At 44.4% G+C, this 222,118-nt stretch overlaps 2 protein-coding genes and 1 non-coding gene across 5 annotated transcripts in view; all 3 read right to left on the bottom strand.

Moving 5' to 3' along the window:
* Positions 1 to 6,733: 6,733 nt before the first annotated feature.
* CRACR2A (calcium release activated channel regulator 2A) lies at positions 6,734 to 138,329 on the bottom strand. Its single transcript, XM_025402662.1, has 20 exons — positions 138,135 to 138,329; positions 118,146 to 118,415; positions 98,663 to 98,743; positions 81,556 to 81,819; positions 72,754 to 72,865; positions 71,429 to 71,612; positions 65,720 to 65,866; positions 51,193 to 51,283; positions 47,875 to 47,970; positions 45,790 to 45,977; positions 40,067 to 40,138; positions 36,119 to 36,164; positions 33,543 to 33,649; positions 29,908 to 30,238; positions 25,361 to 25,493; positions 19,410 to 19,491; positions 19,221 to 19,335; positions 10,793 to 10,894; positions 8,358 to 8,434; positions 6,734 to 6,845 (listed from the first exon to the last, which is right to left on the bottom strand). Exons 4-20 carry the CDS (start codon positions 81,781 to 81,783, stop codon positions 6,761 to 6,763), a joined length of 2,196 nt encoding a protein of 731 aa, XP_025258447.1. The 5' UTR covers positions 81,784 to 81,819; positions 98,663 to 98,743; positions 118,146 to 118,415; positions 138,135 to 138,329; the 3' UTR covers positions 6,734 to 6,760.
* LOC112635641 lies at positions 111,433 to 111,538 on the bottom strand. The gene has a single exon (XR_003121985.1). It is a non-coding gene; the product is annotated as a U6 spliceosomal RNA (small nuclear RNA).
* Positions 138,330 to 194,886: 56,557 nt separating the features above from the next.
* PARP11 (poly(ADP-ribose) polymerase family member 11) overlaps positions 194,887 to 222,118 on the bottom strand; it is a 66,074-nt gene continuing 38,842 nt past the window's right edge. For 2 of the 3 annotated variants that reach the window (XM_025402190.1, XM_025402191.1), the window contains 6 exons: positions 216,446 to 216,574; positions 212,730 to 212,805; positions 209,036 to 209,108; positions 208,825 to 208,955; positions 200,058 to 200,209; positions 194,887 to 198,467 (listed from right to left, as the gene is read on the bottom strand). In XM_025402190.1, coding sequence (XP_025257975.1) covers positions 198,151 to 198,467; positions 200,058 to 200,209; positions 208,825 to 208,955; positions 209,036 to 209,108; positions 212,730 to 212,805; positions 216,446 to 216,470 — 774 coding nt within the window. In that variant the 5' untranslated portion in view covers positions 216,471 to 216,574 and the 3' untranslated portion in view covers positions 194,887 to 198,150. Of the gene's footprint in view, positions 198,468 to 200,057; positions 200,210 to 208,824; positions 208,956 to 209,035; positions 209,109 to 212,729; positions 212,806 to 215,448; positions 215,570 to 216,445; positions 216,575 to 222,118 lie in introns of all 3 variants that reach the window. The other variant, XM_025402189.1, reaches the window with a different exon arrangement.

Here is a 222,118-nt window from a genome sequence, read left to right as displayed (position 1 = left end):
GGAGGAGAGGTGGCAGTGCTCCTAGGGCCAGCTCAGAAACCAAGCTCGGGCTTTGATCACAACCAGCAGCAACAGGCTACTAAAGTCTTGGGTTTTGTATGCATGTGTACCATAATTTCATTATTTTGAAGTAATTAAGCTGGCTTTTTTTAAGAAAAGCTTCAGATTTGTCCTGATTTGCAGTCTTCCCCCGCAATCCCTTTTGAGTAAAGCTTTGCAGGATGACTGAATTCTTAGAAGGACAGGGAAGATTGTCTGAGCATGTCTGGCCTCTCTTTAGTTCCCCTGAGAGACTGCGTAACTCCTTGGGCAGCTCACCTCCTCCAGAAGGGCAATAGAAGCTCACGAAGACGGGAGGCTTTCTCAGACCCGAAGGGTCTCCTCCTTCTTAGAATCCAGAAGAAAGGAGAGACCTTAGAAAGGAGGGTAGAGGTCAAGCTAAAGAAAAAGGCCAGAGTCCTAGCTGGGTTGTGTGAAGGGTGAGAAAGAAAGAAAGAAATTGGCAAGCAGAATTTGGTTTGTGCACAGGGCAGGTGGCTACCAATGTATGCTCTTTGAGACTTGAAGCTATTTTAAATATGTTTAAAGACTTAAAGTAAATCATGTCTAAAGAACTAAAGGAAAGTATGAGGATAATGCCTCACCAAATAGAGAATACCGATGAAGACAGAGAAATTGTAATAAGGAACCAGACAGAAATTCTGGAGTTGAAAAGTACAATAATGGAAAAGAAAAATTCACTAGACAGGCCCAACAGCATATCTGAACAGGCAGAAGAAAGAACTAGCGAGCCTAAAGATCAGTCAATTGAGGTCACCCAATCTGAGGAACATAAAGAAAGAAAGAATGAACAATAATACACAGAGCCTCAGAAACCTGTAAGACACCATCAAGCATGCCAAACACACGTAATGGGAACCCCAGAAGGAAAGGTGAGAAAGAAGTAGAAAGAATATTTGAAGAAACAAGGACCAAAATCTCCCCCAATTTCATGAAAACTATTAATCTGCGCATTCAAGAAGCTCAACAAACTCCAAGTGTGATAAACTTAAAAAGATCCATAGCTGCACACATCAAAATGAAACCTTTGAAAGACAAAGACAAAGAATTTTGAAAGCACAAAGAGAGAAACAATTCATCAAATACAACGTTCCTCAATGATACCAACAGCTAATTTTACATCAGAAACCATGAAGGCTGGAAACAGTGGGATGGCACAAAGTTCTTAAAAAAACAAAAAAAGCTGTCAATCAAAAATTCTGTATCTGGCAAAACTATCCTTCAAAAATGAAGGATAAATTAAGACATGTGCAGATAAACTGAGAAAGTGTACCTCTAACAAGAGCGTTTGTCTCTAACAAGCCTGCCCTACAAAAAATAGTAAAAGCAATCCTTCAGGCTGAAATGAAAAGGCACAAGATAGTAATGTGAATCAACATGAAGAAATAAAGAACACTAGTAAAATAAATTATGAAGTCAGATATAAAACACTACAAATTTATTTTGTTGTTGGTAACTCTTTTTCCTGATTTAAATAAAAAACTGCATAAGGCAATAATTATAAATGTATGTTGATGGACACAAAATGTATAAAGATGAAATTTGTGACAATAATAGCATGAGGGAGGAGACAATGGGACCACTTTAGAGCAACATTTTTGTATACTTGAAATTAAGTTGGTATTAACATGAACACATGGTTATAAATTGAGATATTAATGGTAATCCCCAGGGCAACCACCAAGAGAATAATTCAAAAATATATAGTAAATGAAATAAGAGAATTAAATAAAACATCTATTTAACATAAAAGAAGGCAGTAATGGGCCGGGCGCGGTGGCTCAAGCCTGTAATCCCAGCACTTTGGGAGGCCGAGACGGGCGGATCACGAGGTCAGGAGATCGAGACCATCCTGGCTAACATGGTGAAACCCCGTCTCTATTAAGAAATACAAAAAACTAGCCGGGCGAGGTGGCGGGTGTCTGTAGTCCCAGCTACTCAGGAGGCTGAGGCCGGAGAAGGCGTGAACCCGGGAGGCGGAGCTTGCAGTGAGCTGAGATCCGGCCACTGCACTCCAGCCCGGGCGACAGAGCGAGACTCCGTCTCAAAAAAAAAAAAAAAAAAAAAAAAAAAAAAAAAAAAAAAAAAAAAAAGAAGGCAGTAATGAAAGAATACAAGATTTAAAAAGACGTATGATATATAGAAGATAAATAGCAAAGTGGCAGACAAATCTTACTTTTTCAATTATATTAAATATAAATAAATTAAACTTTCCAATTAAGAGATTGGAAGAATAGATTTAAAAAACACGATCCAACTGTATGCTGTCTGCAAGAGACACTGTAGATTTAAAGATACAACTAGATTGAAATTAAAAGGATGTAAAAGATATACATTGCAAACAGCAATAAAAAGAGAGCCGAAGGGGCTACACTAATATCAGATAAAATCGGCACAGTGGCTCACACCCGCAATCCCAGCACTTTGGGAGGCCGAGGCAGGCAGATCACCTGAGGTCAGGAGTTCAAGACCAGCCTGGACAACATGGTGAAACCCCGTCTCTACTAAAAATACAAAAAAATTAGCTGGGCATGGTGGCGGGCACCTGTAATCCCAGCTACTTGGGAGGCTGAGGCAGGAGAATCGCTTGAACCCAGGAGGCGGAGGCTGCAGTGAGCTGAGATCGCACCATTGCACTCTAGCCTGGGCAACAAGAGGGAAACTGCATCTCAAAAAAAAAAAAAAAAAAAAAACTCAAGTTTGAGACAAAAATTGTTACCAAAGACAAAGAAGGACACTTTATAATGAGAAAGGGTCAGTCCATCCAGAAGAAATCACAATTATAAATACATTTGAACCTAGCAAGAAAGCCCCAAAATACATGAAGCAAACTGAGGTCTTTGAGAGTAGAGAAGGCAGCTTTGTCCTAAATGTTTGACTTCCATAACCCATTATAGTGGTTAATATCCTATCACTAGGGACTCATTCCTCTGAGTTAAAGGTTTGCCTCCCTTACAGTTCTTTGTTAAAGTATAAATATGGCCCTGGACGCCACCAATTGTGTTGTAATTCCATTTAGCTGAAGTTGGTTCAAGCTCCGTTGGAGCAGTGACCGATAGTGACAGAGACAAACGGTTGAGCCACTTTTGACAGACTCTGTAGGTATGGCCTGGTCTGGGCCCAGGAAGAAAGCAGGGAGAAGAAGCCTCTCCGAGTGGGTAGAAGTATTAAGAATGGAGAAAGAGTATAGGATGAGGAGCAGGGAGCAAGCTAAGGTATCACAGGGGAACAAAAAAAGTCCCACAGAGAGTGTGGGGTGAAACAAATGCTAGACAAGGAGCAAAGCAGCTGGGGCACTGGGTTGTGATGAGGTTCTTGGTTTGGCAACTCAGGGCTGAGGGCAGCATCTGTCCCTAGAAGAAGCAAAAGGTGTAAGAACAGGGAGCAGGCGAGAGCCAGGGATGGCAATGAGCACAGGCCATTCATTGGTAAATACCCAGGAGTTGTGACCAGGTCTGAGCTGCCGAGTGGTTCCTGGAGCACCACAGAGAGGGAGGGAGAGAGGACTGGGTGCTGGGATCAGGCAACAGGCGCTGGAAGGCTATAGGCACTGATAGAAAAACCAGAAACCTAGGAAACTCATAGGAACAAAGAACAGCAAGAGGCAAGCCAGACATGAGCTCAGAACTCGGGCAAACGGATGCTCAAACGAGGTTGTGTTTGTGAACGTGCCCAGTTCTGGGCAGATGCTTAGTAACTGTTAGCTGGTTCTAAATATAAAACTGAAGCAAGGCAAGTGGCCAGGACAGCAACTCGATGTTGGCAACAAAAATAGCCCCTACTTATTAACACCTCTTAGAGTCTGGGCACGTTGCTAGGTACTTTATATTTGTGACCTCATCTAATACTAAAATGACCCTGTGAGGTACACATTGAAAATTTTAATCTACAGATAAATGTGGATCCTGGTTAAGCGACTTGCTCAAGGCCATTTCAACGATGTGAATGGCACAGAGCCAGAGGGTTTCTCTGGCAGCCTCTGGGCCCGAGTGACAGCCCAGGGCGGCTCTGATCAACATGGCGGCTTAAAAGGAATGGGAGGAGGGGAGCTGACAGCTGGGGACAAGGAACTTCTCAGAGTTCCTCTGGAGTCCCAATCCTCCACTCTTTTTTTTAAAGACAGAATCTCATTCTGTCCCTCAGGCTGGAGTGCAGTGGCACCATCACAGCTCACTTTAAACCTCAAACTTCTGGGCTCAAGTGATCCTCCTGGCTCAGCCTCCTAAGTAGCTAAAGCTACAGGCTCATGCTACCATGCTCTGCGAATTTTTTTTTTTTTTTTGTAGTGGGAGGGTCTTGCTATGTTACTCAGGCTGGTGTCAAACTTCTGGTCTCAAATGATCCTCTGGCTCAGCTGGGATTACAGGTGTGAGCCACCACACTCGGCCCTCTCCTCTTTTTAAAAGGGGGATTGGGGAAGAGAGTATCAGAGGCCTGAAGACCCACCCTGTTCCTTTCTCTCTCCTTTGAAGACTCATGGTGATCTACCCCACATGCCAGGAGGCCAGGCACTAGGGCACTAGGGCCACCCTTTCCTGCCCTAAACCTTGCATGGCCTGTTTCTAAATGGAAGAATGCAGTGGAAAGCAGGGGCAAGGAATTAGGAATAAAGACATTTGTGGGCTTAGGGGACCCCAGGAATTGTCTGCTTGCCCCATAAATCCCAATAGCTATAGCTGCTGTTTGTCAAATGCAGAAGAGTGAGTTTACTTTCTCCACAGCCACCATGACCTTCTATCCTTCCTTTCCCTTCACGCACATCACACACACACACACACACTGGAGGGCCACCTCTGGGTGACCCATGCATCCCCTCTCCCTGCCTCATCCTATTAATGGAACCATCACCACTGCTCTTCCCTAGGGGAAGGGAGTTTCCTGTGAATTCTCTTTAACCTTGGACTGGGGTCCAGGGCCAGCCGATGATGGAAAATAAATACGTCATCCTGTGCATCTGAGCAAGAAGAGCTCAAAGCATCAAATATCCAGTCCCTTCATTTTACTGACGTGGTGGGGGCCAAGGAGGGAGTGGGCTTGCTTAGGGTCACGGAGCACCTCCTGGTACCCAGTTCTCATTTTTGTTCGGCACCCTCCATGGGCTCTCTGGTTCCTGCAAGTGCTCAATGAAAGAGAAGTCTGCAAAAAAGAGGTAGGTACTTGCCTGGGGACCCAGAGAGCCTCTGACTGTTTTGGGAGTCTGGGAGGAGGCTATTGGAATACCTTGAGAACTCTGGCCAGTGGTCTCGCCGCCATCCATGTGGCTATGTGGGGTTGTCTTCAGCTATCTTGTTGGAAGCCTGTGGACACTTTCTGCCCCTCTCCCTCTCTCTGTGCCCCACTTGGGTGTGGACTACCCACTTTCCTGTGGGGGCCTGGGTCTGCAGGCCCAGTGATTGGCAGTTATCTTTGTAATAACTTTCATTCGACTTCCTACTCAGGGCAAGAGTACTGTGACAGCCGGCTAGTGATGCCGGAGCTGGCTGGGAACTCACCACCACCCAACTGCAGGAATCCCACGGGGCTCAGATCATTCCCCCAGTCCAAGTGCCCTGTGCAATTGCAATCGGGGGTGCTGAAGCCAGCAGCTACATTCTGTTCACTTCTCAAACACCAGCAAAATGTCAACATCACAGCCACACTGAAAAAAAAAAATACAGTGTTCTGAAATAAAGTAAAAGAAAATAAAATGAAGTCAGTAACTACGGCCCTCGCGCTGGGCCCCACTGCCTGCGTGTCAGTCTACCCTGTTAATCATCACGTATGATTTTTCAAAGAGCTATTTTGAGAAACATTTAGAAAATGGCTTTTATATAGCTATATATACCTCATTTGTACCCTCCAGAAATGGTCGCTCTGTTTAGCAGCAGATGGCTTTTCTCCACTAGTTTTCCTTTCATTTCTCAGTCAAAGTTAAGTGGGAAGTCAACCCACCCCCTAACCCCAGGCGTACACTTATCACCCACAGTTCACCCTGGAGTCAAGGTTGTAGGTGGGGGGCAAGGATGAAAGGCTGTCGGTTCTCCCTAAGGCACCGTTCCAGAAAACCCAAGGGGACAAAGGCAGCGGGCATGGTGCTGAGAGGGAAGGCTCAAAGCTGGGAGTAAGGAACGAGCAGAGCCCCCGGGCCGGGGGTAGAATAGAATGTGGCCGCCCTGGTTTGCTGCAGTCAACAACCTGGGTATCTCAAGGTCCGCGAAGCAAGTATAAAAGTATCCCTTTAGCCGCTGGAGAACAGGGGCCAAGCAAGATTAACCACCCTGGCAGCACCTGAGTGCTGTACCTTGGCCTGCAGGAAGCCGCAAGTCGGCCCCACATGGTTGTCATGGCAACAGCAGTGCTGAGGCTCCGAAGGGCAAGGGGAGGAGAAGGGGGGTGGAGAAGGCACGTGGTGGCTTTTCTGGAAAAGCCCATCTGTTTCTTTCCCTTAGGAAACTAAGTCAGGGAACACAACAACAATAACAACAAAGGAGGGATGGGCATCTGGGGTCTGGAAAGAGAAAGGACAGAAAAGACTCTGAGATGCTCCAAGAGCAGCTCTCCTGATGGGATGTGCTTCCCTTCCTTTTGGGGGAGGCGAGTGACTGACAAAGAAAAGGACTGGGCGGGCCCCCGTGGGCGGCATCTGTGCAGGAGCCGTGTGCAGGATCAGGGCAGGCTCTGTGACCTCAGGCTTGCTGGGGGCAGTCCTGGTAAGACCCTATCAGCCACAGCAGGATTTCTTCTTAGCAGGGTGGCCGACCTGAATGGTGTCCTCTCTCACTGTGTCTTCTTGCTCCTTGAGGAACCTGGGAGAGGGGAAGAGATAGTGTCAGTGATGGAGAAGTTGATAGGCCCGGGGCTGGCAACCTGGACCAGCCACCCTCAGGTTACAGGCCATCTGGGCCATACGGAGAGAACCCACCCTCACCATGGCAGCAGAGAGAGTCCTGAACATCTCCCCTGGACAGTACAGGTGCACAACTATAATTGTAAAGCCAGAGAGTTTAGTCGACATGGATCCTTCAAGGCATCTCCTCCAGGAAGCCTCTCCTGATCCTCTAGGTAAGCCCACGTGCCCGTGACAGCATCTGACCCTTCCTCTGTCATGACCCCACCACCCAGCGTCACAACGCGTGGCTTCCCCGGCTGTCTCCCTCGGCCGAAAATGAGTTGCTTGGGACCGAGACTTCTCTTCGGTCTCTGTGCCTCTGCAGCCTATCACAGTCACCAGCACACAGGCGAGGCTCCAAAATATACTGATGGGTTGTGACCTCTGCAGTAGGGCTGTGCCATGTGGCCAAAGCTCCAGATTAATTGTAGGAGGTGAGGAATTAAAAATACTGGTGAACACCTTGTCTCTGCTTTATACTTTCAAAACGCTTTTGCATTACACATCTCCTTTGATTCTCTCAACAACCTGTGAGTGGGCAGGGAAGGAAGGCATGACTGGTGTTCCTACCTTCCTGACAAACCTCAGAGCGGCAGGGCGTTTGCCCAGGGAGTCAGGGGCAGAGAACAGACCAGAATGTTTCCTTCTCATACTCCATAACCCCATCACCTCGCCAATGCAGACAGGAGTTGTTCTGCGCTCTTAATTACTCAAAGAAAAATATTTTTAAATGCCCCAGAATGAGTGCTGAGCACAAAATGGGCTCTGTTAAGTGTTTATTGGATGGATGAATAGATGGAATGAAATGACGGCCTAGATGGATGAATGAATGAGTGGACGCTTAAGTATTGGAAATGAGTCCCAGCGTGGTTTTGTTGTTTAAATTTCTGGTGTAGGCAGGGCCTTAAGGAACCAGTCTTTTCATGTTACCAGCATCATTACCTTGGTTACCTCCTATTGATTCCCCATCACAGCCCCTCTTCTTTCTGGTTTCTACACCCACTCCTTCCTCCCACACCCAGGAACTCACATTATAACCCAATCTTGCCCCCAGCTGGCTTCCAGCTAGTCCCTGCTAAGACTTCAGCCAGTGCTGAGGAGCCTCTGATCTGACCTTTCCCAGAAGGATTTGCATTTAAAAAGAGTATCCCTAGGAAAAGGCAGCCTTTAAGACTCAGAAGAAGACTGCAATGGGGGCGACAGGCAGGGATGCTTTCTTTCCCAACAGCACTGTTTCAGAAAGCTGTTCCTGATGTTGCAATCCCATACAAAGGCCTAGGACCCCATTGCCTGTACTCAGAGGTCTCTGGCCAATAGGGAGGAAAGGGGGTCAGAGGCGTGGCCTGGGTGGCGGGAAATACGGTACCTCCCTGAAGGCAGACACAGCTGGACACAGCAGTTACTGCACCTGGGGAGCACGTCTCTTTACCTGGCCAGATGGAGCAGGGACTCTTTGGTGTTGTGACCAGAATAGGCGCTGCATTCATAGAAGATCAGATTGTTGTCCTGGAATCATAAAACAGAGTGAATACAAGAGTACTGGAGTGAGAGGGGACTGTGGGGGGTGGTGGGAGAGCCCCCTTGTGCATCTACCTACAGCCTTCCCTTCCTCTCGCAGGCTCCTTGACCTCCTCATAATCCTTCCTCACTCTGTACATGGCTGATTTCTGTCTCCACAGGCTCCCTGACTAATGCAAGCTCTGTAACCATCTCCCAGGTGAGCTATAACAATTGTAAAACAACGAAACCATACGCTGTCTTAGTGCCTCTTTATACTTTCCCAAACTACTGTCAAGTACACACATGCTCATTCCAGGTTACACCAGCTCTGTGACTCAGGCAAAGACACAAAGGCCAGGGCGGGCAACATTCTTCCCCCTTCACAAGCAGGCAAGCTGCTGTGACAGAGGGCACTTGGCTGGCTCGTTCAGTCCCACAGTGAGTCAATGGCAGAGCTCCTTGCAGCATGCTTTCCCCAAGACAGTGGCACTCCATAGGCCTCGGGGACAGGTTTCATGAGCCACTCCAGTAGGAATTCTCTTTCACCCCAGTTAATTAATACTCTAGCTGCCCTGGCTGTCAGCACTGGTGCACTGGACTGGCCATCAGCTCATTAGGATGAGGTTGTGCTGCCTGCATGGTGCGGGAGCCCTTGGCTAAGGCTCATCGTATTCCACTGATCACTCCCATTAACAGATGACTGGTGTCATGACGACAATGCTGATGGCACAGGGCCCTGGTTTTAGATGGCCTCTTCTTGGAGGCTGATGCCCTGAGGGGATGCAGGCCAGCTGAGCGAGGACAGTTCTGTGGCTGTAGCTCAGGAGGCTCTGCCATGCTCCCAATGCAGCTTTCCCCACCTACACCCACAGGCAGCTCCGCCCTCTGCCCCTCTCACCCAGCCCCAGGGGCTCTCTCTCTCCCTGTCTGCCTTTCTCTCAGATCTGCCATCTCTTGGGTCAGTCTGTCAAAGAGTAGAAGTTCCATGGGGTGGGAATAGTGGGGAGAGAAGGACATAGGACTTAGAACTGGAAGACATGATTTGCCTTCCTGCTTTGAGTTCTGATCCCACCTCGGATGAGCTGTGATAATACGAATATATCACGTAACTCCTGAGTCTCAGTGTTTTTTTTTTTTCACCGACAAAAAGAAAGAAAGAAAGAGAAAGAAAGAAAGAAAGAAAGAAAGAAAGAAAGAAAGAAAGAAAGAAAGAAAGAAAGAAAGAAAGAGAATAAAAGANAGAAAGAAAGAAAGAAAGAAAGAAAGAAAGAAAGAAAGAAAGAAAGAGAATAAAAGAAAATGGATAGACTCTTTAGGTCCAGGTGTATTTTGAAATCCAGAATTTTCCGAATCTTAGAAAGGTAATACATGTATATATTATGTATTATATAACACCCTTAGTGGATTTTAGACAGCACTCTATAATCAAACATATTACTATTGCTTCAGTGAGACATTTGAATATTCACCTTTTCAAAGCGAGGTTACAACCATGAATAGCCTCATGTCATTTCTGGTGAGATTTTTCTGCCAGATAAAATGCAAAACGACCCTTTCTGTTTTCAGAGCTTTTCGGATTTTGGAATTGTGGACATGTAACTGTCTAGTGACCCTCCATGTAGACACCTGTCAGGCCCTTCCTCCTCCTTTTTCCTTGAGTCTTACCATCTGTGCTTATTCTCCCAGGCTCTGAACTCATGAAACCCTGTTTAGGACGAGCATGCGAAGAATTACAGAATCATGGGGCTGGTAAGCACCCCATCCTTCCAGACACACAGTTTCATGAAAACCAAACTCTGAGGCAGTAAAAGAAGCCAAGGAACCACGCTTTGTTGCCTGATTTCTGTTAAGCCCCATTGATTCCATTTTTGGGCAAGAGGCCCCATGCTTATTTTAATGGTAGGTTTTCCAGTGTGTCTCCTGGGTTTATCTTGAGTTCACAACTTTGAGGCTCCATCCTGACAGAAAGGATGAACTCTCTAACACAGTGGTCTACAGAAGAACACACTGCTTTACAGAGAGTGAGCTTCTCATACCTGGGGCTGATCAAGTGGAAATGCAGATTGGAGGGGGATTGAAATAAGTAAACTTTTGCTATCTTAGAATTTATAATTCTGAGTTACAAGGAAGGGACTTTAGGATAATTCCCCATACCCTATGGTCCCTAACCAACCCCGTCTTGCAACCTGTGGTTTTCTATGCAGAGTTCTACATGCACAGGAGCTGGGCCACTCCCATGATGCCAAGACACCCATCTTTCCCAGTTGCTCCCTTCCCATGGCACTTCCAGAGAAAGTCCCCACCAAGGCTCCTGGGCACTTGCCCGACTTCCCTCAGGGTTACACTCTGTCGCTTGCTCTTTACCTTGGCAAGCTGCTCTCCGAGGCCCCGGGGGACTTCCCGCTCTTTCTCGTTGTCAAGCTTATTACCCAGCAGAAGAACAGGAACCCGGTCTCCCACAGCTTCCTGCAGAACAGAAAATGTTTTCAACTGAGAGGGGTGTCACAGGATTGCCCAGAGGGCAGACTGACAATGTCAGCTGGACAGATGGGACCTGGCTTGAGAATGCCCTGCTGCCATAAAAAGTGAGGCCGTAATAGAATCATCCTGAAAGCAGAAAACAGCCGCCTTCTCCAAGAGCCTCAGTTTATCACACTTCTGCAAGGTGCCCCAGGCCTGCCTGTGCTGTCTCCCAGTCCCTGTGTGTGCAATGACCACTCCCCCTTCACGATGCTCCTTGGATCTTAGATGGAACAGCAGACTTCCAGGTGTGCTGGATGAGGGGACAGTTGATGCCAACAGGCCACATGCCCCCTTCCAGGGCATTCCTAAATGGCCAGGCTTAGTCCGATGGACCAAGGCCATCAATGCCCCATGGCTTGGAGTTGTTCTGGAGGCTGCTTTGATTAGAAACTGTATCACCAGAGGCCTCATGATAGCACATAAGCTTCTGAGGGTTGGATCCAAATCTGCCTCATGGTCTTGCGCCCACAAGGCTCCATAAATGACTGCCATGTGCCTTGCTGGAGGCGGGCACCACAGACCCCTGTCACTGGGTGCTCTGGCTCTGAAGAAAGCCCTGTATGAGAAGGAATGCTGTGGCCATAGCAGCTGCACTGCTTGGGCCAGAAGTCACAGGTTTATTCAAGGTATCACACTGTTTACTCCCACAGTGGCTGTGGCTTACCAGCCAGGGGCCTCCTCCCGGGTCTCCGCCTCCTCCCTGGTGAAAGGAGCACTGTAGGTATCTCTCCTGAGGGTGCCCAAAGGGCCCGGGACCACCGACTGCCATTCAGTGAGTGAATGTGGTAATGTGCACATTGAAGAAGGTTGTTATTTTTACTTAAATATTTAATTAGGGGCTTTTAATCATAATTTAGTAACAAACAGTTATTCATTGTAGCTAAATGTTTTACTAAATAGAGGGACCTGTGGGATAACAGAAGCTAATAAGCAGTTACAGTTTTGCCAACACTTTAGCTGCTTTACTTAAGCATTTCAAATAAATGTCCAAAGTCCATCTTACAGGTATACCGATTTTAAGTTTAAATGCTATTATGTTTGAAATTAAGCCTCAATGTTTCCTTAATCTGTGCATTCATTTTTACTGCAGTTCAATAGGGGGAAAAAATTCTTATTTACCAAACGAGAAAGTTAAGGCTCAGAGAATCCAAAAGAACCTTCAACACCATAAGCACTGAATTATGAGAACTCTTGAGTATATGGGTCCTCATTCTTCAGCCTTTTCCTCTAGATTCTTATTTCCAATCAAGTCTCTGTTACTTAGTGTCTTATTAACTGGAACTCTCTAAACATGGTATCTATTGGTGAGATGATAATGTGTGTTTGCAATGATGACTCAAAGGCACTACAAGATCTTAGAGTGTCTTCTGACCCCTCAAAAATAGATTAAATTCTGGACACTGCAGTTGATGTGCTAAGTGGATTGTACATACTCCAACTACTTGAAAGTGAGAAAGCCACTCACGGCATATATGAAATCCTGTGGCCCCCCTATTAGCTAGAGCGTTCGCTAATGGGAACACCCCCTCCTCTGACCGTGCTGTGCCACACGATACTTGTGTGAAGAGCTTTTCACGGAAAGGGAAGAAAGGAGGAGGAAGCAGGGAAATGGGCCAAGCAGCTTGCTGTTTAGAGCACATGGGAGAGAGATATTTGTAGATTTATGTGTGAGGAATGATTAAGGCTTGTGGGATTTCTTGACATGGAAACTCTGAAAATATGAGCATCAGACTTGAAATCCCAGGGCAGAATTCTACCCGGGTTTTGTTATTATTTGGAATGGGCGATGGCTTGCAGAGGGGATGATGGATACTGAATGACCCAGTAGGATGAGGTAGGGAATGGGTCATAAACCCAACATCTGGGTCCTGTGCACCATGAACAGCAATGGTGCCTCTTCCCTCCTGGGAAAAGAAAGGGCAGGTTTCTTCTTTTCTTGGGGGGGAGGCCGAGGTGGGTGGATCACAAGGTCAGGAGTTCAAGACCAGCCTGGCCAAGATGGCAAAACCCCGTCTCTACTAAAAATACAAAAATTAGCCGGGTGTGGTGGCGGGTGCCTGTAATCCCAGCTACTTGGGAGGCTGAGGCAGAGAATTGCTGGAACCTGGGAGGCAGAGGTTGCAGTGAGCCGAGATCCTGCCACTGCACTCCAGCCTGGGTGACAGAGCAAGACTCTGTCTCAAAACAAAAAAACAAAAACAAACAAAAAACAAAACAAAACAAAAAAACACCAAAGCAATTCCTGGATATAAAAATAAAGGAGCTTAGAAGGAGCAGAAAAAAAAAAAATTAAAAGCAAAGCATCCAGCAGGAGCTGCGGTTTCTTTGTATTGTTCTTTTCTTACGCAGCCACTCTGGACAACTCGTTTCCCTCCAGGGACCCTGGCCTGCCACCGAGAAAGGAGAATTAGACTCATCTCCAAAGATTTGGCAAAAACAAATGAGAATGTCCATAAGACCAGAGAGTGTGCTAACTATCACAGTCAGTCACCATCTCCCCGGCCCGGGTCATCAGTCTCTGGCACAGGGGCAGGGAGAGGAGCTGGTCTTGGGGTAGGTATCTCCTGGTCCTCTCTGACTTCAACCCCAAAAGTCTTGAACTATCTGTCTAAACTTTATACCTTTCTCATACCTAACTAGGTTTTCAGTCTGCATGCCACTTGGCACGAGATGTTCAAAATTACCTCCTCGATGAAGCAACATCTCCTTCAAGCCTCCTAGGGCTTTGGTGAACAGGTCACAGGTCTACTCGAACCCTGATGTTGAGACTGTGAGAGATGTTGGTAAAAATCCCATCGGTGTGACAGGTTGCAGTGAAGTCATCTCAGCTCCTTCATCAGGCACACAATCTCTCTTTAGGAGACGTGGGTTCTGCCCTAGCTCTGTCACCATCTCTCCATGTGACTCATCTGAGTCTCTCCTCTTTTCTGTGTCTCTCTGTTCTGAAGCCAGGTTCTGTTCTATGACCCTCTAACAGAGAGCCCTCCCTCCACCTGCAGTCATTGCAGCTGACTTTCTGTGAACTTGAGCTTGTTGGAAGACAGACTTGTTGAAATTCAAAAGATCACCCATCTCTGACTTTAACAAGAGCTGTCAACTTGCAGCCGTGGATTGGCATTCAGCTCAGAATGTGCAGCTGTTGGGCTTGGTTGGTTGTTGCCTGTGTGCATGTGTGTGTGTGCGTGTGTGTATGTTTTAATATCTATTTGGTAGGAGGCATGAAAAAGCACTTAGCTGGGATAGTGCTGCTATTTCTCTGGAGCCAGAGCAAGAATTTTTTCAGCACATTAAAGCATGCAGTTATGCTAAGAAAAAAATGACTGCAAAATTATATCTTGGGGGTTTCCATATTTATCCATCCCCTGGACTATGAGTCAAAACAAGATTTATTTGTGTGGTTCGTTTTAAACTGCCAGCACTTCAAGCTCAACTTGGAACGTGGAGAAAAAAAAATCAAACTATTTTTTGCACCATGCTGTACATTGTTACCAATGACAAAGATCGCAGAATGAGGTTGAGCTAGCAGCCCAGGAAGGGAGAGGGAAGTGGGCCAGGACCCCTTGAGCTGAAGAACTGTCCTGCTTTGAGAGAGAAGCAAGAAGAACTGAAAAGTAAATGAACACCTGCTTTTCAGGAGCAGATTTCAGCCATGGACCACAGGACAAGAGAGAAGCAGTGCAGTGTGGCAAAGCCCTAGCTTCTGCATCGGGTGGTGCTGCTGACAAGTGTGGGCGCCTCTGGGAAAGTCACTTCCTCTTTTTGGATCATAGTTTTTCTTACTTATAAAACAAGAGGTTGCATTAGATTAATCTCCATGTTTTTTTCCAGCTCGGAAACACTGGTCTATTTGGCTTAACTCTGCCAATTCTATTTCACTTCCTCGACTTATATGCCTAGCAATCTAGTGCTATCAGAATGGCAAGAGGCTCTCAACAAGAAGTTCAGCATCCCAGGACTGCAGACACTGGGGGCCAGCAATCTGGCTCTGGGGGAAATACCAGCCCATACAGGCTTGTACAGGCTGGCGTTCTAAATTCTATTTTCTCTACCCGACACAGGCCCCAGAGTCTCCTGATGTCCAGTTTGTCCCATGGCCACACATGGGGCCTTAGAGCCTGACTAGTTTCTTTTCCAGATTGGAATGGTTAAACCAATTCTACCCCAACTGAGATAAGAAATCGGGGGTGGGTTGGAAATGCCGAGTTGGCTGAAAGACTGCCTGCAGTGACTTCCCATAAGGCACTCCGGAGAATCGGCACAGAGTGCGTCTGGGCCCTGCTTGGGCCTCTTCTGCAGAAGGCCTGCAGGCAAGATAAAGTTGTCTGGGCTGGGTGAAATAGCAGAACAAGGGTAAGGCCACAGCCTTCCCACCTCATCAAGCAGCACTGGTGCTCTCTTGCACCAAAGGATTTTGGTTCCCTCTGGGCTGGAAGGACTCTCCAGAATCTTCTCACCACACACATTCCTGCTCTGTCTTGGCCTCCCAGAGACAGAGTCAGATGCCATCATACACTGTAGAATTTGGGGGCCACGAGGTCTGCTTCCTCGTTGAATGATTGGCCAAAGTTTCATGGCCAGGAAGTGACCAAGATGGGATAGTAAGAACTTCCTTTCAGGGAGCTCCACTACCTCCCCCGAGCATCTGTTCCCACCCCACACAACCTCTTCCAAGAGTAAGTCTTTCCCATGCAGGCACGTACAGCCACTGAAGCCCTTTTTTCTTGTATGCTTTTCAGGTTGAGGGAGGAAGGGGGACTGTGAACAGCTGGCCACCATTCACTTACTAATAAGGCTTCAGAACCTTGAAGACTGTTATTAAAGCTCCCCCTCCACCCTCCCATCTCCGGGCGAGGGAGTTGGTAAAGTGCTTGGAGCTCTTTGGAAAAATAAGGTGCTCCACAAATGTAAGGTACTTATTATTTTCAGTTCCCCTCAGATCAAATTAGGTGTCAAGTTTTAATCTATCACCTGACACCTCTGATTGCTGGTTGCCAAGGCAGAATGACTTAGCTTTTCAAGAATCTAGAGCATAATTGCATTTCTGATGCCACCGTTCCACACCTTTGACACACACTCTGCCATTTGACACAGCCTCCTGCGCTTGTTTCTGAAACTCTGCGCTGCTGAACTGAACGCGTTTCCTGGTCTATCACACTGAGTCCCAGAGCTCCTGGTGTGTGCTGGACATGCCGTAGAGGCTTAGTAAATTCCTGGTGAGGGGTCACAGGCGTCTTTGAAAATGATTGAGAGCTCTTCTACTCAAAGGGTCATCCCTGTACCACCAGCATCAGCCTCACACGAGAACTTGCTAGAAACACAGAATGGCAGGCCCCAGCCCCGACTTGCTGAAGCAGAGACTGCATTTTAAGAAGGTCCCCAGGAGAGTCCCATATACATTAGGGTTCAAGGAGCACTTGTTTAGGCCAGGAACAGTGGTGGCTGAGAATCAAAATTCCCTGGGGAACTGCTAGTTTTGTTTTGTTTTGTTTTTTCAGGCCCTGAATCACTCTGGGAGAGAAGGCCCTGGCCTCTGTTCCCTTTAAAAGCTCCACATGTGATCCTGATGTTCATCCAGGTTTAGAATCATCAATTAGAGCTTAAATGTATCTTCGGCTAATATCTAAAAAAAAGAAAAAACTCAAACTACAAATCACGTAGAAAAGCCCTGTCTACACATAAACCATTCTGATTTAACTATCGATGGATTCCCCATCTGAGCCGGGCTTCCCGAGCCCACAGACACACCAAGGCTTCCATGGGCCTCTTAGCAGCCACACGGCGCAGATGCATTTCAGCCCTGTCCCACAAAGGAATGTTTCTGGAGGATGACTAAACTCATGCTTCATGCTGTGATGATGGCCTTCTGAGATTTCTTCACCTCCACCACCAAACTGTTCCATGTCTTCTTCTAGATCCCAGGCTCTGTGCCAGACAGGAGCCTTAGAAATGACACCCCTTAATGACAGCAGAGAGCACAGTTCCACAAATTTGTCACCATCCATTCCCATTAATCTCAGACCACCTGGAGGCTTAGCCCTAGCACACACCAAAATTTAGATATTGGGGGACAACTAAATGTCTGTGAAAAGGACAGGTGACCCTGGAGAAGTTAGGGCTTCCCTTTCTTCACTTTTGAAGGAGATGGCTATACTAGACGGGAGATTTTCAAAGGGAATCCCTTTTGTCTAACAAAATTGTATTTGACCTCCAATATGCTGAAAAAGGCAAGGCAGCTCTGACAGAGATGGGGGACGAGGGACCCAGATCCATGACCACTAAACCTTCCCCTGCCGCCCCCCTATCTCTGGGGAATGTCAGTCTGATTCCAGGGCTCCAAGGAAGAAAGTCTGGAAACCCTTGGATTAGGTAATCCCTAACTTCTCTCCTCGTGCTTAACTTCTGTAAGGAAGATAAATCTGCTTGGTGCTGCCAACAACAAAAGTAAAAAAAGAAAAGAAGAGAAAAATCATGTCATAAACTCCAAAGTTTAGAAAGGAATTACGGCCGGATTCACCCATTCCATTTGCTTCCATTATTAGTTTGGTGTACAGGCAATCCACCAGCTACATTTCAAAACTTGCATTTTTCTCATTTATAAGTGTGTTAGGCACAGTAATTTTGAGAAATAATAGGTATTAGGCAAATTCTTGAGAAACCCTTGAATCTGGCTTCCATTCTGTTCCTTATTTTTTCTTGGTAATCAGAAGGATGCACATTAACAAGAGAGAGATGGGTGACCTAGACAGGCGAAACTACAGAGAAACAGATTTGGGTGAAAGGGATCACGGATCTTAGAGCCGAAAGGATCAAAGACATTGACAACTCCAAGATTCTGCCTTCAGAGCAATGTGGTATCCATTCATTCATCCAGTAGTTGTTGGCCTCACGCAAAGCATCCAGGTTATGGCAACAAAGATGCAGCTTCTGTTCTTAGGCAGCACGGAGACACAGGCTCGTAAAGAAGCGATTTGTAGGCCGGGCGCAGTGGCTCAAGCCTGTAATCCCAGCACTTTGGGAGGCCGAGACGGGCGGATCACGAGGTCAGGAGATCGAGACCATCCTGGCTAACCCGGTGAAACCCCGTCTCTACTAAAAAATACAAAAAACCAGCCAGGCGAGGTGGCGGGCGCCTGTAGTCCCAGCTACTCGGGAGGCTGAGGCCGGAGAATGGCGTAAACCCGGGAGGCGGAGCTTGCAGTGAGCTGAGATCCGGCCACTGCACTCCAGCCTGGGTGACAGAGCGAGACTCCGTCTCAAAAAAAAAAAAAAAAAAAAAAAAGAAGCGATTTGTAGCAGCGTGATAAGTATGTGACAGTATATGCAAGGTATTATGGACTTGGAGCAGAGAGCTGAACATAAGCTTCATGAGGGCCGCAGCTTTGTCTCTTTTATTCACTGCTAGGACTCCCAGGCCCTAGAATAGTGCCTGCAGGTGTTTTTAACAAATAAATGAACAAACCACAAATCCTGCTGGTGGAAGGGGTGGGACATCCTACTTGGCTGTTCTGTGAAGGAATCAGCTGAGGCCTGGTAAAGAGCAATTTGTAGCTTGTCCACACTGGCATTGGCCTTGAGAAGCCTGCATTGGAGTGGTGGAAAAACTTTTAAAAAGCACGTACAAAGCGACACATTGCAAGTAGGAATCATAAAAGTAGAGTTTCCCAGATAATTCAGAATGCAAAGATAACACAGTTGCTCTTGGGCCCTGCCAAGACCCTTGATTGTGAGGTGAGCCTGGAGCCCTCACATTCTGGATCAACCTCCTCTTGTGTGAAGAGCTGTGACAGAGGCCCCCAAACATTGCATGGTGTGGCTCCTGGGCAGGGCATAGCTGGGCCTACTGAGCTGGAAAGACTCGGGGGGTGGGAGAGGTGCTGGTCAGAATGAGGGAAGAATCTGGTTGTGACTCAAACACTGAGTTCTCCAGGACCCTTCCTTGACACTCCACTATGTCCCCTCTCCCAATCCAGTCCCATTCACTCATGGCCCAGCAACGACACAGCTGCTGGCATAATCTGGATTTTCCGTGTCCCTCTCTCCACGAGGGCGGGGACTGTGTCTGTCTTGGTCACTTCTGGGTCCCCAGGAACTAGCCTGGTACCGGGAACTCGGATGAACAGAGGAACAAATGCCTGCATCAGTTTGCTCCTGGAAAAGGCAAGTTCTGAATCAGATTTTGAAAGTGCAGAGGCTCGGGTGGGAGATGGACAGAGAAGAAAAGAGAAGCTACAATCAAGCCTAAATGCTCCCACGAAGGTCGCCAGCTCACCTCCACGCTGCTCAGCCACCGCCGGACCGACAGGAACGACTGCTTGTCTGTGAGATCGTACATGACGATGACACCATCGGCCTTTCTGAAGAACTGCTGGGTGATGCACCGGTACCTGCCACAGAAGGGCCACGGGTCAGGCATGCATGACCTTCCCCCTAGAGCCCCGAACTTCAGGCAGCTCCTCACCTCTCCTGCCCAGCCGTGTCCCACAGCTGCAGGGCCACCTGAGAGTCGTCCACATTCACCGTCTTCACACGGTAGTCAATGCCTGCAGGGTGAAACGGGCCTGTCAGGGCTGCCCTGGGCCAGGGCACCTCACTTCCAAATCAGGAAACGAGGCTTCCAATGTCTGAAATCACATCAGGCCCAAGGTGACAACCCTCCCTGTGCAGCTCGTGGGAGGCAAAATGGAGAAAGGAACAGAGCACTGGATGGGGAGGCATGGGACTTCAGCTCTGGTCCTCTCTCTGCCACTTATTAGCTGTGGAACCTTGATCAGATCACTTAACCACTCTGAACTGCGGGCTCTTCACTGTAATACAAGCCATATGCTCTTTCTTTCCCTCCCTCCCTCCCTCCTTCCCTCCCTCTTTTCCTTCCTTCCTTCCCCCTTCCTCCCTCCCTCTCCCCCAACTTTCTTTCTCTTTCTTCCTTTCTTTCTTTCCTTTCTCTTTCTTTCTTTTCTTTCTTTCCTTTTTCTTTCTTTTCTTTCTTTCCTCTTTCTTTCTTTCTTTCTTTCTCTTTCCTTCTCTTTCTCTCTCCTTCTCTTTCTCTCTCTCTTTCTTTGTTTCTCTTCACCTAAAATCCTTTAAAAGGCCCCCTAGTAAAAATCAAATGTCCTATGGGGATGGCCTCCATCAACCAATCCAAAGGTATGTGGAGGAAGAAGAAGGAGGGGAGGAGGAACAGGAGGAGGAGGGTAGGAACTGTCAGGTAGAGGAAAGGACAGAACAGAAGGGGTAAGAGAAAAAAATCACAGGCAACGTTCACCCTTGACATGGGTTAGGGCTCCTAATCCTACCACTGGGCTGTTCACAACCATCTCTCCAGGGGTGTGACCCTACCTGGGGTCCTCAACCCCAGAGAGAGGGGGCAAGGTCAGTGAAGTGCATTCTGCACCCCACAGCAGCTCTCAGAGGTCAGGACCTCAACACAGGCGTTTTAATACAGGTCTTCTCCACTCCTGCATCCTGTAAGAATATTCGCAAAGGCATAAAGAGGTTCAAAAGTACATCCCACCACCAGCACCATAAGTTCGAGATCTTAGAACTTTAGGGTATCTCCCACAACCTTCAGAAAGGCCTCTGGAGGGCTCAGGAAGACAAACAGCAACAGCAGCTTGGACAGAGAGAGACAGAAGAGACCAAACAGACAACAAAGAGGCAGTAAATGGAAAAGGTCATCCCAGCCGCTGCTGCTGGGCAAAGGCTACTGCATTAAGGACTCACGAGTGAGGAGAGGCGGGAGGATCATCCACTTCCAGAATGTCAGGGGCAGCAGGGAGTCTGGAGGCCCTCTGCTTCACAGACGGGGGCCAGAGAGGACTGCAATTGTCTGGGCTGAGAGCGATTTCTCCCATTAATAGAATGCTATTTCCAGTGTTTCTATGTGCTGCCTCTCTACCTTCACAGAGTCCCCCTGTGACATCCATGGGAGTTATCTGCACACACATGTGCACACATGCATATATACTCAAACACACACATTCACACACACACCGAGAGATGAAGCACGAGTCATGAGCAGTTGTGCCTTGCCCGAGCTGGTCTGGTAGCCAGGTGAGCTGCAATCCCAGCTCTGAGGCTGACTGCCACTCCTGGAGCCAGACTCAGGGCACAGGACACGGGCAGCTTTGTTTCACCTAGAAGGCCCAGGGCTAAGTGCTCCCAGCAAAACAGATGACAGTGGCTGGAAGGTGAATCCAAGGGTGCGTTTTCTTCCTGGCTAGAAGTGGAGGGGCTTTCCTGGTCTGTGCTCTGGGAGACAGAAGGGGCTGCCTGCTTTCTGGTAACAACTGAAGGGAAAGGCATCCATGGTCATACAGCTTCAGGGCCAGATCCAAAACCAGCCAGTGCTCCCCGAGGACAGAGCCTTCTGCCTGCTGGTAAGGCTCGCAGGTAGAGCGGCAGGGAGTTTGCTGGGGCAGCTGGGTCTTGGTTGCCCTCAGCTCCTGCTCTACCTCATGGGCTAGGTGCTTTGCTGGAGGACAGGCAGCTGTCTCTGGCGAGGAGTGAGATGGGCAAAAGAGTGTGCTGGAAAAATGTTCAGTGCCGTGGTGAGCTTGGTGAGACTCCCTGCTGAACACGTGATGTGTTTCTCTCTGCAGCCTCAGACAGGCAGGCCGAGGAAGCAGATAAACAGGCTCCCGGGGGCTGGGTGTGAGGGACACAGGAGAAGACGAGGGGGTGGGGATGAAGAGGCAGCGTGTGCAAACATGAAGCCAGAGAACACAAGTCCAACAGGATAGTAACACGGAATACGTGGGGACCGGAGGGCCTGGATTAAACTGATTTAAAGACGACCACCAGTTCTGAAATCCCAGGAGGCAAGAGACCTGTGCTGTGCGTTCCTGTCTCAGCTCTGCCACTGACCATGGGTGCAGCTCATTTTGGGGGGGTTCTCCCTCCTCATCGGTAGACGGCAGTGGGATGGAGGTACGAAGGGATGAAGGGGCTAAGTTAGATGTTCACAGTGTTTAAGTGCGGCCGGAGCATTCAACTATCACATCGAGGTGACCCTTGTTTGCAAGCGAATTGCTTCCTGAAGGATGGCTCAAGTCAGGAGCCTCCTGGCACCTTGAAAGGTGCTGTGGAGATGGTGTGGGTTAGCGCTGGGCTGATGGTTGCCAGGAGGGTGACCTTAACCTTTCTCGAGGTGACAGCCCTGAGCTGTCATAAGGCAGGAGCACTGGGGAGCAGTGGCAGCAAGTTGCTCTGGAGAAATACCCTAGGGAGCTGCTGCAGGGATTTCTCTGTAGAGATGGGCAGTGGAACAGACACTGGACCGGTGGCCAAGAAAGGGCTGGGGCATTCTGCCAGAAACAGCTTCTGGAAGAAACACCTTGGGTTCTGGCCTGTGACCTAATGCAGGGAGGTTGTGAACCAGTGTGGTGTAGTGGGAAGAACGCTGGACTTGGAGTCCTGGGTTCCAGGGAGTTTGGTTAACTCGAATGATCAGTCTGTTGTGGATCTCCATTTTCTCACTTACAACATGAGAGGATGTAATTAGACCATTCCTAAGGTTCCTTCCAGATCTAGCATTCTGCAAAAACCATCAGCGTCGTCTCCAGGATGCCTGCAGGGCTCAAGCACCTGCTCTTGAAGGAGCAGGCTGGGCCCCGGGTGGGGCAGGCAGGGTGCCCTAGTCACCAGTCGCACTGCAGCAACTTGCATTTCACACAAGCCACTGGTCCAGTACAAAACATGCTGTTATGAGGGAGTGGGAGACCAGGAAGTTGGAGGACCCCTCGGAGGATGGAGGTGAGCTGGAAGAATAGCCAAAGCCCTGCCACTGGGCTGTAACTGCTGCCCTTGACAGGAGATTGGATGGAATCCTGGTCTGGGGGTGGGCAGTTTTGGCCCGAGAGGCTGTGACTCTGTGGCTGTTATATCTCTTTAAAGGGGGCAGCATGCAGGTGGCTGGTGCGACATCTGCTTCCTGACATGTGTCCCAGAGCAGGGCCTGCAGTGTGGCAGGGAAACTAATTTGAGCTGCTGCTCGAGCATGTGTGGAGCGGTGTGATGAAGGGCATCCTGATTTGGAACCTTTGATTTTTTTTTTCCCCCTTCCTAAACTGTAGGGTGTTTCCATAATTGGCCTCCTGGGAAGTGCAAATGAGTCTGATTTTCTATTTTTCAGGGCCTTCCATCTCAGGGCCACAAGTTGAAAATGTAAACAGACCCTGATTTTGTTGTCAGGAGAGGCAGGCCACATGCACACTGCTCGGGGGACATGGCTCTGAGGCCTGCGGGCTGGGCACCCACTCCCTGCCTCCCCCAGGCCTGTGCCAGAGCCAAGACTGTAGGGCCTCCCCCATGGAATGCCCTCAGGGAGGGCAAGTTGACCTCCCAGGTGCTGTCTCCTGTGTTACCACACTCAGCACACCCCCAGCTGCCCCTCCCTCGAGACCAGACGTGGCCAGGCTCTTCTGGGTTTGGTTTGCAGGCTCGTGCTTCTTCCCATCTGGGTCCCAATTTTTGTCTTGGGATGCTCTCAGTCTCTGGGTGAAGTTGAGCAGAAGGAAAGGGATGGGAAGATATTCCAGGTGTGATAACAGTGTAAGAAAAGGCCTGGCAGGAAGGACGGGACACCTGAAGCACACAGGCACAGACCCCTCTCTGGGAGAAATGTTAGAAGGGCCAGTTCAGGGTAAGAGAAGGAAAATGGAGTTTCCCCAGGCAGGACTCTGGGCTGCTCAAAGTTGGTCTTGTAGAACCAGCTTGTCACACAGCCAAAGGTCAAAGATGGTTGAGTCAGAGACCTAGGCTTGGAGGCAGTCTTAGGGTGCTAATATGATTTGGATTTGTGTCCCCACCAAGATCTCATATTCAATTATAATCCCCAATGTTGGAGGTGGGTCCTGGGGCAGATGATTGGATCATGGGGGTGGATCCTTCATGAATGGTTTAGCACCATACCTTTTCCTCATGATAGAGTTCTCACGAGATCTGGTTGTTTAAAAGTTTGCAGCACCTCGCCTGTCCTCTATTCCTCCTGCTCTGGCCATGTAAGACGTGCCTGCTTTCCCTTTACCTTCTGCCATAACTGTAAGTTTCCTGAGGCCTCCCCAGCCATGCTTCCTGTACAGCCTGCAGAACCATGAGCCAGTTAAACCTCTTTTCTTTATAAATTACCAGTCTCAGGTATTTCTTTATAGCAGTGCAAAAGCAGACACACAGGGACCCAGTTGCAACCTCTCATTTTTCAAATGAGAGAAAACTGAAGCCCTAAGAGGCATCACATCCTCTTGAGGTCACACAGCTTGTCAGTGGCAGGGCCCAGATGAGGACTCAGGACTTCTGATGTCTTACTGAACCTCCGAAGCCCCTCCTTCCTGCACCAACCTCTGTTCACCTCCAGAGGCAGACAAGCATCCTCACCTCTCATGGGGTGCTAAGTGCATACAACTCAATTGAGGGACACTATGGCATGGAATAGAAGGTAGTTGAGGGGAAGATATCAGCACCAACCCACTGATGGGAATGTGAACAAGCCTCTAACCTCTCTGGACCTCAGTTTCCTGATCTGTCGACGGGGCTGAACAGTACCTGTCCCCTAGGGTTGTTGTGGAGATAGATGAAAAGGATGACTATAAAAGCTTCTGGTAAATATTCAGGTCATACAAATACATTTTCAAGTACAGTTGACTTATCAGCTTGGTAGAACAGGCATGCAATGTATTTGTTTTTTGTTGAGTGATTCACCTTCCTGTTGAGTGATTCAAGCTAAAAGGTCCGTATGCCCTTGGGTCTCACCACATATTCCAATGCAACCCTCAACTGTGGGTGAAGGGATTAAAGGCCTCTATTTAAATAAAATATCACCCAGAGTGGGAACACATTAAGCCATGATCATCCATTAATGGCTGAGCCTAATGAGCTTCCACATTGAAGTCCAGCTGTCACCCAGCAGGCTGGGGACTTAGGACAGATACAATGTGACGGGTAAAAGAAGCCTTCCAGGAGCCAGGCCAGGATGTAGCAGGCCCTCAGGAAGGCAGGGGCATGTGTGGCCGGATGTGGGTCTCGGGAGGAGTCCCAGGCAGTTCGGGGGGAGCAGGAAGACCCAGGGCCCTGCTGACAGTGGGGAGGAGTGGTCAAAGGGAGGGGGCACTCATTGAAGCAGGGAAGGGGACCCAAATCTACCTTTACCAAATTTAGTTCCATAAACCCAGGGTTGGACTTATGAAGTACTCCGGGGTCCCATCACACACAGGATGAGCTTAGCAGTGTGAGGGGAGGTGGCTTCATCTTGCCCCTCCCAGCCTTTCTGTTGAACACAGCAAACACCAGCATCCCTATCGGCCAATCCCCGTGGCCCTTCCCATGGGCCTCTAATGCCCCCTCCCCCGGGCCCCCCTCTCACAAAGTCCTTTCCCAGAGATGGGCCTGGGACCCCCCTCAGGGAGGAGAACTCACCCACAGTGGCCGCCATGCCTGGGGAGAACCGGTCCTCACAGAACCTCCTCAGGAAGGACGTCTTCCCCACCGCGGAATTGCCGACGAACACAATCTTGAAGAGCCGGTCGGGGGCAGAGGGAGAGCTTTCCTCCTGCGGACAGCACACAGTCTGACCAACTGCAGGGAATGGTCCTGCCAGCCCCTGCCCCAGCTACCAGAGGCCCTTCACCCATCCCCACAGTGGCCCTCAGGGGGTGCAGACCGGCCTCCAGACCTGCACCAGGGAGGCTGCCACAGCCTCAGAATGCAGTGAGCATAGTCGGCCTTGGGGCATGGAGGCTTTTTCCAGCATCCGCAGGAGGGAGGAGAAACAGCTACCCAGGTGACATGTGCTGTCCGCCTCCTGTGGCAGGAAGGCAGAGGCCGACCCTGGATTCGGTGGGGTGGAGGAGGCAGCACGTTCACGGATAAGGACAGCTCAGTGCTCCAAGTGCGACAGGGCACAGAGGAGGCGCTTACCACCATGGCCTCCCAAAGTGCTGCTTTTACAGGTGTGAGCCACCATGCCCAGCCCACAATTCCTCCAAGAGGAGGCAGGAATTTTTTCTGTAGGGAAGGACAAGGTGGGGCGTTTGCAGAGAGAAGGAGAGGAGGATGAAAGAAGGCTTATCCACATCACCGGGACAGAGACGTCCCAGGTTGGGACAGGGAGTTCCTTATTTCAGCCCTATCCTTGGCAGCCTGGACTAAACGGAGGATGCTCTGGCCTCTCTGAATATTGCTCTCCATGCATCTCATCAGCTCCCATCGAGGCACCGCCATCCTCCTTGTGTAACTGAGGCACGAGGGTCTCCACTCAGGAAGCTGGGAAATGCTAGGCTGCTGGGCAAAGCTTCCCAGAGTCAGTCAGTCACTGCTGCTCTGTCTCTTGGGCCCCGCAGAGGGAAAGGGCTGGGGCACGAAAGCCCAGAGGGGAGTGAAGTTGACCTAGGACAAAAAGCAAGTAGGAGGTAGAGTAAGGAGCCGCCTTCCAGCACAGCCTGCTGCTGAGGAATGATCATTCACTCCAGGGACCTGCCACTCAACCGCAGGCATCGCGCCTTCAGGCCCAGCTCAGCGATGCCTGATCACATGGGGAGGCTCTTTTGAATCTATTTCAAAGTGAATTTGGGGGAATTAGCTCCTCTCATTAAGCAAATACTATAATGTAGTGGCAGTTGTATTAGCAGTACTTGAGTTTCAGATAAAAAGCCATTAACTGCCTTTTGGAGAGAAATCAATTCCATGCAGTATTTAGGAGAGAATTCAAGGTCAACTACAAAAATTTAAACTAAAAGTTAAAAAAAAAATAACCACCAACCTGCACTCAAAAACTATGCCTCCTGCCCCATTTTCTTTATTCATGTCATGCACAAGGGCACCAATTCTCTGCTGGTCCCTGTACCTTTAATTGTTATTTGTTTGAGACTAAAACTCAGTGTATCGATCTAATACACCCAAGCACAGTACAAGGCAGGGAAGGTGAAACCCAGGATGGCAGGAAATGGTCCTGGTAGGAGAGGTGTTGCCTGATCCTTAGCCCTGTGGCCACCGCCCCTCCTCAGGCAGAGCACTTTTATTTTGCCCATAGACACATCAACGGCTCAGCATCAGGCAGGACTCACCTCACAGGGGCAGCAAACTCTCAGGTATGTTCATGCACCTAACCCACTGTCCCCTCTGGGGGACAGGCCACCTGCCACAGGAAAATAAGATGGCTGGATTGCGGGGAGGGGGCTGGAGAAGCAGTACCTGGCTGGCAAGTCAGAAGATCTCTTCTCATCTTCCCTCCTTTCATGCTTTTTAATGTAAAAAATAAGCCTTTAAAAAATAAAATTATGCTAATGTTTCAAATTAGGAAATGCACAAAAGTAGAGGGGAAATTAATTCTTCCTAATCTACCCTACCACCCTGAAGTGGTCACTATTCATATCTTTTTATTTTTTAAGACACTGGGTCGCATTCTGTTGCCCAGGCTGGAGTGCAGTGGTGCAATCACAGCTCACTGCAGCCTTGAACTCCTGGGCTCAGAACTCCTCCTGCCTCAGCCCCTGGAGCATCTAGGACTACAGGTATGCATCAACGCGTCTGGCTAATTTTCTTACTTTTTGTAAAGACCGGGTCTTGCTATGTTGCTTAGGCTGGTCTTGAACTCCTGGCCTCAAGCTGTCCTCCCACCATGGCCTCCCAAAGTGCTGCTTTTACAGGTGTGAGCCACCATGCCCAGCCCACAATTCATATCTTGATGCATTCCTTTCAGCTTTTTAAAATATCATCTTTGTTTTATTTATAGAAATTTGAGATACATATAATTTTATCCTACTTTATCATATATTATTAACTTACAATTTTTTTAGTCACTAAAGATTTTTGAAAATATTTTTAACAGCTGTATAATATTCTAGTGGATTAATATACTATGCCTTATGTCCCTATTATTGGACATTTTTCTTTCAACTGTTTGCTATTATAAATAACTCTTGCATTCTTGAGTTCAATCTTTGTCTGATTTTGGTTACTTCCTTACGAAGAATTCCCAGCAGTAGAAGTGCCGGTTCAAAGGATATGCTATTTTTAAGTTTTTGATTCATATTGCCAAATGGGTTTCCAGAAGGGTTGTACCAATTTACACCTCACCAGCCTTATATGGGAGGGCCTGCCTTGCAGTAGCCTTCAAACGAGCATACCTTCCCTGCTGGAGCTGTGGTGTGGCTGCTAGTAAATCGTACTTCCTCCCTGCTGCAGTTCTGTCCCCAGCACGACGGCAGCAGGACCTCGTGGAGTGGGCACAGAAGTGAGAGAGCTCGGTGAGGAGGGCTGGGCTCCCCATCACTGTGAGCCTGGCCTCTCCCCTCTGAGCTCCAACTTTCCCATCTGTCAATGGGGAGAATAAATGTCTGACCTGACTCATCAGATAGCGGTGAGGATAAAAATGCCACAGCGGATGTTTGAGCAGATGCTTGAGCCTTTTTCTTCATCCTCAGCTCCTACTGACCTCATGACACTTCTTTCACATTTTAGGGGGACATCTTGGAGTTATATAAGACCCCATTTGTACCCACCGCCAGCAAGTGTAGGTCTGTGCATTGAAGGGGAAGTGGAAGGGCATGCAGGAGGGAGGGGGACCCCACATTGGTGCCACCCAGCTCTCCACTCTCCCCTTGCACCAGGGCCCTTGAGGAGTGATCTGCAGGCATGAGTCTTAATCCTGGTCTGAGAATGGTAACCTATGCCAGGAAGTCCATTAGGTAGCTCACACCCTAAGGCAGCCACTGGGAAAAGTTCAAGGTGGCAAAGGCTCAGTTCTCAATGGCTGCGGTGGCATGCAGGCAGGAGCCCCTTTCAGACTGTTGTGGATCGTTCTAAAGCTGTTTCAGAAGGCTGAGTGCAGGATGAGGGCTCAAGGAGCCTATTCCGAGGCCTGAGTCCCAAATGAGGCAAAGAGCATCTATCACCATGAGCCAGGGGAGCCACTTTTCATATGGTCTCCCTTTTCCTACAGAATTTAGCAGGAAGGCCTGGTGGGAAGTACAGGGTCACACTGAAGAGAGGAGCAGGCAGGGAATGTCGGAATGAAAGTGGGATTTGCTGATTAAGAACCAAGAGAAAAACGATGGTATGCAAACTTTCTACAGCAGGGCCTGGCTCTGCTAAGAGCAGTTACAAAGCATGCAACTTTAAAAGTATATGAAATTGCATGCTAGGAGCCGAGCATACAGTCTATCATAAGTAGGTGCTCAATTAATGCTTTTGAATCCGAGTCAGAAGAGAGGGCACAGGGTCGGGAATGGGGCAAACAACTGTGTGATATGATGAGGTTTCTTTTCAAATAATCTGATCAATCTTTTATTCTTTAATTCACAGTACCCCCCTTCCCCCGGCTTTTTTTCTCCTTTTTTTCCTTCTTGCCTTTGTTAGATGCCCAGGCACACCACAGTACCAAGCGTTATCAATACCAGCTCACATTCTTTTCCTTATTTGGAAAGAGGACGAACTTTCTGGTTCATTACAGACACCCCTTGCCCTTTCCATCCACTTTCTTTTACGTGCTCACCCTATCTTTAAAAATCAAATGTTTAGCCAACCGGGATTAGTTTAGATTGTACGACCCGACCCCGGCCAATGGGGAAAGGGTACAGGGCAGGACTTGCATCAGAAATAAACATGCATCTCATGCCCCTTCGTTCAGGTGTGCTCTCATGGCAACTGGCCAAGGAGGCACCCCTCTGCGCAGAAGTAAAATTGCTTTGCTAAGAATCCTTTGTTCGAGTGTTCAATTTCCTAAGGATTTTGCGCGTTATTCCAAACACAACGGAGGTTTAAGGAGAATTTATCGGGATCCCTGGGTCTCCCTGCATGACACTCAGCTAAGCGGGGGAAAGTGGTATTTGGAGGACACAGATGTGGTGAATCACTGGACCTGCAGCATCTGACCTCCTGAGCTGCCTCTCCGGGCGCTTGGCCTCAAATGCAAGAGACACATCATAGAAGCGATGTCCATGAACCAACGTAGGATAAGCCCTTACCTTACACACAGCTTCTTTTCCAACAGGCTGCCCTCGGGGGGATGTGGGGGTGAGTTTCAAGGGTGGGGCCTCCTGGATTTGTCCCTGTACCCCTTGGTCAGAGACCTCTTCCTCTTCTGGGCATTTGCTCAGGGGTTGCTCAAAGCCGCCATCCAGGAGCTGGGGCAGGGGGTCTTCTTCAATGGAGATGATTCTGCGGAGAGGCCGGGGGTATGGACCCCCAGGCCCTGGCTCCCCGGTTCCTGGCTCCTCTTCTGTTAGGGGATATCCACTCAGGCCCAGGGAGCTTCTCCTTGGGATGCTAAACACCTCCTCCTCCTCCTCTGACTGGCTATTGGGGCGGGGAAGAGAGAAGAGTTGGGAGGATTTCACAAAACATTTCAACACGGGCTGCATGACGGCTTTTGTGACAAACAGATAACCAGGGAGCATCACACCTTTGGAGAAGAGCACTCTGGGAAAGGGAAGAACAAACCAGCCAGCATTCTGCAGCTCATTCACTCAACACGCTTACACTAAGTGCCTGCTGCCACTGCTGAGGCAGATGATGACACAGATGATGATGATGATGATGACGACCAAGCATTAAGTACAGATGCCATTTACAGATGGACATAATTCCTGTCTTCATGGAATACTTGATTTAGTGGGGGACTAAAGCAATAATGACACAAATAAATACATCATTTACAAATTGTGAGACTGCTATGAAGGAGAAGGAAAGGTTGTAAAGAAAGAAGTCTCAGACTCAGATACAAAGCACCCTGATTAACATTAGCAGGTGGCCTTGGCTCTGCTCCCAGCGCCAGCCATTACTGTGTGTCCTTGGGTAAGACACTTCAACTCTTCAGGCCTTGCTGTAAAATGTGGCCCATCTGCTCTGTCTATTCACAAATAAGACAATACATAAAAACAGACATGTTTGCAAAACATCCTCAGCAGTGTGAGGGGTGCTGTTGCTCTGGGAGGGCCCCCCACCTCCAGATAGAGCAGGTCTGCTGGTTCACAGGCAGCTGCCCCCTGGACAGGAGGCTTTGGGTCAGAAGAAAACCAGGCAGAGCATCTCCATCCACCTCTCCTTCCTCTCCCTTTGTCTTCCTCTTTCTGTATCCCTGGAAGTCAGAATCAGGAGTAAATGGTCTCAGAGGCCTAAGCACACACTTGCTTCTAGAAGCATTTGAGCACTAAGGGCAAGGAGAAGCTGTAGGCAGTGCAGGGAAGGAGGGAACTGGATGTGGGGGTCAATGCAGAGTCTGTACTTTCAGAAGGTTTTGAGAGCAAAGGCCTCACAGAAATTGTCTTAAGGGAAGTTTGACAGGGAGGACCTTAAGTCCAGAATTGAAACACACACAGACACACGCAAATACACACACACACATGCACACACACACACGCACACATGCACGCAGACTAGAAAAGGAAATGGAATGGGGATGAAGCAATGGGGCGATAGGACCGAAGGATAAAGGAACTAAATGAAGGACACAGAATATGTAGAACAGAGAAATACATTTTCTTTTGCTCCCTGATTTAAAATATATATTACTCTTAAAGATCAACAGTAGAAAGGAAAAAGAAAAAAAAAAAAAAAGCAGGTATCACCATCCTGAAATTAACTGCGATTCTGAAAGACAAATTACAATATAGTGCTTGCTTGCAGAAAGGGTGAATTAGTTTGGATTCCCTGATATAAAAATAAAGGATTTGCAGCAATTAAAGCACCTTTCCCTTGACTTATAAACACAGTTTTAAAAAAGCCAAATGTCTTCTTTCCAGCAAACTTCCTATATATTGTATCAAGCTTATAAAGTGCTTATTTGTTTTAGAACACAACTGGTATTCCCATCTACTTTTACTCTGCTTATACACACCAAAGTGAATATTTGTGTGTACACATGAGCCAGTATGCACACACAGCATGTTTTTTCAAAGGCTGTGCGACCAGAAAAGAAATAGCCACTTAGATAGGCCTTAAAACAAAGCATTTATTGGAAAAAGCTTTTTATCTGGGAAATTCTCAAGCACTACTGCCATTCTATAATACCTGCATCATGGCATGACTGAGTTCATTTTTGGTTTTACCACCAAGTGCTCTCTGCCATTAGTAGGGACAGCAGCTATTTTTGGGAAAGTCTGCATTAGAATTTGGAGCTCACAATTTGTCACTTACTTGATTATTGTCTGCTTCTACCACTCAACCAGAAATTCAATGACACAGAGGTAGGTCCATTTTGCTCACTACTGTATATCCAGCAAATAGCACAGCACCTCACACACAGTAGACACTCAATAAATATGTATTAAGTGAGCATTTAATAACGGAGATTAATGGTAGGACCCACGTCTAATTTATTTTTGGAGGCTTTACAGAACTTAAAAGAACGTCTGGAACACAGTAGGTAATCAGTAAACGTCTGTTCAATCAATCAGTCAATCCATTCCATTCTGAGGAACCAACGGGCCAATCACTGTTGCAGAATTTGGGCTCCCAAATTGTATCTCATTATTCAGCTATTTAGAACAAGAATTCATGATGATCAGGCCCAAAGGTTTGACTGATGAGCTGATTTACATCTCCAGAGTCACTTCCCCTTTGCATATCTTTTCATTTCATGCTTGCAGTCTTCAAGGTCTCTCTGGGTCTGACACTGAAGGGTCAGGTGCCTCTATCTCTCTGCGGCCATCTATGTGGACACAGCACATGCCAAAACGAAGAGCGGGCGGGGGACTGGTTTGTCTCTGAATGAGCAACGAGCCAACCCTTGGGTACTCAAGCTCAATCATGTGCTGCCCAAGAGCAACAAAATGCGTTACGTTTGAGTTAATTAAATATAAGTCATTGAAACGATCTGTCAAGCACAGGCCCCAGTCTTGTCTGTGAAAGGAGTTAACTATTGGAGATTCTATTTGACACTTTAATTAACCTTCATAGCCAATATAGTCATATTCCTAAAAACCCAAGTGCATCGGCCGGGCACGGTGGCTCACACCTGTAATCCTAGCACTTTGGGAGGCCGAGGCGGGCAGATCGCGAGGTCAGGAGTTCAAGACCAGTCCTGGCCAGCATGGAGAAACCCCGTCTTTACTAAAAATACAAAAATTAGATGGGCGTGGTGGCGCACCTCTGTAATCCCAGCTATTTGGGAGGCTGAGGCAGGACGATCGCTTGAACCTGGGAGGCAGAGGTTGCAGTGAGCCAAGATCATGCCACTGCACTCTGGCCTGGGTGACCAAGCAAGACTCTGTCTCAAACAACAACAACAACAACAACGACTCCAAAACCGAGTGCATCCGTTCTGCTCAGCGACAACAGTGTTACCCAGCTACACACTCCATCTCTCTCTCCCTTGACCCCTCTCCTCTGCTGCTACACAGTCCCTCTCTGCAGACACACAATAGGGTGGGGCAGCCTCAGAAGGCAATGGTCTGTCCTGGGGGGTTTGCTCTGCACATTACCCTCTGGCTTGGATGTCAGAACAGGGAGGGGAATGTGTTCTAAGATTTGAGGGGAGTGAGTGCAGCTGACCTCAGTTTCCTCACCTTTCAAGGGGTCAGCAGGCACTGAGTGTGGGCCCAGAGCCAGCTCTCAATGAGCCCGACATTAAAGAAGGGATGAGCAAGTGGAGATGACTTACCTCCTAAGAATCCCTCTGCCGTCCACATATTTGCCTATCACGGAGCCAGATCTCTTTTTCCAGCTTGCCCTGGAAGCAGCTGTGTTTGCCTTGGCTGCCTTATTTTTCTGTAGAAACACAAAATGCCCTTAGATCCATGCCTATTTGCCCTGATGTTCGAACAGAAAAGGGCTCAAGATTCCCACCTCATAGACTAGGCTCTACACAAAACTCTGAAGGAAGTAAGCAGTATTCTGGTCACCCCGTTAGCATTTACCCACTCTTCCCTTTCGCCAGCATCCCTTACCAGAATCCTTCCATCTCCTTTCCAGTTACCTCATCAAATGAACAAATACACAGTTTATAGCCTGGGGTCCATCCTGTTATTCACAGGAGCACTGATCATTTGTAAAAGGAAAAAGAAGAAGAGATAAGTGTTTAATGCATATTTTCTATACATATTTCTAATGCACATAGAAAATATGCATTAAACATTTATCTCTTCTGAAAAAACATATCTATATTTTTGAAACAGGGTCTTGCTCTGTCTCCCAGGTCAGAGTGCAATGGCATGATCACAGCACACTGCAGCCTCAAACTCCTGCACTCAAGCAATCCTCTAGCCTCAGCCTCCTGGGTAGCTAGGACTATAGGCGCCCTACCATGCCTGGCTAATTTTCTCATTTTTTGTGGAGATGGAACCTTGCCATGTTGCCCAGGCTGGTCTTGAATTCTTGGCCTTAAGTGATCCTCCTGTCTCACTCTCCCAAAGTACTGGGATCACAGGAGTGAGCCACCATGCCTGGTCAGACAGAAAAAAGAAAAAATATTTACAGGTATAAAAAACTCTGTGAATCTTTAATTCACACTCTTCTGTATGGCTCCAATCGCTTTTTATTTCTAAAGTCTCAGATGTAATGAGAAAGTAACTAGCCAGGAGGATCAATTAACTCAGCGTTCTGTCCATGTAACTCCTGAATAGCACAAGGCAGTTAAGCTTTTTGGTGGAAGTAGGCTGGGTGTAGATAAATTACTAACATCTGTAACACAGAACCTGGGTGGAGCAGGGGTTTACAACCCCCTTAGCCTATGCTCCCTGACAGACGTCTTCCAGGAGATGAGACGGGGGAGTTAGACTGCAGGAAATATCTCTCGTTAATTAGCCATCCCATGATTCCCAATGATCCTTAATGAGAGGAGGGGCTGCAAAGCTCCCAGAGGCCCAGAAGGTATGGCTATGCTGATTCCAAATTCATCTTCAATTCTTATTCAGTTTGTCCCTCTTTCTTTGATTCCCCACAGAAGTTCTGTGATTCCATGCCCCTTTCAAAGCAGAATCAGTTTGGCAGGTAAAGGGGAGGGAGGTGAAGGGATTAGGGTGACATTTGGTTGGAAGTTTTAAAATAAGTTCAGTGTTACTTCTAAAACAATGACAACCATTATCATCATCAAACAAACATGTGTAGGCTTAAGTCTTGCTCTAATAGTACACATAGGTGGGTGGCAGAGATGTTTGCTGCCAGTAAGTGATGGAAAAGAAACTGTGGCGTGATGCGGTCCCTCAGGGATGTGCGATTATAAAGCAGGTCAGATCTAATGTAGGGCAAATCAGCCGCCTTCTGCTGACCATATCTAGGTCACTGTTCAGCTAAGGGTCCAATACACAACAACATCCCCTTTCCAAGAATCTTTCTCAAAGATTCCTATTGTATGGAGCGGGGGTGGGAATTCACTTTCCTCATGTGACAGTGGGGGTCATGGTCCAAGGTGGTAAATGACTTGCCCAGGGACACACATGAAATTCGTAGGATGGTCATCCTGATAATTAGGAAGTCACATTAATCAATTTGGCCTTCAGTTTTCTTCCCTTCAGAGCACCCAGTGGCTCCTGTTTAAAGGGGAAGATGAGTAACAGCATGGAATCCTAGGTTTTAGCCAATGTGGTCCACAGTGAAGGCCTTTAAATAAATATAGGATTTCACATCATTTAGGAAAGTATATACAGATATATAAAAACATACATATATACACACACATATACACATTATATACACACACTATATATATACTACATATATATATAGAGAGAGAGAGAGAGAAAGAGAGAGACATGGTACTCAGGTATGGAAGAGTAGGGGTCCCTATAGGATAGAGAAAAATTGTTCATAAAATCAAGTATGAAAACAGAGAAATACACATTTCTAATGTGGTCTATGACAGTATAAAAAGGAAAATTTTCAGTGAGATAAAAATTTAAATGAAGAAGCAAGCTGTGAGCATTTTGGTTTAGAAGCGATAATGACATTTCAACTGCGCCATCTCATGGATAGAACTATCATTTCTGCATCCAAGAAATATGCGACCCTCCCAAATATTTTAGTCTTCTTGTGCCAAGAGGAAACCGCGTTACTGTTAACACACTGTTACCCAGCAGGCCACCCTGAATTTTTATTAATTGCAAAATGTTTTTATGCCATCATCCTGCCAAATAGATCCCAAGTGTCAGGACATTGCTGGGCCAGTCTCGACATGGATCTGGCTGTCCAGTGGACCACAGCCCTTGGTCCCCCACAGGTAAGGGAGAACTGGCCAATTACCTGAAAACATATGTCCCGTTCATCCCGAAGGTGCTTGTTCCTTTCCCTGTGGATGGTAAAGGGGAATCTATTCAAACACGGAGTTTGCAGTTGACAGATCCAACGGCAGACAATTCGCTAGTCAGATGGGTGCAGGGGAAGGTGTGGTGTGGAAGACCAGGGAGTCTGTGGAATCTCCTTCCGCAGGGATGTGATTAATGGCAGAGGATAGTTTGTGTGTACAGATAGGTACGCACCGACGTGGGGGATAGACTGAATGCCCTTGAGACACCCATGGCCCACCAGGATGATGCATGGCCTCTCCTATTATTAGGGGCACCGCCTCTAGAGGGGACCCCAGCATTCCAGCTCCACCTGGGAGCTTCCCACTGGGCTCCCTCTTTCTTTCTCTCTGTGCACCATTCATTCATCCATTCATGCACGCACGCACGCATTCACTCAAACGTCTCCTGAGCACCCACTGCATGTCAGGCACTCTTCTAGCCGTCAAGGTCATGCCAATGACCAAAACAAAAACTTCCTGCCTCACAGAACGTGTATTTTAGTGGAAGGATATCCGTTATTGAGAAAATAAAGCGGGAAAGTGGAGTAAAAGAAGCCAGAGGGTGGAGCAGTATTTCAACTACGGTGGTCAGTGACGCCCTCACTGACAAGACAGCATTTGTGCAGAACCTTGAAGGAGTGGGAGAAGCATTCCAGGCAGAGGAGAGGCTAGGGCAAAGCCTGGTGCTGGGATACACCTAGTGTGAGCAAGAAACAGAAAGGAGGAAGTAGAGAGCCCAAAGGGTAAGTAGTTAGGAGATGAAGCCAGAGAAAAAGTGGATGGTGGTCAGGACCTGCCTCTTCACAGCCCTGTGGGCCACTGTACGAACTTTTTATTTTTATTCCAGATGAGATATGAAGCCAAGGGGCTGGGGGTGGTGAGGGTGAAGCAGCTGGCAAAGGAATGTCAAGATCTGGCTCCACTTTTCAAAGGATCCCCCTGGATGTGGTGCTAAGAATAGACTGCCAGGGCAAGCGTGGGGCCCTGACACTTGCGGAATATTTTTAGTAACATGGAGGTCACTGGCCACTGGGGTAAGAACTGTTTTTGTGGAACAGCAGGGGGGAAAAGGCCTGATTGGTGGGTTGAGAATGTGAAGAAAAGGAGTGGAGACAGTGAATGTGAACAACTCTTCTGAACATTTCGTTGTAAAGGGGTTGAAGAAATGGCAAGTAGCTGGGTGGGGAAGTGAGGACAAGAGATGTTAGACAAGAAAATTAGAGTACCTTTGTAGGTATCTTCAAAAGAGATAAAACTGACAATGGAGGAGAGAAAGAACTAACGCTGGAATAGTCCTTGAGGAGCCGGGAAGGGACGGGCTCTAATTCTAGAGTGTGAGTTGGGCACAGGGGTTGGGGGTGGCCTCTGTGATGAGCATGGGGAGTACATCCACCGTAACAGAGAAGAAGGCAGAGACATGGGCATGGGAGGAAGCTCTTATCGAATGGTTCCAGCTGTGAAACAGGAGCAAGCGTGAGGATGGAAAAGGAGGAGTCTTTTCTCCAGGACTTAAAGTAGGAGCAGTTGGGTAAGTGAGTTGACTGGGTCTGCTGTGCGACGGCGGAATGCACTTGGGGTTCACAACTGGGAACTTCATCCATTAACACAAGAGGTGGAGAGGGCAGGCCAGATGACCTCAAAGTGCTTAGCAGTTTCGTGATTCTATGACTCTTCTGGCCAGCGGCCTCTGAACAAACCTACACTTCTGAAGGGAAAGGGAGGGCACAGCCATGGTTAGGCCCTAATCATCACAACGCTGCCATTTATGGGGGCACTGACTGTGGGCCAGGCGCTCTGCTAAGTGTGTTGTACACCACAGAAAGAGATTTTAGGTGGGGCCTGAGGAGTCACCACCAGGGCGACTGACTTCCAATTCCGCCAGTCTTACCGAAAACATTAGGAATGTGCCAGGGTGGTTTTCAGTTACCTGCATGAGGTGAGCAGGCAGGCACACAGCCAGGGCCTTCAGAACAAGTCAGGAGGGACATGGAGGTTATTTTACAAGTCCTGAGAATGGCAAAGTGAGCTGCTCATGCCAGAGGGACCCTCACTCGGCACAGAGCTGTGAGTTAGCACCCTTGCACCTGAGTGAGGACCTTGGGAGACCTGGAAAGTCCCACCATTTTTGGAAAGCATGCTGCGTTGTTTCTTCCTTTGTGGCTTCCTGCTTTATGTGGATGTGGCCATCCCCACACAGAAGCCTCAGTATTTAAAGAAACATATCTGCTTTTGTTCACATCGCTGCTCTACTATAATTCCTACTCACAAGTAGCATCTTATTCTCAAAAGAACCCTGTAAGCTAGGCATGGGAAAATTAAGACTCGGATTGGTTAAGTCAACTGCCCAAGGTCACACAAGCGAATGAGAGGAAGTGCTGGGTTTTGAATCAGATCCAGCTTCAAAGTGCTTGTTCCTAATCAAGTGCCCTGAAATTGCTCGTGTTTGCACCCACTGTCCTTCGGATGGCAGCCCTTCTCACCCCGTCACACCCCAGCTGTCGTCCTGATTCCACCACCATCCCACCCCTGCCCTCCCCTGATATTCCCGCTATCCCCCACGCCCACTGCAGCATTCTGCCTCCCTTGATTCCTGGTGGTTTCACTGTGAGGGAGAGATGTGCCATGAGGCCTTCCCTCCAGCTCTCAGCTTTCATTAGCCAGCGGGACTTAAGCTTGGTAACCCTGGATCGATGGCACAGGAAGGCCTCAGTCCCTTTGTGATTCTGCACAAATGCTAGCCTCCATTAAAAAGACCCGTAAGTATTTGTAGAGAGCTGCCTTGTCATTCTCCCCTGCACATTCTCTTTGAATCTACCCTTTCATTTTTTCCTCAATGCAATAGAAAAAGAAGACCCCAAACTTGTCCTTATCCATTTTGTTCTCTTCCTTTTACTCAAGCCTTCCTGAGAATCAAGACCTTCTCGCAAATGGATCACAACTTGGTCACCTAAGAACCCCCCTGCGTGTTCCCTGGCTCTGGAGGTCTGACCGAATCATGTATTGAGCACAGTCGATCTGCAACGCATTCAGGTTGAAGCACTTTTCCATTTGGTAGCATCATAGATGCCAGACAGAGTGAGCATCCCTTGCTTTCACAAAAACAAAAACCTTCATAACATAACTGGGAAGTGATTCAAAACCACTTGCACTTCAAAAATCAGAACCCAAAGTCCTTCTGTTTCCTCACCATTCCCCCAGAGGTGCCCAGCCGGCAGCGACTTACAAACATCACGGGCAGCACCAAAACTTCCATCTTTCCCCACACAGGTTTGTGTTTCTGAGGAGGGGAGGGTGGTGCACATTCCAGACCCGTCGACTTTGAGTTTATTGCTGGGGGGTCTCTGAAGGCTGAGGAAGCTTTTTCTTGGTGCTCTGTTTGCGATTCATTTACTCATTCAACAAACACGAACAGAACACAGCCAAGTTACAGATTTCCATTCTGGCCCTATCAGCGAGGAGCTGCGTTGCCTGTGGTAAATCACCTCATTCCTCGAATATCAACTTCCCCATCAGTTAATTCCTGTGAATTAACCGCCCTACTCACCTAACAGTTTTGCTGAAGATGAAAGAGATAATATTTCTGGCATAGATTAAATGCTCAATAAACCCAGCTCCGCTCCCAGGTGATCCTGTACCAAGCATGGTCCTGTGAGGGACTCAGAAGAGTGGGGCGGAGGCGCCCCACCAGGAGGAATACACTGGATATGGGCGCACGTGTAAATGGACCACACATAACACAGTGGCTACTCAGTGGTCCAAACACTGCGTTGGGGACCAAGGGAATGAGGGCGCTCTCCGCAGGCATATTTTTCTAGCACGTAGGCAAGGATGACCCTTAGACTGGTCCTTCCGACCCCAGGCTTCTGGGAGGTGCTCTCAGCACAGGCCAGTGTCCACCGACGCACCTTAGGAAATCCAGCTGCTTGAGGAGCCCGGCCTTCTCGCGCTGTAGACTCTCGGTCACACGGTACACTTCCCTGAGGAGGAGGCAAACACACTGCGGTGAGCTCCCAGGTGGAAGCCGGATGCCCAGACCCCTCATGCTGGAGACTGGCAGGCGATGCCGCGCCGGGGACGGAGGGCGTTGGAGGAACGTGGCCTTCTCTTGGAGAGCTCCTGTGGTTTGCAAGTGTTTTGGGCATTGCATGTGCCCAATTTGGGAGGTGAACTTATCCTCAATTTATAGACTGTGACCATCAGAGAAGTCTGCTAAGTCTCTGCAGTTCATGCAGACAATCCGTGACTGAACCAGGGTCCCCTCCTACCCCCAGACCCAGCTCATTCCACAGCCACTTCACGTGCTACCTAAGAATAGGCTGGATGGTCACTAAAGAGTCTGTCCAGGCTCCAAACTGCCCTATCCTATCCAGACTTCAGGGAATTAGAATCAATATTCTTCTCCAGCCAGATCTTGAAGGGTGAGAGCAGAATTTGTATTACCTTCCCTCCCATTCTCGCCCCACCCAGAGGCTGGCGCGGTATGTTTTTAGGAGCTCTGGAAGAACCACCTTTTCTTTCCCACCTTCCTCCCAAAGTCCCCAGATATCTGGACTTTTCACTATTGGGCCTTCATTTCTCTGACTTATGATCCAGCTGTAATGCAGAATTGAATGTATCTATTATAACCATGTATATCACTGTGCAAACGTGTTAATTGTAACAGGAGTTGTGAGGAAGGGGAGAGAGAAGCAGGGAGGCTGTGAATCAGGGCAACTAGAGGACAACTCAGGTCGGGGGGTAAGGGCTGTGTCTGGTTTGTTTACATTGATATCCTTGACACAGCGCCTGGCTTGGAGGTGTAATCAGCAAATAGGTGGAGGAAGAAAGAAAAGAGAGTAAAAGAGGTGAGGGGGATCAAAGAAGGAAGAAAGGGAGGGAAGGAGGAAGAGAGGAAGGAAAGGATGAAGGAAGGAGGAAAAGAAGGAAGAATAAAAGAGGAAAGAAGGATGGGGAAGGAGGAGGAGAGGAAGGAAAGGATGGAGGAAGGAGGAAAAGAAGGAAGAATAAAAGAGGAAGGAAGGATGGGGAAGGAGGAGGAGAGGAAGGAAAGGATGGAGGAAGGAGGAAAAGAAGGAAGAATAAAAGAGGAAGGAAGGATGGGGTAACTGGGGAGGTCTTCAGCATCACTCAGGGAAGAAAGGAAAGGAAAAAAATAAGAAATCGGGTGATATTGGGAAACTGGCTTAACTTCACAATTCTGTCTTCATTTTTCCTTCTCTGTTCTATACCATGCTTTAGACGATTTTTAACTGTTCTCCGATCTTACTACAAGGGTCTATAGTTCCACGTTTCCAAACTGCAGCACAGCTTTTCACGTAGGGAGCATCTTGCAAGTTGATACAGGCGTCACTTCCCATGGGCTGTCAGGCCTGCCAGGCTGTGCACACACTGGGCTGGGCAAGGACCCCTCTGCCACCCCATCCATCTCATTACTGAGCTGGCAAAAACAGCACCAACATGCTTGTCCACAGGACTCTCCTGCCAAGCTCCTAATAACCTGATTCCTTCAGCATGACGCGTCTCTTTTCCCCATTTTATAGAATAATTGTAAAGTCAATTTACAGCAATAAGAGGCTGAATGAAATTCTAAGTTCAACTCAGACAATTCCAGTTAAGCAACAAACCTTCTCTGGCTCCTGCAGAGATGCAAATTCTTGACATTTTATTACCGATTATATTTAATTTCAACTTGAAGAAAAACAATGTATTTCCCATCATCCAAACTGGGTCTCTAAACCCCTGTCCGGGACTCTGCTCTGATGAGCACTCTGTGAGCAGAGCTGCCCGCTCCCGACTCCAGGCCCTGGGAGCTGAAGATCCTGGTGCTGTACTTTAGGGTTCCCCCACCCCACCCTGTGTCCTGCCTCTCTCCAGGGGTGGCCAGGAGCTCACAGCTTTTCCTCTGCTCAGGAAAATCATTCACCAGGGACTTAAGGTCTGGATTCTCACAGAGTATTTTACCAAATAGCCAGTTCCCAAATTCTAAGTTTTCTCTGGCTCTGCATACACAGCACCAGTGACCATCAGGGCTATATATACACACATTTGTATTAGAAATACATGTGAACACATGTACTGTTCTGTTTGTCTAGTAAACATATATCTGCTTGGATATTTGTACATCCATATATACACACATATATTCAGAAATATATTGTTGTGTCAACAAAAGAAAAGCACTTCTGAAAAAAAAGACACTTAGATATTTGACTGAATGACCTCTAAAGTCCTTCTAACCTAGAGGTTCTAAAAGTGTATACATGGGTAATATGTAAACTGAAAGGGAAAGAATCTGCAGTTGTTTGGAGTGGTAATCGGTGAGGCGTTTATGGTTACCCTTACGGGAACTGCTGTTGGCTTTGTTTTAGGGGAGAGAGGAGCTATGGAGCACTTCACAAGACATATTGTCAAGTGAAAAATGTAAATGCAGAACAGTATGCTTAGTATGCTACTGTCTTATAAAGGAAAAGCGTGTGTGTGTATGCGTGTGCACATGTGTGCACGCACATATATGTGTCTGTGCCTGCATATACATACAGCATACTCTGAAAGGATCCACAGGAAACCATGACCAGTGGCTCTGATGACTGCAGATCAGGGCTGTGTCGGGGACACAGACTTCTTTTTGAGCATGTAACCTTTTGTGCCTTTTGAATTGCGTGCCTTGTCATAACTACTTACTCAAAATAAAAGTTAATTAAAAAATAAACAGAGAGTTGCTGCTTCTCAGCTGACCTTCATCTTTATATTACCTCTCTGCTTGATAGTTCTTTATCTCATTTTAAAATCTACTTCCGCTACCTTGAGCATCTTCAGAGATCAGGAAAATTAATTTTGCCTGTTCAGAATTCTTGCTGATCAGTGACTAAGCCTGTTTACCTCCCAGCTCCACCCTTTCCTCTCCCAGCTGCTCTGCAGTAGCACGAGGCAGCAAGACCCTGTGGGAGAGCCCGGGACTATCAGGAGAACCGGGCTCCGTCCCTGTTATCCAGCACTAACTAGCTGCATGGCTTTGGGTCCATCACTACACCTCTCTGAGCCTCAGTCTCTTCATGTATAAAATGAGTGTGAGTCACTGCGCCTGGCCCAGGATGATTTAAAGATCAAATGAGAGGATGTCAAATGATCGACATAAGTGAGATATATTGAATGTCCAGCACGGTACCTAGCACAGAATAAATATTTTCCAAATGAAGAAGTCATTGACTATATGGATAAATGAATATACAAATAAACAAATGAGAGTCCTCTGCCCTGAGCCTCAGAGTACATGTGTTCTAAAACCTAAGACTACCAAGACAAGATAAATGACTGATTCTTCAGGGACTCCTCCAGGTGAACCAGAGCATCCAAGTCCTCTCCATCTGCCGGTCTGCAACCCTACTCTATGCAGAACAAGCCAAGCCTCTCGCTGCACTGCTCTCCCGGCCTCCCTGGACGGGACATGCTCTCCAGGCCCCAGGATGCTCCCCGGCTACACAAGAAACTTCAAGCTTCTTGAATACAAGTTGTGAAGGTTCTGGAGTCATATTTCTCTCTTCCTCCCAATCCTCCCTCCCTCCCTCTTTTTCAATTCTCAGCCTCCAGAGATTGTGTCTCTGGCTTGGTTAATTAAGATAAGACTTCAGAAAGCTTTGAATCCTCACCCTGTGATGTGACGCTCCAGCACTGGGTGTTTATTTCCATTTGCTGTTCTAATGCTTGTGCCTTCAGATGTTTGTTGCTTTTAGAGCTTGATTGAATTTTAAGAGCCTGCATCCTTAATTCTGTTTGTAAAGCTAAATGCCTGTACCTTGTTGACCTGTTCTCAGTGAGGAGGAACTGATTTTGCTTGTTCACAGTGAAATATGTTGTCCTTCCACAACTGGTCATCCAAGAATTGGGATGGAGGGGCTTAATTTAAGTCAGCTACTTGGGAGCTCTTTGTTTTTGTTTTGTTTTAACTGGAGACATCTTACTAGGGTGAAATTTCCAGCCCAAACACGTCTCCTTCCTTTTACCCCAGGCAATTAGCACCAAACGGTACAGGATTCCACACAGAGGTCACACCAGCACAGCAGTTTTACGTAGGCCTGTGGACCAAAATCCTGCCAGCAGCCACCCAGAGTGAGCACCTTCACTTCTGAACAAGGGGAGTTAACATCCATAAAACAAGTTCTGGTACGTAGCACTGCCCTTTTCCCTAAAATCGGACTTTCGGTACTACCTGGTACCTTTCAGGATCAGGCACACAATTACTTTTTTCAGAATAAATGAATGAATGAAGAGTGCATGAACGAATGTGTGAGTAAATGATAGCCAGTCCGACTCTTGTAAGGATATTTTCTGCAGGCTTGTTATTCTCTAGGGAAAATCGGCAAGATGTGTCTAACTCTTGGCATCTTGGGATAGTTACTTAAACCTCTGAACCTTAGTTTCCTCCTCGATAATAGCAGAACCTGCCACACCAGGATTTTTTTTTTTTTTTTTTTTTTTTTTTTTTTTTTTTGAGACAGAGTCTTGCTCTGTCGCCCAGGCTGGAGTGCAGTGGCACGATCTCAGCTCACTGTAACCTCTGCCTCCCAGGTTCAAGCCGTTCTCCTGCCTCAGCCTCCTGAGTAGCTGATACTACAGGCATGTACCACCATGCCCGGCTAATTTTTGTATTTTTAATAGAGATAGGGTTTCATCATGTTGGTCAGGCTGGTCTCGAACTCCTGACCTCGTGATCTGCCTACCTTGGCCTCCCAAAGTGCTGGGATTACAGGTGTGAGCCACCACGCCTGGCCCAGGATGATTTAAAGATCAAATAGAGGATGTCAAATGATCCACATAAGTGAGATATATTGAATGCCCAGCACGGTACCTAGCGCAGAATAAATGTTTGCCAAATGAAGAAGTCATTGACTCTATGGATAAATGAATATACAAATAAACAAAGGAGAGTCCTCTGCCCTGAGCCTCAGAGTACATTTGTTCTAAAACCTAAGACTACCAAGACAAGATAAATGGCTGATTCTTCAGGGACTCCTCCAGCTTAAGGTGCAGACCCAGGCTTGATTCTGCCTCAGGTGTGCCTCTGCCTATAAACTAACCCCCATGGTTGGACACCATTGGCAGGTCGGGCCCTGAGAGATGTGGGTTTCTCCCTACTGGGACCACACAGTTGAATCTGAGGAACATGGTGAAAAAAATGGGCAGAGATGGACAGGCAAGTCCAGGATAGTGACACATGCCCCGTCAGATCATATGCTGATCCCGGAAGCCTTCCTGCTTCCCTCTGGTCCCCCTTGGCCTCCCAGGTCTCTACACGACAATAGTTACCTAGGGTCTGTCTGCTCACTCAGCATTTGCCCACAGACACCCTCATATTTGTTTGTGGAATAACATGTCTTTCTAATCACAGAATGCATTTTCTGAGAACAGGGCTGTACGTTTCTCGTCAATCCTAGGCAATGCTGGACACAGAACTGGTTTGCTTCACGGGGTCAGAATCCTAGAAGAGTGTTAGAAGAGTCTCAGGGAGCCACAAGCCCAAATCCACACTTCACAGGCCAGGAGACAGGGCCTCTGAGCGGCGAGGGGACACGCCCATAGTGGGGGGGTGGTGCTGGAGGACAGCAGAGGAGCGGACAAAGGCTGGACTCACATCTCCTTCTCCTGGTGGAGTTTGCAGGCCTCTTGCTGAAGGCTTTCCAGCTGCTGCTGAGCATCCTGGAGCTCCCAGGAGGTCCGCTCCAGCTCCCGGGCCAGCTCCTGGTTGGTGAGTTTCAGCTTGGTATTCTCAGCCTTGGTCTCATGCTTGTCATGATGCAGGGCTGTGCACTGACCTTCCAGCTGCAAAGGAATGGGGAGCAGAGGGGAATGAGGAGTTACCACCATCTTCACGAGGGCCTGCCCTGGCCTCACCTTGCTTTCCCCGCTTGGCAGGCAGGAACCGTCACTGCCGCCCCTCACCGGCCTCAAGCCTAAATCGGCATTGTCCTCGCCTCAGTTCACACATACACACTCCTCTAGGCAGGAAGGAGCTTTCAGAGCACATCTTGTCTCTCCCCTGTCTCCACACAGGATCACTAAATAGTCCAGGAGGAACTGCTCCACTCAGAAAGACCACTAACAAAGGAACTTCCACAGTCCGTCCGTGTGAATGGCCTTGAGATCTAACCTAAATCCGTCTTGTTGTCCTTTAAGCCAATTTCTTTTCCTTGGTCCTTGATGGAGAAGGGGAACAGCTAAATGGCCTGCTTCATAAAACCATCCTTCCCAATTTCGCACGCTGATAGTAAATCTATATATTCCCTTTTCTCCTCTCAACTCCAATTCCATTAATCTAGAGAAGCTTTTAAGGGTAGCCAGAAGCCCTGAAAATTCTTAGGAAATAACTAAAACAGTTCAAACAGAACATAGACCTTTTCTATGTCTCTAAAGTAACTAAAAACCTTGCATTTTTATAGCTTCAGCTTTTCTTGGCTGTTGATTATGCTGTGCAGAGCTTCTAATCCTCTCACCAGAGGAAGAATCAAACCAAGGTACATATATCATAATAAATTTAGTTTAATGAATGTGGCCAGTAAGGGGAGGAAGAAGTAACAACAAGGAATTTGGTGTGATTCTCAAGAGGCTCCTGTGTAATCAGGCAAGCATGCAGTAATTACATCGAGTGGCAATCATTCATTTGAGGGATAAATCTAATTGCTAGGAACTTAATGCATAATAGAGAAGAAGAGAAGGAGTAGGAGAAGCAAGGTACAACTGTGGATGGAGAAATGGGGAGGCAGCTGGCAGTTCCCGGAGTAGAAATCGTCTTGCTGCAGAAGGAAAGAGACCTAAATTCATAGCTTGGGTAGCAGCAGCAGTGGAACAGTCTCTTGTCTTAGCAGGGCTGTCTTCAAGTAGATGTTAATGTGCTGCTAAAAATAATCCTCTCTATTGAAATGGAAGCAACGTGTCCTGGTCTGTCCAGAGCTGGATTCCTTCCGGCACCGGGCACAACAAAACAGGAGGCCAGTGGCACGCCAGCCCGTCTCCCTCAGGAGCCCTTGCTAAGGAGTGGAGGCCGCTAAGTAGGAGGCTTGCCTAGGCAGTCAGTCTTTCTGGGCTCATCAGCCAGGCACTCCCGGCCATAGAGACGCTGCCCTGCAGAGCGCACCACCCAGCCTGCCTCCTGGAGGCTCAGGTACATCAGAGAGGAGTGCCTGGTGTCTGCATTCTTCCTGCAGGGATGGGAGTAGCCACAAAGGATGCCAATGACCCTGTCCAGGCACCACACGACCAGGGAAGGCACAGGCTGACTTCAGAAGCGCCTGTTCCAGCAGAGGCATCCATGACCATTCTGGACGGAAGAAACTTATCTGTAGCCTCCCGCCAAATATCGTGGTAGACAATGTCTCTTGTACCTCGGTATTCCCCTCTTTTCTTATACAGGAGGCAGGAAACAAATTCCAGTTTTGGCATTCTTGTGGCTCCTGGGTATAATTATAGGAACATGTCTGCAGATACCTCATGGGGGAATGCTTGGCAACTTTTCCAAGTTAAACACCTGGTATTGGAGAAGTAAAGGTTTTATCTTGGGATCACCTGTGATTTTAAATGCTATCTTTTGTACAACTAAATCGTTCTTCTCAGGTTAAAAAAAATCAAAAGTCCTTAAGTGAATGGCAGGGAAGGTGGGCAAGAGGCAGAGGAAAGGATGGAGAGAAGAGCCAGGTACTCTGAGGCCATGACAGCAACATACCCTTTTCTGCTTCTGGGTGAGCTGCTCCAGCTCCTGCTCCTTACATAACAGTTTCTGTTCCAGCTCTTGACTGCGGGCTTGAAACCTCTCTGTGTCCTGCCAAGCCAGAAAGAGGGATACACAGGACCCAAATGTAGCACCCCTGGGTTATAGATTTCTTTTCCCACCTTGAACCTACTCAACATCAAAACCCATCCTATTAGACCATGGGGCTTTTCCCATAGCACTGCAGGGCTCTGGTAACCTGCCTGCCCCATCAGGGAGGACCAAATGAGACAGAGATAGTGCAAGCACTTAGTGAGGCAGGATGCAAACTCCCAGCAAGCATGGCCATGTCCAGTGACTGTGCACCGCCACCCTCCTCTCTACCAAAAAAAGGAGCAGTGTCAGCCAACGGTGGAATACTGAACGGGGAGAGTTGGGGCCTGAGTTCAAACATTAGGCCTTGGTCTCCTCATGTGCAAACTGGGGGAGGCAGATGACCCCTCGGACGCCTTCCGACCTGGATACTCTGTTCGAGGTTGGACACTGGCATCGGATCCCTTAAATTGGCCTCACTCTGGAAACACAGGGCCATTACCTGTTCCTCTTGAGGGTCTAAGTGTTCATATTTTCCCAGTGATTGAAGTCTCCCGGGCCCTGCTCCTCAGGATGTTTTAATATCTGCTCCTTCCCTAGGCTGGGCTTTCCCCACAGAGAGGTGTTGAAGCAGGTGAGAAGGGGCCTGGCTGTGGGATGAGGAGGAAAGTGTGTGGGCCGTCAGGTGCCTGATGCTCTCAGCAGAGCCAGATCTGTGGTGTAAGGGCCCTGAGCCGAGCAGGACACAACTTGGGTTCTGGCCCCGGCTTCACCCAACTAACTTGCTTCATTCTTCTGGATCACTGTTTGTTCACAGAATAGAAACAAAAATACCCATGCCATCTGCAGCACTGCACTTGCCTGAAGGCGGAATGGAGGTACAAAATGTGCAGGAAGAGAAGAAACCATTGTAACTGCCATCTAACTCACTACCGGAGCCCCCTGGGGTTCCTGAGATACGGAAGGACTCTCTCCCAAGGAGGACAGCGTGGGATGCTGCACTAGACGGGTGTCCTGGCATGACAGCGGCCGCAGCACGGTGGTGGAGCACGGCCCCCTCGGGCCAGAGGCCTTTGGACACCTCCACTCAAAGGCTCAGGGTGCTTCCTTGTGCATCCTCTGTTGATGTGACCAGGTTCTTCTGCCCATTTTTAGGCAGGTAAATGGGCAGAAGAACCACAGGGACAGCCTGTGATTATCCTCATGTTAACCACATGAATGGCAGAGGTACGACCTGACCAGACAGCACCTGCTCCCAACATTTGCTTCCAGAGAATCAGCCCCAGAGAATCTGCCTCCTTCAGCTTGGCTGCTGCTCCCCATGAAAAATGCTGGGAGCAGCGAGAGGCTCCAGGATCCCCGTGATGATGTGGCTGCACCCCCAATGGGCCTACAGAGCATCCTCACAATGCACCAGGACAGAGCGTTGAGGTGGTCTGGCATCACATCCTGGGGTTGGAAGGTGCAAGTGATTAGGTACTTCCTTCATGGTCAGACAAACTGATACGTGTCAAGCCAGGACCCAAATTCTGGTCCGAGGGTTCAACCTTTTCCGTGATGTCAGAAACTGTAGCACCACTATCCTTGATCTATCGCCAGGCAAAAGCCTTTGTATCTAATGGCTTAATAGTGCTGCAAAAACATCTGAGCAGTTTCCATGTTCATGCAAAAGGCATAAATCTAAGCACTGAGCTTTAAAGGCATTTGGTGTCAAGAGGGGAGAAGGAGGGAGCAGAAGGGGACAGGGAGGCTGGATCACCTGCAGTGACACAAACTTGTCCTTGAATTTTTTTCCTGTGACCTCTGCCCTTGCCCATCCCCCATGCCCTGGCCCAGCATTTGCTTCTGAAATCACGTCTTTTCCTTTAGCTAGGACCTCTGACCTGTAGTCATGGCCCGGGCAGAGGGGACAAGATGCCCCATGGAGCTCAGCCTCTCTGTGCAGGGTGTCATTTGGGATAAAGAGGGTGACTGTCCTATGGTAGGGAGGTGGGGTGGGGAGCTGCTGTTCTCAGAAACGATTTTGGGGTCTGCTGGTGAGAAGTGTGTGAGTTCTGTCTGCCATCAACCAGGTTGAGGGGCAGGAGCAGCCAGAATGCTTTCCGGCTCTACAAGAGGGAGGAGGCCTGGAAATGCTGACAAGCCTCCAGAGGGCGCTAATTGGAGGACATGACCAGATTTTCTTGAAAAGCATTCCGATTCCCTCTCAGTTTGAATGACATCTGGGATAATAAACGGAGCAGTGGTGTTGATAATCTGAGGCAGCATAAAACTTAAAATTGGTTCAAGAGAAGGGGTTGTGATAACACCCAGGCTTAGTGCTGAGCGGCAAGGGAAGCTGCCATCTAAGCTCAAAGTCTTTTCTGCTGAGAACCCACCAAGTAGATAGCCCCAAAATGGGTACTAGAGAGTTCGCTGAAGCTTTTTTTTTTTTTTTTTTTTTTGAGATGGAGTCTCGCTCTCTCACCCAGGCTGGAGTGCAGTGGCCTTTTTTTTTTTTTTTTTAATTTAGTTTTATGAACATGTTTCCAGAAGGATCCTGCTTACCTTGGCAAAGAAGAGGATTTTGCCAATCCTGACTTCTTGAGACAAATGGCAGGGCTTGGGAAGGGGCTGATAAGGGTCAGACCAGGAAGAGGGAAGGGAGTTATCCATTTCCTCAATGGTATCTGTGGAAGGCGGGATTGATTTGTTTTTTCTTGGCTATGAAATTTTCCATGTGCCTAAGGGTAAAGGATGGGTAGCACAGGCTCTAACGCTTGTCCACTTAGGAGAGCTGCTGGACACAGGGTGAACTGGGCTGGTGCATTTGGGCGGGCCTGCCATACAATTCTAGGAACAGTCAATGTCAGATCAAATTTAACAGGGAAAGCATGAACCTCCATTCTTTCGTTCATTCACTTATTCATTCATTCATTCATTCATTTAACAAATATTTGTTGAGCTCCTGGTATGTTCCAGGCATTGTCTATGTGCTGAGGATACCTTAGTTAATAAAAGATAAAAATCTCTGCTCTTTTGCAACTTATATGTTAGCAGGAGAAGATAGACACTCAATGAAAATAAACAAGGATATTACATGTCCTGTGTGAAGGTGATAAATGTCTTGACCAAAAAATACAGCAGAGAAAGAGGGAATCAACAGTGCATGGACAGAGGCACCACAATCTTAAACTTGGGGGAGACAGAGCAGATATGTCAAGCTGGCCTCAGAGCCAAGCCTGGGGAGTGCACACTTACCTTCAGGAGAAACTGCTCCTTCTCACTTTTGATTTGCTGTTCCATTTCCTCATAGAGATGCTGGATTTCTTCATCATAAGCAGCAATTTTCCTAAAGAGGTGGCAAAAGGAGAGTCTGCATTGAGGTTCCCCTATCCCACAGCGACAGCTCCTGGAGCTCAGACACCAGTCCCCCACTCTGGAGCTGTGGGTGTGGGGGTGACAGCATCGGTCAGGTCGGTCAAGGCTACAAGATCAGTCCCTCAGGATCAGCTAACCCAACAAGGGATGCAGACCACAGAGGCCTTGTGGCACCTGCCCCTACAACTGGTAGGTTTCACGTGGCCTCTTCCCCTCCCATCCCCCAGCCATCACTCCTAGATGATCCCTGTGCTCCTCGGTGAAGTTTCCCTGGACCATCTCCCTTTATTGTACTTTATTTCAACACAAGCCCACAGGCCTCTGCCAGACATATCATCCCTGTTCCTGCTGATCCCCACGCTCATAGACCATATGAAGTTACATTGTGTGGGTTTCTTTCCTGTTGTTTCCTGGTTTATCTTGTCCCTGTCTGCATGCTTTCTCTCTGCCTGTCCACATCAGGACCCTCTATCGCTGGTATGCTTGAGTTTGTGTGATCCATGTTTCTCATGAGATTCTCAAGAGATTCCATGATGATGACAACAAGAGCTACCACACCCCCCACCACAAAGCAAAAGGCACGATGTCTAGTGCCCGTGCCATCTCAGGCTCCAGGGCACAAGCAGACAGTGTGAGACAGGTGAGGCTGGTTGGAGGATGGCGATGACAATGAGATGTCCTCATCCCCACTCTTCTTCTCAGCATCCTCTCCCCACTCTTTCCTCTCCCCACCCAGAAAGTGAGTACCTAGGCACTCTGCTCCTATAGGGAGATGAAGACAAACGCAGCTATGGAAACAAGGTTTGTAGGTCATCCCCAGAGACGACCCTTTTCTGTTTCTCCCTCTCCCCATGATACATCCAACTTCTAATGCCCCTCCAAATTCAAACAGGAAAGATCTGGTATTAGCATTGGAACTGAAACTGGGAGTTATCACACTGAATTACTGACTTTCCCAGGTAGTTGCATTTTCATGCCTTTTTTGCTGACCATGCAGTGAAAGACCCTCTTTGTGGCCCCTACTCCCGATCCTCTCCCTATCCTGTTCAGGAAACTCCAGGCTCTGTGAACAGGCTCATGTGGCTCTCAAGACCTGTTCTGAACATGCAACAGACACACACACACACACACACACACACACACACACACACACACACATGTGGCCCCTGCCATTCTAAACTTAAATGATGGCAAGCCCGCTGCGCCCTTTATTTAAGAGACTTCAATAATTGAAGTTCTCAATTTTAAGAAGTACTAGGAAGATTTCTGAACTGAATATAAAGGATGGGAATATATTTATTCCCCTGAGCCCTCCATCATTTTAACCCCTACCTCCCATGTCCACTTGGGCCTCCAATCCAGGACCAGACCTTCTCTGCTCTCCAAGGCTTTGCCACAGCCCAATTTCTGCCCCTTTCTCATCTGCCACCTGTTGGGAGAGCATTTTCACCATGTGCACAGGTGAACAATGAACAGGAGTCATTTTGATTGGCATCCTTCCAGCTTTACAGAAACCACAGATCTGACCCAGACAAAGGAACAGTGTGTGAGACTCCATGGTCAGGGACATTCACCACAGAGCACAGCCTTGGAGTTGCCTTGCTTGGCAGCACCCCCAAGACCAGAAACTTGATTTTGAGCGACTGTACAATAATGGCCCAGGGTGGGCTCAGCAAGAGATGACAGTCCTCCCAGACCTTCACAAGCCGGGACCCTGTCTTTATGGATACGTCCTGCATCCCTTACTCTTTTTGGCTAAGAGTAAGAAATCTCTTCTTGTTAAATGACTGATGTTTGGGATGGTTACTTTTGCTCTGAGTTAACTCATAAGAATTAAAACAAAATCTTGGAGGAAAAGTAAGGAAAAAGGCTCATGCTGTTGACCCTGATACTTCAGTGACAGAAGCAGATACAGTTTGAAGGAACTTTCAGAAAGCAAGATGATTTCTCTTGGTCCCTGGAATTATCTTCCTGTGTTTGAAGAAACTCAGATGCTAGATGGTAAATGATATCAAGGAAAACTCTGGACAGAGATTCCAGCTATATAAATACTGTAAAACTAATAAAATAAGATGAGAGAAACTTAAACATTGATTTGGCTCTGCTAAAGCAATTCATATAAAGTTATTCATATAAATGGCTTACCATTTATTTCTAATAACCATGCAGGGCATTAATTCTATAATATAATTAAGTGTGCTATATTAACTTTGATCTATGTCTTATTTGATTAAATTAACACACTCTAAGTTTTTCATGCTTGCATACCAGCTTGCTGGTATGTGAATTAAGTTATTTTACAAGCCACTAAAAAATAACTGGCAGGAAGATAGATACAGTGTTTGAAGAGTGCCTCCTCCTAGCCCTCACTCACAAAGGCTAGGCCTACTGCAAAGAAGCGCTGGGATTCCAGGTGGGCATCCGAGATCCTGGGCCCAACCAGACTCATATATGCAACCAAGCTTTTGGAGAGCTGGCCTGCTGTGAGACTCTCCAGGTTTGAACGACTATGACAAGACTGGGTTAGAACACACTAATCCCAGGAATGGGGAAGATTAAGGTGCTGTGCGTACCAGTCATGTCACTAAACCAGTGCAGGGATGAGACGACTTGCATTCGGATCCCAGAACCAGCTCCATTCCTCAGTGTGACCTTGGGTAAGTGCTCTGACCTCCTCACATCCTGGGATGGTACCTGCCCTGTGTTCCTCCCTACGTTGTCATAAAGAACACACGAGAGTGGATGTGGAAAGTGTCAGAACCACAGAGCCCTCAGTCAATGTAAGGGATGATTTATTGTTGTCATTACAATCACGGGCTGTGGAGGGCAAAGGGCAGTGCTCCCCAAGGGGAAGAGCCTTGGTTTCAAGGATGAAAGACCTGCTGGGTTTGGAAAGGCTGATGCAATTGGGAAGATGAAGAAGAAATAGCTCAGTCAATAAAAGTGCCTGTCAAACCAATCCATTAGAGACCCAGACTGTGTGTGAGCAGGAGCCAGCAGCCAGGAGCCCGTGTCTGCAGGAGCCCTGCAGTGGCTGTGCGGGCAGTGGCAGCAAGAGACACTGAAAAGATGTGCACATATGGTGAGTCACATTCAGCAAGGCTCGCCACATTCTGCCATCAGGGGAAAGAGACAACTCATCATGTTTGCTCATCATATACATCCTTGTTGCCACAATTTCTAAAATCACTTATATTGCCTAATGCATATAAACAGACTTTGAAGTCTTCTCTGTGAAGATTTTGCCATCTATTCCAACCCTCATGACCCCTTCTCTGAACTCTGATGACAGCAGATGTCTTCATTTGATCATTTAACAATTAATCTTAAATAGTCCTGAACAACTGTTTCATTTGGGTTCGTGTTGTCTCAATTAGATTATAAACACGCAGGCATTTATGTCACCCGCAGGGCCTGAACTCAAAATGTTAATGCCAAAAACCTGTAAAAACTCAATTTACAATTTTGGGTACCAAACTCAGAAGCTCATGGACCATTTTGAGGGAACACTAGATACCATGTGAGTTAAAGAACTTCAGAGTTGGAAGGTCTATCTGATCTAACTACCTGTTTCTCCGGTGTTAAAAATCTTGTGATAATACCATGTCAAGTACTTACCCAGACTAGGTTAGAATACACCCAGTGACAGGGAACTTGCTGTTTCTCTAAGTAGTTATTTCATCTTTGGGATATTCTGGCTCACAGAAATCTGTCTTTCCACGACCTTACTCTTCTGCATAAAAGCCTTTCATGTATTTCAGAACGGCATCAAGACTTCAAGGGTTCAGGTCAAACCTCTCCACTTCCTGCAACTGTGTCTCACGTGGATTTTTTACAAATCCCTTTACAATTCCCTTCATGCTTCTTCAAATGGGCTGCAATGATCTTTCTCAAGCTATGGGAGTGCCAAACTGAATGTCCAGTGTATGAGTCTGATGTGTGCAGATTAGAGCTATTTCCTCTCTTGTTCCAGATGCTGCATAACTATTCATACAGCCTAAAACCCCATTAACTTTTCTTGGCAGCCACATTACAGTGGATGTGTGCTGAACCCATTTGCCAACTACAATCTCTAAATCTTAGGTCTGTGTGATCATTTTTGTTTTAAAGATGGTACTACTGAATCGTATCTCCTCTACTTTGTGCTTCTGCCATTGGCGTTTTGAACACAGAGCAACATCTCAAATGTAATTCTGTTAGATTTTGTGTTTGCTAGTTCTAGTCCATCTTTCCAGCCCGTCACTATGCTAACAGGTCTCAGTTGGTCATGTGGTGTATTCAGTGACTTTCCAAGTTTTGTTGACATTTTAAATCTTCAATCAGGATGCAGGCTAAATAATCTGTAATGTTGGTTTTTGTCATTTAATGTATCTGAGAGTTATTTAAAAGGCAGTTTATTAAAAAAGGTACAAGCTATTGGTTTCTAGTTTTATTATATTATACAAAGAAATGGTTTTGGAATCTATTGGTTATCTTTCCTCTGTAGCCACAAACATGACCAATTTTTGCACAGCTTCTATGAGAGGGACATATATTCTATTTGTAAGGCACACAATTCTATATTCATCTCTAAAGTGTGTTCATTGATGGTTTCACATACTTTAATCTTCCACGTACTTTTGCCTAACTAATGTGTCAAATCTGAAGCAAATTTGTTAAAGTCTAAAGTCTTTTTTTTTTATTTTATTAAGTTTTCTTTATTTTTTCTAAAAGCTTCTGCCATATGTATCTTGCTGTTGTGTTATTTGGTGCATAAAGCTTAATGTATGTTGTATCTTCTTTATGGATGGAACTTTTTTCATTACTTCAAAATATTCCCTTTTTATCTTCCTTTACTCATGCCATTGGAAAAATGTTAGACAAAATGAGGACCACAATCTGTAGCAGAGACCTCTGAGATGTTCATTAGTGACATGTAGGCATAGCCATTCAACCTGTCTTCTCTTAGCCATTCTCAAAACACTCCTTCTGGCTGGGCACAGGGGCTCACGCTTATAATCTCAGCACTTTGGGAGGCCAAGGCAGGCAGATCACCTGAGGTCAGAAGTTCAAGACCAGCCTGACCAACATGGAGAAACCCCCTCTCTGCTAAAAATACAAAAAGTAGCCAGGTGTGGTGGTACACGCCTGTAGCCCCAGTTACTCAGGAGGCTGAAGCAGGAGAATCACTTGAGCCCAGAAGGTGGAGGTTGCAGTACACCAAGATCCCACCACTGCACTCCAACCTGGGTGACAGAGTGAGACTCTGTCTCAAAACAAACAAACAAACACTTCTTGACCTGGCTCCCAGAACTCAAGTGGTATCTATTTAATTACTCCATTTTCTACTATCTGACCCTAATCATTTTGAGTTACATAATGTGGGAGAGACGAAGAAGAGGTAGATGAAAGAGGAGTGAGGGCAAGAGACATGAGTTCTCAGTGGAACAGAAGGACACATATGTGGAGGAGCCAGAGTTAGCAACAGTCATGAGCACTAATATTTATCCTCCCCGTCCTTTTGTTTCCCCGTGATAGCTGGGTAGTTCTTCCGGCAGGTTTCAGGGCAGTCTAGGTCATAGACCCTTTGCTGACACGCATATGGTTGCCTCAAAGTTTATTAGATCCAGAATTAAAAGGTCTGGGTTCAAGTCTCGGTTCTGACATTTACAAACTTTCTGGCCTTGGATAAGTCACGTTACCTCAGTAAGCCTGAAGGGTTCTATATCTGAAAAATCAGTTGGTAATACCTACTTTAGATAGAAGTTGTGAAGATTAAAAAAGATAATGCGTGTGGACGTGTCTAACACCATAAGATGTATTTAATAAATTCTAATTAAATAAGTTTTCTGATTCTCCAGAGGCCAAGGACCCCATCTGAGAGTCACTGCTCTATAGATGTCAGCCAAGGGTCAAGTAGAAACTGGGGGGTGGAGGATCAAGTGGCAGCTTGGTGTATGTGGTGTGAAGAAATGTGGGCAGGAATGGTGAAGGAGTTGGGGATAGAAGACACAGGGGTGGATAAAACCTGAGGAGGCTCAATAGAGAAGACTAAATGTGGAAAGAGACGTCCATACATTCCACTGAAAAGTGTTGATTAAGCCCTTCTTACAGTATGACCCTGGGCAAAATACTTTACATTGAAGTTATACTCTCTGTATAATTTAGCATCTAAGAATATCGAGCCCAATGCTATAGTGGCAGGGAGGAAAGGAACAGACAGAAGAAGCCATGCACCATGAGGTAGACCCAAAAGAACCCTCCTAGGTTCTGTCTGACGGTCATCCTGTGACCTCAGAGCCCTGCTAGGGGGAAGTGAAGGAAGCTGCCCGCTCTGGTGGTGGGGAGGATGGTGGAGTTCTCAGGGGAAAAGCTAAGAAGAGGTGAGTTCAGAATAGGGAGATTTTCAACAGCAGGGGGGAGAGAGTAACAGTGAGATACTGCGGATGCCATATGGGCAGTGATGGACCGGAATGAATGAGTCCTACTGAAAACCCAGGTCCAGCTCAGGGGATTAAACATCTTCATCCGAGATGTCTGGTTCTGGCAAATGTCCCTCTCTAAAGGATGTGTGTGTGTGTGTGTGTGTGTGTGCACGTTCACGTGTACGTCTGGTGCTGGGTTACTGGGGAGTTAAGGATGGGAGGAGGATGGGATGTGTGAGAAGGATGTAGAGGTGAAGAATTCATGATTCTAATGTAAATACAAAGCGTAGCTTCTGAGAGGCCTTTACAGATAATTTGCAGGGAACTAGAAGGTGAGATGTAGTTAGCATTAACTTATCCTGCCAGCCTCCCACAGGAACTGTGAAAATTAATTAACCTTCACAAAGTGCTGTGCACACTGAGAGTTAAGGTGCTACGCCAGAGCGAAGCATTAATACTCAACATCACTGGAGCTCCAGCTAACGGCACATAGGCCAAGGCCTTCCTGCTGTGGAATACTGCTTGGTCAAAAGATTTTCTTCGTGCTTCTCCTCTCCTTTGTCCTCCCTTTTAAATAAAATCTGTTGGGATTTCAGAGGGTCTTAGAAAGTCGTCCATTCCCCTGCCTAGGTTGTAGGCAGGGGTGTGCTGAAATCATTCCAAGAAAAATGTAGTTTCTGCCGGTTGTAAATGAAAGTGTAGGCTTGGCCTTGGAGAGAGGAAATGGCATTTCTCTACAATTTAGGTACATTTCAGGAGCTTGAACTCAAGGCAGAGTTTCAGAAGTGGCCATTGGCCTTGGAGAGTTGTCATTCTGATTGTATGTGTGTCTTTGAGGCTGTGGTTTGATCAATTACGTCTCCTGGTTTGCAAAGTTTCGGCAAAGGCAGATGCAAAGAGGAGAATCCCTCCTCCCCATCACAGAATGAAAGCTTATAAAGCTCATGTACTCCCTACATCTTTGTTTTTCAAGTGAAGAAAATGAGGATCAAAACAGTGAAGTAACCAGATTTCCAAAGGTCAGAGTAGCGGGCAGAATCCAAGCCTTGACTCGGGTCCCGTGGTTCCATTCACATCACCACAATGTCTGGCCCAGCAGCCTAGGTTGTAAAATAGATAACTCCACATACTTGCATTTAGAATTGTCAGGTGTCCACATTACACCTGGAATCTGTCAACTGGGGAGTGAGCACGAACTGGAGCAAGGTATGGGGGCCAATAGTCCGCACTGCTATGGTCAAAGAGAGGCAAGATTATGGGAGGGGCTTGACTCCTATTCCCCCATGTTACCCACATTCCCTCCCACTCCCTGCCCAACATGCTGATGACAGAATGAAGACCCTCGACTAGAGAAGTCTCAAGAAGTCTGCTCTTTGCAAGAGAAGAACATGGAAGCAAATTTAGCCTCAGTCAGTTTTGTACTTGGAATGGGAATGGTAAGCAGGGTTTTGGACTCCCCAGTGCCCTCTGCCACCTTCTTCGGGCAGCTGCAGTCCTCTGACAGCTGAGAAGCTCCCACTAGAAAAATCCTGTTTAGAGTTTTGTTCCCCTGAGATCAGTCTATCTCGGTCTCTGTAATTATCTGCTTATCTCTGTCTCTCTCTGTCTCCATCTCTCACACACACACGTGGGCGCATGCACGTGCACACACATACATGCATGACTAGAGTAGAGCTGAATGAAAGGAAAATGTAAGAGTTTGTGGAAAATTCTGCAAAGACTGTGAAATTGCCAATTGGATTTTCAAGATGGATGGTCTCTTCCAAATTAGATTCTGCTGCCTGTATAAACCAACTTTGCAGTTTTATCCCATTCTATAAAGCAAACCGTTTTTTATTAGTCGGGTTTACAAATCACGCCCGTGGTGTACCCAGAGCACAAACAGTCCTCACTTTCCAATTTGCTCTCAGGGCAATGTTAACAATGTGCTCAACATAATAATAAACCCACAGAAGACATGCATTCGATTAAGTCACAACCTCGTCACCTACAGTCCCCGCCGAGAACTTCACCCTAACAATAGGGCTAGCATTCCAGATTGGAAGGGCACCCGGGGATGTACCTTGTGCTGGCTGATTGATTCTGGAAGAACTGGCTAGAGCAGCATTTCTCAAAGCGTGGTCTACAGCCTGCCTGTATCAGAACCGCCTGGGATGTGTGTTATGGTGCACGTTCCTGGGTCCCTTCCCTGAGACACACCGATTTAGACTCTCTAGGGGAGAGGGAACTACCTTTTAATTTAAAAATCCTCTGGTAAATCTAAGCAACCTACCATTCGAGAACTATGAAGCTGAGGCCTTCCCCAAGGCCACGAAGAACTCTGTGGGATGTAAGGGCCACCTGCCAGGAATATGATGCTTGATTTGCTGCCCTATCTGGAGGCAGGGCCAGCGATGTGATGACATCTCTTCCCTGAAAAGCTTCGGGGACAGCTGCCTTGTCCTCCAGGCTCCACAACATAGGCTGCCGATCCTCAGGCTTGTGTGGGGGTGCAGGCCATCATAGCTGGGGCTGCCTGTCAGTCTGTAGGGTGCATTCCTCCTGGTCTGGACACCTTCCCAGAGCCCAGGGAATCACTGCAGACAGGAAGTGGCTGAATAGCAGCTGGTAGTGGCTGCAACTTAAGAGCCTGTGAGCTCCCAAGAAACGGCCTGAGGTCTGATTCAGATGGACAAGGGAACACTGTGCAGATGAGGAGCTGATTCCAAGGAGGGCGTGGGGCCTGCTGCTAAGCTTGTCAAGGCCGAGTATGGTCAACCAATGATGCCAAACAGGCAGCCAGCTGGTATTCCCCAGGCTACAGAGCTGCAGAGGATTGAGTCGGAGCCCTCCCAGAGCACAGCCTGGGGCTGACCTTTGATCTAGAAAGCACTTTCCTTCAGAGCTCAAAGCAGCCCGCTCAGACACTGCCTAATTCGCCCTTGCCCCCATACATTACGAATACAGACGTTAAGCCCCCACCTCAGACAACTGAACTGGCCCCCACTGGGGTGGGACCTCTGGCATCCCAAAGTGGTTCTGGTGAAAAGTCTGGATCTGCTGCTGCCTCCAGATAGCACTGCTCTACATCCCTTGGAGATCTCAAGCTTTTGTTCCAGAAAAAGGTAAACGCAGAGGATGCTTTCCATGGCAAAGACATTCCCAATTCTAAGTTCTCCCCAATGTCTACACTATATCCCTCGTGCTGAAGTGTGAAGACCTCTGCACATCTGCACTGTGAATGCAGAGGGGACTTGCTCAGCGGAAGTCTCACCTTCCTTCCTTGGAGAGAAGTGGAGGCCCAGAAGGGGCTTGAATCTGAAATTTCTTCAACTTCTTTTTTTTTTTTTTTCTTCAGACAGAGTCTCGCTCTGTCGCCCAGGCTGGGGTGCAGTGGCCGGATCTCAGCTCACTGCAAGCTCCCCCTCCCGGGTTCACGCCATTCTCCTGCCTCAGCCTCCCGAGTACCTGGGACCACAGGTGCCCACCACCACGCCCGGCTAGTTTTTTGTATTTTTAGTAGAGATGGGGTTTCACCGTGTTAGCCAGGATGGTCTCGATCTCCTGACCTTGTGATCCGCCCACCTCAGCCTCCCAAAGTGCTGGGATTACAGGCGTGAGCCACCGCGCCCGGCCGCATTTCTTCAACTTCTGTGCAAAAGGACAAGGGTATGGGAGACTGAATGCTCCCAGACTCCTTTCCTGCTCCTATTTCTGATATGTAGGTTAAAAAAACATTCACGGCCGTGAGTGAGGAGGACTCTGGGTTGTTTCTGACAATGCTCCAGGACACTCTGAGGGGTTCTCCTGGCCTCAGCTATCGAGGGCTTGCCTAGCACTCAGCCACCTCAGTTGCCAGCTCCCCCCTCCCAGGAAGTGGGGGTAAATGTGAGGAGGAAGCTGGCGTGGCCCTTTTCCACTCACAGCCGCAGTGCGACCTGGGGGATATGGCCCAGCCTGGGAGGCTGGGGACAGGGAGTGTGTGTCCTGCTTAACCTGCATGAGGCCGAACTCCCCCACAGGTCAGCCTCATTTTCTCTGGCCCTGTGGGAGGAAGGTGTGTGGTCTGCACGAGGAGAAAAAGTAGAGGCTGTGCTGCCCATGGCAATGCTGTCTAATGTTTCATTTGCAGGAGGATTTTCTGGTCTGTCTTGTGCAGAATTTCCAGGCACCTAAGTGCCGTCTCCTTGGTGCAATCACGAACTCCTCAAGGAGAGGGACTCTACGTTCCCTTTGCTTAACTCAGAGCCTGGCATGGAGGGAGTGCTGGTTCGATGCTAGCAACTGGTTACACACAGACTGTTCCCCCGGTGCCTGGCCCGGGGCAGACATGCAGCCGTCATGACCTGAGCTGTCATCCCCAGCATCCGGGATAGGCGCTCATTGAAATGTCATCCACTATAATGAAAAGTGAGCGTGTGGAGGTGCCTGGGAGATATTCTCACAGCTCACCAGAACCCGCTCTTCTCCTCGGGATTCCTCTAGGCTCCCTCCCAAATCAGGCCATCCCCAAGAACTTCCTCCCACTTCCTCTCTAAAACCTGAAAATGTCCCTCCCACAAACAACCTCACACCTCCAAACTCACTTTCTAGATGTCTCAGAATCACTTAACCTCACCCTGAGTCATTTGTAAAGAATCCCATTTTCATATCCTATACCCTGTTGGGATTTCCAGTCTCTTGTTTGACGTCTGAGTTGCAAGTGCCTTTATAGACAGGCCCACCAGCAAGGTGTGACCCACCTTTCTTTAAAAAATAGAAGAGACTGAAAGAGGCTCTAGTAGAAAACATCAGAGATTGCCAATAAGGAAACTGATGCACAGAGAGGTAATGCAAGTTGCCTGAGGTCACACAGCTGGTAAGTGCCAGTGGTTGGGCAGGGGCTCCAGTCCTTCCTGCCTCCTATTTCAGTGCCCTGCTCAATACAGTCTGCAGTTCTCAGGTTCTGCATCTGGAGAATACCTCTGGAATGGGACTGGTCAAAGAGTTCAGTGAGTCCCCAATCCCAACACAGTTCCCTAGCCAGGAGTGGGCCTTGATCAGCTGACTCCAGAGCAGGCATGGCTGGCAGGGATACTGACTGAGGATGGGCATGGAGAGGCTGGAACCTTTGGATGAGCTGGTTGTGCATATGCAGCCAAGAGTGGCTTGACTTTTATCTCAACAACGTTTCAAGCACAATTACTAAATGAAGACAAACCGCTAATAGAGGCCCTTAAAGATGGATATCAGGGCTAAGCAGCTCTCCAGCAAGTCAGGGGCACTTGTTTCTTCCTGCAGAAATGCAGGCCAGCAGAGGAGGTCCTGCAGATGAGATGCAGGCTAAGGCTGGGTAACTGCCCACCAGTTCAGACTGCAATTATCTCCTTAGAGAAGAGAAGAATGGCTTCCTTTCTGGGAGAGACCACTTAACTTTTGCTGTGGCTCCTCCAGGTGATCAGTGCTGGGGGTCAGAGGGGAGAAGGGGTGAAGTGGGGTCAGCAACTAATCCAGTCCCCTCATTTTACAGATAGGAAAACCAAGCCTCAAGAGAGGCCGAGAAATTTGAGCAGTCACAGAGCTAGCTGGTTGCAAAGCCACACATGACTCAAACCCAGAACTCCTGATTCTCAGCCTCCCACTTCCCAAAGCTACACGCTAAGCACCTGGACACCCTGTTAAAATGCAGATTCAGTGGGGCTGGGGGTGAGGTCTGAGACTCTCCATTCCTAAGATGTTTCCAGGTGATGCCAACGTTGCTGGTCCATGGACTATACTTTGAGCAGCAAGTCACTACACTGTTGTCTGGAAGGATACAGGGATCCTTAAACTTAGCCTCTGATTATACTGATGCTCAAACTCTCCATTTCAGCCAGACAAATCCTCTAAGACTAATAAAGATACTTATTTAAAATACTAATAATTATTATTTTGACATTCATTGGATACTTAAGTGCCAGCACTGTTCCAAATACTTACATGCATTATCTCATTTAATACTCAAAACTCTGTGAGATGGATACTATCCCTATCTTACAGATAAGGAAGCTGAGACTCAGAGAGGTTAGGTAACTTGTCCTGAGTTGCACAGCTAGTAAATGGCAGAATCAAGAATCAAACTCAGTTCTGATTCTTTTTTTTTTTTTTTTTGAGATGGAGTCTTGCTCTGTCGCCCAGGCTGGAGTGCAGTGGCTGGATCGCACTGCAAGCTCCGCCTCCCGGGTTCACACCATTCTCCTGCCTCAGCCTCCCGAGTAGCTGGGACTACAGGCGCCCGCCACCTCGCCTGGCTAGTTTTTTGTATTTTTTAGTAGCGACGGGGTTTCACCATGTTAGCCAGGATGGTCTCGATCTCCTGACCTCGTGATCCGCCCGTCTCGGCCTCCCAAAGTGCTGGGATTACAGGCTTGAGCCACCGCGCCCGGCCAGTTCTGTCTGATTCTTAATTAGGTAATAGCTATATAAAAATACACCCTTTAATCCTTCCCTTCTCTGAGCTTTGGGAGCCTCTCCCCAGAATGTTCTAAACAGTCCTCCAGCCAAACTGTGTTTCCTCCAGTGATACTTGGCCTCAGCTTCCTCATAATGCAGAGTCCTAAGAGTCCTTTCTCCCCAGATCTGTGTATACCCAATGGACCTCAACAAGTTATTTTTAGAGTTGAGGTTGGGGAGACACAAGATGAAAAGAAGCCTGGACTCAGAATAATGTGTAAATAGATTATCTACAAGTTATTTTTAGAGTTGAGGTTGGGGAGACACAAGACGAAAAGGAGCCGGGACTCAGAATAATGTGTAAATAGATGATCTACAAGTTATTTTTAGAGTTGAGGTTGGGGAGACACAAGACGAAAAGGAGCCGGGACTCAGAATAATGTGTAAATAGATGATCTACACAGCAAGACACATGGTGATCTCTTCTTGTGCAATTAGAGGCTGCATGCTTGCTCTAAGACTATTTCGGCACAGACTCTGAAACTGCCTTCCAGGCTTTGCTGGAAGTATCTCAATGGAGGAGCAGGTGGTCTGTGGAACTGCATAGCCATGGGATTGTTGAGGATTCCTGCAGAATATGAGCAAATCTCTGGGTGTGGACAAGATTTCGTGGCAGAAGCAGGGGGCAGGGCCTCCTCTGTATGCTTCCAAGCTCTACTCAAACCCAGCCCTGTGTTTTGGCCTCACCTTCAGGGTTATGAACCATCCCTAGTCATACCACGTCTAAGTCCATGTTCACAAAATGCGAGCTCATGGCTGTAAATGTGTGTTAAAGGACTAAGAACAGCATGGCGCCCATAACCATGCATTGATTCTCATGAAGGGACTGGTGTCTAGCGGGCTTGCCCCGGTTTTGTGATATACCTGCCTGTTCTGACTCTGGTTCAGTTCTTCAGCAGCTTCTTCAGATGTTGCTTAACTTGCCTGGTCCTGTCTCCTGGAGAAGTCTTGGAGGCCAATATGGCGGATGAAGATACATGAGGCCGTGATGGGAGAGAGCGGCCAGGAGGAGGGACATTCAGCAGGGCTATAGGTCACCTTACCAAACATGACACCTCTGCAAAGTAGGCTGATCTGGCACTGGGGGATGGCCCAGTATGTTGGGGCCTTACTGCCTGGAGGGAATCAGAGTGATTTTTCTTCTGGTCACGGGCACCCGGCTAGCTCACTCCGAGTCCTGGCTCTACCGTTTACAAGCTGTGCCTTCTGGGGCATACTACTTAACCTTTCTGGGTTTCCAACCCTCCACCTCCAAAATGTGCAGATAATAAATGTGCAAAATGATAACCAGTCCCTACTTCAAAGGGTTGTGGTGAGGACTAAATAAGCTAGTGTATAAAAAGTATTTAGAATAGTGCCTATCATAAAGCTTATAAAGGTGAGAGAGAGCTTAAAAATACATATATCGTGACAGACATACGACCCAGTCCCCACTTTGGCAGACAGCGATAAGGAGGCATCACACAACGTTCTGGCAGAAGATCTAAGAGAAAGGGCACTGTGTGTCTCTTTCACACATAGTTACAGAAAGTGGCTGACACTGGGGTACCCACCTTTTTAGGGCATACTCCAGTTCATTCTTCTCCTCATGGGCTTCTTGGAGCTGGGAGAAGATTCTGGTCAGGAAATCTTCAAAGTTGGATAGCAAATGAGGTTCATCCTTCTTCAGCTGCAGCCACAGCTGCTTGACATCACTTTCACTGCAAGAGAAGTGATGCTCATGTGGAAGTGTGGAAATGAGGCTTCATGGGAAATACAGAGGTTCCCAGACAGGAAACTGACAGCCAGAAACAGTACCGTCAGAATCACCATAAAGATGACAGTAGCTAACGTGGACCGAATGCCTGCTGCATGCGAGGAGCTTCAAGGGTATCAGCTCATTTTGTCCTCACAGTAACCCTATGAGGCAGGAGCTGCAATTACCCCATTTACAGATGAGGAAGCAGGTGAAGAGAGGTGGAGTGAGCTGTCTAAGATCACCCAGCAGTAACTGATGGAGTCAGGGGTCCAGATTGGGCTCTGTCTGACTCCAGTGTTGGCCTCCTTCCCCACCTCGCTCTGCTGCTTCTGTTCTCCTGTGGCCTTCACGATGGGCTCATGGGGCTGAGTGTGCACAGCAACATGCTCGGGTGCATCTCCAAATGCCAGGAGGAAGACAGGACAGGAGCCCAGTGCATGTGAGGACACACGCTATGGAGCTAAAGGAGAGAGCTTGTTGCCTCCAGGAAGGATGGTCCTCACTGCTGAGAGGTAAAGACGTGCCATGTGATGGACGGCAGAGAGCAACTGTCGCTGCAGGAAGGGAAGAGAATATGCAGCACCCCACTGTGGCCTGGTGACACTAGGGATGACTGACAGGCAAAAAGAAGGGAAGGAGCAAGTCGGAAAGATGTGTGCACGCAGAAAGACAAGGCGAGAGAGATTTGGGAGACCGGGAGGCCAATAAACAAAGGCTCAGAGGCACGTGTGTACACGGCTCAGTGGCAGAGATGCAGGGGCTCAGGCTGATACCCAGGGAGGGAATGAGGAGGAGACACACATGGTGGACCCTGTTCTCCCTTTCTGGAGAAACCAAAAAATCCGTAGTCAATGATCAAGCTAAGTTAAACACAAATCTGAAAGAGGATAGGTTTTAATTCAATAAAAGTTAATAATTTCTCACAGCTAGCAGGCAATAGAGTGTTATAGCATCAAGTCTGAAAGTTATAGAACAATAAACAGTAGAGTTCAAGTGAAACTTCACAGGCTAGTTTATTATCAATTACCAATTCAACTTTGTTCTAGCAAAGTAGAGAATAAATATAAATCTTATCCCCCAAATAATCAGGTGTTTGATTTTTTAAATTAATGCGCACATATGTATTTTCCAACACTTTTTTCGTATCTATAGAACAAGATGTAATAACTAGCTCAGTTCACTGTCTTCTCAAAGTCTTTTGTTACTTAAATATTCACTCTGTGTCTTAATCTTTCAAGTTTCCAGCTATTGAAAATATAAGTCCTTCACCTCCTTCTATCCTTTCAACATAATTACATTTTGATTGTTTACTCTGTCAAACTTTGAGACTTTATGTAGTGTATATTTCACATTTAATTAAATTAATTTGATTATGGAAAATCGCTTATGACCCTCATTTTATGAGGATAAAGTTATCTGTATGCCTATACTTCTCTTGAGCTCTTTCCAAAATTTGCTTGTCCATTACAGTCATCTGTACCTTGACAATCTGTCACCAACAGATTCCTGTTGGCTCCCCAGGCATCCTCAGGATAAAGAATAAAATTATCTGTGCTTATATAACAAGCATTACATTTTAGAAATTTTCTTCGGAAGTAATATTTGATAGTGCCATGCTAGCAATGCCCCTGTGGCATAGACGTTACTCTCTATGCCCTGCAGAGAAGAGGCCCACTGAGAAGTGGGTGGTGACCTCCCATCCCTGTGGCAGGTTGTTCCCTGCTGTGGTCTGAATGTTTATATCTCCTACAAGTTCATATGTTTAAATCCTAACCCCCAACATGATGGGATCAATAGGTGAGGCCTTTGAGAGGTGATTAGATCACGAAGGCAGAGCCCTCATGAGTGGGACTAGTGCCATCGACACTGTGTTCTACAATTAGTATTGTTTTAAAACTCTGTATGCCAATTCCCAAATATGATAATAAATAAATGTTTATACTATTATGACTACATAAATAATATCCCTGGAGAACCAGGACTTTTCCTAAAATTACGCCATTATTTGTTTTACTTCCTTTCCCTGTCCCACTTCCCCAAATCCCTTATCAGTTTCTTCGGGAAGTACCTCCCTAATAAATCACTTTAAGACAGAAACCACAAAAACAGAAACATAAATGTGACTTGTCTCCCATTAATATTCCAAAAACAGAAGATCTGAGGATAGCTCTGACCAGGAACCCTCAGGATAAGGGATAAAATCCTTTGTGCTTGTGTATTAAGCATTATATTTTAGAAACCTTATTCAGAAGTGATATCCAATAATGCCATGCTAGCAATGCTCTTGGGGAATGGACATTACCCTCTGCACCCAGCAGAGAAGAGGACCACTGAGAAACAGGCCCACCTCTGATCAGTTATCTGGTCATCTCTTTAACACTTCATCCCTCTCTCCCTCCTTTCCTTGATCCATCACTTCCACCAGTTCTTTCTTCTATCCCATGCAAACATCTGCCTACTTATTTAGACCATCCATCCATCCATCCATCCATCCATCCACCCACCCACCCATTTCCTTATTACTATCCCATCCAAGCATCCACCTACTTATTTAGACCATCCATCTATCCATCCATCCACCCATCCATCCATCCATCCATCCATCCACCCACCCACCCATTTCCTTATTACTATCCCATCCAAGCATCCACCTACTTATTTAGACCATCCATCTATCCATCCATCCACCCATCTATCCATCCATCCATCCATCCATCCATCCATCCACCCACCCATTTCCTTATGAACGCAACAAGTATTTATTATGATCTACTGTAAACCTTGAACTGTACTGGATGTCATGGGTGAATCTGGGAAATGGGAGAAGAGGAGGTAAGGAGCCTCTCTGTTTTTCAGAATGAGTTCCATTCCTCCCTGCCCCACAACACACACACAACATGTTGTGGGGGGTCTTATTTCATCCTACAGGTAAAATTTAGATGTGACAAAGGGTTCAGAAATAAGAGGGTCTCAGAGAGACACCATGGTGACCTCCCATCCGTGTGGCAGGTTGTTCCCTGCTGTGGTCTGAATGTTTATATCTCCTACAAATTCATATGTTTAAATCCTAACCCTGACGTGATGGTATCAGAAGGTGAGGACTTCGAGAGGTGATTAGATCATGAAGGCAGAGCCCTCACGAATGGCACTAGTGCCCTTATAAAAGAGTCCAGAAGCAGCTCATTCACCCTTCCTGCCATATGAGGATACAGTGAGAAGACAACTGTCTGTGAACAAGGAAATGTGACCTCATCAGACAGCAAATCTGCTGGCACCTGGATCTTGAACTTCCTGGCTTCCAGAACTGCCAGAAATAAATTTTGGTTATTTATAAAGTACCCCATCTATGGCAGTGCATTACAGCAAACCAAACGAATTGAGACATGCCATCACGAAGTAAACGCATTGTAAAATCAAGGTTCACCTTGCCAGCCTAGGTCTGTTTCTGTCCACACCTGCCAGGTTCCTGTTGGAGCCAACCGAGCTAAAGTCCCAGCGAGATTTGCAGACCCACCTGCTCGTCTTCCAACACTCTTTGAAATACTTAGTCATGGCAACAACATCTTGCCCCAGATTTCTGGGAAAGGGACAAGTCTTCCAACTTTTGATGAAAAACAAGCCAAAGCTCACTAAGCTGTCAAATCACTCAGCCAATCAGGCCACCAAGAAAAGCCAAAGTGCAGATGTCCAGTCTCGAGCTTCTAGAACACACCAAGGCCACTCCTCCTGGGAGGATACGGGAGTATAGGCTAGAAGGGATTCTGGGAGGTTTATCAATCCATTTCACTGCTTCCAGGACAACACACAAATCATTTCGGTGAGCAAAATCTTCAAAGAGCCCTCAAATCTTCATAGCCTTTCCTATTTCCCTATCTGAGGTCTCACAGCCATGAATGTTTCCCTCATGCTGCAACCTAAGCCCACTTTGGTGAGGATGGAAGGGGCTGGTCACCATCTTCTGTGTATCAGTTTTTACAGACCACTCTTGAAACCTCCACAAAACCTCCTCTTCTTCGGGACATCTCATTTTGGCTCAGTTCTGCACTGGCCTTTGCTATAGGTCCTCAGAGTCACGTCTAGTGGACTCTAATTGAGAACCCTGCCAGGAAGGCTGCTGCCCTGCAGTGCGGGCTGGGTGGAGAGGCCCCTTCCTTCCATTACAGCACCTCAGCTCACCTGCACTGCCTTCTCCTTCCCCCTTCTCCAGGAGGAGGTGTCACACTGTCACCAGGAATGGTCTCTGTGCTCTGGCCTTTTGTCCTTGGAGAAGCTGGGTCAGGTGTATGACTAATGAACTTCCCACCCACCTGTGCCCCCTCCACCGGCCCAGCCGCACCCTCTGTGATCCACACCTGCTGCAGCCCCTTCCAGACCTTCAGCAACGCTGCTACTGCTGCTGGTCTTGAGATCCACTTCCTGTGTAGCACCCCCACCAGGATCTTTCCTAGGCCCTTACCTATCCCTTTCTTGCCTGGAACACACTTTTGCCAGTCTTTCCCAATTCTGCCACAGTCTACCAAATTGTTTGCTGAAAAATTCACAGAGCTTCGTCCTGCAAATCATATATAGGCCTCTCCTCTCTTGCCTCCTCTTTATCATTTCCCACCATAGCCCCTTCTCTTCCCAAGCTCAGGAAACGTCAGCTACAATCAGTAGGGCATTCCCACCCTGCAGGAAACACAGACCTAGCCCAAGATCTAGAGACCGCAAAACAAAAAGGCCAAAAGGCAGAGGCTAAAGGGGCAGAAGGTATTACATGCTTTTCAGGCCCTCTGTTTGGTTTCTACTAGCTATAACATCACATTTTGCTTATTTTATTTTACTTTACTTCAATGTCAGGGCTTAGATCCATGTGTCTATTCCAAAGCACCTTTTAGGAAAAAAAAAAGGTGAAGGGGTAATTATGTTTTGTTTGAGATCCCAGCCGTCTAAAATTTTCCAAGTAGTGGCCTGCTAAAAACAGGTTAATTTCCCACCTTGGCTTGCTTCACAAGCCTGGTGTGCTGGGGACATAGTGTGCAAATGCTGCTACATGATGGGCTTTTGCCAGGAAGGCGCCCAGAGCTGGGGCAGCTGGGAGGCACCGTAGCTGTAGAGACCCAGGAGAGGTAAAGATGCTGGGGAGCTGACAGTGATAGGAAGCCTTAGTGAGAACTCCCTGAAAAACCCTGAGGGCGTGGTACAGACCTCTGATGTGTGAGTGCCCCATGGGGAGCAAGGCTGAGCCAAGGACTGCGGGATAACGCATGGCCGGGAGTGAGGAAGGTGCGGGGGTGGGAGAGAAGGAGAATAGGAATGTTTCCTACAGAAAAATAAAGTAAAAAGCAGAGACAGAGCCCAACACACAGTCAGGTCATCACAAAGGACACGCCCCCCACTGGCAGAACCAACGGGCCTTTCCCTGTACTGCATTCCAGTGCAGGGACCGACACCACATGGTTAACAAAGGTTAATTGTTGAATGGACACAAGAAGAGGCTCCTCTCAGGTTGGTCTCCATTCTACAAATCACTGTCACCACTTACTCTTCCAAAACCTTTTGGGCTCCAAGTCTGTCCATCAGCATCTGGAACTGGGCTTCCTCATCTTCGCCCATGTCTCCCAGATCCTCGTTCCCTCTGGACTGATACACCTTCTCTTCGTGGCGCTGGGCCACCTGCTCACCTGCATCTTCCTGACTTGGGTTATTCTGGCTGAAGAAGAAGTGACCTAAGGGGTGCAGGGCACAAGGATCTGAATTAGACCCACCCACCCAAGAAGAGTTCAGCTTTCTCACCCGCCGGGAATCACCGAAGGTTCATCTGAGAGAAGGAAAGGGAAAGGCCCTCCAGTAAAGATCCATGGATGTAGGTCCGTGGACACGTTCCAGATTCTGTGTCTTTTCCACTTCCACAAACACCCCACCAGTGATGCTAGGATCTGGGAACGGCAGAACGCAAGACAAGTATGGTGCTCCTTTGTGGTTCTCAGTCCCTTGACATCTGGCTTAGAACGCACCTCTGTTGATTTCTTCTTTAAGCAACAAGGCCTTTCCCTGCACTGCATTCCAGCACCCTGACTGCAGAGGCTCCTATCGTCATCCTAGTCATCCTCCCGCTCGCATCACTAGACTTCACATCTATAAGCTCCTTAACAGTTTCCAGTGTACTTCCTCCATACGCATACTGTCCAGTATTACAGCACTCTGTCTTATCCTCCCAAGTCAATTGGAAGCTCCTGAAGGTCAGGAAAGGCATCAGATACTTACTAGAAAATTATATGGCCCCACACATGAGGCAGATGTATGGTAAAATTTGCCTTTCATGTATCTGATAGGATAGTGTGTCTGGTTTCTTTATATTGTTCATAGATCTCAATTCTCCTTCTTCCTGGTTACCTTGAGAGTGGCTAGTCTGTTCAAACCTTCTAGAAATTCCTCTGATAGCTGTTATCCCTCAACCTGGAAGATTCAGCCAGACTTGGGTTGGAATGAGCCATCCAGTTGTCCCACCTTTTGGCCATTTTTCTATGAAGGCAGAAAAGGAGAGGCTGCAAATCTCATCACAGCTCCCCCTTTGATGCTATGCCTTCTGCAGAGCTTCCGTCCATCTCCCTTGCCAGTCCCAGTGGCAGGGAACTTGCTAATGGCAGTGCAGTGGGCACTGAGCAAGCAGCAATGTCAGCAGCTGAGACAGGCATGTGAGGAGGCCCAAGCAATCCAGAGCCTGGAGACCTTGAGCTCCAGGTCCCTGAAAGGAGGGCAGGAAAGCTTTACTACCTGCCCCCCAGGTCTAGAGGGAACAGGAATGCACCTTAAACAGTGCTAAGTAGACCCATAACCCTGCGGTCCCCAGCACCCATCAGAACTTACTGAATCCAGTAGTAAACTCCTCTGGGGTCAGATAGCCATTGCCATCAGCATCCAGGGCATCAAACACATCCTCCAGGTCCTCCAGGCTGAGCGGTAGCTCCTTATGCAGCCTCTGAAAACAACCCAGAGTGTACTGGTTAATACTGACACTCACCGGTGGCGGGGGTGACCTGGGACTGCAGAGTCTTCTGCCAGAAAGTGTCTAGAGTTCGGCCCAGGCTACAAAAGCCAGTAGCAAGCTTCTGTATCCAGACTGCTTCACCATCCCTCTCCTCCTTTCCATGCTAGCACAACTACCATTGATTGGGTGCCTACTAATGTACTAGGCCATTTGCTAGGTGATTCATAAATAAATACGTAAATATGCATTTATCTATCTATCTGCATTTAATTCCCATGACAACGCTTTGAGCTAGGCACTATTATCGCTGTTTTACAGATGAAGTTTGAGGTGAAATTACCTGCTCCAAAGTCACATGGCTAGCAATGACACAGCCAGGAGTCCAATCCAGCTCTGATTCCAAAGCCAGCACTCTCAACATCTGTAAAGGACTCAAACTGTACGGGACCAAATACTTTCAGGATAATACCCACACGGCGTAGTGTTATCAAGTTAATTGCAATCATAAATGTAAAGCATGTAACAGTGCCTGCATAGAGAAAGCATTCAATAAAAAGTAGCAGGGAGGCAGAAAGACAGAGAGAGACTCATGGCCCACTGAGGCCCCTCAAGGAGTGCATGGCAGAGCCAGGCTTCAAACCCTGTCTTCCCTGCTCTCCCTAAGCCCCCTTTCCTCTCCCGTACCATGATGCAGGGGTGGGTCATTTACTTTTAAAGGCCTCTCCTGCTGGAGGCCCCTGGTGTCCCAGTGCCTCAGCACTGCATTTGTAAGTGTCTACAGACACACATTTTGGTCCTTGAGCTCTGAGGGGATATGGGATAATCCCCCTTCCTACCTCTGAGTGACCCACACCCAGGCCCTGAGTCCAGCTTCCACTCCGGCTCCCGGCTGACTGGTAAGGAATTCCTAATAAGATCTCAACTGCCATTGGCTTAAGGTATCAAGCCCCCAAGAGTATTTGTGTGTTAAAGGGGGACTGGACAAGACAGTCCCCCTTGGAGGAGGTCATCGTTGGATCTGAGTCTAGAACAGACTCAGACCTCACAAGGAGGGAAGGGCAGAGACCAGCTGATGGCCCAAGAGCAAAGTAGCTGAGCTGTTGCTGCTCCCTTCTGGCCTTCTGCCTGATGTGCAACGGCCTCAGGCCAAGGCTAATTTGCATAGTTGGAGCAAGTGTCCCCTCACAGCCAAACAATCTAGGTCTCCAAATGAGAACTCCCCAGAGAGTTCATTATCTCTCAGCCGACCATCTCCCTTCCTCCCAGCTACCTAAGCGGTAACTGCAAAATTGCCAGTGTGCAAGTGACTGACAGCTGAAGACAGTGAATACAGGGCTTTGTAAGAAGAAAGGTACATACCAACCTCAACAATAAGCTGGGAGGTGTGAAAGCCCATAACATAACTGGCAAGAACACTTGGCTTGATCCTATGGCAGTTCTAGCGGATAAGCCATAAAGCTTAATTTGGCAGGTACATGCATTAAGAGAGACTACAACGCATTATAAAGTGCGAAGACAGGCTGATGTGGAAGCCATTTAGAAGAATTGAATTAAATATGAATGGGCTTTTCAAAAAAGGAAGGAGAGTGAGAGAGAGTGTGCAAAGATTCTGGAAGTATATCTGCTTAGCATTCAGCAGAATCTCTGACTTATCAACAATCCATAAACCAGCTGTCTGAAGAGCTACAGCAGAAGAACACAGGGTAAGGAGAGAGTCAATTTTGCAAGCAGGGATTTTATTAGCATCATTGGAAATAAAAAGCATCACACCTGAGGTAGGGTAAAAGCGCAAGCTCCTGTCAGGCTCACATTCCTTCCTTGGGATAATCCTTCCTCCTTCCCCACCCTCAGCCTAGGATTGCTGGATCTGATTCAAAATGTGGTCTCTCACACTGGGGCTGGAGCAAGAAATGAGCTGCAAGAAAATTCCAGAGATCAACGGGACTTCAACAGGCCTTTCACCCAAACACCCCACACACTTTTCTCTTGTTAGCATGAACCAGGAGAGGCTAGTTCACAGCTCACCTTAGGCACCATTCCTGGATCCAGCAGCACTTCCAACCCCAAATCCCCCTGTTGTCTAATCCCAGTCCTTCTTGTCTACATCTCAAGCCAGTTTCCTCCTTTTGTTGTCAGCGAAGATGGGGAAAGCAATATTATAGGTTCCAAGTAGTTCTTACTCTTCATGTCCTGGCAAATCAGCGCTGAGTGCTTCTTCAGCCTTCTCTGCAACTGCACTACACCTGATTCTTTAACCTTGTTTAGTTGGCCCTCCTTGAAAAATCTTTTAGTCTTAATAACCATAATTATCTCTTATTTATCACTCTGCTCAGGGCCTGCAGAGCTATGGAAAACCAGCTTGTTCTGGTATGGTCCCCTGGTACTGTTTACATTATTTTTGTTATTTTTATTTTTTTGAGATGGAGTCTCGCTCTGTCACCCAGGCTGGAGTAGAGTAGTGTGATCTGGCTCACTGCAACCTCCACCTCCCGGGTTCAAGCGATTCTCCTGCCTCAGCCTCCCGGGTAGCTGGGACTACAAGCACCCACCACCACGCCCAGTTAATTTTTGTATTTTTAGTAGAGACAGGGGTTCACCCTCTTGGCCAGGCTGGTCTTGAACTCCTGACTTGTTGATCCACCTGCCTCAGCCTCCCAAAGTGCTGGGATTACAGGTGTGAGCCACTGCACCTGGCCTACCTTTTTAACTAAGTGAGATAAGCAGGGTGGAGGGGAGCAAGATGATTTATTCCACTGTGCAATAAGCCTGTGAGGCTCTGAGATTAGCCTAAAGTCACAGTGGAGACCACAGCTGGGAAAAGAACTGATTTTCCATCCAGGGCTTAAGCAACTGTCTAATAGTTCTCCAGTGCATTCATTCTGTTATTCCCTCACCGTCATTACTGCCCACACCTACCCACCTACCAGCACCACCAAAAGCAGAACACAAAGTCTCCCTTGCCAGCACCACCAAGACCCAGCCTTCCAGAGATCCTGTGGCACTCACAGCTTTTCACGCACCTGGAAGGGCGGGCCAGGGAAAACGAGAGGCACGAGGAGGAACCCAGTTTCCTATCCATACTGCCCATGGCACTAGGAGCTCTTGAGAACTCCTTTAAACACCAGCCTCACTCTTCACTCTCATCTCCGGCATCGCTTCCTCCCTAAGGCCTCTGCAACTCCCCAGGTTAGGTCAGGTTACGCAAGCTCCCCAGACTACCTTTCTCTCATTCATAAGTCTTATCTCGATGAGCATTTCATATGCTGACAGATGTGATTCGTTGATGAATGTCTGCTCCCTCAGTGCTCTGAGAACAGGGACCTCATTCATTAGGCATTGTTGTGTCCCCAGGATCTAGCCCAATGCTGACAAACACGAACTCGTGTTTGTTTAGATAAGTGTTGAAGGAAGGCATGGATAAGCGCTTGACTAAGAGCAACAGCAGGAGACCCTGAGCTCCCATGTACAGAGTGCTGGTCTAGACCTCGCACACTCCAGATCCTGACCAGCCCAACTGCTAATTCTCAGCAAGACTCATAGTGACTGGCAGCCTTCCAGAACCTGGAACATGGAGCATCTACAGCAGCAGTACTGAGAGTTCCTGCCCCAGAGCCATGGAAAGTGGTGTCTTTGGTTGCACTCCAGCCAGACTCCTTTACCTTCCTGGTCACCAGCCCAGTAACACACCCCACGTAGCTTAAAGCATATGGTTGCACAGCTTCAAACATGCTTCCATGGCATTTTTATTAAGGAGAAAATCAGAAGATATCCATTTTTTATGTCCAGAATGACACTGTCCCTCCTTTTGGGGCATTCACAGCATTCTTTTCAGACGCCGTTCCAGCACCAACCACCCTCTTCCCTGTGGTACAGTTCAGCTATCCCAAATCTCTTTAGGACGAGAGTGGGAGGTGCGAGGGCAGCGTCAACCTTTATCCTGCTTTGCACCTTCATGTGCTTGGGTTGGGCTGATTACGTGGTATAGGCCAGTTTCTCAATCTCGGCACTACTGACATTTTGGAATGGACGATTTTTGGTTAAGGGAGGCAGGGGAGGGACCAATCTGTGTATTATAGGATATACAGCAGCATCCCTAGCCTTTGCCTGCTAAACGCTGGTAGCACTTCCCTCACCAGTCGTTTCAATAAAAAACGTCTCCATACATTGTGTAAGGAACTTGGCTGTGCTTTGGTCAAGGATAGACCGTGGTAGAATTATACATCCTCCGTGACTCAGCAAGTTTAGAGCGCAGGCGTATAATTCCACTGGTTATCACAGCCATATAGCCATAACATGAGAAGGCCATCACTTGGCTGTACACCACTATTGTCTGTAAAAGGTATAATTGTCCCGTTGACAATGTGCAGGCATGCTTGCGCTTGTGCCCACAGAAAGAGAGAGAGAGTCAGAGCTGTCTGTCATTGCAAACAGATTGCGGGGAGCCAGGACACATGCCCAAAGAAAGAGTTAATGAAGCTGCTGACCCTGAAGGCAAGGGAGAGCGGGCCATGAAGCTGTGTGTGGGGGCCGCCGGATTAAGTAGCCAAGACAGGGCGGACAGTGTGAGAAAGCTGTTGATGAAAGCTGCTGCTGAATAAAACCATATTCACCTGCCTATGACCCCGAGTGTTGTTTCTGCTCATCCACCCACTTCCTCTGGACCTCAGTACGGGCTGGAACCTATCCCGAAGCATGACAATTGGCATGTCGTGAACATGACGCATTGCCATATGTCCTCCAGGAGGCAAAATTGCCGCCACTCATGTAGATTGGACACAAAAATAACAGCAGCTGGATATGAGTGGAAGATTCCCTTTTCAGCAGAAATGCCCGTTTCTTTTCTCTAAGACAGGACAGACAACTTGCACCTTAAAACTGCAATGTGATGGTGCAGCTACTGTATAAAATGGTACGGTGTCTCCTCAAAATATTTATAAAATAGAATTATCCTATAATCCAGCAATTTCACTTCTGGGAATATACCCCAAAGAATAAAAGGCAAGGACTTGAACAGATAGTTGCCCATCCATGTCCATATCAGCATTATTCACAAACAGTCAACAGGTGGAAGCTACCCAAGTATCCACTGACAAAGGAATGGAGGGAAAAAATGTGGTATATACATACAATGGAATATTATTCAGACTAAAAATATTCTGACACATGCTGTGATACGGATGAACCTTGAGGACATTATACTAAGTGAAATAAGCCAGTCACAACAGGACAAATATTATATAAATCCACCTATATAGGATACCTTGAGTAGTCCAATTCAGAGAGACAGAAAATAGAACGGTGGTTGCCAGGGGCTGGGAGTAGGCGAAATGAGGACATTGTTTCATGGGTACAGAGTTTCTGTTTTGCATGATAAAAAGAGTTCTGTAGATATATGATAATGGCGGTTGCAGAAGAAAGTGAAAGTACTTAATGTCACTGAACTGCACACTTAAAAAATGGTTATGATGGTAAATTGTGTGCTATCTGTATCTTACCACAGTTAAACACAGTCACAGTGCAGAGGACATCAGGGACTGGGCTAAGACGTGGCACATACACAGTGCATTTCCAGGGATTTCCAGGTCCCAGTCTCAGGGCTGAGTGTGCTACATGCTTAAGCTCATTCAATTCTCTTTTAATGCTGGGAGGTAGCTATAAATAATTCACAGCTGAGAAACTGTAGCCTAGAGGGGTTAAGAGATTCACACACATTCGTATTACTAGCAAGTTGCAGATTGAGGATTAAAACCCAAGTTAATTTGCTATAAAAATCTTTTAAAGTTTTCTAGTTAACCTAAATTAGGAGTTAGCCGGCTTTTTCTGAAAACAGCCACAGGGAGTGCATATTTTAGGCTGTGTGGGCCATTCGTCTTTGTCACAACTACTTCACTCTGCCACTGCAGTGTGAAAGAAGCCATGGAAAACACATGAAAGAATGAGCACATCTGTGTTCCAGGAAAACTTTACTTACAAAAACAGGTAGTGGCCCAGATTTGGTTAGTTTGCCAACTCCTAAATGACTCTTAAGTTTGGCATAGCCAAGAATTCTGGGCAGTGTTGGGGAGGCAGGTGCTTGGTGTTGGTAGATAATCCTTTTACTGCTCCAAAACATTCAGGGAAACAGGGCTTTTGAGGCTCTAGGTTTTCTCAGAGAGATCTCCTGCCCATCCTCTCCCCATCTCCCTCTCCTGTCTGTGACTTTCTTCCCACTTGGCTTCTCCATTAGCTCCTCAGCCTCCTGTGTTCTTCCTCCCACCTGGCCTGTGGCCTCTCCTTCCTTGAAGACCACTCTGCTCTCAAGGACCTTTCCTGCTTTCTGAATTTGTATGTGTATGAACAATGTGCTCTTTCCCTTCCAGTTCCCATGATGCTGTGCTGGGAGCCTAAGGTAAAAAAGGCGGTGGTGCCCAGGCCCAGGAAGTTGGACACCAGCCAAAGGCGGTGACCACATGTACACCACGGCCCCATGTGGAAGTGACAAGCCGACAACACAGATGCCTGGAGGACCTGCTGCAGGAGAACCAAGGGGCATGGGGACTTTCTGCAGAGAGCCACAGCTGACCATGAGAAGCCCCGTTTTTCTTCTTCTTCATGCATCTCCCCCAGCCTATCTTCCTTCAGAGGTGGCCAGCGGAAGCAGCCAGAGATGGTGCTTAAATAACATGCTCTGTTCCCTCTCTTGACAGCACTTGCCAGCCGGAAGAACTAAACATTTCAAATGCTTCATTGACCACAGGTTCAGAAAAGCGTCAGAAAATTAAGTAGACAGCAGAAATAAATGCCATGGATGCCAAGTTATTGGCTTGACGGCTTGAAGGTTCAGGTGTCCTCCTGCCTGGATCAGGAGTGGGGACTGGGGAGGAAGGCGGAGTCGGTATTTCTGGGACTTAATGTTTCTGACTATATTTCAAGTCAAATACAAGTGATTTCTTTAAAAATTTATACCTAGTTGCAATTCTCCATGACTCCTCATCCCTTCATTAAAGAGTGGGGCTCAATGAGAGTTCGGTTATATACAGCAAGAGTGCTGAGTGGCACAGCACATGTGGCCCAGAGTTGATCCTCCATAAATGTGAATTTCCTTTTCTTTCTTTCTAGAGGGAATAATCAAAAGTTAAGCCTGATTTTGAAACCACCACCACCAACCACCGCTACCGCAGACCTGTGAATGCCAATTATGAAGTTCACAGACAGGGGTTTGTCAAAGGTTTCCTCAAAACACACTGAATCTGGCCTTCCACGTGGTGAGGCTTTGGGGACTGGGTTTTGGGGACAGAAACTTACTGGGGGAGTCATCACTGCAAAGAAGGGTGGGCTGGGCTCATTTGTGGGCTGAGCTGGTGCTGTTCCCCAGGTCTTCTCCCTCAATTCGTGCACCAGGTGGACAGTGGAAGAGCGCCAGGAGAAGCATAAGCACACCATCACATGGGGCCAGGGAGAGGAAGAACTGCCACACTTCACCTGGGGTCATAAGGCTCCTTTCGTAGCCTCCATACCTCAGAGCTCACATGCACGAGCAGAGATGGGGCTGAGCCTAATGAGGGTCTCTACATTTCATTGCCCGACTTTGGTATATTCTGAAGAACTAGACTTAAAGAGAGCCTAGCCATTGTGCTTCCTCCAACAGCACAGGGATGCGTCCCTTCAAAAACTACTCTGATGGAGTGAGTGACACAAAGACGGAGGGGAAAAGAGCTGCTTTGAAAGTACTCCAGTGGAGTCTGTGTTTTATTCACCCACGTTCAAGTGAAATCCTGACTGCGGCATAACAGACTTCAGTCACACACTGAGAAGTTTGTGAAACTAAAGAAAGAAAGGCACCAGACCAGGAGTGGGCAAACTCTGCCCCTGGGCTAACCCAGCAATCCCCTATTTTGGTGTGGCTAGTGAGCTAAGCCTGGTTTTTACATTTTTAAATGGTCAAAAAGAAATATCAAAAGAATAACTGTACTTGGTGACACACGGAAATTATATAAAATTCAAACTTCCTGGTCCATAAAGTTTTATTGGAACACGGCACCCTCATTTGTTCACATATTGCCTATGGATGCTTTTGTGCTGCAAAAGCAGAGACGAGTAGCTGTGATAGAGACTGTAAGGTCCACAAAGCGGAAAATACTTATTCTCTGGACCTTTATACAAAGGCTGCCGGGCACTGCACTAGGCAATGGTGTGCACTGATGCTCTGCACACCATCTCTCTGGAGAATCTCTTCAGGTGAGTGCAGTGTGTTTGGGTTTGAAGGTGAGAGATGGATAAGACAACCTCAGAAATGCCTTCCTCCCAGGTTGTGGGAGACACTGTACCTATTCCTAAGGCACAGACAGCAGGAATGACTTTGTTATAACTCAAGTTGGTGCCTTTCTACTTTCAGTTTCAGCAGGTTCTTCTCTGTGTCTTACTTAAGTCCCTTATGTTACTATTATCATTTCCCACAATCCCGGAAAGTTACCGAGGCAGAGAGGAAACAGCCCTGGAGTCTGACAGCAAGTAAAGGCCAGAAATAGAATGAACCCAGGAGGTCCGGCTCCTAGTAGAGTTTGGTCAGACCTTTCCTTCCAAGACAGAACTGATGGCACCTTTTCTGTTAAGGATGTGACCTCCCATGGGGCAAGCTCTAACCCGAGACAGGGAGACATTTGGCATTCTCAGTGGGCAGACCTAGCGGGGACCCCACTTACCTGCATATCCTTCCTGGCGATGAAGCCCTTGCCTTCAGCATCACAGGTCTGAAAGAATTCCTGTGCCTTCCTCAGCATGTCCAGCTGGCCCGGCGTCTGCTCCTGAGTCTCCTTCTGCTCCAGGCTGTCCAGGGGATGCAGGCAGGCTCCACGCCCCTTTGGCCCCCGGCCAGAGCCCTGACCAAGTCTTTGGGGTCTGGAGACTACCCTCCCATCAGGGGCAGCCATTGAGATTAGTCAGTTTCTTGAAGTCTTTTTCAGAACCTGAACATGGAAAATGGGAGAGAGAAGTGGGTGTGGTGGGTTGGAGTGAGGCTGAAAAAGAACAAGAGGGGATGAGAAGGAAGCACAGAGCCACCCACCAGTGTGTCCAGGCATCTCTTAGCAACCACCTCTTAATTAGCAAAAGCTCAGGACAAGGGGAAAATATTCCATGATCACTAATAGATCGGCAAGTCCATCAACGGGAGAAGGGAAGAGTGCAGAAAGAAGACAGACATCTCCAGATTGAAAGGAGATGGAATAGGGGAAGCCCAAAAATAATTTCTCCCAATTTAAACAACCAAACAACAACAAAACAGATCCTGATAGACCAGCTGCCATTTATAGAGCGTTCACTTAGACACCATGCCATGGCCTCTATATACATTTTTTCCATGTAATTCTCACATCTCTCTGACATAGCCATTATCATCTTCATTTTAGCAATGTGAAAACTAAGGCTCAGAGAGGTTGAGTGACTTGCCCAATATCACACAACAAATTACTACAAAAGCTGAGATGGCAATCCAAGCTTGTATAACTTGTATGATCTTAATCCCACCCTGTCGTGACTCCTCAGCATTGCCGAGGGTGGAAAGCTCTCCTCAGGCAGATGCACTTGCTCCTACATCATTCACAGTCAACCGGTTCTTGGTGAGCTCTTACTCAATGTCATAGACCTCTGCCACAGCTGTGAGCTCTGCAGTTTAAGTAGGAGAAAATGTGCCCCATTCTCAAGGAGCTTCATGTTGCACAGGACTTGCCAGGCCTGGTTTGGTGATGCCCAAGGCTGTTTTCATCCCAAAAAGAATCACAAATCATACACCTCAATCAGACCTTAAAGACCCTGAAGGAGTGTTTTCAGAGGATATCTTGCAATGTGATGTGGAAGACAGTATACAGAAACCTGGCTTCCAGTCTGGACTCCACTGCTGCTGCTTATGTGACCTTGAACAAGTCGGTACCTGACTGGGCCTCAGTTTCCTTATCCATATGAGGAGACTGGACCTGTTTATCATTAAGGTCCCTTCTAGTTCTGATCATCTGCAAGTCTGTGAAATCCCCACATCATAAACTGCTATTAATTGTAAATGTTATTAATAAAAAACTGAGTTCATGGGATAAAAGGAAATAATAACATCCTTGGATTGTTTTTTTCCATCTGAAGACTTTTTGGAAGCAGAATAGGTCCAAATTTTAAATACATGATCACATTTGGATTTAAAAATAGAGATATGCACTGTCATGCATTTTGTGGCAAGCTGGAGAACGTGATGCCCTGGATCATATTTCCTGTGTCCATGTGAGTAAGAAAGGAGGAAAATAAGTGAATCACCAGGCAGGTTTCTCTGATTACTAGGCCCTGGGCCTCTGGCTCAGCTATACCATGTCCAAAGCAATCTAAAATCTGTTGATTTCAGTGACCATCTTCCCTTTACCAGATTTGTCAAGAGCTGGGGGCCAGAGCTGGAAGAGCTCCTGGCATCAGGAATGAACTCCATGTAACAAGACCTTGACAGGGCAGAGCAGACTACACCTCTCGCTCCGCGTGGCTGAACATGTAATTCCCACTCTGACCCATCTGACCAGCCCTGTCCTCAGGAATGTTCTTTCTTGTCATCCCTGTGTGTGTGTACTGACCATCACCGAATCCTAAGCAGATTTCACATTTCTATTCTGTCTTCCCCAGAGGGAGCTGCCTTGGATGTAAGCCTGAGGAGGCAGGGCTGTGTCTTCGTGGCTTTTATGTGCATTGTTCAACCCACCTGCATGCAGTGCTGGCTTTGCAAGGGCTTTTGGATAACGATGGTGGTAACGTGAGCTTCTGTAAATATAGCACATGAGCAGAACAGGCTGTTGTCTTCCTGGGACCTTGCCAGGACTCTATCTGCAAGGTCTCTGCACCCAGTAGGCCCCACCCTACTCCCACCTGCTGCTCCCAGGAGACGAGATTAATAATATCTGTCATTCCTTGAGTGCTTTCTCTTGCCAGGCCCCTACCATACTTCCTCCTATTGAACCTGATATCCTCCCATATGGTAAGTATAATCAGGATTCCCATCATACAGATGAGGAAGCTGAATTTTGGAGAGGTTAATTTGGATCAAAGTCTAGCACAGTCAGAGACCTCTTCTGCTACACCACATCGCCTTCCTGAGACCCAGTTGCGGGCTTGCTCTTAACAGGGTACTCATCCCCAACTGATCTAAATCACCTCCCAGAGGCATATTCATCATTTTAACGGGAACGTCTTTAATTCATTCATTCATTCATCCATTCATTTATTTCCATCTACTGATTACTATGCAGCAAGCTCTGAGCTAACACTGAGAAATAGTGTTAGGTGACATAGTGAGTAGGACATGGTCCCTGCCCTTAATGAATGAGTCTCTGAGAGTCTCTAATGGTGGGATTTCAATAATAGTGACTGACAGTGGGGGAAAATGTTTTAGATTGAGTCCTAAATAAACTCTGTGGCAATCAACTACTATTAAATAGCTGTGTGACCTTAAGTGAGCCCTCAAGTCACTCTGGGCCTGAGAAATAGTAGAGAGGATTTCTTAGTTCCAGATCTGATGCTTGCTGACTTTCTATCTTCCCTAGACCACTTTCCCTCGACCTCTGCCCACCCGTTAACAAGTGATGCATGACATGAAAGAGTCAACTAGTAGTTCTAGAGAAGTCAGCTATGAACAACCAGCAGACAGGCACCATGTCTTATCTGATTTTACCACCAGTTTCTAGCCTAGAATATGGTACACAGTAGGTACTCACTGACCATTGTGTGAAGGAAGACCAATCTTTTGCTGAAGTCTTCAGAGGAGGGCCTGCAAGCATTTTTATTTCAGGCAGGTAGCTCTATATGTGGAATTTTTATCTTATAATAAGTCTAGACTTCTGTTTCCAGAAAAGACATAGTATCAGAGGCTGGATTTACCCTCCCAATTGAAATAACCAAAAATCCAGAGAGAATATAACTTTAAAAATGGTTTTTAAGACACTAGACATCAGGAATGAAGGATGGTAATCCTTAAGCAGGGGCAGGACTATACTGAGCTGAGTGAAGCCCCTACAGAACAGGATTTTAAAAGACATTTACTCTCAGGACCTAACCCTGAGCTTACACAACCCTGAGAATTAGTACCTGCTCAAGAGTCAGCTGCTTAGGGTACAAAATCTAAGGAGGCTTTCGCTCACAAAATTGTGCACCTGACAGTGATTTCTGTCCTAAATTTTTTTATCATAGGGGCTTCACTCATCTTACTCTAGTTCAAGCTCTGCTCCTGAGAGATAGGAAAGAAACAAAATGAGCCCCAAGTTTTCCCTGTCTTATTGTCTAAAGAGTTTTTAGGAAACACAGGCACAGTTTGGTAGACTGCCTATGTTGAGGAAACTCAACTATATCCTGCTTACGAGAAATGTGTTTTACACATAAAGACACAAACAGTTAAAAGTAAAAGGCTGGAAAAAGATATAACACATTAACATTAGTTAAGAGAATATTGCATATTAATATCAGGCAAAACGAATTGCAGAAGGAAGAATATTAATGGGAATTAAAAAGTCATTTCATATGGATAAAAGGTCAACATGCTATAATAATGCTAAACATTTATGTGTCTAATAGCAGAGCTTCGAAATACACAAAGCAAAAACTGATTGAACTGCAAGGAAAAACAGCAAAGTCATAATGATATCCAAAGATTTCAATAACTTTCTTTCTCAATAATTTATAAAACAAGTTGACAGAAATCTATAAGGATACGGATGACTTGAACAACACTATCAACCATCTTGACTTAATTGACATCTATAGAACATTCCACCCAACGACAGCTAAATATACTTTTCAAATACACGTGGAATACTGACCAAGATAATCCATATTCTGGGGCACAAAATCAGTCTTAATGAATTTAAAAGGATTCAATTTGTACAAAGTATGTACTCTGACCACAGTGGAATTACATTAGAAACCAATAACAGAGAGACCTCTGGAAAATGTCCAAGTATTTGGAAAGAGAGTAACACACTTCTAAACAACCCATGGGCGAAAGAAAAAAAAAAAACAGGAAAGGAGAAATGAAAAAGTATAGTGAACTAAATGAAAAAAAATCACAATATATCAAATTTTGTGGGATACTGCTAAAGCAGTACTAAGAAAAACTTGATAGCACTAATCATATATACTTGGAAAGAAGAAAGGGCTCAAATCAATGACCTCAGATTTTACCTTAAAAAACAAGAAAAATAAAATACAAATTAAACCCAAAGTAGGGAGAAAAAAATAATAAGGATCAGAAAAGAAAAAATGAAATAGAAAACAGAAAAGCAATGGAGAAAATCAACAAAACTAACAGCTGGCTCCTTGAGAAGATCAATAAAGAGAGAAGACATAAATTACAATATCAGCAATGTGAGGTGATATCATTACAGATACTCTAGATATTAAAAGGCTAATAAGAGAATATTATGAACAACTTTATGGCAACAAATTTGACAATTTAGATTAGATGAACCAATTTCTTGAAAAACACTAAATACCAAAGCTCACTCAAAGAGAGACAGATTACATGAACAATTCTATACCTGCTAAAGAAATTGACCTGATAGTTAAACAAAAAATCTTCCCACAAGAAAACTTCAGGTCCGCAGAGCTAAATTGATGAATTCTATCAAATATTTAAAGAATGAGTAATACTAATTCTACACAGACTCTTGCAGAAAATTGAAGAGTAGGAAATGCTTCCTATCATATTATATGAGGCCAGCATTATCCTGATACCAACACTGAACAAAGATATTACAGAAAAAAATAGGCCAATATCCCTTATGAACACTGATGTAAACATTCTTTAGGGAATTGTAACAGATCGAGTTCAATGCCATATAAAAAGATGATAATCCTGACCAACCAGGGTTTATCTGAGAAAGGCAAGAATGGTTTAACATTTAAAAATCAATAATATAATTCACCATATTAACAAACTTTAAAAGATAAACCTTTTGATCATCTCAATAGATACAGAAACAGCATCTGACAACATCTACTCCTGAGAAAAACTAAGAGAACTAGGAATAGGAAGGAACTGGCCCAACACGAAAACGGGCATCTACAGAAACAACAACAGCTGACATCACAGTTAAGGGTGAAAGACCAAATATTTTGCCTCTGGGGTCAAGAAAAAGACAAGAATGTCTGTTCTTACCACTTCTATTCAACATTGTGTTGGAGATTTTAGCTAGTTCAATGGAGCAAGAAAAAGAAATAAAATACATTCAGATTGGAAAGGAAGACATTATCTTTATTCCCAGACAGCAGGAGTGCTTATATAAAAAAACTGACTAAATTCACAAAAAGCTACCATATCTAATAAGTGAATTAGACAAGGTTGCAGGACACACACTCAGTATATGATAACCAACTGTATTTATCTATACTAGCAATAAAAAATTAAAATTGAAATAAAAATACCATTTGCAAGGGTATAAAAATATGAGATATGAATATATCTGACAAAGGATGTGTAATCCTTATACACTGAAAGCTATAAAATATCAATGAGAATACAGAGAAGACCTAAAACAAATGGAGAGATACGCCATGTTCATGGGATTGAGAGACTCAATATTATTAAGATGTCATTTCTTCCTAAGTCCAATAGATTCATCTCAATTCCAGTCAAAATCCCACCAGGCTTATTCGTAGAAATTGATCACCTGATCTAAAATTCACACAAAAATGAGAAAAACCTACAATAGCCAAAACAACTTTGAAAAAGAAGAACAAAATTGGAAGACAAACACTACCTGATTTCAAGACTTATTATAAAGCTATAGTAGTCAAGACAGCGATACTGGCATAAAGACATCCAAACAGATAAATGGAACATAGATCAGAGAAGCCAAAAATAGACCCATGGATATAAATGATTTTTGGCAAAGATGCAAGGCAATTCAGAGGATAAAGCACAGTTTTTTCCAACAAATGATACTGAAACAATTGAATATCCATTTGCAAAAAGAGTTTTTTTTGTTTGTTTTTTGTTTTGAGACGGAGTCTTGCTCAGGCTGCAGTGCATTGGTGCGATCTCTGGCTTACTGCAAGCTCCACTTCCCAGGTTACGTCATTCTCCTGCCTCAGCCTCCCGAGTACCTGGGACTACTGGCGCCCACCACCAGGCCCAGCTAATTCTTTATATTTTTAGTAGAGATGGGGTTTCACCGTAGCCAGGATGGTCTTGATGTCCTGACTTCATGATCCGCCCGCTTTGGCCTCCCAAAGTGCTGGGATTACAGACATGAGTCACTGTGCCTGGCCGCAAAGAGAATTTTAATTTACACCTTGTACCATATACAAAAAATAACTTACAATATATCATAGACCTATATGTAAAACCTATAAACATAAAACTTCAAGAAGGAAACATCTTTGTGACCTTAGCGTAGGCAAAAGTTTCTTGGGTATAATAACAAAAGTGCAACTCATTTGAAAAAAATATGACAAATTGGTCTTCATCAAAATTGGAAACATCTGCTCTTTGAAAGATATAATTTAAGTGAATGAAAAGTAAGCCACAGACTGAGACAAAGTATTTACAAAACACATATCTAATACAGGGTTTTTATCTAGAACGTATAAAGAACTTTCAAAACTCATTCATAAGAAAACAACCCACTTTTTAAAACGGGCAAGGCCGGGCGCGGTGGCTCACGCCTGTAATCCAGCACTTTGGGAGGCCGAGGCGGGTGGATCATAAGGTCATGAGATCTAGACCATCTTGGCTAACACAGTGAAACCCCATCTATACTAAAAATACAAAAAAATTCGCCGGGCGTGGTGGCGGGCACCTGTAGTCCCAGCTACTCGGGAGGCTGAGGCAGGAGAATGGCGTGAACCCGGGAGGTGGAGCTTGCAGTGAGCGGAGATCGCACCTCTGCACTCCAGTCTGGGCGACAGAGGGAGACTCCGTCTCAAAATAAATAAATAAATAAATAAAAATAAAATGGGCAAAACATTTGAACAGGTGCTTCACCAAACAAGATATAGGGATATCAAACAACTACATAAAAAGATGTTCACCTCATTGGTTATAAGATACATGCAACTGAAAACCACAATGAAATACCACTACACACCTATTGGAATGGCTAACATTACAAAGATTGACTGTACCAACTCTTGGCAAAGATGTGGAGCACCTGTAACTCTCATATATTGCTAGTAAAAATGTAAAGCAGTACCACTCCTTTGGAAAACATTTGACAGTTTCTTAGAAAGTCAAACAAATGTTTCCCATATGATCCAGCCATCCTAGTCCTATTTACTCTAGAGAAGAAAAGCATGTGTACATACAAAGACTTGTACATGACTGTTCATAGCACTTTTATTTGTGATAGCCAAAAACAATGACCCAAATGTTCATTGACAGGTAAATGGATAAACAAATTATGAAATGCCAGTTTTAATTAAAGGGAATGAACTGTTGATCCTAAGCAACAAAATGAACGAATCTCAAAATAATCATGTGAGTGACAGAAGTCAGACACAAAAGGCACATACTATATGATTTCATTTATATAAAGCTCTAAAAAATGAAAACATTTGTTAGAAGAAAAGAAGTGAGAGTAGGGAGGAGTGAGAAGGAGGGATTACCAAGGGGCAAGAGGAAATTTTGGGGGGTGTGGATATGTCTGCTACCTTAAGTTCATGAATATGATATATGATTCCATGATAGTTTCCTGGACTTATTTATTTATTCAAACACACGCACATATACATATATACAAATATATATTAAAAATGATCAAATGGTACACTTTACATATAATGCAGTTTATTATATGTCAACAGCTCAACACATCTATTTAAAAAAAAAAAAAAAAAAGGCCAGGCATGGTGGCTCACGCCTGTGGTCCCAGCACTTTGGGAGGCCAAGGTGGGTGGATCACGAGGTCGGGAAATCAAGACCATCCTGGCTAACACGGTGAAACCCCATCTCTACTAAACAGACAAGAAATTAGCCAGACGTTGTGGTGGGCACCTGTAGTCCCAGCTACTCGGGAGGCTGAGGCAGGAGAATGGCGTGAACCCAGGAGGTGGAGCTTGCAGTGAGCCCAGATCGCGCCACTGGACTCCAGCTGGAGCGACAGAGCAAGACTCCATCTCAAAAAAAAAAAAAAAAAGAAGAAGAAGAAGAAGAAAAGAAAAGAAGAATGGGTCTGGGTCAGAACCTTCTTCTGTCTCCCAGGCCTTGCAAATCTAGTCCAGTCCATTGTATTTATCCCAGGAGCCTGATTCTGCCTTTTACATTCAACTCCAGCAAGGAGGAAATGGCTGAAAATTAAGCAATTTCCCTGTGAAAACTTTCAGTCTGTTTGTGGAGGGAGCTAAAGAAACTCTACAGATAAAGAAGCAGGCAGAGCCCCTTGTGAAGACCACTGATCTAACGTGACTTCAGCCTCTTCTCTCTTACCCTCTGTCCCCTGGCTAGACCTGCAGTCTTTGCTGAGCATCTGTGGCTTTCTCAAGAGCAGCGGAAAACAAAACAGCAGAAGTGCTTCTACTTGAATTTCCAAATAAAGTGGAAGCCCTGCATGAGCTCGGCTGTCTCCCATTTGGATGAAGCCCAAGGATGCCTTAATCTCAGGGCTAGACATAGCTTTTTGTCTCAAAGATTTTCCATTAGACCAACAGACAGTAAGTACATCCATAAAGGAGGAAATGGTGGAGTATATTCTAAAGGCAAAGGGAAAAGACCACCACAAGGAGAAAAGAGAAAATACTTCTTATCTGCCTGACTCTGTGAGAGTTTCCAGGCCACTCTCCTCCCTCCAGAATGGTTCCATAAAAGCCTTTATAAACAGATGGGAATTATCCAGTCCTTAAATATTTCCAGAAAGATTTCCCGGATATCCAAGGTAATTCTAGCAGCTTAGTAACTGCTACAATCAGAAAGTCTGTAGATCAAACTTAAATCCCTTCTAAGGGTTCTAAGCTAATTTTCCCCTTAATCTGGGCTCAGGAGAGACAGAGAACAGCTGGTCTCTCTTTCCACACCACACCAGTGGCAAACCTGAAAGCAGCCGCTAAGTCATCCAGATTTCCCTCGAATCTCTCCTGCAGCACAGAGTTAGGAAACGGAAAGGCCAAAAAGCATCTCCAGGACCCATTCACATCTCTTTATTCACCCAGGCTTCAGTGGGAGGGATCCTCCATATGCAGCAGTACCCCAAAGCCCCAGTGATCAACTCGGAGCTGGCGATGTCTGATAAAGGCAAAGAGATAGGTGGGTCTCTTCAAACTGCAGAGAGGCAGGAGGACTGGGGATTAGTATCTGATGTGGGTGCAGTCTTGTGGGACAGACCCCTTAAACTGTGGGGTCCACGCTAACGCTGGATAATGTCAGAATTGAATTGACTTATAGGATACACATTTGGTGTCAGAAAAAAAGACACCGCAATATTTAACAACCAATTTTCCGGGTTGGTGTAGGGGGCAGCCCTGATTTGTAGCATCTGCCTATTTCTGTGGTGTCAATATTCCCACTGCGACCAATTTCAACCTACCAACAATCTATTGGCTCTCACCAAGAAAGAGATTGAGTGGCTGATGTTTCTGGGAAAGGGAATCTGCATCCCTAGTACTGTTTGCACAGGTGTTAGTAGCTGATACCACTTTAGAACGTATCCCCTCAATCCTAAACGTACAGAGCAGGACCCGTTATTAAATGACTTAGTGCTTGCGGGGAAAGGCGGGGTTTCACAGGGGGGTCTCACCAGTTCTTCATGCCTGTGCCTCTTCTACACACCCCATGACCAGGGCAGGCCCTCGAGTGGGAGCAGGAGACAAGGCAGACGCAAGGACCCTGATGGTGAGGAACAGAGATGCTGAGCTGCGTCTCACCGGGCTCCTCTTACCACCCCCTGCTCAGGAGGAAAGCACTTAGCACAGGAGCAAAACCCAGCCAGAAATGAGACTTGTCCCTGTTCCATATGAGGGTATTATTTATTTCTTTGACACATAGTGAAGTTAGGGGGCTTTGGACAAATACCACCCCTTCTCTGATAGGCCTCTTGCTCTGGAGGATAAGAACATAAATTCCAAGGCCAGAGTGCCTGAGTTAGCTGTATGACTCTGGCAAATTTCTTAAGCTCTCTGAACTTCATTTTCCTCATCTGTAAAAGGAAGGGCCAGGGTAGCAACTTACATGTGTCAGCTATTCCTTATTTATTTAGAGAGGGAGTCTCACTCTGTTGTCCAGGCTGAAGTGCAGTGGCATGATCTCAGCTCACAGCAACTTCTGACTCCTGGATGCAAGCAATTCTCCTGCCTCAGTTTCCCAAGTAGCTGTGGTTACAGCTGTGTGCCACCAAGCCCAGCTAATTTTTTTTTATTATTTTTAGTAGAGATGGGGTTTTACCATGTTGGCCAGGTTGGTCTTGAACTCCTGACCTCAAGTGGTCCACCTGCCTCAGCCTCCCAAAGTGCTGGTATTACAGGCATGAGCCACCGCACCCAGCCTGTCAGCTATTATTATTATTATTGGAATCAAATTGGCTTCCTCCACCCCAGATTATATTCTACAAAATGAACGAATAAAAAAGCAAACAAACAAACAAAACAAAAAAAAGTACATGAAGACAAATGACCACGAGGCCCCAAAATCTACCCTTGACTCCCCCAGCTGGACAGGACTTCTGGGGTGATCTTCCCTACCCCAGGCCACCAAGAAGGTGGATATGCCCCACCAACCATATAAAGGGGCAGGTGGATGGAGGTGCATTGGACTGCCTTTGAAACAGGCCGTCTTTCCATTCTACAGCCTGCTGTAGCTTCTGCCATGCTCCACCCAGCATCCCTGCTCCTCAGATTAGGTCCAATTTTCTTGTTCTAGCCTCAAGGGAGACAGGGAACAGCTGTCTCCTACCTCTGTAAAATAACTCTTCCAGGTCTGGACAATTATTATTAAACAGCCCCCTTCACACTTCTCTTGCTCTATTATAAGATACATTAAAAGCCTTGATGATGATTTGAGGTCTCTGGGAGATGGTTGCTGTTCACCCTAATTCCTTCAATAATTAGTGGTTGTAAACCACTTTGAAGATAAAAAGCATTTTATAAGAACTAAGTCCTATTATGATTAGCTTTCCAATATTTCCTTGCTGAAGCCAGTAAGAACATCAAAGCCAAACATAGCCACAGCATGGTAGCTGGTGGTTAATTAGATGTATTTCAAGGCGTCTGGTATATATTAAAGAAACTGCTGCAAAATTTATCAACATTAAAAAAGTGTCTGCTTTCTTCCCAGGAACAAGCTTTTTTTAAAGGCTGTCAGTGCTGATGCCTGCAAGACAAGCGCCTGAAGAGGACAAATTGCTCATGTATCCTCTGCGCCTGGAAGAAAGAGAGAGATATAATAATAACACCTGGCTTGGTATAACATCCTTTCTTATCATTGTCTCTACAATTCTATGTATACCAGATCTCCTTTTGTTTTGTTTTTGCAATTATGCTGTAATATAAGCAAGTAAAGTAACACTATCCCCACTTTATAGATAAGGACGCTGCACACGACGATGAAGTTTAGAAGCAGATCAGTGTGGTGTACCTGGACAAAGTCAGGGCTGCAGATCTGTTATCAAGGTGGTGTTATTGATGCTCCACTCAGACACCCTTGAATACTTTTTGTGGACCCTCCCTCAGCATCTGTGTGCTTTTGCTTCTAACTCTCTGAACCTGTAACTCTTAGAAGGTGGACCCCTGAGCTATTGACCCACTTTGTCCACACGGACAGAGCCAGAAGTGCCTGGAAGTTTCCCCCAGCCCTCTAAACAGCCCTTATCCAAAGACTGATGGGCGTGGAATTATGACAGCCCAGTACTTTTGCCTCCAGTGGGGACAAACTCTGAGTTGTGATTTACACTCTAGAACACTTTTGTGGGGACAGAGGCTGGAACTTTGCTGAGATCTCACTCTGTATGGCTTCCTCCTCTCTCCCATCCTGCTTCCCCATCCCTTATCAGTTCTCCTGGGAGCATTTTCTTAATAAATCGCCTGAATATGAATCTTCCTCTCAGGGTTGGCTTTCTGGAAGCCCAATCAAAGATAATTCTCTTGACCCAACGTTAATGACGACATTTTGTATATTTATTAGGTGATACATTCTCCCAGATTCCCTTAGTTCCAAACCTTCCCTTTCAAGTCTCCAGACCTAAATATCTATGTTTTCTGTGTCTGCTCCTATGCCCTTAACTCTTAGCTCTCTATCCTCAAAGCCTCTCTTTCTCTTGGACTATGATGTTCCAACTCTTTCTGGAAAAATTGTTGCAATTTCTCCAGCTATGTGGAAGGCACTGAACCAGGGAGCTGCTGTGGGAGATACAGAAATATATTTACAACTATGGTCTTTCACAATGCACTGACAGTCTAGCAGGGGACAACATACAAACAGCAGAGGTAGACGAGGTGAGAAGAGCCACGTGTGTGTGTGCAATAAAAACTGTAGGCACAAACAACTCTCAGGGTGGTCCCCAAAAATAAAACTACTCTCCAGTCATTCTCTACACCATACAATTCTGACTCATTTTACTTAATTTTTGAAGCCGAAGCTTCTCTCAAATATTTGAGAAAATGAAAGTCAGCTATGGTAGAGATAATCCAAATGAGTGGATAATCCAATAAAGAGGAGCTTTTCTTTAAATCTGCTTTGCATTATTCTTTACAGTAGCACCACAGGAAGCTGTTTCAGAAAAAGTTAAGTAATTTATTGCAGGAAAACAGCTAATTAATGACAGAGCATGAATTTAATCTTAAGTCGGCCTGACTCTTTACAACCTCAGTTTCTGGCCGGGCGCAGTGGCTTACGCCTATAATCCCAGAACTTTGGGAGGCTGAGGTGGGTGGATCACCTGAGGTCAGGAGTTCGCGGCCAGCCTGGTCAACATGGTGAAACCCTGTCTCTACTAAAACTACAAAATTAGCCAGGCATGGTGGTGCAAGCCTGTAATTTCAGTTACTCAGAAGCCTGAGGCAGGAGAATCACTTCAACCCGGGAGGTGGAGGTTGCAGTGAGCCAAGATTGTGCCACTGCGCTCTGGCCTGGGTGACAGAGCGAGACTCTGTCTCAAAAAAAAAAAGTTAAAAAGTAAATAAAACCTTGGTTTCTTTATCTGTAAAATGAGGCTAATGATTCTTACTTGCAGAATTGTTGTTAAACAAAAATAATGCACCCAACATATCGAAAATACCTGATACAATATGGACTACATGGTAGGTGGTTGTTATTATTATCATTCCCAGATTTATAACATGATTGAACCAGAGGTATTTTGCATGCACATTTTAAAGGCTTCTAATGTGTACTACTAAACTGCTTTCCAGAAAATGATTAAGCAAAGCCCTAAGAAGACTGCTAGGAAGATCTGTCAAAAATGAGACCTGATCATGCCTCCCCACTGTGTATCAATCTTAAACACATGGGACCACTACTACTTCTTTAGAGTAATCGCCCTCTTCTCCTTCCACATTCACTTCCTTCCAAATTATTTCCTGTTCTCTCAGCTCTTTTGTGCCTTGGCATCTTCCTATAGCTCAGTCATCTGGCATGCCCTTTCCGTTTGTCTGTGCTAAGTCTTACTGGTATTTAATATCTCACTCTATTCCAGCTGATATAACAAAATATCATAGACTGGATGGCCTATAAACAATAGACATTTATTTCTCCCAGTTCTGGAGGCTGGAAGTCTGAGATCAGGTGCCAGCATGGTTGGGTTCTGGTGAGGGCCCTCTTCTGAGTTGCAGACTGCAACTTCTCATACTGTTCTCACATGGTAAGGAAGATGGGAAGTTGGCCAGGTGCAATGGCTCACACCTGTAATCCCAACACTTTGGGAGGCCAAGGCGGGTGGATCACGGGGTCAAGAGATCCAGACCATCCTGGCCAACATGGTGAAACTCCGACTCTACTAAAAACACAAAAATTAGCTGGGCATGGTGATGCGTGCCTGTAATCCCAGCTACTTGGGAGGCTAAGGCAGGAGAATCACTTGAACCCAGGAGGCGGAGGTTGCAGTGAGCCAAGATTGTGTCACTGCACTCTAGCCTGGCGACAGAGCGAGATTCCACCTCAAAAAAAAAAAAAAAAAAAAAAAAAGGAAGTTTACTCGGGCCTCTTTTATCAGGGCACTAATCCCATTAGAGTCCTTAAAGGCCCCATTTCCTACTCTCATCCACTTGGGAGGTTAAGTTTCAACATAATGAGTTTTAAAGTGACGCAGTTATTCAGTCCATAGCATTCCAACCCTGATTTTCCCAACTCATGTCCTTCTCACATGCAAAATACACTCATTCCATTCCAACAGCCTCAAAAGTCTCAACTCGTTCTAGCATAAACTCAAAGACAGAAAGTCCAAAATCTCGTGTAAATATCATGTAAATCAGATATAGCTGAGACTCGGTATCATTCATTCTAAGACAAATTCCTCACCAGCTGTGAACCTGTGAAATCAAACAGGTTACGTGCTTCCAAAATACAATGATGGGACAGGGGCATGATAGGTGTTCCCATCTCTAAAGGGATAGGCTGAGAATGTTCGAAATCTTTACGTTCTCTGCTTTTGACTCGCAATGTCATCTTAAGTCATAGTCCTCCTCTCAAATTTTACTATAAGCGGTCGAGAGAAACTAGGCCACTCCTTTAAACTTTGCTTAGATATTTCCTCAGTCAAATATCCAATTTCATCACTCTCAGGTTCTACCTTCTACAAAGGACTGATGTAAGCACAACTCAGCCAAGTTCTTGGCCACTTTATAACAAGGCTGGCCTTTCCTCTAGTGTCTAATAACAAGTTCTTCATTTTCATCTGAGACCTCATCAGAAAGGCTTTTATCACACATATTCCTACCAATGTAGGATGACTTACATCTTGTTTAAGATTGAGGCCTTCTCTACAGCTCTTCTGTTCTCCTTCTGAGCCTTCACCAGAACCACCTTTAAAAGTCAGTTCATGGCGGCCGGGCGCGGTGGCTCACGCCTGTAATCCCAGCACTTTGGGAGGCCGAGGTGGGCGGATCACAAGATCAGGAGATCGAGACCACAGTGAAACCCCGTCTCTACTGAAAATACAAAAAATTAGCCGGGCGTGGTGGCGGGCGCCTGTAGTCCCAGCTACTCGGGAGGCTGAGGCAGGAGAATGGCGGGAACCCGGGAGGCAGAGCTTGCAGTGAGCCAAGATCGCGCCACTGCACTCCAGCCTGGGTGACAGAGCAAGACTCCGTATCAAAAAAAAAAAAAAGAAAAAAAAGTCAGTTCATGGCAATGTAGGCTTTTTCTAGCATGTACCTCAAAATTCCTCCAGCCTCTACCTATTACCCATTCCATAGCCACATCCACATTTTCAGGGATTTATTACACTGGCACCCCACTCTTGGTAACAAATTCAGGATTAGAGTTTAACATACAAGATGTTATACTGAGGTGGAGTAAAAGGCCATCCAAAGGGCTAAATTTCGACATTTTCTCCAAGCCATAGTCTTGTATGAATCACTATGAGTTTGGATAGCACATTATTCTCATGGATTTTAGTGGCTGGTAGAAAATGAGAGGAAAACAAAGACAACAATGAATCTAGTCTGCAGAGATAACCCCACTTGGTATCTTAGCCAAGAGTTCCCAATTATTTCCCCATCAAACCTCTAGTCTTCATTCCCTCTCCCTTCCCTATTCTTGTCCTGTCTCAACCTCATCTGTCAAGAGGCTAGCAGGAACATAGTACCATAGAAAGGTTCAGGCATCAAAAATAAAGTTCAAGTGTGAACTTCGCCACCCTGTGACCTTGGCCACTTCTTTTGTTTTTTAAAGTGGGGTAACAGTTTCCTCCCTGCGTATCTGTATTAGGTCATTCTTGCATTGCTATAAAGAAATACCTGAGACTGGATAATTTAAGAAGAAAACAAGTTTAATTGGTATATGGTTCTGCAGGCTAAGCAAGCGTGGTGCCAATATCTGCTTGGCTACTGGGGAGGCCCCAGGGAGCTCTTACTCACAGCAGAAGGTGAAGCAGGAGCTTGCACGTCACATGGCAAAGCAGGAGCAACAGAGAGAGAGAGAGAGTTGGGGGTGAGGTGCCACACACTTTTAAATGACCAGATATCATGAGAACTCACTCACTATGGTAAATACAGCACCAAGCCATGAGCGATGGTGCTAAGCCATTCATGAGGATTCACCCCCATCAGCCAATCACCTCCCACCAGGCCCACCTCCAAAACCAGGGATTACAATTCAACATGAGATGTGGGCAGTGATAAATATCCAAACTATTACTATATCACTATCCCACGGGAAGTGGCTCAAATGAGACAGCAGATGTGAAAGTGAACAGTGATGCTATACACCAATGCAAACACACCCTCCTCATTGCCAAGGGAGGCTAGAGGGAAATGAGGATTGGACAGGCTCCACAGTGGAACTGGCTCTGTGAGGGATCAGTGGCTGAGGAGCAGCTCTTTGCAGAGAGAGGCTAGTAAAGGTTCCAGACCCTTGTGCCCGCATGTGAAAGAGCTGGGCAAAGTGGCGAACCCTCTCTCCCAGAGGCCTCCTTTAAATGAACTTAAGTGATACCCCAACAAGGTGGAATAGCCCCTCTGTCATCTGGTATTTTTAAAACTGTCCTCAAGAAGGCTGACGAACTCTGTTTCTCAAATCTAAGGGCCCGCTGCTGATCCTCATGACTATTAAAAAACAGCTACAATAGTGCTAACAAGGCAGGGCCTGGAGTTGGGGTCCGGGGTGGGGGCAGATCTAGTACTCTGCAGCCTGTCACCTTTTGTTTGCTCACTCACCTTGCAGCTCCTGGCTCCTCAGAGGACCTGCAACTCTTCACACCTGGAGGGTACTTTGGCCACTGGTGACTTGAATTCCACCTGGGAAATACACAAGAGATGCATCACACCTTGTTTTCCACTGAGGCTTACAACAGAAGTGGCTTTATGGGAATTTTGGGAAAACAAGGGAAATATCCCTCCTGCCGCATTGCAGTGTTCTGGAAGAAAACAGGCCTAACTCATCCTCTTCCAGGTTCTGGAGAAGAGGAGGGAAGATGAAGGAACAGCAGTGAAAAGTCTGCTTAGTGACCCTGAATCCAGAGGTTATGTCCAGCTTGATGGGAGCAGGCCCTTGTGCATGAGAAGGGCATAGCCTCAGGGTTAACTGGACACTGACCCCCACAGAGCTCCCGCTCCAAGCAAGTGCTCTTGAAATTCTTTCCATCCAAATCCACAGATGCTGTCTACACCATAGGAGCTCACCTTTGAAGACAGCAATGTAAGCACTGTGGCAAGAATCACTGCCCTCCCTAAGAAAGAAATGCAGTAGGAGGTACAAGAAAGCCTAGGGGCTACATAAGGAGGGAAAGCTGAAAGACAATGGAGGAGGGACAGGCTTTGGCACAGGGAGAGGATGGGCTTCCTTGCACAGGACAGTTTGGGAGTGTTATGACTGAACCTGGAAAGCAGTTTTACAGAATGCTTTGGCCACATGTTAAGTAGCATGGTCTGAGAACGTGCTTGAAATGACTGAAGGGAGCAGTAGTGATTACAAAAAGGGGATTGGGATTATCTATTGTATAACGCCAAAGCTCAAACCACAGCTAGACCTGGAAGTCCAGATGTATATCACCAAGGAATCTGGCCTCTGTGCCTCTCATATGCACAATTCATGGGAGGCAAATATTCATCAGGTGTTTCCTATCCTATATGAGGTAACACAGCGCTTGTGCTCATTCATTTTGTTCAATGAATATTCACTCTGTGCAGGCACTTTTGTTAGGTGCCAAAGGCAGCAACAGGCAAATCCTGCAAGGTATTGTCCTTGTAGAGCTTATATTCCAGTGGCCAGTTATTTCCAGAGACAAATAAAAATACGCAGACCAAATAAGCACTTTTAGATAATGAAAAGTGCTGGAGCAAGGTAAGGCCCTCTCTAAGCCACCTGTTGGCACCCTTGTCCCCTGACCCACTGGCATTGCTACCAGGATGCTGGAAGCAAACAAATGGGGAGACTCCACTCTCTGGTGTTTTCCCAGGCAGCAGCCCTCAGCAAAGCCAGCGCAGTGGGAAACAGGAGAGGAAAGCTGCCCTGTCTTGTCCCCACTGCTGACACCTGGGAAACTCATTTAGAAAAACATTGTTTAGACTATAAATAAGATGTGAACAGTGTTATTTCTAGATGGTAACCTTAAGAGATGATTTTTATTTTCTTCTGAATTTTCTGATATCTTTGTTATTACGATGCATTGTTTGGCATTAAGGAGAGAAAAATATTTTTTAATGAGAAGATTGGCCTAGCTAAATTAAATTAATAAGGAATACATTTGGACAAATAGGCAGGGGCCAGATCTTAGGATGATGAACAGCATCTTACCATATCTCTTTATGGTTTACAAAGCAATTTCACAAAAACATCTCCTTCAACCCTTACAAGACTTTCTTGAGGTTACATAGAAAATGTAGGAGAATGCCTGACCCTCAGGTCCCTGACTTCTAGGCCAATGTATTTTCCATTATTCCACTGCCCATCTGTAGCAGACCTTACTTCTCTTTACAGCTGAGGAATTCAGAAAGCCACAGAGCCCCAGATGTGAACTCTCTTCTCCCAACCCTTGCCATCTCCTAGAGTGACCATGCTAATTAATTCATGCATTTATTGATCTAGTCTTTACGGACCCCCTGCCAGGTTCCAGGCACTGGGTACACGGGATATGGTGAAGAAGCAAATAGGTCTCCCAGCGGGTTGGGGGAAAGGCTTTAACAAATGAGTGAATATATGATATAAATCATGGTAACTGCAGTAAAAGGAAGGTAAAGAGTATCATGTGAGTGGCTAGTATGAGAGGGAGCTAATCTGGACTGTGGCACTAGCCCTTCACTCAATATCCCAGCAAGACGCTGTCACTGAGTACAGCCAAGGTAAGCAAGACAGCCATTCTAAGATGGAGACTGAGATTGCAAGAGACCAGCCTGCGTCTCAAAAGGTATATGTTTTGGATGCCTAGACAGCTTGCAAAGCCACATGAAAAGTTAATGAAGAATATCACATGTACTTATAATAATGAAACAGCTCCCTTAAACCCAGTCTGGAACAAGTTACAGTTTACCAACCAGATAGGTCATCAGAGATGTCCCAAGTCCACATATGATTGTCACTGGGAGAGGTCACAGGCGGCCAGGAATGTGAAAGTAAAGGTTAAACTAAACAAAAATATGTAGCTAACAGTAAAAGAGGACTTCAAAAAGTTCATAAAAATGGAATTAAAATACGAAAATTACAAATACAAACTTGATTTCCCAACATAAGTTCCATCAAGCTCGATACACTTTTTTAAGCAACGACACCAGCCATGTAGTCCATCCCTAAAGATATGAGGGTCCTGGAAACGTAATCATGTCAATGCCATCTTTTTTGCATTATTAACTGAAGAAAAATGAGAGCCCTTTAAATATTTAAGATTAGAAAACAAAGAGAAGTCAAAAGGTGCCAAATCAGGACTGTAAAGTGGATGCCTAATGATTTCTCACCAAACCTCTCTTGAAATTGTCCTTGTCTGAAGAGAAGAATGAGCGGGAGCATTGTCCTGGTGGATGACTCTCTGGTGAAGCTCTCCCAGGTTTTCTTTTTTGGGGGGGGGTGGGGTGGGGGATGTTTTTCTTCGAATGCTTTGGCTTTCTCATAATAAATGCTCTCATAATAAGCAGTTGTTATTGTTCTTTGGCTTTCCAGAAAGTCAACATGCAAGATGCCTTGAGCATTCCAAAAGACCACTGCCATGACATCTGCTCTTGACTGGTCCACATTTGCTTTGATTGGACCACTTCCACCTCTTGGTTTGATTGTGCTTTGTTTTCAGGATCATACTGAAAAAGCCCTGTTTCACCTCCTGTTACAATTCTTCAAAGAAGTCCTTCAGGGTCTTGATCCCACTTGTTTGAAAGTTCCATTGAAAGCTCTGCTCTTGTCTGCAGCTGACCTGGGCAGAAGGGTTTTGTCACCCATTGAGTGGAAGGAAAGTTTGCTCAAGTTTAATTTTTCAGTCAACATTATGTAAGCTAAACCAGCTTAGATGTCTATGGTGTTGGTAATTGTTAGTTCTGTAAAACACTGGTCCTTTTTAGTTAGGGCACAAACAAAATGAACCTTTTCTTTGCAAATTGATGCGGATGGCTGCTATGGGCTTCGTCTTCAACATCATCTCATCCCTTCTTAAAATGAGCTGTCCATTTGTAAACGCTGATTTCTTTGGGGCATCATCCCCATGAACTTCTTGTAAAGCATCAATAATTTCACAATTCTCCTGCCCGAGCTTCTCTACAAATTTGATGTTTGTTTTTGCTTCAATGTTAGCAGAATTTGTGTTGCTTTGATAGGGGCTCTTTTCCAACTGATGTCTTATCCTTCTTACTGACTCAAACTAGATCCTGTTCAGATGTTATACCAAGTTAGTATGTGTTTATTTTGGTGCTAAAACAATTTTGAAATCCTTGTATTTTTTTCAATAATATGCATTTTCCATGAACTTTTGGAAGACCTTTTGTATAAGGCAGGACACTTCAGTGCCTAAGTGGATGGCACAGGCGTTCAATGCCACAGGACTGTAGATGGGGAGAGGACAGGAGCTGAAATGTCAGGAAAGGCTTCTGTGGAGCGAGTGGGATTTAAACTGGGCTTAGAGAGCCAATGGGATTTGGATGTTCCTCAGGGTAATCCCATTTAGCAAGGCCACAAGCAATGCCCAGGAAACCCGCAGCAGTTGGTGGGCTTTCTCTTCCAGATGCTGGTGGCTGGCTTCCTGGCCTCTCGCCTGTCCTGGGACTTGAGAGTGGGTCTCTACCCCCTCCATCACGTCTGCTGGTTTCTAAGTGTCTCTCTAACAATGCTCTGAAGACCCAGGAGTGCTGCTGGCCACCAACGTTGAACATGAAGACTGATTTCAGCACCGGGCAAGCTGGCAAATGCTGAACACACCTGGTTAATTAGCTCGTCCGCACACTGGGCTTTTACTGCAATATATCCATATGCAAAACTCAAATACTTCCAGGTGCTGGGACCCAGTGGGGACAGAACATTCAAGTCAGGTTATGTTCTCAGCTGCCATTTGATATTGCAGGCACCACCACTGCGATCTGGGCTAGGGTAAGCTCCCTGGACACACCACCAACTGAGCGGTAACAACAGCAATAACCATAAAATGATGAGAGCACACTTTTACATGGTGCTGCAGAGTATACAAAGGATTTCGTAATTTATGCCTATCAATTATGAGTCAACATCTTATTTGTAATACACCTACATCATTATATGGCTTTCAAAGATTATGCTATTTTATTTGTCATAAGAACATGCCAGCAGTTATAGACCCTGGTTGACAGCTGTGGCGGGCTGGGCCTAGGGATACCAGATGTCTCCCATATACTCCTCCATGTGACACGCAGTCACCCTCAATGACACCTCCATCTCCAAAGCATTCCAGCTTACTGGTGTGGCCTTTGAATGGATGAGGAGAGCCTTAGACGAGGCTCAGGATCCCGTGCTCAGTCCCCATGTGACTCTAGATGGATCTCATTCTGTCTTAAGAACACCAGGCTTTGGTTTTAGACAGCCCTGGGTTCAAGTCCCAGCCCTGCCACTGCCTACCTGTGATCCTCAGGAAGTTATCTATCTTCTCTGGGCCGATTTCTTCTGTGTTAAACGTGGACGATAATAGCACCTCTCTCATAAAGTTGTGGTGAAGATAATAAGACACACAGCACGTATAAAGTGCTTAGCACAGGGTATGACCCATACTTAGTGCTTTAAGTGCTAATTATATCATTACTATTATCATGACAAGGGGACAGTACAGTGCTGTTCCCTCGCCTGAACCCACAGACTAGGCCAGGAGCTGGGGGCGTGGGCATCCTTCCTCTTTCTGCATGAGCTCAGCACACTCCAGTGGGTGGGACCGACGGCCCTAGGCGAAGGCACCTTTGGGGAGCAGGCAGCATTCTCTCTCAAGCAGCCGGACTTGCAGGGACACTCTGCCCCCAGTTTCCATGCCTTGGGGGGATGGCGGAGTCTTGATCCCGAGCCATAGACCTGTACTGTCCAAGAGAGTAGCCGCAGGCCACATATGAAGGCAAGCACTTGAACTGTGGACAGTCTAAAGTGAGATGTAAGAGCAAAAGAGATTTCAAAGACGGAGTTCAAAAGAAAGGAGAGTAAAAGATCTCGTTAATCATTTTTAGAGTGACCGCATGCTGAAATGATAGTATGTTGCATGTATTAGGTTAAGTACAATGTTATTACAACGAATTTCATCTGTTTCTTTTACTTTTTTGAAAAAATGTGGCCAAAATGGAAAATTCTACATGTGGCTCATGTTGTATTTCTAATGTGCAGCGCCGGTCTGGAGTGTAAGCTCCATGAAGGCAGGTGTCTCTTTGGTTCACAGCTGTATCCCTGGCATCCAGAACAGCATCTGAATGAACAAGTGAGCCAGTGAGTGTGTGAGGCTGGCGGAGAGTTTACAAGAAGCGGGAGGTCCTACTTGAGCAGACAGGAACAACTCCTGGACTCCTCGAGTGAGGGTTGAAAGTAGGAATAACACAGGCTCCTTTCCAAAAAGCTCAGGGTGGGGAGACTGGGACCAGGTCAGGAGGGGAATTTGCTCAGGAGGCCACAGGTTAAAGCAAAGCAGAGCACCCAAGAGAGAATGTTTTGGGGGAATTAACACAACAGATGTTACTAACACAGCCTCGGTTATGTGCAGATGAGGAAATGGAGGCTGGAGTCCAACCAAGCACATCTCAAACCCATGCTCCTTCTCTTGAATCCCTTACCTCCCACAGGTGATGTAGAGGTGCAGAAAGAAAACCAGACTTTGGATTTTTTTTTTTTTTTTTTTTAAAGCATATTCCCCCATGTCACCGCTGATGTCCTAACCTGGGGCAAGTCACTTGGCCTCCTTGGGCCTCAGGCTCCTCTTGTCCTCATCCATAGTAGGTAAACCACCAGATCCTGTCCACTTCATTTATTTCTAATGGTGTGCAGAGATAGGAAATCCTATCCCAGAATGTAGTCTCCAAGGCTGAGCCCTGCATAGTTCCTCTCCTCTGATGCTCCAAAAGAGGCTCTCTGACTGAGGTTTCTTTGCATCGCCCAAATCAATGATTTGTTTAAGGGTTCTCTTTGATTTAACTTGGTTTTAGATGCTTTTCATGAGAAGCCAAATCGTGCAGACTCTTTCCTTGATCTTGTAATGAAATTCCCTCTGAGATATTTAATACTAGAAACAGCCTCTGCCATACCATATTCTCTTTCAAGAAAAAAGACATCTAAATAACAAACATCCTGCCATATCCAAATAAAAATCTCAGATTGTGAATGGACTTGCCTCTCTCATATCCACTTTCATTGTCCTGTTGCCATCCATACCAATGAATTTCCTACATTTTTAATAAAACCGGAAGGCGGCCAGGCGCAGTGGGTCACGCCTATAATCCCAACACTTTGGAAGGCTGAGGCAGGTGGATCAACTGAGGTCTGGAGTTCAAGACCAGCCTGGTCAACATGGTGAAACCCCGTCTCTACTAAAAATACAAAACATTAGCCGGGCATGGTGGCGGGCGCCTATAATCCCAGTTACTGGGGAAGCTGAGGCAGGAGAATTGCTTGAACCCAGGAGGCAGAAGTTGCAGTGAGCCGAGATCATGCCATTGCAATCCAGTCTGGGCAACAAGAATGAAACTCTATCTCAAAAAGGAAAAGAAAAGAAAAGAAAAAGACAAAAAGAAACAAATAAAAATGGAAGGTACTTAATACACCACGAGCCTCTTGTGCCTGCCACAAGTCTTGACAGGATCTTGCTGCTGTAACATTTTCTGCTGCGTTAATCCCTCAAAACATTCTCTGTCTTGTGCTCTGCTTTGCATTGACCTGTGGCGTGCTGAGTGAATGCCCCTCCTGACCTGGTCCCAGCTTCCCCACCCTGAGCTTTCTGGAAAAGAGCCTGTGTTATTCCCACCTTCCAACCCTCGCTCAAGAGCCTCGTACAATTTAATCTAACCAGAGTATTTTAGAGCCAAAACTGACTTCTCAGAGAAGAAAATCTCACCCACTCCCACCCAGGTGAAACACCAACATTATTTTTTATCAGAAGGGATAAAGACAGATTTGCCAGGATCAACTGCGTCATTCTAAAGCAAGACAAAGTTGAATCACGGCGGGCAGAGCTGCTTTCCAACACAGCCCATGCAGGATGCAGAACTCACTTAATTACTCGCCTGTGGCTCAGCCACTTGTTGAATTATGACAGATTTTTAGTCCCTTCCCTCACCCACCCCGCACAGTGGCCAGCGCTCTCTAGTGCTCATGAGAATGCCTGAGTTTTAAATGAGCAGCACGCACCAGGACAGCAAAGCTGCTTTCTCAAAAATGATGACATGCGGAGCTCCAAAGCCAAACAAATTCACCTAGTGGCTCTATCCAGCTAACATTTACAGAGTGACTCCCAGTACAAGATGCTGTGTTAGGAACAGGGGTACAAAGCAAGTGAGGCCAGGCATGAGGGCTCACACCTGTCATCTCAGCACTTTGGGAGGCCGAGGCAGGAGGATCACTTGAGCCTAGGAGTTTGAGGCCAGCCCGGGCAACATAGCAAAACCCCGTCTCTACAGAAAAAAAAAAAGAGAGAGAGAGAGAGAAAAGAAAAAACTAGCCGAGTGCAGCGGCACATGCCTGTAGTCCTAGCTAGTTGGGAGGGTGAGTGGGAGAATCTTGAGCATGGGAGTCTGAGGTTGCAGTAAGCGAGCCATGATCTCATCACTGCACTCCAGTCTGGGCAACAGAGTCTCAACCCTGTCTCAAAAAAAAAAAAAAAAAAAGTGAGTGAAACATTATCCTTGTCCTCAAATAGCTTACAGTCTAGTGGAGATAAATGCATGTGAAAACTAAAATGTAAGGCAGAATGAGAAAAGGGCGATAAGAAAAGACACGTACACTGAAAAAAGACTAGAAGGAAATGTACCACATCATCAATGGTGGTTATCTTGTTTATTGGGTTTATGGGTGATTTTTATGAGGTTCTTTAGTATTTCCTATATTCTCTGTGTTTATGTTAACTAACCCCCAGGGCTGTGGGGAGGGGAAGGGAGATGGAAGAGGTCCAGCATGTGTTTGGAAAAATGTGAGTAGGGAACAGGGTGCGTTGGCACAAGGACAGAGTAAGAGATAGGATAGGAGGGCTAGAGAGCCTTGAATGTCATGCCAAACTGACTGGGTTGCTCACTGTCAGTGTTTCCACGGCCTTCTGTGATTGTTGCTGATGCATCACTCATCACCCTGGATTAGACTTGTGTACACATCTACCCCCTTACACTTTTAGCTCCCTGAGGTCAGGGATCATGGCTCATTCATTTCGTAACCATACTACCCAGCATAATGACTAGCACATAACAGGAGTCAACAACATCTTGGATGTATTAGATTCTAACAGGGTTATTCCCTGTTTTGCAGGTTATAAGGAGTCATCAGGGGTTCCAGGACCTGACATATTTTAGGGAGTTCATATGGAATATATACCAGGTACTGTGCTGGGAGCCTTAATTGTCTTAATTGACCCTATCTATAACCCTCATCGTCCACATTCATTTACACATGAGGTTCAGAAAGTTTAGGTAACCCGCCTAAGGTCATACAGTCTGAAGACAGTGTGGGGGCTAAAGTCAAAGAGAAAGAAGTAAGGAGACCAGACCCATGAGAGGCTGTGGGGACCTGGAACGGCACAGCCACTCAGAGAATGAAGTGTGGAGCAAGGCTGGCATCTGGGGGACCGCATGGAGGTAGGGCTTACAGCTGAGGGTTGATGAGTTCCTTGGCTCACACATCAAGCACATTTATCATTTCTGATGTCAGCACGGGACACATAGCACCCACAGGGACTCACCCTTGCCTTATTAGAATAGCTACCAGAAGAAGGACTTGTGCAAAGAGCTGCTTCCCATACTATGAATAGTCCCTCTCCATTCTCTCATCCAATGGCTTTTTTATGAAACTCCTAGACCCAGACACTTTCATGAAAACGTTGCTACAACTGGCTCTGACTACAAATGTCAATCAATTTCCCTAGCCTAAACAAAAACCGAATTGGGAATCAGAAATGTTTTCTCATCCCATCACAGTCACTGACGAAATAGGTACTCTTCATCTATTTCCTTGCCCTCTCTGAGACTCAGTTGCCTTATCTGTGGATTGACTGGGCTGGACAAGATGATCTTTAAGATCCTTCAGGCTACATCCGAAACTGTATGTTCTCAGGAACTTTGTACTCCTCCTTAGCATTTATGACCATTGTAACTAAACAATGGCTGGTGTAACCAGTGAACATCTATTACTCCTGCTGGACTGCGAGCTCCCTGAGGCCGGGGACTGTCTGCCTTGTTCCCAGTAACACTTGCAGCCTCGACTAGAGTGCTGAGCATGGAGTAGCACGCCATGTCTGCAGCACAGACTCACAGCTGGTCCCTGGCATGCCCTTTCTCTGGGTTAGAGCTGTGTGTGGACAGCAACAATCCTTAGGCCTTCTCACCATGATAGGGCTTCTCTAATGCTGCTTGCTCTCTGGAGGACACTGTTTCTCTCCACGGTTCAGGTGGCCAGTTAGTGTCAGATTTATCCACCCTTCCAGTCAACCCTGGAAAACTCTTTCGGATTTTCTAATAAATAAGAGGAGGTCAGTGGTGGGGAGTTTAGAAACTGTGTGTTTGCATTCAAAATACCCTACTGCTCAATTGGAAACATTGTCACACGTCCTCTGACTCGGTGGCACAGAGAGATGCCTAGGGATGCCCCTAGGCGTCCCTAGGGACAGCCCAGTGCCCCGGTGAGACTTAGTAACTCCAGCCATGGTCCTCCATCCTGCTCCCTAACCTCAGCCCCACATCTCACGTTAAGATGCCAGGCCTTTCTCCCTCAAGCCCATAGTGGGCAAGGATGTTGGGGTCCTTCTAGGCAGGAGGATGCCTGGAACGACCTCCACCACGGCCTCCTATCCAAGGGATCCCAAAGCAACACAAGATTTTGGCCTGTGTTTACCATTCTGCAGCGTCTCTCTCAACATTAAATCAGTAGCCACTGACCTTAACAGTGTCAATCATATGACGGTGTCCATAGAAGGAAGAGCTCTCCTTCCTTTAAAGACGCTTATTTCCAGAAAATGAAATGAAGGCGTTCCCATGTCCTTCCTTCGTTTCTAGGAAAATGGGTAATGTCAAATCCCCAACAGAGCTGACAATCAAAGACTAAGAATAACCATGCATCAGTTGTTCCCCTCCGTTTCCTCCTGTCTCCTTCCAGTCGAGGCCCCCACCACCCAGCCCCAGTGCTCAGTGCATCGCAGTCCCTAGATTCTTCTTGTCGGGCGGTGTTTAATTGCTTTTCTCTACCCTTAAGGCCGTATTATACTCAGGGTGACCTCCCTGTTCCCAGAGTATTGGCCCTTTCTGAGTTCACTGTTCAAAACAACACCTGGGAAATGCACACACAGGATCCAGTAATGAGATTAGCGAGTTCTTGTACAAGCACGCTCACACCCTCTCAGCTCCTGCTGAGCCAGCCAGAAAAGTCAGCGAGGACTCTGCTTTCATGGGCATTGTTAATGAAAGTTTCGCTTGCTTAAGTTTGCAGAAAGTAGGGCATGGATCTGTGCTTCATCACGCAGTGCCCCGCGAGATGCCTCCCCAAGATAGCTGGCTGGTTATTAACTAAGCACAGCTGGCACGGTGTGTGCTCTGAGGCTGGCTGCTCTCATTCCAGCTTGGTGGTCTGAGGACAGGAGAAAATGGTCCCTTAGGAGAAGTTTGTCAGAAGTGATGCGATTTAGTTTAGATATCTGCAGTTGGGACTGACTTCTAAGACATCGGCAGGGCCATCCAACGATGTCAGCAATATCACCCAGACTGTCTGGGGCTGCAAGACAAATAGCTTTGCTGGGATTCATAAAGCCACCCCGTAAGGTGGAACTGCTGGTGTCGGGGAGGGGTGGAGTGCACCCTGGAGGGAGTGACCCTTACACCGATGGGCAACAGCACACTGAGCGTTCAGAGCTGGTGTCGGGGAGGGGTGGAGTGCACCCTGGAGGAGTGACCCTTACACCGATGGGCAACAGAACACTGAGCGTTCAGACATCCGGCCTCACCCCTCACTGGTTCCCACTGCTGTGGAATGCCGTGTGAACTCGCTTCCTGGGCTGCTTGGGCTCTTTCGGTCTAAGGAGGCGCAGCAAGCGCTATTTTCCAAAATAGGACAGGACAGAATGGAGAAGAAGAACGGAGAGGAATTCATCTTTCCTAGAAAAAGGAAATATTCTCTGGTGGGCTCTCCACAGAATTAGTGCCCGCTCCCCTTGGACAGTCGCTGTTCTGTAGTGGTCCTGCCTCCCATCTTCCCTCCAGCCAGGCCTCCCTGCTTTCACTCACTTTGCTTCCACGTGAGAAAGGCTCTCCAACATCTCTTCCATCTCACCAAATCTCCTCCACTCGTTAGGCAGGGTTTTAATCTATAAGAGTTGCCAACAAATTATCAAAAACCAGGTGTCTTAAGACCACAGATTCCTTCTCTCACAGTTCTGGAGGCCAGAAGCACTAAATCAAGGCGACTGCTGTGCTGTGTCCCCTCTGAAGGCTCCTGGAGAGAATCTCCTCCTTGCTTCTTCCGGCTCTGGTGCCTCCACGTGTTCCTTGGCTTGAGGCTATGTGGCAGCAACTCTGCCTCTGTCCTCACTTGGCCTTCTTCTCTCTGTGTCCCTCCTCTGTGTGTCTCTTTATGAAGACACTTGCCACTGAATTCAGAGCCCACCCAGATATCCCAGGATGATCTCATCTCAAGATCTGTAACTTCATTAAATCTGCAAAGACTTTTTTTTTTCCAAATAAGGTCATATTCACCAGTTCTGGCAGTTAGGACATGGGCCTATCTTTTTACCATTCACCCCTCTGCACGCACTCATTCTCAACCCTCAGAGTACATCAGATCATCTGGGGAGATTTTTAAACACTCCAGATGTGGGGGCCTCACTCCAGAAACTGGTTTTCACATGATCCTGGATGGGAAATTAAATAAGTATTTTCTTTTCTTCAATTCCCCAATTTCTCAAGTGCAGCTAGGATGGTGGGGCAGGGGTGAGCAGAGCCACATCTCCCGGACAGTACCTCACTGAAGACGACGTTATAAATAAATAATACCAGCTTTCACTGATCACTTTCTCCTCCAGGATTTTTTTTTTCTGACTGAGTCATGAATCAGGCTGTCATCCACTGTTTTGTAAATGTTGCACAAAGAATGTCAGAGACCTTGGAGATCATTTAATCCAGTGGTGCTCCACCCTATCCAATCAATGCCCCATTTTTGTAACAAATATTTAGAAACACCCTCTTTACCACCTGAAATAAAATTCCTAGAAAAGTCATTCAACCCAAATGCATAAAGTAGTCCTACTTTTAATAAAAGGAGAAAAAGGAAATGTGCTTTTTATATATATATATAAATGTGCTTTATATATATTTATATATATATATATATAGACAGAGAGAGAGAGAGCATGCACACTTGGCGTGTCATCCTGTGCAGGAGCCATGCTAATCTTCTCTGTACTATTCCAATTTTAGTGTACGTGCTGCCAAAGTGAGCAAAGAAATGTGATTTTTAACAAAATAATATGTCTTTCAATATGTACGTGCTCCTGTATGCCTGCACTGGAACACATAATGAAGTAGTCAACACTTCCACCTACCTATAATGGATAAGTTTAAATTTAACAGAAGACAAATAGAAGCCACTTCACATAAGAAGTACAAGGAAATAAAAGAGTGAGGGATATAGGAGGACAATAGAATAAAACAGTGTTACAATGAGAAGGAAGAACCCCCCTTTCCTAGCTGTATATGATAACAGGAAGAAGGAAATAACCTTCGCTGAGGTACAGATAACAAGCCAAATCAAATTACAAATGTGCAAGCAGAGGAAACAGGGAAGCACAGGATCCTGTCTCATGAGCTCAGCCTTACATATAAGCGTAGTGTCATGATAATTTATTATGCTGTGACATGGGACAGGATAGTGACAAAGTGTCACAGAAAACATGTTTCCAGCCTGGAAATCCCACCCACTGTGTCGAGGCATATATTCAGTCTTTAGCAGTTAAAAAAAAAAAAAAAAAAGGAAAGAAAGAAAGAAAGAAAAAAAAAGTGGCTGGGCACGATGGCTCACGCTTGTAATCCCAGCACTTTGGGAGGCTGATGGGGGCGGATCACGAGGTTAAGAGATTGAGACCACCCTGGCCAACATGGTGAAACCCCGTCTCTACTAAAAATACAAAAATTAGCTGGGCATGGTGGCGCTCCCTGTAGTCCCAGCTACTCGGGAGGCTAAGGCGGGAGAATTGCTTGAACCTGGGAGGCAGAGGTTGCAGTGAGCCAAGATTGCGCCACTGCACTCCAGCCTGGTGACAGAGCGGGAAAAAAAAAAAAAAAAAAAAAAAAAAAGCCTTTAAAATGACATCCTTATAGTATCGGCAGCGAGAAGAGGAGGATGGATTGGGAAAAGTTGTTTGGTAGATCTTGAAGGAGAATATATCAGAGTAAGAGGGAAGAACAAAAGGCAACTCCAAAGAAGTAACTACGATAGCTAATTTTTGCATTTTTGCAAGAGATTTCTTATCATTGTACTACAAATATAAATATATGTGATAAGAATATTATTTTTAAAACAACTTTTATAAGCAAGTTTGAGGTGCCTCTGCTAATTTAAAATAGTATCTAATTCTACATCTGTTCGATGAAGTTTCAAATTTCCTGTTACAGACCTGCACATGGGTTCCTTGCTTTGCGGTAACTGCATATTGCACTGTGCCCTTTTCAGTTCAGTGTATATTTGGAAATGCTCTGATCCAGATAGAATGCATGAAGCTGGGAAATCGTCTCATCATGTCAAGGCTTTGTCTTTATTCCATTTAGGCTTCTCTTCCTAAAACAACCATTTCCTAAATACTGGGCTTTTGGCTTAACTTCTTTGAAAGTGTGAGAAGCATTACTCTAGGGGACAGCACTGACCCCATCAGAAATACTCACCAAACGAGGGCTGTAAAACTATCTATTGCATGCTATGTTTGTTATTTGGGTGATGGGTTAATTAGAACCCCAAACCTCGGCCTTATGCAATATATCCATGTAACAGACTTGCACGTGTACCTCCTGAATCTAAAAAAAATAATAATAATAAGGAATACTGATCGAGTCTAACCTCATTCATTTCTGTAATGAGGAAACAGGCCCAAGAGGGTAGACCAACTGTAAATGTTGCTCCTCTTCCTGTCACTAAGTTCCTTGAGGGCAAGGAGGGGATGGGATGCTTCTCTTGTATCTGCACACAGCTGCCAGCACAGAGAAGTGCACATACCTGTCTGTGGCCCTAGACGTGCCTGCTGCCTGCATTCCGTCAGGACTCTGGATTCTCCTTTTCAACCTGAAAACAGCTCGTTTCTAATTACTCATCCATAGGAAGCACAGGCAAACAGATCCCCAGAAGTCACTTGGGACTGAGTTTCAACACTTTTGTTTCACACAGTTTCAGCACTCGCACCAGCTGCAGCTGAAGACCATAGGATTTCAGTGAAAAGCAGCTGGCTCCCTCCCCAACCCCTCTGCCCGTAGGCTGCTGTGGTTAGCACTGCACTCAGAGAAAGAATAAATACAAAGCAAAAGCCCCCGTTGTTCTAAGATAACCACAGAGATGACGGATGCTGTTGCATGCAAACCCTGGGGGAGAAGAGAGAGAAACAGCAACATTACAAATCCAACAAAGCATGGTGACAAGAAGCCTTGGTGGGCAAGTCCTATAGCTGAGGTGTGATTTCAGAGATCAGATGGAATGTGCCCTCTTGGTCCCATCATTCCCTAATCCCTGCACTCTTCCTCTTTCAGCTGGCTGGGTTTAGAATTTCTTCAGCAGGGAAGAGGATTTTGCCCCGCTGGAAGAACGCTAATTCTCAGGGTGAGTGTTCCTTTGGGAGACCCCCAGCCCCCAGCTTACGGGATAAACAAATGGCCAGGAATGAGAAAAGCTGAGGTGCAGCAGCAAAGGGAGGGAAGGTTCCTTTGGCCCACCTTTCAACCCCGAGTAGGCTCCAGAGAGCTGCCAGTTGTGGTCATGCTCATCCTGGGCTGCGGGCAGAAGGATGGCTCAATACCTTAGCTCACAGCCACCACTTCTGGGCCCCACTTCCTTCCTTCATCAAGTAGTGTAAAATGACGAGGACCCAAGACAACTGGACCCAAGACAACTGGAAGCCACTCGCCTTGTTGTTCATGGTTGCTCCATGATATATTTGTCTCTTTTGTCACATTCTGGACACAACCCAATGCATCCATGTCACCAACACCACATACACCTGGTGGCACTGCAGCTTTCTGTTGACCTACCTGAACTAGCCTCCAGGCACCAGGCTTATCACTCACACCGAGCACAGTGCCTGGCATTCAGAAGTTGCTCAATACGTGTTTTTGGATGGAAAGAGCAAAAAGGGCAGGGGAGCCAATTCCACTCTATAAAATGGGAAAAACGATCAAGGAACAGCCGTCATGTTAGTTATGAGACCACACACGCATTGTCACCCACCTTCTTCGCAGCATGGAGCCATCTTGCCTGTTTTCAGAGCTGCTTTTATCTTTGTCATGACTGTCATCTCCACAGCATCAGTAGTGACAAACTTAGCAGGTGAGAGGCATAACTGTAAACCACACCTTTTTAAAAAAGACTTTGGGGGCAGGTGTGCCGGCTCACGCATGTAATCCCAGCATTTTGGGAGGATGAGGCAGGCAGGTCATGAGGTCAAGAGATCGAGACCATCCTGGCCAACATGGTGAAACCCCGTCTCTACTAAAAATACAAGAATTAGCTGGACGTGGTGGTGCGCACCTGTAGTCCCAGCTACTCGGGAGGTTGAGGCAGGAGAATCACCTGAACCTGGGAGGCAGAGGTTGCAGTGAGCTGAGATTGCACCACTGCACTCCAGCCTGGGTGACACAGCAAGACTCTGTATCAAGGAAAGAAAAAAAAAAAAACTTTGGAAGCAGCACGATAGATTGGCTAAAATGTCAGGTTCTAGTGACAGAAAAACCTGGGTTCTGATCCTAGTTCTGTGTACGAGTTATGAGTCTTGGTGAAGCCACTTCACTCTGCTACTGTTTCCTTGTCTGGAAAAGGGAGATAGTGCTACCAGTGCTTTGGGGGCTCTGCTGAGATAATCCATGTAATAGAACAACACTTCTGACTGTCTTGTGTTTCACTTTTATTGCTGGTCTCCATGCGGCTACTCACACAGTGCACAAAAGCAAGAAGAGGGCCGGGTTCTTTCCCTTCCACTTTTCAGCTCCTGAGACGAAAGCCTGGACATAGCAAGGCAGGGGCTGCAATCTCAAGCATACAGAAGAGTAACAGAAATGGGCCGAGTGGTGAGGGGCCGATGAAGAAGCAGAATCGCTTTCATACCGAGTCTGCCCTCCCCCTCTGCTGGAAAAAGACAGCCTCCTTGGTTTTCAGATTCCCCCTTGGAGAGACATGAGTACATGAGTGATTTCCCTTCCTCCTTAATACTCTATGAGGGAAACAGCACAATGTTGCCAGATGACAGTCAACACTCAGGCTGGACGCAAGAGGATCAGCAAGAGGTGGTGGGGAACATGCCAGAGTGGGGCAGGGAGGTCTCTTTAAAAGGACAGCTGCTACCCAACCCAACCAGTTGTCCACATGTTAGAACCGAGTGTTTCCAGTTCTTCTGATTATTCAAAGATTTTTCAGAATTTTTAAATGTGCAGTGTTTCTTGTAACATTCACAGAAAATGACTAAAAACAACCTGTGTTCATCAGTAGGGGATTGTTAAATTATGGTAAATCCATACAACGGGATACTACACCCCTGTAAAAAAAGAATGAGGAAGCTCCCCACATACAGATAGGGAAAGAACACCAAGATAAATTAAGTGAAAAAGGCAAGGTTAAACATAGTGCGTATAGTCTGCCATAATTACGTAAGAAGTAGAGGGATGGAGGCAGATATATATTTGTACTGACTTTTATCTGCAAAAAGAAATCCTGGAAGGTTGTATAGGAAACTAATAAAAGTATTTACAGGGGACGGGCAGGGCAGGACTGGCCACTGGAGGCAGGGATAAGATTTCACTGAATACCTTTCTATAGCGCTTTAATTTTTGAACCACGCAAATGTGTTGCCTATTTGAAAAATAATACAAAAACACTGTGTACACCAGCTACTGGGAAGAAAACACATCTACGGGCTACGAACAGCCTGCAGGCTTCTGGGCTGGAACCTTCACGTTAAGGGCTTCAAAACTGCAGAGGCAGAAAAGTTGGCGGCAGTGGGTCCAAGCTTTACTAGGTTTGGAGACAAGTAGGTTGTTCAGTGTCTGGTGTCTGGAACTCTCTCTGGATTGCCTGGCAATGAGCTAGTTGAGCCCAGCAGCCCCCACCACCTCTAGGGGGAAGGCGACGAACTCCCAGCCTCTCTGGGAGAGACGGCTTCAAAACTCAACTTCCCGGGAAACTGAGGAGCTCCAAGGTCTCCAGCTGCTGGGCAGACAGAATTTCCGGGCATTCCTCGACAGTTAAGGCTGCCTGGAACCCCAGTGGTGTGTTCCCCTCATCAAGGCTGTGTCCCACTTGTCCCATACAAAGGAGAGCGATAGGTGGGTGCGGTTCCTCCTCTGGAGCACGGCATCCAATGCGTCCAGCTGGGCCCAGCTCAGCACACCTCCCTCGGGAATGCTGAGCGCAGAGGACATGCTCCCCTGCTGACACTGCTGCCAGTCACTTCCAGGCAGCACCACGGAACACCGTGCAGATTCATCCCGGCCCTTCGTATGTCCCTAGTCTTGTCACTGTGAATGAGCTCACTGAGTGTTTCCGCTTGAACTGTGATCTCCACATTGAAGTCCTAACCCCCAGTACCTCAGAATGTGACCTGCTTTGGAAACGGGGTTGCTGAAGATGTAAAGAGTTAAGATGAGGTCACACTGGAGTACGGTGGTTCCTAATATGGCTGGTGTCCTTATAAAAATGGGAACATTTAGAAACACACAGGGAGAATGCCATGTGATGATAAAGGCAGACATTGGAGTGATGCAGCTGCAAGTCAAGGAAGATCAAAGTCTGCCAGCAATTCTGACGATTTTGTCAGAAGCCAGGGTGAGGCAAAGAGAGGCCTCCTGTATACCACAGAGGGATCATGGCCCTGCTGACACCTTGGTTGCAGACCTCTAGCCTCTAGAACTGGGAGACCTGACATTTCTGTTAATCACCCAGTTAGTGGCACTTTGTTAAGGCAGCCCTAGGAAACTCACACACTCAGCAACCTCGGCCAACTCAGGTGGCAAAAGTACCCACCACCGCTCCTCCTCAGCAGGTACCGACAGATACTGGTGACAACCCTGCTCCCATGAATGAAGATTCTGGGACCTGGCCCGGTCAAGTTGATTGTGTCGGAATCCATCAAATACTCAACCAATAAACAACGGCTGAGTACCCGACCTTGTGAAGAATGCAAGAGAAACAAAATATTCCATTACTGCCCTCAAGGAGTTGATAATCTGAAGATTCAAGAAAGACACATGTAATAATGGCCAAATTAGTATTATTTTCCCCCAACCCTCACCCATGACCAGCAGATGCCACAGAAGTCACTCCTCACTAAATTGCACTGTGCTCCCAGCTGGATTCAACCTTCTACTGCATCTCATTTCGCTGCTCCCTGCATGTGTCTGGAAGAACTGCTTTTTCAGCTCTTCGGGACATTCTTTAGGATGTCAGGCTATTAGACAATTTCCAGAAGCTGTCGCCACTGCTCCTGGCATGGAGCCCACACTTCTTGCCCACTGTGGACACCCACTCCTGGCCAGAATTGTCTGCCACCCCTGGTGAAGCCGCTCCCATCAGTTTCTTGTGAGCGCTTTTGTCCCAGTCAGAGAAGCAGACCCTACGGGTTGTTGAGCCTATTCTGCAGCTCTCAATGAATCTGACAAGCAAAAAACATGAGATCCAGGGGGTCTGAGAGCCCACTTTGTTAAGCTGACAGTTTTCAAGCCAGGGACAGGCTACAGAAAATCAGAGACCCTCGGCAGAAATGCTGCTTTCTTATCCTCGTTCAGAACATTTGTTTGCTTGGCCCAGCCTTCTCACAGGAGGCTGCTCCCAGCACCCCCTGCATCCAGGAACTCCGATTCTTACCATCAGCAAGAGTCGTGTCCAGCCACACGCCTGGCAGGAGAGGAGGCAGCACAGCTGTGTGGAGTTCTCCTGGCACTCCTGCTGAATCCCAACGCTCTGGACTCTGGCTCCTGCAGGGTTTTTCTTGTGCTAAGTGCCCAGTGGAGGCTCTGGCTGGGCTCATGGAGGAAGAGTGGCAAGTCGCTGCCGCCGCACCCTTGACAAACAGCCCAATGACCCCGGGTGGCTCCGTGCCAGCCTCCTGAAGGGCAGCTGTGGTCAGGGCATGACCTATGGGTAGAACAGAGAGAGGAAAGGGTTCCTCACTTTGACTTCAAGCAATTCATTTTAGATTATCTGGGTTGGGCTTTGAGGCAGACACTGTTGTCTGCTGAAGCAGCATCCATTTTTCCTTTCCTCCTTTCTAGCAGATTCTGTCCACTCAGGACAGTGACCTCCCCAGCTCAGAGGCCTCATCCAGCCAAAACAAAGCAAGCTTCTTGCCAGTGCATAGATTGGGGTGGACTCTACCCGGCCTCTAGTCGTTAAGATGTGAGAGGAGCCCTGCTAGGGGTGCTTGGGGAAGCGTTTTCCCAGCTCTTTTCCTCTGCTGGATGCTGTGCCATCTAATGTGTTGACTAGAACCTCTGCAGCCACTTCGTGACCATGAGGAGGAAGCCTGAGGCAGAACAGAAAGAATGAACCCGGGCCCCTGATGACATCGTTGACCACTGGATCAGACAACACCAATATCATCCTTCCTCCAGACTTCTTATTACACATGTAATAAATATCCTTGTTTAAATCCATCGAGTTGTGGGGGTTTGCTACTCATAGCTAAGATTATCCTAAGTGATGTGCACTGAGATGTTCCTGAGACCACAAGACCACATTCTTGAATCCAATCCCACTATCCTAACTACAACATTCTCAAACTTTCAGGACACACACACCCACCCACACACACACACTTTTTTCTCCACTTTTTCATGGTATTCAGTCCTTTTCCTAGACTGGACACATTTTGCCATATTTTCTCTTTTTTTTTGAGATGGATTCTTGCTCTGTCGCCCAGGCTGGAGTGCAGTGGCACGATCTCAGCTCACTGCAAGCTCCGCCTCCCAGGTTCATGCCATTCTCCTGCCTCAGCCTCCCGAGTAGCTGGGACTACAGGTACCCGCCACCACACCTGGTTAATTTCTTTATATTTTTAGTAGAGACGGGGTTTCACCGTGTTAGCCAGGAAGGTCTTGATCTCCTGACCTTGTAATCTGACCGCCATGGCCTCCCAGAGTGCTGGGATTATAGGCGTGAGCCACCGCGCCCAGCCCGTATTTTCAATAAATTCTGCAACATATGCCAACTCCATCATTTAATTAAGAAACATTTTTTACCCCCACTGATGTACCAGACACTTTGCGGGGCTCCCGGGACTCAAAATTGAAGTCAGGGACTAAACACGGAAAATGCCATGGAAATTCCTCAAAAAACTAGAAACAGAACTACCATATGATCCAACAAGCCCACTTCTAGGTGTGTGTCTGAAGGAAACACGATCAGTGGCTCAAAGTGATCCCGCACTCCCGTGTTCACAGCGGCAGTATTCACAGTCTCCAAGACATGGAAACAACCCAGGTGTCCATCAACGGACGGATGGATAAAGAAGCTGTGCAGTGTGTGTGCGTGTGTGCGTGTGTGTCTGCGCACGCGCATATACATAATAGAATATAATGTATCCACAAAAAGAAGGAAATCCTACCATTTGCGACAACAGGGGTGAACGCTGAACCTCGAGGGCATTACGCTAAGTGAGGTAAGCCAGAGAGAGAAAAGCAAATTTATGATCTCACTTATATGTGGAATCTACAACAATTGAACTCAGAGAAACAGAGAGTAGAATGGTGGTTGCAAGGGGCTATGGGTGGGGAGAACGGGGAAATGTTGGTCCAAGGATACAAAATTGCAGTTATAATGTGGATAAGTGGGTAAGTTCTAGAGATCTAATGTATAGCGTGATGACTTAATACTGTATTGTACACTTGAAATTTGCTAAGAGGGTACATTTTAAGTGCTCCTGCCACATACGCAAAAATGGTAACTAGGTGGGGTGATGAATGTGTTAACTAACTTTATAAAAAAAAATTTCTCTTTGAATTCTATATTAACCAACTTGATTGGGGTATCATTTCATAACACATACATATATCAAATCATCATATTGGACACCTTAAAATTATAGAATTTTATCTTTCAGTTACACCTCAATGAAGCTGGAAGAAAATGAAGCCTTGCGGAGACACAGCAAGTGGGCCCAACTCCTGGGAAAGAGGCGAGTGCAGGGTGGCAAATGCTAGGATATGGTGCACGCGGGCCTGCGTGGGCACAAAGAAGGGTGCAGAAGGCCTGGGGCTGGGAGGGTGTTAGCAAAACGCTCCTCAGAAAAGAAATGAATTCTTGAGAGGAGACGAGAAAACTGCAAGCAATAAAGAGAGGGAGGCAGACATTCACAACCAAATATGTAAATAATAACACAAATAACAACCAACAATGGTGGCAACTAACAGTTCCTGACACTTACAATAACCCAGGCAGTGTTTGAAAGTCTTCTGGGTACTAACCCATTTAATCCTCCTCCAAAGCCTGTAAGGTAGTTCAAGGATTGGTCCCTTTTTATGGATAAGTAAACCGAGGCATGGTGAGGTTAAGTGACATAGGAAGTGGGTAGCAGAGGCAGGATTTGGACCCAGGCAGTGGAGCTCCGAGGCTCACACACTTTTTAGGATACACTGGTGGTTCTCACAGTGGCCACCAGAAGAGAAGCCCCCGCAGACCCTGGAAACTTGTTACCAATTCAGATCCTGGGCCTCATCTCAGACCCCACAGAGTTAGCACCTCTGCAGGTGAGGCCCAGCATGCCATGTTTTTACAGCAGGCCTTCCTTGCGATTCTGATGTTTTAGAACCCTGCTTGACACTATAAGCCTGAACTGAGAAGGGATGGCATGCTCAGAGGACCATGAATGCTGCAAAGAGAAGCAAAAGCCAGAGGGAAAGACAAGGAAGCTGTGAAGAAGCTTGCACGTCATCCTCAGGAGGATGGGCTTCACTGTATGGGCATGAGGGAGAAAGGTGTGGGGTGAGGCAGGGAGGTGGCTTGATTAGGCTTTGTTCTCTGTGACAAGATCTCTGGCATGAGTGCTAGATGGGGAAGAAGATGGAAGGAGGGAGCCCAGGTAAGAGGTTGATGCCATGACCCCAACAAGTACAGCAGGGGCTGCACTAAGGTGGTGGCAGTGCAGAGAGAGGAGGGATAGGGACAGATTCAAGAGACAGAGTGTGATGACAGTTGAACATGGGTACTGAGCTGGCAGAGGTATCTAGGATGACTCCATGACATCTAGCTTCAGAGGTTAGGTAGATGGGTGACATTATTTAGCCAGATAGGAAATTCTACAGGAAGAACAAGTTTGGCAAGGAAGAGAATTAGTTCCACTTGGAAATGTTAAGCTTGAGGCTTCTATGGGACATCGGGGTGGAGGCATTTAGGATGCAGTGAGAGAAAGATCTGGTGTGCAGGAGTGGGGACAGGGCTGGACATACAGGTGTGGGATTTGCCAGTTGAAATATATAAGGGTTGAAGCCACAGACATAATTAAGGCTGCTCACAGACTGTGCAGAGGGAGCAGAAAAAACTGAGGGCTGGAATCATGCAGGACACTGACATTTAAGGGACACTCAGAGCACATCAGCCAAGGAGGCTCAGAAGCAGTGCTCAGAGAGAAAGCAAAGGAAATAATGTTGTCTCAAAACCAAAGGATGAGAAAAGATGGAGAATGTTTACAGAACTAGAGGTTGACAGCAGGTTCAAATGTTGTAGACATGTCAGACATTCCAGAGAAGAAACCCTGGACGTATCAATGAGGAGGTCACAGGTCAACTCAGTAATATTATCAATGAGGAGGCCATGGGTCAACTCAGTAATATTATCAATGAGGAGGCCATGGGTGAACTCAGTAACAGCAGTCCCAGTGGAAGGATGGAAGTCGAAGCCAGATTCATTCACAGATGCATTCTCCAATAAGCAACAGCTACCATGTGCCAGGCTTTGTGCTTTGTGCTGCGATAGGGTGATGAACTCAGCCCTTACCAGGTAGTGGAGAGGGGAGAAAGTGGACAGAAATTACAACAATGATTATGGATCACAATTGGGGTAAGCGCTCTGATGAAGACGTGAAGACATACAAAGGGCTTGCTATCGGGAGCCCAAAGCAACAGGACCAACACAGAAGACGAGAGAAAGGAAATTACATTTATGTGGGGTCCACGGGGTGAATAGGAGCAACCCAAGGAAAGGTGGGTGGGAAGCGTGTTAAGGATGGGGGACAGCAGGCATAAATATCCTCAGGTAGAACGAGCTTTTTTGTGTGTTCAAGAAACGGAAGGAAACCAGGGTGGTGAGAACAATCCTAATGTGGAAGAGAGCGGTAGGAGATGAGGTTGAAGAGTAGGACTTGATGGGCCAGGTTAGAGATTCGGGACTTTATCCCAACAAGCCATAGGAAATCATTAAAGTTAAAAATCTAAAAGGTTGGGAGAGACATGATCTGATTTGCATTTTTTAACAGATGACTTTGGCTGCTTGTGGGGAGTGAAATTGGAAGAAGAGGGACATGGAGTGGATACATGGAGGCTGATTACGGGGAGTGAAATTGGAAGAGGAGGGACATGGAGTGGATACATGGAGGCTGGTTACGGGGAGTGAAATTGGAAGAGGAGGGACATGGAGTGGATACATGGAGGCTGGTTCAGGGAATCATTACAGCCCAGGCAAGAGATGGCAACATCTTGGACCAGGGCGATGGCAGCAGCAGTAGGCACAGGTGAAGAGATTCTAGAGCTATTTAGAGGTGGAATCAAGAGGACTGGGTGACCAATGGGATGTAGTAAGTGGGGGGAAGGAGCAGTGGAGGCCAGCATGGACTCTGTGGTCCCATCTACATCTATTCTTGGATACTCCCACAGGGCCACTGGGATGGAAGAACACATATCCTTTGAATTCCAAGGCAACAGGTCCTACTGGCTTTTGCAGGGCTCAGATCAGAACTAGAGGAAAAGTCCTACCAAGCCTTCCTCTCCTAAAAGAGCCCCTCATTGATAAAATGATGTCTTCTAAATAGGCCTCCTAGAAATTTCCTCATCTTGTTTGGTGACACTGCTTCTGGTGTCATGTCCTGTGGGGTGGGGTGCCAGGCTGGCCAAGTCCCATGGCAAGTGGCTTCTCATCACAACACCCTATGCACTCTTCAGGGCATTCATAAAGTGCATTCAACACATGTGGGCAATTCTAGGCTCCTCATGCCGATCTCCATCTGGTCAGTTTTCCCTCTCCTAATTTTGTCAATTTTCCAACAACATGCTAGATTTCTATTTTCATCATTATGGCAGGCTAAGTACCTAGATGGACCTTACCACTAGAAGCTACTAAGAAGTTTTATGTAATTTTTTTCTAATTTCCAAAAGCATTGATGGACTGACAAGAAAGGAAGGAATTCACTGTCCAGGGGCTTCTTTAGATAATAAATATCCAGATGCTGACTATAAAAATGACTGTAATGTATTTAAAGAAATTAAAGCCAAGCTTGAAGATATGTGCAAGAGACAAAAAGTCATGAGGAATAACCAATAAGTTTTGAAGAATGAACCAAAGAGAATGTTTAAAAATAAAAAAAAAATAATTGAAATGACAAACTGTGGATAGACTTAAGAGCACATTAGATACAGTTTGAGAAAGAGACAGTAAACTGGAAGCTGGGTCAATAATAAATTAACCAAAATGCAGCCCAAAAAGACAAAGACACTGAAAAAATACGAAAGAGAACTTATGAGACATGAAAAAGAGTCTAACTCACATCTGTTCGGAGTTTCAGAAGGAGAAGGAAGAGAATATTTAAACAGGTAATGACTAAGAATTTTCTGAAGTGATGAAAAATACCAAGACACATATTCAAGAAGCCCAAGAAGAATAAATAAAAATAAATCCATAAGCAGACACATCTCAGTGAGGTTTTAGACCACCAAAGACAAAGAGAGTGTCTTAAAAGCAGCACAGAGAAAAGAGAAATTACCTTCAAGGGACTAACAGTTAGGTTATTTCTCATCAGTGACGAACAGGACAGAAGGCAGTGGTAAAATACTTTCAACATGGTAAAAGCGGGTGACTGTCTTCTGAGAATTCTATACTTAAAAAGATATCCTTTAAGAATAAGAGAAATAAAGACATTATGTGACAAAAAAAAAAAAAAAAAAAACCTGGGGGTCGGCCACACATTTTCATTCTCACTGAAAATGAAAAATTTTAAAAGATGGACTTAAAACAGAAAAAGACAGAATCTAGGTGAAAGATCTGAGATTAGGGAAGAAATGAAAAACAAAGAAACTGAAAATGGATTTTCTCAGTGGGTTGTTGAAAAAATTACAGATTGGTAGTCAGGTGTGCTTATACTGGCATCTTGCTGCCATCTCTTGCTATCTGAGAAACTTGAATCAAATTACTCAATCTCTCAGAGTCTTGATTTCTTCATCTTAAAAATTCATCTAACAGTGTCACTTATACAAGCATTTTTTTGAGGAATAAATGAGCAAATACCCACGAATGCTCCAGCATAGCTTCTGTATCTGGAAGGTGTAAAATAAATGTTAATTTCTTATCCCTTTTAAAATTAATGAGCACATTTTAAAAATAAGACATTGCTAGTAACAAAGAATGACTCCCTTTGCTTCAGTTCTAAGATAAAATTCTGGCACTGTTTCAAATTGTACAAATATGAACTGTGTTCAGCAGTTATTTTCATCTTTCCAGTATCAAGCCTAAGATCTTTTGAACAAAATATTTATGATTTCTTTATTTAAGAAATTTTGGCTGGCCGCGGTGGCTCATGCCTGTAATCCCAGCACTTTGGGAAGTTGAGGTGGGCGGATCACGAGGTCAGGAGATTGAGACCAGCCTGGTCAACATGGTGAAACCCTGTCTCTATTATAAATACAAAAATTAGCCGGGTGTGGTGGTGCGTACCTGTAATCCCAGCTACTCAGGAGGCTGAGGCAGGAGAATCGCTTGAACCAGGGAACTGGAGGTTGCAGTGAGCCGAGATCGCACCACTGCACTCCAGCCTGGTGACAGAGCAAGACTCCAACTCAAAAAAAAAAAAAAAAAAAATATATATATATATATATATATGGCCTGCATACACACAAGCCCCAGGGATACACCCCAGATTCTAGATGAACTCACAATTTTAAAATAATTTGTGGTCACAGTGTTATGAGGTTATAAAATACATGCTGGTCCATCCATAGTGCAAAACGACATATCCTGCCCATCCTCTTTCCTCACATCCTTGCCCAGGGCTCTCCTTTCAACTAGGAGATGGGGACACACAAATGATCCCTCTGCAGCTTCTGCTACCCAAACCCCCAAGTTGGAGAACCCCCCCAGCTTCTTCCACGACCCTACTCTCAGTTTCACTGGGAACTGAAAAAGGAGAGGAGAGCCCAAGTTAATAAAAGGTAGCGAAGAAAAGTTAGCTTATTCTTCTTTAGGGTCTCTGCCCAATTTTTATTTGACAACACTTCGGGGGAAACAGATAAAGTCAGAGTGAATCTTTCCTTGATGGTGTCAAGAAAACAAAAAGCGCTGGTGCTGAAGTTCTAAGTTCCAGGTCCCGGGGTGGCGTCCTCACTCGGCATTTGCAACTTACATGTCCTTGGGCAAGCCACTTAACCCCTTATTTTAGTTATGAGACAATAATTATATCACATTTGTAGAGCATTTTACAATGTACTAAGTGCCTCCACGGTCATAATTTTATTTAATATGCTTAGCCAAGTGTATAACACTCAGTACGAATACCTTACTGCATTGCTGTCCAGATTTGAAAGCAGAGTCTGTGGGTTGCTGTGTGAATTGCAAACACCTTCACCAACAGAGAGATCATCTCCGTGTACGTAATTTAACCCATTATGGTTATTGAGTGGGCTCTGCAGTCAAGCGCCTGGATGTGAATTCTGGTTCTACACTTACTAGCCATGTGACCTCACGCAAGTTGCTTAGCTACTTTATAAGCCTCAGTTTCCTCACCTTTAAGCTAAGGAAAATAATAATTGTACTAGCTTGCAATGCAGAGCTTTGCACATGGTAGGCTCTCAGTGAGAGGTGACTTGAATTTACATCAAGTTGAAGTTGACAGCTGTCTGACCACACATATGTACTCAAGAACACCCACCCTCCTTCTTCCTTTATTCTCCATGGTTGCCTCCACCCTCCACATCCCTAGGCAAATATTTGCAAAGGGAGGGCAGAAGCTCCAGATAGCAGGACACACCCAGTATGACTTTCTTAAAAAGTAACAAAGCCCCATTTTTCCATTTCCCACTTTCTGTAGGCTTTGGTTCCCACTCTGCTTCAGGGGCGTCTCCATGCTGTTTTGGTTGGAAACATAGCCTAGACTTCTGAGGGCCCCAGTCAGCCTGGACCCCTTCCTACTTCCTCCTGAGGATCTTGATGGGACAGGCTGGAGAGCTCTGGACCGTGGCGCACTGGCTGAGCTTCAACCACCTAACTGGACTGTGCAGTTTGCCCTTTTGATAAGAATCATTGATGACTGAGCCAACGCTAAATGGATCTATTATAATGACAGAAGCAGCAAAGGTTAATTCAGGCCAAACTGATAAATGAATGGAAACTACTTCGCTGTACAAAAATAAGCAACCTCCATTTAAAAGGCTTTATGTTCATGAAGGACTTTCCTATTTTCACTGTGTAATTCCATCCTTATCAATTCCCTCAGGGACACAAAGCGCAGCTCTTTCATGGATGAGGCAACTGAGGCCCACAGAGAGCAAGTGGTGAAGCTGAACATAAACCACGCTCTTCCTCCCTCACACCCGATGCTGCCGCCTGGCACAGCTTCTCCACCTGAGCTTTCTGACGTTCCTGTCTGCCCGCTCCCAGCTTCTGTGGACCATGTCCTAAAAGAACAGCATTAGAAGTCACACCACGTGGGCATTTGCATTCCGAACGGGACAGGGCAGGACAATGGGAGACATGGCTTAGTCACTCAACTTACATCTTAGTTCACAAAAGGAAAACACACCCCCAGGGGCTCCAGTGAGGCCCAATCAGCCTGGAGTTCACAGGCGAACTGCCTGCAGCAATGAAGCGGGCACACGTATCCTGCATCCTCTCAGTGAGGGCAAGACGGTCACCCGTGACTGTCACTCTGCTAGTTAACATTTCGCTCTAAAGCACCTCTGAGATGGCCCAGCCACTTCACAGGTTGCAGACAGAGGCTGTGTGGCTGCTGGGGTTGAACGCACATGTGAGGCTGGGACAGGGAGGGCTGGACTAACCACTGTTACCCAGGCCTAGGACATGGCCCAATTGTGAACAGCTGCCTTCGGCTCTATAACCAGGACTGAAAAGAAATCAGGCAGCAGGCATGAAAGAACTCATTAGTGGGCCTATCATCTGGGCATCTCTCATTCTGCTTTGGCTGGCTTTTCCTGGTGGATAACTGTATAAGGAGAGGGTGAGTCTCTGAGGGTGGCCCCATCTTCTTCCACTCGATAGCTCTCTGGCACCTTCTACAGGGTGCTGAATACCATCTCCATCCTAATGGGACATAGTCCACATCAAACATGCCCAAATCCGTGCTGATTCCGGAAACCTGCCAGAGTACATGCCGAGGCAGGGCCAGCTGTGCTAGGTTCTATATGACAACATCCCTGTCTAGACGAAGGAGGAAGGATCAGAAAGTCCAGAATCGAATCCTGGCTCCCTGCTGGGAGAAATCTCACCTCCTTCTAGATTATAAACTAGTCAGTGAAGGCCAGCAGGAGAGTGTGACCCTCACAAATATTGGCAGGCACATTCTACAGCCTGGGCAGAATGTCACTGGTTTAATTTCCCTAAGAATGACCCTCAGACATGTCTATTAAGATGGACAGAAGGACACTCATGGAACAGTCCTCCCAGGACTTCCTGCCACCACTTACCTGCTGAATTCTACCATCCTTGAAGACAAAGCTCAGTTCCCACCTACTTGGCTAAGCCCTCTCCAAGGCCCAGTTTCTTTCTAGAGCACGTTCATTCTGTCCCATCTCCTTGGCAAAAGTTGCACATGCTATCTGGGGAGGTCACCTCTCTCTGCACTTGTGTCTGGTCAAAAGAAATATTGTGTCCCTTTTCCTTGTACAAAGCACTTCATACAGCAGGTGTTCAATAAGTACATATTGATCCATTTTGTCTTTTGTTTTATTGGCATTAAATCACAACGATGTAACCCCTAAAGTGTCAGAAAATTCAGATGTGGTGTGTGTTATGATCTAACTGCTATTGAGTACAAATTAGAACTTTTCATTCTATTTCAAACTTCTGTAAACAGGGCTTGTACATTTTTAAAAAATACATTTAGTTTGCGATGTGTGCCTACGGAATGGAAGCCGAGTAATTTTTCTTTTTTCATTGACACTCATTTTACCTGAAAGTTCCTTTTTGTGTCTCTGGTTTGGTTCAAGCTGCAGTTCAATGGACTAAAGATGCATTCCTTAAAAAGAAGTACTACAACAGACTTTTAAACCAGCCTTTTCCATCCCTATATTTCTGGATGGCCTGTGCCCGGGGCGGCTCACCTGACATGGCATCGGCAGCTTCTGGCTCCCATTTTACAGGCGTGTGGAGAGAGCTCTGTCATCAAGCAGACCCTGCAACCCAAAGGGTCAGCCCTTTGTAGGAAGCCAGTCAGGCAGAGGGGGATCAACAGCCTGGGGGAGGTGTCCATGGTGCAGGTGTCTACACCAGGACTAGGTGTCTGGTGTGAACCCACACAAGTTGTTGAGCCTCTCTGAGCCTCAGTTTCCTCAATTGTAAAAAGGACATGGTAAGACCTATATCAGAAAATGTCTGGCACATGGCAGGCACTTGACAAATTATCTTCTTATGAAGCATGCAGCCCACGGAGAAGTTTGCTGAACGCCTTGCTGCTTCCCCCCTGACTTTGTTCTGAGAGTTAAGCCACATCAGAACCCTGTGCCCCAAAGAAAGTTGAACCCAGAAATCTGAGTTCTGAGACACACAGCAGGGGCTTGCAGTCCATGGGGAGGGAAATGACAAGCATAGGAAATGTGCCAGAGGACACGTCGCAGATGTGTCGGAAGCTAGCAAGAATGCTCGCTGGGGAAACGGCAAATACACTCTGTAGTATCTGTGGCCAGGACAACCACGGCCTAGGAACAAACTGTGTCCTGAGGAAACGCAGAATCAAGCTGCGGTGAGATACCGAGAGGGGACAGAAAAGCAAAACAGATCACGACCAAGAACAGGAGCTGAGATGGTGACTAAACCCCTGCTAGCCAGAGAAGGCGCACGAATTCTCCGCCTTGGGAGGAATCACAGTCAAAGCTAAACTCACATTTTTATAGTATGTGTGTCATTCGTTGAAAAGCTTAATTTAACAGTTTGGTAAGTTCCATTAGCAGTTTATCTATGGTATGTAATGAAGCTATTTTTAAGTGAATCCTTTTTGGCTAAAGGCCCCAGTTAAGAATCCTAATGGAACATGGTTCACATAATACAAACCCAGATCCGTGCAGATCCTAGAAAACTTCTCAAATAGACACTAATGTGCCCAGGCAGGGAAGCTGTGCTTGACTCTGTACAATGACACCCCTGTCTAGATGAAGCAGGAAGAATCAGAGAGTCCAGAATCGAGTCCCAGCTCTGAAATTACACCGCCTCGGGTATGTTACTGACATCTGAGGCGCTCAGTTTCCTCATCTGGAAAGGGTGGGTGATTGTACTACCTTCTAGGACCCTGGGGAGAAATATACAAGGTTCTGCACAAAGTTCTCAGCCCACAGGAGGGCAGTCTCACGGAAGCGCTTTTGATTGAAGCAGATAATTTTTTTAAAAACCCAAACAAACAGAAAGGAACAAGAGAGAAACGGCAGCAGAAAGATTACAAAAGTCGACAGGACATCTGATGGTGAGGCCATTGTGCAGAGAGGGAGCTGAGACAGTATCACTGTATGACTTCCTGCAGCCACAGTAAAAACCAAACCTTGTCAAACCCTGTCAGTTTGAGAAGATGAAACAATTCGCAATGTGAATATACTTACTGCCATTGCACAGCACGCTTAAAACGGTTTAAATGGTACATTTTATGTTATGTGTATTTTATCACAATAAAAAAGTGAAGATCCAAAAGCAAACAAAGAAAAAACCCTAAATCTCAACTCTCTGCCCACTGAAGACAGTACAGTAAAAATAACATAAAGAAGAGTTGGATGGCCTTCCCTCTGTGGGATTCTGTAGGGAAGGCAGTGTCCATGCACCCAGACGCCACACCAAAGGCCCTGTGAGTCAAGATCTCTGTCCCGTGGATGATCTGTATTCGGGGTGTCTATTCAATCCAAACTCCCAGAAGACCCAAAAACCTAAAAGCCACTGCAGGCCATGACACCACTGAAAGATCTAGAAGTTCTTCTGCTGAACAATTTGTTATTCCTGATGGTATCTCCCCAATGGCAATTTCTGATCATGATTCACATGACACTACCCACAGAAATGAACTTCCAAGAACTTCCTACCCTCACTCCCACCGCGTCCTCCTCTGGGGATGGTGGTGCTGCTGCTGTCTGGCTCAGAAAACTTGCCTTGGGAAGAAAGCCTCTAAAATTTCAGCCCTGCTCAGGTTAAGAAATAGTAGCTTTGGGCCAGGTGTGGTGGCTCACGCCTGTATTCCCAACACTTTGAGAGGCTGAGGCAGGCGGATCATTTGAGGTTGGGAGTTTGAGACCAGCCTGACCAACATGGAGAAACCCCGTCTCTACTAAAAATATAAAAATTAGCTGGGCATGGTGGTGCATGCCTGTAATCCCAGCTATTTGGAAGGCTGAGGCAGGAGAATCTCTTGAACCCGGGAGGTGTAGGTAGGTAGCACTGAACCAAGATCATGCCATTGCACTCCAGCCTGGGCAACAAGAACAAAAAAAAAAAAAAAGAAAGAAACAAAGAAAGAGAAGAGTAGAGAAAGAAAGGAAAAAAGAAATCATATCCTTGACAAACTATCTCCTTCCCCACAGAAAAACGAAACCTGGCTGAAGGTACGAGGTGTCTCTCTGGCCAATGTCTCTCATCTCCTTCCCCCTGACCTCCTGACCCCATTCATGCCTTCAGAAGGGCATGGCCCTGTCGAGGGGGTGTGTTCCTGTGCCTCAGGGCCCTGCGCTGTAAATGCTTTCCAGCCTGGGCTGTATTTCTACGTGCAGCTCAAATCTTACCTCCTCTCTAAAGCCATGAGAAATATATCTTACTTACTTGCCTATAAACACTAACATCATTGGTTATTTTTTATATCATCCCCTGTTATGAGCTAAATTATGTCCCCCCAACAATTCATATGTTGAAGCCCTAGCCTCCAATGTGATGGTATTTGGAGATAAGGCTTTTAGGAGGTGATTAGGTTTAGATGAGGTGATTAGGTTTAGATGAGGTCATGAGGGTGGGGTTCTCATGATGGGATTAGTGCCCTTATAAGAAGAGACACCAGAGAGCTCTCTCTCTCTCTCTTGCTCTCTCTCTCCCCCCCCACCCATCTCTTTCTCCTCCCTCTCCCCTGCCCTTCTCCCTCCACCCTCCCTCTCCCTTCTTCCTCTCCCATTCTCTCCCTCTCCCTGCCATGTGAGGACACAAAAAGAAAGTGGCTTTCTGCAAGCCAAGGAGAGAACCTCTACCCACCAAACTGACACCATGATCTTAGACGTCCAGCCTCTAGAACTGTGAGAAAATAAATTTTGGTTGTCCAAGCCACCCAGTCTGTGTTATTTTGAAAAAACACATCCCCTCAAAGGGACTGTGCATGCCTGCTGCATGGACCACCCCTCTCTTCTTAGACCAGACACGCTGCAGGGGCCTTTGCTGGCACATCAGGGACTCAGCACACATAGAAGCTAATTAGGTGAGAGACTCTGCCTCTGCCTCCTAGGGAATTTCAGTCCAAGACAAGCACAAGTTATGAAGGACCAACAAGGGGAGGAGTACATCTCAACAAGTTAGTTGAGAAGGACCAACAAGGGGAGGAGTACACCCTTAGCATGGAACTCAACCACAAGCTCTCAAAAGAGGTAACGCCACCATGACCCATGGGGTCACGTGTGCATGGACCACGTGCTTCCTCACATCCCTTAATTCACCTGACACGGATCAACAGGTAACTCCTGTATTCCCACTTCAATGAAGAGAAAAGAAACTCAGGTTTAGAGGGCTAATCCCAAAGACACATGACTGGTTAGAGTCACAACCCAGGCTCTGCACTAAGCATTCAGAGACGGCAGGCTGTGGAATGGTTGAGGACTTGGCCCTAGAGCCAGACTGCCTGGATTCAAATCCCAGCTCAGCCTCTTATCAGCTGTGTGACCTTGGAAAAGTTACTCAGCCTCTCGCGACCTTGGCTTCCTCATCTATAAAATGGGGAGAATGATAACAGTGCCTATTTCCTAAATCTGTTATAAAGATGAGTTCATTTATGCCAAACTCTCAGCCATGCCTGGTGTATTTCTGTGCATCAACCTTGAGGTGCAGTGGAAAGAAGGTCCCTGGAGTTCCATGTTTGGTCAAAGTGGGGCTGCAGGAAGTTGGCCTCCCTCCCGCATCCGCACCAATCCAACCCTCTATCCCAGCAGGTGAAGGTATGTGGTTATGTGCAGTGGACAATGTGGCAAAGCTCCATCCATTTACCAAAAGAACTCTAGCAGACTGCAAATCCCAGAGCTCAATGCTGAGCAATCTCTAAAGTAAATAAAGTGAAAATAAACCAATCTCCCAGGTAATAGGAGATTTTCCTCTTGTCTGCACTGGTAATTGGGTCATTGTAGCCAACCTCCCACGTCCCCTGGTGCTGCTGTGAGTTAAAAAGGGAGTAAAGGAAGCTGTCTTTACTTCACAGAAATACAAGTGAAGGTTCTGGGAGGAGGGCAGCCACACCCACTGGTTCCAGCTTGTCCTGGTGCACCTGTCGCATGTGTGCTACGTCTCAACCTTCTCACCTTTCCTCTAACTAAGCCCAGAAGGGCACAGCGTTCCACAGGCTCAGGGGTACACCACAAGCACAGGGCTGGGTGTCAAGCCTATCCAACCTCACTGCTGGAATTTGCTTGGGTAAAACGCCGTTTCCACTTTCCCACAAGTTCTCAGGCCCAGCCTCACATTTGTCCACCCCCAGGCAGAGCAGCTCTATTGTGTGAATGAGGGAGCTTCAGCACAGATGGGGTGCAGACAGAGGCCCTTGGAATCTGAACCACAGGGGAAGCTTGCCTGCTCCTACCTCCCTGCATCTTCTAGAAACACATGGAGCATCACCCAGAGTCAGACTCCACCCACCATAGAGCCTGCTGCCCTATAAATGCCTCCCTTGGCCAGCCCCATCCAGGATATGTCAACAGACAAGGGAAGAAAGTGTCTTGCTGGCATTCTGAGAAAGCCAGGGCTGGGAGCCAAAACACACTGACGAGGGGCATGCACTGTCTCCTGAAGAATCTGTCACAAAAGAAAATTCTATAGCCCTCAAGCTGGAAGAGGCCCTGGAGATAACTTTGTCATCACAGGGTGGCACCCTCTAGTAGCCCCAGGCAGATGAGGTCCTAGAGGAACCCGTCCCTAACACTGAACTTCAGGAGGTCCTTCCTGTATCTAACTCAGCCTTCAGTGAAAGGGCAGAGCAGTTACAAGGCAAGGATGACTGAGAACTCCAAGACCTGAGGCCAAGACTCAGCACTGTGTCCAAGGTGTGGAGCCTGTAGAGGACGAACCCGACTGAAGGTTGTCCTCCCCCTCACCTCAGCCTGACCGCAAACTTGTTTATGTCATCCGGATGACATCATGCTAACTTGACCAGTTAGAGCAGCTGTGAGGGGAAACAGACCCCAAAGGTCCCTCTGCTGAGTCCTGTGAGGGGAAGGGGGTGTCTTCGTGTGGATGCTGTTGGTGAGTAGAGAGCCAGTGGAGCATGACGCTTATGGTGCAGGCTCTGAAACAGCCAAGCTGCCTGAGTTCAAATCCTGCCTCAACCGTGTACTGGCATGATACTGTGCCTCTCTCTTCCTCAGTTAACTTCTGTATAAAATGGGCACGATGGCAGTGCCTAGCCAATTGGGTTGCAGTGAGGCTTCCACAAGGGAATACACGGACAGCCCTTGGGCTGTGCTTGGCACTTTCTGTGCATTGCTGTTGTGAAGGTGACCAGTTTGCCTGGGACATCCTGGCTATGCTTGTGGTCCCAGCATTGCTATGAATATTCCCCCTTTTATTCCCGGCAGTGCCCGAGGTTGGATGATGTATTATAAGAGTGACTCCCTTTGGCTTCTTCATGTCCACCTGGTTATCTCCCTGCTTCATGCTGCCTCTGAGTACTGGGGAGCCAGGTTCCCAAAATACAGGTCCCCAAGTAGGCTCTGCCCATGCCACTGACGTGTCTGCCGCACAAACTCAGCTTTTCCTCTTTTCCTTTTTCTCTGCACTTTGTCTCTCCTCCTTCCTCAATCCTTACAGCCATCCTCTCCTTTCCTGCTTCCCTGCCCGTGCCTTAGGATTCTGGTGGTGCACACAGGTACCATCTGGATTTATTGGGACTTCCCCCTGACCCTGTACTTGGATGGAACCCTTTACAGCTCTAACTAAACTGTGCTTTATCAAATTTCTCTCACAGGAAAGAAAGCAATTTGAAAAGGCAAAGAAATGACCAACAGATGGATGAGTGGAACAATGTGCTGGTTTTTGTTGTTGTTGCTGTTTCTTGTGTGTGTGTGTGTGTGTGTGTGTGTGTGTTGTGTTGGTAGGAACGAAAAGTGTACCAGTTTGAAATGGTCCGTTGACCTGTCTATAACACTGTCCCCTGGGCTTTTAAAAAAAAATTTTTTTTATTATTATTATTTTGAGATGGAGTCTTGCTCTTGTCACTCAGGCTGGAGTGACAATGGCACGATCTCAGCTCACTGCAACTTCCGCCTTCTGGGTTCAACCAATTCTCCTGCCTTGGTCTCCTGAATAGCTGGGCTTACAGGTGCCTGCCACCATGCCCAGCTGATTTTTGTATTTTTAGTAGAAATGAGGTTTCACCATGTTGGCCAGGCTGGTCTTGAACTTCTGACCTCTGGTGATCCACCCAGCCTCGGCCTCCAAAGTGCTGGGATTACAGGTGTGAGCCACCACGCCCGGCCCCCAGGGCTATTTTATAGGAAACCCTGGAGGCTCCTCTGCAAGACAGCAGCCTCCCTGTGTGTCAGTGGAGAAAGCAAAACCTCTGGAGCCCAAGGGCCTGGGCCCATTTCTGCCACTCACTAACAGCTGACAAAGGACCATGATTTCGCAAAGACTCAGTTTCTCCATCCGTAATATAGGGCAGACTTGCCTCTAGAACACCATGATTCTATGACATTGTAAAAGGCCCTGGACCTGCTCTTAGGATCCTGAATTCTGCAATATTCTGCAATACTGGCAATTGCATCTTTTAGCTCTTCTCTAGGGGAACATACGAGGGAACCAGGGCCTTGGAAAATATAAAATCTGAACTAATTCTCACCTAAAGTATCATGGCAAGTGCCTGAGTCCTCTGTGCATTGCAACAGAATAGACATTATTTTGTGTGGAAGAAAAGCAGGAGTGATGTGAACTCAGTGGGTGATTAGCCAGTCCCTGAGGAATCCCTCACTAGCTCTCCTCCAGCCTAACTTCTCTCAGTTGCATTGCCAGTACCCAGGCAGCTTGCAGGTTCAACCCTCCTTCCCCACAACAGGTTCAGCAAATTATTGCGACAAGGAGCCCCAAGGCAGAATGGATGGCTACTGTGGCCACTGCCGCAGTGCTGGGGCCTGCCTTCTGCAGGCTCACCACAGGCTGACACATCTCCAATCACTCCCCACACCTGGGATTCCATCTCCATCAGTGGCATTACCAACCACTCCAACTCTGGAACTCAAATCGCCATCATCTTGGTCTCTTCTGCTCTAGTCCCTGACATTTATTCAGTTACCAGATTGCATCTACTCCATTGTTCTCTGGGTTAAAATCCCCATCCCACCACTTATTTGCTATATGACCTTGGATAAACCACTTAACCTCTCTCTCAGTTTCCTCCTCTACAATATGGAACGATCATAGCAATCTCCTCATGAGGCTGTCAGGAGGAATCAATGAGATTAAACATGAAAATCTCCTACCACAGGCCCCGGCACATAGCAGATGACTTTTCCCCCACCCCCAAGACTTTTAGCCCCTTCCTGTCCATTCCCACCAGCCCTGTTCAACCCCTCATGGTCACTGCAACGGGCTTCTTCCCAGGTTCTGTTCCCAAAGCTTCCTCCACTGCAGGACATCCCATACCCAGCTGCAGATGACATGTTCTTCTGAACCCAGCATCAAAAACACCACTTCCCTTCTTAGAAAGCATCCAAACATCCCTAGGCTTAATAACGAGGCGAACACTCCAAGCCTCTGCCATCTCTCCCAGGCAGCACTCCTTACCGAACTGTCCACCACATTCTTCCTCGCTCCTCAGGTACATCCCACCTTCACGGCTTTGCTCAGCCGTCCTTCCCCAAGATGCCCAGACCCAGACTCCTGTTCAAGGCCCGGCCTCAGTGCCACCTCCAGGACGCCCTCTGTGAGTCACTCCTTCCAGAAGTAACCTCCTTCCTCCAGACTCCCTCTACATGCTTTACAGTATAGAACCGAGAGGTGACAGGACCTCGGAAGCCATACATGAAGCCCCTCACTTATCACTCAAAAACTATGCATAAAGTTGCTCTTATGGACAAATACTATCCCATAAGGTTGTGCATGTTAATTTCACCTGAAAAGGGGCATGAACCCTGGACCCTCCAACAAAAATGCTGATTCCAAGTGGAGCAAGCTGCCCTGACTTCATATCCCTATGCCCACATCCTTGATAAAAAGACTCTTCGGTACATGCTGTTTTCTTCCAGAGACAAGGAACTCACCATCTCACGAGTTAGGTTCTTCCTCCTGACCTCTGACCACCCTGGGGACTCCCACGGACTGACCCTTTCTGTCCTCTAGAGTCACACGGAAGGAATTCCTTTGAGACTCCTGGTGTCCTCCACAGAGCCAAACAGGGCAAGTTCCCAAGCACACCTTGTAAGCAGATGAATGAACTCAGAGGGCTTTCCCACGTGGCAGGGCACATTCACTGCATCCAGGGCATGCATGGGTGCACAGACACACACACACACACACACCACGAGCACGCACGGGCGCGTGTACACACACACACACACCACGAGCACGCACGGGCGCGTGTACACACACACACACACACACACACACACGGGCAGAGTCAGCACAGGGCCGCTGAGCCACACAGCCAGACCAGCACACGCTGGGGCCAGGGCGGAAGCCAAGCCTCAGCAGCCGCCCACTTCCTGACCGCCTTCCTTTGCTCTGGGAGGTTCTCTCTCTCTGTGTCTGTCTGTCTGTCTGTCTCGGTTCTTTGTTTCTACACATGGCAAGAGTTGTGGGTGCTGCCTGTGTGGCCAGGGCTCCTAGTAGCATTGACCTGCAAGGTAGGAGTTTTGGTTCTTAGGCCTGAGACCTTGGTCAAGTCACTCTACCCTTCTGAGCCTCAGTTTCCTCATCTGTGAAATGAAGAGGCTGGATGAGGCTGGAGGGTTCCTAAGGTCCCTTCCTGACCAAAACCCTAGGGCTTCTCGGCTCCCCTCCAGTCCCGTTACCGAGTGACAGCGAGGGGAGCAAGGGCCAGGCCAGGCCTGGGGGTGGCAGGGGAGCCAGCTGTTCCCACCCAAGGGCACACAGCCTCCAGCCAGGCCCTCTGCGAACTCCATGCGCTGCACACACGCGCTCACACTTCGCAGCCGGAGAAGCAGGCAGGAAGCGCCGCGCCCCGGGTGCCCACCCTCAACCCTCAACCTTCCTCCACGTTACCTTGAGCGTGTACGCTTCCCGCGGACCTGCCCGCGCGCCCGCTCGGCTCCCAGCTGTCAAGCAGACGCCTGCCCCGCCGCCCGCTCCGCCCGACTCTTTCCGCCCGGATCCGCGCGGCTGGACCAGTCCCCCAGCGGAGCTCAAGGGGAAGCGGCGCCCCCTGGGCGCCCTCCTGGACGTGCGCGCGCCGAGCGGCGGGTCCGGGCCTGCAGGCGCGACCTGAGACTGCCAGGGAGTGGCGAGGGCGGGGCCCCTGCCGATTTAGCCTGCCTGACTGGTCGGGCTTCCCCGGCCCCTCTGCCCCCTAGGCCCCCTAGGCTCCTTGCCCCGATTCAGGTTCCCAAGGAGGGGCATCAGTCTGGCCCTTGCTGACTCACTGGAGAGGTGGTGTCTAGGAATGCACCCCGAAAACCCGCTAACGGCCTGGCGTCACTCCAGCTGTTATCTCTGGGAACAGAAACTAAAAGGGGATCTTATTCTTTATACTTTTCTGAACCTTCTGTCTATTCTACTGTGGGCATGAATCGTTAAAAAACAAAACACCAAAAACCCAAAGCCCAATACCTATTTGTTAATAAAGCACTAAGTAAATCTTCAAAGGCCTCCCAAGGTGTTCAGGCCGCGGGATAACCCCTCAGCCTAGTGCACAAGGCAAGGCCCACCCTGCCCACTGTGGCCACAACCTAATTTTCGAGCCTCACCCTCTCTCCCTCACACACACACAACACTTGCTCTGGACACACTGGCTGTTGCCAAACACCAGCTGTTCTTCACGGCTGCTGGGAGTTCTTGCTTTTTGCCTGGAGCACCCTCCCCTTTCATCTCTGCCTGTTGAAATCCTACTCATCCATCCAGGCCCCTCTGAAATGTCACCTTTTTTGGAGAACCCTTCCCCAGACACTGCCCCTGCAGAGTGCCCCAGTTCTTTCTGGTAAGCCCATGGTTCTAGTGCTGGTTTATGTAGCATCCCCCTCTCACACACACTAAGCCCTCTTCCAAGGTGGAGAGAAACAAATGAGCACTTACTGAGCAGCTGTTATAAATTGCTCTGTGGAGTCCTTTCTTCTCCTTGCAGCCCAGCCAACCACTAGCCCACAACCTCCCTCCACCCCACCAGAGTTTCAGAAGGCTGTCAGGGTTCTGAGGCCTGCCCTCTGGTGTGTCCCCACTGTGTGCCTTGGCTTTTCCAGCTCTGTCCTGGGTAGGCTTCCCTGTATCAGCCTCCAAGTTCTGCAAGCCGGTGGCTTGCCCTTCTCTCAGTCCTATGTGAGGAAAGAAGGACCTTTCATTATCAGAATGGGAGAAGTGGAAGGGACCTCAGAGATTATCCAACGCAAAGCCTGCCCACCCATTTTACAGAGGAGAAAACTGTGACCAGAGAAATAAAGTCAGAGGTATCGGAGGTACCTACCATTGTTATTGTTGTTTTTAATACTGTTAATACTTGCAGGTTTAGATCGCCTTTCACTTCCAAAGCAATGTGTTGTCACTCATTTGCCCCTCACACTCTCAGAGGTATTATAGTGGTTAGTGCACAGACTCTGGAGGCCAAAGCCCTGGGTTCAAATCTCAGTGCTCCAACTTGCCAGCTACATCCTTGGCAAGTTACTGGAACTTTCTCCACATTTCTCAGTACAATGTGGATAGTAACAGCTCCTGCATCATGGGGTGTTCTATGAATCGAAATAAATGTGTATCTTTAAAGGGCTTAGAATAGTAGCAGGTGCATTAAAAATGTCAAATGTATTTGCTCTTATCAAATTTTTGTTATTGTTAATTGTATCACTTTGCAGTTAGAATAACAGAGGCTCAGAAAGGCTGAGACTCATCCAAAAAATTGCTGCTTTGGGGATGGTTTCTCACCAGACTCCATGCAGTCGTCTTTGTCTCTGACACCGTTCTGCTTCCTGTACCCTTATGTCTGAGTCTAACCACCTATTTAATAGGGAAGAAAAGCAACTGTCCTTTAGCCCACCTCAGAACACGTAGACATTTCATGGTACAAACACTAACCACATCTTCTGGTTTCTATGGGGATGTCTCTGATTTGCTGGCATTTTCTTTAACAGAACAACACACCTCACGGTGTCCTTCAGAATCACAGAGCCATTACATTAATTGCTGCAAGTTGAGCTTGTACATTTGTGCCTCTTTTACTCTTGGTGCATGGCAGAAAAGCGACGGGGAAAAGATGGTTCTTCCCATGTATGGATGTAGGAAACTGAGGCACAGTTGATATTCACTGATTGGCCCCAGGCTATGGAGCTAGCCTGGACCGTGGGAAGGATGAGGATCTCCACTTCCTCTTTCCCCATGGCTACACTGCTTTCCTGATTCAGTGTTGCAGGAGAAACCCAAACTCATTTATTCAGTGAGGATTTATTGAGCACTCTCTAGGTGATGAATAAGACCTAGGCAAGGCCAGCTTCCTGGGCATGTGACCTATGAACTCACATAGGCCAGAGGTCCCCAACCTTTTTGGAACCAGGAACCTGTTTCATGGAAGACAATTTTTCCATGGACCGGGGATGGGAGTGGGGGGTGAGAATGGTTTCAGGATGAAACTGTTCCACCTCAGATCATCAGGCATTAGTTAGATTCTCATAAGGAGTGTGCAAACGAGATCCCTCACATGCACAGTTCACAATAGGGTTCACAGACCAGTACCCCATTACCGGTTCGTGGCCTAGGGGTTGGCGACCCTTGACATAGGCCACTCACTTAGAAGGGCTTCATACATAGTTTAGTGCTCTCCTGTCACGTGCTTGAAATTCTTAATTTTTGAACAAAGGGCCATATAAATTGTATTTTACACTGGACCCTTCAAGTTGTACAGCTGGTCTGGACCGAGGCGCTTCCCTAGGAGCTCTCTGTCACAGGAAATCAGCCAGGGAATTGACAATTGCAGTTCGGTACGATGGTGGCTGTGACAGAGACAGTAGCCATGAAAGAAGGACAGGACGTTGGCCAGTGTTGAGCTCACTTGGGTCATGCTCCCCAGCTGTGCAGCCTGCCCAGCCGCCAGTGACTTACCACTGTGCTCCTTGCTGGGAGAATGGCCTTGGTTTAGCACCAGGGCCTGCAGCCCCAGACAGCAGCTGCAAACCCTGCCACCCTAGGAGGCCACCGCTAAGTCATGTCAACACCAGGAAATGTGTGCCACTGGGGCCCTAAGCTGTTATGTCCTCCAACCCATACTCCCTGATCACCAGACTGCCAGTGGACTCTAGTTTCCTCTGCCTGCCCAGACCCAGTCAACTTCCAGAAAAGGGCACATAAAGTCATCCACAGTGAAAAGCAATTGGCAGACAAAACCTAATGGGCTATTCATCCAAAGGACACTTGGGTTTTATTAGAGGTATTCTGGTGTCCTCCTGGCCTGCATTCTGACATGTAAGAAGCATCTAAGTCATGATAGTTGAGTGAACATACAAAAGGTAAATACATACGGCAAAGCCTGGATTGGAATTGGCAGTTTGAAGGTCATTGGCCCAAGAACAGGGTATTTTTTGGTTGTGTTCTGTTTTCTTTTTCTTTCTCTCTCTCTTTTTTTTTTTTTTTTTGGATGAGTTGCTGGAAGCCCTAACACAATGGTTTGGGAATAAATGGAAGTGAGGAATGGAGAAGTAAGGAGGTACCACTCTCAAGGAGGCTGGCAGTAGAGGGGACAAATAGTGTGAGAGAGGAACAGAAGAACCAAGCAGGAGACTGGAAGAGGTTTATAGACGAGGTTGAGAATCTGATGAAGAGAGAAAGAATGAAGAGTGAGGAAGGGTCAATGGCCCTGGTATAAGAAGAGGCAGGAAGGACTGGCGAGCACAAGGGCTTAGGAGGAGCCCGTAAGTCTCAGAAGCAGGGGGAGGAGGTAAAGATGAGTGAGGATGGCAGCAAGGCGGAGGGAGGAAAATAGATGCAGAGCTCCCAGATCATGGTCCCTGTTTCCTCTATGAACCAAGAAAATAGGTAATGGCTGGAGGGTCTGGGCTGACCGGTGGAGTAAGTAACATTTAGATGCTTGTGCTGTGAGTTGCTGCCTCCTCTGGGGTGGGGCAGGGAAGAGCCAGTGTCAGGGGTGAGTGGAGTAGAAAATCGACTTGAAGGGCACAGGGACACTTCCAAGGAAGCGAGGTACCCTCTTCCAGAGTCACCTTGATGCTCTGTCACATCCTTTCTCCTAGCATCTGTAACTTCTTTGTTTTTTCTTATTCACTTGCTGCTTTCAACTCTAACTTAAGCCCAGTTCCTATTATTGGCCCCCTTAGAGGAACAGTGAAAACATTCATTGTTCTAATACAGAAATCCCTCTGCTGTTCCTTCTTCCTTATTATGAATGGCAACAGTTACAGAGCTTCCAACAGGTGGAGGCCAAAAACCAAACAGACTTTTCAATGTTGACTCTCTCGGGCTGCATACAGAATGGCAGCTCTGCCCCACCGCCCGGAGCCTCGCCAACAAAGGCCAAATCAAACAGCGGCCCGGAACAGAGGGCTAGCAAGCGCTACAGAGCCAGCAAACACCAGAGGGAAATCACCCTGGATCCATATCTTCCATCCTTTGCCTCTGTGATCATGTTTGGGGAGGAGACATCTATGAGATTGCAGGAGCCAATTCAGGCTACATGCTTATAGCTGCAATGGAAAAATTAGGCTAGAATTCAGGGCCTCCCTGAGGATATTTCTGAAAATCATGTACTTCCTTTAAGGGATTTACAAATCTGGAGTCCTTCCAAAACAGGACAAGTAAGACATGAGCAGGAAGTTTCTACTCTCCATCCAGCAGCCAAGAATAGACTTCGTCATTCAGATGGGGCCACAGAGGTACAGACCTGAGAGAGCTGGAAGTCATACAGCCAATCGCATGTATTACCGATGAGGTAACTATGGCTCAGGGTGACTTGACCTATAAGCCGCAAGCTTGTGGGTGACCACTGCACGCCCTGAATGGAGGATTTAATTCCATCCCCCTGCCCCACAAGTGGCCTCTGAGAGACAGCGTACCTGATGCCACCTTATGTGGGATTGTTGTGCTGTCACAAATTTCTGAATCCCCTATTTGTGGAACAGAGAAATCAAAGCCACCAGATATTCAAGGGTATCCACTAAAGAAGCCACATTGTTACTTCAGCTAAAAATAACCTAAAGGCCTAACAGTGAATTATCATTTATCTAATCATCTGGGAATGATGAAATTAATGTTTCGTATCTACTATTTTACAGTTATAAATTGCTTAGAAAGTATAGATATTTTTCCTGCATAATTCCGCTTTCCCATGAGTGCACATGCATACACACAAGACCCAACCACAGTATCTTGACCATGAATATAATAAATAAGGAAATAACAAATGTAGTCAGGTGAAGCAAGGGGTTCTGTTAGCATAAGAATGTTCTAGGCCTAGTGTTTGGTGGAGCCAACCAGCTCCTACAAGCCAGTGAAAACTAAGGAAAGTGCCTGGCAGTTTCATTATGGAGTGCTTTCCAATAACCTAATTCCTCCACCATCAAAAGTTGGTCAGGGAACATCACCATTTTTAGAAAGATGCTTTGTTTTGATAAAACAACCCTTCTGTATTAGTCTGTTCTCATGCTGCTGATAAACACTTACCTGAGACTGGGTAATTTATAAAGGAAAAGAGGTTTAGTGGACTCACAGTTCCATGTGGCAGGGGAGGCCTCACAATCATGGCGGAAGGCAAAAGGCACGTCTTATATGGTGGCAGATAAGAGAGAGCTTGGGCAGGGAAACTGCCCGTTATCAAACCATCAAATCTTGTGAGATGTATTCACTATCATGAGAACAGCACAGGAAAGACCTGCCCCCATGATTCAATTACCTTCCACCAGGTGCCTCCCATGACACATGGGAATTGTGGGAGCTACAATTCAATATGAGATTTGAGTGGGGTCACAGTCAAACCGTATCACCTTCTAAGCTTATGTCTCACTACTTACCCAAAAATAGGCTGTAAAGAGCCCAGCATTTGCTTTCTAGCAACTGCTGTTGTCATACTACCATTGCTTTCCCTGCCTGCAGGGCCCTCCATGCATCTCTGTTTAAAGTCTAAAGCCGGATCCAGCTCTCATGCTGCCTTCTGCAGAAAGACACCTCTGGTGTTTCTCAGCCAGAGGAGCCTCCCCACCTCTCGACTCCTGGCCACTTCTCTTAAAAACATGACCAATGATGCCAAAAGTCTAATTTATGTGTAGAGTTGGTGGTGTAGAGTAGAAGGGGATTGAGAGGTAGAGACTAAGTAACTACTTAGCTTTGAACATGTCAGGAAGTTTCTCTGTTCTTCAGCTTCCTAATCTGTAAAATGTAGTTAGGGACAGGACCTACCTGATGAGGTGGTTGCGAGAAGTAAATGAAATAATTCAGCCGGGCGCAGTGGCTCACGCCTGTAATCCCAGCACTTTGGGAGGCCAAGACGGGCAGATCACGAGGTCAGGAGATCGAGACCATCCTGGCTAACACGGTGAAACCCTGTCTCTACTAAAAATACAAAAAATTAGCCGGGCGTGGTGGCGGGCGCCTGTGGTCCCAGCTACACGGGAGGGTGAGGAGGGAGAATGGCATGAACCCGGGGGGCAGAGCTTGCAGTGAGTGGAGATTGCGCCACTGCACTCCAGCCTGGGAGACAGAGCGAGACTCCATCTCAAAAAAAAAAAAAAAGAAATAATTCATGTAAAAAGCAACTAGTACAGTGCCTGGTACATAGTCAAGGCTTACAATGTCAGGAAAGAAAAATGGAAGGGAGGGAGGGAGGGAGGAGGGGAAGAGGGAAAAGCAAAGCAAAGAGAATGAGACCAGGCTGGGCAACACAGTGACACCCCATCTCTACAAAAAGTTATAAATTAAAAAAAAATATTAGCCAGGCACGGTGGCTGATATGGTTGGATTTGTGTCCCTGCCCACATCTCATGTCGACTTGTAATCCCTAATGTTGGAGGAGGGGACTGGTGGAAGGTGACTGGATCATGGGGGAAGATTTTCCCCCTTGCTGTTCTCGTGATAGTGAGTGAGTTCTCGCAAGATCTGGTTGTTTAAAAGTTGATATGGTTTGGTTGTGTCCCCACTCAAATCTCAACTTGAACTGTATCTCCCAGAATTCCCACATGTTGTGGGAGGCACCCGGGGGAGGTAGTTGAATCATGAGGGCCAGTGTTTCCCGTGCTATTATCATGATAGTAAGTCTCACAAGATCTGATGGGTTTATCAGGGGTTTCCGCTTTTGCTTCTCTCTCATTTTCTCCTGCCACACCATGTAAGAAGTGCCTTTCACCTCCCACCATGATTCTGAGGCCTCCCTAGCCACGTGGAACTGTAACTCCAATTAAACCTCTTTCTTTTCCCAGTCTCGGGTATGTCTTATCAGCAGCATGAAAATGGACGAATAAAACAGTGTATAGCACTTCCCTTTTTGCTCTTCCTCATGCTCCAGCCATGTAGGATGTGCCTATTCCACCTTCACCTTGTGTCATGATTGTAAATTTCCTGAGGTCTCCCCAGCCATGCTTCCTGGAACCATGAGCCAATTAAATCTCTTTTCTTTATAAATTACCCAGTCTCAGGTAGTTCTTTATAACCACGTGAGAATGGACTAATACAGTGGCACACACCTGTGGTGAGCTATGATAATGCCACTGCACTCCAACCTAGGCAACAAAGCAAGACCCTGTCTCTGAAAAGAAAAAAAGAAAAGAAAAAGAGAAAGAAAGAAAGAAAGAAAGAAAGAGAGAGAGAGAAGGAAAGAAAGAAAGAAAGAAAGAAAGAAAGAAAGAAAGAAAGAAAGAAAGAAAGAAAGAAAGAAAGAGAAAGAGGGAGGGAGGGAGGGAGGGAGGGAAGGAAGGAAGGAAGGAAGGAAGGAAGGGAGGAAGGAAGGGAGGAAGGAAGGAAAGAAAGAAGGAGTGGGGAGGAGAGGGAAAATAAAAGAAAAGCAAGCAAGAAGAGGAGGAAGAAGGAAGGAAGGAAGGGAGGGAGGGAGCGAGGGAGGAAGGGAGGGAGGGAGGGAGGGAAAAATATCCTTCTCTCTGTACTGAAGTCAAAAGCACCACTGCCTCTTCTTAGATGAAATAACATGTATGACCTCCTTGGAGACAGAATTTCATGTAACAGTGACACAAAGATCATGGAAAGGGTGAGATCAATTAAGTGTTTAGATCTCCTATGTAAAGATGTTAGCTGAATTCTGAATTCCATTAGAAACTTAATATTTTGGAAGGAAATGCAGAAATCACCCTGTCCAACCCCAACTGATTTTCAGCTAAGGGAACCAAGATCTACAAAGGGTAAGAGCCAGTGTGCAGCTGAGTCCAGATTGGAAAGCTTCCAGCCTCCTCCCCTCCTGCACATCCCCTCTCCCAGCCTGGGAGAGACACCATAAAAACCTGATGTCCAGAGAAGAACTTCTGGCATAAGAGTGTGAAGAGGTCGATAATCTATTTCCTCAAAAAGCAACTATAGTCCCCACTCAAAACTGTCAAAAAGTCCCCACTTAAAACTGTCAAAAACAACCATTTCATTTCTCAAAAATGACTACAGGCATGCAACAAACTGAAAAGTGCTTATATTCATGAAAACTACCAAACTTAACAGCAAGCCCAGCGTGAATCTGTGGTGATCTGTACGGATCCCTGCACCCCTGCCCCGCCACCAGAGTTCTGTTATTTGATAGTTCAATGAGGGCAAGCCAGATCTTACAAATTAGCATTTTTTTGACTGCCAGAGGGGGCTCACTTGATTTTAAGCAGTATTATTTAAGTGATGATCTCAGAGGCAACTGATCAGAAAGGACCAGAAGCTCTTCTGGCCTGAAATTGCAGAGCAAGCAATGAGCTAGTGACTAGCTGGGTACTTAACAGGGAGTTCCAGGAGGTGAGGAAGATATAGGGGGATGAGTAAACTCTCCCCATATTATGAGTTAAACAAAGATCATATGCATATGCTGCAGAGACGGGAGCATCCTAAGCCACCCACACACTCCTGGCCAATGGAGTCTTCCCCGTGTACAGTGGAGATGCAAGGGATCGGGGAAAAGAGAAGCCTGGGCAGACTTGGGGGGAAAATGCCTGAAATTTTGATGCACTCTCTGGCTTACTCACAAATCTGCCAGCAGAAAGTAGAAATCTTACTGGCTCAAGATATTTGAGCATAACCCCTGACCAATCTTTGGCTGAGCACTCATCTAGGCAGGCACATGGGCAACTCTAGGAAGCCAGGCTTAAGAATAAGAAACAAGGCCGGGTGTGGTGGCTCACGCCTATAATCCCAGCACCTTGGGAGGCCGAGGCGGGTGGATCATGAGGTCAGGAGATCAAGACCATTCTGGCTTACACGGTGAAACCCCGCCTGTACTAAAAATACAAAAAAAAAAAAAAAAAAAAAAAAATTAGCGGGGTGTGGTGGCATGCGCTTGTAGTCCCAGCAACTAGGGAAGCTGAGGCAGGAGAATTGCTTGAACCTGGGAGGCGGAGGTTGCAGTGAGCTGAGATCGCACCACTGCATTCCAGCCTGGGCAACAGAACAAGACTCTGTCTCAAACAAACAAACAAACAAAAAAACAAAAAAACCAAATAAGAAACAAGAAAAACAGCAGCAGACACATTCGTGGATATACACTGCAGAAGAGGCAAGCTTCACAGATTTATTCCAGACAAGTTATTAAATAAACATACAAAATGGTAACAACACTCAAATTAAAATTAAAATCCAAAGTTGCTACAATATACTATGTAAGATATCCAGTTTTCAACAAAAAAAATTATAAGGCAGGCAAAGCAACACAAAGGTATGACCATATTCGGAGGGGGGAAGAAAAAAGGAGTGAATTGAAATTGTCTGTGAATGTCCCTGGATGTTGGGTCTAGCAGACGGTTTTTAAAGCAGTTATTAGAAATATGTTCAAGGAACTACAGGAAACCATGTTTAAAATTTTAAGGAAAGAATGACAACAATAAATAAACAAACAATATCAACAAAAGAAATTACACGAATGAATCGATTCTAAAACAATGGATGTCATAAGGCAGTGAAATGACATATTCGAAATGGTGAAAAATATCTGTCAACAAATTATTTACATCCATCCAAACTATCCTTCACAAATGAAAGCAAAGACATTGCCAGGTAACCAAAGACTGAGAGAATGTTTTGCTAGCAAATGTATCTCAGGATAAATACTAAAGGAAGCCCTTTAGGCTGAAAGAAAGTAACACCATAAGATACTCAAGTCCACAATAAGAAAGGAAGCAGTTCAGAAATTATAAATATGTGGGTAAATATAAAAGACTCCATAAATATATTTTTTTCCAATTTTTTTCTCTTAACTTCTTTAAAAGACATAAAATTGTATAAAGCAAAACTTATAACACTGTATTGTTGGGTATATAACACCCATAGAAATTGATATGATAATGATGGAACAAAGGAGGGTAGAGAAAAGAAAGAAATATTGCAGCAATATTTTTAGAATTAATTTAGTATTATTCTGAATTAGACTGCAAGAAGTTGAGATGCACATTGAAATTCCTAAAACACCTAAGAATATAACTCAAAAATACAGCAGAAAAATCAACAGAGCAATTAAAATGTTACATGAAAAATATTCATTGAACACGCAAGACGGAAGTAAAAGAGGGGCAAAGGAACAATATCAAAAAGACATGAGAAAAATAGAAAACACACAGAAAAATAACAAATATAAATCCATACCAATAATCACACAAAATATAAATGGACTACATGCCCTACTCAAAAGGAACAGGTTTTCAGACTGCATAAAAAAGAACAAGACCAAATTTTTGTATGTTTGTATATGCTGTCAACAAGAAACATAGCTTAGCTTCAAAGAAACAAAGAAAATTAAAAGTAAAAGGATGGAGGACTTCCAGTTTCAGCTATGACATGGGAAGAGCTTAGAAGTTATCACTCCCATTCTTACAAGATAAAAGCTGAACAAATGGAAAATAAATAACTTTTCTTACTTCCATCAGAAAATCGACATCGCAAGGCAAAGAAGCATCCTGAAATCTACAGAGACAAGTGAATACAGAGAGCCACAGCCTAGGCCAGCTCTTGTAACGCAGAAGCCACAACAGCCATAAACTGACAGAAAGACTTAACTAATAATTCTGATGGATTGCTGGGGATCGAGGATGGATTTGCTCGAGTGAGTAATTAATTCCTGGAGATGCAGTCTTAGTGTGCTTCCCCCACTACACTTTCATGGATTTTACCTTCAGGAGCCCCACTAGATTCTCACAGTGAAGATCCAACAAAAAAATCCCTTATGTTTCAGGCAGGCGTGAGGGGAAAAGCAGCCATTTAAAATATGCCAAAGCATTCTCCATTTCAAGGGCCTGCTCTCCAAGGGAACCAGCTTGACCAGAGCCTTACCTACCTGAAGAAAGGAAAATTAGCCAATTTCAGCTCCTTCTAGCCTTCCTGCCTCACTTGAAGGAAGGGAAAAACAAAACGAAACAAAACGCTTCTGAAGGTTGTAGCCTGGAGACTCAAGCCTACTAAAGGACTGAGATTTCATCATAAAATTATAGATCATTTCACCTCACCAACACCTTATGTATTAGGGTTCTCTAGAGGCAAAGGACTAATGGGATAGACGCATATATGAAAGGGAGTTTATGAAGGAGTATTGACTCTCAAGATCACAAGGTGAAGTCCCACAGTAAACTGTCTGGAAGCCCAGGAGCAAGGAAGCCAGTCTGAACCCCAAAACCTCAAAAGTAGAGAAGCCAAGGATGCAGTCTTCAGTTTGTGGCCGAAGGCCCGAGAACCCCTGGCAGACCACTGGTGTAGGTCCAAGAGTCCAAAAACTGAAGAATTTAGAGTCCCATGTTCCAAGGCAGGAAGCATCCGGCACGGGAGAAAGATGGAGGCCAGAAGACTTAGCTAGTCTAGTGCTTACACATTCCTCTGTCTGCTTTTATCCTAGCCACGCTGGCAGCTGACTCAATGGTAACTACCCAGATTGAGGGTGGGTCTGCCTCTCCTAGACCACTGACTCAAATGTTAATCTCCTTTGGCAACACCCTCACAGACACACCCAGGAACAATACTTTTCATCCTTCAGTCCAATCAAATTGACACTAGGTATTAACCATCACACCTTATTATATCAACAGAGCTCTAGTAGAACAGATTACAGCTGAAAAACCTGAAAAACACAAGTTCTGTTTAAGAAAGGGTTCTCGCCCGGGCGTGGTGGCTCACGCCTATAATCCCAGCACTTTGGGAGGCTGAGGCAGACGGATCATGAGGTCAGGAGATCGAGACCATCCTGGCTAACACGGTGAAACCCCGTCTCTACCAAAAATATAAAATATTAGCCGGGCGTGGTGGCAGGTACCTGTAGTCCCAGCTACTCAGGAGGCTGAGGCAGGAGAATGGTGTGAACCCAGGAGGCAGAGCTTGAAGTGAGCCGAGATCACACCACTGCACTCCAGCCTGGGCGACAGAGCGAGACTCTGACTCAAAAAAAAAAAAAAAAAGAAGGGGTTCTTATGGGAACTCAATGACAACAGGACAGAGGGAGAAAAGCAAGGATGCTGGAGGTAACTAAGCTCTCTGGCACCTATAGCTATAGTAAACACTAAACACAGCCCAGCTTGTAGTCAGATTAACATAAAACCTCACACAAAGGCCTCTTATTTTAGTTTCTACTACCCGATACACCATGTCTGCTTTCAACAGAAGATTACAAAGCATGCTAAAAGGCAAGAAAAAACCACCTGAGGAGACAAGCATTAGAACCAGACTCACATATAGCACAGACTGTGGAATTATCAGGTAAGAAAGTTAAAAATAATTATGATTGGCCGGGCGCGGTGGCTCAAGCCTGTAATCCCAGCACTTTGGGAGGCCGAGACAGGCAGACCACGAGGTCAGGAGATCAAGACCATCCTGGCTAACACGGTGAAACCGCGTCTCTACTAAAAAATACAAAAAATTAGCCGGGTGTGGTGGCGAGTGCCTGTAGTCCCAGCTACTCGGGAGGCTGAGGCAAGAGAATGGCGTGAACCCGGGAGGTGGAGCTTGCAGTGAGCTGAGATCGCGCCACTGCACTCCAGCCTGGGCGACAGAGCGAGACTCCGTCTCAAAAATAATAATAATTATTATTATTATGATTAATATATTAAGGGCTATAATAGAAAAAGTAGACAATATGTAAGAGCAGATGGATAATGTGAGCAGAGAGGTGGAAATTCTAAGAAATAAAGTGCTAGAAATCAAATATACTGTAGAATAAATAATGTCTTTGACAGGCTCATCAGTAGACTGGAAACAGCTGAGGAAAAGAGTCAGTGAGGCTGAAGATGTGCCAGTAGAAACTTCCCAAACTGAAATGCAAAGAGGAAAAAAAAGAAAAAAGACAAAACAGAATATCCAAGAACTGTGGGGTGGCCACAAAAGGTAAAACATATGTGTAATGGGAATATCAAAAGGAAAAGAAAGAGGGAAAGGAGCAGGAGAAACTTCAGTAACAAAGGCTGAGAATTTTCCAAAATTAATAATAGAAACCAAACTTCAGGAAGCTCAGAGAACACCCATCAGGATAAAATGTAAAAATCCACAACTAGGCATATCATATTCAAACTTCAGAAAACCAAAGACCAAGAAAATCCTGAAAGAAGCCATGAGGGATGGGGGTGAGAGGAGGACATCTCACCTATAGAGGAACAGAGATAAAAATTACAGTGAACTTTGTATTAGTCTGGGTTCTCCAGGGAAACAGAACCAATAGAATACACACACACACACACACGCACACACACACACCCACCCCACATCTCTCTCTCTCTCACACTCTGTCTCTTTCACACACAGACACATACACACACTACACACACATATCTCTCTCTCGCTCTTTCTCTTTCACACACACACACACCACATCTCTCTCTCTCTCTCTCTCTCTCATGCACACACACACACATCACATCTCTCTTTACACAAACACACACATATGTGTGTATGGGTGGGGAGAGAGAGTGGGGAAGGATAAGGAATTAGCTCATGCAGCTATGGAGGCTGAGAAGTCCCAAGTCTGCAATCAGCAAGCTGTAGACCCAGGAGTGCTCATGGTATACTTGCAGCCTGAATCTGAAGAACTGAGAACCAGGAAAGCCAACAGCATAACTTCTCATCTGAGTCCAAGTTTGAAGGCAGTAGAAGAAAAATGTCCCAACTCTAAGACAGTTAGGCAGAGAGAGGGAATTCTCTTACTCCAACTCTTTGTTCTATTTAGGCCTTCAACGGATTGGATGAAGTCCACCCATACTGGGGAGGGCAATCTGCTTTACTCAGTCTACCAATTCAGATGTTATCCTCATCAGAAGCACTCTCGCAGACACACTCAGAACAATGTCTAACAAAATTTATGAACACCCTGTGGCCCAGTCAACACTTCAAATTAACCGTCACAGACTTCTCGTCAGAGAGTTAAGTGAAACATTTGAAGTGAAGTGTTGAAAGGAAAAACCTCTAACCTAGATTTCTATACTCAGCAAAATTACCCTCTAACAGTGAAGGCACAATAAACAAAACAAACAAAAACAAAAACTAAGAAAACTCTGACAAACAAAAACAGAAAAATCATCAGTAGATCTGCCCTACGAGAAATGTTAAAAGAAATTCTTTAGAGAGAAAGAAATATGATAGGAAGAGTATTGAAGAAAGAATAATTAAAATAAAATACAATCCTTTTCTTATTCTTAATTGATGTAATGAATAATAACTTGTTCAAAGAAATAATAGTAACAATGTATTAGGTAATGATAACATACAGATAAACGAGTGACAGCAATACAATAAGGAACAAGAGGGAGAAATTAAGAACATATAATTATAGATAAATATTTGAAAGTGGACTTAGATTAGTTGTAAACACATTATACACACTAGGGCAACCACTCAATATTTTTAAAAATGTAATTGATATGCAGAGAGGAAAGAAAATGGAATCATATAAAATGCTCAATAAAAATCAGAGAAGGTGGGAAAAGAGGGGAAATTTGAAAAGGAAACAAAGAATAAGTACAAAAAACAGAAGATAGTTGTGTGATAGATAGTAATCCAACTATATCAAAAATCACTTTAAATGTGTGTTCTAGTCCAGGAAACCTAGGAAGCCAGGCTTAAGAATAAGAAACAAGGCCGGGTGTGGTGGCTCACGCCTGTAATCCCAGCACTTTGGGAGGCCGAGGCGGGAGGATTGGCGAAGGTTGGGAGTTCGATACCAGCCTGACCAACATGGATAAACCTCGTCTCTACTAAAAATACAAAATTAGCTGGGCGTAGTGGCCCATGGCACATGCCTGTAATCCCAGCTACTCGGGAGGCTGAGGCAGGAGAATCACTTGAGCCCAGGAGGCGGAGGTTGCAGTGAGCCAAGATCACGCCATTGCACTCCAGCCTGGGCAATAAGAGCAAAACTCTGTCTCAAAAAAAAAAAAAAAAAAAAGAAAGTGTGGTCTAAGTAAACAAAAGACAGAGATTGTCACAATGGATTTAAAACACAAGACCAGGCCGGGCGCGGTGGCTCAAGCCTGTAATCCCAGCACTTTGGGAGGCCGAGACAGGCGGATCACGAGGTCAGGAGATCAAGACCATCCTGGCTAACATGGTGAAACCCCGTCTCTACTAAAAATACGAAAAAAAACTAGCCGGGCGAGGTGGCGGGTGCCTGTAGTCCCAGCTACTCGGGAGGCTGAGGCAGGAGAATGGCATAAACCCGGGAGGCGGAGCTTGCAGTGAGCCGAGACCGGCCACTACACTCCAGCTTGGGCGACAGAGCAAGATTCCGTCTCAAAAAAAAAAAAAAAAAAAAAAACAAGACCGAACTAAATGCTGTTTATAAGAAACTCACTTTAAATATAAAGACACAGATAGAATAAATTAAAGGGGTGGAGGAAAAGATGCCATGATAACATTAATCAAAAGAAATCTATAATAACTATATTAATTTCAGACAAAGCAGACTTCAGAACAAGAAAAATGGACAGGGATAAAGACGGGCATTACATAGTGGTAAAGGGACTAATTCTCAAAGAGAACTACCATACTTGACACGTATGTGCCGAACAACAGAGAGTCAAAATGTGTGAGGCCAAAACTGATAGAACTGCAAAGAGAAATAGACAAATCCACTAACATAGCTGGAGACTTCAACATCCTCTTTCAGTGACTGATAGATTCAGCAGGCAGAAAATCAATAAGCATATAGTTGAAGGGGATAGCACCACCAAACAACTGGATCTAATAGAGATCTATAGAATGTTTCATCCAACAAAAGTAAAATATACATTCCTATCAAGCTCACATGAACATTCATCAAGAGAGACAACATTCCAGGCCATTCAGCAAACCTTAACAAATTTAGAAGAATAGAAATCATTCAAAGTATGTTCTCACCATAATGGAATTAAATGAGGAATCAATAACAGAAGACAGCTAGAAAATCTCAAAATATGTTTCTAAAAAATACATGGGTGAAAGAAGTTCAAGAGAAATTTAAAAATACTTTGTGAAAATTAAATAAAACATCAAAATTAGTGGGATACAGTGAAACTAGTGCTTAGAGAGAAATTTATGGCATTGAATGAATATATTAGAAAAGGAGAAGATCTAAAATCAACAACCTAAGTTTCCACCTTACAAAACTAGAAAAAGAAAAAGAAAAGCAAACTTAAGTCCAAAGTGAGATCTTTATAAATGAAGATGAAATGTTTCTGGACTGGAAGATGCAATATTGTTAAGATATCAATTCTCCTTAAATTGATCCATAGAATCCATATACTAGAATCCCATCAGGATTTTTGGTAGAAATTGACAAGTTGATCCTAAAATTTATATGAAAATGCAAAAGATCTAGAATAGCCAAGACAATTTTATAAAAGAAGAAAAAAGTTGGAGGATTTGCAATGCCCAAAACTTATTCAGTAGTAAAGGCAATGTTGTATTGGCATAAAGACAGACATACATATTTTTGAAATGGAATTTAGAATCCAGAAATAAAAGCCTACATTTATGGTCCACTGGTTTTTAACGAAGGAGAAGACAATTCAATTTAGAAAGGATAGCCTGTTCCACAGTAGGGACTTGGGAAGGGATATCCATATGCAATAAAATGAACTTAGACCCTTCTTTGACATTCTACTTAAACTCAAAATGGGTCACAGTCTTAAGTAGAAGAGCTACAACTATAAAACTTTTAAATGAAAATATAGGAGAAAAAATCTCTTTGATAAATCTTCTGCAAATCTTTATGACTCCAGAATAGGATCCATAAAAGACAAAATTGGCAAATTGCACCTTATTAAATGTAAAAACCTTTGTGCTTCAAAAAATAACCCTAATAAAATTAAAAGACCAACACAAACTGGGATGAAATATTTGCAAAACATATATCTAATAAAAGTCTAGTATCCAGAATATAAAAGGTACTTTTACAACTCAGTAATTATAGTAATTTTAATTACAACTGATTAAAAAATGATAGAAGACTTGAATAAATATTTCACCAAAGAAGACATATTAATAGCAAATAAACACACGAAAAGGCACCCAACATTATTAGTCATAAGGAAATACAAACTAAAATCATAATGTGGGCCGGGTGCGGTGGTTCACACTTGTAATCCCAGCACTTTGGGAGGCCGAGGCGGGCGGATCATGAGGTCAAGAGATCAAGACCATCCTGGCTAACACGGTGAAACCCCGTCTCTACTAAAAATACAGGAAATTGGCTAGGTGTGGTGGCGGGCACCTGCAGTCCAGCTACTGGGGAGGCTGAGGCAGGAGAATGGCCTGAACCCGGGAGGCGGAGCTTGCAGTGAGCCGAGATCGCGCCACTGCACTCCAGCCTGGGCGACAGAGCGAGACTCCGTCTCAAAAAAAAAAAAAAAAAAAAAAAAAAAACCATAATGTGATGTTCTTATATGCTCAGTAGAGTGCTATATTCAAAGACAGGTAATACTAAGTCTTAGTGAGGGTGTGGAGAAACTGGAATGCTTGCGTGTTCCTGGAAGAATGAAAATGGTACAGCTACTTTGGAAAATTATTTGGTTTTTCTTAAGTCAAACAAAAACTTACCCAAGACTCAGTGACTTCACTCTAAGGAATCTATCCAAGAGAAATGAAAATATCTCCATACAATGACTCATACGTGAATGTGCATAGCAGCATTATTTGTACTAGCCAAAACCTGGCAATAATCCAAATGTCTACCAGCTGGTGAGTGGATAAACCCAATATGGTATACCAATTCAATGGAATACTACTCAGCAATAGGAAGGAGTAAAATACTGGTACATATTACAACATGAATGAACCTAATTAGTATGCCTAAAGAAGACAGATGTAGGCCAGGCGCGGTGGCTCACGCCTGTAATCCCAGCACTTTGGGAGGCTGAGGCAGGCAGATCATGAGGTTAGGAGATCGAGACCATCCTGGCTAACGCGGTGAAACCCGGTCTCTACCAAAAAATACAAAAAAATTAGCCAGGCGTGGTGGCAGGCGCCTGCAGTCCCATATACTCCGGAGGCTGAGGCAGGAGAATGGGGTGAATCTGGAAGGCGGAGCTTGCAGAAAGCCGAGATCGCGCCACTGGACTCCAGCCTGGGCGACAGAGCGAGACTCTGTCTCAAAAAAAAAAAAAAGGAAGACAGATGCAAAGAGTACATATTAGATGATTTCATGTATAGTAAGTGTCCAGAAGAGGCAAATTATAGAGATAGGAATCAGATTAGTGATTGTCCTGGGGAGATGGGGTGGAAGTTGGTTTGGGCTGCAAATGAGCTTAATAAAATGTTTAGGATGATGACGATGTAATAACACCGGATTGTGATGATGGTCATACAACTCCATACATTTATTAAAAATCATTAAGTTGTATACTTGCAATGGGTATAAGGTATATAAATGACACCTCAATAAGGCTGTGAAAAAACAAAAACACAAAAACAAGACAAAACAAAGCAACCTGACTCTCAATACTGACTCAGCAATGGAGGTGTGAACCCTGGACATGTAATGACAAGCTCCTCAACTGTGTAGGTGACATCTTGTTGTGACATAAATTCTCTCTCCTTCCTTCTGACCTATACTGATTGCATGTGGCCCTGGTCAAAGCTAGCCCTGCTCGGGCCATGCCCTGTCTAGCTATCCATTGTCCCTGTGTTCTCTCAGATTTTGCTGCCAGGATCTTTGGGACAGTGTGCCAGGTTTCCAGCCACCTGCTCAGTACTTTTCAGCATCACTAAAATTGAGATGTTTTTGATACCAGTAATGGCAGAAATCCAACTAAAATGAATTTTTATCTACAACCTTGGCCTTTACCAAAAAAAAACTGAAACACTGCACACACATATTGCTATCCCCGTTTCCCCAACATATAGTACCTAAGGAGAGAATTCTGGATGACACTTTCTACCCTACCAAGAATACCCACCAAGCTTCTAAAACATATTTGATGTCTGTCCCCTAGGCATGAGTGTGTGTGTTCTGAGAAAGCTAGGTGGAGGATGAGGGGTGAAGACGTAGTAATTTGGTGTTTGAGCTATCGAGTTTAATTGAGTGATACATCTGTGCAGAAATGGAATGTTGACGTCATCACTTCCTCTGCCAACTTTGTTTGCTGTTTTTGTTTTTTTAAACAAAATAGATTTCTTTGGGGCTGCAGCTGGTTGCCTCCAAAGAGAGACCAAACCAGCTCACTTCCTGCTCCTGCTCTTCTCTTTCACTCTGGACCCAGTCACCAGCTGGGTTTTTCAGGGCTCTAAAATTCCTTAACTACTCATTGCATGTTTCCTTAACTACTCATTATGTGATTCTCATTCATTTCACAACAGATGTTTATTGAGCTCCTATTAAGTGCAAAAGGCTGTCTTAGAGGCTGTGGGGGATACAGAGATGAAAAAGAATGACCCTGTCCTCAGAGAGTTTACAGTCTAACTAAAGCAGGACGTAGGGAAGGTGAGTACACAATAACTACGCTATAAGGTAAGGTGATAACAGACATACAAACTGAGATATCAGAGTTTCAAGGAAGGAGAGAGGCTTTTAGCTAGAACAATCAGGAAAGCCTTCCTGGAGAAAGTGTTATTTAAATCAGATCTTAGGGATGGATATAATTTTGATTGACAGAATTGCAGGAATGTGAGAAATACAGATGGGAGGAAATAATATGTGCCCAGAGAAAGAAGTTTTTAGAAATGGAAAAGCACAAGGTGAATTTGAGAGAAAAATAATATTATTTTGCTAAAATACAGAAATTGGATTGAGAAGCAGAAGCAGATAAGTCTATAAATATAAACTGGAGTAAATTCTGTAGACATTTGAATGCCAGTTATAACTTTGACTTACTTATCTCCACACAGCCAGTGTGAACCTTCCCTTGACTCAAAAGGCATTTAAATAATAAAGACACAGACTCAGGCTCTATCTTGGCAAGATCCATAAGTTACACATGGAGAACTTTCCAGTGTGATGACAAGAATATAAATGGTTGTATTGCATGATCTTTGGGCCCCATTCTGTCCTGCGACTAAAGTTTAGAGGCTGTGAATAGAAAATGAACTATCTCTTTTGGTGTCCTGGGTGACCAGAGCTATGCATGGGTTATGGGGTAAAGATCTGTCCACCTGCAGAGGTGCCAAGGGCATGCCTTGCTCAGAAGGCAGTTTTTTTGGAAGCTGAGAGAATGAAGATGGCTTTTTGTACAATGCATGGTCCCTTCAGATGGGTGGTTCTGCCTAGTGTTTTAAATGCTGGGTAGGCTGGTTCTGCTGTTAGCACAATGATAGACAAACAGGGGGTGTGCACCTGTGCTGCATTAGGATCTGTCTCATCACTGCTTACTCCGCTATATAGACAAAGATTCTTAAGTAATACCCCATGAAGGAACAATGAAGCTCCAGGCAGACTGTCAGAAGAGCTTGAGAAGGCTGACAAATACGCAAAATCTTTATCAGCTTTTCCTTCCCTAGATCACTTGGGCTGGCTGGTGCAATGAATACAAACACCCACTTGGGCCAAAAATCCCTCAATGGAAGTGGAAAAGAAAAGGAGAGAGCGGTGTGTACTTCAGAAAGAGGAACAGAGAGATGGGGATAAATTTAATAAGTCAGACTTAAGGGTGTCATTTTAAAAAAACACATATTTTGCTAAAGGCAGTCATTTCGCCATAAATCCAAACGCAGCAGCTGGAACAGCTCTGCAACAGAAAAGGATGAGGTTTGGTGCTGCCTGTGACAGTCAGAAATGTCAACTGAACTGGGCCGGAGGCGGTGGCTTAGGCCTGTAATCCCACCACTTTGGGAGGCCAAGGCAGGTGGATCGCGAGGTCAGGAGATTGAGACCATCCTGGCTAACACAGTGAAACCCCGTCTCTACTAAAAATACAAAACAAAACAAAACAAAACAAAACAAAACAAAAACTTACCCGGGCGTGGTAGCGGACACCTGTAGTTCCAGCTACTCGGGAGGCTGAGGCAGGAGAATGGCATGAACCCGGGAAGTGGAGCTTGCAGTGAGCTGAGATCACACCACTCCAGCCTGGGCCACAGAGCAAAACTGTCTCAAAAAAAAAAAAAAAGAAAAAAAAAGAAATGTCAACTGAACTAATGTGTGGACAAAAGAGCAGCACAAACATACCACCAGTGTTCCGAAGACTTCTTCCATTGCAATCAGAAGCTGAGGTTCAAATTCAGTGCTGCTCAGTGGATTTGATTAAATATCCCTTGAGTTCTTTTCCTAGTTCAACCACTTGGCAAACTATATTTAACTTGGGGCTTTTTTCTCCCCAGCTGAACTAAATGGCCTCTCGATATGGTTTGACTCTGTGTTCCCACCCAAATCTCATCTCGAATGGTAATCCCCATGTGTCGAGGGAGGGACCTGGTGGGAGGTGATTGGCTCACGGGGGCAGTTTCCCCCATGCTGTTCTCATGATAGTGAGGGAGTTCTCACTATCGTGATGGTTTTTAAGTGTGATGTTTTAAGCGGATGGTTTTAAGTGTGGCACCTCCTTGCTCTTTTGCTTGCGCACGCTCTCTCTCTCTCTCTCCTGCTGACTTGTGAAGAAGGTGCCTGCTTCCTCTTCACCTTCTGCCATAATTGTAAGTTTCCTAAGGCCCTCAAGCCAAGCAGAACTATGAGTTAATTAAACATCTTTTCTTTATAAATTACCCAGTCTCAGGTATTCTTTATAGCAGTGTGGAAACCAACTAATATACCTCTGAAGCCCATCTGCCTCTAATACTCTCCATTTCTTTGATTCAGTGAATTTCACTAGCTGGGCTCAAAGTATGTTTAGGATGTGAAAAGTCAAGTGGTTCAGGAGACTTTTAAATGTTTCAAACAACTTTATATTAGAAATACGAGGAAAATGCAAAATCTTGATCAAACCACTAAACTGTGATATTGATGTTATGCCATTTTATTTGATTGTATCAGATCAAACACTTTTCTAAAGGTAAGAGAGGAGACAGAGAATTGGAAATAGAATTAGAGAAAGGAACTAGACTCAAATAATGTCTTAACATATGCCTAAATTTCAAAAACATAGATTTCAAACGAAAATGTCTACAATCTAATTCTACTCACAAAATGTTCTTAGAACCCTAGCCAGCTCTACAGATCAAGTTATTGTCATGCTTATCTCTCCCTAGCCTCATTGCTCTTGCACTCCCCCTTGCTTTTTCCTGCTCCTCTCCCCGAATGTTGCATCACATCAATGGCATGCTTATGCATCTAGTCAAGAAATACCTTTTACTGCTTTTCCTCATCCTCACACTCATTCAGTCACCAGGTCCTACTGATTCAATCTTCTAAATGTTCACGGAAACCTCCTCTGCTTCCCATCCTGACATCATTTCACTGAAGCCCGCATAATTGCTCATTCAAACTACCATTACAGCCCCTACATGAAATATGTCATCCATGATGTGCATTTTGTACCATGGTCTCTTTCAGGTTCTGAGGACACTGTGGTGAGTGGGAGAGAAGTTGCTAGTGTCATGGAGCTTATACTGTAGTAGGAGAGCCAGAAAATAAAACAACTAAGGCGATTATACATTGTCATGTTTTCTAGGAAGAAAATAAGCAGAGTGATGTGAGAAAGAGTAACTGAGCACAGAGGGCCCACAGAGATAGAGTGGCTCTAGAGCTCGAGAGGAGGGAGCCGAGGTCTGAAGGAGAAGCAAGCATCCAGCTTTGCCCAGAGCATGCCAGGAAGAGGGAAGGATTACAGCACAGTGATGGAGGGACTGAAAGAACAATGAGGCTGGAGTATAATGAGTAAGAGAGCGAGCGATCCAGGTGAGGATGGGTAGACCAAATAATGGAGAACCCTTTGGTTCTCAGATTGGAATTGGGAACTTTTTTAAGTGCAATGGGTACTAACTGATAGGTTGTAAGCATGGGAGTGATATAATCCAATTTATGTTTAAGAAATCACTCTAATTGGTGTATGCTCAAAAGGAAAGTGGTGAGCACAGTTAGAAAGCTACTGCAATAGTGCAAATGAAAGATCATGGTGGCTTGGGATAAGGTAATAGTGGAGATGAGGAGAAGTGGATGGAGTCAGGATATGTTTTAGAGACAGCCCAGATGTGATGGATTGGTGTGGGGCATGAAGAAAGAAGAGCATGTCTAATGGGGAGTGATTTGGGTAACTAAAGGGATGGATGATGGTGGCACTTCCTATGCTGGAAAAGACAAGGGAAAGAACAAGTTTTAGACAGCCAAATGAAGACTGAGAAGGCTTTTAAATGTAGGATGCAGTGGGTCAGAGGGGAGGTCTGGGCTAGAGATATAAAATTGGGAGTCATCACTTAATGGATCCTGTTTAAAGCAGCAGGACTAGGTGACATCACTTCTCATAGCAGCACAAGGGAGTATAGCTAGAAAAGGAAAGAGAAGAGAAAGGGAGAGAAGAGGTCAGGAAAACGGAGAGTTGGCAAAGGAGGCTCTAGTCTTCACGACTCTAATCCATCCTTCATATTGAGGCCAGAGTGATGTCTCCAACACTCATCTCTGATCATGGCTCCTCCCTGCCTAAAGCACTCCGAGGTTCTCTGTTGCCCTCTCAAGAAAGTTCAGACCCTTAGCATGATATACAAACCCCTTCATGATCTAGACCTAACTTAACAAGTTCATCTTCCTTGCCCTTTATCATGGCACTTTAACATTGTGTTATGATTATCTGAGTACATATCTGCTTGTGTTGTTAGATGTAATTTAAGAAAGACTGTCATTATTACCTTTACATTTCCAATGACTGGCATAGAGTAGATAGTAACATTTATAGGAATGGAGGGAGGGAAGGAGGAAGGGAGGGAGGAAGGGAAAGGACAGAAGGAAGGAAGGAAGGAAGGAAGGAAGGAAGGAAGGAAGGAAGGAAGGAAGGAAGGAAGGAAGGAAGGAAGGAAGGAAGGAAGGAAGGAACTATTTTTCATGTGAGAACCTTCATAAAAAGAAGAAAGCATGACAATTAGCAGCTGTGCCATCTTCTTCCCTGGCATTTTTGGAGACTATGAAATCAGGATGATATGAGAAGAGCCCCATCTAGAGGTAGAAAGATGCAGGAATGGACTCATGCATCTGAAGCTCTTCTAGAAACAAACCGCCAACCAGGCAAAGCTGGAACTTACCTAAGCCAAACTAAACTTTCGTAGAAGCCAATTAATAGTAACAATATCTAGAAATCGATTCGCCATAAAAGCTGTTTCTCAAATTCTCTATGGAGAAATCAGAACCAGAAAACACTGAGTAATCTGATCGCTGAACGTATAATCTACCATTCCTCTTTGACAGCGAAGCCCTGACATTTGTGACTTCACACAACTGGACATTATGAACTTACCAGGAAGATCTAGCTATTTCATATCATCGTGTTTCAGTGATAAAATGATGCTTCTGTGCTTGAGGAAATCAACTGCTTCCACTATGACTGCACTTTTAGGAGAAACATCCATCAGAAAGGAAGAAGACCCTGAGTGCACTAACACTCCCGCAGTAATGGGTGACTGATGTCTCAGACAAAACAGCTTCACATCTATCTGAACTTCGTAACAAACTCACATGGACAACGACTCTGCTGATTAATTGTAAGTTGTCAACCAGAATTGCTGTTATTGAGTGGTTTTCTTTTACAGTTTAACAAAGGGTGGTGAAAATGATGGGATACGGATTGCAATTTAAACACTGTGCCATGCCCATGTGAGATATCACTGCAGAGGATATTTTTATGTTCCTGTTTTTATTTGGGTCCCACTGCTTCAGAAAACATACAGGTTTGCTTTGGCTGCAGAACATCACATTCCATTCGCTTATTTACAAAAGACCACATATGTTGTGTTCATGGTTCAGTTTAAACCACTAAATAGTACATTAAATAGAAAGAAGAGAGGAACAGGAGTAAAAGACTGAATTCTTATCCCAGCTGTGTGATCTCAGGCAAGTCATATAATTGATTCAAACATTGGATTTCTGTAAAAGGTGAAATGGGGAGAGTTTTTGCTGCATTCCTCTCTCTCAAGTTACTGTGACAAACAAAATGGTGCATATGAAAGCATTTATTTAAATTTTAAATAAAATTGTATTGAGGTATACATTTACAGATCTTAAGTGAAAATTCACAGATTTCATAATGAAATTCACAGAACTTGAGTGTACAGTTCAATGAGTCTTGGCAAATGCATATACCTGTGTAACTCACGCTCCAGTCAACATAAAGAATATTACCACCATCCCAGAAAATTACCACAGGCGTCTTTTCAGCCAATACTCCCCACTCCTGCTTCAGATGCAACCATATCTCTGATTTTTTCAATGCAGATTAATATTTTTTTTTTGCTTCTTCTAGAAATTCAAATAAACAGAAGAATAGAGTATGTATTTTTGTGTCTGGCTTCATTCACTCAACATGACTGAGATTTATCCATTGTTACATGTATCAGTAGTTTGTACCTTTTTGTTGTTGTCAATATTCCATTATTTATCCACTCTGCATTTTAAGAGTGAAGTTGGATGAGTTTTGGCAAATGTATACACTTTGTAACCATGACAAAGCAAGATAGTAGATCTTCATTACCCCTAGAAGTCTCTTGTGCCCCTTTACCATCAGTCCCTCCTCTCACCCATGACTCCAGGCACTACTGATCTCCTTTTTATCATGATAGTCTTGCCTCTTCTAGAATTTCATGCAAATGGAAACATACACGTTTGTGTCTGCTTTTACCTAGCATATTTCTGAATTCACCCACACTGTAATATGATTGAAGGAGTAGTATTCCAATGAATAAATACATCCATTATATTTATTATTGTGTATCCATTAACTCGTTTGTGGGTACTTCGGTTGTTTCAGCTTGAAGCTATTATCAATAAAACTGCTGAGAAAATTCAGGCATGTCATTCTGCAGACAAACATCTTCATTTCTGTTGGGTAAATCTGCAAGAGTGGGACTGTCTGGTCATAAAGCAACTATATGAGAAACTACCGAACTGTTCTCCAAAGTGGCTGTATCGTATTTGCATTCCTCCCAGCGATGAATTAAAGTTCCAGCTGCTCCACATCACTGTCAACACTTGGTACTGCCAGTCTTTATAATTTTGGCCATTCCAGTGTGTATGTAATGGCATCTCACTGCAGCTTTAATTTGCATTTCTCTAAAAACTAAATAATGTTGAGCATCTTTTCATGTGCTTATTTGTCATCCGTGTATTTTCTTTGCTAAGTATCTGTTTAGATCATTTGCACTTAAAAAAATCAGGTTGGGCTGGGCGCGGTGGCTCACGCCTATAATCCTGGCACTTTGGGAGGCCGAGGAGGGTGAATCACGAGATCAGGAGTTCAAGACCAGCCTGGCCAACATGGTGAAATTGCGTCTCTACTAAAAATACAAAAAATTAGTTGGGTATGGTGGCACGCACCTGTAATCCCAGCTACTCAGGAGGCCAAGGCAGGAGAATCGCTTGAACCTGGGAAGCAGAAGTTGCAGTGAGCTGAGATCACTCCACTGCACTCCAGCCCAGGCAACAGTGCAAGATTCTGTCTAAAAAAAAAAAAAAAAAAAATCAGGTCATTTTTCTTACTGAGTTGTAAGAGTCCTTTTCATATTCTGGATACAAGTCCTTTATCAGATACGTATTCTGCCAATCCCCTTACCTGGGCTATAACTGCATTTTTATTTTCTTTTGCACTGTCTTTTGAAGAACAAAAGTTTTAAATTTTAATAGTTTAATTCAACAGTACTTTGGGTTTGTACTTTTTGTGTCATATCCATGAAATCTTTGCCTACTCCAAGTTCATAAAATTTTTCCCCCAAAGTTTATTCTAGAGTTTTATAATTTTAGCTCTATGTTTGGGTATATCATCTATTTTGTGTTTCTTTTTTTTTTTTTTTTATGAATAGTGTGACATAAGGGCTAAAGTTCATTTTTTTCTATATGGCTATCCAATTGTTCCAATACTATTTGCTTAAAAGACTATCACGGGCTGGGCGCAGTGGCTCACGTCTATAATCCCAGCACTTTGGGAGGCCGAGGTGGGCGGATCACAAGGTCAGAAGATCGAGACCATCCTGGCTAACATGGTGAAACCCCAGTCTCTACTAAAATTACAAAAAATTACCTGGGTGCGGTGGCGGGCGCAGGCTGAGGCAGGAGAATGGCGTGAACCCGGGAAGCGGAGCTTGCAGTGAGCCGAGGTCGCGTCACTGCACTCCTGCCTGGGTGACAGGGTGAGACACCGTCTCAAAAAAAAAAAAGACTGTGGCTTCTCCCATTGAACTGGCATCTTTGACCCAAATCGACTCCATATGTAAGAATCTATTTCTCAATTTGCTCGTCCATCTTTATTCCAATATGATATTGCCTTGATTACCATAGTTTTTAATGTCTTGAAAACAAGCAGCATAAACCCATGTAAATATTCTTCTCTTTCAACACTGTCTTGTCTGTTCTAAGAACTTTGAGTTTCCATATAATGTAAGAATCAGCTTGTTATTACGTGATTCTATAGAACAATTTGAGGACAACTGACATCTTAACAATATTGAGTCTTACGATTCATAAGCATAGAGTTTTTCACGTAAAGGTTTTACACGTATCTTGGTAAACTTATTCCTTTTTTTTTTTTTTTTTTTTTAAACAGAGTCTTGCTGTCTCATCTAGGCTGGAGTGTAGTGGCCATCTCGGCTCACTGCAACCTCTGCCTCCTGGGCCCAAGTGATCCTCTCACCTCAGCCACATGCCACCATACCCATCTAATTTTTCTAGTTACTGTATTTTTCACCATGTTGCTAAGGCTAGTAAACTTATTCCTCAGTATTTCATGTTGTTTAACACTATTGTAAGTGACATTGTGTTATTTAAATTTCTAATTATTTGTTGCTGGTATATAGAAATACAATTTTTTTATATTGGCTTTATATTATGCAATCTTTAAAAACTCTGATTAGTTCTATTCACTTTTTTGTAGGTCCTTAAGATTTTCTAGAGACAAGATCATGATGACTGTAAAGACCATTTTACTTCTTCCTTTCCATTATTTCCTTTTATTTCTTTATCTTACTTTACTGCATTGCCAAGAACCTCCAGTATAATGCTGAGTAGAAGGGGAGGGAACAGACATCTTTGCTTTCTTTCCAATCGTAAGGAGAAAGCATACAGTTTTCACTAATAAGTATGATGTTAGTTGTTGGTTCCTCAAAGATTCCATTTATTTAGCTTGAAAAAGTTCCACTCTGTTACAAGTTGGCAAAGAGTTTTTACCATGAATGAGTTTTTTTTTCTAATGCTTTTTCTTCATTTATTGAGATGATCACATAGTTTGTCTTTTTGTTTATTAGTGTGGTGAATTACATTACTTGATTTTCAAAAGTTAAATTAATATTGCACTCCTGAAATAAACCCCTTTGTCATGAAGTTTATTCTTTTTATACATTGCTGGACTTAATTTGCTAATATTTTTGTCAATGATTTTTACATCTATCATCATAAGGGACTGATATGGTTTGGCTCTGTGTCCCCACTCAAACCTCATACTGAACTGTGATCCCCAGTGTTGGACGTGGGTCCTGGTGGGAGGTAACTGGATCATCAGGGTGGTTTCTAATGGTTTAGTACCATCCCCCAAGGGCTGTCTTGTGATAGAGTTCTCACGAGATTTGGCTGTTTGAAAGTGTGTAGCTCCTCCCCCTTCTCTCTCACTCCTGCCATCCATGTGAAATGTGCTTGCTTCCCCTTCACCTTCAAACGTGACTGTAAGTTTCCTGAGGCCTCCCCAGACAGGCCTCCTGTACAGCCTGCAGAACCATGAGCCCATTACATCTCCCTTATTTATAAATTACTAGTCTTAGATAGTTCTTAATAGCACTGTGAGAATAGACTGATACAGGACACTGATAAATTTCCAATAATAATTCTCTCTGGTTTGGGTATTGGGAAAATGTTGGATTCATAAAATGTGTTAGAACCTATCATTTCTCTTCTACTTTATAAAAACATATGTAGAATCAGTATTAATTCTTCCCTAAAAATTTGATAGAGTTCACTAGTGGTCATTTGGGTCTGAAGTTTGTTGGTAGGTTTTAAATTACAGATTTGATTTTTATTTTTTTTTGAGATGGAGTCTTGCTCTGTCACCAGGCTGGAGTGCAGTGGCGTGATCTCGACTCACTGAAACCTCCACCTCCCGGGTTCAAGTGATTCTCCTGCCTCAGCCTCCCGAGTAGCTGGGATTACAGGCGCCCGCCACCATACACAGCTAAATTTTTTTTTGTATTTTTAGTAGAGACAGAGTTTCACCATGTTGGCCAGGCTGGTCTTGAACTCCTGACCTCAAGTGATCCGCCCACCTCGGTCTCCCAAAGTGCTGGGATTACAGGCGTGAGCCACCGTACCTGGCCCAGATTTGAAATTTTAAATAGATATAGGGCTCTTCAGTTTATTTATTCTTGTTTGGGCTTTTTTAGTTTGTGATTTTCAAGGAATTTTTCATTTTATTTGTCAAATGTATTGGCATAAAATTGTTCATAATATATCCTGATTTTTTTTTCTAATGTCTATAGAATCTGCAGTGATATCCCCTTTTTCACTCCTGACATTGGTAATTCGTGTCTTCTCTCCCTTTACCATATCAGGCTACCTAGAGGCACATCAATTTTATTGATTGATTTAGCAAATCTGCTCTTGGCTTCATTGGTTCTTCTCTACTGCTTTTCTGTTTCCTGCATCTTTGGCTTAGACTCTTATTTTTATTATTTCCTTCCTTCTGCTTACTTCAGGTTTAATTTGCTCTTCTTTTTGTGATTTTGTAAGGTGAAAAATAAGATTATTAACTTAAAATATTTTTTCTTTCCCTTTCTTTTTTTTTCTTTTTGAGACAGAGTTTTCCTCTTGTTGCCCAGGCTGGAGTGCAATGGTACGATCTCGGCTCACTGCAGCCTCCGCCTCCCAGGTTCAAGCAATTTTCCTGCCTCAGCCTCCTGAGTAGCTGGGATTACAGGCATGTGCGCCACCATGCCTAGCTAATTTTTTTGTGTTTTTAGTACAGACAGGGTTTCACCATGTTGGCCAGGCTGGTCTTGAACTCCTGGCCTCAGGTGATCCAGCTGCCTTAGTCTCCCAAAGTGCTGGGATTACAGGCGTGAGCAACCACAGCCGGCCAAAGTATTTTTTATTTTCTATTATGATCATTTAAGGCAACAAATTTTTCTCTAAGCAGTGTTTTAGCTGCATCTTAAAATGATTTTTTTTTCTTCTTTTTGCCGGGGGGACAGGTTCTCACTATGTTGCCCAGACTGAACTCAAACTCCTGGGCCCAGGTGATCTTCCCGCCTCAGTCTCCTGAGTAGCTAGGACTATAGAAACCCATCACCATGCCCGGCTTGCATCTCACAGATTTTAACATGTGCATTTTCATTTTAATTCCATTCAAATAATTTTTACATTTTCTTATTGACCATGAGTTATTTAGCAATGTGATAATTTCCAACTATTTGGGGATTTTCTGGATATATTTATGTTATTATTTCTGTTGTAGACAAATAACATATTCTGTATGATTTCAATATTTTAAATGTATTGCAACTAATTTTACGGCCTGGTATATGGTCTGTCTTGGTGCATGTTCTTTGAAGACATGAATAAAATGTGTATTATGCTCTTGCTCTATGGAATATTCTATAAATATCAATGAGGTTATGCCGGTTGATAGAGTTCTTTGAGTCTTCTATTGCACTATGGTTGTTTTCTATTTGATTCATCAGTTATTGGGGAGAATAATGAGGTTTCCAACTCTAATTGTGTATGTGCCTATTTCTCCCTTCAGTTCTATCAAATATTGCTTCATGTATTGCATTCTTTTGTCTTCTTGATGAATTCACCCCTTTATCACTATAAAATGTCCCTCTTTATCTCTGCTAATAGTCCTGGTTTTTAATCTACATTGTCTCTTATGAATATAGCCATTCTAGCTTTCTTTTAATAACTGTTTGTGTGGTATTTCTTTTTCCACCATTTTTAACCTATCAGTATCATTCAATAAATCATATATACATATATATGTATATATATGGTTTCATATATATGGTATATGTAGAGTTTCTTGAATATAGCATATAGTTGAGGCTTGCTTTATTTAATCCAATCTTACAATTTCTGGCTTTTAATTGGATTCCTTAGTTTAAATTTGCCATCTTACTTCCAGTTTCTCTGTCCCATCTATTCTTTGCTCCCTTTTTGCTCTTTTCTAGCCTTTGAGTTAACTGAATATTTTTTATAATTCCATTTTATTTCCATCATTCGATTATTAATTATTTCTCTTTCTTTTAAGGAGTTGCTCTAGGGTTTACAGTATCTATCTTTAGTTTTTCACAGTCTACCTTCCCATAGTATCATTCCTCTTCCTCTGTAACACAAGAAACATACAACACTATACTTACATCCATGCCTTCTGTCCTCTGTGTTATTGTTGTCATATATTTTACTGCTACATATTTTATAAACTTCATGGTACATTGTTTTTAATTTTGCTTTAAACAGTCAGTAGTCTTTAATAATAACTTTTTTTTTTTTTTTTTTGAGATGGAGTCTCGCTCTGTCGCCCAGGCTGGAGTGCAGTGGTGCGATCTCGGCTCACTGCAAGCTCCGCCTCCCGGGTTCACGCCATTCTCCTGCCTCAGCCTCCCCAGCAGCTGGCAGTACAGGTGCCCGCCACCACGCCTGGCTAATTTTTTTTGTATTTTTAGTAGAGACGGGGTTTCACCGTGTTAGCCAGGATGGTCTCGATCTTCTGACCTCGTGATCTGCCCGCCTCGTCCTCCCAAAGTGCTGGGATTACAGGCGTGAGCCACCGCGCCCGGCCGAGAAAAGGTATCTTTTTTAGTCCCCATGACTTCCATCTTTGGCATTCTTCACTTCTTTTTATAGATTCAGATTTCCATTTCCTATCCCTTTCCTCACTTTCCTTTTGCCTGAGGAATTTAAATGAAGATTTATTTTAGTCCAGGTGTACTGGCAATGGGTTCTTTTTGATTTTTAATCATCTGAAAAAGACTTTTTTTAGGTAAGAACACTTAACGTAAGATCTACCCTCTTAACCGATTTTAAATGCACAATACAGTATTGTTAGCTATAGCTGCAATGTTGTGAAGATCTTTCAAACTTAACCAACTTGCATAACTGAAACTTTATGCTCACTGAATTGCAACTCTCCATTTCCCCTCCCCCAGCCCTTGGCAACCACTATTCTACTCTCTGCTTCCATGTGTTTATTTTATACACCTTATATATGAATTATCATGTAGTAGTTGTCTTCCTGTGACTATGCTTCATTTCACTTAGCATAATTTCTTCAAGGTCCATTAACATTGTCACAGATGGTAGGATGTTCTCCTTTTTTATGGCTGAATAATATTCCATTGTATGTATATAGCACATTTCTTTATCCACTCATCTGTCAATGGACATTTAGGTTGTTTCCACACTTTAGCTATTGAACATGAGAGTGTTAATATATCTGAGACCCAGATTTCAATTCTTTTGGTAAATACCCAGAAGTGGGAATGCTGGATCATATGTTATTTATAGATTTATTTTTTTGAGGAACCTCTATACTGTTTTCATAGTGGCTGCACTATTTTACATTCCCAACAATAGTGTACAAGGGTCCCAGCATCTCCACATCTTCACCAACACTTATCTTTTTGTTTTTGATAATAGTCATCCTAACAAGTGTATAGTAATATCTCATTGTGATTTTGATTTGCATTTCCCTGATGATTAGTGCTGTTAAACATCTTTTCATATACTTGTTGGTCATTTGTATGTCTTTTTGGAGAAATTTCTATTCAATTCCTTTGCCTACTTTTTGTTATTTGTTTTGTTCTTGAGTTAAAGGAGTTCCTTATATTTTTGGATATTAACCACTTACCACATAAGTTATTTGCAAATATGTTCTCCCATGCCATAGGCTGCCTTTTCACTTTGTTTCCTTGCTGTACAGAGGCTTTTTAGTTTGATGTAGTCCAACTTGCCTATTTTTGCTTTTGTTACCTGTGCTTTTGATGCTATATTCAAGAAATCATTGCCAGATGGATAGATTGCAAAAATTTTCTCCCATTCTGTAGGTTGCCTGTTCACTCTGATAACAGTTTCTTTTGCTGTGCAGAAGTTCTTTAGTTTAGTCAGATCCGATTTGTCTATTTTGGCTTTTGTTGCCATTGCTTTTGGTGTTTTAGTCATGAAGTCTTTGCCCATGCCTATGTCCTGAATGGTATTGCCTAGGTTTTCTTCTAGGGTTTTTATAGTTTTAGGTCTTACATTTAAGTCTTTAATCCATCTTGAATTAATTTTTGTATAAGGTGTAAGGAAGGGATCCAGTTTCAGCTTTCCGCATGTGGCTAGCCAGTTTTCCCAACACCATTTATCAAATAGGGAATCATTTCCCCATTGCTTGTTTATGTCAGGTTCATCAAAGATCAGGTGGTAGATGTGTGGCATTATTTCTGAGGCCTCTGTTCTGTTCCATTGGTCTATATACCTATTTTGGTACCAGTACCATTATAGTTTGAAGTCAGGTAGCAAGATGCCTCCAGCTTTGTTCTTTTTGCTTAGGATTGTCTTGGCTATGCGGGCTTTTTGGTTCTATATGAAATTTAAAGTAGTTTTTTCCAATTCTGTGAAGAAAGTCAATGGTAGCTTGATCAGGATAGCATTGAATCTATAAATTACTTTGGGCAGTATGGCCATTTTGATGATATTGATTCTTCCCATCCATGAGCATGGAATGTTGTTCCATCTGTTTGTGTCCTCTCTTATTTCCTCGAGCAGTGGTTGTAGGTCTCCTTGAAGAGGTCCTTCACATCCCTTGTAATTGGATTCCTAGGTATTTTATTCTCTTAGTAGCAATTGTGAATGGCAGTTCACTCATGGTTTGGCTCTCTGTTTGTCTGTTATTGGTGTATAGGAATGCTTGTGATTTTTGCACATTGATTTTGTATCCTGAGACTTTGCTGAAGTTGCTTACCAGCTTAAGGAGATTTTGGTCTAAGATGATGGGGTTTTCTAAAACACAATCATGTCATCTGCAAACAGGGACAATTTGCCTTCCTCTTTTCCTAATAGAATACCCTTTATTTTTTTCTCTTGACTGATTGCCCTGGCCAGAACTTCCAGTACTATGTTGAATAGGAATGGTGAGAGAGGGCATCCTTGCCTTCTGCTGGTTTCAAAGGAAATGCTTCCAGTTTTTGCCCATTCAGTATAATATTGGCTGTGGGTTTGTCATAAATAGCTCTTATTATTTTGAGATATGTTCCATCAATGCCTCCAGAATCTACAAATAACTTTACAGGAAAACAAATCTTTATACAAATTTACAAGAAAAAAACAAACAACCCCACCAAAAAGTGGGCGAAGTATATGAACACACACTTCTCAAAAGAAGACATTTATGCAGCCAATAAATATATGAAAAAAAGTTCATCATCACTGACCATTAGAGAAATGCAAATCAAAACCACAATGAGATACCATCTCACACCAGTTAGAATGGCGATTAAAAAGTCAGGAAACAACAGATGCTGGGGATGATGTGGAGAAATAGGAACGCTTTTACACTGTTAGTGGGAGTGTAAATTAGTTCAACCATTGTGGAAGACAGTGTGGTGATTCCTCAAGGACCTAGAACTAGAAATACCATTTGACCCAGCAATCCCATTACTGGGTATAGACCCAAAGAATTATAAATCATTCTACTGTAAAGACACATGCACACCTATGTTTACTGTGGCACTGTTCACAATAGCAAAGACTTGGAACCAACCCAAATGCCCATCAATGATAGACTGGATAAAGAAAATGTGGCACATATACACCATGGAATACTATGCAGCCATAAAAAAGGATGAGTTTATGTCCTTTTGCAGGGACATGGATGGTACTGGAAACCATCATTCTCAGCAAACTAACACAAGAACATAAAACCAACACCATATGTTCTCACTTATAAGTGGGGGCTGAACAATGACAACACATGGACACAGGGAGGGGAACATCACACACTGGGGCTTGTCGGGGGATGGGGGACTAGGGGAGAGATAGCATTACGAGAAATACCTAATGTAGATGATGGTTGATGGGTCATAAAACCACCATGTGTATGCCTGTGTAACAAACCTGCACATTCTGTACATGTACCCCAGAACTTAAAGTGTGTATACACACACACACACAAAAAAAAAAAATAAAAGAATCATTGCCAAGATGAATGTCATAAAACTTTCACCCTATGTTTTCTTCTATAAAGTTTCAGGTCTTATGTTTAAGTTTTTAATCCCTTTTTGAGTTGATTTTTTTGTGTGGTGTAAGGTAGCAACCCAATTTATTTTCTTGCATGTGGATATCCAGTTTTCCCAACACCATTTGTTGAAGTGACTATCCTTTCCCCATTGTATACTCTTGGCACCCTTGTCAAAGATTAGTTGACTGTATATGTTTGGGTTTATGGTGGCCTCTCTGTTCTGTTCCATTAGTCTACATGTCTGTCTTTATGCCAATAGCATACTGTTCTAATTAATGTAGCTTTCTGATATATTTTGAAACCAGAAAGTATGATGTCCCCCCACTTTGTTTCTTTCTCAAGATTGTTTTGGCTATTCAGGGTACTTTGCAACTCCAAGTGAACTTGGGGGTTGTTTTTTATATTTTTGTAAAAAAAAGAAAAAAAAACCCACTGGCATTTTGATAAGCATTGTATTTAATCTGTACATTGCTTTGGGTACTGTGGACATTTTAACAATATTAAGTCCTCCGATCCATGAACACATGATGCCTTTCCATTTATTTGTAATCTCCTTTAATTCCTTTCATCAGTGTTTTACAGTTTTCAGTGTATAATGATTTCACTTCCTTAGTTTTTTCCTAAGTATTTTATTCTTTTTATGTTTTTATAAATGAGTTGTTTTCTTAGCTTCTTTTTAGAAAAGCTCATTTTTCTAAGGTGCAACTTTTGTTTGCTGATTTTGTATCCTGCAACGTTATTAAATTTATTAGTTCTAACAGTGTGTGTGTGTGTACGTGTGTGCGCATGTGTGTAGAATTCTGGCACAAAGCTGTCAGCTTTCAGGCCAGCTATTTGTTGGTTTTGATGGGTCTCTAAACGACCCACTGGTGTGACAGAATTCCATTCCTAGCTCCTTCTAAATGCCTGTCTGCAAACTTCTCTTTGTGTTAACATCTTCCTTTCTTTGAAATAAAACCATCCATCATCAAGAGTCCTGGCAAAAATCTTGCTGTCAGCTTTCAGTACTGGGTATTTGTAGGTTTTGTTGGGTCCCTAAAAGGGCCACTGTTGAGAGATAATTCCCTCCTCGCTCTTTCTAAATCCCAGCCTGCAAATGTCTCTTGGCTCCCTTTGGATTCCCTTGCCCTGCACTGCAGTCTATAAACTGCCTCCAGTCAGTAAGCTGAGAAAATCATAGGGCTCACCTAGTTTGTTTCTCATCTTTCAAGGGATCGAGGTCCTATACTGCCTGTTGTCTGATGTCTTCTAATTCTGTGATACAGGAGGACAACTGCCAAAGCAGTTGATCCTATTCTAGGTCTCTTATGTGCACACTAATTCTCATTAGAGCCCATCAAAATGGAAGCTTACAGTCACAGCAGAAGGCAAGGGGGAGCCAGTATGTCATAGAGCAAGAGAGGAAGCAAGAGAGATGCCAGGCTCTTTTAAATAACTAGCTCTCACATGAACTGATAAGAGTGAAAACTCACTCATTACCACGGGGTGGGCACCAAGCCATTCTTGAGGAATCCACTCCCCTGACCCAAACACCTCCCACCAGGCCCCACCTCCAACACTGGGGATCACATTTCAACATGAGATTTGGAGGGGACAAATATCCAAACCATATCACCTGGTGATCTGAAAGCAGGAAGTCTGGCCCATGGTTTTAATCACTCGACTGTATGGACTCTCAAGGAAGTATTAGAAACATAAAAATCTCTAAAGCATACAAAGATACTTAAAAATCTCTAAAGATACTAAGATACTTAAGATATTTAGGAGTAAGATGTAGCCCTGATCTCAAATTTAAATAAGAGGATGAATGCAAAGCTCTGGGCTGTAGATAGGAGTTATTTCCATGCCTACAGAATGGTCTGGGCTTTCACTCAATCGATGCAGAACAGGTGCAGGGTGGGGGGCAGGTGTTCCATAAATACTAAGAGACATCATTGATAGGGGAGGCAGGAGGGTGAAACATGCTTCCGATAAAAAGAAGAGTGCCCCTTGAACTAACCTTGACAACATCAATATTCCAAAGAGTGATGTGTTCAATTCGCCCAGCAAGGCTGAGAGTCAGCAGTTTGCAGGACAGACCTGATTGTCTAGAGAGCAAATCAGAGAGGATACTTTGCAATTAGAGAAGCTGCTATGAAGGCAGGAAAGTCAGGGTTCTATAGAAAAATAAGTAACTGCTGACTGTATAGAATGGCTACTGTCTCACAACGAAAAGTAACAGACCTGATGTCTGACTTATTCTTCACATCAGAAAAACTGTCTCTATTAATCGTCCTCTTAGAATTATTCCCTCTGGCAGTGAATGGGGTCTTCACAGTTCATTGAATCTCTGCACTTGCCTCAAAAACATCAGTTTTAGATGCCCCAGAAATGTCAAGAGTTCAGGGAGTAAATGCTATTTTACACTGTAAATGTTTATCACTATCCTTTTGAAAGTAATAACTAAGGATGCTCCCTAAAGGGTGACTTATCCCTTCACGGCTGGTTGCTTTTTTTTTTTTTTTTTTTTTTTTGACTCAACTTCTTACAGGATGAATTTCTCAGCTACATTAACGCTGTACCAGGCATTTATTTATTTGGTTGAAAACCTCTCAGTCTTCTGTATATATTTACACAATAGGCTTTATAACACCTTGTCTTGCTTATCCAATACCTTGGATGTAGACTGCTCTACTCCAAGAGATGTGTCCCTGTAAACCTTCAGTTTTGTTTTGTTTTGTTTGAGACGGAGTCTGGCTCTGTCGCCCAGGCTGGAGAGCAGTGGTGCGATCTCGGCTCACTGCAAGCTCCGCCTCCCGGGTTCACGCCATTCTCCTGCCTCAGCCTCCCGAGTAGCTGGGACTACAGGCGCCCGCCACTACACCCAGCTAATTTGTTTTGTATTTTCAGTAGAGAAGGGGTTTCCCCGTGTTAGCCAGGGTGGTCTCGATCTCCTGACCTCGCGATCTGCCCACCCGGCCTCCCAAAGTGCTGGGATTACAGGTGTCAGCCACTGGGCCCAGAGTTTTGGGTTTTTTTGTTTTTTGTTTGTTTTTAATTTAAATGCCTCTCTTAGCCAATCTATCTTCCTTTTGTGTGATGATGCTTGGGGCTTCCTTCTATCCTTGGGTTGAAAAATGTACTTTCATCTGTACCAGTTAGTAATTTATTATGTTTCAGCTCCAAGCCCAGTTCCTTCATCCTGCTTTGTAGTAGTGGGGCTGAACTCTACAGGCCATACTTCTCCTTTGCCAGCTGGCTCCAGGTTAGGCTTTGACAACAAGGAGTGTGGAAGGAACGATGCACGGCCGGGAGACGGAGGGGCCTTTTTCTTCTTCATCTAGTTTTCTGTTTTCCATGCAGTGGCAGGCAGATCGGCATGCGACTATCCCGGTCAGGATTTACAGCAGGGGCAGGCTGCCCTATGCAGTTTAACAGCGGGTGCCCTTCAGCAAGCTTCCTTGGCACCAGGACTACAGGCAACAAGTTCCTGTAACAACTAGGAACTCTCCTCAGAGGTCTGAATCCAGCCTTGCAGGGACCTTTTCTATTAGTTTGTTAAGTTCCTTCCTTGTTCATTTGTCCCTTAGTCTTCGATGTAGTAGCCACTTTCTGCAGCTAACTGCCTCGCTGCTCCTTAGAGCTCCTTTTCCCCTTTTAGTAATTAACAGAACTTTATGTAGTCAACAATTCTTGGCCAGGCGCGGTGGCTCAAGCCTGTAATCCCAGCATTTTGGGAGGCCGAGACGGGCGGATCACGAGGTCAGGAGATCAAGACCATCCTGGCTAACACGGTGAAACCCCGGCTCTACTAAAAATGCAAGAAAAATTGGCCGGGCGTGGTGGTGGGCATCTGTAGTCCCAGCTACTCGGGAGGCTGAGGCAGGAGAATGGCGTGAACCCAGGAGGCGGAGCTTGCAGTGAGCCCAGATCGCGCCACTGCACTCCAGCCTGGGCAACAGAGCAAGACTCCGTCTCAAAAAAAAAAAAACAAAAAAAATCCAATTCTTTATATTAAATTTTCCCTGTCCAAATTTCTGCTGTGATTTCTGTCCCTTGCTTAAACTCTGACACAACATCTAAGGACACTTTGGTCTTTGATTCTTATTTTTGAAAGATGGTGACAATAAAGGAGTTGTGTGTGTGTGTGTGTGTGTGTGTGTGTGTGCACGCGCATGCTTGCCATTAACATAGATTTAAAAGCAGCAGAATAGCACAGTGGATAGTACAGGGTATTAAAGCCAAATTGGCTTTGCCAATTCCTAGCTATGTGCCCTGGGGTGAGGTGAGTTGCCTCAGTGTCCTCATCTGTAAAATGGAGACAGAGTGGCTAGAATATACCCAGTTAAATTTGAATTTCAGATAAATCACAAATAATTTCTTAAGTATATCCTAAATATTGTACGGGTATCCTTCCTGTATTTTTATTTGCTACATCTGACAAGACTAGTATTACATCACAAAAGGTTAAATTAAGGCCAGGCGCAGTGGCTCACACCTGTCATCCCAGCACTTTGGGAGGCTGAAGTGGGTGGATCACCTGAGGTCAAGAGTTCAAGACCAGCCTGGCCCACATGGTGAAACCCTGTCTGTACTAAAAATACAAAAAATTAGCTGGGGATGATGGCAGGCGCCTGTAATCCCAGCTACTCAGAAGGCTGAGACAGGAGAATCGCGTGAACCCAGGAGGTGGAGGTTGCAGTGAGCCAACATCGCGCCATTGCACTCCAGCCTGGGCGACAGAGCGAGACTCCACACACCTGCCCCCGACCCCCACCAAAAAAAAAAAAAAAAGGGTTAAATTAGTTAATATACGTGAAGGGCTTGGTAACGATCACCCAGTAGTTAGTAGTCCTTTTGTTTCTTTGCTACAGTGTACTAGCACCGTTTTTTTCAGGGACACTCTGCCATGAATTATAATGTTCCTACATCATCTATTGATCCCTCTAACTGCACTTCCCACAGCTCCCCGCCAACCCCATCCTTCAAAATAGCAAGGCCAGGCAGTCTTTTCGGGCAGCAGTGGTTACTGATTAGACTGGAATATGCATCTGACCCAAGGTAGCTCAATCATAGACTGGGCTTCAACCCATGAGGCAGCCCAACAAGAAGGATGTTGTCCAATAAATGTAGGAGGATTCTACATTAAGCAGTCAGAATTTAGGTTGGGGAATACAGAGGGAATGGATCAGTGAGTACCAAAGGAAAGAAGGGCAGATATGCAGAGATGAGAACATTTGTCACGTTAGATAGTTTCAAAGGGAGAGAAAGAGGGCAGGTATCTTAAAAACTGCTGAAATCCTGATATCTTTTCCCAGCTCCAGTTCTAATGTAGTCCTACAATAAACTCCTTTTTCTGCTCTTTGCAAACAAACACATACACACACACACACACACACACACACACAATCGAGTAAATAAGCATTCCTACTTCATCTAACAAAACTGTGTGCTGCGCACTATTAGAGAAGGTGGGGATACAGAGTTGAGAAGCAGCACCTCTCTCCGAAGACCTTGGATCTAGACAGTGGGGAATGCAAGGAAGACTTACGTATACTTGCGTATAAGGGACAATATAAATGTTCTCATGCTAGGAAACTATGAAATGGGGGCAAATCTCTCCTTTTCTTGCTCTGACTTCTAGGCATTGAACTACACCTAACATTTGGTGTCATGTGAATGTTCTGAGATTACAATTATGGAAAAGTAGAAGGAACACAGGAAGCAAAAAGCCTTGAGTAGTAGGAAAAGCAAGATATTTTACAGCTTAGGGCCATGTGAGTACAAACACCATATTTTTAAAAATGCATGGATGTGTAATTGGATGTATGTGTGTATGTGCACATGTTTACATGCAAACATATTAAAGACACAGTAAAGCCAAATGGATCTGCCACATCTGTAACGTTTACAAGACAACCAGACAACACTCCTCTGCCAGACCAAACTCATGTTTTCTACGATTTCTAAGTATTGGGAATGGCTGAATTATTCTTAGCCAAAGGCTTGGGGGTCACATACAAGAGGACAACGGAGGATGGGGAGAGGCGGCGTTGATGGTGTAAGAAGCAGGCACCAGGAGGTAAAAATGCAATAGAGGCCAGGAATCATACTTGGGAGACTCAGCTAGAAGACTGCCTAGAAGTGGATGAAGCTAGCAAACGTACTGGAAAGGTTTTGCATATTCATTAGCTCAGGATATGTCAATCTCAGTGCTAAAAAAATCAGCAGAAACTTAGCTGTGCCCCTAGTGGAACTCAGTGGCATATTTACAAGATAGAGTAGCACACTGCAAATCTACGTGCTATGATCTATGATCTACGTGAGCAGAGGACAACTGTTTTCTCTTGTTGGAAGAATTTGCAGTGACACTTCCTCTCTAGAGGCCTCCAACTCCTTATTAATATGCAGGACCATACACGAGAGTCCCTGAGGAGAGTCAATGTGGTCATGAGAACCTCCCCCAGAATATTTCACTCCCTCCTTGGTCAATCATTCCAACTATCTACAACGTTTTTTTCCTCCAGAAATTTATCCCTACCTTGTTGATCTAGTAGTAATGATACCAGGAAGAAATTATTACAGGTGAATGATGGAATGCTGCTATTCATTCCCAGACATTTATTAAGCCTACTCAGTGCCAGACTATACAGTTAGATATACAGTACTTATTAGAGCCCAGGGTGCATCCTGTGCCCTCTACATATGTTAACTCACTTCATCATCACAACAGCTCTGAGAGATACGTACTTTTACTGATGAGGAAACTGAAGTACTGAGAGGTCACACAGCCAGCTAGTGCCACACAGGCAGGAGTGAAACCCAGGCTGGCTGTCTGGCTTCAGAGTCTATATTGCTAATCATTACGCCATGCTACCTTCAATACAAATGTCAAGCATAGGTCTCATCCTCAAAGAATTTAAAAGTCTAGTGGGTGTATTCCCTAGAGTCTGTCATCCTTTCAAAATGAGAGTTCCCAGTTCCAGCTCCTCCTGCCCTCTTTAAGCATGGAGGATGGCAGTGGTTGAACACCAAGATAAGGGCCACTGAAAATAAACCTGTATTTCCTTTTCAGCTCCCCACTGTAGAACAGGCTGATAACCACTCTAAATGATAATTGGACGATCTTCTCGGGCTTTGTAATAATAAAACTTCAACTGAAGATTGCTTTAGGGTGATTTATTTGATCCAAGAAAATGATGCACAAATTAAACCACACTTTCCCAGTGAATTACACTATAATTGCAGGGAGGGAATTTATTACTTTCTTTAAAAGGAGTCTGGGCAGATGAACACATTTGGTAGAAAAACAGCTCAATGCAGACAGCCCATGGGCAATGTGCATTACAGGTTTAAGTATTTGCTATTACTGAAACAGCAGCTAAACACACCACAGCGCTGGTCCTCTAGGATCCAAGTCTGATCAAAATTTCCACACAGTGGGTTAATGATCCAAGCTGAGAATAAAATGCAACTGGAGAAGTGGAAAATAAACAGTCAAAGGCACTGTTGACAGAGAGATCCTATTTCCAGTGGTTCAGAGGCCAAAAAGGGAGGGATGAAAATTAACTCCGCAGATGGATGAAACGCTAGACTCCCTAGGTTGCAAAGCAGTAACATAAGCTCAGATATCCGGGCCCTAAGTGCCTCTATAGATTCTGGCACCTGACAACCTCCTCACTCTAACAGACAACCTGGGGAACTGTCTGCTTTGTGTAGGCACTAAGCAGTAGTTGGGCTAGAGGTAGGTAGGACTAAGCAGCTGGGATGCCAGGGTTGATCTTACATGTAGCTGAGGTTTTCAGGTCCTCATGGAGTCCAATTTTTGTCTCACTCATTCCAGTAACAGGGCTTGCTATTCTCTTTTTGGATACTATTGTCTTTGGGCTCTCCTTAGAATCTTTTTTAAATTTTGTATTTTCCTGAGTGAGAAAACCCACTGTGTTTAGGTGCTGGGCTTTGGGTCAGACAGATGTGAGTTTACATCCTTCTTAGCTATTTAAGCTTGGACAGGTCACAGTCTTAGCTTTAGACTGCTTATTTAAAGCAAACTTGAGTTCATGATGCCCAGTCCACTGAACTGTGTTAATTAAAATAATGTATATAATTAGAAATCATTATTCTGTTATTAAGAAATTCACATTCATATGTGACTCATAAGACCTATGTTTCTAAAGAAAGGTAAAAATGGTATACTAACAACATAAGTAAACCCAGACTACTAAAATTTCTGAGTTGGAAGAGACTTTGGGGATCACCTGGGATAGAAAGGGTGCTGAATAAAAAAAAGAGGGTAGAAAAGAGGAAGGTGAGGAATTGAGGTATTTCAAAGACAAGTATCATCTTAATTCATTCTCACACACACAAAAAACTTTCTTGAACGTCAACTATGTGCAAGGCACCACGCTAGTCATTGCCTAAAGACTGCTAGAGTCTAGCAGGGCAGATAAGGTACAAATCCATCTTGTGCTAAGACTTATGAGAGAGTGGTTCTCAGGACAAGCACATGTACTCCTGGAGGGAGATCACAAAGGTAGTTTCTGTGTCACACCTACCCTGGCAGGTGGCCCCATCCATCTACCAGTCTTTCCTTCATAAAAGGTCCCCAAGGAAAGCAGTTTCATAGCTGTCCCTGGTCACCAATTCCATGCCTCGAACTGTGACAGGCAATTCTTTCTAATGTCTAACTGACACAGCTTGTGCCATGGTTTAAATCCAATTCCTCTTGTCTGTTCTCAAAGAAAATGGAGAGCAGCTGCCCCCACCTTCTGCATAATCACCCTCTCAGGGGTTGGACACTGTTATTACATTGCCCTTGAGGTCTGGATTCATTATCCATTGTGGGCTGACTGAAAAAACAAAAGATGCAGACACTGTATTTCATTTTCCTGGCAAATGGGTTCCTGTGGGAATGTGGTGACACAGAGGACCGTGCAAGTTGCCTTTGGCCACGTACAAGATGCTGGGGTAGGCAGCTGCAAGGCGGTCAGTGATTTTCTCCCAAGGACAGTAAATAGACTATGATGCATCCTGGGGAACACTTCATCACTAAAGTGTTCATCTACCCACAGACGTTCATCTCAAAACTTCACTTGTAGAGAACAAGGGAAATTTGTGCCCTATCCAGACAGTCATCTTCTTAGGGAGAATCAGGCAGCAAAATGAGGAGTAAAGAGAGAAATAAAGACTGTATTTTAGTTCAGTCCTAACTAATTTGATCTCATTTTGTCAGTTATTTAAAGAGCTACATTTATGTATGTATATTAATCATACTTTTTATTTTCTATATTTTACAGTGCCCTGTTGGCCAAGGACAGACTGGCCCTCCCAGGGCTGGCTAATTCCTGGATAGCAAAGGACTCTGCTGAGGGTGTCTTTCATATGCACACCAACCAATCCAAAGGCCCTATCTCCAACCACAACTTTATCTAACTCTCATACAGCAAATCAGTATTTCCCCTGCCCTAAATCACCACAGGACCAGGTATCAAACAACCAGAGACCACCTTTATAACCCAGGGCTGCTGAAATTACCAAAACTACTATCCAACCCCCAAACTTGCTCATATTTGCCTTCCTTGTCTCATCCATTACTTCCCTGGAAAACCACAATAAATGCTCTGGGCCATGCTTTCCCCTCTCTCCTCCTTCTGCCTCCTGACTGACCCTGATACTTCCCCCACGTGGCCCTGCATGGCATGGCATGGCATGGACCTTTCTCTTAAGTATAAGAAAGAAAACTTCTTTCAAACTCTGTGTCTTGCATCTTAAAGTACCTGATTAAAACAAATCCTGAGTTTCTTAGCCTGTTTTGTGCTGTTATTAAAAAAAAAAAAGCAAAAAAGAAAAACAAAAAAACCCCAAAACCTGACAGTTCTCTCACAGTTCTAGAAGCTAGAAACTCTAAGATCAAGGCGCCAGCATCTGGTAAGGGCCTTCTTGCTGTGTCCTCACATAGAAGGTAGAACAAGAGAGAGCAAACCCACTACCTAGAGTGTTTTTTATAGTAGTGTTAATCCTAAACACCTTCCAAAAGGTCCTACCTCCCAATGGTTGTGCTGATGATGAAGTTTCCAAGATGTGAATTTTGGAGGGGACAGAAACATTCAAACCATAGCACTGGGTAAAAATCTGGAAACAATTTATCACATCTTAAATCATTTAGATAATATGCCTCAAATTGTAGTAATATTAAACCACAAAGTTCTTACTATTTTGGGAGTAATATTGCCCATTGCTGAGGTAGTAACTTCCAATCTAAGGAGTACTTTGTTATTTGCAAATATTGACCATTAAGCTTCCTTGTATTTTGTTATACTTCTCTCCCAGAAGTTCAACATTTGACAGACACCAGCTTTCAAGAGGTATTCAGAGGTAACTCATTCATCATTTACCTGTCTAAATGGTGTTCAGACAGATACATATTTTCTGTCCTTTAAGAACTCTATGAAAGGAAACTAGACTTTTGTTAAGTACAAACAATATTTACATAGGATGTAAATATATCCTTTTGCTATCATCAAAACAAAAAACCTCCATGGACATGCATCTTAATTTCCTTGTCAGAATTTCCACCTTCCTTTTTTGCTCTTCTCTCTTATTTTCCACATTGAGCCGTCAGTACTCCTCGATTTCCATCAGAGGTTCTTTCCATGCACTTAAGCTTTAAGAAAAAAAGACCTTGTTCTAATCTACCTTCATATACAGCAAATCCCATTTTTGTTTGTATTGTAGCTTGTCTCCTCAGATCAGATTGACATGGGGACCTTCACATACAGCAAATCCCATTTTGCTGACAGGGAAAGCAAGAGTGTTGGCTAAGTGTCTTGGTCAAAATCATATACCAAGGTACACAATGAATTCAGGACTTTTGACTTTTGGCAACTGATGGGAATCTTGGGCAATAACATTTGCTACAGACTAAACGCCCTCAAATTCATATGTTGAAATCTTATCCCCCATGTGACAGTATTTGGCGGTGAAACTTTTGGGAGGCAATCACATCTGCAGGCACCTTGATCTTGGACTTCCCAGCCTCCAGGTCTGTGAGAAATGTTTCTGTTTAAGCTGCCCAGTCTGTGGTATTCTGCTACAGTAGCCCAAACTAGGACAATGTTCTTCCTAAAAAAGTATAATACCAAACCTCAATAGAGGTGTACAGATGGGAGGAAATGATCTTTTAAGACGCCTTTCAGGCCGGGCGCGGTGGCTCAAGCCTGTAATCCCAGCACTTTGGGAGGCCGAGACGGGTGGATCATGAGGTCAGGAGATCGAAACCATCCTGGCTAACACGGTGAAACCCCGTCTCTACTAAAAAATACAAAAAACTAGCCGGGCATGGTGGCGGGCGCCTGTAGTCCCAGCTACTTGGGAGGCTGAGGCAGGAGAATGGCGTAAACCCGGGAGGTGGAGCTTGCAGTGAGCTGAGATCCGGCCACTGCACTCCAGCCTGGGCGACAGAGCGAGACTCCGTCTCAAAAAAAATAAAAAATAAAAAAAAAATTAAAAAAAAAATAATAATAATAAATCCAGGTATGGTTACTGTAACCCAAAACTCAAGTGCATCTATGGATATTTACTGCAGACCTCTATACTTGCCCAATAGTATAAACACTTTATGTCCTATTTGGTAGACCAATTTTTGGATAGCTTTGGACAAAGGAGAGAGGGATGACTAATAGCTGGGTAATAGAATTAAGATAAAAAAAGCTTTTTTGAAGCTGGAATAACGGGTTAATACCAATAAGATAAAATTTAACAGGGACGTTGCTTCTCTTACCTCTGAGTCACAGTCCCTTTCCCGGTGAAAGGACTTTTACAATTTATTACATATGGTTTAAACCCTGCATCTTCCTTAACATTATACACTAAGCACTTTCTCATGTCATTAAATATTCTTCAGAAAGATCATTTTCACAGACATATGATATTCCATCTTGTGTTTATATTTAACATTACCCTATTTTTGGCCAGATATGTTGCTTCTAATTATTTACACATATATTAGGCTACGGCAATTACCCTTTTGTATAAGAAATAATTGAACAGGGACAACTGTAAAGGCCTTTAAGTTCAAAACCTCAATCATATAATTATAGATTCTGTTTTTCTGGGCTTCTAGAAATTTTTAGAAAAAAAAAATCTGTGATTTTTTTGTTAGTGACAAGTGCAATATTCCTCAATAGTGCAACCAGTATGAGGTTAATATCAGGAAGACACATTAGTTCCACTGTACTCTGTGACAGTCACATTACAGCTCAAATACAGTATGTGTTCCAGATGTCACCCTTCATAAGCAACATGGACAGACATTTAAAAGACATCAATACAATCTGACAATTTATCAGACGAGGGATGGCTGAAAGAAGGGAGGGATTTAATACTGAAAAGAAGACATTAGGTTATAAGATCTTAGATTTCAAATACAGGAAGGAATATGTTGGAGAAACTTATATTTACTATAATGACTGAGAGCTGTATGAGGCAGATTTCAGATGTGGCCTAGAGCAGTTTAAAAAAAAAAAAAAGTCCAAAAGCCATAATGAATTTTAATAGACTACCTTCTTCCCACTGAGGACTGTAAGATTGGAAGGGCTGGCTAAAATCAGAAATGGTGTGAGTTAGAAACAGCTGGTTCCTCCTCCTCTGTGTATTCTTGGATGTTAACATTCTTCAAGGTTCCATCCTTGGCCTCTCAACACTTTCCACACTTACCTGGGTCAACTCAGCCACTTCTACAGCTTTAACAACCGCTGATCTTCAGGTGGCTTTTACATCTGTATTTCTAGCCCTGACTTTTCTCTTGAGCTCCTTACCATCTAGAGAAGTCTTCACAAACGTAATATATCAAAATCCGAGTTAATTATCTTCCTGTTATCATTAGTCAGGACTAATGGGTGTGTCCGAAACACTAGCCAGCAAAGCAAAAAGAGTAATTTATTAGCTTATGTTAACCAAACCATGGCAGGAATTAAGCCAGCTTCAGGATGCTTGAAATCAGAAACCAAAAGGCCACCAGAACTCTCCTTCTATCTCTCATATTTGCTTCTGTCTGCTAGTTTCAGTTTTCCCTACTGAATACCAGCTTCTTACACATACAAAAGACAAAACCACTAGCATCTCTAGAGTTGCAACTTCCCAGATCCATCATCAGCTTTCCCTTAGTGACTATTCAAAATTCAAAAATACCAGGGAAGGGGTCAGACTGGGTCACACATCCATACTTAGGCCAAACACTGTGGACCAGGGTAGAGTACGAGACACTATGACTGAACCAGCTTGCATCTGGTATGCACCCCTAGAACAATCACTATAGATAAGGAGATAGCGTTCTGTATTCTAAAAGGTGGGAGCAGGGGCAGGGATGGAAAGCAGCTCTTCTTAGGTTCACATACACAAGTTGAAGCAGGGGAGAAGAACAGGTTGCCACCACTACTCCAGGAAAAAGGAGCAGTGCCCACCACACTCTCCAACCACGTTCTGTCTTCCACATTGTTCATCTCCACTGATGACATCTCTGCGTACCCAGACTTACAAAGTGTGCCCCAACCTCTTAAAAACTTTGGTCAGGTCCTCAAACAAAACCCAAACTCCTTAACTTAAAATACAAATCCCTTTCCAACCAGGCTCAACGTTTTTTTTTTTTGTCTCCCCAAATTATTCTGTTCCATTCCCACTCCCTGCTTTCCCCACATGACCATGTGTTGCTGCTGCACACACTACTTAGACACACAGGGCCCTTTCCTAGCTCTACACATTGGTCCGTGATTTGTTGGGATTGGATTGTCCTTTCACACTTCTGTCACATGGTATTTTCCTGCAAGATTAGGGTAAAATGTTGCCTTATTACCCTTAGGTTACATCTACCCTACTCTCCAGGAATATCTGATCCCTTGGCTTTTTGCATTTCCCATGATAGGGAATTCATGTGTCTGACCAGCACTTAGCACAAGGAATTATCTGTTTGATTACATAACTGTCTCCTCAGTAGGCCGAGAGCTTCTGGAAGGTAAGGACTACACCTTGTTCATCTTTGATGTTAATGCAGCACAGGGCCTGACATATAACTGCTGGCACATAGTGGATAGTAAATAAATATTTAATGACTAAATCAACAATTAAAAACTTCTAATTTTAAGATTCATTTGGTAGTTTTAATACCTGCAACCACATAATAACAAAACTAAGGCTTTCTTCCGCTTCCTTCCTTCCTTCCAGAAATGAGAGTGAATTAATGGATAATGAATGTTTCCTTTGTTTTCATTATTTCCATCCACAATACTTCAAATTTATCCAATTCTATTGCAGCACCCACCATCAGTACTGTCATCAACTTCTGAACCATTTTCCCTGTCATTAATCCAAAATGGAGATATATTTTATTTTCCTTGGGTTTGAAAATATACACTAAATCTATGACAGTCTAGATATTATAAAAGGATCAGGTGACTACTGCTGCTTCTGTTGAAACTGGCAATGAAAATATAAGAGACATACAAAATCATACTATCCTTATCCATAACCCTGTCCACCCCCTTGGCCCACTCACGGTTTTCTGGAAGGGATGAGAAACAGATATGCCTGGAAGCCAAGGGAAATGGACATTAAGAACTCAAAATCACAGATCTGTTCTCATTTATGTTGCCTGGCCTTTCTGTGGCTTGCTTTTTCTCCCCTGCATGCCAAGTTCTTTACTTACGTTTCTTGAGAAGCAAAGAACAGGGTGAGATCTGACACCATGCCACTGCAGTATGACTTCTCCCAGACTATCAGGGGTTTGTCCTTTTTCACTTCTGTCACATGGTATTAGGAATGGCCCCACAGAGGCCCTTCTCCTGGAACAGGACAGCCAGCACTGATTATTGTATCTAAGTCTTGAGCAACTAGCATATGTCAGACATTGTGCTAAGTGCTCCATATACTTACACAGCCTCAGGTAATTCTCATAACAGCATTAAACTGTGAGGAAACAGCAGTTCTGAGAAGCTAGTCAACTTCTCCAAGGCTACATGGCTAGAAAGTAGCAAATCTGGGTCTGTTGCTAGGATCACCTGACTCTAAAACCCGTTTTTTATTAGAACACATTGCTTTTCAAACACAAAATCCTGACACAGACCTTTTACGATGCTCCTCTCTTGCTACAAAAATTATTTAAGTGAACAATATCAGTGTTAAGATCTTGCATATATGGCGGTAGCCCAACACGATTACATTGGAAGATAGATCACTAGACTGGGAACTACACTGCCTGGGGTCTCTGCCTGGTTCTGACATGGAAACATGATCGCAGGCATTCAGTTCTTGTCTTCCAGAGTCACAAATTATTTGGGCTCACCTCAATTTTGTAGGAAGAGTATAAAAATTATACCTTTAAAATATTCGTGGTATACCAGTTCAACTCCTAAGACTTTGAGAGACGGATTTCAGAAACATCTGGAGTTGATATGTCCTCTGTTTCAATTTGAAGCTAAGTTTATGGCCCATCTTTTCTGACACACATTTTTTAAAAAAGAGCATAGAATATCATAGCTCAGAGGGCATATTGTGTTCTGAGGTGTTAACTTTACAATGTTAAGAACCTGAGCTTTAATTTGTGCCAAGAAGGAAGGCAAAACTTAGGGGCTCCATAACTTAAGCACAATGAAGAACACAGCCAGGAGGCACTGCCGGAGGTAAAGAAGCAGCTGGGGAGTATAGTCAGAAAAACGTTAGGGGATGAAGAATCGTTCTGGCAAGGTGGGGACGGGTGGGCTGAAGAAGTAAGGTTGACAGGGAACTCACTGGTAACGGTCTTTGTGTGTACGGCCTCAGAAAACGGCCAACGATCTTTTTCTAAATCAACTTAAATTAATGTGATTTCATCTGAGGAAAGAAGGAAAACAGATTAGATGACAGTATGTGGTATGGTTATTTGGGAAGAATTTTCACCAGGCAAAATTCTAAAATATTAGACTAGGTTCCTATTGGGAAGAGGCGCACTTTTCCTAGCAGTTATTATAAACGGGATAAATACCTATGCAGGTGGATTTGACCAGGGGTTGTCCCACCTGGTGGCAGGGACTAGGTAACTTCTGGAAGGTCCTTTGACTCTGCTCTCTAAAACGCAGCTATGAACTCAGCTCCCAGTTTGCTGTGCCAGTTCCGAGGCAAGATGCTGCCACCTAGCGTCTGCTGTTCTCACGCGCAGCAGCACCTAACCGCCTACGTAACACTTTGATTAGAAAAGCCCTGATAATGTAGTCTGTTCTTCAGTCGGACAAAATAGGCCTAAACGCTAAGGCCATGTGGAAAATGGAATCAATGTTAAATTGTTTCTTGAATTAAAATATTCTTTTGAGAAGAATGTAAGAGCAGTCAGCATAGCACTGAATCATGAAAATCCAGAGTTCACCTACATCACCCATGGGTCGACTACGTAAAGAGCTAGAGAATATGCAGGGAACTCGTTCTCAGTGTCTTTAATGTACAGACATAGACCTAAGCAGTGGAATATACAAGGAAAGAAATTGTAGCTCAAGGCCAGGCGCGGTGGCTCACGCCTGTAATCCCAGCACTCTGGGAGACTGAGGCAGGTGGATCATGAGGTCAGGACATCGAGACCATCCTGGCTAACATGGTGAAACCCCGTCTCTACTAAAAATACAAAAATATTAGCTGGGCATGGTGGTGGGCGCCTGTAGTCCCAGCTACTTGGGAGGCTGAGGCAGGAGAATGGCGTGAAGCCGGGAGGCGGAGCTTACAGTGAGCCGAGATCGCACCACTGCACTCCAGCCTGGGCGACAGAGTGAGCCTCTGTTTCAAAAAAAAAAAAAAAGAAAAAAGAAATTATAGATCAACGTAAGAACCAATTTTCTAGCATTCAGAACTGTCTACAAAATGTAGGATTTCCTAATCATTGGAAGTATCCAGATACAAGTTGGAATAAGAAGGCATTTAAACTAGCAAAACAGTTAATTGAAACATAGTTTTATCCAAGACTTTGAGAACCTTGAAGGCAGCATTTTCACTACTGTGTCCTGTATTTAGGATCGTGCCTGGTATGGAGTACAGGTACTCACTTGGCGGTTTGTTGAATGAGTAAATGCATTCTCTTACAATTTCCCAGGAGGAAGAAAAGTAGCCCAAACAAAAGTTAGACAAGTTGAGAACAAAAAGAGCAGTCTCTGACATTTAGAAACTGGCCTGGTACTCACAGCTAAGGCATGTTATTCTGATGAACCTAAACTATCTCACAGAAAACCAACCTCTGACAAGGTTATTCTAAGACCACAACAAAATGAGACAAAACAAGGTCATTTCATAATTGTGTCTAAGAACAGACAAAAATAAGGTCACTGTGCCACCCACAGGACACCAAACACCACTTCTCTCAGCCAGATGAACCACTGCTTCTGTTTCGCTAATTACAGCTTATCCTCAGCTACACTTCCCTCTCTGTAGATAAGATTTATGATTATGAACATGCCAAATTATAGAATGGCCCCTGCTTTCTGACAGCATCCAATGAGAGTGAAATCCTAACTCCTCGGACCCTCCCCCAAATCCCCAAAGCCCAAATCCTACAAAAAGTTCTTTCTTGCACCCTCCTACCGGGACAGCCCATAGCTCCTCAGCGGGTGTGTGCTCTCTGGCTGCCATAAGTAATGAACCTAATTTGTTTAACTTACAGGGTTGCTCCCGGTGGTCTTTGGCCAAAGGGCACTGACCAAGTAAATGCTAAGAAGAAAAAGTTATGTCCCTACCTCCAAGTACACTATAAATACCGTATGAATCCTAGCCTGTGAGGGTTGTGTTAGGCATAGAAGACTTCTTGAAAGAGGAGAGACCTTACGTCTTAACACTCGCTAGCATTTACTGAGGTTGACTATGTGCCGGGCACCATCCCAAACACTTTACAAGCATTACTTCATCCAGTTCTCACAACAGCCTTCTAGGGTAGACACTATTAGCATCACCATTTTATAGATGAGGAAACAGCAGCACACAGAGCTTAAGCAACCTGCTCAAGTGAAACAGGTGCTAAATGCTGACGCCAGGAATCACCCTGGACATCTGACTCCAGAGCCCATGCTTCAAATAGAGTTTTCAAGAGGGAGGAATACGAGTGTGTGTTCTAGGGTGAGGCAGAAAGGCATAAGCAAAGGCATGGGGGCCAAGAAGGAACTCCTTTACCCAACAAGCTTCTTGATTCCCTTAAACTGTATAAAATCTTCACAACCCCTTCTCCACATACCTCTTACTGCTGGGTCCTGGTTCCCGTAAGGCTGGTTCCAGGACCAGGTGCAGGGGTTTGGGGCAACATAATTTAAATGGCTTTGATTCTGCCATCTTTGTTTTAGTGATAAAAACAAAGTTCCAACGTTGCTTCTACCCATACCTGGTTTTTCTCATCTCTCCAAAGCCTGATATGGCACAGATGGGTGTGGCTGGGAGATATAAAATCCTCCTTCCCTCAATTAACATCTACTTATCTTTCTATCTTCACATTCAAATGTCACTCCCCAGGAAAGCCTTCCATAATTCCCGAGGACAGGTGAAATCCCTGTCAGAGCCTCACAGTGGCCTGAACTTCCCCTTCAGAAAACTTCATCATTCTTGTCATTACAGTTCATTATGTCTTCCCTGCTAGACTTCAAGTCCCATGAGAGCAGAGGCCATGACTGACTTGTTCAGTCCCTGGCACGCCACAAGAATTCAGAGTTGTGAACTAGAAGGGGAGTGGGGAAACGAATTAGGGGCAGAGTTTCAGGGACAACCAGGTTCATTCTTTTTCCTTCCTACTGCAAGCCCTTGCTTCTTCTCAATGCATCATGATCCCTGCTACTGTATTTTCCTGACCCAAACTCAAAAATCATCTTCAGTCACGTCAGATGTTGCCTAGAGAAATCTAGCTGTGCTCCATCAGGTCTTTTTCTTTCCACGAGAGTCTGATTGGTCTTTCATGAACTTCACCTTCTGAAAAGTGAACCTTCCCTCTCTGGTGAGTTATCCAAGGTCACACTGAATCAAACAGCAAAGCCAGGAATAAAATTCAGATCAGCTGGCTCCCAAGTTGAGGCTTGATCTTCTTCTTAAGGAATAAAGTGGAGGAAATGAGCTTGCACGCTGATTCTCTGAAACTGTTCATCAAACGTGGGCTTATAATGCCTACAGCTTCCACATGTTATCTAGGAGACATTAAAGCGTAATGAGCCCTTCAGGAAAAGGTATTTTTAAAAAGGAACAGGAAAACACAAGTGCAGTCTGGATGTATAATCAATATTGCAAAGATGATTTAATTAAATTCTGGATGGTGACTCTCCTTAAGCTGGTTTACAATCATGAAGTCAGCATAAGCCACAGAGTCAGAATCAGCTTACCGTATAACCTCTTGGTAGAGGCTCCAGCAATGCTAAGACGCTGCAGAAAACACAAATGTCTTTGGCATAAAACCTATGTTCCAATCTTATGAAAAGTCACCTAAAAATAAGTAAGACAGTGCTAAATTCTTAGATACACAGCCACACAGTGAGAGAATTCTAATAGCCAGGTTCTTGGCCTGTAGTGCTGAGAAACGAAAGCCAAGCAATTAAAGCTGAGAAAATGGATTACATAATTTTACAGCAGGAGACTCAGATCATTTACGAGGAATTTATTGTTTGGGTTTAGAAATAACTGAGATATCCTTTTACCTGGGATGGATCAAGCAGAGCTCAATATAGGAAGGAGACAGGAGGAAAGAAACATGAGTTCCCAAACCACCTTCCATCCTAGAGTTTCTGAAAACATGAGAAGTAAACTACCACTGCTAAAAAGTGAAGGATAAAAGATCAACTTTCAACTTCTCTCTTGGATATTTAGGGCTCACCTCTCCCTGCATATATTACTCAAACTAATCAAGCAGCCTGCAAATAATTATGTATTTCATAGTTCTTTGAAATGTTCATTTCTTCCATCTGTGTTGCCCCAAGTAACATCATGAAATGATTCATAAGAAAGTGTGGCAGACTATCTCGTATCACCAAAACTCTTCCTGCAGAGTGAAAAGGGAGAAAAATAACTAAAATCACTTTGTTAAAGTTTCTAACCAAAACTAATTCTTGACGAGGGTTTTGTTTTTCCTTTCCTTGCTACTTTTCATTACCTTTTATCTCTTTTACAAGTACAGAGTGTATAATTTCATCTAGAAATTGACTGTCTCTTTGTTTTAAGCAAAAGAAAATATTTGAAAATAAACAAATAATCCTTAAGCAGAGTGGAAAATCTGGAGGCTACACAAGTAGGATCACCGTAAGATTGTTTCTCATGTTATTCCTAGCAATTTGGGAGATAATCACAAATACTCGAATGGCTACAGAACAGAATTTGTAAGGATGCAGCACTTCTAGATCAACAATCAAAGCTCAATTGAATTTTTATCACAATGAGTCCATCATTCTGCCCCTCGTTTCTCTCAGTTCGAACATGAGGATAGCCTTTGATGCCATCCTTGCTTGCCAAAGGTTCAACAGAATGTTTAACTCACTTCAACAGGAATGACTGCAGACACAGTGCGAGTGGCTGGAGGTTAGATGGACTGTAGGAAGGATACTCCTTGGGTGAAAGTAGACACACCCTACAGAGCTGCTCCTCTGGGCCAGCGGAGCACACCAAGAATAAAAAACGCTGCAGATGCCAACTCTTGGCCTGTTTGGGGAATTTTTTTGTTTTTAATAATAGCACACAGTAAACAATTTTTCCCATAGATCAGCTATTTCTAATGATTCCCATTTGATTAGCTATTGCTCATGATGATTCAAACTAAGAACAAGAGACTTTCCCCATCTGCAAGTGGGGTACACATGAGTTACAGGCAACAAACTCCTTGGATCCACTAAGATTGAGGTGAAAACTTAGGTTTAAATAATACAAGGTGGAGATGAGATACATAAATCACAGAAACAAATACATGATATACACAGACAACCAAGAACTGCTAATGGAGAGCTTTAATCATCACATTTAAAGCAATACATTCATATACCAAAATTGGCTCCAAATTCTTTATCATCATCACCATCAACAGTCTAGAAATGAAATGACACACTAATATAAAACTTTCCTGTTTATAACTAAAAGATTTATGAAACTGTTTTTTATAAACACATTTTTTTTTACCCTGAGGCTGATATCACCGAAGTGAAAAAGAAGAGTCCTTTTCAGCTGGAATGTATTCAATATAGAGTTTTAAAAACCATTTATCATTATCTTAGAGTGATTTCTATTCATTCTTCCCACCCACTCTATGTGATGATAACAGGAAAAGATGGCAAATGGTTATGTCCAGTATTATTATATACTGGTCATATAATTCTCAAATGTACTGATCATATGATTCTCAATTTAATCTACTTACCAAAACAAAGAATAAAATTTTAACATCCATTAACTCTATACTATCATATTTTAAAATATGTATCAAAATCAGTTCTCTCTTATAAAAGATGGGTTGGCAGTACATTCTCAGACCAAACAACAACAACAAGCCCCAAAAAACCAGTACAGTACTTTCTTACAATGGCTACTGCAGCGCATTCTACATATTTCATATAAGCCAACTAGGTAAGGTCAAAGTTCGCAGAGATTGCCTAACAAATACTTAACTCTGGGCCCCCAGTCACCCGGAGATAAGATCTGCAAACGTCTAAAAGAAAAACAACCCCCAAATGCTGCAACAGTTATTCCATTTAAGTGCTGAGAGAGGTATGCATATAAAACTTGAAAAAAGATAGCCATGTTGAAGGGAGGACTATTTTAATGTGGTTTTTTGGTATGTAAATAACAAATAAATAGAAAAAAAGATTTTCAAAACCTGAATTCCTAATGTCTCTAACATAGTTTTTTGTGAACGGGTTTACAGCCATGGTGTGCTGCCTCTCACAAGCCAGCCTAGTGACTTTGCCTCCAATTATTTTCATGATAATCTCTGGATGCTTTTTAAAGTGCTTTTTCTAAATATTCTCAGCACTTCATCTAAACCAGCAGTTGGGTTACATACCTGAGTCAGGAAATCTCTGTTGCCACTTTGTTTCAAAGTATTGTACATGCAATGTCCTGGGTACTACTTACCTCCCACTGCACAATTACACACATGCTGGGCTATAATGGAAATCTGGGATGGATGGCACTTGAAGAATTACGATCCCTAATCTGTCTACACTCTTTACTTTTATTATTTGTAGATGCCTTTGTAATTCAAATGATTTAAGTGAGCAATATAAGCATAGACACTGGTATTTTTTTAAGAAGTTAAATTGTGTTCACTAATTGTCAGCCAGAAGTGGGTAAGGATAATAGAGAGAAAATTCAGTATTAGAAAGAGTTAAGAGAAAAGCTTTCTGAAAAAGGCTTGGTACACGTGCTGTCTTTTAAAGGTAGAATCATAGAGAATCAGGCCGGGCACAGTGGCTCATGCCTGTAATCTCAGCACTTTGGGAGGCTGAGGCAGGCAGATCACCTGAGGTCAGGAGTTCGAGATCAGCCTGGCCAATATGACAAAACCCCGTCTCTACTAAAAATACAAAAATTAGCTGGGCATGGTGGTATGCACCTGTAGTACCAGTAACTGGGGAAGCTGAGGCAGGAGAATTGCTTGAACTCGGGAGGTGGGGGTTGCAGTGAGCTGAGATTGCACCACTGCACTGCAGCCTGGGCAACAGAGCAAGACTCTACCAAAAAAAGAAAAAAAGAAAAAAAGAAAAAGGAAGGAGGGAGGGAGGGAAGGAAGGGAAGGAGGGAGGGAAACAGAGGAGACGAGAGAGGAAGAGAAGGGGAAGAGAAGGGGAAAAGAAGAGAAAAGGAGAAAAGGAGAAGAGAAGAGGAAAAGAAGAGGAAGAGGAGAGGAAGAGGAGAGGGAGAGGAGAGGAAGAGGAGAGGGAGAGGAGAGGGAGAGGAGAGGGAGAGGAGAGGGAGAGGAGAGAAGAGGAGAAAAGAAAGAAAATCAATGTGAGAGACTCTTAACCATCACATGGGCAATTCCCCATCTGGTACTTAACTCCTATACAACATGCCTGCCAAACTGCTGTGTCGCCTCTGCTAGAATATCTTTAGGGGAAGGAAGCTGTCCCAACACTTCTCATCTTCCTTACAATGGAACAGCAAAACAGATGGAACAGGTAAACAAATTTCCACTAAACATGATTAAGAATTATATCTAACTTTTCAAAAGAGTAGGCTGTCAATAGCTACTTCAAAGGAGAAACCAGATTTGCCTCAAGCATCCCATGCTTTCTATAGTGTTTCAAAATGGAGAGATATAAATTTGAAATATTAATTTTAGAAATCATTGTTGAATAGCTGTGTGTGCTGCAGAGGGGAAGGCAAAAAAAAAAAAATCTTAGAAGTTATCACTGTAGGGATTCTTTTGAAAACAAAAGGAAAATAAATGTTTCAATAATAATTTAAAGTTTCACTTTGAAGATGCAATAAACACCTTGCACAGCAAGTCGTGGTCTAAGAATCCAAGAACCCTGATGGGTGAAGTGTAGGCTAATGATATTTTGCAGCAATGATCAATTCAGATGTAGGAGATAGAGGAGAATGACTGGAGCAAGTCTGAGGCTGCAGTCTGCTATCCTAAGGCAACTGGAAAGCAGGACACTCTACCTTGATTTTCTGCTTCTGACTTGTAATGACAGCACTGCAAATAATTGCCTTGCTTCTGATTTCTCTCAAGGTGCTCAGATTGTTTCAGAGTTTCAAATTCCCCCTTCAGAAGACCAACAAAGTAACAAATGGATTGGTGGATGATACTACTACCTGAATTCAATTTACAAAGGATCAATTCCTCTAAAGGGACACATTTATGTCTATATATTTTTTTCAACATTTATACGAATAAGTCCATTTGAACTAAAATCATTTATCCTGATAACACACATGTAAACCTTAAAGATCTCAATGACCACATTAGTTGAGACTCAGCTGATTCCATTTTGAATGGTATCTTTCACCCCTACGTATTAAAACATCAATGATATCAATTTTTAACAAACAAGACTACAAGAAACAGGCAAAAACAAAACAACAAAAACCAACCTTAAAGTCAGTATGTCTTTTTATATGGAGGCCACTTGTTTTTCATATCTGTTTCAAAAGTATCAGATAGTTAACATTTAGTGGCTAGATGACTGAAGAGCAAATCTTCCCGCAAAAAAGAATAAAGCTTCCTTGACCACTGAGATTTGGAAGTGAAATCAATGAAAGTCTATCAAGTACTCAGGATAGATTTGGTTGGCATCAAAAACCACAAAGATCTTTGGGTTCCAGGTATCATCCACACAGCTGTCATATAAATTCACATAGCTCCCGTCTTTGGAAGGAGGTCGCATGTATTTGGAGTCTCCGTTTATGTAATCTCCAATTAGCACTCGAGCAAGAAACATAGATTTATATGTTCTAAACAGATGCCGCTGTTGCAAGCTGACACCATGAATTTGGAATGTGTTTCCATGCTTTATGTCATCTTTGCAGAAACGACTGGAATAAGCAGCATCTCTAGCAAAATAGGTTCCTTAAACAAAGAGGACCAAGAAAAGCCAAGATTACTCCGAAGAATATATTAAAAACAAGCAAAAACATTTTGTCAGGAGAATAGATGCATAGAATTGTATAATAAAAGTAGATGTGGAATTTCCTCATTCACAGATCTCTAAGAGAAGAAGAGAAATCCATCTGTTATGGACAGCTGTGGTACAGACTACCATAGGAATAGATTTGCTGGTATATACCAGCCCTCACCACCACCACCATCCCCTGCCCCCACCAAAATATAGCTACCAGAATTCTCTTTTTAAAATAAATCTTACAAAGAAACCAATTAATAAAACTGATAAAATTGGTTCAATGATTAAAAGTGTGGCTGGACCTGAGTTTTGTTTTGTTCTGTTTTTTTGAGATGGAGTCTTGCTCTGTCTCCCAAGCTGGAGAGCAGTGGTGTGATCTCGGCTCACTGCAACCTCCGCCTCCCAGGTTCAAGCGATTCTCCTCCCTCAGCCTCCTGAGTAGCTGGGATTACAGGCGCGTGCCACCACGCCCAACTAATTTTTATGTTTTTTTAGTAGAGACAGGGTTTCACCATGTTGGCCAGGCTAATCTTGAACTCTCGACCTCAGGTGATCCACCTGCCTCGGCCTCCCCAAGTGCTGGGATTACAGGCATGAGCCACCATGCCCGGCCCTGAGTTTTACTGCTTGGCCCTCCCTCCTGTTTGTTTCCTTCCACCACTTCCTCACCCTGCTCCCTTGTCAGCATCCAGCAAAGCTCTGGAGAGCACAGTGGAAACCGATGGCCTACAGGGATTCTTTTAAACCCCAAGAAACCATATTTCTATGATGCGGGATAACAATTCAATAACATTTCTGGAAACAATAGAATCCCATATCCATGAAAAGATTTCTGAGAGAGTATACTGCCATTCATATCTGAGCATTCCAAAACAAAAATGATTTCACTGGCTCACTGCCGGCACACGAAAACTCAACAAAGCAGCCAACTCTTCTGAACCGGTCGGCATCACAAGAGACAGACATCATTAAGGGCATTCTCACTCTAAAAAATGGGGAAATGAATTGCAAAGTCTCATATTTACCTAACACTGATGGGATTTATGTAACACCTTGACCTCCTTGCAGTTAAATAAGTGGAATGGCCTTTTTAGTAGTTATTTTTAAAATTAATTTACATTTTCAAAATGTAGCATATCCTGATCCTAAATAGTAGTCAGTTCTCTTGCTGGAGGTAAGGTACAAAGTAAGGACCAGAAAATGAAATGTACATCCCGTTCCTTTTCCCTCACCTCTCTCTTTAATTTGCTTGAGTACCAGACATAAATTGAAAAACCTGGATTTTCACAACATTATAAATAATGTGACGTTTTCCTCCACTATTCCTTATTGCTCACTAATATTCTTACCTATCATTTTCTTAAAAACCAAACAAAACAAAAACACTAGTACCTATTCTGGTACACAATGCAATTATAATCCGTTTGTTTTCTCATTCTCTATATATTTGCCACAAAGCAATTTATATTTGTATTTATATTCCTCTAAAAAGAGGAAACTCCTAGGACTCAAACTGGACCTGGAGTTCTGATAATTACCTTTTCCAAAGACAGCACCATGTATACCATTTATTCTCCAATCAAAGTTATGAATGCAGATTGCTTCTACAAATTCACTGCTGGTACCATGAAATAGCATTTGTTCATTAATCTGAGGCACACCTCTTTTTTTCTTGAGCTGAGCCTTTTTCCTAAAAACACAATATACACAGACACAAAAGCACACAGAAATATACCATAAGTAGCATTTGTTCATCTTAATGAGCAAGGTTCAACAGAAAGGGTAAAACAGAAAATACTTTAAATAATAAGTGGACAAAGCAAGTCTAGAAAAGAAATAATTTCAAACGTTCTTGGACACATAAATCGTCTCATCAAAAATTATTAGTTAACACTGAAACTTATGGTTGAAAATTATGCCAAAAACTATAGTTATCCCATGATATGCCCCAGCTTCGTAAAGGTAATTGATTGTCTAAACCAGCTAAAGCTTTATAGATGCCTAAAACTGAGACAACAAACAAGTACTACAACGTTCGCAGAGGCTTTAGACAGTGAATTCCTTGAGCAGGGACCATGTCATATGCTTTTTATCCTCAGAAACTAGAAAATGTTGGTTCAGTTGACTAAATTTTGCACCATAGGGTTGGGAGGGACATTAAGCCATCCAGTTTAATCCTCTTCCCAAGGATAAATCTATCCTAATACATAAAAGCATATTTAATGTAGGACTGATTATAACAGAAAACAAAAACTGAAAACAGCCTAAAATTATTTCACAGAGAAATGAATATATAGTCATGTATTTATATATAAAAGTTAAAAGTAATGAAGTAGATTTATGTGCATTAACATAGTAAATCTTGAAAAATAATATTTAATGTAAAAAGAATCTTGCAAAAAGAGATAGAGAAGTCAAAATAATACCGTGTATTATGTAGGTATACATACACAGGTAGTAAAAAATACAAAATACAAACAATAAGGCACCATACCAATCTCAGGAGGAAAGAAGGAGAGTAGGACAGGGATGGAGTAAACACTTCACCTGTATCTGTGTGAAGAGGAAGGAAATGTGACCAGTATCAAAATGTTAAATCTGATAGGTAGATACATGGGAGTCTGTAAACTATTTGCTGCATTTTCATTCTTGAAACTAAAAATCATATTTTAAAAATGAAAAAGAATCCCCTCCCCCGACTTCTGATAGCTATTTCATGCCTGCTTCAATCCATCAACTGCTCACTTTGCAAAACAGCACTGTCTATTTGTGATCAGCTGTAATAGTTGGAAAGTACATCCATCCCAACGCCAAACCAACATCTGCCTTCCATTACTTCTACTGATTGGTCTTTATTATTCTCTTATGAACACTAACAATTCAAATCACTCTTACACAAAACAACATTGCAAATATCCAAAAATAACTATGAACACCTACTTAGGCTTTCTTTTCTTGGTTAAATATATACCATTCCTTCAACTACTCCTGACACAGCATAGCTTCTAGGTCTTTCTTTATCCCAACAGTCTTCAGTTAACAAGAATCTGCTGCATACTTTCTAGTTTATAAATGTTGGTATGAAATAGAAACAGTCCAGATATCATCAGACAGCACTGACTGCACCGACACCACTGAACGCATTTTGGTACCAGGGCAGTGAACTGCACCATAGTCACCATGATTGACTGTGTAGTCAGTTCAAACTCCCAGACTTTTTCAAACCAGACCTCTCTTAGCTTGCTAAATTTGTACAACTGATTTATAAACTGAATGTAATAGATTTATTTCAGTTAAGTTTTACTTGATATAGTAATTTAAAAAGTAAAAATTAAATAACAGTAAAATATCCGTATCACAGACTGAGTTCTATAAATGATATGGAGCTTGATGAGTATGTTCGGGAATGGATACTTGCATTTAAATGGAGACAGAAATGAAAATGCATATGGTCTTTCTCAAGAGTCATTTGGCAGTATGTATCAAAATTTAAATGTACATGCTTTGATCTATTTGTGATAGTCTTTTCAGACCATTAAGCATGACCTTAGAAGGCTGTGCATTTAGCAAATGTTTACTTTACAAAAAGTCAGCATGCTTTCACTAAGAATTATACCAACTTCCTTTTTTAGAACTTTATGTTCTCCCTTTTTTTTAAACAATGTGCATTTGTTCCCTTTATAAAAACAAAGGGAAAAAATTTTAATTAAAAAAAAAGATAATACTTGTTTTTACCCACTGTTTCAACCTTCCAAGGTCTTTCTGACTGCTGATTCACTCACTCAACAAATAAGCTACCCCTTCTAGTTCTGAATCTTTCACAAGTGTGATAAGCAAGCCCTCTGCATTTTCATCCAAGTTTCTGATAAAAATTTTGAAGGACCCAAGAAGAAAGCATGCATGCCATTCGAGTTACTCTTCTGCATGAGACTTTTTGGCTACTAGTTTTCCTCTTTGAAATACCAACCAGCACATATTTCTCCATCTTGTCTTCATGAAAAGAAACTTTCTCAACAACTAAAAAGTGAGAAGCCAAGCTAGACTATCTAAGGGGCCTATCCATCTACCACTGTGGTAATCCTATTAGTCCGGCCTTAGTGAATCCATGCTGGGGTTCTCAAAGAAACATTAGTATCATACACAATGCCAGGCTTCATGGTCTGTAATGTCAAACTTGTCAGTGTTGTGCTTCATGATCTGTAATGACTAGAATCCACTCTAAGGAAATTCTGTCTCTACTAAAAAATACAAAAATTAGCTGGGTGTGGTGGTACACACCTGTAATCCCAGCTACTCGGAGGCTGAGGCAGGAGAATCACTTGAATCCAGGAGGCGCAGGTTGTAATGAGCCAAGATTGCGCCACTGCACTGCAGCCAGGGGAACAGAGCAAGACTCCATCTCAAAAAAAAGGGCAGGCACGGCGGCTCATCCTGTAATCCCAGCACTTTCGGAAGCCAAGGCAGGTGGATCACGAAGTAAGGAGATAGAGACCATCCTAGCTAACACGGTGAAACCCCGTCTCTACCAAAAATACAAAAAAATTAGGCGGGTGTGACGGAGGGCACCTGTAGTCCCAGCCACTCCGGAGGCTGATGCAGGAGAATGGCGTGAACCTGGGAGGCGGAGCTTGCAGTGAGCCAAGATCGTGCCACTGGACTCCAGCCTGGGGGACAGAGAGAGACTCTGTCTCAAAAAAAAAAAAAAAAAAAAAAAAATTCATTTATCACTACTTTTCAGGTACAAATTCGAGTGAATCTCGGTTTGAAAATTCGCTGGAGTTTCTCTTAGATATTATAAATAAACTGTGGGTTAAAGGGCATGGAGTAGGGGTATAGGCAGGCATGGAAAACAATGCTTACTTCCTAGATTAGATGGTGCGTATACACCCGTTGAAGGCACAGAGCAGGGGCGTGGTGGTTAAAGCTTTGTATCCCCACGGCACAGTCTGTTCTAGTGCCCACTACTTGCACTACTAAGGCAGCCATGAAATGTGGACATTCAGACTATAACCTTGGTGTTCCAGAAGGGCTAAAGTCAAATTCTAGGGCCTCATGACTTTAGTTACATCTGCAAGGAAAGTCACAGAACTACACTAAGTTCTTCACAACCCTGCCCACCTTTGCCCAGATCCACAATCATTCCTGAACTGACTGAAAGTACTGTCACACCCACTTCTCAAAGTGTCTCAAAATGATCCACCTCTTAGGGACTAGAGTGCCAAACTGGCTAAAGTGTGTATGCCACATGCTCTGCACTGCAGCAAGAATATGTCCATGCTCTGGATTAAAGTAAGTCTACCTAGATTTAGAACACACTTCACCCTGCCGAACATCAGAACCACTTATAGAATTGTTTTAAGGTAAAAATGTCAGAACCCAGAGGTTCTGATGCAGTAGATCTGTGACGGGTGACAGAAGTCTCTACTTGCTAGCAAATTCCAGTGGCGATTCTGACCTGCAACTAGGTTTGAGAATCTCTGATCTAAATTCACATTATTAATAAGATGCTCTTATGTCCTTGCTGCCTTATGCTTCCCAGCTGTGGATCAACCCAACCATCTCCACTACCTGCCCTTCCATTTGTACTCTGAAGTACATTACACAACATGGGTTGCCCCATAAATTCACATACTTCAGCTAAGCCCTCAACGCTGACAGAAATCCTATGGCTCCCAAGATAGCTCGTTCTACCCCATTATCCACAGTGGCCATTTCAAATCTCCTCTTTCTCCTTTCCTTTTCCTCTTATCAACACCTCCCGAACACTTTATTCTCTGTAGGTGACCTCCCTTCTTCCCTCACAAAAGAAATGGAAGGTATCAGGAAGGAATTCCTTAACCTAACTCCTCTTTTCATCCCCTACCTGGACTTATCTGTAAACATAACTGGACCACGCTTCTCTATCTCCTTTCTGACATATGTTCTCAGAATTTCATCTCATCACACTTCTTCAGGAGCTGGAATCCATCAACTGCCCTTCCACTCTTTCTCTAAGAGTCTTTAAAATTTTCCTTCTCCATCGGTCCTTTCCAATTACAATGTTCAGTTCTCTCCCATGATTAAATTTCAAAAACATAACAATAACCCCACATTATTTGTCTTCTCATATCTCTCACCCTCCTCACTGCCAAACTTCTTGAAAAAGCTGTCAACATTTGCTGTATACACAATAGGATGTCTACCAACATTGCTTTCCTCTAGGTTACCAATGGCCTTCTTATTGAAAAATGCAAAGGAACTTTTCAGATTTATCCTACTTAGCATCTTTTCAGTATGTAATCGCACAGATGGCACCTACCTGTGTAAACCATACTCTCCCTCCAGCTTCTGTGACTACATCGTCTATTGGTTTTCTCCCACTTTCTGTGGTTGTCAGTTCCCTCCCTGGGTTCTTTCTTCCTCTGTGCATCCCTTTCAGACTTGGACCCTTGGCCCTCTTCTTAACGTACACATGCTCCCCAGTCATCTTCTTCATTCCTGTAGCTTCTGTTACCCCACATCCTTGGCCCTCTTCTTTACTTAACATACATATGTTCCCTAGTCATCTTCTTCATTCCTGTAGCTTCTATTACCCCACATCCTTGGCCCTCTTCTTTTCTTAACGTACATATGCTCCCTAGTCATCTTCTTCATTCCTATAGCTTCTATTACCCCACATCCTTGGCCCTCTTCTTTTCTTAATGTACATATGCTCCCTAGGCATCTTCTTCATTCCTATAGCTTCTATTACCCCACATCCTTGGCCCTCTTCTTTTCTTAATGTACATATGCTCCCTAGTCATCTTCTTCATTCCTGTAGCTTCTATTACCCCACATCCTTGGCCCTCTTCTTTTCTTAATGTACATATGCTCCCTAGTCATCTTCTTCATTCCTATAGCTTCTATTACCCCACATCCTTGGCCCTCTTCTTTTCTTAACGTACATATGCTCCCTAGTCATCTTCTTCATTCCTGTAGCTTCTATTACCCCACATCCTTGGCCCTCTTCTTTTCTTAACGTACATATGCTCCCTAGTCATCTTCTTCATTCCTATAGCTTCTATTACCCCACATCCTTGGCCCTCTTCTTTTCTTAACGTACATATGCTCCCTAGTCATCTTCTTCATTCCTATAGCTTCTATTACCCCACATCCTTGGCCCTCTTCTTTTCTTAACGTACATACGCTCCCTAGTCATCTTCTTCATTCCTATAGCTTCTATTACCCCACATCCTTGGCCCTCTTCTTTTCTTAATGTACATATGCTCCCTAGGCATCTTCTTCATTCCTGTAGCTTCTATTACCCCACATCCTTGGCCCTCTTCTTAACGTACACATGCTCCCTAGTCATCTTCTTCATTCCTATAGCTTCTATTACCCCACATCCTTGGCCCTCTTCTTTTCTTAACGTACATATGCTCCCTAGTCATCTTCTTCATTCCTATAGCTTCTATTACCCCACATTTTCTAACAACTCCAAAACCTCTGTCTCTAGTCTATACCACTCTTCTGAACTCCTGACCCACATGTCAACTGCCGTATATCGACTACTACTCCCTTTCCATCATCCCTAAAGTTGTTCTTACTGATACTCCCTTAGTCAAGTAACACAAACAAGCCAAAATCTTGGGAGTTATCCTTCTCATCTCCCTTATTCACCCCATCGCAAACAGTAAGTGAGGCACCAAGCCCTATCATTCTATAACCTTAATACCTCAAAACTGTCTTCTTTGCTCCAACACAGCAGATACCACTTTGGGTCAGGAAACCCAACGTGTCTCAGTCTAATTACTGAAAACAATTTCCTAAATTGGTCTCTCTGCTTCGAACTGTGATCCCTTTGAATTACGGAGATTTTGTGTTTGACACTTCTTTGTTGTGGAAGGCTTCGTCTTTGTTGTGTCATGCACTGTAGGATGTTTAGCATCCTGGCTTCTATCCAGCAGATGCCAGTAGCACCCCCAACCCTGCCACATTAACAATCAAAAATGACGCCAGTCATTACCAAATGTCCCCCAGCAGGTAAAATCACTCCCAGTTGAGAACCACTGCTTTAAACCCCTTCTCCACTGCACAGCCTAATTATTTTTCTAAAATGCAAATCAGATGCATCACTCTCTTGCTTAAAGTTCTACAATGGCATTCTACTGTCCCAGGAAAAAATCCAAACCTCTTAGTTTAGCTTATAAGGCCCCACATGGTCTAGCCCCTGCTAACTCTCTGACTTCCACTCTGGTTCGATCCAACTCAACTAAGGCTACTAAAGACGATCACACAACCACCCCAGCGGTGCTACTACAAACTCCTGCAGGCTCTGCCTCTTGATACCATTCTACCTAATTTCTGTTAAATCTGAAGCTGTTTCAATTTTCTGTGCTCCCTCTTATATCCAGACTTGGGCTCTTACTGCCCCAATGCCCGAGAAGCCCTTCTCCTATCAACTGGTGTCTGGGGCTCCCTAATTCTCCCCACTCCACTCCACATCCCCTACTGTTGTTGGCAAAGATGGATGGATCCCCTCCCTTTGTGCTGCCATGATGCCCTGAGCTGACCCCCACATTTCTGTGTTACAATGGTCTGGCTCTCCAAGCTATGGTTCTCTGTACCGTTTTATCCCAAGTGCCCAGAACAGTGCTTGTCATAAAGTACGTACTAAGACATTGTTGTTAGAAGAAGTGGGGGAAGTAAGAGAGGCCTAGGCAATGTGAAAACTATTGCCGGATGGACTCATGTGGGCCTGACTACCTACATGGTGAGTCATAGGTTACGTGACAGTGAGACAGACCAAGTTATTTTAGTTCTTCAGGATGATGTCAAAATGACAGGCTGCCATTATAATGAGACTCAGCATTTTGTACTGTCGTGGCAGGTGGCAGGTTCACTTACCATCACAGATTTCTACAGGCTGACATTACATAAAACCATGAAGGGCATCACCAGAGTAAAACTGTTTCCAGTGAAATTCTTAGTACAAAATGTTCTGGGGAATTACTGGTACATTTTTACCACTATGATTTAATTGGGGACTCAAGTTATGAAGGAGACCAATTTGATCTCCAATTCAGAGGGCTGATGAAGAATAATGAATTAAATTTTCATCAGACTATTTTAGAAAAACTTACTTTATTCACTGAGAGAACAAAGTCAAAGGAGGCAGAGGCTTCTGTCTTCCTCTATAAAAGAATCATCTAAACAAGAACTAAATTAAACTTTATAAACCCAGTTAACCTCAGTTATTGTCAGAAATAAAAGCTGGTTTGGCCAATAGACCCGAGACTATAAAGAACACAAGCTGAAAGCCCCTTATTTACCATAAACTGTTATGAGAATAAAACCGGAAATGCACGCAGGCCATATTAACTAGTCAGTCAGAACCAAGAAAGAATTCCATGTATCATCACCAAACAAAATCAGCCTAATTCTCAGGTATATAGAAATGAAATGAGTTATGGTCTGGGATTTGCTTTCAAATACTTTAGCAACAACAATAATAACAAAAAAGGAGACAGTTTATGTGCGGTAAATCTTGATAGATGTTGAATCAGGATGATACATGAAGTTCATTATATTCGATTCTACTTTTGTGTTTATTTGCAATTTCTCTGAATAAAAAGTTAAAAGTCAGCTTATATAGTTAATATTATTAGAAATCAAATCTCATCCACAAATGTTAACTGAAAATATTTCAGAGAACCACTTATTTTAATTTTTTACATGTCATAAAAAAATACAGCAGAAGAGGCTAATTTGGATAATACCTTTAATAGCTTTAAGTTTTCTGTAACAGACTTTATTTTCGGTTAAGTGAACACTGAGTCACCCAATGGGTCATTTCCAACTTAAATCTAGTAAGGAATTGAGATTTTAAATCTACAAAGTAAACTTTAGGCTAAGCAAGAAATTTGAAGGTATGTTTTAAAGTGTTCTTTAAAATAAAACAGGCAAAAGACTACTGGCAAGATCGTATGACTGTTAAAAACAAACCAGTGTTTGCAGAGACTTCTAATAAAAAGCTGAGCCAAGGAAGTCCTATCAACAAAGCTAAACAGCTCTGACACTCCTCTGTAATGCTGATTTCAGCCAAGATGCATAGTTCTAAACCTTGAAAGGAAGGAGCTTCTCACATTGCAATGTTACAAGCAAAGTTTACAGACCAACTCTTTCACTCCCTGAGAATGCTGAAGAAGAGCCCTGAGACCAGGTCAAAATATGGCAAGAGAAAAGCAGCATGTCTACACCACTGAAAATTAACACAATTCAATATTTATGTTTTAACCATAAAAGACTTAGCGGTAAGGAGAAGGTTCAGATTAGAAATCATCTCACCTGCAAAAGAATTCCCACAAATCTAGGTTTTGAATTCTCTGAATTCTTTTAATTCGGTTGCGATCCATCGTTTTCCCAAAGAGATTAGCAACTTCATTATATTCATGTGTTTGATTGTGCAGAGGAATAAGCTGGAAAAATAAATTTGCAGAGATTTATTGCGGTCCTTTCCAGTTTCTTTCATGGTATATTCAGTCAATTCTGCTCTTACCTGATATGGTACTTGAGTATTCACATTCTCCCAGTGTGGTGGCATAGGGATGGCCTCGTTTTCACAGATGTAACTTAAAACAGCAAAAGACAAAACAAAATATCAGAAGCTAATTATAATTACTGTCAAGAATTTAGCCTTGTCTTCAAAGCTTAATTTTCATTTTCAGGGTATTGTGACACATGCAATTAAATATAGCCTTTGGTTTCTTTATTCAAAAATTATTGAATGTCTATGTGTGCTACTTTTTAGATGTTGAATAGTGAACTTTCGATGGAAAATATACAACCCTATATATCATAAAAATTTCAAAACCGGTTGCTTAGTTGTCTTTTTTTGAAATTTCCAAAATTTCTTTAAAATGTGAAGATTTTAGGCAAAGAAATTAAAAATAAAATCAAGCTCCTGATGAAAACTAAAGGCTGAAACTCGTGCTTATATTGCCTATTGAATAAAATCAAAACTCCTCAACCATTCATTCAATGTTCTCCAAGATCTAACTCAAATCTAAACCTTTCTCTGTTAATTGCCCACTATTGTCTCCAACAGCCCACTAACTTTAAGGGTTATTATTATTAGCACAGTCAGTCAGCAAATCTTAAAAACTATCAAACATGTTCAAGCCACCGGATGTGAATACAGAAAAACACAGTGATGTTGAGGGATTTAACAGCAAAAGGCTGAAAATGACACACCAATCGCCTCCAGTGATTGGATGTTACTGAAGAAATTAATAAATTTCAAACTGATCTTTAGTTTACTTTTTTCAAACTTATTTTAATGAAAAAAATCAAATATGTGGTTTAAAAATTAGTATGTATAAAGAAATACACTGTGAGAAGTTTTCCTCCCGCTACAGTCCCTGCTACGTCCAAGTCTCACTGTTTGCCCCATCTCCTGGTAATTATTATTTTAGTCTCGGGTATTCTTCCAGAGCTTCTTTAGGTTAATGTAAGCCAAGCTTTTTGCTCACACAGATGGTAGCATAAAGCGTACATTTATTGCACCTGTGGTTTTGTTTTTTACTTCATAGATTCTTAGAGATCTTTCTGTAACAGTACATAGAGAGTATCATTATTCCTAGTGCTTACAACAGAGCCTGGTACATAGTACACACTCAATAAGTACTAGATGAATGAATGAATGCATTCTATTTTACAGATGCACAGAATTCCACCATATGGACATACCATAATAATATTTAGCTTGTCTCCAACTTTTTGCTACTGTATTAAGAATGCTGGCCGGGCGCAGTGGCTCACGCCTGTAATCCCAACACTTTGGGAGGCCGAGGCAGATGAATTGCCTGAGCGTATGGGTTCGAGACTAGCCTGGGCAACACAGTGAAACCCCGTCTCTACTAAAATACAAAAAAGTAGCTGGGCATGGTGGTGTGTGGCTGTAATCTCAGCTACTTGGGAGGCTGAGACAGGAGAATCACTTGAACCCGGGAGGCGGAGGTTGCAGTGAGCCGAGATGGCACCACTGTACTCTAGCCTGGGCAACAGAGTGAGACTCCATCTCAAAAAAAAAAAAAAATGCTGCAGGAACACATTTGTTCATCTGCCATGTTACATGTCCACTTGTCTATCTGTAAAATAATATATTTGAAATAGAATTTCTGAGTCAAAGAATGCATTTTTTAATAATTTTAACAGATACCAACCAAATGCTATCTTTGAACGCACCTACTGACATGCTCACCAGAAATACAGAAATTGCCTATTTTCCCGCAACCACTCCAAAAAGGTGTGTGATCAAACTTTTGAATTTTAGTCAATTTGATAGTAAAAATCAGTCTGGTATTAATTTGTTTTTCTCTTATTATGAGTGAGGTTGTATGAACTGTTCAAATTATTTGCCCATGTTGATCTCCTATTTAGAGAGTCCTAAAAGTACTTCATATAATATGGAGAATACCCCTTCAACTACAAGAATGAATAAAAATATTTTCCCAATTTTTTGTGAGAAAAAAAATGCCTGAAACATACTTGGCCTAAAGTATCTTTTAGCTACGACCAAAAGAATGTTTTTAGTTTTTATGTAGTCAACAGCCTTAAATAACTCCTTGCCAATAGGAAGCATGTATTACTTACCTTGCATGTAATAAATGCTCAATGTAGTCCCACAGTAAATAAATATTTCTATATCAGCACCTACTGACCTTCAACACTCTACTGTATCTTACCTAAATAGTCCTCTCCTTTTATTATTATCTTGCTTATTGTCCTCTATTCTGCTTAATTCTCTCCTTGTCCTGTCTTTGTTCTACACTTTGTACAGTCTGTGACAGAACAACAAAGTGTTTGATCACATCACAGTGCTTCTTGCCTCCACCAAAGCATAGCAGATACAATGTACAATTACAATAACATCTTCCATTATTATGTCTCATTTTTCATTTTTCTCCCAGATTAAATACTTTCTGAAGATAAGTAATTCTTTTATTATTTGTATTAAAAAATGTGGATATGACATAGCTAGTAAGGAAATACTATTCTCTATATTCCACAGAAGTACAAAAGCATTCATTACATAAGTACTTGGAATAACTTTTAAATCATGATGCTAAAATAAAAACAAAAGTCGAGAAACAAACTGACAGAAACTTAAAATATTTCTTTTAATTAACACGCTACCTTTTTTTTCAGTTTCATTTTAAATTATTTGAACAAAAAGAATTTCAATACATGCTTGAAGAGTCATTTTAGAAAATAGGAGACATGCTTTAAGATTTTTTCCTTCAAGTCCATTCACATGAATAATAAATATTTATTGTCTTCTGACATTTATACATCCTTTTTCAGACTTCTTATGGCCAGAGCAAGCAAAAAAGAAAATTTGTAACCAAGTTCCAGGGAACAGAAAGCAATACTGTTGTCCACTGTTCTACCACCTTCCTTAGGTCTCCCTTAGTCGCTACAAATTTGAAATTACTTCTAGGAGTTGACCAATGGAGATCAACGGAGGTGGAAACAAAGTGAACAATTACCTGGTTCTTACAGCCCCAATAATTGTATGTCTCTGAGAGAGTATTTCCAAGTTAACAATTTAAACTTACCTCAGTGAGTTATTTTATGAGTTCAGAGCAGAGACCACAAGGCATTTTGTAACTACCATGTAAACTGTTCTAAAGAATTAAAAAATGTAAATATACAAGAAGAAAGGAAAAGGATAACATGAAAGGAAGCACTTAGAGTAAATAATAATGTTGCTATTTTGTCAACAAATGAGAGATTTGATATTTATTTATTTATTTATTTTAATTAATTAATTTTTTTTTTTTTGAGATGGAGTCTCGCTCTGCCGCCCAGGCTGGAGTGCAGTGGTGCAATCTCGGTTCACTGCAAGCTCCGCCTCCCGGGTTCACACCATTCTCCTGCCTCAGCCTCCCGAGTAGCTGGGACTACAGGCGCCTGCCACCATGCCTGGCTAATGTTTTCATATTTTTAGTAGACACGGGATTTCCCCATGTTAGCCAGGATGGTCTCAATCTCCTGACCTCATGATCCACCCACCTTGGCCTCCCAAAGTGCTGGGATTGCAGGCATGAGCTACCACGCCCGGCCCAAAATTTGATTAAAAGATCAATATTATTAAATGGCCTACCAAAATATTTTCAGTCTATTTGTTTTTCTGTCCAATAGTAAGAAAAAAAACCCCACTCTTTCCACCCCTATTCTCTTTACCATACCTGAAAGCACTGATAGAAAAGGGGGCTCTTTTTATTAAGCGCTGCTTTCCAGTGGTGAGATTCATTTGCTTCATTTCTGTATACAAAGACAAGATATTAGATAAGTCATAAAAAACACACTGTAGTATAAAGTGTCATGAAGATTAATAGCCACGCTATGTGATGATCAGGAATCAAGGAGCTTTGGGAGGAGCTGGCCAGCATAGTATGAGTACTTTACCATAGCGCTATGGATCATGTTGTGAAGGTGCTATTCAAGGAAGCACAGCTTCATTGCTTGATCTAAGCTCATACATAAAGATGCTAATTTCATCCACTGCTCAGTATGCACGGTCTATTCCCCTTCTGTATCACATTTAGGTTAAACAGACACTAAACTAGGAGAGTTCTAAACTTAGGAAAGCTTAGAGTACTAGAAAGAGAGAAATTACAGTATTAAATGTGGTTGGTTTATTAAGTAGAAAAATGTACTTCCATCTCTGTAAAAATTTTGGAAATGATTATAAAACTTGTACAACTCACAGAATTTCAAAAATTTCTACATTTCCTGATTTCTCCTTAATTATATAACTAAACCTAAAAAATAGAAAACCTGGCTAGACCCAGTACAAACTTACATAAAAAGATTCTAGTGATAAGAGACTAATTACTTAAAGGTATCCTTTTCTTCTTTCATCCATGCCTCAGTCATGGCAATATTTACCAGGTCCATTTCTTCATTCCTCAAAGTTAAGTAGTGATTCTTAATGTAAGATTCTAGCCAGTTTACCTCATCTAAATGACATCATTCCATTTCAAAATGATTAAGTTTACCCACCCAGACCAAGGCTAGTATAAAGTGTGTTCTGTCCTTTCCGTGTTACTCTACACATACTGGATTTACCACTGTTCAGGGAAAAAGCAAGATCATCTCAGCATGTGGGGCAAGACCTGTGATGCCACCTTCTTGGACCATCTCATTTTGAGTTTACTTTTTACCATTTTTATGGAGAAAACCTGAGTTGGCTAGGGGCAGAATGGTTAGAGCTGAAATCTGCAAAGAGTACATGTGAAATGCTAATACCCACGCCTTTGAAACAGGATCATTACATAGAGGGTTGGGGAACTCAAGTTATTAGTATATGTAACTCCTGTTCCTTAATAATGGTATTTTTAATAAACTCTATTTTCTGAGAGCAAGTTTCCAAAAAGTGTAGTATACTAACAAATATTCTTTCAGAAACACGTGGCTTGCTAAATTATCTACCAAATGCTTTGATACATTTCATGCTCTACATGAGGTCTGTTGTCTGTGCATGTCATTCGGTTTCAGTTCTCCCTCAAAAATACCTGTACACATGACTAAAAATGCCTACCAGACACCTTCTGCCTAGACTGCGGCAGAGGGACAAATGTCAGGGCCTCTTAAATCCTGCTTATTTGCCTAATGGCATTAAAAAATTACGGCTTGTCACAAGTAAGGATCTCACGGTTTTTAACTCTTGATAATTAAAAAAAAAAAAAAAAAACAAGACAAACAACTTTGGTGGGATAATAATTATTACATATTTGGTTCCATCAATCACTTACTGGACAAATCCCCTTCACTGTTTCTGGGTCTTGGCTCATCCCAGGGGATTTCCTAATGTCTCCCCACCCTACCCAGCCACAATACACTACAAACACTGTCATAAAGACACTACTCACAGGAATTGAGAGACAGCAGCTAAAGGACTAAGCTGTGTAGCAAACAAAATGTTCCTTTATTAAGAAAGCCTCCCATTCAGGTCGTGTTTGCCTCTAAGCAATAAATAGCTGAAACTAACAGCTTGAAACTTGAGGAGCTCAGTTCATCAGGTTTTTCATGGGACACCCCAAAACAAGCCCATATATCACAGATGAAATCCAAAGTGGGACTGATTTCCAGATTATCTGGCTAATCTGTGAAAGAGCCAAATAAATACGAAAATGACAGAAGGCAATGTCCATTAAAGAAATCGTTTTCTGACAAAGACATCAAGAGAAAGGTCATTCAGCTAAAACTTGTTCTTGAAACTACTGCCAACTACCTATGACTTTCTCACTTGACATCTGTTTGATCCTTAAAGTAAAAAAGTTCTGGCCAAGCAAGGTGGCTCACGCCTGTAATCCCAGCACTTTGGGAGGTGAGGTGGGTGGATCAGGAGGTCAGGAGTTCAAGACCAGCCTGGTCAACATGATGAAACACTGTCTCTACTAAAAATACAAAAAAGTTAGCCAGATGTGGGGTCGGGTGTCTGTAATCCCAGCTACTCAGGAGGCTGAGGCACAGACTTGCTTGAACCCAGGAGGTGGAGGTTGCAATGAGCTGAGATTGCGCCACTGCACACCAGCATGGGTGACAAAGCAAGACGTCTCAAAAAAAATGTAAAAATGTTCTTACCTATTTCAAAAGAGCAATGGGATGATGAATAAAACAACTGATATAGTGTTTTGTGTTCCTTAGAAGTATGAAAGGCACTTAATATATACGACAATCTTCACATACATTAATATACACAACCATATAAACACACCTTTTATAAAAGGTAATGTTGCTCAAGATTTTAAAACTTGAATTTTTATAGAGGTATTTTTGTATATAACAAAAAAGATATACTTCACTGTTTGCAAATATATCAACTAATCCTGACCTTCAGAGCTGTAGATTTTACCATATCAATATACTAAAAACACACATCTATTAGGGAAAAAAACATACCTGCAAAGTCTATCTTGTAGCTGAATTTGGAAGTAGTAAAAGAAATGGAGCCACAAGGGTTTGTTTTGAAGCTTTTTTCGATATCTTCACTGCTAACTGAACACTGACTGTTGGTATCCGGCTTTAAGACAAACCAGAAAGTTTCATTTACCAGCGGTTCACATTAATGACTTGGCCACAGAGGTGGTACTGCGGTCAGAGAGACAGGGAATGGAGGGACAAGGGAAACTTACTAATCACCTGTTCTAGTTCCCAACACACAGGGAGAATCATAACTAAGTCAGCATATTGAAAATGGTTTAAGGATCTCCAGTGAAGAAACAACTGGTTATAGTCCCCTTCAATAACTAGATATATATAGAAATATAGTTATTTTTCCAGATAATCACAATTTTTACAGATTATTCCAATAATCATACTTTCTAAGTGGCTCAAATTAAATCTTCTTTTATAGTTTAGTAGAGTAAAAAAAAAGACTACAGGTTTTGAGTACGGATTCAAATCTCAGTTTCACTAGCTGTGTGACCCTTGACAAATTATGTCAACTTTTCTGAGTTTTACTTTCCTTGACTGTAAGAGAGAATGTTAACATCTGCTTCCAAATTACTGTGAGGATAAGGGAGAAAATAAATGTGCAACACCTAACTTAATACCTGGCGTACAGAAGTGTTTAATATGGATTTGTTCTTCCCTTTCTTTGTCCATCAAACCAAACTTGGAGTTGCTCAGATGTACTGACACCATGCAACTCTCAGTCACATTTGTCCTCTGTACACACAGTAAACACATATTGTTTCTTCTAAATAAATGAGTGTGAAAACTTGGGGAAAAGAAAAGGAAAAGGACTAGAATAATTTCTAACTTTTTTTTAGTTAAATGATTTTATTTCCTTAAGTTTTAACTTCAAGTTCTATATTTATACTCATTTTACATACATTAGCAAGGTGATGCTAACTGAATCGAAAACACTTCTGCTAAATTCAAGGAAAGAAGATACCTGAAACATGTGCCACTTCCCACATTCTGCCAAGTAAAACCAGCCCCACTGGGTATCTGATGTGTCCATGTCATCCACTTCATTGTTTGTTGTTTTAGAAAAGAATTCTTCTGCTTTGTGAAACATCTCCTGAAAAGCCAGAAAGAGGTGGAGGAAGAAATAATTCTATTAATAACAAGTACACTTTTTACAGATATTTTACTTCTTTACAAAGAGTGTTATTCAAGTGTCTTTCCTCCCATGACACTTTAAAAACAGCCTTCTATCTTGCATATTGGCTCTGAAGATAAACATTTAAAATGTTGGACATCATTGCTTAACAACTTAGGCAAATAATAATAACCTTAGGTAGAATATGCCAATGTCTATTCAATCATTTAAGTAAGCTATATCAACATCAACAAGCACTTCAGGTTTTCAGCATAGCCCCAAGCAATTTCAATTTTATCTTATGTTCATGTATTTGGTCAAAAGGATCCATGCTATCACACTAGTTAAGATCAAATGCATCTAATTTTTATTTTAAACAGTCATTTCATTTAATGGCATGGAAAGATATTTATATGGTGTTGACTATAAAAGATTACAAGAAAACAGAAACAGTATAATCCAATTTTAATAAAAATAAACTTACTCCTGTGAATGTATGTGTGTGTATCTGTCTAAGTATATGTAAATGTTTACACATATACATAGAAAAAAGTCTGGATGTATATATAACAATCTACCACCATTTTTTCTAAGTGTCAGGATAAAATAGCAATAATAGTAAACTTTACATAACTTACTATGTGCCAACTACTGTTCTAAGTACTATACAGATGATGACGCATTTAGGTCTCACAACAACCTAGAGACAGATACTATCAGTACCCCAAATTTATAAATGAGGAAACTAAGGCATAGAGAGGTCATACAATGAGGAAGTCAAGATTCAAATCCAACATCCTGGTTTCAGGGTCTATGCACTTAGCCACCGTTATATACTGTCTTATACTTCACTATCAATGATTTCATAATTTTAACTATACCAATTAACTCACATACACATTATCTTCGAAAAGTTTTAAACATTCTTGGTTGGGTATTGCAATGAAGAAGTCTCTAGAAAGGAGACAAAGAGGCTGGTCAAAGAAAATTAAACTCAATCTGGAATTTGGCTTCCTGTCCTCATTCTTCAAGGGTTTTTAAATTATTGAGTTTATACAACTACTACATAAAAAATATTCTCCTTGCAAAAAATCAGAACATTCAAAATAAAGCTAAAGACTTTTTAACCATCACTTCCATTCCTGGTACCTTCTCACCTTTCTTCTCTAGGGTTAGCCAATGCTATAATTTCACTGAGTATCTTTCAGAGCTCTATCTCTCTCACTCTGTGTTTGTGAGTGTATAATTATACACATATAAAAACATATAGAGTTACTGATGATTTGTTAAAAATTTGATTTCCTGTATCATTGATTTTTTTTTTTACAAAGAGTATGTACTACTGGGCAATTTAGAAAGTATTTGCCTTTTAATTTCATCATTTAAAATGTCCATCCTATTTTTAGAAGCTGTAGTAACCCCGGAATAAGTTTCTATTACCTTGTCTAGGCCACAGTTGGCTCTTCACAAAATGAAAAATGATAGACTCCTTCCTCATTGGGTTGTTGGTACAAATGAATGAGACAATGCAGTAAAGTACCAAGTACAGTGCCTGACCCCAATGAAGGGGGTTTGTTATTTTTTATATATGTTTGGAAACTCAAGCAATGCTTTATGATTATTTCCCATTTTTTTCTTCATGTTTTAAATTCGACTGGCTTCTAAGAAATGAAAAATAGAACACCCTAGGATCAAAGCCTTCTGGTTTAGGACCCACTATTTACCTTTTCTATTTCAACCACATAATAAAGACAACGATTTAAAGTTTAAGATCAAACTGTCCAGTCAACTATTCACAATTCCTACTGCTTTTTCAAATTAATGTTCATTTCATTTGGCCATTTAACTGTGAGAAAGAGAGAAAGCAAGCAAATGTGACCTAAATTTAGTTTCTCTTCTGAAAATAACCAGAAAAATTTGGAAGAATGAGATTGGAGCTAACAGTTAAGAAAAATATTTGCCTCATGAGTTTTATCTTTTCTCTATTAGAAAAGAGAATAGAAAATAGAAAAGTTCCCTTTATACAGTGTACATATACATTTGTGCTCTGCTATAAAACACCTTACCTAACACTTCGCTTTAGGCCAAGTCACAAATGAAAGTGTTTCAGCAACATCCTTTCAGAGCTTTCTGTTATAAATAACTTCGGATGGGACTTAGGACAGCCCCATCTTGTATCTGTCACAGTTTTAGAGAGGACAGCACTATAGACAGGTACCATTGTATTGAACAATTCTAAAGTACTTCAAATCTTATAAAATTCCTTATCAATTTACACTATTTCTTTTCCTCCACAATTCAATGTGCAGGAGAGATAAGTGATTATTTTCCAATTAAAGTCAGGAAAAAAAACAAAGCAGAGAATAATATAATTTTTTTAGTCTAGATTCATAGCCAGCAGTACAGAGAAGATTAAAGAAACACCTAAGGCCTCCTGAACTTCAGTTCTTCCCCTACGTGACCAAGCCCCACTGCCTCCTTTCACACATGCACAGTTATTTCTCCTCTCCTTTGCTTCACAGATGCTCTGGGTTTCTTCCAAAAGATGCATTTTATAAGATTAAACATTTCGATTTTCTACAGTAAGTTTTCTCTACAAAGAAATGACTATTTTGCATAATTATGCTCAAAGAGTTAAGTCAAATTTAAATTAATCACTTTAAAATACCACAACCATAGTAAGAATGGCTCTAGGCTAGGACACATTTATAGGTAATAAAAAGAATATCCACCAGTTATCAGTTATGAAGTAGGTATTTAATGATGTTAGATGAATGAACTTGTTCAGTCACAAGGCCACATCCTGTCTGATTTTCCTGTTTGTAATTAGAAGCAGACTGGGAAGAAAAAAAAAAGCTAGTACAAAGCAGTAAAGCACTTTGTAAAGTTTCCAGGGCAATGGGTATGCTGGTAGAGCTTGTCTTCATGTTATCTGTGACAAAGAGAATCTTTATTTACAGAGTCAGTCTGGATCATCAAATTGAAAAGCTGTGTGGAAAATGAGTTTAAAGTCAAAATCCTGGTCTATATAAGGAAAATAATGCTGCCTCCCAGACTGGTTTCAAGTTTTCTGACATAAATTTTAGTTTACTACAACAAAGTATAATTTATTTTGTTAGCATGAGTATAGTATCTTGAGGAAATCATATTTGGTAATAATAACTTCCTTGCCTCTACATATGAAGAAGATCCCAAACCTGATCTTAAAAGCTTAAAAACGAACGAGAACTTCCAGAATGACAGAATAAGGAGCTCAGTGGAACTGGCAAAACTACATTTTAAAAACTAGTAGGCTGGGCATGGTGGCTCACACCTGTAATCCCAGGGCTTTGTGAGGCTGAGAAGGGAGGTTCACATGAGGCCAGGAGTTTGAGGCAAGCCTGACAACATAGTGAGACTCCATCTCTACAAAAAAATAAAATAAAAATTATTCAGGCACACTGATGCATGCTTGCAGTCCCAGCCACTTGAGAGGCTGAGATGGAAGGACTGCCTAGCAGTTTGAGGCTGCAGTGAGCTAAGATCATGCCACTGCACTCCAGCTTGGACAACAGAGCAGGACCCTGTCTCACAAAAATTAATTAATTAAAAATTTAAAACTGCTGAAAATTATTTTAAAAAACAAACATTTGAAGTCTCCGGAAATTGTACTAAGGGCATACAGAAAGTGGAGAAACATTCATTCAAGAAAATTTACTAAATCTCAGAACAAGTTAGAGTCTGTGGCATTTGAGTTACAAACTGCACCATTTCTCACATCCTACCAGGTCTGTTATGAAGGCTCTTCCTGCGGTACATGTAGCCAAAAGACAGGCAGAGGGCTCCCCCTCCCTCAGGCTCCTGGGCTGTGGCTAGTTTTACCCTGGGAGGCACAGGCTGCTGGTGCTTCTCCTCTCCTTCAGCCCAGAGGTGCAGAAGCTCTGTTCTGGAGAGGTGACACAGAGGACCGGTCTCTCTTCCCCTACACAGCCCCCATTCAAAAGGTGGAAGTTCTATTCCAGGTACAGCAGGCTGAGAATACTGGGCCCTGACTGCCACTGCCCCAACTTGCTCCCAAGGGCTGCTACCACCACCCCAGTGACCACTCTAAGAATGGAGTGTTACTCTGGGGAAAAAAAGGCTCTCACCTTCAGCCCCAGGTGCAGTGGCATGGAGATTTTGCTCAGGGGGAAAGACAGGCCATAAGGACAAAGAGCTCTACATTTCCACCTGAGAGAATTGACTTTATTTGGAACAGAGAGGAGAAGCCCATGCCTAAGGGCATTATCAAAAACAGTGGGCCGGTACGGTAGTTCATGCCTGTAATCCCAGCACTTTGGGAGGCCAAGACGGGTAGATCACCTGAGGCCAGGAGCTTGAGACCAGCCTGGCCAACATGGTGAAACCCCATCTCTACTAAAACCACAAAAAATTAGCTAACCGTGGCGGCGTGCACCTGTAGTTCCAGCTCCTCAGGAGGATGAGACAAGAGGACCGATTGAACCCCGGAGGCAAAGGTTTCAGTGAGCTGAGATCACGCAATTGCACTCCAGCCTGGGCGACAAGAGCGACACTCCATCTCAACAAAAAAGAAAGAAAACAGTGGAAATCTTAATGAAAAACAAGAAAGGCTAGGCGTTCCAATACAAGCAGAATGGCAGAGCAGACAGAAGTTTAACGCCGAGAACCAGAGACAGCGAAGAAGAGCCCTCTTAGACCATAGAGGAGTCAGAAAGGCACTATAAAAACACTAGGCTGTATCCACCCAGGAACGATCAGGGCAGAACATGGGGCAGTCTTGAAAACATTCTCTAAGCTATACATATACTCATCAACACAGTGTAGAAACTTCACTGGCACAAGGGTCTTAACCACAACTTCTGGTTAAACACAACTTAACAGAAGCTACTCTGACCCAGGGGCAATTCCTCTGAAGCCAGGGTTAAATGAAACAGCACTATCATCCCTGGAAGTCTGGAATACTGTGTACGTGCCGAAGGTTGGGGCCTCTCAGGAACTAACTTCCAAGCTACTAGTACTTGGCTAAATGTAGGACAAAAAAAAAAAAAAAAAAAAGTAAACTCCCTGAACTATGATAGCAGCCACCAAGCCACACACACATTTAACACTTAAGGGTAAAAATCTAACTACCTAAAGGAAAGTAAGCACAACCTGTGACCAGTAGGCAGTCTATGCCAATCCAGAAATGCCACATAAGTAGTCCGGCTAAGAGATTAAGAACAGTCTCCAACTCCCAGCACGAGCGACACAGAAGACCGGTGATTTCTGCATTTTCAACTGAGGTACTGGGTGTTTTAATTTAATTTAATTTGGCACTAACTGTTTTGATTTCATTTAATGTAACTTAATTTGGGAGAGCTAAGTAATTAAACATGAGGCCAAAGTACATAAGAAAGTGGCAGTCTTTTATTGCAAATATGCGTACACTCTCGGACAAGGTTCTCTGGTCCTCAGGTGTGGGGGGCCAGGGAAGTCGCACCGGCGCTCTCGGGTGATGTTCTCCGGTCCACAAATGCGGGGGCC

The sequence above is a fragment of the Theropithecus gelada genome, chromosome 11 (assembly GCF_003255815.1).
Source record: "Theropithecus gelada isolate Dixy chromosome 11, Tgel_1.0, whole genome shotgun sequence".
Classification (NCBI taxonomy): domain Eukaryota; kingdom Metazoa; phylum Chordata; class Mammalia; order Primates; family Cercopithecidae; genus Theropithecus; species Theropithecus gelada.
The sequence above is the reverse complement of the archived record's forward strand: the minus strand, read 5'-3'. Positions and strand labels throughout refer to the sequence as shown.

What these genes read in the sequence shown, in the direction of transcription:
- CRACR2A (XM_025402662.1), bottom strand. Translation starts at nt 81,783, where the DNA reads ATGGCTGCCCCTGATGGGAGGGTAGTCTCCAGACCCCAAAGACTTGGT. An exon ending in TCACCCAGAAGCAGAAAAGG is followed by an intron (nt 45,978 to 47,874) that starts GTATGTTGCTGT and finishes ATTCCTTTGCAG; the next exon opens with CTGGAAGGTCAGTGCACAGC. An exon ending in GAAAAGAAGCTGTGTGTAAG is followed by an intron (nt 25,494 to 29,907) that starts GTAAGGGCTTAT and finishes TGCTGTCCGCAG; the next exon opens with GAGGAAAGCTCTCCCTCTGC.